The sequence below is a fragment of the Melospiza melodia genome, chromosome 4, assembly GCF_035770615.1.
Source record: "Melospiza melodia melodia isolate bMelMel2 chromosome 4, bMelMel2.pri, whole genome shotgun sequence".
Taxonomy (NCBI): domain Eukaryota; kingdom Metazoa; phylum Chordata; class Aves; order Passeriformes; family Passerellidae; genus Melospiza; species Melospiza melodia.
This window is the reverse complement of record NC_086197.1, coordinates 54,734,822-55,023,179: the sequence shown is the minus strand read 5'-3', so window position 1 is coordinate 55,023,179 and position 288,358 is coordinate 54,734,822. Positions and strand designations below refer to the sequence as shown.

At 41.6% G+C, this 288,358-nt stretch overlaps 5 protein-coding genes and 1 long non-coding RNA gene across 14 annotated transcripts in view; 2 read left to right on the top strand and 4 right to left on the bottom strand.

Moving 5' to 3' along the window:
- Nucleotides 1–6,847: 6,847 nt before the first annotated feature.
- Nucleotides 6,848–24,891, top strand: LOC134417403 (uncharacterized). Its single transcript, XR_010027565.1, has 2 exons — nucleotides 6,848–6,981; nucleotides 24,701–24,891. It is a non-coding gene; the product is annotated as an uncharacterized LOC134417403 (long non-coding RNA).
- A 10,337-nt stretch (nucleotides 24,892–35,228) lies between these two features.
- On the top strand, nucleotides 35,229–84,002 carry MRTFA (myocardin related transcription factor A). The gene is made up of 14 exons (XM_063154593.1): nucleotides 35,229–35,742; nucleotides 53,644–53,709; nucleotides 68,884–68,939; nucleotides 70,511–70,586; nucleotides 71,253–71,414; nucleotides 72,839–73,014; nucleotides 73,475–73,630; nucleotides 74,132–74,382; nucleotides 74,727–74,898; nucleotides 75,040–76,134; nucleotides 77,226–77,378; nucleotides 79,135–79,311; nucleotides 79,693–79,753; nucleotides 80,189–84,002. Exons 1-14 carry the CDS (start codon nucleotides 35,616–35,618, stop codon nucleotides 80,686–80,688), a joined length of 3,228 nt encoding a protein of 1,075 aa, XP_063010663.1. The 5' UTR covers nucleotides 35,229–35,615; the 3' UTR covers nucleotides 80,689–84,002.
- Nucleotides 84,003–84,809: 807 nt separating this feature from the next.
- On the bottom strand, nucleotides 84,810–114,555 carry SGSM3 (small G protein signaling modulator 3). 3 transcript variants are annotated; one of them, XM_063154594.1, is made up of 23 exons: nucleotides 114,501–114,555; nucleotides 113,708–113,757; nucleotides 104,947–105,029; nucleotides 103,611–103,696; nucleotides 102,384–102,450; nucleotides 100,828–101,036; nucleotides 100,584–100,691; nucleotides 99,236–99,379; nucleotides 98,607–98,802; nucleotides 98,257–98,402; nucleotides 97,146–97,373; nucleotides 96,236–96,290; nucleotides 91,908–92,035; nucleotides 91,451–91,606; nucleotides 90,881–90,935; nucleotides 90,455–90,504; nucleotides 89,123–89,275; nucleotides 88,957–89,027; nucleotides 88,604–88,652; nucleotides 88,311–88,396; nucleotides 87,832–87,954; nucleotides 86,384–86,444; nucleotides 84,810–85,972 (listed from the first exon to the last, which is right to left on the bottom strand). In XM_063154594.1, exons 3-23 carry the CDS (start codon nucleotides 104,951–104,953, stop codon nucleotides 85,889–85,891), a joined length of 2,262 nt encoding a protein of 753 aa, XP_063010664.1. In that variant the 5' UTR covers nucleotides 104,954–105,029; nucleotides 113,708–113,757; nucleotides 114,501–114,555; the 3' UTR covers nucleotides 84,810–85,888. The 3 variants fall into 3 exon arrangements, with proteins under 3 accessions (XP_063010664.1, XP_063010665.1, XP_063010666.1); XM_063154595.1 differs by lacking the exon at nucleotides 113,708–113,757 and having other exon boundaries at nucleotides 114,501–114,523; XM_063154596.1 differs by lacking the exons at nucleotides 113,708–113,757; nucleotides 114,501–114,555 and adding an exon at nucleotides 112,789–112,886.
- Nucleotides 114,556–117,004: 2,449 nt separating this feature from the next.
- On the bottom strand, nucleotides 117,005–133,899 carry ADSL (adenylosuccinate lyase). Its single transcript, XM_063154592.1, has 13 exons — nucleotides 133,711–133,899; nucleotides 129,220–129,423; nucleotides 128,094–128,138; nucleotides 127,220–127,299; nucleotides 125,309–125,480; nucleotides 124,969–125,015; nucleotides 124,487–124,577; nucleotides 123,597–123,666; nucleotides 122,407–122,554; nucleotides 120,493–120,583; nucleotides 119,533–119,622; nucleotides 117,475–117,651; nucleotides 117,005–117,153 (listed from the first exon to the last, which is right to left on the bottom strand). The coding sequence occupies exons 1-13, from the start codon at nucleotides 133,864–133,866 to the stop codon at nucleotides 117,067–117,069; spliced, it is 1,458 nt and encodes a 485-aa protein (XP_063010662.1). The 5' UTR covers nucleotides 133,867–133,899; the 3' UTR covers nucleotides 117,005–117,066.
- Nucleotides 133,900–134,080: 181 nt separating this feature from the next.
- On the bottom strand, nucleotides 134,081–266,355 carry TNRC6B (trinucleotide repeat containing adaptor 6B). 6 transcript variants are annotated; one of them, XM_063154585.1, is made up of 26 exons: nucleotides 266,113–266,355; nucleotides 253,923–253,995; nucleotides 248,948–249,046; nucleotides 231,299–231,366; nucleotides 187,205–187,292; nucleotides 183,333–183,354; nucleotides 181,528–181,872; nucleotides 175,863–178,190; nucleotides 174,407–174,565; nucleotides 171,926–172,104; nucleotides 170,652–170,726; nucleotides 169,272–169,317; nucleotides 165,627–165,775; nucleotides 164,285–164,455; nucleotides 161,928–162,053; nucleotides 160,738–160,869; nucleotides 160,102–160,197; nucleotides 159,698–159,875; nucleotides 159,175–159,309; nucleotides 158,837–159,013; nucleotides 154,259–154,405; nucleotides 153,909–154,004; nucleotides 150,631–150,900; nucleotides 150,125–150,195; nucleotides 148,166–148,305; nucleotides 134,081–147,667 (listed from the first exon to the last, which is right to left on the bottom strand). In XM_063154585.1, the coding sequence occupies exons 3-26, from the start codon at nucleotides 248,999–249,001 to the stop codon at nucleotides 147,277–147,279; spliced, it is 5,643 nt and encodes a 1,880-aa protein (XP_063010655.1). In that variant the 5' UTR covers nucleotides 249,002–249,046; nucleotides 253,923–253,995; nucleotides 266,113–266,355; the 3' UTR covers nucleotides 134,081–147,276. The 6 variants fall into 6 exon arrangements, with proteins under 6 accessions (XP_063010655.1, XP_063010656.1, XP_063010658.1 ...); XM_063154586.1 differs by having other exon boundaries at nucleotides 150,676–150,900; XM_063154588.1 differs by lacking the exon at nucleotides 164,285–164,455.
- Nucleotides 266,356–277,913: 11,558 nt separating this feature from the next.
- The window catches only part of FAM83F (family with sequence similarity 83 member F), a 20,332-nt gene continuing 9,887 nt past the window's right edge, over nucleotides 277,914–288,358 (bottom strand). The window contains exons 3-5 of one of the 2 annotated variants that reach the window (XM_063154584.1): nucleotides 287,643–287,764; nucleotides 286,362–287,074; nucleotides 277,914–281,603 (exon numbers count right to left, since the gene is read on the bottom strand). In XM_063154584.1, coding sequence (XP_063010654.1) covers nucleotides 281,539–281,603; nucleotides 286,362–287,074; nucleotides 287,643–287,764 — 900 coding nt within the window. In that variant the 3' untranslated portion in view covers nucleotides 277,914–281,538. Of the gene's footprint in view, nucleotides 281,604–284,607; nucleotides 284,712–286,361; nucleotides 287,075–287,642; nucleotides 287,765–288,358 lie in introns of those variants that run through there. The other variant, XM_063154583.1, reaches the window with a different exon arrangement.

Genomic DNA, 288,358 nt, shown 5'->3' with positions numbered 1-288,358 from the left:
AGCAAATATTAATATTTTATGAAGGAAATATTTAGGGCTTGAGAAATACCCTAATTGATGAGTGGTTGTTAAAATCATGTGCAAGGCGGTGTTTGTCTACAGCACAAATGATGCAGTTGATTGCTTTGCACTAGATGTGCATCTTTTCTCCCTCAAGTCCTTACATCTCTATACAGCTGTTCATGCCTTTTGTCTGATAACATTTCTTGCTGGCCCAAGCACATTTTGACTCTTGTACTGCTGGATTTGCTGGAGGTGGTAGCAGAGAGAGTGAATATTCAAAGGTATCCTCTGCACAGCACACACATGGATTTGGGCTCTTTAGCTCAGATAAAGTTGTACTCATCTCTGTTTTACAGTGTCTTCATTCCCATGTGTTGCAGTCTTTGACTTTATAATACAGGCTTTGCAGTGCAGTGGCTTGTGATCATTGCAAAATGGACAATTTACACCTTCAAATCACTGCTTCTAATCCAGAATGAATTTGCTTACTTTTTGGCTGCTTCTGCCCCTCTGCCCATCCCTGCTCCCAGTTACTGTGCAAGTGAAGGAAGCTGGTGACAGATTCATTTTGTGGAAGTCAAATGCATGTGAAATGTGTGTGTTAAAATAAAACTTCATCATCTAAGGTGGCCTCTTTTTAGTAATCAGCATAGTTTAGTTTCTTAACTTCAGGTGGTTCCTGAAGAAGAAGTCCTCAAAACTGTACCTCTCCCAGCATACAGTCCTTGTCATGTTTGCCTCACTGCTGACTCTATTTTGTATTCTTTATGGACAATGTCATCATGCTGGCTCTCAATTAACTGGAGAAATAATTCTGCCAACAGTTGTGTACCTAAGTTAAGCTGATTGACAGGAAATGAAATAATTTTTTTAATACACCTTTGTAGGTCTTCCTGTTGGTGACTTTATTATCTAAAGATATTTCTTGTTCTGATTGTTATAACTTTTCAAGCTAATGTAGTGCCTCTGCTTCCACCTGCTGTAAACTTCACTTCTCCTGGGTTATTCTTTTAGTTTGTGATGACCTGGAGGATATAGCTGATTGTGGACATGTCATGGTATTCTCTTCCAGTCTTCTCAGTCATTTCAAAGATTTGTCCACTTGGAGCCACTTTGCCCCAAGATTGCCTTTTGGCTGGCTGATCTCAGCTGGCATGATAATTTAACAGAAGGCTGCTCATAAGTTTAAAATAAAAAAACGCCCTGTCTACTCAAAATAGCCCAGCTGCACACACATGCTGTTGCTGTTAGGTGCTGGAGGTTGCTTAGCAATTCTTAAATCAGTAGGAAATTTCTATTGCCCTGGCAACTTGGTCCTATAATGCAAACAAGGGAAAGCTGTTCAGAGAGGTGTCCTTTCTTCATTTGGGAATTGCATTGTTTTGTGTTCTTTTCCCTGTGCTTCTCTGATTTTTACTCACTTATTTTAAAATTTCTTGTATGTTTTAATTTTAAGTTAAAATTACTCTATGTTTTACTCTGGTTATTGAGTTTTCATGTACAGGAAGGGTGATAGTCCTTGGTTCATTTAAATACTAACTCTCAAGATCTTAATATACCATGAGTATGTGAATATTTCCAAAGTCATGCAGGGGCAATAGCATTCTCTCAGGAGCCAGGAGTTTTTAAGTTATGTTGCTATAAAACACAAACCACTGTCACAATACAAGCATGACCCATGACGCCTGGGAGGAAACAGATCTGCTCAAGAGAAACAGTGGTATTGCTTGTAAGTAACTAATCTTTGTCCATTTCTAACTTCTGAAGGCATTTAAACACTTCAGTTTCAGATAGACAAACAAGACAGAGTCAGTTTTGCACAAGGCATAGGATTAAGAACCACAGCCATAAAGAATTTTCTGAAAATTACTCCCTTTATCAAACCTGCAAACTACAAAGACTATACTGCTCTGGGACTTGTTTTACATGGTAGCTGTTTAAGTGCATCCTCTTGCCATTGCAGCACCATATCACAGTAAACATACAGGAAACCTGATTAGCTTAGTCATTGGTAAAAACATGCTCTGCTTTACATTTACCATATGACAAAATTACTTTGAGAAATTTCTGTTAAAGCTCATCTAGGATCACTGAAGGATAGCTCAAAGCCCATGAGGTGAGAGGGAAACAGACAGACACAGACCTCTCTGACCACCAGTAAACTAGTGAAAAGTAAACTGGGAGTGGGAGATGGGATTAGGTTTAGTTTCCTGTCATTTTAGCTCCATTAATCATCCCATCATAAGAGCAGACAAGCACCAGTGTTGGCACAGGGGAGCAACAAAGGCACGAATCCAAGACCTTCCCTTTTGGCAAGAGCCAGCTTAGACCAACTTAGCTGTATCATACAACCACATCCTCTGGTTAGACACTAAACTGGTACTGCCAACAAAAGGAGCAGTCCAGCCTGCTCACTGCTCACCTCCTGTCAGCCAGCACAGGCTGAACCAGATCAAGGAACTGCTCTGTGTTCAATTCAGCCTCATCATACACATACACCACTAGTTTTAATCTACATCTGTTGCTGATCTGGCTTGCCAGCCACACACACAAAATCTTGGTTATCCTGAGGGAGAATAAGGCACAAGGAGGTGAAAAAGAAGTGGGGATGGCTACTTCTGGTAGCAGTCATCTTAAGGCATTATTAAATGATTTAATCTGTCCAACATTTATGTTGGATATGGACACATGTACTATGGTGGCACAGCTAGGTGTGTAGCTGGCAATAGAGTGGTTAACTGATTTTATTGAATACCCAGGAAATAAAGTCTAGTTTTCAGTTAAATAGATTCCCCAGTCAAAGAAGGGGCAGTGTAGGGACAGAAGTGAGCAGCTGGACAGTGGAGGACTTAAAGGTTGCTTAAGCTGATGTTGCTGCTGTAGAACATCTGTGGTATCACAGCCACTGTTGTCCCAGAAGCAGCTGGTCTTAAAGTAGAAAAATGCCCTGATAGAAAGCTTTTGCCTGGTAAGGCAACAAATACAAATCCTTGAGGGTACTTAATCTGAAATCCTTATAGAGTATAAGAAATACTAGCTCTTAATACTGTCCATCAGCTTCTGGATGACTCATTTAAAGATCATGGCATGGCACATTTCTTTATGGGAAAGTTTCTAGTCTGGTAGGAAATGACAGGAAAACAAACATTGTAAAATTTTAATTAGGTTCTAGATATCAATAGTGTGTAACTATCTGATTGATCATTCTACAGTGACAGTTAATAGAGTGGTGTAACTGTCTGGGAAGTCTAGAAACAGGCTTATGTTGGTTGGCAGAAAAGGATTCCCTGTCTTTCACAGGACTTCCAAATACTGTAACATGACTGTTTATAAATCCTCAAAGCATCTTTCAAATCCCTCTCTGCCCTTGTCAGACTTTTAATTGAACATAACTTAAATCAAACTCATCCAATTATAGCTTTTATTGTAGTCTTGAGAACTGGATGCCTTTTTTCTTTTTTTAATTGTGGGGATGTGTTCCATACCAAAACTTGGCTCTGATCTGAAAAAGAGTTCTCTTGGAAGAGGCTGAAATCTAGAGGCTGGATGTACTGATGTTATCAGCTGGTTCTGTCCTTGTGAAGCCCTGGCACAAATGCTGGTGATGCTGCACGGGGAACTGCACCAACTTAGCTGGAGTGTGAACCAGAAGACTGGCATTTACACCTGGATGGTTGTGTGTCATTGCAGAGTCTTGTGCTGGCCTGAAGTGGGAGGTGATGTGAAGGAAGGAGAAGACAGGCTTTCCAAATGCATTTTAATTGTTCATAATGGTTCATCCCAGTTGTGTTTCCTTTGGGGTGCAGCTCTACTTGGACTAACAGAATTGTTGTCCAAATTATTGATTTTTAAAATTTTTTTATTATTATTTTTGTTTTGTGGTGGTGTTCCACTGTACCATGCTGGTTCAACTGTGCCTTGTATAGAGGAATTGATCCAGATGAAAAATTCCATTTCAGCTGAATCAGCTTTCTGATGCAGTTCACAGTCTGGCTCTACAAGCAGCACTTCCAGCACAATTCAGGATGTAGTGGCAGAACGAGTGTCAAGCCAAGGTTTGCTTAAGCTGTGTTGCTCTGATGTGGGACAAACACTGACTGACATGCCAACTAGGATTAAGATACCTTCCATCTGTGTCTTTTTCTGCATGAGTTAGGAAATGTGCAGGTCCAGGTGCAGTTCTAGATAGTCCAGCTGCTGTGATGAAGTTTCAATAGACAATTTAATGGAGAAACTTTGGTTTATAATCTCAATACCAATTAAAACCCTTTGGTGTGGTGTTGCTCAAGGACACATAGCAAAAGGGTATGTGAACATGGGTCTCTTGCTCCTTGTTGTGCTGTAGCTGGCTCTGCTGGACTGCTTTTACTGTGGCTTGGTACCCTGCTTTTCCATAAATGATAACAGTTTCAGTAGTCTGGCTAATGTCAATGTATTGATTGGGGAAATAGATTCTATTTTACAGCACTGTTGTTAAAGTTTTTGAAATGGGATTTTCCTCGCTTATTGTGCAGGTTATAAATTCCCCTTGAAAAGAAAATCCAGTATGTTCAAAGTTCCTAAGGACATTTGGTGTTTACCTAATTGCAGCAGATCTTGCATATTTGAGACATTCAAGGGTTTTTGTTCCCTTTTGAGAAGAGGAAGAAAATCTTTCTTTTCCAGGGTAGATTGAGGAGAGAAGGTTGAGAATTCTGCCGTTCCCTATCCTTGTGGGGTGTGTTAGATATGTCTGTCACCTGTTGGTGATTTCAGGCCTGGCTGCACTTGTGCTTCCACATGAGCTGGCCACCATGTGGAGCCAGGCAAGGTGGAATGTCTCCAGTACATCTCCTTCCATAGAGCACATTGGCTTTGGCTGCTCTGACTGGTGACAGCCGCCCTTACCAGCCAGCCTCCTAACTGGGCAATTACTCTGCATTTAGCCCCTTTCCACAGGTCTCCCATCCTACAGGGACAGGGCCTGAGGCCAGCTGTTCTTGCTTGGGGTTTAACTCTTTCCAGCCTTTGCGAAGGTTGTTGTGCTGTACCAAACTCTCTTCTTTTAAATACGTGGTTTAAGGGTCTGTGTTTTCAGGTTTTCTCTATCCATTATTAAGATAAGGGCATGATTCCAACTTTTTCTCTTTTCAGATTACCGTTACAATTTGCTTTCAAATATTTATGATTTCATGTTTGCTTTGGACAGGAAGAATATCAAGGAAGGAGTAGGCACTTTCTAGCCAGATGTTGACTGAAGTAAAAGCAAAGACTTCATATGGCAGTAAGGTTTGGCTCAGTCTCATTTGTTTTGTTTTAACAAGCGCCAGCTTCAGTTGGTGGTTTCTGTTGTTTTCTATTTTTTTTCTCCGCCCTTCTTTTCTTTGCTTCTCTTCAGATCATGACATAGGGTCCTGGGAATGCATGTATGGCAACATGGATGAAGTAACATGTCTTCATTACCAATGAATTCATATTGTTGTCTTAAATAAACACTGAAAAAATTTTGGAAACAAATTTTTGTACCACTTATAACTTTGTTCTGAATATTACAGAACAAATGGTGCTTAAGTATGCAAGTGGGGAAAGTGACTATTTGAGCTCCTTTGTCAGCTGTTGGTTGATGTGTTGATGTTGTCACACTTATCCAGGTTAATGATGAGTGTTAAGTTGGGAATACTTAATAAAATCTATATTGCTAAAACCCTTGTTTCCAGTTTATACTTTTTGATTGGTTTCTGGAGGATTATCCTGATGGTTTTGACTTTGCTTTACCTGCATCTTTTTAAAGTTGAAGGTTAGCATCTGCAAGTACCTTTTACTTGCTAAATTCCAGCAGTGCAGCCAAGTCTTCTGAGCTGAAACAGCAGAATGCTAAGGAGCAGGAGACTTCCGTCCCCATTAATCAAAACCAAAAATGATTGCCCTTGTATAATGTCCGTTATTGTTTAAATGTTGACACAGTAACCATTTCACTGGAGACTTGCAGCTGGTTTGTTTCTGTTTAAATTACTGAACAGAACAGAATTTTCATTTGAGCATAGAAGTGGTTTTTGAATACTTATTTAAAGAATTATGGAAATATAATAAAACATTTTAAAATTACTTATTTTCTTAAAGCCCTTTATATGTTGCACGTTTTGTTACTGCAGCTGAGGTTTAAGGTGGAAAAGCTTTTTTGTGTATGTGGAATATTTTTCTTTTATTCACTTTCACTGATTGTGAATGGGGAGGACAGAATGGAACAAGAGAATCTTTTTTTGACATGCAGTTGATTTTTATCTGAAAATCCTCATTTGTTGTACTCAACTGGCCTTCCAGGTTTATTATGAAGGATTACTTTACCTGACTGGATTTCAAATAGACTGTGGTTAAAACATTATTGTTGATATAAAGGACAGTAGTCAAGAGTTCAGCAAAGTTCCAGATAGGCTGACTTCACTGGAGTGAATCAAATCTGTTCTTCTCAAGACCAAAAATTGAGAATGTTCTCATACTTTCTAAGAAAATTATAATAATCTGTAGTTTCATCAGTGGTTTCTGTGGCGATGCTGTTGGAGGTTTTTTCAACTTTTTCCACTGCTGAGTTGAGCAAGTTTCATTGGATTTCAACTGACGATGGTCACACCAACTCAGCTTGTTTCTCTGTACCATGGAGGACACCATGATGAACTGGACATATGGCTAAGACTCTCATGTGAGATTTATGGTCTCTTTTTTGCTGTTTTGTCCTGCAGGTTGCCATCACGAAAGCCAAAGTGGATTTCTCCGGGGTGGTGTGCCTGCCCCCTTCCGTCATTGCTGGGAATGGGCTGGACGGAGGAGGGGCTGGCGACAATGACGACGAGCCGGTGCTGGTGTCCCTGTCGGCGGCCCCCAGCCCGCAGAGCGAGGCCGTGGCCAATGAGCTGCAGGAGCTCTCCCTGCAGCCCGAGCTGACCCTCAGCCTCCATCATGGCCGGAACCCCAACCTGCCCCCGCTCAGTGAAAGGAAGAACGGTGAGTGCTACAGCATCCTCATGTCTCCTGTGGTGTGTCCTCACCACGTGGTGGTGTCATGGTAGCTGTTCTGATGACAGCTCTGCTTTTTACTATGGCTTTTTTGTAGGAAAAACTAATGATCCAGAGTTTAGAAAATGTATTTACACTGATCAGTTGGAAGGATTGATGTTAGTGCCTGTGGAAGTTCCACAGATCTCCAGTTATAGATGCTTTATATTATTTAGGTGAATGTGGTGGTTTGCAGGGGTCCCAGGACGAGGGAAGAGACAAGAATCTTGACTCCATATTTCAGAAGGCTGATTTATTATTTTGTGATGTATATTATATTAAAACTATACTAAAAGAAAAGAAGAAAGGATTTCATCAGAAGGCTTGAAAGGAAAGGAAGAGAAGGAATGGAATGCTAACAAAAAGCTCGTGACTCTCAGAGTCTGACTCACTGACTGTGATTGGCCATTAATTAGAAACAAACAACATAATTAGATTTATTATTTTATGATCTATATTATATTAAAATTATACTAAAAGAATAGAAGAAAGGATTTCATCAGAAGGCTTGAAAGGAAAGGAAGAGGAGGAATGGAATGCTAACAAAAGCTCATGACTCTCAGAGAGTCTGACCCACTGACTGTGATTGGCCATTAATTAGAAACAACCAACATGGACCAATCAAAGCTGCACTTGTTGCATTCCACAGCAGCAGATAATTATGGTTTTATTCCCTCCGAGGTCTCTCAGCTTCTCAGGAGAAAAAATCCTAGCAAAATGATTTTTCATAAAATATCATGGCTATAGGTGAATACGAGAAAAAGCTTCCCTGTACTTTGTGGTGACTGGGTTGTGCAAAACTGAGACAGTCAAAGGAAGTGTTAGCTCACCTTCAGACTGTAGCTATCTGTAGGTTTTTCTTTGTCACTTTGGTCTGCACTTGCCAAGGATGAGTAACTTTCTCACTGCAAATGTCTCAAAGATTCTTTCACACTTCCTGGAAGAAGAAGCAAGACCTAGAGTTAAAAATGCTTATGGTTAAGTGATTTAGAATATGTGCACTGAAGGACAGTAATTTGGATTGAAGGGGTATCTCACTTAAGATGGTTGGATCTTTATATCTAGAAAATGACCATGCCTTTTTCTGAATGGTGTATCAATGTTTTCCAATTTGGAAGGATGGATTAGCTTGAACCCAAAGTGTTGAGTTTTTAGGAGGTTGAAAAGAGTTTCCTCATTCATATATGTTATACCATCATTATATGATCACAATTATATTTACAAAAAAATGGAGAAGATAGAAATTACACTAACCGAAGAAAAAAATGTTTCATCCTTAATGTTTGCAGTCTTCTAAGATAAAATACAACAGATGGAAATAAAGGTAGTGATGGTAAATAGAAGAAAATTGGAATGTCAGTCAGCAAGGCAGACTGTGATCTCAGCATATCTCAACTAGTGGTAGACTTGGGCATTTTATGTTTATGAAAGCAAGGAGATATTTCAAATGGTATTTAATTGAGATAACAGTGAAACTGATAGAGAGCTGGAGCATGGGAAAAGTGTATGAGCCTTTATTTCCAGCACCTGACAGCTGGTGACATGAAGGTGACATTGTGATTTGTGTGGACACAGGGTTCTTCTTAACTAATAAGGCATGATCAAGGACCCTGAAGTGGGAGGAAGCAGTTTATTTTTGATGCCACTGGGAAAAGGATACTAGTGCTGGAAACAGATAAGAAAAATGAAACTTGGGGCAGCACTTTGAATGGTATTGTTATGGTCAGAGGAAAGGATATTCTGGCACAGGAACGAAAATCTTTACAGGATTCACTTGTTTGGATAAGTTTAAAAATTGGTATTTCAGGATTATTTAACAGAGATAGACTGTTTTCCTCTATCTGAGTAATATTATTTTTATGGACTGAGCTTTGAAGCAGTATCATTGTGGGCTGCAAATCTACTTGACTGCAACAGGTAAAGTAGAGTTGTACTTTTCAAGTATTTGAAAAGGAACTCCTCTGCCCATATCTTTGCCAAAGAAAATTAGGATATTCCCGGAAATGACTCATTAGGTGGGCCTCTTCAGAGCTGATTCTTTATCAGGGCTTAGCACAATAGTGGGAATTTTACTGCTGGAGGGGCAGTTTTCAGGCGAGGCATAAAGTCCAAAGTCCCTGAGCTAGATTATCTGAATATTCCTTATCTTTGGAGGTACACAGGAGGTACACAATGCTCTCTTGTCCTAGGCTGCAGTATTTTGTTATGTGTTGTTTGTGTGTACATTCATTAAAGTATTATGGGAATGAAAAGGGCTGTTGAAATATGGTTTATTGCAAATTATCATGGAATAAAAGAACACTTGGTTTAGTGGGCTACTAAGAAATTTAGTGAGCTGTTAAGACATTTAGCTCATGCATTTTGGGTTAATAAATGTCTTCCTTCAAATGGGAACCTCTCAGTTATCTTGGGGTAGAGGTTGCACAGCTGTTGAAAGCTGTTGAGCTTGTTAAATCTCCTTTCTTAAATATGGTGTATCTTTGTTGTTGTTGTCCTCAGTTTTAAACATGTTAAAAAAGTTCGGAGATGATCTGCCAGTTGAGATGGCAATCATTGCTTAAATATTTGAGCAATCCAAAGAGGTTGTAGAATGTATCTCGTGCAGTGAAACTGCTTCTGTGACACGTTGCCAAATTCAAGGTATGAGGAAGATTCAAGCTGAGTGGCAGTGGGAGGGGAGGAGATGGTAGGTAAGAGACTTGCTGGAAGCTGCCTATCTGTGTCAAAGGGTCTCCTGTTTGCAGTTCTGGACAGGCACTGCTGACTCACAGCTGAACAACTACTTATGCTGAGAGTTTCTAACAGATTAACTCTTTCTGTAGCTTTTGCTGAACAGACTTGGCTTATCTGTAGGTATCTGTAGAAGAGTATTACATGGGTTTGTACTGTGCTTGTTGCGACAGACTGTAGTTCTGGAACATAAATTATTAGCTGAGTTAAAATAGAAATGTCTTTGGCTTGTGAAGCATCATGGAATTATGTATCCCATGGGAAAACTGGGAGGGCAGTCCTGTATACACATATTGCCATATGCCCTAGGACAGCAGATTCCTTTAATTTTTTTTCCTTCTCTTAGAACTGAAGAGCAGCCAGATGCAGTTTCTGGGGGTTTTCTTGTTGGTTTTGGTTTGTTTCAGATCCAGACTTCTCCTCATATTCTCCCTTATCACAGCTACATGTTCTGGAAGGATAGGTACACCTGGACACATGGGTGAAAAGACCATGAACAACTTGACTGAACAGCTGCTGTTAAAGTTACACAATTAAAGTGCAGTAAAAGATATTAAGAATATAGAATTCCAGTATGAAGCATTTGAACAGATAGCTAGGAAACAATTTTTTGTCACTTTGGTGGAAGGAAACCTTATGTGGTAAGGTGTTAGTAAACTATTTTGACACAATTATTATGTTCTGTTCAGGCATCAAGCTTAATGGGACATTTAAGGTATAGTTATTTAATATGTGCTTCAGAGTGAGTTTTCTACCCTAGATTTGCATTCCTTTTGCTTTTCTACCCATGTTCATCAAGGCATCAACTTTCTTTAACCATGAGAGATTACCTGTGACTGACTCATTTGTTGCCACACAAGCCAGAAAAAGGCCATTATGGAGTCATCTGAAGCTCTTCTGTACATCTTGATTTTTGTCAGTCACCTGTACTAAGATGCTAAGATAACTTATCCCAGCCCTTAGGGTAGGGTTAGAGCAGGTCCCCATGAATGCATTTACCAAAAAAAAAAAAAAAAAAGAAAAAAAAAGAAAGAAAAACTCCAAGTGATAAATATGTGTATCTTAGGTAGTTTGATATTTTCTAATAAAAAAGTCCTATTCTCCTTAACTTTCATTTGAAATTACAATAATTGCTCCACTAACTTATTGACCCTCTCTCTTGACCTGTTTTCCCCAGATGAATTCATAGTTATCTTAGTCCAGGGGTTGTGAAAAGCATTGCGTTAGAATCCTCGGACACTCCTGGTTTCTTCTCCCTGTGGGTTGTTTAAGATGAGGTAACATTCTTTCCAGTGAACTGTTGCATTTTATGGTTACTGGTTTGGAGGGAACTTGCTCCAGCTTGCCAGTGTTTGGGGTTTACTTGATCTGGGATGCCTGCTTTCTACAAAGTACCATATGTGTCAGGGGAAGAGATTCTCGTTGGAATGTGTGGAATTTCAGTATGACTCAAGCCATATAAAAGGCATGTGCTTTAGGTATGGGAAGGTGCTCCTGTTAGTGCTGTACAAAGCATGGGATAAATAGTTGCTGTGTAAGCTGTTGGTGATTATACTCAGAAATTGCAGAGTTTAACTTTTAAAATGGTTCTAAAGACCTACTTTAGTGTCTGTGTTCTTATGCCCATTTGCTATTAAAATACATGAGTATTAGGGCACCTTTATTTTATTTTAAATAATTGTGTAGGCAATTTGCTCCTATAATCTTTTATAAGACTATACATTCCTCTCTCCCACCTCTGCTATCCCTTTCCCATTTTGAATTGTCATTACACCAAATACAGTTAGATTCAAATATTTCAAATATAACTTTTTATAAGAGGTTTGCAAATTGTATTACTGTCTTCCTATTATTCTGACTTTAAACACAAAAATAATATTTTCTTAAAATCATGTCATAAACTGTCATTTAAAAAAGTAAATTATGTGACTCATGAACTCAGTTGAGAAGCTAGGCATGATTACTGATAAACAAGGATGATATTGTTTCCCGAGAAAGGGCTTTAAAGGGATGAGAGTATTCTGAAATATTCTCAGTTTTTGAGTCCTGTTGGGGTTTTTGTTTGTTTTTTGTGTGTGGGGTTTTTTTTCCCTAGTATATATCTGCCTTCTGGAGACTCATACTTATGTTTAATTACCAAGTGGTGGTTACTGCCTCATCCAGAACTTAGATGTGAAGATTAGTCTGTATTGTAGCAAAAGGACCAAGACAGGAAATATATAGCTTTCTCTGATCTGTCCTTCACACACATTCCAGTGAGGTTTGCTGTTTTCTCTTGTGTGAGAGTAAGGGGAATGGTTGTTAGAACAAAAACAACCAGTCTGTCTTGGACAGATTTGTATTACGAGACTTTGTGTTCCCAGGAGACTGTAAATTTAGCATGCTGTCTGAAAGTTTCTGATAGAGCTATGAGATCCAGAGCATGACAGAAATGACTGGCCTGTTACTGATGGGAGCTACCAAACAACTGAGAAGGGGTAATCTTGAAATATTTCAAACAAACTTTTAAATAGTGGTGGGGAATAGTTGGGCTGGAAAGAATAATGCCAAAGGCAGCTTTAATGGAGTGGCTTTAACAAGTTAGCTCTCAAAAAAGTTTTGTTCCTTATCAAGATAACAAGACTAACACCCTTCTACAATCACTGGCTCATAATATTACTCTCCCTTCTGTTTTTTCCTTTCTAGTTTCTCCCTTACTTCAGTTTGCCTTTGAAGTTTCAAGGTTCAGCGCTGCTGGATAAATGTTAGACATACAATTTGATAGCTGTTTAAAAAACATTCCTTTTTCATTAATTTAAACTGCTTGCTAAACAAGTCAGGCCCAGATCTGGCCGGCTGTTTTGTCTGTGTAAGGACTTCTGTTGCTGGTCTTGCTGTTTTGAGGGTTGAGGGCAGTAATTGGGAAAGGAAGTCTGGCTCTTTAAAGGGAGAATGCCATTCAGCAGGATTCTCAATGTGTTCTACTTAAACAGAGAGTGGCTGCTCCATGAAGGAAAGATTGCACTATTTCACAATAGTCAGTTGCTGTTAGTGCTTAGCCAGCTGAATCCTAGCTTTGGTACCTTTGCTGCTTCTGTAACGTGTGGCTTTCTATAACTCATTTTTATTGGAATGCTATCAGCCACTTCTGGAGCTGTAGCTCTGCCCCTGCCATGATCAATGCGTTGCCACAAAGTGTAATGAAGTGTAATGTTGGAATACGTCTGGTAGTGCAGTCTTCATCTTCCTTGCTGGTCAAATGAGCAACATCCTGCTTAATGCTTTAAATTTCATCTGCCTCTTCGTGGTCACCAACAGTGCACACGTGCATACTTCAGAGAGTTAAGTGATATTCCTGGAAACTGTAGGAAAGATTTCCTTTCCACTTGGGTCATACTGCTTCCTCTTATATTTCCATATATCACAACAAAAACAAGCTTACCTTCTGCTAAAAATGGATGTTTCCTGTATTTACGATGCATATGAATATTCAGAGTAGGTGGTAAAGTGAGTTATTTCTGTCACTGGTGTCTCTGAATTCTCAGGATACAGTGCACTGCTGCAGTTTCTTTTCATAAAGATTGCATAGCAAGAAGGAACATTCTTTTAGGCCTGTGATTTTTGCCTGCTCTGGCTGCAGATGTAGGACTGCAAAGGTGGTGTTTGAGTATCACAGAAGCCCAACGAGCTGATCCTTGTCTTTTACAGCACACTGCTGATGTACGGAGTGTGAAAACCAGATAAATACTACAATATCATCACTTTAAGGGATTTTCCTGCATTGTTTAAAGCTGCTAAATGAGTTTTTCCTGCCTTCTTTAAAGCTCCAGGTGTGTTTGTGTGTGGGAAAGAAGATGTGCTGCTAAAACCTGCCATGCTCTTCCCTCAGCAGTCGAGCAGCTGTCAAGAAGTTTTTCTTCTTCTTAGTGGTAGAGAAGTCCTGAAGTTATTTCACGTTAGAGGGGTCAAAAAATAGAGCTTAAGCAGTTTTGCACACCTAGCTACTCATTTTTACCCATACTGTTGTGCCAGGACAGGAATTCTGACTTGCTAAAAAGGGATTTAAGATCTGAAAATTTGTCTGTATCTTACATGTGCAGAGCTGAATACATTTTAGGGCTTGGTACAAATATATGCTGTTACTTAGATGACCTAAAGAGAAATGATGATGAGCCTTGTGGAAAGATTGGGAATAAGGGAATGGTTCTCTGGGGACAGAAGTGTTGGAATTAGTTTGTTGAGATAATTAAATTATCTGTTGGACAAATTACTTGAGACTCTTTAGAGACCAAGACTGAATTTCCTTTCTGTTGGGAGCTAGAATCATCTAGTGAGGAAAGACTTAATTCTATTTTTATCTTTTACTCAATAAGTACTTGACTGTATAATTTTTGTCCACTATCCCAAATAATCTGAAACTGTTCGTGTGGATGTGGGAAACAAGAGTGAATTTTTTTAACCCCTAGTCTGGTTAGATGGAGGAAGTGATCCATGGTGGGAAAAGTCTGAATGACAAAGGGCAGGTTTTTGGTTTTTAAGAAGCAGACACTACCATCTGTTAGAGGAGCTCAGGTTTAGTGATCAGCAAGGGGAATTGATTAGGGGAGTAGTTTAGTTGTTGAGAAAAAGGACTGGCAGAGACTGAAGAAAAGTGACTGATCTGTCAGCAGGATGTATATGTCTGTGGCCATGTTGTTTCAAAGCTGAGGATATCTGCATGTTTACGTTAACACTGGGTCTCCTTGTCCTTGGAACGAAATTGCCTCATCAGCAGAGCCCCTTAGGGGATTGCAAGTCTACCCAAGACGTCATCCTCCTCTTATAAAAGGGGAAAACTGCCAGTTCTGGTGTCTCTGACCCCTTCCTCCCCCCTCCCTTGCACTTACAGAGCATCAAGGGGCGGACCTTGCTTCTGCAAACCTCACATCTTGCTCTCCCTTTTCTCCTAGCAGTAATTTGATCTTGGGCCGTTCCAACTTGCCTGTAGTGAATAAGCAGAGGACTGCATATTGAAAGACTTGAGTTTTCTCACTAGGCACAGTTTTCTGATAGAAGGATGAGAATGTCTTGCAAGTTTTGAATGAGATGAAAGTTGAGAGGTCCTCTTGGATTATTTTTCTCTTTAACATATCTATGTCTATGTAAAGAGAGGTCTTTAAGGGCTTCTCTTGTGTTGAGAAGAGAATCAACATGACACTGCTGGAACCAGAAATGCAGATGACAACACTCCAATCAGGTACCGCTCCAAACATAGCCTGTGGTTAATTTTTGCTGGTGAATCATGGTTGCTGAGCTATATAGGAAGTGCCAGGAGGCTGTGTGACCTCAGAAAAAGACAAATTAGAGAACTGTGGTGATTTCATGTGCAGGTTGCAGATGGGTACTTTTTGGATGTTAAGTACTGTTCAATTTAGAGCTTGATCAGAGATATATTATCTCTCTTTTCTTCCCTTATTGGTCTCCAATGTTAAATTTACATGGCTTATGAAGATTACAAAACTCCAATCAAAGCTAAGACTTGTTCTAAGGACTTGTTCCTCCATTTAGCTTTTGATTGAATTATGTGTTTTTACTGTTAAATATTTTCTGATTAAACATATTCTTGATACTTTGGAGAGATTTTAAATTGTGTAGTTTGGGAAAAACTTGTATTAGAAACTTTCCAGTATTTGTTTTATGTCTTGAAAGTGTGTTTCCTTGAGAATGGCAGTGGTATTTTGTTTGCATGATTCATTTGTAAGTCCTGTGGCCTTCTGGTGATACTGTGCTTACCCATTAGATACGTACAGGGTTGCATTTCTCACATGTAAGCCATGCTTGAATGAGAATTATCTCTTAATGGGAGCATGAGATGATACTTAGGGTGTTTTTATCTGAGGCTCTAGCACATTATGTAGTCATGAAAATAAGTACATCTGTAGATATGAATGGCCTTTGTTCTGTGGATGGGAACAGAGACTGCAACCTTGGTAAGATTTGACCACAAGCTTGTAGTAGCCTAGGAGTTTGGGTTTGTGTACTCTTAATCTCTTGGGCAGCATTGTCTGAAAAGCAGCACATAGGTAATGCCAAAAGTGTGAAGACATACTTGTTCCTGAAAGTCAAATGCTTTTTCATGTCCTTAAGTAGTGACTGGGAAAGAGACAAGTAAAACAATAATTTCTTAGTTTAATTCCTCCCCCCCCCCCAAAATTGCTGCCAAAATTGTTGGGTTTTGTTTGGTTATTTTTGTTTTGTTTTGTTTTTTATTTTTTTTCCTGAATTGACCACGTTAATTTCCCTAACTTAATTTTGTGTGTTTTTAAAATATCTGTGAAGACTTTTTTATCTCTATAAAGATCCTGTGTGACCTTTATTTTATAGTCCTGACATATTCTTTGTTGTTTAGAGAACCACAGTATGGGTTTTTTGTATCTCCTGTTGTAGATAGAAAAGACAGGCCTAGATCTTATGTAGTGTTTGTCTCAATTCGGAAGAGGGTTTGTACATAATCAATCATTCTTCTAGTTGTACTCTTGCAGTCTGTGAGTGTTGGAGGTAGGGTTTAGGCACTAACAAGGTGTTTGGTATTGGACAGGATGCATATGGCAGGAGAGTATCTCATCTGGCTTTGTTGGGAGGAAAGCTCTTACGTGAAGACCTGGAAAAAGATGTTGACTTTAACTTGCATTGTTTCTAATAAGTTTTTAAATTCACCCCCCCCCCCAACAAAGAACAGCCATGACATTTACATTTCAGGATTCTTGTAACTGAATTGTGCATTATATTCTCAGGAAGGTGACATAATAAAGTAACACTTGTTAAAATTAGAAAAACTGCCTTTGTATTAGTATTGCTTTTTCTCAAAACTTTGTGTGGCTGTGTTTCTTGTCTCTTCCAAATTATGGTAACTCCTGAAGCTTTCATTAATTCTGAGGGTGAGAGTTTCTCCCACTAAGGAGTGCTTGTATGGAGCTTTTGCTCAAGTCCCCTAACCCTAGTCCTAGACTATGCAGTGGTGTTCTGTAACACTGAGGCCATTTCCTGCCAAGTTTAGTTTACCTTGATGAGGGATACAGATTTATTGCACCTCTTCCATCAGCAGCCACTCTGTTCTCTTCTGGATCAACCAGTGCTGGAAAAATCTTAAGCAAGAAGCAGTTTACATAAATGGATTCACAAGATTGGTGGGGAAATGGAGTGTGACAACAGGAACATGTGCATTACAAGTTTGAAAGATCTGTCTTGAATAATGGAAGTCTATTACAGGCTTCTAGATAAGGAAAACAGCTACTTGATGATGAGGCCAGTTTGTTCAGCTGTAATATTCAGAGACTTCAGATGGTGGTAGTGGCTGCTCTTGTTTGGCTTAGTGAGGTAGTTGTGTGTTGGGCAAACTATTTGAGACTTCAGAGGCTGAAACTGGATCTCCTGTCTGAGTGCTAGAATGAGGAAAATGACTTAGCTGAGGAAAGACTTAACTTCTCAAATCTTCTTCATCTTAATGTTCATCTCCAGAAGCCCTACTGGAAAAATGGAAGATGGAAACAGTTATCCCAGTCAACTCCTCAGAGTTTCCAAACATCCACTGAAGAAATAGGAGACTCATGGCCTAAGCTGGGTAAATAAATTACCCTGGTAGAATTTACACAGCTTGCACTCCATAGACCAAAAATTCTTCAAGACTGCAGGTCATGAGGCTGTGCTCATTTACTGCTTGGGTATTGATGGGAGTCCACTCAAGAAGCAGGAATATCTGAAGCCATTGCTGACCTAGGACATAATACCTGTATTCCCTATTGGTGGGCACATGAAAAGCAACTCCTTTGATACTAAGGATGAGAAAACATTCTTAATGTTTTGGAGAAAGAACTGAGGCGGACATTACAACTTTACTCTTCTGGGAGCAGAATAGCTTAAGCAGAGAGGGTCTGTTTCTTCAGAACAAAGAATAACTGAAGCAAGAGCAATATGAACAGTGAGGTGCATATTGTATTAGCCAGAGAAAAATTAAAACCACCTGTCAAACTGAAAAAAAGGAGGAGTAAAAAAAGCAATGCCAGTGGTGACAGCAGAGGAAGGAAAAAGTAAAAGTGAAAATCAAGCTGAAAAGACATTCCAAAAAAGCAGTAGACCCAGAAAAAAAAAAAAAAAAAAAAAAAGTAAATATATGACCAAAAAGGTAACTGCTCTATTTGACATCTCATTGGACAACTGAACTTGTTTAAAGAACTGGTATTACTCATCCAGTCATTCAAAAAGCAGACATACACAGTGGGGTGAAATTCCACATTCAGTTTCATAGTTTTGGAACCAGCCCTGTGCCAGTTTGTGTGTTTTCATTCTGCTGACAATGAAGCTGATGTGCAGATCTGTACAAGCTCTTAGCAGTGGGAACTCTCTCTTTACTGTTTTTTTTCTCCAAGAGTCACTTGGTTTTTTTGCTGCCTTGACTCTTTCAGCATCTGAATCATTTGTTTTCTTTATATTTATTTGCTGATTCCAAAAGCTTGCTGTTTCCTTCCCATTATCTGCTTCAACCTAATCTCCCTATGTAGCCTCTTTTTTTGTTCCCCTGAAGCCTTTTTGTTATTTGTTTCATTATCTAATTATCCCATCTAGAGATCTTGCAAATTCTTTTGCTGTTGCTCACTTTTCACTCCGGATATGGACTAAATAGTTTTTGTTGTTACCTGGCTTTGTAACAGACTGGCCACTGAAGGAATAAGCAATGAATGTTATGTTTTCTTTTCCTTTTTTTTTTTTTAATGGAGAGGCAAGAGTGCTAGAAGCATACTTTATTTTGGACACAATCTATAATTTAGTAACACTTAAATGTTTTTGAACAGCCATATGAGGGACTCATGCAACTGGGGGAAACCTCAGGGGTCTTGGGTGTGTTGCTGGCCTCTGTGTGCAAGTTCTGTGTTTAAATAACAAACTTTCAAATATAATTTCACTTTCTTTTTCATTGTATTTGGTTTTGTCACAAATTCCTTTTTATGGCTTCTGTCCAGGTGGCTGGGCAGAAGTGTGTGTGCAATACACCTACAGAGGTGCAACCAGCCAGAGAGAAACCCTAAATTTCAGCTCAGTTTTGCATGGATGGAGAAGAGTTATGGCCTCTTAGGGTCATGTGGAGTCTAACAGTGCATTGCCAGAATTAATGGATGTTAGCACTTGGACAAATGGCTACTTCTGTTAATGAATTCTATTTCCTTATGGTTTTGCTCTATGAAAAACCTTTGTTTAATGTTCTGGGTAGCCTTGGTTTGTTTCAGTGCACAACAATGTTTTTTGCATTGTCTTGGTATATATTGAACATTAAAAATTGTCCCATTTTAATCTTCTTTCTGTGAGCATACTGAAAAAAAAATAAGATTGTTCAGTGTAGGGTAGTCTATTGAATAGCATCTTTGGGTTTTGATATTTTGTTCTGTTGACCTGCTGAAAAAAATCTTAAAGTCTATTAGATATCAAGACAGGTATGCAAACCCAGAAGCAGGTGGTTCTAAACTGTTAGAAGTTTGGTTTAGATGAACAAGAGGGTTTTTTCCATGCATATTTGGAGAACAAAAGAAGAGCTGTTTTGAAGTCAGCAAGGTAAATGAGCACAGAAATAATTTAGTTCTCTGTAGTGCATAAAACTTGACTTCTGTAGTCTAATTTGCTTTGTATCCAGCTGGTTCTGAAAAAGGAACAATTTTTTCAGCTAAAAATTAGTGTTACTTTGAATCAAATGCAAAACTTCCCTCATTTTCTGTGGAAAAGTTGGATTTTTGAGCTACTTTAGCAGATTAGGAATATATTAAATTCAATTTAGGAAAAAGCAGTGCTGATCCCTTCATTCTTTCTTTTAAAACACAACTCCCAGGCTCTTTTTCTTCCCTCTTTATAGGATTTAAGTTGAAGTGCTTTAGGGATGTCAGCTGCTAAATTGCTTTTAATGGGAAGAAAGGGGACAGAGAGCATATCTGTGTATTCTTAGAAGGGATTTGTCCCCCTCCTCAGCTCATTCAGGAGTGACAAATGTCAGAGCTGCACTTTGTGGTTGGTGTTCTCATTCCTGTTTTAAATAGATTTGAGATTCAGTATTGGCTTTTAGTACATGAGGAATGACCTTTCCTTGATGCAGTAAAATGCCTTCTAACTTCATCTTGTCTTTTTCAAGCATCAGTTACAAAGATTTTTTTTTCTTGCTGTTGTTTTTCTAATGAGAGGTTTTTGTAGTTGTGAGATTTTTTGCATTTCATGCTGTTTGAATAGTAGAACTTTTATTTTTCTTCCCTTTTCTTCCTCCCTCCCCCAACTTGGAATTTCAAGATTGTAATGAGCTCTTGAATCAACAGAATTGGGATTTTGGTTTTGGATGGAGGGTGGAGCTGAGGGGAGAACATTCCTGGCTCTGTAGTTTGCATCATTACTACTTTAAAAATAGAACATTTGGTTTGTGTTTGGAATCGATGGCATTTGGAAATGTAACCTTTTGTATCTAGGTAGCAAGTTCCTGGGAAGTGTAAAGAGTTCCCCAGTTACTGGTACAGCTCCCTGGGTGTGTATATTCTGAGTAGTGATAAAATGACTCTTCACTGGCTTTTAACCAGAATCCTGCATGTGATTCAAGGACTGAACAAAGTTATGTGAGTCTCATCGTCATCATGCACTGGGAATTCTTTCCGAAGCAGCAAATGGGATGTTCCTGAAGTCAGCTTTAAATATGGAAATTTTTGTGCTGCAAACTGCACAAAGTTCTGGGTTGGCTGTTACAAGATGTGGAGAGAGGAGTGCACAGCTGTAAGCTGCACATTAGTGAGCTATTCCATTCATGAAAGATTTGAACATAACCTTTTGCTGCCTTTTATCCCTGTGATTAACTATTGAGTAAGCAAATTGCAGCGTGGTTGTGTTAGCCAAACTAGAGTTAAAGGATTGTACTGAAACTAAATATGTGAAGGATGCTTTTCTTTTTTCTGGTTTTTTTTTTGTGTCAAGAATGACAGTCTACAGTAAAGAGTACTCATTAGAATAATTTAGTTGAGCAGTACCTATTTCTACTGACAACCTTAAACAAGAAATTCCTGGAAATCTTTTTATCCCTGTAGTAAGTATTTGTTGAAGCATTAAATCTTTTGAAAATATTTTTTTTTCTCCATCTGTTTTGAGAATACTCTGTTTATTCTTTTTATACAGCAAGTGTTACCCTATAAATTAAGAAAGAGGGAGTAGAAAAACAACCATTCAGGCAGCTTTTTGCCCTTATCCCTTCTGTGAACTACGATTAACTTGCAGGGGGGCACAGACTGGCTGCACTTGTTCTAATACAGTAAAGATGTGGTAGACACAAAATGATTATTCACTGACTGCTTTGTCTCATACCCTTCTTATGGCTCCAGCTTACTTTAAAATCCAGCTTCTGAGAATTAACTTTAGGGGGGTGTGTGTGTGCATTTTAACCGGTTTCCAGTGTAAACAGTAAGATTGTCATCATCATATGCAATTTTGGGTATCATTCATCAATTGTTATTAAAAACAAAACAAAAGTTTAAAATGCATGTAAAGTCATGCCAGGTTTTATATGTTGTAACTGTAATCAAAACAGAGTCTTCCTTTCTGTGAAATAATCCATTATGTATAATGGGCCCTGCTTAGTTTTTGTCATCATACTCTGAGTTACCCACTCATTTGCATGATGAATATGAATCAACTTTTCTTTAGGAACATAGTTCAAATGCATTGGAAAAAAGGAGTGAACAAGGATTACTTTTATTAGGTTCTTGCTTGGGATCTTTAGGCACGCTTGTATAGGAATTATTATTGATTATGTATATAGGCTCAGACCGATAATTTTTATTTTTGTGGCTCAGGCAGATCATAGTCATCTTCATGGCCTGCCACTGATTTCGGTTCTGGATGAATATCTGAACTTGTGCTCTGCTGAGTCTCTTGAAGCTGGTGTGATGCTGGCACCACATTCTTTGCCTGAAGGGATGCACTGCAGACACACATCTACTCTGTCTCCCAGCTACCTGGTGACTCCTTGTATCCAGTGTTTGCCTGATTTAAGAGATGGCTAATGTTTAACAAAGTGCTCAAGTTTCCATGCCTGTGTGATAGCAGGAATTTGCATTAGTGTTTATAATCAGGATGTTTTTTTAATAATGGGATCCAAGTCCAGTCTACATTTTGATTCTAGACCTTAAAGTACAGTTTTTTTATGTCTAAGCATCCGTGTGATGCTTAGACATAATCAATCAATTCCTAGTGTTCTAATTGTGCCCAGAGCTGTATAGATCAGTGGTAGGGAACAGAGGTAATTCTTGAGGTTTTGGAAATGTCTCTGATGTTACTGTTTGATGTTATGCGAAAGCTACTATCAATAAGTTTTTGTGCTAAACTTGCTGTCTGCTTTTACCAGTCTCAGATGACTCCTACAGCACAAAAAAACCCTCCAAAACCAAACAACAACAAAAAAAGACAAAAAACCCACCCCAAAATCTGAAGTAACCTATAGCTTCATGTTGCATCTGGATTCTCCTTGCTTTGGAGCTGCCGCACCTCAGTTCAGACTTACAGCACCCTCTGCTGTTCTGACCTTAGGGCTCTTCCAAGGAGAGACTGGCATTTCTTCCAAATTGTCTTTTTAAATGGAGAAACCTCAGCTGGTTGTCTTGAGGTGGTCTGGTTTTTCGTTTGTGTCTAAGGAAACACGAGCCCTGACTTATGGGGGTGAAACTAGAATCTTTATCTTAATAGAAGAAATATTGCCCCCCTTTCCCCTCAGTTTCTTTGTCATGAGAATTTTACCATCAAAATCAATATGGAGAACTGGTTTAATTACATTGGCACAGCTCCCTTTGGTGATTAACCTTAGTGTGGTTTAAGAATGCTGTCTAATGTAGCAATAGTTGAGGTGGGTAAGAAGTCATGAAGCGTTGGAACTGGAATTACTCTTCAGGGTTGCAGAGCCCCCTCCCCTGCTGCTGCAAGTAATCCTGTCATATAGCCCCCTACATAAATTTATTGAGCACTGCTTTAAAAAGTGTTAGATTTCTCTCATGCTGGACAGAATTTCTCTCTTTGCTTAAAAGTCTTCTAGTTTTCAATGTTAAATGTGTCAGTGGCTTTCAGTGCAAATAATCTCATAGTTAAACTGATGCAAACCTTAATGCAAGCAAAATATTTTCCCTAGAAGAAGCTCCATCTACTTACAATATTCTTAAAGTAGGGAAGTGCTAAAATAGTATCTGCTAATATGACCTGCTTAATGTTTTTTTTTTGTATCTTTCTGTAGTGATGCTTATTTTAAATCAGATCCTCTATGTAGTGTTAATGATGCTTCCCAGGCATTATGCACAGCATCGGATCCCCAACAGGATATGAACCTATTTAATTAACCCATGTAAAAAGTAGGTTGAGAAATGTATTTGTAGTTCTTTGTAGTCTTCCATTTTCTTTGCCCTGATTGTTTTTCCTCAAAAATGAACATATCCCAAATAAAGAAGTTGCAGCTTCCAGTGAAGCACAAGCAGGCTTGATCAGTCTGTAATCATAAGTGACCTTGAGATTTTTTTTTTTTCATTTTTTTTAAATTCTGCTGGAGATACTCTGGTTGAAGCTGTTGTTCCTTGTCTGTGTTTTTCATTATTTGAGATTTGGACTTTGTGTTCACTGATGTCAACTCAAATATATGCCTTTTAAAGATATATTGAGCGGGTTTACTTTATTAAAGTTACTACGTGACACTGAGGTATCACTGATGAAAGATTGCAACTCGCAAAACATTTGGTTCAGAGGGTACCTTGAGCTTGACTGACTGCAAAACATTCCCAAAGCTTAGAGCCTTCAATGTTCCTTCACTAAAAACTGAAATAAACAGAAAACTTTTTAGTATACCTTTGCTGATTTCATGTTGCTTTTGAATAAGTAAGAACAAGAGCCAAATCAGTAGACTCCTTTTGGAAAAAACCACTATTGCTAGTCTTACCTTGAAAACTGAGAGATTAATGAGATTCTAGAATGTGTGGTGTATGAAAAGTGGTCTCTAAGGCATGAAAATTTCAGCCCATTTAAAAGTCAAAGCATCTTTTAAGTTTAAGCTAGAAAATTACTGGCAACTTTAAATGGACCAGAAAAGAACAGCAATTTTTAACAGACTTGCAGTACTCTACAGAATTTTAAGTTTGTTTGCTTTTTAATTTATTGTGATTTCTGTATAGTGCACAACACTCGATCTCCATTCTGGGATTTAAAAAAAATTTGTTGTTCTTATGATTATTTTTCTTCTTCTCTTTGTCCTGGACTTTGCATTATGGTGACAGACAAAGTGGCTGCATATAATAAGAGCCTGCTCCACTCCTCCCAGTTTTCCTTGGAGAGAGGCAGTCACTGTTTGCTGTGGTTGTTGATTTAGTGCCTGGGAAGAATGAGGCTTTTTTGGACCCCTTCCTCATCTCTCTCTTGCTAAGGGAGCCTGCGTCATTGAGAAATGTTTAACCTTCTGGCCCTGAAGCAGGACTGGAAACTTTGCTGCAAAATCTAGAAGCTAAAACTGGATCTTGCAAATGTTATTTATGTGAGCTACTCTTTCCTTTGATTTAATTGGGACAGGAGATTGCAGAGCTTGATTTAGAATTTTGAGTAGCAACTAATTTGGAGAGTTAGCAGGGGGGAAAATAATTTCTTTAGTGAAAAATGGTGAATAACTGATTTAAGGGAAGAGGAGAGAAGAACTGGGAGCAGAAAACGGAAAAGTGTGGGAGGACTTAGTGGAGAAAAATGTCCTAAGATCAAAATTCTGGCATTGTCACGTACTTGAGTGTTTCTTTCTCACTTGTATCAGGAGGCTGGCTGTGCATAGTTTTATTCCTATAACAGAAGTTGGTTGTGGAGAGCTAGTGGCCTAAATTGTGATGGGAACCTGATTTCCAGGGGGTTGATTTAATAGCAGATACTGCTTCTTGTATATGTCTTATTTTCCCAGACTGCCCACTTTTTTCCTTCTGCCTCCTCCCCCATCCCGGACCATGAGGGTTCTTCTAACAGTTCTGCAGAATTTCCAGATGTCTGGCTGCCCTGCTGCAACTGCGCTCCATTAACCGAGAGGGAAGAAGACATACAGAAAGCCCAAACATTTCTGCAGCATAATCATAATAAATCTGACATATCATGAAACTGTTGTGCTTGTGCTAATTAAGTATCTAGTGTGCTTGTAGTACAGAGAGTAATGCTGATGTGCCCGCAGAGTGTTGATTTTATTTCACATGGTCTGGCTGTATGTTTATCTTCAACATATTCCAAACAGAATATCTTGTGGCAGCTCTGTCTCTTGGGACCCAATATCTTCATGGTAAACTAAAATAAAGAAACTAAATTGAAACAAAAATGAAGAAGCTTGTCTCAAGGGTGAAATAACACAAAGCAGTTTAAATTATTTGTCCCAGTGGTGTCGTGACCAGTGGAAGGGAGGGGAAGGGGTTGTACTTTCCTTCACTCCTGTTTTGCAGCAGCAGTAGCAGCTCAGTGCACCTACTACTTAACCCCAGGTAACTTGGACAATTGGACTTTCTTGTGAGGAGTCTTAATTCACTTTTGAAAACAAAGCCATTAAAACCCTCTCACTTTTCTGATGCATCAGTGACTCTAATTAACTCACTGAACTTTCTTATGAAATCTCCAGCCCTCAAAAAGAAGGAATGATGAGAGCATAATGCTAGATCATTTCATTTGGCTTGGGTAATAGCACTTAAACTCTGTACTGAACAGTGAAACTGAGGGAGCAAATAAACGGTTTCAACTCTGAAATTGTAAGTAGGGTGAGAAAACTACTGAAGTCTAGGTCATGGAGCCTCTAAATGGTGGCAGTGGCTGGATAGTAAGTCCAAGAGACAGAAAAGATTGGCCAGAAAAGAATAAGATACAGTGCATGATTGATAGATTCAAAATATTAAGAATTAAATTAAAAGTAAGGGATTCTTAAGAGGATATTAAAAATATCAGCATTTCCCCAGTAGGAGGTTTGTCATTGTTAGAATTTGCTTTGATTTTACTCTGAGGTTGTTACCTATCTATGAACAGACAAGCAAGTCTCTGGAAAAAGGGTGGTTACACATCTCTCACAGAATGGTTGAAGTTGGAATGTCATCTTCCCCAACCCCCCTGCTCAAGCAGGTTTCCCTAGAGCCAGTTGCTTAGGACTGTGTTCAGATGGCTTTTGAATATCTCCATAGATGGAGACTTCACAACCTCTTTGGGCAACCTGCACCAGTACTCAGTTGCACTCACAATAAAAAAATTCTTTCCTGATGTTTTTAGGGAGCCTCCTGTGTTCCAGTTTGTGCCCATTGACTCTGATCCTGTCACTGGGTGACATTTGAGAGGAGTCTGGCTCAGTGTTCTTTGTACCATTCCTTCAGATTTTTAGATGGATAAGCTGTCTAGTATGGTCATGGCTCTGCTGTCCTGGGGACCTCAGAGCTTGAGCCAGCACTGCAGGGGTGGCCTCATCAGGGCTGAGCAGAGTAGGATCACCTCCCTTGGTCTGCTGGGAACGTTCCTCCTAGTGCAGCTAAGGGTGCCTTCCTTAGCCTTCTTTGTCCAAGGCTGTCTCATGTTCACCTTGGTGTCCTGTGGGACCCCCAGACCCTTTCTGGCAAGCTGCTTTGCAGCCACTTGGCCCCCAGCATGTGCTGCTGCACCCCCTGGCCCAGCCAGTCAGTGTTCAGTCCGCCTCACAGTCTCCTCAGCTGGCTCAGACTGACTTCATCAGCTTCTCTGGGAGGGTCTTGCAGTGTCAAAGCCTCACTGAGGACAGACAGACAGACAATGTCCACTGCTCTCCTCTCTTACACCAGGTCTGTCTCTGCACACTGTAACTGAAACCTAAAGACAGATTTGCTGTCGTGCCCAGGGAACAATATTTTCTGATAGGAGAGAATTGTGAATTCATAGTCAGTTCTGGCCTTACTATAGCATAATTGCCAAAAGTAAGCATATGGCAATGTCTGTTCTGTTCAAATTGGTTTTGTTCTAAAGAGTTTGTTCACAAGTGACTTCTGTTTAGCTGGCTGTTAGATGTACTGGGAGCAAGCAGCCAAGTTCTGCCAGATCATAACAACTGGCAGCCATCTAAAAACCATATCTTTCCTCTTTATGTTTGTCTATTCAACTAGATCCTCCACCATCTTGCTTTATTGCAGTCCCACCTTAATGGTCCCTCTCTTGTGTCTGGATTCATAAAATAGATTTGGTAGCCAAGGAAGGGAGGATACACGGATTTCTAATTCCAGTTCTGACACACAGACTCTGTGTTATATGTAAATCTACTTGTTTTAACCTAGTTTATCCAATCAAAATGTTTTTTTTTTTTTTTTATAGATTTGGATTGATTAGAATCTATAAATGTGAGATTCTGACTAATAAGTTCTGGTAGCTTATACCAAACCAAGAAGGGAAGATCTTAAAGGGGTGTGAGGCAGCTAATGGAAAATTGTGACTGAAGAGACTTCTCTGCATATTGTTTCAGGTGAACTTACAGATTTAGGAGGAGGCAAGCAGAACAGAAAGCTGATGTCTGAGTCAGAACATCATGTTCCAAGCACACTTTTCTTTACAGTTATAAGCCCTTAGGCTGCGTGCCTTCCAATGCTTTTAGGCCAGTTGGTGATTAAAACTCCTAAGATTGGCAGGTTTTGCTGGGGAGAGGATACACCCTGACAGCTACTTACCTTTTTTTCTTTGCTTTCATGGCTGACATTACCAGAAATCTTGAATATGAGATAACATTTGTTTTAAAAGTAATCATGCTCCTTGCAAAGGAGGCCTGTATCTTTGTCCACTGTTCCTTTAGATAAAGGAACATAAACCTGTGGTTTGGTTGATGCAGAACAGAATTCACTTAAAAATGTAGTCTATGGAGAAGGATGGTAGTGCTGTCAAAACTGTATCTTCCTAAAGTGATGAGTCCCATGAAAGGGTTAACAGACTTCTTCCATCGTAACATGACAAGAATATTTTTCTTGCTAATCAAAAGCTGAGTAATTTAGCAGCATTCAGGTAAAAACTGTCCCATATCAAGTCTAAAATTTTCCCTTTTTTGAGATTTATGCTTTATGTTTCACTTAAGGTCTGAAACGTCTGCCTGGGGACGAATGGAGGGGGGATGAATCCATACAAGACCCTGGAAGTTCTTTCCAGGATCAACGTGTCCATATCATGAGTTTAACCATATCATGGCTGTGTGCCTTGACATTGTCTCAGGTTCATTTTATGTTGTAGCTATAGATTAAAACTCAAACACACTACATTTTTATATTGGAAACAAATTCAGTTGTTGAAGCCACCATGAGAGCTTGAGATTGGCATTGATATATCCAGGGAATAGCTGAATTTCAGCACTAAAGGAGGAGTTTGAGCATTTGATGTTGGAGGTGGTTTATAGATTTTTGGCAATGCAAGAACTATACATTATACGTTATACTATACATTATAAAGAGAAATTTATTTCCTATCTTGAATAATCCTGACAGTAGCAGTTTTCTACTGTGAGGTGAGATGAGCATCCATGAGGAGGAAAGATGAGGCCGCTGCTTTTACTGGCAGCTGACCACTGAATTGGTTTAGAGGTATCATAAAGCTTGGTCTCCTACTTTACCTCAACCAAGCCTCCACTACTACCTGATTGTGGCAAAGGACTTGAACCACTTTTAGAGAAAAAGTTAAGAGTTGGAAAAACCCACATCTAAAATGATTAATACTAACTTATTAAATGAATGGGATGGTTTATGGTCTTTTTAGAATTGTATCTCCATTTGGGCAGTTTTTTCAAGTTGTGAAGAAAACCTCTGCAACCATAAGGGAAAGATAACCTTTAATAACAATCTAGATTCTGAGATTGCAATTCTGTATCAGATTAACCAAGAATAATGGTCGCATTAAGCCTCAACAGTGTTGTTACTGCCCATGTAACCAGGGTGTTTGGAGAAGGAAGTAGCTTTCTGGGCAAAAGTCAGACCTGTAATGAAGGTTTAACTAGTAGCAATTGTGCTAGTATAAGCTGAGAAGTAAATGAAGGGTTTGCTAATCCTTGCACAAGCAGTGTGTGAGTACAGCCTGGCTGTTTCCTCTCTTGTTTAGGTACTTTAAAAATAGACTGCATTTTCCAAGTGTTTGCAGGTAACCCTCTTGTGCAGTAAGTAGGAGGGTTTCATAGGGAAGAAACCTTTTATTGTCAGACATTTAAAGGACGTGGGAGAGAGAAGTGCAGGATAGCTTTTGCTCAACAACCACAGGAATTAGTGACATAACTTCTCAAACTCTTAGACATGCCTTAACATGAGGGGAAGGGTATCTTCTTCCTGTCCTTTCCCAGTTACTCCCTCCTAAAACCTATTTGCTGTTTTAAGACAAATTCAAATTGCTTCCTTTTCCACTTTATCCTGCTCACTAACCCCCTTGGTCTGGCAGCCAGAACTTCCTCTGTTTTTCTGCTCTTGAGAGCAAAACCAAATGTTTTGGACTTTGCTGTTTTCACTTGTACATAGTGGTTTAAATTAAAGTCTGGAATATCTGTAAGAGGAAATGTTTTGAAATGTTTTGAAAAGTCTTGTGCTCAGTGTTCTCCACTGGTCACAGTGTATACTCACATGTCAGTGCTGTTCACTTAAGAGTTGGACTCGATGCTCCTGGTGGGTCCCTTCCAACTCAGTATTCTCTGTCACTCTGTCTGTGTGATTTCTGCAACCTCTGAGTGTTCCTACTTGTGGGCAGTGGTGGCAGTGGGGAAATGCACATCTGCACCTGTGTGAGCACATCTGCCTACCCCTGGAGAAGCTGAAGTTATTTGGGGAGCATGTGGGTGAAGAGTAGATTAACCGTAGGCAGGAAGGCTGATAAGAACAATTTTAATTTGACCCTTGAGTGTCTGTCTCTGGCTTGAAACATCTGACTCTTTTATAACAAGTAAACTGTTGCTCTTAGGTAAGAGCAAGGAATGGTTACTTCCTTTGATCTCAGTAATTATTTTACATCAAGGTGGGTAATAGCTGAACTGTAGGAATATATGGAATTCTGTTGTGAGTCCAGCTGGAGCAGCTCTCAGTTAAGGCCCTGCACTGGAGATCCTCACCCCACATTTGAGATGTGGTTCTTGATGTGTGAGCTCTCGCTGTGAAGCTCGTTGGCTTAGCCAAGGTAATTTGAGCTAATCTTTCTAACTTTGCACTGGAACAGAGTGAGAGCATTCATACAACCAGTTCTGGGGGGTCACAACGGGGTGGTAACTCCAAGAAGGGCTAGTAACTTTGAACTGTAAAGAGGTATGCAACAGTGTTTGCATCTAACCAGAATCTATCAACCAAAATGATAAAAATAACAAATAAGTTGTGCTTGGATATGTGCTTTTAATTTATTTGCTTGTTTTTGTTGGGCTTATATGCTCTGTGGGCTGTAGTTGTTTGGGAACTGGTTGTAAAACTTCTTTCTCTTAATCCCTCTGCTTTTGTTCTACCCTCTATTGTGAAGTTTTCTGTCATGGACAGAGTCCTTCCACTGCTTTGGTCAGAGAATCTACCTTTTCTTCTCTGGGCTTGAAATCTCTCCTTGGGCAACACCTTTTTGTAGTCAAGGAGCGTATATGCAGCTTTTTAGAGCACAGAATTGACAGAACTGCTCTCAGTGGTTTTCTGAAGAAAATCCAACTAAATTAACCAACTTGTCTTCAAAAGTTGCACCATTTTTTTTGGCTGCATAGTGACACCTTCTGAGCAGATGTTCCCCTCACATGTAGTAGTATCAGGAGCATGTGCTACATGCTCCTGATACTACTACTTTTGTTTGCACATGATCTGGAGTATTACAGAACTCCGGACCATTTCCTTCTCTTTATCACACCCAGCTTGCTCAGTGCACTGGGTCCTGGAGGGAGGAAGGAGGAGAGGCATGGTCCATAAGTGAACCGACATCTTTGCTTCCCTTCCTCTGTATTTTCCCTATTTTCAGCCCTTGTAGTAATATTTCTGGAGTCCCTTTGCAGTGCTGACATCTAAGCTCCTGATCTAGGGAGGGGAGAGGTGGGAAAATCCAAAGTTTTGGCATTGTTGTGGCACACTTTGCTCCTTAGGTCTGCGGAGCCTGGGAGAGAGGCAGGGCTGAGTTACTCATTGCTAGCAGAGGGGGATGGGATTGCTGCTGCTGCCTTTCCACACCTCACTTGCCATGTTGACTTGCCTTGCTGGTTGGAAACTGCTTATCTCTGGAGTTAATCAAATGCAGATCAGAGTTGCATTCCTTGGGCTCAACTGATTCTTCTTGGTCCAGTGTTTTGCAGATAGGGATCGAGGATTTCATGTGCTTCGTGTTTTCAGGGAAAGGCAAACTGACATCTTGGCTGAATCCCAAGGAATGGAGTGGGTGGCAGAGTTTATATATGGGCTGGGGGTTGATTTGGCTCTAGCTGCTGTGTAAAGTTCACTTTGACAGCTGAAAGATGCAGAGAGAAGCACTTTCAGAATTAGAGACAGTGAGGTAATGAGAAAGTGACATAGGGAAGGAAGTGGAGGGGGGGAGGTGGGGGAAGGGAGGGCTCAAAACTCGCCTTGACATCATCTGATAGGTTTTCCACCCTGTGCAGCAGCTATTTTTATGCTTTCAACTCACAGTAATTACAGCTCAATGACAGCCAACTTGCCAAAAGCAGGGGTGGTGGTATATCCCAGAGTGGGTTGGAGGACTCAAAAGCTACAACAAAAGTCCAGGTTCCCAGGCATGATTCCTGCTGCTGTGACCTATTTTTACATCTGCATGGTGGTTTAGCATTGGCTACCTGTCATGTCTAGGAGTTTTCTGAAAGCTGAATGGCAGCACTAGCTGTCACCAGCTGGTTGAAAATATAAGAGCAGGTAAATTTTCAGGCTCTTCCTGAGAACTGGAGAAGCAAAAATGTTTGGTGCTCCCAGCCTCGCTTTTCTTCCTCTTCCTAAAGGTCATTGTTGGTGGGAGGCATTGTTGGTGGATCCTGGGAATATCCACAGTGAACTCACATTACATAGATGTGATCCCTAGTTGAGAAATAAGCAACACAAGTGTCAGTGTGCAGTCTGTATTTATTTTGAAGTATAAAATGAATTGAGTTGTAAGACATCAAAGCTTCACAGTGATGTAGTGCATCTTTCTATTATTTTCCCAGCTTTTGTCTACTTGCTAGAAATCTCAGACAGATTTCAAATGTAGTGGGCTCATACTTCTTTCTTAGGATTTATCTAGCTTAGACCTTTGCTGAGATCTCTCTCATGTTGCCTGAGTAATATTTTAGCAATATATTGTTTATATTTCATCACTAAATTATGTGCATGCAGATCATTGCAGGTGGTGTGTCCTGTGAGAACATTATTACTGAGGGAAAGAGGAGAATGTGCATTGAACTGCAGAGCAGACTGAAGGTGAAAGGAGGAGAAAAATGCACCTTTGAAGGTGGTGGTGGAGATTATGAACACGTTTTCTATTTGCCTAATAATTTGAATTTTAAAATATTTTGGGAGAAAGAAATTAATGATGCGGTTTTGTGTTACAATTGAGCTCATCCAAGGTCTACCCTATGTTAAGGTTGGTCTGGCCCCTTCTCTTCCTTCCCCAGCTTTTGAAGATAGAAAGATACAAGAAAATAATTAATTAAAATTTGTGTGTATTTGAGGTACCACTACCTACTCACTACTTGGAGTGGTACCTGAAATGCAAGTGCTGCATTCCATGCCCTCCAGAAGGAGCAGCAGTATCTGTGCAAGCCTGTGTGCTCCTGATGCAGCATCTTGGAGGAAGAATACATCCCCACATTCTGTGTCTTATTTCACACTTGAAAGTCACAGGATGTACAGCTCAATTCATGTCTCATGGATAGATTATGAAAGCTGGGCCTGATGTTTTTCAGATGAGAAATCTGTGGCAAATACTTAGGTGCCCTTGGTAAAGGTGATTGTTTTGCCAACAGCTCTTCTGCCAATTCCAGGGTAAAAGTTGTGCAAGGCACTGAATGTTGGGTGTGCATCAGTGGAGTTGATCTTTCTTTACTGAATTGTTAAGCAACTGAAACTGTTGTTGGACACCTACCTCTGCTGTGAAATGGGTTTTCCAATCTATCCTGCTGATTTCCAGAGTAACTGTCAAAGTTACTTCTTACAGTGCATTGATATTTCTGTCCATGTGATTGCTGATCAGACTTTCAGATCTCTTACATCACCACTACACCAGGATCCAGTAAAACAAATTAAACTTTTAAAAACTTTCTTTATGTTTATAAACAGTGGCAATGGTATCAGTGTTTTGTACAACAGGTTGCTCTTGCCTTTTACTTGTCTCTTAGATTCCATGTTTTGCAAGGGGAAGACCCACAAGTGCCTGATTGTGTACTGAATGTATCCTCCAGTGTAGGCCCTCTTATCCATGTCCTCTTTGGAGTGCTGTGGCCCAGATAATTTGGATAATTACTTTCTTTTAGAACACTAAATAATGCTGTGGGACAAATTTGATACTGTAAGACAAAAGTTTAGAATACCTTCCTCAGAAAATAAAAGATTTACCTATCTACCATTGAGCCCGTCAAGTGCTTTTCTATCCAAGCTGTTTTCTGCACAGGAAAAAAGAAAGGTGTGTCTGTGTACATGTCTGCAGTTCTGCAGTAATACATTGAAAGGATTTGATCTTCATCAGTTCTTAAAGTTTTCTTCATTGGAACTTGGGCAACATGTTCAGGCTGCTTTGGCAATACCTGGCTATTGGCAGGTTTGCTGCATGAGCAGCCAGCTCATGTTTCTCAGGTTTTGTATGCAGTAGTGACCTGCTAACTCAGAGGCCCTGGTTGGCAGAATAATAGTAGGTTCTGACCTCTGTAGCTGAATCTTGTCATTTTTACCATCCAGATGGTATATTCTTGCCAGGAAAACTAGAACTGGGTCTGGCACTGGATAATTGTTCTTTAGTTACTACAGTTATGGGACCTCCCTGCTCAGAGTATCAGGCCTGACTCAATGTGCAGTTTTGTGTTGCTGCTGAAAGGGGAGATCTGGACAATGTGTTCCTTTATCTTCTCCTTCATCCTTTCTTTAGAACTCTTGTGGTGTGCTGGCTCTGTTTCCCAAGGCAGCTCCCCACAGTGCAGTGACTGCTAATGCTCACGCAAAAACAGGCTCTGCTATTTGTGCAGTAATTTGACCTTACTGACTAAAGTTCACTGTGAGACTGAACCTTCACCTGACTTCTACAAATCCTAAAATTAAGATGGAAATTTCTGTTGAGTATATGATGGTAGTTCAGGAGCCATGCAATTACAGAGCTTTATAGTATCACCAAAGGTCTATTTTTACTCATGGTAAGATTGAAGTTTGGATTCTTACCTGGGTGAAGGTTGAGCATTTCAAAGTAAGAAGAGTATTGTTGAAAGTACTCAGAAATGTCACTGATGCCATCCAGCATTTGGTTGAACACTGCTTGTCTTAGCTATTACTTTCATTATTAGAGACATTTTTTCCCTCATTGTAATTCCAGCCTTGCTTTATAAAATGGCTTGAATGCCTCTCAGACTGTTTGGAAATGAGAAAATTTTGTCTTGATTGGGATGGGAACAGAATATGAATTGGAAACTGTTCCTGTAATGTTTAGAGTATTCATCTTTTTATTTTTGTCCATGTGGTTATCTTTGATGATTACTATTCATATTTTTTTCCTGGAAAGAAGATAACAAAAGTACTTTTATTAGGTATGTGTAATCATTGGACATATATATTTTTTTTAATTTTTTTTTTTTTTTTTTACCCAGACTTCATTGCACTTCTTATGATTCATGCTTAGCAAAATTAAAAACCAGCACAGCTACCAGCTGTACTGGTGAGAGTACCTCCTGTTTGTTGCTCAGCTGGAACGTGGCTTTCCCTGGCCACTTCCAATTCCAGTACCATGCTGGGGAATGTGTATAACCAAAACTTGTCAGCCATGTGGAATCTGTTCATGATACACATGAAATGAGCTGTAGATGATGTGGCTGCCCCCATACAAACATAGATTCTGAAGTTCTACTGCTTGCAGGAGAGGGTTACAGATTTGGGGCTGCAGATTATCTTCAGGTAGGTGTTTCTACTAGGCTGGGAGAACAGATTTAAGGGAAGAAGGGGTAGGAATATGTGTGTGCACAGAAGTATCCTGCTCTTACCTGTGTGTGGTCTCAGGTCAAATGCATATGAAGACTCTTGTTTCTTGGATTATCAGTTTAGCTTTCTCCACAGCTAATGCTCTTGTTTCTAAGGGTTTAAGCAGGAAGGGAGAAAAAGCTTGTGCTCTCAGAGCAGGGGTATTCTCCTGGCTGTGTGCACAGCGTGCTTACAGTCGGGAGATGCAGGGGGAGAGAGGGCTCAGCTCTATCACATGACATTGCCTGTCTGGCAGGTGTCTGCAGTGTGAGTAGAGAAACCAACTGTTCACTATTTTGGGTGAATGAGGTTGGCTGTTACTGCAAGTGGCCCCACAAAGAAGTCCACGCATCTGTTGATAAGCAGTGCTCTGCATACTGGGTGCCCGAATGCTTAGAGCTGCTTGCTGAAACACTGAAGTTTCTGTTTCAGCTTTGAGATCATAGGAGGAAAAATTTTGCCAAGAGCCTTGCCGGTTTTAATCTTTAGATGTTGGCTGTCAGGCTTTGTCTGTGCCTACAGAACCTCTCTGTTCTGATGCAAGCCCAGCCTTGGAATCAAGCAGTAAACTGATTTTTTTTCTGCTCTACCGCTTGGTGCAGTGACCGAAACCTGGTAGAGAGGGATTGCAGTTGGGTCTCTTGTGAGGATTAAGCACCCCTTCCACTTGCCTGGACGCCTCCTGTGATACAGAATCCGCCTTCAGGTCCAGGGATTTCCTCTAACATGTTGGATAAAGCCAAGACACTGCAGCCTGCCTATGTGGGGATTGTGCCGCTCGCAGAGACTGTGTCAAAGCAAGGCAAGAGCTGTTCAAGCACGTATCAGGATTCATACCACAGCTTACGAGAAGGTTAGCAGGCTCTGCGCTCTTAAATCCCTGTATAATTCATTTGTGGGGGTTTCATTTTGATTTTTTTTCTTTTTGTGTGTGTTTTTGTGGGTTTTTTTCCACTCTTGCATATTGCCTGGTTTTTGCTTTCTGGGCAGTAGTCCAGATTTTGGGTTTCCCACTGACTCTTGTGACCTTTTGTCCCTGAGGGCATTAAGCATGTCACTTGACAAACCTGGAGCTTTGTATGAAGTGACTTGCAGTGCTGGGATCTTGAGACAATTGCATTTGGAAGTTTTGCTTTCAAACTTAAAATTTCTTCTTCTCCCCTATGTCTGTAGGCCTCTTGTGAGCAAGGTTTTAAGGCTGTTTCCTTTAGGGTGTAAAGGCTTGTTCTGGAGTGGCAACTGTGCCTTGAAGAAGATAAGAGTTCCATGTTTTAAGTGTCTTTGTGTTCTTGTTTTGAGAGTGTGCAAGAAGTGTTGTATATATATCTAAATGTGATTTTGTTTTAGTTGATGGTATTTTGCAAATATGTGTGATTTTTTTAATGAGGATTTAACAATTCTGAGATACTACGTAGACAGAGAGAGGTCAGATTCCAGGGAGTGATATCTAAAAGGAAAGAAGAGGATCTGGAGGGATCGAAAAAGATTGAGAAGATGAAAACAGGCAGTGATCCATTCATAGTGCACAGCATTATAAATATCAACAAACAGGAACTGGGAGAAGATTATGGAGAAGAATGGCAGAGCATCACAAAAAGCCAATGGCAAGCAGCAAGGTTTATATTTTATCAGAAATACTGGATCTGTCTATCTACAAGTGAAATTTTAGTAGGAATTTGCAGAAGGAAACAAAGATCTGGAGTACTGTGGCCTCAGAATAAGGTTTTAAGAGCGAGTAATGTCATCTGAAAGGAGGGGAAAATAACTTTCTGACATTTTGCACAGCAAAGCAAGATAAAGGAGGGGTAGGTGTTGAGGACAATAATCCAGATAGAATAAGGCCATGTTTGTTGTACAAAGATGGCCAGTGTGTGGAAGAGGATTTTAGCAGTTGCATTTAGAGGGTTTTTCTCTGGTATGTAGTCTAGGCCTGCTGGAGCTGCCAGACAAACCTGTTACATTTCTGCCCTCAATTGTGTCACTCCCCCTACCAAGCCGATTTAACATCTATCAAGAGCTAGCTTGTTGTTAATTTTTAAAAATATTACTCTTTTTGTTGCATGTTTTCATTGGAATATTCTTTGTTGAAGTACTGTGGAGAAGGAAAAGAAAACTGAAGTCCAAGTCCTCAAATTCAAGTTCAGGAGTTATAAATCCATTAGTATAGGCAATGTTCCCAGATTTCTTTATCTGCTTTGGAGACATAGAGCTGCAGCACATCAATCTTCAGAGGAAAAAAACAACCCAAAATTTAAAAAAAGCCATTACTTGCATCTGTCCTCTATTTGCAAGCACTGGTCTTCACAGAAGGTGAGCACTGTGCATTTGGATGTACCAGGATACATCTTTCATCCAGCCACTAAGTATCACAAGCTGTGGGATAACAAGGAAATACAGTGGGATAACAAGGAAAAAGCAATACTGTCTTACTTTAATCAATATAAAAAGGTTTGTTGCTGTCTCAAGTTGAAGTGAATTAAGGCCATTGAAATCTTGTATAATTCTGGTTATTGGAAAAGCTTTATTGGCTCTGCAAAACCATCAGCCTACCCCATGGCTGATTCATGATGCTCTAATGGCACATGTGATAAGGAAAGCTGCTTTCCACCAGCTACCAAATGAAGGTTAGGAAAGAGAAATAGATGCCAACTTCTTTCCTGTCAGATGAAGAAAATAATAACACTTTAGGTTTGCTGCTGCTCCATTCAAGTCTCCTGCAGTCTTGGGATGCCTGTTGTATTTATTCTGTAGCATGCACTGTATTTTGCAGAGCCAATTCTTATGGCAGCAGAGGAACAGATGCATCCATGTGTAAACCCTTATGGAAGTCCAGAATTAGCATTGAGCTGAGACTGATGACTGTTGTGCTTTAGTTTTTGGTCTCCCTAAAAATGGGGCAGCTTAGTTTCATTGTCACCAAGACAGAAAAAGCATCCATTTCTCTGCCTGACTCTCAGTAAAACTGGACAAATAGGGGCTGTCTATACCAACAGTGACAATGCTCATCTATTCTCTTAATGATTCTCATGAGAAGCAGCTATCTGGAATAGACTACGTCTTGCTTCCTGATTTCTGGAAAACAGATGTCTCCTAAATCTGATTTATTTCTTTTTTTTTTTAATTAAGACTTGACATTGAAGTTTGGGAACTGGTGATCCTTTCTACACAGAAATGGATTTGACATGCAGAAGTCAAAGAACTTAAGCTTGTATTTTTCAAAGTATGTGTTAGGGCAGTTATTTGCAAAATTCCTAGAATTCAGGAATCCATAAACATGTTTTCTATTCAAGAATGCCTTGGAGTGATTTAGTCTTCAAATACTAGAGCCCAGTTTGCAGTTCCTGGATCAGTTAACACAACAGTGTGGTAGCCCCTCATGAGAGATGTGAAGAGGGAATTGCAAAAAGCTACTCAAAACCCAGTTAGTATTCACATGAGTTTAGCTTAGAATTAAGTACTTCCAAAACTAAATTCCAGCTTTTCCACTTCTGTACTACATCTCTGTACCTCTGTGCTACATGCTCTTAAACTAAACACTTTTTTTTTCTTCTTTTTTTTTTCCTTTCTTTTTTTTTTCTTTTTTTTGGCAAGTCCTCCCTTCACAAACATTCAGTGTGACTCGGGGCCTGACACTGAAACTCACCTGTCTTTTTCCAAGATTTGTATCTCAGGGCCCAGACACAGGAACAAGTTCCTGCATGCCATCTGATCTGCACGAACTGTGTGCACATTCTTGGTCCACAGCAAATGGGAGGTAATTTGAGTTAGCTTAGCCTTTGATTAAACTATTAATATCTGTTCAGTACTTTGAAGAGATCAAGAGTCGTGCAAGTGCTTGTTAGCATTTAACTTTCTTCAGGAGTAATCTAGACTTTGTTATCATTACACCTGCAGCACCTGAAGGTCCAGCTGGCCCTGGCCCCACCTCATGCAGGAGGGCTGAGGAAACCTGCATGAGTAGACTTGGAAGCTCTCAGTCCCAAGGAAATCCCCAGCAAGAGGGCAGCCCCTGCACCCAAGGCATCTCACAGGAATGCAGGGTGACATTTTTCTGTAAAGGGTGATCTGTGTCTTCCTGCTTCAGAGTGGACCTGAAGTTGCTGTGGGGATGTGTGTGAGCAAAGCAGATTCATGGATAAGCAGTGTCAGAAACCAGTCACAAAACACACAGATGCCTTTCTGAATTATGGCCTAATGCATCCCACTGTTTGGAATTATTTATGCAAATAGTGCTCTGACACATCAAAACACAGAAAATGTGTTGAATGTATGGGGAGCTGATCTGCTCTGGCACTTCTTATGGCAGATCCAGAGGCACACCAGACTCCCTGTATCCTCTTGCTGCAGCCACAGCCTGTGACTATGCTTAAATGTAAGAGGTGCAGTGAAGGTAAGATAATGATATATTTATGTGAAGTGGCTTGAAGTTGACTCAATTTAAATTTATTTTTGTTTAACAGGCAGTGTGCTTCACTTGGCTGTGAGGACTAGAGGTGTCTCAGGGTATTTATTAACTCTGTGACATGAATGGGAAGCTTGGGGAAAGGGTTAACACTGAATGACCAGGGTTTTTGTAAGTCAGTTGTTATCAGTGAAAGAAGAGTCATAGCATTATCCCTGGAGCTGAATTCACATGTTTTTTCAGTCCTGATGCTCTAATGTGTTTTTGATTTTTTTGGATATGACATGTTTTCCCCTCTTGCAGTTTACTAAACTATTCCTGTCAGTGTAATGATCCCCAGCTGTTGCTTTAGCCCTAGCTATTTTCATGCTGGGAATGGGAAGAGGAGGAGGAGAGGGACAGAGGCTAACTTGTTTACCACACTGTGATCTACTTAATTTGTCAAAAATGGCTGTTACAGTGCTTTCTGCAGTGCAAAGTAATACTAAAAGGAAAGAGTTGCAGACTTGGACCTGCAAGAGTAAGGAGATGGAAGGACTCAACACATGCAGAAAACAAAAAAGAGTAGAAACTGGGTGTGGTGTGATGAGTACAGCTGTCAGTAGCATTTATGCAGGCAATGCTTTGAACTGGTAATGATACCAAGTAAAATTTCCAGTAAGTACTTTCCTGCCCTGTCAACTGAATTTTCTTCACAGTGGAACTGAGCTTCACATTCAGTGGCAGTGATGCTGAGGTACTGATAATCCCAGCAACTGGAACACATATTAATAAAGCTTGAAAACACTTGAGTGGCTTTCAGATTTTTGATTTTTTTTCATAATTATCTGTTGTTTCTTTTTTCAAGAAAACATCTCTATTTATACTTTTAAACAGCAAATGACTGATGCTTAGATTTCTTGGGAGATGTTGAAAAGCAGCTGCTTTTTTTGAAAATGGAACCATGATATTGAAACTCAAACTGCTTTCTTTGCATCCAGAAAAAAACTTAGGAGTCCTTGCGCGAAGATGAGGGTCAGTGACAGGAGTGGTTTTCCTTCTGCTTTTTGATCCATCTCAGGCTGCCTGTGTAAATCTTATCTTGGTAATTTTACCATCCACAAGATCTGTCAGTGGTCACCTCTGATTTTTCATCGTGCGGTCACACCTGCAAGTCATTGATCAACAACTTAGTGAACATCTACACCAAAAATAAGTGCCCGCTCAGATCTTTCATTTCGTGCCCCAACTCCCATATCTCCTGTCTTTTCTGAGCATTGAATTACTGATTTTGTCACCTGCTGCATCAATAAATTTTAATCCAAAATGTAGAAGCAGCACATTTTTTGGCAAGAACCTCTGCAACCTATGTAGAAAATGGATACGACTCTTGATGTGGCTTAGGCTTATCCAATTAAAACGTGTAGTGAGCCTGTGGGGCAAATTGTGCTGCTTCTTCTTGCAGGAGGCTCCTCCTCCTTGCAGGATGCATCATCTGCCCAAAGGCATTAACATGGAGCAGAATTCATAGTTTCTTTCTTTTACTTGGGATAGTAAAGTAGATACACTGTTTTTCCCTGGCACTATGTAATATTTAGAAACCTGGTAACTCTCCAAACTAAGAGCAGACCTGCAGTTGCTGAAATATGGTGGTTGCTGAGAAGAACTGCAAAATTTTTTTGCTCATCAGTGTATTCAGGAGAGATGATATGGGTAGAAGAAATGTGCAGGTGATCTTCTGTCAGAGTTCATTGTGCAAATAATATAATCAGCAATATAATCATTCTTTCAAGTGAACAAAGGTTTGAACTTTCTAGCCTGCAGTTTTGCCATCTAAAGTGATATTGGCCTGATGCAGCTAACAAGAAATGTGAAAGAAGTTGATGATAACAAAGAGGATATATTGCTTTGGGACATATTCTTAGCAAAATTGACTGTGAAAATTGGTGCTTTCTTGACAAGCTTATTTTAAAACTGGCTTTCAGAAATAAACAGCTGTAGAGAAAAACTTTTGTAAAAATATAGCTTTTTGAGAGTTTTGAGTGGAAGTGCCTATGATGGACTTTTCTCCATCACAGGGACAGGAATCATCTGTTGCAATCATACTTATAAAGACCTTGTTCTGTGGTCTCTGTCCCCAGAGGCAGCTCAAAGGCCTGTCACCATTCTGAGGGTATTTCCCATAACAACTGCTGTACCAGCTGACACATTTAACATCTTTTTGGTAACCTTCCTCACTGAAACACTTGTCAGGCACAAACATTGTGCTGCCCAGCTGGGTTGCTGGGGACAGAGCTGAGTGATGCTATCTGGGTGATGGAAGGAAGAGATCCTTCCATGACCCAGAGTGAAGTTTTGACATTGTCTATGTGGAGTTTCTGTGGCTTCCTGCTGCTCCATGTCTCTCCAGCAGTAAGTGCATGGAGACTACAGCTGTGTTTTTGTAGGAGTGGAATGTGGCAGTAGGAATGATCTTTGGTTCCTCACCTCTGCAAATCTCACTGCACTGCTGGCAGCCAGAAGCTCCCGTTGCATGATCTGATCAGTATTGCAAGCAACATGTAACCTGTCCCTGCAAACTGTTGTGTGTTCTGCTTCTTATTTTGGGGGATGTTCTTTTTAGTCACTTGCACCCTTCCTAAGCATTCATGCCTCTTTCTGTGTTACACTTAGGTGTGAAGGTCCTTCTGAGGCTGCTTGCAGCCCTTTTTCACACTCTGATGGGAAATTCTCCCTTTTCAGAAGAAGAAGACATTTTAGAAGTAGATGCTAAACTAACCGTACCTTTGTGTCTCTCTGAGACTCTTTTACTGCTGCTAATAATATCTGTCACATTGGCTGCAGGCAATGCAGAGGATTGTATCTTCAGGACTGACATGTGACAGTGAATCTTAACTACAGCTGCAAACGCTGTCCCCTGCAGCCACCTCCCTGCCTCAGTGCTGGAGGGAGCTGCAGAAGGGAAACGTGGCTGCCCTTCCCCTGCTTTTGTGCAGGATGTGAGTGAAAGCCCACCTCCATTACCAGCTGGAGAGAATCTTGAAGTGTGTGTGATCTGCTGCTGCTGGCAGTCCCCTCTGTGCCCTTCAGCAGGGGACTGAGCCAGCAGTAACATTTTAAACATCTGCAGAATTTGTCCACCAGTCTGAAGTCAGTGGTCACGCAGGCCATTCTGGACTGCTGGGTTTTTTTGGTTTGCTGATTGATCTGTTACACAGAATTATATTATTTAAATATTTATAGCTATGATAGCACATTAAGCCTCATAGCTCAAATTGTTCAGTGCTATGGATCTTCCCTCATGACAAAAACCACAATTGTCAGTCCTGGAGATGTGTAGTCCAAAGTTTTTTTGAAAGAAAGAAGATATCCATTGAGAACGGAGGTAAAAAACTGTAGATAGATTGTATCATCAGTGAAAAGATTCTGAGGGACTTTGATGTGCTTTTTATGTGTAATGCAAATTCTGGGGCTCAGCTTCCACGCTGGGCTCCTGTAGAGGAACTGATTTCTAATGTAGAATGATATGATGGGCACAGCTGAATCTTGCAACCTTTTTCACAAGTAGCATCAGAATTCTAATAGAATTTGTACTTAAACAATAAAGAAGGTGTCAGACTGTTGGAGTGCAGAGGCCAGGATCTTTATTTGAGCCTCACATGCCATGACTGTGGCCAGTGTTCTTTGCAGTCTTTGAGAAAACAGCAAAGATGTTTTTAACTACCATGAGTTAAAGAAATACGGTGATTCCTTGTAGTATCCACCTGAAATTCTTGCTAAGAGAGAATGCTGGGGCTTGGATAGAAGCTGGTGAAAGGAATGCTGACTAGATAGGGAATGCTCTGAGTCTTCCTTGTGCATGTAATAGGCACCTTGGACAAAACCACTTTTGTTTCATGTCCCATGAAGTAACTGTCAGCACAGTGAACCAGCTGAAGCAGAGAGATGCTCAAGCTAGCTGATGTAAAATTATAAGGCCCAGCTTTCTGAGTTCCCTCTATAACTAGTTAATTATTACTTTTAAGAACTGCTGGTTTTATATTTAAATTTATAAACTTCTAAGTAATTTTTTCTACCACTTGTGGTAAAACACATTGGCTCTCATTTGCATTTGGTTTCAGTAAACCAAAGATCTTTAGGTGGTTCAAAATCCAAAATGGTCTTGGAAATACAGAATCATTCCATGTTTTAGTGGAAAACCCCAAAACACAGCTCATATGTCGAGGTGTCCCAGCAGAAATTTTGCCACAGACTTTCTGTGGTGTCTTGACCATTAGATGATTCCTGTGAAGGGAACTTTCAGCCTCTATCTGTAGAGGGTGCCCTGTGGCAGAAGGAAGGCTGAATCACTGGGCCAAACCCAGTCTCTCAGAAATGTCTGAGGAAGTTTGTGACCTTGATCTGTGAGGCTGTTTGTGCACTGGAGCACTCTGCTGGAGTAGAAATTCAAGTATGGGAGGCGAATTTTGAAGGAAAGGTATTTGACCATGTCTCCTTTGCTGCAAGGGGCATGGAAAGATTTGCTCATCAGTTTTAGTGTTATAAACATATCTAATCAATCATGTGTTTTATGGATGTGTCTGGGCACTGTCTCAGTGCTTGATTTTCTTTCTGCTTGCAAGAAACCCACAAAAACACATCCCTTGAACTCAGAGTTGTAAATACAATGAAAAATTGTTCAGATTCTGACATACCTCAAAACATTTGATTTTTAAATTCCATATAGTTGTTGGGAAAAAATATAAACAACTCTCATGTATCATCTTTATGAAAAATGAAATTATTGAAGCTTTTTCTGCTTTTAGGTAGAGATACCCCTATCTTTCCAAGAAAAAAAAAATTAAAGTATTTGAACTTGTGTTTCCCTTGTGTAGCTCGCCTTTTGTACTGTCACCTTAGTAGACAGCTGTAGATCTAATTGTCAGGATACATCTACCCATTCCTTCTTTTTTCTTCATTTGTCCCCATCTGCCATGTCATATTAAATTATCTGGGAGAATTTCTTTCTAGAGTTTTCTTTGCAAGCTGGTTAAGGGCAATGTTAGTTCCTCCTTGTTCATTGTTTCATGGAAGAATACAAATCACTATACACTGTGACTCAAGTTTACCCAGGGAAGTGGGAAATTCTCTGTGTTTTTCCCTCCTCAAGAATTCTCTTCCAGCTCTAAATAGTAACAATGGATATACAGATGGCATCAACAAGTACTGATTACAGTTAATATTTACTGTATTATGATACCAGGGTCAATTTTAGGTAGACCTTTCCACCTAGGTATTTTGTTACAGGTCATCTTGTTGGATCATGCATGGTAGCCAGATTCCATGGATATGGATATGTGCCTAGTTACTCACATGCCTAGTTTTCACTTAGCCAGTACTACTGAGACAAAATGATTTTATAAGAATCAGTACCCTGCACAGAAAGCAAAGCAACTTTTCCTGTTGACAAGCTTGTTGTGCATTTTTACATGTTGCATATCTTACTAAATATACCATGTTACATGTATTTCAGCTGAATTTCTTAAAGTAGTATTGTAACAGTTTCAGCAAGTGCTGAGATGGGTTATAGGTGTACCAAGACTTTATGGTTAAGAGTGGGCCTCTGTGTGTTCAGTAGAAACACTTCTGTACTAATAGAAGCAAACGTGTCTGGTTTTAAAATTTTAGAATCAAAGAAGACAAAACTGGCATTGCATTAAAAGTAGCAGTGAATAAAATGGCATTAACTTCCCCTAAATCTTAAATGTGTAATGGAAGTGGCAGGAGTTAAGTCATGAAGGAAGAAGGTAAAGGCAAATACTGTAAAGTACAGAGCAACTGCTAGTCTTAATTTTAAATAAACATTAAAATAATCCAGCAAAATTCAGCACAACTTTCATGGTAATAATCAAGTTTGCATTTATTTGGAGTCATATACATGAGTAGCTCCTGTGAAATAAGCACATTCAATTTTGTGCAATATTGAGACCAGATCTCAGAAGTAACCAAGTAAACTTCTCAGGCTATGAACTGATTCTTCCTTTAGGATCTGTACATTTTGCCACAAAGCCAATGCTGACTTGAGCCTTGGAGTATCTGTTCTGTCCTGTCTGGATCTTAGATCATATTATGGCTTGGTAGTTGGATGGTGCTACTGATTTTGTTTGATTTATAGTGCTGTGTCCTAACAAAATTAAAATTGCTGTGAATGCTGGTTTTATCTTCTAAGTACAGTTTTAAATTAACATTTATGTGATGTCTACATTTATCAAATTTGATATTAAGCCTCAAAAATGGCCTGCTGAAGTAGCTTGTTATTCTGTGCTCTGTGTGAGCCAGCCACCTTGTGCTAATATGAGAATGGAAATAGATCCTTTTACTTTTGACTGTGTGCTTCTGATTTCATATTCTTTAGGGAGCACTTTCCTCTGTAGGTTGGGATTTTTGATTCTGCTAAATTAGCTGTATCAAAGAATCTGTACTTGTCTTCACTAAGAGAACTACTTAATGCCTCATAACATTGACTCATTAAAATATAATACAGTATTCCATCATCCTTTGAAAACATCTTTTTACATTTTTCCCATTTCATATTTCTCTTCCAGTGGCATCCTCCCAACAATAAAGAAATACTGCCCTGAACCTGCGTTGTTTTTTTTTTTTTTTGTTTTTAGCCAAAACCAGTCTTCTGGAATTTGCTCATCCAGACCATCAACAGGCATGTGTAAGCTGCATGCCATGTTAATGACTTTATATGACCCAATATTTTGACCTGTAAAAGCTTTGAAGAGTGTGATTTTATCAAGAAACAAGTCCTTCTTGTTCTGAGAGTGACAGTCAGTTCATTTTCTCTTTTCCTTGTCTTTTAGTGTTCTTAATTGACCAGTCATTCTTTTTTTCCTGTACTTTTCAGCTGCTTTTTAAAGCTGCTGGGCATTTGAGAGCCTGAAGGCTTTTATAAGTTCTGGATAGTTAAGACCAACTCTGGTGTGATGTGGCTTCCGTTGCATCCTTGGATTATTGCTAGCACATCCACTGTGATGTATTTTGGAAGTTGTTGCTTTGGAGGTGAAGAAACTTTTCTGTGTTTTAAGAATCACTTCATAGAGAGTTTAGGTCGACCTCAGGCAGAATCATTCTCAAGTTCTCATCTGTACAAATGTTTAATGCTTCCTAAGAGCTTCCTAAGAGGATAAGAAATAAGAGGTGGTCAGGAAAAAAGGTTCAAGTCCTCTGTACAAGAACTGCCTGTGATGCAGTGTTCCCCAAACTGGTCCAAGACACCTTTCCATGTCAGCATGTTGCAGCTGGATGTGCTGATTTCTGCAAAAAAATCCACTTTCATCACTCTCAGAACCTGCAGTATGGAACTACTCCTAATCCCAGTTCTGCTTCCTGTTCAGGATCTGCTTCACAGACCTCCTCTGTAGGTGCAGGGAGAGTGGTCCCAGTCCTGCTTCTCACAGAGGGAAGACCACAGCATGAATATAAATAAGTGGCTTTTGCCTCTAGTGTGAAAGGTTGTTGTAATAGTTGAAGAGACCAAACCAAATTTTCTCTCTGTTCTTTACCCTTCCAAACTCCATTTTCTCCCTAGCATGGTTGCTAAGGAAGAGCAGAGGAAGCTGACTGCATTTTAATAGCAGCCCTTGCTGCTTCAGTAGAGAAAAGACATAGTGGAATGTGAGATAGTCTCAAACAGTAAAGGAATAAACTTCTGCTTAATTTTCCCTTTGTGTAGACTTGCTTCAAGCTATTCTTTAAAATGCATTGAGATGAACAGAACCTTATGGCTGCTGCTCCCAACAACAGTGGATGCTTGCAAATTGTGAGGATCAACAGTGTGTCTGCTGCTTCTCCTTCACCCCACAGAGGGGCATGAATTTTTGGCATCCCCTCCCAGGGTAGCAAACTGTCATATAATCCCTGCAGTTTGGGTGTCATTTACAGTCTGCTTCACTTAAATGCTTCTCTGTTAACTGCACAGTCTGCTTAAATGCAAAGCCAGCATGTATTCCCCATCAGCAGTGGGGAATAAAATGGATTTAGTGGATTAAAATGCTGTTAGGCTCAGAAAATTGCCTTTAAAAAGGCCGCAAAAGTTTGCTGTTCTTTGTTGGTAACCCCCATTCTAGCACGTTCTGTGTGGTGCGGGGTATGTTGTCAACAGCACCAGAAAAATGCAGCTCTAAAACAGAAAAAGTAATCTACTTCAGTAATTTAAGATTGAAAATTAATTTTGACCATTGTATTCGCACTCACTGATCACAAACTATCACAGCTGTTTTTTCTTACACCTTCTTGTGGATGCTACATGTAATTTGGTACGCAAACAGCCCTTGGCTGCTGCTTCTGCACAGAAAGGTGTTGAGGTGTTGCAACTGGAGTTTTACAGATGCTGCCCTTGGTGGTGAATCTAATCTGGCTTCCTGTTGAAGCATGAAAAAATCTAATGCAAGTCAACATTTGTTTTGTAAGCTGGCACAGCTGAAAAGTGCTCAGAGACCATTTTTTGGTGTGAGGAAAAGGTTTTCTTGCCACATCTCCAAGGGACTGAATTCAGTAGGATATAGCTTCCACAGAAAACAACAGCTGGTGTGCTGTATATTCAAAAGCTGAATTTGGCATTTGCTTCTGGTCAAATGTGACTATTTAATCAGAAAGTAGGAAAAAATTCTCTTCTTAGTGTAATAGGAAGGGCTGCTGGCTGAGTGGTAAGTGGAAAGGTGACTTCATCCATCAGAGCAGTGGTTACATGGCACTGTGATATTTGAGGTAGAGGCCCCAGTTCTGCACAAACAGCTGTGCCAATTTTGGTCAGCAAATACTCTGTGTCGTCAGATTTGTCTTTTATTGTTGCATATTATAATTAAGCTGCTTGCATATGGTGTTACACAAACTGGACTGAAAAATTGGAAAGCATGTGTGGGCCGAGATGGTGGCCTAGAGGCACATCTCCTTAGTCCACAGTCTCTGACCCTCAAAAGTAAACCTGGTCAGACCTGCTCAGTGCTAGGCCTGTGAAAATTCTCCTGAAATTCCTTTGACACTACAGAAAGGTAGAGGTGTTGAACTAAGTGGCAAGTTCTTATTGCAGCTTGTGCTGTATTAGTGCTTCCTTGTGAGTTAGGAGGACGCTGTAGCCACTCAGTGCTTTCAGAATGGGCTCTCCAGAGATGCTGAACAATGTACAAATAAATGAGCATTAAATTGCTTTTTATTGTCTTTACTTATGCTTGCACTTTCCTCGACTTAGATAATGAAGTTGGGCTAATTTCACTTGTTCTTCAGTACTTTTGCTACCTAATTACATGCTTTATTTATTGGGTTGCAAGGATGAATTCTTTTATCAGGCAGACTGCTTTCAATGAATTCACAAAATTGATAAATCATGTCTGTGAGCATACAGCCTTTCTTGTTAATACACAGTTTGTGTCTTGCACTTCCCATTTGAGCATCCCAGCCCGAATTCCTGGGAGTTCTGCCTCCTTCAGTCCCTCTATAGGGTTTCTTTTGGCTCCAGCAGCCTTCCTTCCTTCCTGATCTGCACTGCTGCTCATGCTGTCCCAGTTGTAATCCTCCATATGGCTGTGCTTAATCATTACCTTGGTTGGGTGACCTTAAGTATCACTTGGGATTCCTGGCAGGAAAGGTTTTGCAGAAATGTGAGCACAGAGTCCCTTTGGTAGTGAGTCTGTGTTCACTATAACGTGCACAAGGTCTCACCACAAGCTGCAGTTCACAGCCGTGCTCCTCTTCTTGCTGCTTTTTAAAAAACAGGAAATACAGGGTATTTTATTAATTTCTTGTCACGAACCTGTCCTGGTATGTGAGACAGTCTTTGAAAAGAGATTTTAATTTTATTTTTCTCTGTTGAAATGCTGAGATGCAGAATCTGCATCTAGCATCTAGTCTAGTTTCTGCAGTAGTTCTAGTCACACTACTAAATGCAGTGTGGTTTAGAAATAGAAGGGCAGGCAAGCTGCTCCAGATTTAGGTAATGAGCTGCAAAAAACAACTTAGCTCATCATAGATATTTGTTCTTGCTTCTGCTTACTACTGATGCACCCCTGAACTACCACCAGAGTTGGAGCTGTCCTGAAAAGGGTGCAAGCTCTTTATATTAATTATATACTGTTAAATCTGAGCTGCCACCAGCTGTGAGTAGCTGGTCCTGGAATATGCCTGGGGGTTCCTTGCTGAGAAAGTTTTGTGCTAAGATGAACACAAAATAATCATAACAAGCTGTATTTACTAATAGGGTGACTCTGTTGGTTGTAGCTGTATCACAATATTATTTGTCATTTAATACATCTCCCACCAGTGCAGCTCTCCTCTACCCTTCTTAAACTGCTGGCAGTGCTCCTCTGTCTTTGCTCCCAGATTTCTCTGGAATGTTTTACTAATTCTTGGAATGGTCCACTAGTGATATGAAAACATTGTTCAAAATTTAATTGGGAACATTTCATACTTGTGAAATAAGTTATGCCCACCTTTGAGTGGGAAAATCTGACAAGGATACAAATCCCACAAAATATTGCATATAGTAGAAGGGCACCAGTTTGGAACTTATTTTCTAGCCAGCAGTTATACACTGCTCTTTGTATGACCTCATTTATTCTTAATTTGAAAATTAATTTACAGGTTAAGTACAGGGATAAAGGAAAGAGAACATTGTCCATTAGTGACTGAAAGACTTACACTTCATTCTGTCCTAGAGTAGCTTTGAATTTCTCTGGTCATTCTAGACCTTTGGCTGAGCTCCATGTACAACAGCCTTGGACTGGTGCTTGGGACATCTGTTAATCTATATATAGGATTCACACACTTGAACATGTAAACAGGTGATCTCCTAAATATATGAAATGGCATTGGGAACTCCAAGTACTTAGTTAAGCCAAAATGTATTTAGGAGTGAACTGAAATAATCCTTTTTGCCCTCCTCCCTGCCAAAAAGTAAGCTGTATTGGGAAAAAAAGGACTTTATGGCTGATGATATCTTGTGCTTAATATGTATGTATAAACATTCATAAACCCCAGGAATTACTTAGTGCTTATAAAAAGGGTCCTGAAAATTACTTTTTTCCCCTGTTCTTCAGTTTAGTTCTCTTGACAGTTGCTAGTTTCTTGCTGTGAAGGGACATTGGGTTTAAAAATAAAAGGTGCATATAATTGGTAGAGAAAAATGGTAACTAATAAAGAAATAAGATGTCTTTAGAAAATTTGCAAGGGAGGCTGCAGTCAGGAGGGGAATTTTAAGTCATTTGATGAGGTCTCTAGCAGTCTGACTGAGAGTCGTTTTTAATAAATCTGGGAACAGCAGGGAGACTTCAGAAGAGCAAAAGAGTGATAACGTTTTGCATCATTGCTGACAAAGGGTGAGTGAGTAAAGAGTGGCTCATCTGCTGTCAGTTCCAGGAAAAAAACAATGGAAAATTTGATCAAGAATGTAGGTGGTATAAGAATAGCAGTATAATCACACTGATCAGGTTTTCAGTTTGTGAAAACAGGTCTGCTCAAATGTGATTCTGTCATTTGGATAAGTGAAATGTGGTTGCTAGGGGTTTTGTCTAGATGCAACAGACTTTTATAACATCTTTAACTTAGTAGCATGGTGTGTTTTGGTTTCAAGAAGCATATTTGACTTTAATGAAATACTTCTTAATTGGATTAAGAGCTGGTTGTAATCACAGAAAGCAGAAAAGTATTTCTGGTGGAGCTCAACCTGGTGTAGTCTGGAAACAGATGCAAGAGGCCTGTAACAGTGTGGACAGAACAAATACTAGTGAAGGAATAAATTGTGACATAAATAAAAAAAAAGTTTAGATCATTTAGGCAAACTGCGACAGTTGAGCAAAATGCACATTAATATGGGTGACAATACAGATGTACATCCAGGAACAAGAAATGCCAGGCACACCTGTGTGGGGAGATTTTAGTTGAAATTCCCTGGCTGGGAGGTGAAGGGGAAACAGTAGGTGTGGTTAGAAATGTGAGGGAAGGTTGGTGGTTGTAGCGAGTGAGTGGCAGAAAGAGCTAACATACGTTACTAGGTGTGTAAACAGAAGGCATGAGTAATAATGAGATTATCTGCTGGGGAGATGGGCCTGCTGCTATAGGTTTGTGCCTTGCCTGTATACATTTAGTAAGATGTGCTAATTTAGGGGATGGATATATGGGCTCAGTAGGGGAAGTAATGCCATGCAGAGAGATTCAATAGGCTGCTCCTAATGGGGCAGAAATCACTTAGTGGCAGTGTGCTGTTGGAAGGGTGAAGTCCAACTCCTACCTTCAGTGCTGGCAAATACCAGGGCTCCTGGTTGTTCCACTACAGCTCCTGGCTTTGTGGTCATCCTCTTCAACTCACTTATTCAAAACCTGGTGCCTGTTTTGACTGGGCTGTGGTCTCTGTCCGTGAGTCCAGCCACCAGGACAGTCAGGCGAACATGAGAGGTGATGGGGAGAGTGAGAGGTTTGACACTGCCTCTCTCTCAGCAAGGTGTTAGATCAAGTGCCAGGTGTTAGATCAAGATTTGAGTTTTGATAACCTCAAAAGGAGTCCAGCAAATGAGAAGCTCTGTGAGCAGGCTGCCTGTGAGCTGTGCTAGCCCTCACACTAGCACAGAAGTTGAAGTGCGATCTCATGCTGGGTGGGAGGAAGAGTCTGGAACTACCACTTCTGTTTGCAGTTTCACAGCCAAATGAAGGGCCTGTTCCTTCCCCTCTCTGTTCCCTCCTCCTCCTTCTGGCTTTTGGCTGATCCCACACAGAATTACCATGGTGCTCTGTACATCCTCCTCCCCTCTCTCACTTCCATGTACTAAAAGAAAGTAGTTTCCTGCCCAGGATGCATATATTAAGAAATCATAGTTTGTCTTGAGAAACAGAAGAGAGGTAACTTGTTTGCACTCTGTGTGCACAGAGGTATTTCCACTGGTAGGAGGTATTCCTCTCACTGTCATATAGAGTTTCAGAGAAAGGTACATCAAGAGTCAATGGATGTGGAAGCCAGAAAAATCCAAGAAGAAAATTAAATGTGATTTGAGTGAGGGTGATTAGGTGCTATGGAAACAACCATAGAAAGAAAGAGATGGGTCTACTTTTTATACATATGAAGACCAGAACCCATATTGGAAGATGTATCTTAGTGAAATGCAAACTGCAGATAGGAGGTTGAAAGAAACAGGTAAAATGTGGTGATGTCTGTAAGTAGACTAAGTGGCATCTTCTTAAATTTTTTGATCTCTACTTTAGGGAGTATACAATACAAATTTGGATATAATGTATGAAATTAATGTACTGGACAAACAAAGTAGTTAAGAAAGGAGACATAAGGGTTATAATGAGATTGCTGTAGAGCAGTTTTGCTCTGTAGTGGTTCCACAACATTCGTGTGGGCTTTCATTAGGTGGACTATAAAAAAGGCATAAGAGAAATTCAAACTAGAACAGAGGAGATGAGATGCATTGCCATTCATTTTATAATACTTTACGGTGAGCATGCTTAGGAGTTTGGGCTTGATTGCAAATGGGATTCAGTGATACTCAAGTTGTCCTATTTTGAGATGTGTGTCGCATTCGCATGAATTTTTTCTTCAGTTTTGAAAGGCTTCTTTCATATGGAAGGTGTCTTTGACTGTAAGAACAATCTAGAATGTTGCTTTGATTGTATAGTTTAAAGGGAAGCTGCTGTTGTAATCTAAATGTTGAAATTATTACTATTCTGGGGATTTGCGCTAAAAAAAGCCCCCAGCTAATTGCATTTCACACAGGTCATGAATATGTTCTGTTATGCTAAAATAAATAGGAAAAATTCTAGTGATAAGGGGATTCCTTTTGTAGTGAAAGGACACTTCTAGATGTGTCCATGGTATTTCACTTTCAGGAGACATTTCTGAAGGTGAATTTCTGAGCTGAGGAAGGAAATCAGCCTTGTAATTTAGAGTAACGACCAACAATTTTGACATATCGTTTAATCTGCACATAGTAATTAGAGTTTTCAGGAGTCATTAGCAGCTGGGGTGTCACTCCGTGTTTATTGGAGGACTGTCAGCTGGTGTTTCTCTTTGTTTGTTTTTTTAATATTAATGGTTTGGAAAGCAGTTGGTGCTCTAGAAAGAACTGAGAAACAGGCCTGGCTTTGTGGATTTTTATCACCCTGCCAAGACCCTGCGCAACTTCCTCTGCCCCTGGCTGCAGCAGCCTACGGAAACCTGACTGCTGGGGGCCACTTCTGCAATTGCAGCAGGGCAGGGCGCGACGGGGGGGTCTTTCCCTTCTGCTGCGCACCAGTGCTTTGGCATCCAGAGAAGAAAACAAGATGCATTTGAAAATGTCTCCTCAGCTGTTCCTTGCACTGATGGGTTTCCTTCTCTCCCCTCTCTCTGCTGTGCAGTGCTGCAGTTGAAGCTCCAGCAGCGACGCACGCGGGAGGAGTTGGTGAGCCAAGGGATCATGCCGCGTAAGTACCACTTCATTCCTTGCCCTGCTGGTTTTCTGCATGTTTTTTGGTGGGGAATGGTTCCCATATGATTCAAAAGGTCAGGTTCTCTGCTTCTGCATGGAAAACATCATCTGTAGGAGCCCCACCCTGTCCCACCCAGCCTGGTCCTTCTCAAGTGTTGGTGCCACCTCCGATTCTGAGGAGGAGAGCAATGGCTGCAAGTGTAACTGTACTGCAGAATGAGGCTTGTGTTTCATCTCAGTGCACTGTCTTCTGGAGAACATACTGTGTTAGAAATGCCTTAGATACTTGACCCATGCTGGTAATCACTCTTTTTACAGGCTTCCTGCCTCTGCAGTTTCTGTTTTTACAGTGTGGCAGCTCCCCAGATCTCTGAGGCACTTGTAACTTTGTGTGTACATATTCCATAAACTGACCAAAACCAGGCATGGTGGACGAGATGTCAACCAACAAGGCACCCTCTTTTATGTTTGTAGCTAGAAAACAGCTAGAATGAGCCCTATGGGCATCAGTCATTGCCCTTCTTCCAGGCAAAGGCAAAAATCTGTCCAGGCAGAGAACATGTACTTTTCTGGGTAAACAGGATCTACCCTAAAGCCAAGCTTTCAGTGTCAGATTAGCGTTGGAGAAGGTATTTTTCTGTTTTGCTCCCCTTCTTCCCCCAGAAATGCAAAAAAGGTGACAAATAAGTTTTGTCATGCTTTGGTACCTCTGAACTAGATGACTTAGATGTAACAAATTGAAGCAAGACCACACAGCAAATGTGTTATTTTTGAGGTCCTCTCAGTTTCACGCAATAGCTGTAGTAAAATGCAGTAGATCAGATATGTATTTTCTTCTTTCAAAAGCTTTCCTGCTGCCCTGTTTCAGAAGCTTTACTTGAAGATGGTGTAGTAATGAGGATCTTCTCATTTCTTCTGTTTCTGAGGTGCACACTGTAATATGACAGTGCTGTGACTTAGACTTTGCTGAGGGCTGGAGGTTAGTCTGTCAGCTCTGTCTGAATGAACCTGTCAGCAGCACTCTGTCAGCTGGAGTGGCTTGCAGGATGACAGTAATGTCCTTTAAGAGGTTTCTGGCACCTCTGCTTGAAATTGTGTTACCAAAGCAAAAAGAAAAGATTGTGCTGTCTGGATATATCATACCTGTTGTCTCTTTTTAATCTGAGGAGCTTGTATACAAGCTTCTACAGAATACACTTACTTGCTTTTGGATGAAAGACTGGTGTGCCAGTTGGCTGCCTTTTTACTAATGCTTCTCAGAAGAAAGTGTTCCTGACTTCTTTGTGGTGTCCTGCTTTAGGTGGATATGTATGCAAATACTTTATTAACTTATGTTCAGTACTGGCTTTCTTCAAAGTGTGCCTGGCCAAACTTGTGATTCCTGAGAGGGGTCTGTTTTCCAGGCCTTTTGAAAATGAAGCCCTTGCAAGTAATTCAAGTAAGGCATCCGGAATAATTAGTGAGTCTTAAATTTATTTAAAACATAGTGTAAATTACTAGTCTTTGCAGATTGGTGCCCTTCATTGCTTCATTTATATCTCTTACATGTGAATTTTGTGACGGACCAAAGAAAAACGCTTTGTGAAAATACTGGCAACACATTAAAAGGTCCTTTCTGCAGTGGAGAAAACCTCCTCTAACACATCTGTTCTAAACATGATTTGAAATTAGTTTCTCCCAAGTAGTGGTATCATTTACCCATACCTGCCAGCTGGAAATAACCACACATAGGGAAGTGTTTAAAATGTAATTTGCCTGGGCAGTTTTTGAAGAGAAGATCAGATGTGAGATAAATTGTGATACATAAAGAAAAAAAATCCCATTTTTAACCTGAGAAGTACAGAGGATGACTAGGGACCATGTTCCTCCAGAAGGCATCTCAGCACCATGACAGCTCTACATCTACTTTTAGGAGTTCCAGAATAGACTTTTTTTACTGCTGGGAATATGCAAGTATCCTGTATTCTTTCTTCCTTTCTTCTGTCTGGCCTGTACCTCTTGTCTGTGAAAACACTGAGGTACTTAATCTTGTTCTGCTGTCATCTGCTTCTGGACGTGGCTGTGCTGGACTTGTGTGTCTCTCCTGCGTTTGTTAGCCAGGAACCAAGCCCCACACTGTCCTTCATGATGATTCAACAAAAGTATAAAACCTGGAATCCAGAGGATGCTTTGGTGCTGAACTAAAAGAGCTGGGGTGCTCTTTCCATGTCAGATGCTGGTTGGCTTCTTTTCTTTCCTTTATTTTCCATCTGGAGAATCTTAACACTCTTGAGAGAACTGTGATGGTTGCAGTTCTGTCTGCATTACAGCTTGTATCAGGAATGTGTTTTTGAAGTGAAGCCCCTGATTGCACCTGCCTGCTGTGCCTTGCTTTGCACCATAAAATGAAGTTTGAGAGCTGGATTAAATTGGAATGAAAGTAAAATGGAAAATAGTCTGCCTAGAGCTAATATGCATTCAGCCCATGGGAGCAGACTGCAGCTTGTCTGGCACCACACCTCCAATTCACCTTCACATCCAGAGTGGGGATGTCACTTCCTCAGCATCAACTTGGTTTCTCTTTTGGTCTTACTGTGCTTTCCTCTGTGTTCCTTTGGATTAGCCTGTGCTACAGATCAGTTCCTGTATATCTTGAGGCAAACAGCCATGGAAAAATCCCTGAGCCAAGTGTGGCAGAAGTGAAAGGTTTTGTTTTACATTACAAGCTGTGGTACTGTGCAAACTCCCATTGGTACCTCTGCTTCTCCTGGCTGAATCTAAACCCCACATAAGATTTATTCTGCAAATTGGTGCCCTAAAAGAGAAATTTCATTGCAGGCTTCCATCAACACAAGGTTTTTGGACACTGTAAATATGAGGAGTGGGAGATGACACATTTGTGTCACCCTTAAGTGAGAGTGAGAGTCATGCTACTCCTGCTGTGCTTGTTCATAACAGAACTATGAATTGCTTACTTTGTCCCATGTGGAATTTTGTTTATATGGTAGAGTGGAAAGGCAAATGTTTCAACATTTTTTTACCAAGTACACTTAATCTCACTTAACCTTCCCAACCCACCAGCCACCTACAGTGGGGCTTTGCTCCACTGAAAGATTAGTGTATTGTAGTAAGAAATAAAGCATTTACAGGCAGTGAAAGAGGATTCAAAATAATTGCATTTTGTGCTTCACTAATTCTTCTTGCTTTCTGTTTCCACTTTGTGTAACCTTTTACTAGTAGTAGGATTCATTAGTTCAAGATTAAAATTCTCAATTGCCCTTAGAAAAATGGTGGGAAACAAGTCTTCACCTGCAGCTGACATATCTGTGATCACAGTTAGAATGACAGTATCTTGAAAAAAGGAGAGCTGGATTTTTATGTTTATTCAGGTTTTGGCCTATTTTATAACAGTGCAAATAGACAAGCCTTTTTGCTATTTGCATTTTTTTGTAGCTATGCAGAGATGATTTTCATCTTCTTGTCTTCATAAAATGCAAGTTATACAAAATCTGCTGTCTGTGCTCAACTCTTTGAACTCTGTTGTGCTGTAGAAAAACAGTCAGATGCTGTCATTTTTTAGCATCGAATTTAAAGGTTATGGCTATTGGAAGGTTTTTGGGGGGAATATCAAACACCCCATTTTTCACTCTTGGAGACAGTGTTTAAAACAGTAGCTAGTGCACATCTGAGTAGAAAGTTATGTGGAAAGTATCTTCAACTAAAACAGCAAAAATTTTTAGGGGAAAGACATTTGGCAAATGTAGCAATACTCTGTTATGCAAAATATGTGGCTCTTTTTTCTCTTTTGCAAGATTTAAAGCTTCACATGCCATTTGTTTTATCCATCAGGATTGTGGTCTTTGGCTTCTGGCTGCAAGCACTAAACACAAGCAAGAATGCAAGGTTGTCATATGGCACAATCCTGCAGGAAAGCTGTTTTGACCATCACATCTATCCAAGCAGGCAAAGCAGAAGTAGATAATTTCTGGGAATGTGCCTTGTGTTTCTCTGTAGTGGTGCTGTGTGAGTCTGAAAAATGACACAGGCATGCTTTGAAAAGGGCACTGCCTGCACTGCAAGCTAGAAGGAGGCTGCTGTACAGGCTGAGAATTTCCAGGAGCTTCTTTTTCACTTCAGTGTATCTGATCTTTGCCAGTTTTTGTGCCCACATCCAACCCCTCTGTATGTTTGTGTTCTGGGATGCAGAACACGTGGCTGTGTGCAGATCCAAAGGGGATGGAGTTCATGCTTGTGCATGGAGGTTCTGATGGGAGGGCTTTAACAGGTGCTGAGGTGTTTCCTTGCCCTGGGTCTGTGCTACCAACACTCTGGTGCAGTTTCTGCTGGGATCTGCAGCCTGCTGGATGATCCAGCTTATTGCAGAGTACAAGAGTTTATTTTCTCCTCAGACTCCATGAGGGGAGCGTGCCATGGTTCAATTCCAACATGGCACATGATTAGAAATTACTGTAATTATAGCAGGCAGTCTAATGATTATCATCTCATTAGGCCTTTCGTATCACTTGCTGCATTTTTTATTAGCAATAGGGTTAGTGGACAAAAGATAATATTTGCTATAAAACTAAAATGCAGTATTTGTATTTGCTTTTTTGGGAGTCTGTGAGACATTGCTTAGAATGATTTTTGAAGAAATTGCTATTTACTGGAGACAACTGGTGATTTAAGAGTACAGAACACAGGTTATGATTTGGCATATCAGTGTTGATCATCATCTAGACAAAGCTTGTAGCTGCTGCTCTTCTGTGTCCAGCACAGCTACCATCACAAACACCTAAGAATCTTTGAGATACTTATTTGGGAAGCAAACTGCTTGCCACAGGTGAGTTTGTAAGGTTAAATCATGTGTCTAGACTTCAACATGTCAACCCCAAGATTTGGCCATACATCCACACTTGTGTTTGTATAGGGTAGCTAAAAATGTTGTTTCTGCTTTAGCCTTTACCTGATAGTCTAACCACTTCTCAGTTTAGAAAAAAAAATTAAATACTTGAAAATGATGCACTTCTAGCTTTATTACTATATGGCTCTATAATTAATATTTATGTTCATATTTTCTTATTTATTCTTATTTCTAATTATCAATCTTGTTGATTTAGTGTGTGTGTGCTAATTGAAGGTGACTGTCAGCAATTGGTTCCTGTTACATATGATAGCTACAGTAGAACATACAAAATGTCAGAAATAAAACAAAGGCAAAAAAAGGTTTTATAAATTGTTTAACTGTTAATTGGGAAGTAGGAGCATCTTTCTGTGTTTGTCAGAGAAAGGAGAGGCAGGGAGCTGTTGGAACGTGGCAGTAACCTACAGGTGCAGTACAGCTGCCATCGTGCTGGTGACCTAATGGACAATTCTTCATACCTCAGATGTATTTTGTCTTCTACATAAGGGCCAGGATAGATGAACTGCTATGCCTGGGTGGAGTTTTACTGACTTGGAGTTGTTGCAGTGTAGCTGCACAGCCGACATTTCAAGGTTGTGGAGTGTTCTATTAGAGCTGCAGCTAAACCCATTGCTTTAACACCCTGAAATATTTCTTCCTGCTACGTAATGTGTTCCTGTCATTCTCTCACCACTTTACATACCAGATCTTTGTAGTGACATTCCTGCAGTTTTATGGAATCTATTTATAGTAGTAAAGCAAAAATACAAATTTTCACTTCGCTGCCATTTTATCTCTGCTGTTCTGCACATTGGCAGCTGCTTTTCTTTCATGCTTTTAAGCTGGAACTGTAATTTTGATTAGGGCAAGGAGTTAAAAACATATATGTGGAACTAAATAAATAAAGCTGCAGCTAGACTTTAATATACTCAGTGTCATGTTCTGAGAATAAGACTGGAACACTAAGCAAGTGTTGTAAAATAAATTTAAAAAAAGTAGAGGACACTTGCAGCTGTCCTCTACGTTTTTTTTTCTATTTCTGGTGTGTTGCACAGAAATCTGTAACTGGTTTTATTTTAATTTGATTGTATACCTATAACTTGTCTCCAAGGAGCTATTTGCTGGTTATTTGACTAAGATAATTTTTCTTAAAGCACAATTTCAAAGCCTTCAGGCTTTGTGTGTAGAAGGCTGTCTGTACATTTAAGCTGAGGACTGAGAGGACTAATAACTGCATCTGCTTTGCTTGTATTTTTAGATATCAGTCTGAAAATGTTTTCCATGCATTTATATGATCTGTAATTAATAAGATATGAGTATTAAAGTTCATTATGTTAGGATGGAAATGTGCTGTTTGCCCCTTCTGAAGCTGTAGAAGGAAGACCATGCTCAGGTGTTTGATAGGCTGCATTTGGTCCTTGATCCCTGTCATGATAGAAGATTTAACTCTGCCAGTTGCAAGAGAAACGTGATGGTTCTGGGGAGTAAAGTCTGATAGGCAATGCAGTTTCTTCCCTTTGTGTTCCCACAGTTGTCTTAGCTTCATTCTTACTTGTTGTCTGGGAGTGGTCTCTCCTTTTTGTGACCCCATGCCTTTCTCACCCTGGGCACTCTGGAAAGTTTTCAGAAGAGTTTGCAAAGGCCAGTTATCCATGCAAGGCACAGGCTTGAAGTCTGGTCCACGAATGCATGGATCACAGGGTTCCTGGTAGAAGTTCCTTGTGTCCCTTTTCCTTTCCAGTTTGGAGGTGGTATAATCCTGATTGTAATGAAGCTTTGCCTTTTGAATGCCAAGAGTTAATGGCGATGGATGGAGCAGATTATACATTGTTTGTATTTTCTGTAAATGTTTTTTGACACAAAGCCATAGCCATAGTCATCCACAGATCTGATAACTGTTACCATGGGTGACAATTTCCATTTTGCTTCTAAAGAGGATGAACTTTCTGAGAAATTGCACATATGTTAGATTTTAAATTAACTCAGTGTTGGGCCTTGGAAAAATCTTTGTCCTTTCTGCCAGTAATTTCATGTTTACTGTGACAAACCTTTAGGCTTTTCACACAGTTCATGAAAACCTTAAACTTCAGCAGCATTGTCAGTGGGATATTGCTGTACTAAAGTTACTGACAGCCTCGCTGAAAGTGGTTTCTGGAGCAGGGCCTGCTGCAGGTGTTGGGAGCAGCTCAGCTGGGGGTGTCTCCGTGGTGAGAGAGCTGAGGCAGGGTACCACAGTTCTCCCTGCCTGTGTGCTTCTGCAGCCAGGCAAGCCCAGTGCAGGGAGCTGGACATGGCTCTTCCTGGGCAGAACAGCTGCCTGAGCTGTGCAGGTTCAGGATGCTGAGCCAGGAGAAGGAAGGGCTGGGGCAGGGTGTCAGGGAGGCAGGACCTCAGGTCTGGCTGCCCCAGCAGCCTGGGGTCACCAAGCAATCTGCTAACAGGGATTTCATTTGGCTGCACTTTTTCTGTGTATGTCCCTGTGGACTGGAATAGCTGGGCAGTGCTGCTACAAGCTGCAGTTCTGTATCAGTGATGCTGTGCTTTGGCAGTGCTGGCAAAGGGAAGGAGCCTTTCTCCAGTCTTTCCTCTGTTTGGGACTAGGAACACTCATAATCCTTCAGTCACAGCAACATTCTCATTGAAGGGTGTCGCTGAAGGGCAAGCTGCATTTGTTTGAATGCCAAAGATGTGTTTCTTACCTTCATAAACATATTTACATTTACTTTTTTATGACAGTCTTAGTTTTTAATTTTCTGAGTTTATGTATTTTGGGACTTGAATACTCATGATTTACCAGTTGTGGCTTCTTTTCCTGTCTTTAACTTGACACTCATGTTTTAGCCTTAATCCAAGGTCATTGACCAGGTATGGTATCAAGAATTCTGAAGTGTGATCAGTTCTGTGTCCTGAATGAGAAACTCCCCAGAGCTGCAAATGGAGGAAAGGATGCTGATGGAGATCTCTCTTCCCTCAGCTGTGTATTCTCCAGCCCCTTTTCATATTTCTGCAGCACACAGCAGCGGCTCTTTGACACTGCCCCACTGGCAAGATGACAACTCCTTCTGTGCATGTGACCCAGTTTTTTAATACCTTTTTCTTCCATGCTGTGAGAAATGCTTTTTGAAAATGGGGTGAAGCTGAAGGGAGGAAGAAAGTGCTAAAACTGCCTTGCTCAGTGGTTCAAGTTCTGTGTCTTAGCAAATCCTATGGGTGGGAGCCCCACCCTCAACCAAGGGCGGAAGCCATCGAGCCTATTTGCAGCACTTTATCTCATCTTTTTACGAAAGCATAGTAAACAAGAGAGAGAAACCAGACTTGGGTTGAGAGCAAGACTCAGTAGCTGCAGCAGAAGGCACTCTGCCATTCTGAATTAGATCAGCGTGTCTGAGTTTGGGTTTGGATATGTCTCTTGGTCAGAAGCAAAGGAAGGTTTTTCCTTTCCCTTAGGAATGAGTCTAACTGAGGAGTATTTGACTCAGTAGTCTGAATTTAGCTGTAGCCTTTCTACAAACATTGTGTGTTGTTTTACCAACTGATTTGCAGTTGAAATATCACCTTGTTGCCTATGATGGGCTAGATTCTATGGCCAAGGAAAGCTCATGTGCTTCCTCTCCTCTGTCAGTCTACAAGTCTGATAACCTTGAGTAGTGATTTACTGATTGCAGGAAGCTTTGCAGCCTCTGCTTCCCACAAGACGCTTGAGCTATGAGGATCTGTGCAGATCCTTTTGCCTTTCCTTCTTCCCTCTGTTTGGTTCCATGCAAACCTCAGTGCCTTCTGTCAGCTGTATAAGCAAATGCAGGGTGTATGGGTATTTTGACCTCTTTTTCTCAGCAGTTGGGTCAGTCTCCTTCCCCTGCTGTGTTTCATTCTTAGAGTGTCTCAGTGTGGTTCTGATTCCACTTTTTTCTCACACTAGGTGACAGGAACTCAGAGGTCTGCATATGAATATCTTTGAAAGCTTTGCATGGCTAAAATCTGCTTTTGTACACTGCAGGATAAACCCTGAACAGAAGTCTTTGGGCCATTTTGCCCAGCTTTTTGTCTTGCTGTTATGTTGAAGATTTGGGTTTGATTCCTGATCCTTGATTCAGTCTGTTGTTTATAGCAGCAGCAGTTTGATGCTTTGCAGCAGTGTCTCAAGGCCTGGCTGGATGGGACTTTGTGCAGTCTGGTCTGGTGGAAGGTGTCCCTGCAGCCATAGAAAGGGGATTGGAACTGCATGATCTTTAATGTTTCTTCCAACCAAACCATTCTATGGTTCTGTGACTCATTTGCACTTTGCCATCTGCAAAATGTGGCTTGGAGTGCTGGAACACTGAACTCAGGCATTGCAGTTTTGCACCCTGTTTCATGGGAATGAATACATTGCTCTGAAGTGAATATTTAACAACTTTCATCTCTGGGCTTTGTATGGAAAGGTGAATGTAGATGGTCTTGTGTGCTGCTGGTTGGTTTTGGGGGTCAGATGCAAGAACACAGTTGCAGTGTTTAGCTGCAATATTTTTGAAGCAGGGTGGAGGCACAGAACAGTTGCATCATTGATGTGCAGGGAGGTTTCTCGTGGTCGCTGAGGGTGTGGCCACAAAGATGCTAATGCTTCAGGAATTCCAGAGATGAAGCCTCAAAATGCTCCACAACAGGCAGCAGAGAGACTAAAGAAATTGGATGCTGTGGTAGGAATTTCAAGAGATCCTTGCTAGCCAGCCCATCTGTGACAAGAAAATCAAGTCCTGCTGTCAGTCATCTAAAGGTGAGGGGTAAAACTCATCCTTCTAACAGCAGATGTTACAAACTGCCACGGCTGTCCAGGTGCAACAAAAGTGTGAACAGCTCAGAGGAGGTCACCTGCTGGACTGTGCTGTCCCAGCCCCATTGGTGATGCCATTGCCCCATCTGTCACTGAGCCCTTTTCAGTGCTTGTTGGCATTTGTAACACAGCCTGTTTTCCTGTGGTGGATGGGGCAATTTGCAGATGTGGGGGCCATGGTTCAGCAGGATGGGGCTCCTGCTACAGTGCTGGCCTTAAACTCAGCCTCTCATTTCTGACTTTGTCTGGCAGGGCAGTTGTGCTCAGCTTTGCTGACGCTATTATTTGTGGAGCTGTGCTGTAAACCAGCATACCAATCCAGGTTAAAATAACTCTTTCAAAACAACTGTGATCAGAGTCCACAGATGATTTTGTCAGCATAACCACAGACTGACATGCTTTGTCCCAGACCTAGCTACAGGAATGAGGGCAGAAAGTGGAACTGCAGGTTACTGAGGCTGAAAATGCCGTGTACATGTCATGTAGAAATAAAATCAAAAGGCAGGCAGGATGTAACCTGACTGAAATTGGGCATTGCAGAAGTTACTTCTGCATTGTCAACTATTTATTTTCTGCATACAGTGGAAACCAAAAACCCAACAGCTCATACTGCTGTTGTGCTGTTGTAGTTTGGCAAGTTTGGTGGGTTTTTTCCCTCTAGCAGCTCTCTGTTCTCATCAGGGCTCACTCAAAGGTAGCTGGACAGTTAGATCAGGGATTCAGGTTAAGTTTGGAGGGGGGCAGGTGCCGTGGAGAGGTGCAGGAGATACTTTGTAGCAACACTTCCTAGAGCTCCCTGTGCAGTACAATTGGAGCATTGGCAGCAAGGCAGAAACACGTGGGACATGGAAAAAGGGGGAAAGGAGATCATTACTGAAGCTGGATCTACCAGCAGACTAAATATTTGTTGAAATGCTTCCCAGGGAATTCAGGGTATTAAATGTGGTTTTGCACTTCTTGGGTTTAGTAAGGTGCTTGAAAAAGCCTTTCCTGATGTTTTGGGAAGAAAGATGGAGCTACTGAAGCTGCCTATGCACCTTGTGAGGGAACAGGATTGGAATAAAGGCTTGGTGTCAGACTGGGAGGTGGAGTTGAGCAGGGCTGTTGGGTGGGATGGGAAGGGAGAAACTCCGTGTTTGCCATGATTCAGTGTTTTCAGTGACTTTTCAGTAAACAGAGGAGCAGTTTGTCTGTTTATTAAGCTCCAGGTTAGTAGGCTGAGGGGAGGACAGGACTGGGACTCCCAATGTTTGAAGAAGCCAACAACTATGGAATAAAATGAAAGAAAAAGGCAGAATGTCTACATTTTGTAACACCTAGTCAGTGGCTTGAATTGAGGATGAAGAGTAGCTGGCTTGGTACCAACTCTGCAGAAGAGGATTGGAGACCTTTAGTGGATTGTGAGACAAGCACAAGTGAACGTTGTTTGTTTTATGTACACAGACAAGGCAAACTGTCTGGGACATGTGGCTGAGAAGTGTTATTGAATAATCATTTATCTGTGTAACAGCCAGTAAAGCCTAGGCTGGAATATGTACCCAGTTCTGGACACTAGGCTTCAACAAAAATGCACCTTAAATGGAAGGAGTCCAAAAGGGACCAAACAAGCAAAGGTCTGGATAATGTTACCTGCAAGGGAAGGTTGAGGCAACTGCCTTTGGTCATTTTGTGTATCAGAAGATTGTAGGAGAACCAAAGTTTTCAAAAGGGATAGATGCAAAGAGGAAGAAAATAAATCATTCTCTGTAATGTTTGCAGGTAAGGTAGAGAACAAAGAATAAATAAATATATTTATTTATTCCTTCCTATAAGTAGTAGGAAGGAAAATATAAGTTAGACATTCAGAAAGGTTTTTAAATAGTAACAACATTTGTGTAGTGGGATAATTTCTCTGCAATAATATTACATTTTTCATGAGAGGTCTCCAAGAACAGGTTAGACAAACTACTGTAAGGAATAGTTGAGTGTATTTTATGCAGGCTGAGCAGGCAGAAAGCATCAGGTGATTGGAGTTTCCTCATCCCTAACCCTCTGTGGTTATATCTGATGCTTCAGCTCCTAAGGGCTGTGGACAGAGTGGGAATGCTGCCCCACACCCCCCTGGTTTGCACAGGTTCTGCTCCACCAGCTCAGCCACTCATTCACATGCACTGATATGGCTGAGAATGGTAGAGCTTTGTCAGTTTGGATAGCTTTGAGTGGAATGGATGGAGCAACACTCTGGTGAGCGAGCCAGATGGGTTATGAGGCACAGGAACAGTTTTGCAGGGATCAGTGCTAAGTGGCTGGGAAGGGCAGTGGTAGGAGCTGGAAAAGGGGCATATCTGCACTTTAGGGACTCCTTTAGAGCTCATCCAGAACCTTACTGCTTCAGAGTTCTTCACAGGATTATTTTTTATTTTATTATTTGCTGTGGTAAAGTTAACAGAGTAGCTCCACAGCTCTGGTCTAAGTTGTGATTTCAAAGCCAGAAATGTGCAAGGATTAGTTAACTTCAAATGGAGTATGATTTTACAATAGACACCCTGTTCTGACATATCAACCTCATCCTAGATTGCTGAGGGAAGCAGTGAAGGATTTGTGCCCTCTTGACATTTTCAGAGGTCAAATATGAAATCCTCTGTCATGTTGCCAGCCCAGAGAGCTGCATCCCAGTGCACGTTTCAGAGAACAAGCCATGAGAGACTGGAAGTGGTCTTTACAAGACTATTCCTGCAACAGCTCTGCATTATTTACTATTAAATGCATATGTTTTTCTTTTTTCCTACTCAGGGATTCTTCTCTTGCTTTGTTCTTCTGTGTGCAAGAGTTTTCCTGGACTACCTGTGACACCAGCTGAACCCCTGCAGTTGACTTTTCTGACCATTAGCTGTGGTCAGGGAAATGTCACTTAAAGTTCATCTGCTGCCTCATACTGACAGCAGAGGTAGGCAGGGAGGGGAGAGTAAAGAATTACTGCTGTGCCTGCACATTCTGGTAGAGAGCTTTTGAAGACTCAGGATGAATCCTGCTTCACTTGTCTCCAGGGTAGATGTTTATGCAGATTTAAATGTTGCTTGCTATCTTTGCCCAAGTGGACCTGAGCTTTTATTTTGCTTTTGTGTGAGATGCCCACAATGAAAGGAGAGCACGTTCAGGTTCAAGCACATGTGTGTTCACAAGCAGCTCACTTGACTTGAAAAGTTTGTTCCTTGCTCTTCTTTGGAGTGCCATGGTCAGGCTGCCCAGGATGCCTCATTGCAGGCATCAGCCGAGGCCTTGTTGGTGCCTCAGCTAGATGGAGAAGTTTTTTGCCTTATTTTTGTAGTTATTGCAAAACAATATCCCTGGTTTATCTCTGGTTTATCTCCAAGTGCATTTCACAGCTTGTGTAACTTTCTCTGGTAATTTCTCTCTGTAACCAGATTTATGGAACTAATCTGAGCAGGAACTGTTTGCCCCATTGTTAAAGGGGTCTATATACACACTCACTGTGGTTTTCAGTTACTGTTAATTTATTCTACAAATTATTCTTCATTCACTTCTGTAGTCCAAATCCCATCTACGATGCCTGGCATGTTCAGAATTCCTGCCATGTGGACTGAATGCTACTTCTTACCCCATTGGTGTGAACCCAGAGGTGATACCTTTCCCTGGTCCTAAAAAATTGAGTGCCAGACACAGTTAAGGGATTAGGGTCCCACAGTTAAGGGATAAGGGTTTTTACCTCAGTATTTTAATAAGGATCCTTATGCACCACTTCACCGAGGTGGGTGCACTGCAAGACACACACACACCCCATAGATGGCAAATACAATTTATAGACCTTACAAATTAGCATATCTCACAAGGATGCCCCAGTGGGAGGCCTGGATGAGTGGTGTGACATTCCCCCATCTGAGGAATTCCCCCCTGGAAGGGCCAAATCTCCAGTTTACAGGATATGTTCTAGGGAGGACCTTGGTTTCCTGAGATAGCGTTGGGCTTTCCAGCCCCCAGCTGCAAGGCCTTTAGGATGTTTGGTCTCCTGACAGAATACTAGGACAATGGTCAGTTATCAGATTTAAGGAATTACTAGTATGTATCCTAAGAATACGGAGAATACGTAAAAGTTGTATAAAAGAAAAGGCTAAAAATCATTTTGGTATCAGAAGGACTCTCTGTATTTCACAGAATGTGTTGTAAAACTTTCTGTGGCCACTCCATTTCGTTCTGTAAGAAAGGGTATGGAAGGCTCCATGAGTGTTAGAAGTAGTTTCTTACATTGCATTTATGCAGGGACTTTATTTTTTAAATCTTTTGAGACTTCATTATGGACTTGTATTTGAGAACTACTTAATCACTGGTCTTAAGAGAAAAATAATATCAGCAGACTATTTATCACAGGATTTAGAGGAACATTTCAGAGTTACTAACTATATGAGCTTAGTTTTCTGTCTTCAAAACTTATCTTTATCTTTAAAGCTGAAGTTCTTTAACTTTTCTGTTTAGCTTGGTGATAATTCAGATGATTTAGGATATGAGTATTTTAGAAATATGAAAAGAAATTATTACACTCCGTTCAGCTACTTAATACAAACCACAGTGTGGTCGTTATTTAAAAAAAAACAAGCTACTTGCAGCTGCAGGGAAACTCTGAGGAGCTACTGACACCATCATCCCCCTGCTCTGGTTTTACTGTGGGACGTGAGCTTTGTGTGCTCCAGAGGAGCCAGGCAGAGTGAGAGATTCCTCCAGGGTTAGTGTGGTCCTGGACAGCAGAGGATCAGTTTCTTAAAACCTGATCCATTTTGGCTCTGGTTTTAAACAGGGCCCAAGGGGCTGAGAAGGCCTGTTCTGTGGAGAGCTGAAGTTAATTCCTCAGGCTGTGGTTTTCTGTCAATAGACAGATGTACTTTTCTCTCCAAGTGCCCCTGTTCCCACAGTAATTTCTCTTTCAGGGAGCAGTATTTGGGTCCTGTGGACCCTCAGGTTTTGCAGCCAGTCCTTGCACATGTACAAAACACAGATCCAGATTCAGGAATGACTTGCAGCTTCCTTTGACATTAAAAGATAGTAAAGGGGATTTACAGTTCATTAGCATTGTCCCCATCCTTCCAACAGTCTGACCTCTTACGTGTTTCAGAGCCATTCCCACAAGGGTCCTGGATATCCTCCTCTCTATTGAAGCTTGTTGAGGCTTTTTTGGGGGGCTGTTTCTGAATCCCATTCTTGGACCCAGCTTTGGGAACAGTGATTAGTTTGACTAGGAGTGTACTTGTAGACACTTGTTAGACACTCCAATGACCCACAAAAATTTCAGCTCAGTTCCTGTGTCCCTGTGCTGTCAGATGGAGAATGGCACTTTCCATTGCTTTGTACCAGCTGGAGATGTGCCTCAGTGTGTTGGAAGATGCAGGAGGCAGTTGCTGTGGTGTTTAACTTGGTTGGCCTGAAGGGTTGTGCAGTGAGAGAACTTCCATCATTCTAATTCATTCTCTAAATGCTTTTCCTCTCCACAGCTCTGAAAAGTCCAGCTGCATTTCATGAACAAAGAAAGAGTTTGGAGCGTGCCAGGGTAAGATGCAATATAATCTTTAGTGTTTTGGGAAAGTCAGGAATTGTATGTCTTGTGTTTTGGGCATCCTGTAGCTGTTAATGAGATGCAGAAGGGAAGTGTTCATGTTCTGGATGTCATACAGCCTTCTGGAGTCAGAGGTGTATTAGATGGGGTGTTCTGCAGCTTGCATGTGGTGCTGGTTAACCCTCAGTGAACAAGTTATGCCTAAAGCCCATTGAAAATGGTGCCTGGATTTTCCCTAGAGTCATCTTTCTGGAAGTGGCTGACACTCTTCTTTCCCACTGTCCAGGCACTTGAACATTTTTATTTTTATGGTGTTTGTTTTGCCCTTAAATGCTATTAAATGCTCTTATCACATGGAGCTCAGTTCCACCTTTGAGGAAAGTTTCTCTGTTACCTGCACATGCAATTTTTACCTAGGAGACCAGAAAAATTGAAAATTGAATAGAGAGGATCCCCCCAAAATCTTGACACTGAAATCACAAACTTCTGGCTCTACAGAAGGAGGAAGCCAGGCATCATACTTCATGTGCCACCTTTTCTAACTGGGGAGTTTCTTGGTAATTTCTGTTCCTCAAAAGGCCTCTGGGGATATTTTTTTCTGATTAACCTACAGTGGAATGAAACTTGTTATGACTAAGATTTGTTTTAAAAGTGAAAGCAACATAAGTAAAAAAAATAAGAGCTGTGATTAAGAACTGTAACGGAAGCCATTTAAACTGTGGAAGGATTGCAACAGGGGACTTTGCCTTAAGACCAGTCACCAAAGGTCTTTTTCTTATTTCTCTTTTTTTTCCTAAAACCTTACTAAGTTAATATTTTTATGTGGGCAGCTGAGAAACCATGGTGCAGTTTTCTGACTGACTTTAATACTTATTTTCTCTGAAGGCCCATCCTGATGTCCAGTACTTGCCAGTCTATTACCTGCTGCTTCCAGATTCCCACTGCTCAGCAGTGTAAAGAGTAACATGTTCAGCCTGTCAGGATCATCTCTGTCCATTGCTCCATAGCGCTTTCTGCTGCTAAAAGCAGGTCTGGAAGTGAAATAAGCCTTGTCACAGCATTTAGATTCTGCTCCTCAAGGGACTGCATGGGGTCTTTGGCTCAACAAATAACATATCTTTAATCAAATTAAAAAGTATGCCCAAACCACATGTCAGCCCTGAATGCCAGCAGTACATGAAAGTATATTCTGTGGACAGTGGATCCAGCGCATTTATCTCTCACATAAAAAGAAATCTCATGGATGTTTCCCTGAGACAAGTTAGTGGTGGTGCATACAACAGGAAAAGAGGACTTCTGCTCCTGAGGAAGTGCTTCCCAGTTTCTGTTCTGTGGGGCAGCGTTGCACAATTGGCTGAGGTAATTATAATAGAAGGTCATCTTTAGAGTAAGCTCATTTTCTGGGTGCCCTGGGACAGGAGATGGGTCCCTTCTCCGGTTTGTGCTTATTTAGATGTCAGTAACAGCTAAAGATGGTTGTTTGTTTTCATTGTGCTGCTCAAGAGTCCCTCACTCCTGTGTCCAGTCAGCTGAAGGGGGTTCTTGTTTCTCTGTTTTTGCTGCAGACAGAGGACTATCTGAAACGCAAAATCCGCTCCCGGCCCGAGAGATCAGAGCTGGTTAGGATGCACATTCTGGAAGGTATGGCAAGTGCTGAACCTGAAAACATCAACAATAAACTTTATTGTAACTACCTTTTTAACAGCTTTCTGCTTTGCCTCTGACCTCCAAAGCTTCCTTCCACTTGGGAATGGGCAGATGATCATGCCTGGTGCATGATTCCTTGAGAGGGATTCAACTCTGCTTGCTCAGAATTATTCTCAGAAAAATCTGTTGTGTAAATTCAAGTTGTGCAGTTTTGTATAGGTGAGCAACAATGAAATAGAATGACCATGGATTGCTTTTCTGCTAAGGGAAGACACTGTAAAAAGTCCAAGAGGGATTGAGGCAGATTTGATCTGATTAATAACAAACCTCAGTTTCAGAGAGGGAGTGCTATGCTGCTGCTGAGCACCAAGCTTGGGGCACAACTAGGGGGAAAGGTTGAATGAGAATTGGGTGACATCAGTTTGAGAACAGTGAATTTGTCAAAAGGGCTGCTGTAGTTATCTTTACAACCTAAATATACATAACATCTGTAATATCTTTGTAGTGCATAGTTACCTGTTGTTATCTATCAACTATTTTTCTGTACAGTTACCCACTGTTATCTACAGTTGCCTTTCTGAATAGAATTTAAATACTGCTGAAGGGCATGGGTTGACCATTGTTGGATTGATGCTATTTTATTTACTTTGCCCCAAACAGAGACCTCAGCTGAACCCTCCTTGCAGGCTAAGCAGCTGAAGCTGAAGAGAGCCAGACTGGCAGATGACCTCAATGAGAAGATAGCACAGAGGCCAGGGCCCATGGAGCTGGTGGAGAAGAACATCTTGCCTGTAGAGTCGAGCCTGAAGGAAGCTATTATTGGTAAGGTCAGAGGAGGATCTTTGTGGAGGGCATTTCCCAGATGTGCTGTGATTACCTATCAATTCACCTGCATGTCTAAGAGAGTGTAACCCCATGGCTGGTCTCATTTTCCTGGCCCTGAATCACAGGCTTTCAGCCCAAGGATTCAGAAAAGATCTCCCTCTGGCCCAGATAATGCTATGGAGACATTAAATTATAGGGAATGTGGACATTCCAGAACAATATGAAAGCAGTTGTATACCATAAAGACTTGAAAGGCTGTTGAAGATTGTATTCCATAGATTGTCTCCTTAAAATCCCTCTCTCAGTATAACATGTCAACAATGTTGGTCAGGGAGAACCCACTGACTTAGATCAGGAGGGGAGACAGAATGTAAACAGGTGTGATGAAACAAAAGATGTCTGTGAACTCAAAAACTTCAGAGGATTCGAGCCCTTTAAAAATAAACCAGAACAGATGTAAATCATGCCAGTGCCATTCCAAGGGCTGAGAGGAATGCTGAGGAATAGCCTTCCCACTGCCTGAGCAGTGCTCTTTCCTGTCTCCCCAGACTGAGCAGTCTGTGTGTCTGTGGTTATTCATCCCCTCAAACACGCACAGCTACTGTAAAGACAAATGGGACACAACTGTGAGCAAGATGGAATACTTTCCATAAAAAAGGAAAAGGACAGTGTTGTGAGAGAGCCTGGCTTCACTATTGAACAAGAAGTAGTTGAGGAAAGGTGAACTTGTGAACTGAAGCATAGGAGATGTGGCTTCCTTCTGACAAAGCAAAAATCTCTGAATTCCTCTTGATTTTAGGTGAGGTCAAATGACAGTGTTCCCCTGCTTAGCAGGATTAATTTGAGAAAATGTAGCTTAAAAAAACTTTAGTATATTACAAGTGTACACTCATTTGAATTTATCTACTGGGCACGTAGATGGACTGAAATGCTAATAGCAGCCAGGGCCATCACTTAAACCATAGCCCTTATTGCTTGTAACACTAGAGGACAGTTTGGGATTCTGTCTTCCAAGACAGAAGAATCCAAGAGATTCTACCTCCTAACATACAGGGTGAACACCAAAAAAGCCATTATTCAATCTTATACTGTCCAGTCTTCTTCTTTGGAACCAGATGATAATGAAATAAGCCATGCCACTGAGCTGGGTTTGGGCAGACCTGAAATCTCTTCTTACACTCACTGATCTTGCCAGGCTTGGAAGTCAGGGAAATGGTTCACCCCAGTCCACATCACTTTATTGTACTGACAGTGAATGTAAACACTTAAACCTGATCCAGTTTGGACTCTGTTCTCTCATTTTTAGCTGGTGCTTTAAGCACAGCTCTCCGTGCCATCATTGTCGTTGTGAAACACCTAGTGTCAAGCCGAGTAATTTCTTATTCCACTTTATAGACCACAGTTGATGTTTGTGTTTTCAGTTGGACAGGTGAACTACCCAAAGGTTGCAGACAACTCCTCCTTTGATGAGGACAGCAGTGATGCCCTCTCCCCAGAACAGCCAGCCAGCCATGAGTCCCAAGGCTCTGTGCCATCGCCGATGGACTCCCGGATTTGTGAGCCTCTCCCTAGCACCACTGGCACATCACTAGCTCAGGTGAGAATGTGCAGGCCTCCTGCAGTGCCCTGGAGATTCATGCTGATTTGTGGCAGAGGAGCCCAGAAAGTGAGACTGAGGCTTCCCTTAGAGATACAGTCTGTGAGATTTCACAAGGGGTCTTGGCTCCGTGTGGTGTCAGTTACGTCCTCCTCTGGTTGTTCACAAACCCTCATGGTGGTGCCTTGTGAGGAACTGGGCAGCCATTGCTTGGTGATACAGCCCATGTGCAACTGATCCCAGCAGGAAATGCTGGGAGGAGGTACAGCTGTTGGATTTTGATTCCTTTTCTGCCCTAAGAAGTTGTACTGCTTCTCAGGGACAACTAAAGCGGTGCATTAAAGGCATCCGATTAAAAATTTGAAGGCCATGCTGCTTCCTAAGTGAACACTTCCTGCACCCTGTTAAAGTATTTCCCTCCTTTTGTGTGTATTCATTATGCTTTTTTCTGTCCCTGCAGGGTTCATCCCAGTTGCAGATTAGTGCAGACTCCAGTGAAACTCTTTTCCTACCTGAGCAGCCACCTCCACCACTGCCACCTCCACCTCTTCTGCCCCCTAGTCTTACCAATGGAGTGGCTCTTACTGCTGCCAAGCCCCCACCAACACTCATTAAGGTACTATTTTGGCTGATGTCTTTATTGTTGTAGTCTGAAGGAAGATAAGAAGGTTACTTTTAAGCAGGTTTGGAGTTGGAAGTATTAGATTAACAGATGCAAAGGGAGGAAACATTTCTCACTAGTGTCTTCCTCCGACACTAATTGTAACATATTTAATGGGGTTTTCTGTTCCATGGTGTATTCACCTTCTATAAAACGGATGCTGAATGCAAAATGTTTTGAAACGATCAGTGTTATCTGTAATTAGAGTCAATGAGTCTGCACTGGATGAGCAAATGATCTGATGTGCTGGGAAAGGTGACCTGCATTATGGTGCAGCATAAGCTGCTGCCAGTCCATGTCTGTAATGTCTCATTTAGAGAAGCATGGAAAGACCCTGAGGTGAACAAACTAGAAAACTTCAAAATTAAAATCCCAGTGTGTGTTCTGGTTTACATGGAGTATTACATTATATCAGTGTTTCCTTTCTGACTTGCTTCCTCCTTTTTTTCTAAATAGCAAAGCCAGCCCAAGTCTGCTAGTGAGAAGTCTCAGCGCAGTAAAAAAGCCAAGGAGTTGAAGCCGAAAGTCAAGAAGCTAAAGTATCATCAGTATATCCCCCCGGACCAAAAGCAGGACAAGGGAGCTCCTCCCATGGATTCATCCTATGCCAAAATACTGCAGCAACAGCAGCTCTTTCTCCAGCTTCAGATCCTCAACCAGCAGCAGCAGCACTACAACTATCAGACCATCCTGCCAGCCCCACCTAAGTATGGGTCTGCAGGGGCAGGTCACTTAGCAGCACTTTTAGCAGAGACCTGGTGTTCTGCGTGTGAGGGGTGGCCTCTGGGTGTGACAGTGTGACACATTCAGCCTTGTAGGTTCCAGAGGGCCTCAAAAAGAGCTGGTGCAAGATGAATTGGACAAAAGCAGCTGAAGTGAGTCAGTTGGCACAGCAAGGAGCATGGATATAGTTGAGAGCATTGGTGTGCTTCAGAGTCTAGGGCAGCACTAGTGACCCAGATGTTTCTGAATGTGTATGTTTGTGGACACTGAGGGCCTCTGGTGTCTTTCTGCCGTGGTTTTGATGTCTGTGTTCTTTCTTTTCCTGCAGGCCTCCAGGAGAGCAGCAGAGTGGTGCCGGTGCCCCTGCCGTACGCAATCTCTCTGCCACAGTCAGCAGCACACCTTCAGTATCTTCTGGTTCAGGTGGGCTGAGTAGACAAAACAGTAACGCTGCAGTGGGCAAGCCTGGCCCTCTCCCTGCCAACCTGGATGAGATGAAGGTAAATGTCCTGTGAAGCTGAACAGACCCTTTCTGCCATTGTCAGTGGGCAGTACTGAACGATGTTGCTGCTGATATCTAACTGATAGTTGTTCAGTTAGGAGTTCTCTTAATATTGCCCTCTTTCCCCCGCCCTTACCAGGTAGCAGAGCTGAAGCAGGAGCTAAAGCTGAGGGCCTTGCCTGTCTCGGGCACAAAGACGGACCTGATTGAGCGTCTCCGAGCTTACCAAGAGCAGAACAGTGCAGGCGGCCAAACGACCCCCACTCCCAAGCCCAGCACAGCAGCCGTCCTCCCTAAAGCTGCTGAGGTGGTGGTGGCCTTCCCAACTGCCAGGCTGAGCACAGGCCCAGCCCTGGTCACCACTGGCATTGCACCAGCAGAAGTAGTTGTGGCCACAGTTACTGGTGGCGGCGTGATGAAGTTTGGGAGCACAGGCTCAACTCCTCCTGTTTCTCCAACTCCTTCCGAGCGCTCGCAAATGAGTACGGGGGATGAAAACTCGGGCACTGGAGATACCTTTGGAGAGATGGTGACTTCACCTCTGACCCAGCTCACCTTGCAGACATCTCCAGTGCAGTTCTTGGTGAAGGAAGAAAGCTCCAAGTCCACTTCCTGCAGCATAAATGTGGCACCCAAGTCAGAGTGGTGTGGTGCTGGTAACAGCAGAGATGCAGAAGTTAGGGACAAAGACCAGATGCTGCAGGAGAAGGACAAGCAGATTGAGGAACTCACCCGCATGCTGAAACAGAAGCAGCAGCTGGTGGAGATGCTTAGGCTGCAGCTGGAGCAGGAGAAGCGCTCCCAGCAGTCCCAGCCAGCCCCAGCAGCTGCGGGAGAAGGAACAGCCCTCGCCTCCAAGCCAGGAGCGTTTGGCGCCCAGGTCAAGAGTGAAAACGGTTTCCTGAGTTGCCAGTGTGCGAAGCAATCCAGTGGCCAAACAGAGCAGTTCAGCCCCGCACCAAGCGCTAGCCAAATGGACACTTCCAAGCCAAGCGCAGTGCCAAAGAAAGCCGTGCTGGTGAAGCAGGAGGAGGCGGAGCCGCCGTGCCAGTCCCACAGCCCGCAGCTTATCCTTGGCCAGCAAGGGAGCGCCCTCGTCAAGGGCACCCCTCCCCCCACCCTCATCACTGACTCCACAGGGACCCACATTGTCCTCACCGTGACCAAGCAGAGCGCCGAGAGGCAGGGCCTCTCTCCCCACGGGATGGCAGGGAGCAGCTGCCCACCCCTGCAGGTAGGCAGGGGTCAGATCCCATCTGAGGTTGGGTTCCTCTCTCCTCGTCCCACTCAGGTCACCATAGGATGGCCTCAGGGGTGGAAATTCAGTAGATACTGAAAGGGCCGAGTTGCTCACTGCAGTGGTTGGTAGATCATGGCTTTGTAAAACAGAGCAGTGTAAGCAGATCTTTGGCAAAAAGACTGGAATTTGACTATGATGAGCTGTGTACGGCAATGCACGATTGGCTCTGTGCATCACAGGCTGTTCAGCATTCTTCCAAACACATGGTTCTGCCTTTTGTCAGGCAGGACCTTGGGCTTGGACTATAAGGGTTTGTTGCCACAGTTCACTGTTTTTTAACAACTATGCCTGTGGTAGTAAAATGAGCAGAGTGTATTTCACCTCTTGTCCTTAACTGTAGAGATCGTAGTTGGAGTGATAGATGGGTCATCTTATCTACCAAGAGGTGAAATCAGACCCTGGGAGCAGACTGTTTGCTTTTTGGCTGCTCTTTGTTTTAATGCATGTCAGTATTTCAGTGTTAACAGCGTCTTTCATCAGAGATGATTTACGAATCCCCTGCTGGCATGAGCTCAGCACTTAACAGAAGTGTTCGAGTGTTCCTTCCAGGAAGGGATAAATATGCCCAAGTTTGATGGCATAAGTCAAACCTCAGCACCTTCCATGACATCAAGGATAATTTTCATTCTCTGCTGATACATTTCTTGCACTTTCTGCAGAGCAAGTGGCAGTGTCTGCCATTAGTGACAGGCACGGAGCAGGCTACGTTTGCTGCATAGCAGGTGAGATGTCGGCAGCGAGAATCTCACCTGAGCTCCACCACTGCTCCACAAGGGCACAGCTCCTGTCAGGTCTGGCAGTCCTTGAGGCGTGTCATAGGTAGCCCAGGGATTTAGGCTGGTACTACCTCCTCCCTTAGGACTCTCAATTGCATCTGGTCTGATTTCTCTGCTCAGGGAAAGAGAAGGATGGAATTTAATAAAGAGTGGGGAAAAAACAAACTTATAAATCCTGTAAGAAGCCTAAGCCCTGTGTCAGTGTCAAGTCTGGGGAATAACCTGTTATGGATACCCTTTTCTTTCCAGAGTGTACAATCATCACCCGCTAAAACTTCCAGCCAACTGCCGTGTCAGGTACCTGCAGACACCCCTCAGCAGCCCACACAACAGCAGCAGCAGCAGCAGCAGCAGCAGCAGCAGCAGCAGCAGCAGCCACCCAGAGGACCAAACCAATCTAAGGTAGTTCACTGCCTGCTCCCTTTTCTCCCTTGGTTTTCTTTGCCTGCTGCCAGCGTTTGTAGCCACAGGCAGTGGGTGCAAATGTACCACATTCCAGTGGGTGTTGTCTGTGGAGTAAAAACAGCGAGGGGCTGGAGTGGGCAGCCTTGATTCACAGGAGTGTTCCAGATTCTTGAAGGACTGCTGCTGAACAGAAGAGGTGGCTGCTGCATGGAGAGAGGGTGGTGTGGACGGTGTGGCTGCTGCTGTGAGCTCGGAGGGGTAGAAAGGCTGTGACCTTTTAGTCTCTGCTACTGCTGAGCATGCTGTCATTTCCATTCTCCTGCCCTGAGCATGCCAGTTAATCACCACTTTGTGAAGTGTTATACTGCTTCAGGAAAGAGAGCACCTCTGCCTTTAACCCTCTCCAGGTGCTGGCTGTAAAGAGGCTATGCTGTACATCTCAACCCTTTCTAGCCTGCTTAGCTGTCTCTCTAAACTGTAATTAAGATAAAGTACAGAAAGATGATTTAAGAGTTTTTAAGAGCTTGGAGGATCATTTCTGAGTCAGTTCCTGGAAAGGGTATGAAGACAGAAGTGATTTCTAGCATATTTAGAGTGAGAAATGTACTTTGCAAAGGGTCAGTGCCTTGGTTTGCTTTGAGACCTTGGAGAAAGTGGAGAAGGTAAATAAAGGCACCTTTTTCCTTGGAGTTCCTTAGCCTTTGTGCTGCAGAGGTGTCTGTACTGACTTTTCCAATCCTTTTGCCTCCCTGTGGGGTCAGAAGGCAGGTCACAGGGCAGCTGGCCTACACCAAGTTGTCTTTCTCAGCACCTCCAAACCTGCAGCTTTTCTTCCCCAACGGTTTCCATAAGCAGTTGCTGAGAATTGGTACTTCTGGTAAACCAGCCCACCCAGTGTGTCAAAAAAGGTGCCCTCCCAGCACATCCCATGGCCTGTGCCATGGTTTCCAGCCCTTCTCAGGAAGAGTGGACCCCAGCAGAGCTGCTCTGGGGTTGCTCCTCTACCTGTGGGTCACAGAACAGATGAGCAGCTTTCCAGGGAAAACAGGATAGGCAAAGGCATCAATATGTACATGTGTTGGAAGTGGCATTCAGCTGCTGCCCAGGGTTTGCTGCTCTGGGGGAGCAAGTTTCTGTGTGGGTCACGCAGAGCTGCTGTAGAGAGAAAGGCCTGATCCTCCTTCCTATGGGCAGTTATGTGCTGATTCATCTGGTAAAGCTGAGTCATGAGCACCACTTCCTGCAACACTTGGGGTTTCCTTTGGAGCTCTGGTGCTGCTGAGGGCTCTGGTGCTCTCCACCCACCAGCAGGCTGTGAAACTTGCTGCTAAGTGAAGCTGGCTTGTGCCTCCAAAGCAGGCACTGTAGAGGGAGGTGGGTAGGCCCTGGATATATTGCACAGAGTAGGCTGAGCACACAAGGGAAATGCCCTTTCCCTCCAAAGTGCTGCAGGAATCCCCTGCTTGGATAGATGAGGCTCTCCCCATCCAGGAGAAGTGAGGAGGTGGTTTGTGGTGTGGCCGCTTTAGCATTGGAAAAATCAACTAAAGATTTCCAGCTGTGAGTCGAGGGGAAATTTGTCTTCTTCCCCTGCAGTCAGAGGAGGCAGGCTGCTGTGGGCAGAGCAGTGCAGACTGCTGTGCAGTGCTCCCAGGGAGAGGTGATGGTCTCTCAAAGCAGCTGTGAGACAGTAGTTAATGTAGACTTTTCCCTGATTTGCATTCATTCCCTCTTCTGCCTTCATTCTAAACAGTCCTCATCACAGCCTGGCTCTCCTGCTGCACCTTCCCCCTCCCAGATGGACCTGGAGCAGCAGCAGCACACGCCGCTTTTTGGAACTCCTCCACCTCCTCTTCCTGTTCCCTCGGTCCCAGTGAAAGAGCCACCACCAGGCTATGAAGAGGCCATGAAGCAACAGCCAAAGGCCCAGGTGAGAGCTGTTGCTCTCCCTGGTTTCCTTGGAGAGCAGAGGAAAGGTTGCCATTGTGAATTTACTTAGTTTCTTGATGTGAGCCAGTGGTAGGGAATGGAGACACAACTGCACCTTTCTCATTGAACTTCCTCTGGAAGGTTTGGGCTGAACCCAGGTAAAAAATCCCAAGCCATTCACTGCCGTTGCTGACCATACTTTCCAAGCCAGTTACAGCCTGGGTTACAGAGGTTACATGGTGCCATGTCATGGTGTGCTCACTCTTGCTAAAAAACAGCCCCATCCCTGGGGCAAGGGAGGAGAGCCAGCAGCCAAGGGTGTTGCTGGAGGTGGAAGTTCCCCTGGTGAATAGGAAGCTAATCCTGCACTTGCTCTCCCCAGGAGAACGGCTGTTCCAGCCAGCAGATGGACGACCTGTTTGATATCCTCATTGAAAGTGGAGGTGAGGAGACAAAGCCAGCATTTCCCACCATCCCTGGGTCTGAGTCTGGGGATTGCAGAGCACCGAGGGGAGAGTCTCTTATAGCCTCGCTCTTCTCCAGTGTCCCTTGCAGGGCCTTTAGCACTGGCAGCAGTCATTAAGGCACTGAGGGAGATGTCAGTCAGGCCTTAATACGATTCTGTGATTCTTGATAGCTCTGCTGCATCAGAGTCAGGCACATCACTTCTGAGATACTGGACAGAGATGGGATTTTGGGGAGGTGGGCTGAAAACTCCCCATAGTGAGGCAAGCACAGGCACAGGGATGTTTCCTCATCCCAGCTGGTGGTCAGTGACAGCTTAGTCTGGGGGGTGTCTGTAGCCCTGGTGGGTGGGAGGGATCCTTCTGGTGTTCAGCCAGACTTTTCCTTACCTGGGCTGTTTGTTCCCTCTCCAGAGATTTCTGCTGACTTCAAGGATCAGTCGTCCCCAGCTGGGAAAGAGGCGCCCGTGGCCCCGGCGTGTTCCCCAGCGCCCAGCAGCCAGCACTCGTCGGAGCTGGCGGTGCCGGTGTCCCTGGGGCAGCCGGTGCTGCCGGGCCGCCTGGAGGACTTCCTGGAGAGCAGCACGGGCCTCCCGCTGCTGACGGCGGGCCACGACGGGCCGGAGCCCCTGTCCCTCATCGATGACCTCCACAGTGAGATGCTGAGCAGCTCGGCCATCCTGGACCACCCGCCTTCACCCATGGACACCTCGGAATTGCACTTTGCTCACGAGCCGTCTGGGGGCATAGCCCTGGATCTGGCTGAGGCTAACTTGGACAGCATGGACTGGCTGGAGCTGCCAGGGGGTTCTGTCATGAGCCTGGCTCCCCTGAGCACCACGGCTCCCAGCCTCTTTTCCACAGACTTTCTTGATGGACATGATCTGCAGCTGCACTGGGATTCTTGCTTGTAATTCTGTGAGCAGAGACTGAAGGGAACGGGAGTGGGAGGGCACAGGCATGCAGAGGGAAGAGGCCAGTCAACCAAAAAAAAACAAAAAGAAAGAGCTCCTAGTATTTGTACTCCTCCCCTAACAGTGTCCTTCCTGCGTGAAGCCAGCAGTGGGCAGGGCCAGGACAGGGAGATCGGCTGCTGGGGTGGGAGGGGAAGGGGGCAGGAGGAGCTGTGGAGCTGGTGGCCTCCTGCCCACTCCACACAGCTTGGCCCAGCTGGGGTGAGAGCAGAGCCAGCAGCCCCTGTTCCTCCAGGCAGGAGCAATGGCAGCACATTGTTCCCTCACACGGGACAGAGCATGACTGGGCCTGAGCTGTTTCCAGAAGCAGCGCTCTGCGCCTTCCTGGGATTGGCAGATAGAGGGGGTTGTGCTGCCCCAGCACGGTTGGTCTTAACGGTTGTGGAAATGGATTCTACCTCTGGAGCAGGACACAAAGGCAGGAGGGCTGGCTGGGGCCCAGAGCAGCTGCCCTCTGCACCACCTGCCATCTCTCAGGGGAGGGTCTGATCTGCCGCAGGGCTGGGAGGAGCTGGGCAGAACAGGCACCTTCTCTAAATGTAGCCAAAGGGAACCAAGGCTCCCCACCAACCTGCTAACGTCTAAGCTGGTTTCCCAAATATTGCTGAGCTTGGCAGAGGCCTGCCCGCTAGCTTCACTCACTTTGGGCTGCAAAACAGGTTTTTAAGGTGCTAAAATCAGGTCCTTATATGTTAAAATTGCTGTCAGGCACAGCCCATTGCCCCCAGCTCCCACAGCACTCGTGACATCCCAGGTGAGCAGGGCACTCAGCCTGGGCAGGGACCCGGGCAGTCAGCCTGGCGTGTCCTGGGGAGTGGGTGAGGGGCACAGCTGGCAATCAGTAACATATCATTGGGGGCCATGTGCAATCTGTCTTTGCCTTCACTGTGTTGGTGCCTCACTGTAACACGTGCCCCAGTGGAAAGCAGCAGCTGGGAATGGATGTTGGACCCCATAGGCAAGGAAGGGGAAGTGGGACTGCAAGAGTGGTGTTGAGTGGCACAGCACAGGTCCTGGCTCAGTGACTGTGAGGGCCCCTTGCTGGGGAGGAGCCTGAAAGCAAGTATTGGGCAGCTGACCTCTGCTCCTCCCTCCCTCCAAAGTAAATGGCTGCTTACTTTGAGCCGGTGCCCTGTGTCCCTGTGGGGCCCCAGGCTGGTGCCTTGGGACAACTGCAGGCTGAGGACTGGGTGTACAAGCCCCCAGGACCTCAGAGCCACGACAATGCTATTCCTTGGGCAGGGCTCTGTGGTGGAGCACCAGGCCTGTGGCTCACCCTTATGCTGTTACTTTAGAATTCCTGTGTCAGTAACTCACAGCCACGCTGAACAGGTGGGACGTGGCTTACGTGGATGTGGCCACCTCGCCACAAGGCTGTCCCTGCTTTGGCCCTGAGCTGGGTCCAGGGTGCTCGTGCTGAGTGAGGTGGGGCAAGCTGTGGCTTCTGAAGTCATCCAGACTGAGGTACTGACCTGCTCAGGCAATGGAAGGATGAACTGCCATCCTTCTCAGTATCTCCTTGAGGATGCTGTTCCCACCTTTCCCCCACGGTGGGCTGCAGAGCTTCCTTGCTGGGGAGCGGTAGCTGTGAGCCCCATGCTTCTTCCATGCAACTTTGGTACCTGGTCCTCTTCCCAGGGAGAGGCTGTGCCACAGGGGTGCTGGTACCTCTGCTCCATGGTGAGGCAGGTGAATGCCAACCCTGCACAATGTGCTCTCCCTCAGCCACTGAACTGGCAGCTGGGTGGGGTCATGCCTGTTTGCAGCTGGGAGATACTCCAGCTTTCCTGAGCCCTTTGCTTGTTAACTGCATGGGGAGCCACTTTCCTAATCATTAGCAGGGGGAGCCTGCTGACAGCTTCCTTTCTTTCCCCTCCTCTCTCCTCTGGCCCTGAGCTGTAAGCAAGTTGGAGCCTCTTATCTGCCTCCCTCAGTGTCCGGATTGGGGAGGACACCACTCCCCCCTCCCCCACAGGCTTTCTATTCCTCAAACTACAGTGTCACATCCTAAAAATCAGAATAAAAGAGTCTGGTGAGCACCCCCTTTATCCTCCTGAGCCCTCCCTGAATTCTTCCCTGGCACAGCCCAGGTGCTCACTGGGACCAGTGAGTACTTAGCAATCACCTTAAGGAGCTTTCACCTGCTCTGCCCAGCTTTGGGGGCAGGAGGCAAGGAGTTTCTAAGGAGGAAAGTATGGGGGAAGTGGGAGGATCTCCGAGATGCTAGGGGCAAAATGTGAGGCTGCCTGTTTGTCAGACTCAAGCAAAATCAGGTTCTTCAGCCCATAGTTGCAGTAGCTCCCACAAAAACCAGCTGTGTGATTTCTTTGGTACAAATAATTACAATTCTACAGCTATTAAATAAAGAAGGAAATTATCAATAAAGTGCAATGAGTTCCTAGAGGAAGGTGGGAGACTCCAGCTGCAGTCCTGGCCTGACCCAGCCCTGGTTCCTTGCCCTGAGCCAGGTACTCCAGTGATTGGCAGAGAGATACCAATGCCTGATAGCAGTGTAGCCCTTCCCAGAGATTGCTGGTGGAAGGCTGAGCTCCCTTTCACTTTCACCCATCCACCATCAGGTGTGAAACTGTAGGAATTTAATGACCCTGACTTTGCCCAACATACTTGCACTGGCTGAAGAGCTTCAAGGAGCCCAGAGGATGCAGAACCATGAGCCTCATGTCCTGAGGAGCCCGGCTGACCTGTGGGAGCCCCTCTGCACAAGGGGCTTCTGCCAGGAGAGTGAGTGCTAACCCCTTGCCTGTGGGCAGAGAGGAAGGTGGTGCCTCAGCCCTGAAAACGTTACTCTTTTCCCCAAGCAGTGCCCAGAGCAGGCTTGCCCAGTTCTCTGCTTTCTTACTATTATTTCTTTGAATAATAGTTCAATAGTTCTTTGTTGGAAGAGGTATTCCCCTGGACATACATTTTTGCACCCATTGGGAAAAACAAAGTCTGATGTTCTGCCTCTACCTTGAATGTAATCCTGAATCTTTCTGCTGTAACCACTACTTGTTTGTAATGTGTATTTGACTAGCACGCACTCTCCCTTCCACTATGCAGCCACTGGCGAGGGGCGATCAGCACCATCACAGTCGGATGGTGCTGGGGCATCGGATCCACAGCGAGTATTCAACTGGAAAAGGATAAAAGTGACAAGTTAATGGGGGAGAGAATGGATCTTTAAATTGAATTATTTTTTCAGTTACAAATATTTGAAGAAAAAAAAATCCATTTTATTAAAAAAATTCCAAACAGCCATGTTCTCAAAAACTTCTCTGCTGTGCTGGTGGGAGGGCTTGGGGCCATTCTGCCTTTTTCAGCTAAGGGTGGGTGATCCCTCTGTGTCTTCTCAAACCTGAAAAAAGCAGCTTCAGTGGTGGTGGCTCATCCTTCTCAGTTGCAGGGAGATTCCCTCAGTGTATGGAAATTACCTACCCTGCAACCAGAGGCAGGTTTTACCAGGGACTGCTAATTTGTCTCCCCCAGCCCAGCAGGCTGGTCTGGACTGCAGGTGGTGGTGAGGTGACACTGCCCCTTCTGCAGCCACATTCCAAAGGAATTACCTTCACTGAGGACACTCACTTTCAAATCAGAATATATGCTGCAACTTCCACCCTCCCACAAGCTTGGACTTCTAAGCACAGTTCTCCCAAGGGCCTGTGCCCTGTTACTGTCCCACTTTGCAGCTCAGCCTACACCTGCTTTGTCCAGAGACGCTTCTGGTAGAGAAAACACTGCTGTCCCCACCACCCAGCCCTGCTTTCTGCTAGCCCCTCTGCCTTTCCTAAGGGTCCTCCCTCTGCAGTGTCCCTGCAACCCGTAGTTTCCGGTATTTCTGGCTTTTCTGAGGCCGTGCTGGTGGCACAGAGGTGAGACAGGGCTGCCACTGCTGGCAGCACAACTGGCTCTGCCCTGGCTGCTGCCTGACCTTGTGGGCTGCTCCAATGCAGGGAGCTCCCTCAGTGCCAGCACAGAAATGGGATCACCACTGTCAAATGGCAGAAAAGAAAAATTAAACCAAGTCCTGACCCTGTCAAAAAAAAACCCACAAAGCCCAGCACTCTCCCAAGATGCAGTTTTATTTACAAACCCACCAAATAAAGTAAGAATCTAGTGTCATCCCATCAGTAGTTTGTGCTCACAGACAAGCGCTTTCAGTAGAAAGTCACAGACTCCATATCCAGAGCCACCACCACAAAGCAGCAATTCTCCACTCCTGACCCACGTCCCCAGTGCCATCGCAGGGCGAGGAGGACGAGTAGGTCTCCCTGAGCCAGCTCCAACCTAAACCTTGTCCTGAGCTACAACGGTGCCAAAATATACATGTTCCTGGAGGAAATTTACAGCTTTTTGGTTAACAGTAAAAATCATCTAAAACGACAGCACGAAACACTCTTGTTTGGAGGAGAGGTGGTTTTTGTCTGCTCCCAGAGTAGACAATGACCATCCCCTAAGGCTGTTACAGTGGTAACAGGCTGGTAAATTTGGGCAACTCCTGTCAACACCCCACACCAGTGCCAGGGAGGTGGGATGAAACTGATGCCAGTTCCCCCTTCTTAGCTCCAAGTCAAAGGAACTCTGCAGTGTCCCCCAGCAGAGGGGAACCCTTGGCTGCCATGGGGAGGGTTTGTGCTCTCCCTGCTGCTGTACAGCAGTGAGTCTCTCACAGCCCAATTCCACATGGCACCAGCTCTCATGGATCAAAGCCACCCCAAAAGGGCCATCTCTCTCCCACCGCTCCAGCCACAGACACGCTCACATCCCCACACTGCTGGCCCATGGGGCAGGGCACAATGGCTCCAGCCAGGCTGCTCCCCTGGGCACTGGGGGGGAGGCAGGGCTGAGGAAAGCAGGAGATAGGGGTGGCAGAGATGTGGAAAGCTGGAAGGGGGCACTTGGTTTTAGTAGCCAGAACACACTTGTCCCTTTGCAGCATCACCCTCAACCATCAGCCCCCTGGGGTCTGCAGCTCAGCCTCCTGGCACAGCTCCATCTGTCCCAGGAGGTTTGGCAGCCCCCGGGGGGATTTTGTCACAGATACAAGTGGGTGGGGTGGGGAAGGGCAGGGCGTGAGACATGAGGGGGTGGAAGAGATGAGTGTGGCCAGCGAGAAGGTCCCCAGGATGGGGTGGGGTGGGGGTCACCCATCTATGTCCCAGCTGAAGAGATGGTGCTTCACAAGCATGTCCTGCACTCCTTCCTTCAGTGGCTTCTTCTCCTTCTCCTGCAGGATGACACAGAGACCCAGGTCAGTGCACCACACCCAGAAAAGGACAGCAAAGGAGAGGTTGTGTCTGCGGGCAGAGCCTGAGCATAGCGAGGCTCTGGCATCCAGAGCAGCTTCCTGCACTTCCCACCTTTGCACAGCTGGCACAGGGAGAGGCCTTTGGTTTGGAGAGCATCAGGGAAAGGGAGCCTGACACTTCCCTCTGCCCCAGCTGGGCAGGGCAGGCAGCCCCCTCTGCCACCACTGCCCCACAGCTCCTGCTGCAGCTGCTGGAAAGCAGCCCCATCCACAGCCTCTGGAGCTGGCTCCAGGGGAGGCAGATGAGGGGCTGAAGCACAAAGCTGGGAGAGGGAGGCAGTAAGTGAAGCCCCTGGCTGAGTGAAAGAATGAGATATGCCACCTACTCACCTCCCTCTTTATTGGCAGCTCCCAGTCCTGAGAGAGGCTGAAAGCAAATTTGCCGAGGACTCTGCAACAAAACCAGAAGAGTGTGATGTTAAAACGGACCCCCCAGACCATACTCAAAGCCTTTGCCCACAGCTGCTGCCCCAGGCACACAAATACACTGTCTCCCAGCTTGTCCTGGCATGCCACTAAGCTTACAAGGGTGAAATTCCTTGTTTGATGGTGTTGAAAAGACAGCAGCAGTCACTCATTCCCTCTTTGCTGGGCTTCACATCCTCCCAGGCCAGGCTGGAAGAAGGAGCCTGAAGATGTGACTCAAGTGCAGCCCCTACAGAGCCTGTGCAGCAGCACAGGGAGGCAGGGGCAGCCCCAGCTCTGGGGGACTGCAGACATGCCTGGCTGGGGGCTGCACAACTGCAGCTGGCAATGGCAGATGGCAGCTTCCTCTCCAGAAAGCAGAGCCCTTCCTGCAGCACCTCAGAGCTCTGCAGCCCCCTCCCTCTCCCTGGAGCAAGAGAAGTGTCCTGCAGCAGCAGTGCTCAGAGGGGCTGGCACAGGGCGCTCCCTTGCTGGCTGGGAGAAGCAGGAGGTAAGACATGAACCAGTCCCACTCGGTCCTTTGGCTGTGCCCAACTGGCACTGTCCCCATGCTGTGGGACACGGCAGCCCAGAGGTGGCAGGAACCCCCTCCCATTCAGCAGCAGGCTGAGAACACCCTGAAGGGTGCACACACAGGGCTGCTCTGGCTACAGATGCTCCCACTGGGGCCTGAGGCAAGTGGGTGGTGCACACAAAAGGCAGCTTCCACTGAAGGACAGCAGGAACCAGGCTGGAGCAGTGGTGACAGCAGGGGATTTGCCTTCCAGCTCCCTGGGACTTCACCTGGCTTTGCAGAGTGCAGGAGGGCCAGGAGCATTGATGCCCAGAGCCCCAGAGATGCGTGGCCTGGGCTCCAAGTGACTGCCTTGTGCAAGCTCAGGCACTAAAGTTGCTTTCAGCCCTCTCACCTAACCAGGGAGTCAGTGGGTGACTGGCTCCTTCCCAGCCAATGACTGTCCAACTGTCTCCCTAGGATATTCCCTGTTCCCTGCTTGGACTTGGAGTGCCTGGCAAAGGACATGGAGAGCAGTGGGGTTGAAAAGGCAGACTCTCCATCAGAGTAGGTGTACAGCAGGAGGCAGGCAAAGGCTGCCTGCTTGTCACAACAGGACCCCAGGAGCCAAGCTCTGCTCTTGGATCAGGCAGGCACAGTGCCTCACAAAGAACTGCCCAGAGATTCCCTGCTGCCTCAGCACACAGCAGGAAATCTCTATGGCTGGGATGTCTGGGCAGCCCACGCTGCAACTCACTGGAGAGGGCCCAAACCCAGCTGTAGTGAGGGCCACCTCCTGCACAGGAGGGGGAAATCTATTCCAGACACTGGCAGGGGGACGTGCCATGGGGACACTCACCTCAGCTCACATTTGATCTGCACCCAGCCAGGGCTGCGCAGGAATGACCAGGGATGGAACCACTTCTCCACAGTCTGCAGGCTTGAGCACAGCACCTCCAGCCACAAGTGCAGCACCTGCTCGCTGCAACAATGGGGTATAGGCTTGTTAGTCAGCTGCAGCCAGGGAAAGAAACCCCATCCCTCTGGGCTAGTCTGTTTTCAGCCCTAGCCTTGACTCCCATCCCCAGCCCTGTGGGAACAGGATAACCCCGTAAACTCATGTGAGCCACCCCATACAACAGGATCTCCTTCTTCCAGCAAGGAATCAGGCCAGCACAACACACAAGGAACAAGTCTCTCCCAGTGGCTGCAGTGAGAGGGGGGAAAAAACGATGCTGTGGCCTAAGACTGAAACCACTGCTGTCCTCAAGCCCACTCTGTCCCTTCCCAAGCTCTTTGCAGCCAAAATGCTGAGGGCACCAGGACCAGATGACTCACTTGAGTCCAACACAGATCAGAGAACGAAGCTTCACATCCATCTGTGCATGTGCAGCATCGTGTGTCATGTTCACAGCCTGAACCGCCTACGGGGAGGGAAGGTGTGGTTACTGCTGGGCAGCCACTTCAGCAACACAGCCAAGTGCTGCCCACCCCCACCAGTGCCCCCTGCTACCACCAGAGGGGCTAAGAGAAGGTCTGGGAGACTCTGGAGCATCTCCCTCCAACAGTCTCCACAGGAAACATCCCCAAAGTAGGAGCTGGGCTCTGGCTGGGCTTGGGGCAGCACTCACCCGGTAAAGCAGCTCCTCTGGAGTGAGGACTTTGCCATCTTCATCAAGCCTGTAAAGATCACAGCAGAGACCCAGCTAGCTCCAGCCACCCTGAGCAGGCCTTTCCTGCTTCATACCCCAACAGCTCTCATGCTGCTGCTGAGCCCAGGGGTGCCCCGCAGCCATGAGAGCCAGATACAGATCCAGAATCAAACACAGGGGCCCAGGGGAGAGGACAAGAGCCACTGCCAGCCCAGGTCAGCACAGGCACAGCCTGCTGACACCACACCCACAGGAGAATGGGGCAGACCACAAGCCTTGCCAAGGTACAGAGCAGCATCAGTTTGATGAGCATGGAGGAGCAGGGCACAGACCTGTAAGTCTTGCAGAGCACAAGGCGAGAATACACGGAGTCAAAGTCCCGTTCCACTTCCCGGCTTGCAGCCTGGAGGGGCAGAGGGACACTCAGCACACCTGCCCTAAACCCACCACCTCAGCCCACTGGCAGCACTGCCCCACGAAAGAACTGGGACATCTCACCTCTTCAATGAACAGCCAAGGGTGGCAGGCACCCCCCAGCAGAGATGGCTTCTTCAATCCATGTTCAAATATGGACTTCAAGGCTGGACAGAGTGTGCCTCGCACTAAGTCTGTCACTCCCTCTGTGACAGAGTCATCTCCAGCGATGGAGTACTGGGGAACAGGGAGAGCCAGCTCTCAGGGGGCAGAGCATGGAGGTGATCCACTCACACCTCTGCACAGACCAATTCCACACCCAGGTGCCTGCCAGAACCCCCTCCCCACCTCTACCTGTCATGCTCTTGCATAAGGCCCCATGTTCTGTGCTACTGCAGGGGATCTCCTGAGACTTTTGTGTTCAGGTGGTGCCCAGGAGACCCCACAAGTGACCCCAGCACCAGCCCGGCAGCATTCAGCACCCCGGAATGTGATGGTGTGATGCTGACTGAGCTAAGGTGTGGAGAGGAACTTGCACTGAGGTCTCTGGGACTCCATAGGCTGCTCAAAGTCAAGACAAACAGAACCAAATAGGAATTTCCAGGTCAGGGGGAACACCACTTTGAGGTGTCACCCTGACAGTCTCCTAACACCCCCATAAGTGAGATGCTTTCTGTTTCCGCAGTTAGGAACAGAAACCCTCAGCAGTGTGGGACATTTCTGTGCACAGAGAGGTGATCTGCATCTAAGGAGCCCTGAGAGAGGGGGAAGGAAGTGATAGGTCAATACTGACATCTCTCTGGGGGCTTGGGTCAGCCTTTCAGCTCTTCCTCACTCCCCAAATGCTGAGAAGAGAGAGAACCAGGCCTTCTCCACTTCCCCTGAAAACTGCTGAGGTCAACAGCTGCTGATGTTTATCTCATGCACACTACCTGAACCTTGAGGACATATTGAAGTATCTGCTATAGATAAGTGCCATCCTATCACTGCCAGCTGTAAGAGGAACTAAGACAGATTGTCCCCTTGAGCACAACTGCTTGGGAAGAATTTACTGTCATGGTCACAAAGCATGAGCAGGATCCATAGGTACAGCCTCAAAGGAGTAAAAAAACACAGGCAGCTGGGAGCAGACAGAAACACTGCCCTGCTTCCTCATCTCTAGGGTCCTTGCAAGCCCAGGCATCTCACACAGGTGCCTTGGCAGCCCTCTGGGGCCCTCACTCTCCACTTGGAATTTGGGTAAACAGGTTTAGGAAGATAAGCTGCCTGATCACATCACAAAGCACTCAGAGGCCAGAGAAAGCAAACAGACTGAAAGAGGGAAATCTATGGCTCTTTTCAACTGTAGTTTTTTAGTTATGACATAACCCTTTTTTTAACTGTAAAGTTTTTTGTAACTGTGGGGTTTTTAAGTACCTCTTTACTCCGCTCATCCAAGATCTCCACAAATTTTGCAGGAAACCAACCTACAAAGAGTGAACAAAGAGATGAGCCTGACAAAGATACTGAGAAATCCTTACACAAAGCCCAGTGGGAGCTGAGAAAAAAATCAGAGTTCATAGGGCCTACCACCAAAGAAGGAAGCAAGCTGCCTCAAAAATCACAATAACTAAGGCAGCTTCACAAGAAAGCCACTTGCAGGACACTGCCCACATGCAGCAGTGGTGACACGCACCCAACCACCCCAAGTGACCAGGTCACTGCTGCATGACTGCTCTCATACGTTTCCTTTGCCCCTGGCAGATACTCTGGGGACCTGGTGGAGCCTTTGGTGCTGTTGTAGATGAATGGCTGCTCTGCATCTGGCCCCACTCTCCCCAGTGCAACCCATCCTGTTCTCACCTCTCAGTCCATTCAGCTCTCCCACCCAACAGTGCTCATCCTTCTGGGAAATGATCTGAAAAAGAGGGAGTGGAAAATAGCAGTTGAAGAGGCTGCAGTGGCAGGAGGGGTACAGCTGTCTGACTGTGTGTCCACAATGAGGAACCGCTTTGTTCTCAACTGCTTTGCCAATGTTCTCTTCTCACATAGCCCAGGGCCTTTAAGGGCACAAAGCTACTGCAAACATCCTCTTCTCCCCAGTTTTAGATGGGATGCTCACAGTTAAATACAAATGGATGCTTTTACAATTTGGTGTGCAGTGTTAAACTGGGACTTGGGTTGGACCAAATCCACCTTTTGCACAGCGGTACAGCAGCCAGGAAAGGGACTTTGTGGTGGCAGCCAGAATGACCCACAGGACAACACTCACAGGAACACACTGCCTCATTCCCAGGCAGTCCCTAGGAGCACCAGATGCCTCTCCTGGGCTCCTAACTGGGCTCTGAGCTCATCTCCTCCCTCCTTTCCCTGCAGGAGAGGTAGCAGAGCATCCCAAACAAGCAGGCTGTGCCTGTGCCCAGGCTGACACACCGTGATGATGTCGTTCTTGCGGAAGCCCAGCTCGTCGTCGTCGTGGCGCTCAAAATCCAGCAGTGCCTTGGCTCGGCGGCGCCGGTTGCGCGAACACGCCACGTAGTTCTCGTGGTCCCGCTGGTGGCTCTCCATGCTGTAGTCTGGGGTCAGATCCTAGCAGGCACACACAGGAGAGCAGAGAGGAGTCAAAGCCCACAGGTGACTCCCAACTGTCTGCCAAAGCTTGCCTCCCCCTGTTCCCAGACCTTTTCCAGCTCCTAGACAGCAGACAACCTCTCAGCACAGCCCTCCACCACAAATGAATTAAGCAAGCCTCACCCTCCAGCCATTACACCTGGCATGTTCCTTCTCAAGCCCACATTTCAAGAGCATTTGAACAGCCCTGTCGTGTGTTGAACACTCAAAACCCACGCCTGGAGCACACAGCTGTGCAAATCCAGCTGTTTCCACTCACAATGATGCAGTTCTTGGGATCCACACACTGGAAGTGCCGTGCCACCTGGAGAATGGCCTCACGCAGGTCAGCCACCAGCTCTGTCTGCTTGATGTTCTTGGCTTTCAGTGCCTCCAGATCATCATCCCCTGGTGGAGCCCATGCAGCCAGAGGGAAGACAAGGGAAGTAAAGCAAGTACATGGTATTAATTTTTTTGTTTCTGTTAGAAATTCCTGGTTCTGAAGAAACCAAAAAAGCCTCCCATCAGCAGTACCTAAACTAAGGCAGGCACTTACACCCAATCTATTCAATAATGTGAATAGTACATACCAATTTGACTGCATCAAATTTTAAGGAGATGATACTTCAAACTGCATATGGAACTGGAATATGTCATCTTTGATCTGTCTGGGAAATTCAGCATACCAAGGTACTATTTTAGAGAAGTGCCTATAATATACAGTCAGCTGAAAGGTGGGACACAAGACTGGGGAACTTGCAATAATTCCCTTCAACTGAAATTCTCTTGAATCTGAATCAGGTTTTGGTTGAATTACTTCTGATATTTGTATAACTCACAGGCTGAGAGCATATTCTCCACTGAGTCTTGGAAAAGATCTGAAAAACCAAGACAGCCCACTTTCCTGGGCCAGTCATGAAGTCAGAGCCACAAGAGACCTCAAACTCCTTAAGAGCCAGATTTCAAATGTTTGGGCTGTACAGAAATGGTCATGAGCCCAAAGTAAAAGTTACCAAAGCATCTTTTAACTATCACTAATCCCCCTAGGAGTTTTGACAGCCTATGTCTATTACCTTATGCAGAAAGATACCTGATGAGATGGCTTCTTTAGACAGTTAATGTATCTAAATGCCTTAAACACTGGGTATATGATGTTTGGGAACAATGAAACATTTGCTTATTTTTCTAAAAAAATCATTTTGTATTAAATCCAAAGTGCACTTTCATATATCTATTGCTCCCTCTATAATATACTGAAGATGCGGTAGCTTGATTAACAAAATTAACATTTAAACTGATATATTTTTTCACTGATTTCCAATGTTTGTACAAACACAGCTTTTATTCAGGAGCCAAGTAAACCATTGGCTAGCAAATTAGTACTCTGCTTATCTTCTAGCAGCATTATAGAAAACCATATGAATAAAGCATGGCCTGAGTTACAGCTGCTGCAACAGCTATATATACATTAAGCTTCTGCTAATTGAAAACTGATTAAGAGTATCTCTTTAATCATGTGATCTTAATAAAAAAACCCCAAACTATAGAAACATCAATAAAAGCACAAAATTAGGTATAAAATTATTTTTATAATTGTTTTCTATTTGCTACATTAAATTATTTGAGAGACATCAGATACACAGAGCTTAAGAGAAAACTGAACTTTGCTTCTAAACTAGAAAAATTGTGGGGCACAGTTACTCCCAGTCCAAGCAATAAAAAAATAACAAAATCTCCCCCTCTGTATCCAGGGGTAGGTACAGAGCATGCCAGAACTCTCACTATTCAGAGATGCAGAGACTGAAAATAGATAGGTGAGCACACAGACGTCGGGGGTTCCCAGAAATTTCATGCTGCTAAAATAAAACGAGACTAGAGAAGAAACCAAACCACAGCTACACTAGCTCTGTGGGCTGCTCCCATTTACATAGACCATTGATTCTTTCTGTCATCTCTCAGTCCCATCTGGCCAAAACACCGTGCTCTTCCCTCTGTACTCAGATCAACCCTAGCCAAACACGAGCAGGAAATGTGGGGAATCAAGTCCCACACTCTCCCACCTTAGAGTGGGCATGGTACAGAGGAAAGCAGCCTTCTTGTCTTCCAGACTCACCTCACTGCACTCAACATGTTCACTTTCAAACTTCAACACCCACATTTCCAAACAGGAAACCACACTGCATGACCAGCCACATGTGAGCAGGCTCTACTCTGAGCCTGCAAAGACTGATGAGCTGCACAGCTCTGCACAGCAGGAACTCTTCTGCATTCCCTTGCTGCAATGCCCACACAACAGGAAAACACCTCTTGCACGTTCTGCTCTCCACCAAATAATCTTTCATTATTTCTTTCTCTTCCTGCATTGTAAATCTGGTTCAACTCTTTGAATCTCAACTACACAAAGCCCTGACCAACCTGATCTAGCATGAGCAAGAGTCTGCTTTAAGCAGGAGACTTTGGAATACAGACACTGAGAGGTCTCTTCTAAACAGTGCTCCTGTGATTCTATGACTCCTGCCCAAGTTACTACACATCTGAATTCACTCTAAGGAAGAAGAATTAAGAATTAAGCTCTGGGTAAGCTCTCTTTCCTTCCCAGATGATGGCTAAATACCAGTTTTACACAGTAACTATCACAGGCAGCAGACTTTAAATTTAGGATTGATTGTCAGTTCCTGGTAGAGGGTGAATTTATCACATACAAGCTTTCCTTCCTCTCACTTGGGCTGAATTTTTCCATTGTGGTCAACTGCTGCAGGATGACAACTTCTCAGTTTTACCCAACATTTTAAATACTAAGAGTAATGTTAGGCAAAACACATGATGGTCATTGTACAGAAGCCCCACTAAAATGATAAAACCCTATCAATTATCTCTGTTCTACCACTGATATATTTTGAAGATTGAACTTAAATTTTATCTTTGTGCAAATGCGTAATTCACTATCACTTCCATAAAAATACTTAAACTGTCAAGGACAGAGACACAAGATAGGTACATGTGGCAGCCAAGCTCCCTGCCAGTTCAGTCTGTACCAACTATATGATAACATTACGCACAAAAGCTCTGAGTTTAGATTGCACAAGCAACTTTCCTGCATTTCTTCACTTCTGCATGCTTGACTTCACAGAATCATGGGTACTCCACCATAATTTTTCTATGTAATGCTCTATGTGCTTGCAGGAAACCCATGACAATATATCAGCTTCCTGGAGAACATCAGAAAAACTCCTCTCTGGAAAGACCAGTAAAGATTTATTCTTTATTAAAGACCATTTTTAGATTTATTCAGGTCATTTCAACAACAACAGGAACACTGTTTGAGCCCTGCAAATTCAGTATGTTGTCTTCTTCCGGAAAAACAATTCCTGTGGTGACATGTGGCAATTTCAAGTAAGGTGATGACACTGAGACTTACAGCAGAAAGGGCTCTTATGGAGTCAAGAAATAAGTTACTCTTAACACCCTGCAAAAGCTATTCTGACTGTGCCCTTTCTGGACATATGTTGGCTTGGCTCATAAGTGAAGAAAATTAAGAGTCAAAAGCAAGACTTCCCCTTGTTGTTGTTGAAGTAACAACATCAAACTCTCAATAAGTAAGGAAAACATAATGATGCTTTCATTTACAATTTTGATGGGCGACACACTAGACATCCTGCCCTCTCTCACATCTTCAGAGATGTTCCTGAACTAAGCAGAGTAAGATCAGAGTACCACATCCAGCCTGTGGACTGCATAAGGTCTGCCAGAAAATGTGTTTGACCTGTTGATCAGTGCAAGAAGGACGTTACAGCTGGGCTGAGCTGCACCTCCTGTGGTCCACTATTCATGGACTGTATAACCTAAAATTTACTTTCTGAGCTCAGATCTGTGGGAATCAATAAAATCAGAGGATTTTGGGAAAGCTGCAAAAGGCAGGCCTCAGAGACAGCAGAACTGTGATTGGAGATAAGCAGTAGCCTTGGGATAGGTCAGCAGAAAAATTATGTAAAATGTAGAAAAGTAAGGACAAAGAACAATGGTCTGTGTATTAATGCTTGTCTAGAATAACTCCTTAAGCTACAGAAAAGTTTATCTAGCAAGATATTAGGAAGTTTTAAGCTTAATAATGGAGCTCTGTGCGTTGTGTTTTAAGGCTTACAAGCAGGTATTGTATTCAAAATAAGCAGGCATTGTTTTAACCAAAGGTACCTGTGCTTCTAGTAGTTAGATAGGACTACTATCAATATGCTTTTGCTTTGTGTGATTGGTCAAAAAACTTATAAAGTAAGTTGTAACATTAAGTTCTTGGTCTGCTGCCTGGGATGTGAGCTAATGGCATGTTCCCATTGTCATAATCATGTAATGAGACTGATGCTGAAAAATAAAACAGCTCAAAGCACGTTACACAGCAGTCCCGTCCTGTTTGTGATTTGTACGTAGACCCGCAGCCAGCAGTAAGATCAAAGAAATCAAGTAGTAAACTACACTTCTTCCCTCTCATCCTTCAGTTCTGACTCCCTTCTCTCCAATCCCTCTGTCCCAATGTTTCCCTGCTTTGCCTGCTCCCCTCCTTCCTAAGCTGCTCTAGCCACCAACCACACACGAAAGGCACAGCACTGTCCTTACCAAAAAGCAGAGAGGTGATGCCGGATTTCCTGCGCTGAGTCCTGCGTCGCACAATCTGCGGGAGAGGCAACAGAGAACAAAGTGCACACATCAGGACAGATTCCAGAAATAAAATAAAGCAACTCTCCACACCAGTCAGCTCTGGGCAAGGGGTCCTGACAGCTACCACTAGAAAGGGCAGGCGAGTGAACAGGCATTTTTGGACAGGAGCTGTTCTAGTCCAAATGCATTGAATCAGCTTTACTGCTCCATCTGCTCCATGTTCAACAGGTTATTTATACCTTAATTATTACAAAAGCATAATTGAAGTCCAAGAATCAACCATGATCCATGTAAATAATTTTAACTCTAATTCTATTGGTTGCAAAAAGCAGTTCCACATGTGATTGCATATAAATTTCTAAGTGGATGGGTATTACATTTTAGAATTGCCTGAGTATGTTGTCTGCGATTGTAGATTTTAGTCTAAGACTAAACACTGCTGCATTTTTAATTTGGCCCCTCAAAAGCAGCTGCTGCTGTTTTTTGACTCTACCTTCCAAGGTTATTTTATTGTACCAGTTTCTTACTAATGGATTAAATTCAGTTCCTACTCTGTGTGCTTCAAGCAAATTCTGCCAAAAGCATATGTTGTTTCTTTTAGTTTTCATTAATGGAACGCATCACATTTCATCATCACTCTCATGAATGATAATTACAATCAGTGCTAATATCCCTTTCATCTGGGGATTTATCAACCAGGACAGAACTGGCAGCATGTAATTGGTATAGGACTTCCCAATACATTTTCTTCACCGGGTAACAATTATCCTGGAACCAAAAATCCTCTCAAACAGGAGGACCTCCTGCTCCCAAACCATAAATGGGTGGGAATCTGTAAGCATGGTAAAAAGGGACTCTGTGCACTCACTTTGGACAGGTTGTTGACAGTGGAGCTGGAGTTGAGCAGCTGCCCCTGCTCAGCGATGAGGTAGGCCAGGTGTTTGCGGCGCTGGGTCTCCACGGCCACGTCGGTCAGCGAGCCCGCCACGCGCATGGCCTCCCGCAGCAGCACATCCGCGTCCTCGATCTGGCTCGGGATGTCTGACAGCGTGTTGAAGATCGAGGCAGAGTTCTCAGACTGGATCAGCTCATCCTCCTGCAAAAACACAGACATTTTTACCTCATGGAGGGGTGAGCACGACAACTGTGCTCCTGGGGCTGCTAGATGCAGTTTTACATTCCCAGTGTACAGACTGGGCAGGTAAAACTAGAAAATTCCATTAAAAAACCTTCAACAGGAAAAGTCCCAGTTACTTTTGAGAGGGGAACAGCATCTTCTACTGCTCTCTCCTCCAAGAATTCTAGCTGGCATTTTTTTGAATCACAGCATTCACCATTGAAATGAAATCAAATCAGCACAGAAAACCAAACTCAAACCTGTTCTCCACCAACCACTGGGACTAGTCACAGCAGGAATCTTGCCAGGGATAAGAGAATGGGAGCTGTACTCTAGAGCACCATGTCAAACTGTGCTCCACCTCGCCATCAGGATCACCCTTGCCCTTCACACAGCAAACTGAATACAAAATTGTTTTTCACATAGAAAAGATCAGGCCAGCCAAATCAAATGCAGTCATCTCTTAGAGCATTCAAGCAATACCATCCAAAACTTCCCAGATGATCACAACTTTGGCTTTCTCTTTCCTCCCAGATTGTGCAAAATCAAGAGGTATTGATAGTTTTGGTTTAGATAAGATGGATCCTCAGGTTGGGATCTAGACTGATTAGAGGGTGGCAGCTGCAAGGTTTAATTATGTGGAAACAAATGAGGTATGTATGCACAGGAAACAGCAATCCCTAATTTCTGTGAAGTGCCTTAGAAGTTTTTCACAGCCTCCAGTTCTGAAGCCTGCAGGACGTCGTCTTCCCTAACACACTTCCAAACCCCCTACAGCAAGAGGATATAAAATCTTCTTGTCCCTAAACCTCAGAATTAAACACTGAAGTACAATAAAGGAGGAAAAGGAGTTGGGAATTACCTTCATACTTAGCATGCCCAAAGTGACTTGGAAGAGCACCAGAGAGCCCTCGTAGAAGAAGAGGTCCCAAATACGCAGCAGCAGCTTGATGTGGACAACACTAGCAAAAGAGGTGAGGAACCAGTGCAAGGTGATCAGGGAGAGCTCTGTGAACAGAGACATGGAAAGTAATCACAACAGAGGAAGTCAGTCAGCCAGTGAAGGTGGACTCTTCTAAGGGCTTTCCTCCATGCATTGCCTCCAGGGTCAGGTGGTTTGCTCCTCTCCCTGATGCTCCCCTTTGTGAAAAAAGAACAATGCTCTTTGTCTGCATGTCACCCTGGCAAGAAATTTCTAGGGCACACTTTTACCAATGTCGTGCTCCTGCAGCAGCTTGTCCAGGCGGGGCAGGTACTGCACGATGAGCTGCCGCAGGACACGCTGGTCTGTCTGCACACCCATGAGGGTGGTGCTGAAGTAGGAGGCGGGAACCAATTCCTCAATGATAGCACACATCATCCAGAAGGCATCTTCCTCCTCCAAGAAGAGCAGCAGAGAGGCAGCCACCTAGGATTTTGAAGGAAGAAAGACTGCGTGTTCTAAGAAGGAACTCTTACAGTAGAGAGTAGAGAAAAACTGCATGTTCTAAGAGTAGAACTCTTTCCCCACTTTCTCACATGGAGAGATGGACCAGAATCTACGTGACAAAAATCTTCCTTCTGCAGGAGCTCTACTGCAGTCTCCACTGAAGGGATTTCTCCTCAGTATAATGACTGCCCCCTCCCCAACAGATGGATCAAAGTCTTCCGTATCTTTGGGTGTAGGGTGCTATTCTGCTCTCCCTTCCTTAGGAAAAGTCTTCCAGGTGGAAGGGGTTTCTCTTCAGCTCACCTGGAGATCACAGTATCTGGCAGCACTACCTCAAATCATTCACGCTCTGGTGTAGCAGCCAGAGACAAACTGATTCCTATCACAAAGACACTCTGAAAGAGCAGGTTACCATGCCAGTGCCCTGACAATATCCAATGTCTGGGTAGAGCCAGGCAAGTCCCCGTAGTATCCTGCGCAGCCGTGGCACCCCGATGCTGTTCATGTTGGAGAAGCAGGCGTTGCTGGGCATTGTGCGTAGCAAGTCCTTTTCAATCTGTCAGGCAGCCATAAACAAGGACAGAATCAGTTTGCAGCATCTGAAAAGCTGCCTTCAGCTCTCTGCACTTCCCCCTGCCCCCTGCCTCAGGGAACTCTGCCTCCCCACACACACCCATAAGTCACCAAAGATGTCCCTGTCCAAGCATCTGGGGTCAGTTTAACAGCCTTCAGTGACACGTAGGAAAATGCCAGTGCAGACAGTGCAGACAGCGGCTTGCCAAATCCCTAGAAATACTTGCCTAAACTCAGACCCTAGTTTCACCACTGACAATAGGAAACATTCACTAGCTGGGAATTACATCTGCTTGGATTTCAAGCACAGCTTCCTAACAAACGTATTTCAGAGAAAAACCAAAAACCTGGCCAAATCCATGAGGTCAAAGGAAGAGGGAAAACATCCTTTAACAGTCTTTAATAGATGTTCACAAACTTTGTGTTCAAGGGAACAAAGACAGGCCCTGAAAGCGGCTGCCACAATCTCAACAGAGTTGCATCTGTCAGCCTTTCATCCTTCCCTTCCCTCAGTGACTGTGAGGATGTTTGATGAGATGCAACTGTGGCATTTTTCTTATCGTGGCAGGGAGCTCCTGTGCCTTTAGCCTAGGCTGCAGTACAAGTTGGCAGTCACCAGATATCATAGCAATGGGCCCCTGCTATGTAATAGTTAGCATTGACTGCATGATTGACAGAAGGCTGATCAATCTGTCTTTATTAAGAAATCCATTGCTTTTATAGATAGTTATGATACACATGTACTTGATTGGTCCTTTAATTAAAACATCATCACCATTGCCTGATTAGGAAACCACCCTTTGGTAAACCAATCTCCATAACACATTCCACATGTTCACAACAACACGTGCAGCAAGTTAAGATAAGAATTGTTTCTCATTCTTTTCTCTGATCTTCTCACAGCCTTTTCTCAGAAAGGCCTGGGAAAGTTGTCTGTTGCTGTATGTGGCCAGAGAGCTGCTGCCACATTTTCTAAACCTTTTCCTGCTGTCCCCTGAAAGAACAGAGGAAAATAATTGTTTTTCTAACAAAACAGAGGAGAAATATGCCCCACAGGATTAAGCTTTATTAGGATTTAACCACATCTCCTCTCAACTGCCCCTGCTGCAGGTGTCAGGCAGACACCCCATCCCCCTCACACAGCAAATCTTGCCTTCTTCCCACTGAGCACTTGAAGGATCTCCTACCTGTTTGGCAGCAATGGTTTCATCGTTAGAGCTGTTCTTCACGATATCTCGATAGGACATCTCTGAGTTCCTCTTCTTCTGCAAAGCCCCTGAAAGGCGCATCCACAGCTGGGGGGACAGGGTGAACAGAGACAGAAGTCACTCAGCCACAGAAAGCCATAATCTGGCACCCTCTCAAGAGATCCCATTCCATGATCTCTCACTCCAGGCAGGAGTGCCTGCCCAGATCAGGCAGCACTCTCACCTGTGGCCTCATGCTATGTGGGATGCCAGCGAGAACCAGGGAGCGCAGCTTGTCTGAATGTGGCAGGGTGACCTCAATTTTGTCCCAGGTGAGGTCACCCACATCATGGTTGTGTGTGAATTCCAGATGAGCCTGCCACTTGAGCCTCTGCTGTGGCTCCTCTGTCAGTGGGACCCCCAGAAGCTTGCTGGAGTTTGGCTCAGCACCATCTGCTTCAGCAAAGGGAAAAGAATGGGAACAAGTGAGAGAGGGAACAGGAGAGGAAATGAACACACAGCAGGGTGGGGAATAGGATGGCCATCTGAAAAAAGCACATTCAAAACATTCATATCTTCCAGTCAGAGCACGGAAAGGCAAAGGTTGGTTTCTAACTGCCCACTCCATGCAGCAAATTTTATGGTCATAAGCAGAAGGCTTGGGACCTTGAGAACTAAAGAAGCTGTCAGCATGCTTCTAGTCTCTACTTACTCATGACTTAGACCACAGTGTGGCTGGAATTAAACAAGATCCTGGCAGCAGCCATCCTGCTGGGTTTTGTAAGGATCTGTAAATCAGGCTGACAAAAGCATAGCAAGCCTCAGAGCTGGAAAACAGAAGCTATATGCTCATGGAAGTAATGAGGTGCAAAATGTTAACTTTGGGGATATTTAATCACCAAAAATGCTTTAATAAGGACACTTCCAAATTCACAATGCAAGAGCACCTTAACCTGAGGCTGGTTTCCTAAAATAGATACTTTAGCACAAGGACAGGTTTGACATAAGGCACTCTGTCCTTCATCATATAATACATCCCAGCAATGTGCTCCAAATCTTTCTGCTGATTTTATAATGCACAGATGTTCTGGCCAAAAAAAAAATCACTGTGTTCTGTCCTCATCTTCAGGTCATTGCTTCAAAGAGGACCCTCTATGACTCAAGGTACTTCAGGGCAAACATGCAAACAACTTCTGCCCTTACATTATACAGCCTGAGCCCTGGGAATGACCCCCAGAACACATGAAACAATTCCTACATCTCCTACTTCTTTCTCTTCCTCTTTGCTAAGGCAGCCAGCTGCTGTACTTTAATCCTCAGCTTCAAGAGCAATCCATGCCTCCTCCCTATTTGGTTGTCTGCCTCCATAGCTTGCAGAAAAACTAGGATGTAGGCTTTTGCCCTACACTTTGCTGAGGTGGGCAGAACATAGCACCACTCTCCTTGGCCATGAGTTTTTCAGCAGACAGCACATTTCACTGTGCCTGCTACGAGCCCTTGCAATGCTACTGAAAACAATGGAGATCCCACTGTGAACAGGGAAAACTGCTCTTCTCCAGCATGCAGTTGCTAATGGAAATGGTAACTCCTCAACTTTTCTCCCTCTTCCCCAAGGCACAGCATAAGGTGATGGAAACGATCGCTGCACAGTCTATGCTCTGAACTTGATTACAAATGATAGGATACAGAAACAGGTGGGTGGACAAGACTTAGCACAGGATGGTTGTAAAATCCTGCCACACTTGAAAGCATGGGAAGGGCTGAACATAATGCAAGTGGGAGAGAGGGGACTGGTTTTACCTTCCTTGTCAACTCGGAAACCAAATTCATCATAGCGGAACTCCGGCTGCTCGACGGATTCTTCTTTCTGGGAGATGTGAGGAAGGAAAACAGACATTTTAAGCAATTTATCACTGAATAACCAAACAGAGACACACGGATATTGCCTCATCCCACCACTGCCCACTCTGTGCCCTTTGAGCAATTAGACCCCTTGCTCTTTAATTTTTAAAGCCTCCCACCACAATTCCCAGCTGAGGAGACGTTGCCTGCCATTCCCATTTTGACTTTTCCATTGAAAAAAACTACACAGATTTTCTCAGCAGGACTTGAGCTCAGCATCTTATCAAGATCAGAACTGCTCACCTGGAGGTGAGCACAGCCCTCCTCATGGACTGAGTGATATACACACACCAGCTAAAGTGGCCTCTACTGCCTGCATCACTAATACACAGCTGTCCTTCCTGTTACCTCTGCACACACACTGCAAACTCAGCTCCCTGCACCACTCCATCTTCTGCCTGTTGCTCTCAAATTTCCTTTGAAAGGCAGCAGGCAAAACTGGGATTTGCACCTGTAATGCAAGTCCAAATTATCGGCAAAGAAAGTTAAGGTCCATGACCCAAATCTCAACCTTCCTCATCTGTGCTCATGGTTGGCATTGGGGCGTACTGGGGGATACACACTGGGTATTACCTCCAAGATGTTTTTAGGAGTAAATACCTACTACTCTCTCCCCTTTCCTGCAAGCCCACCTGCACCTCCTGTGGGGACTCTTGCAAGCACTGGAATCAGGCAGCACCTAAGAAGCAAGAAGTGCTGCCCACATACCTCCAACTAAAAGCTTTAATCTGCTATCAGCAAACACTGTGGCTATATTACAAAATTCCACAGCTGCTTCCTTCCTTCCTGCTCTACCCACCTGGTGACAAGCATTTCCTGCCACGCACAAGCCATCCAGAGTAGCTTGATGATGACAGAGGCTCCCTGAGGGTGTCAACATTTTTACAGTGGAGCAATAGTTGCAAAACAGCAGGGAAATAATTCACAGAAGTTTCTTTGTGCTCTGCAAGATCCTCTTGCAAAAGGATGCAACCACAAAACATGTGAAGTCCATAACCAAAGCACTGGAGGAAAAGTGCACCTCTCTCTCCTTTTCCCTGTGGCTTTCAGACACCACCAGAAACCACCAGGTTCCCTCTACTTTTGCAGAACCAGAGAACATCCTCACCCTGTCCCACACTGTACCTGTGTGTATTTTGCCAGGATCTCCTGAGGCCAAATGCTGGGTGTGAGTGCTGAGAAAGGACCCCCAGCAGAGGGAGTGTGACGGCCTAAACAGAAAGAGATCAACACATAGCAGTGAAAATCTGGAAGAACACCCTTGGAAGATCCACACTCCTTACAGACTGTTCCAGCATGGGAAGGACTCACTCATCAGTTTGTTGCTACTGCTACTCTAAACATTGACACAGCTCCCACTTCACCAGGGAAGCCAGTAATTTCAGATGGTTTTGTTCTTTTTTACTGAGGAAAAGAGGCAAAAGGGCCAAATGGAGTTATCTCTAAGAAAGCAATTAGGGAAGAGAAATAGTTCCATGGCATCACATGATCACTCACCTGCTTGGAAAAGCTGTGAGATCAGCAACAAGCCAGGGGTATTACCACCAAATAAATATTATTTTGCAGAAGTAAATTCCTCCTATGGACCAGCACCAGAAGAACTCCAGAATTCCCTGAAACTGTCACTCAGGCACCAGAATGAAAAATCAGAGCCCTCAGAAAGATGCTCAACTGCTCCCTTTTTTCCCAACAGGCTGGGATATTGCCAGATCATGTATAGAGATGCAGCAATGAAAGTATGCCTGTAACCTCAGTATTTTGTGTTCAACACAAGCCCCCTTGCAGTCTCCGGTAGAGTCCCAGTGAACAGCTTCCCTTGAAATACAAGCAGATATCAAGTGTTGCAACTGAAGCAGATAAACAATAGAAAGTCTTCTATTGTTCTATCAGCAAGCCAAAGGTTTACTTGGCCTGGAAGCAGAGTCTCCCCCAGGGTTATGTGCCCTGAAATAACCAGCCTGACCAGGAAGGTCTAGGAAAAAGTACAGGGTGGCAAAGTTGGCTTCTCTAAGAAGACCATCTAGTTTTAGCAAAGCTTCTATCTCAGAACTGCGCAACTGAACTCCAGTTATTCTTCAGCATTCTGCCTGTCCTAGAACTACCACTGTACAGCAAAAATCTCTCACAGTCATTGTGAGCCACTCACTTTGGGGGAAGTGTTGGGGGGAGAAGAGAATCAAGCAAATCTTAAGGAAAAATGGGGAAGGCAGAACACATTTCAACCTCTTTCTTCCTCTCTGTTCAATGTCTGAAAAAGCTTCTACACTGTAAAAGAAGGAAATGAGTTCACCCTGAGTGAAAATGCTCCTGGGTCACAAAGTCTCCTCTCTCTCAATCTGACCAGAAAGTATGTTTATGTAAAGAATGGCTCTTGGAACCAGAAACCTTTGTTTTGAAGTTTCAGCTGAAGACAGAGCAAGGAAGGAAATGAGAGATACTGTGCCAATTTCTGTGTGCTCACCTGACATTGCACTAGGCAAGGCTGAGTGCCACAGGTGTCAGCAGGTCCAGAAACGCTGTCCACAGAGGTGAAATGCTACACTTCTGTTATAAAAAGAAAAAAAAGGGTGATGAGAAAATTCAATTAACATCTAAGAACATGGTGGAGGACTGACAGACCCATCACACACAACTTCCTCATGTGAAAATTAAATTCCTTAGTATACAAGAAATAAATTCCAGAGACTGGAATTTCCTTTTGGTTTCATACCTACTGATCAGCTAGAAATAGCACACTGTCATTTGCCAAATTTCTTGTGGCAATAACAGCATTGCTGATTGAAAGAATGTCAAAAAAACAAGTCAACTTTTAACAACTTTTCCATTGCATATTGTGAGTCCTTTGTTTAATGATGTAAACTAAGAAAATAGCCCACACATCATCATTCTCTGAAGACATTGACCATGGAGAAGGGACAGGAGTGGTGAAAAGGGTTTAAGGGGTAATCATTAGATGCTCTAAGTCCAAGAGAGACTTTAGGAGTAGCACCACAGGAGTAAAGTGTGTAGGGCTGCAGAATACAAGTCCCTGAAGCCTGTGGATAAGGACAAGACAGTACCAAGCACCTCTGCAATGAGTCACAAACCAGGCTCCTCTGAACTAAATCAAGCAATAGAGCTCCCCTCCTTGCTTTCCTGACACTAGTTAACAGCATATTTTTATGGGGATTTCCAGGAAAATAATGGAATACTTCAGTAATCAGAGAGATTCTGGACTTTAAGATCAACCTTACAATTTGTGTGTGGGAGACAGCACGAGCCACCCCTACCAAGCAGATAAAGGCAGTGCTGGGATAGATCAGTCACACTTCCTTGGGAAAGAACCTGGGAGAAACTAACATTTGCACACCTAGGATGGCTTTTCCAGCTTCCCTTTTCATTAAAGCTACTTATGACTGTAAGCTGCTAAAAGGGGGAACCCAGGGATTCATCCCACAGGCCCTATCCAAGCTGTTTCACAGTTCTGATTAGTACAAGGTTATATGGCCTTTGCATCTCAGTGAACTTTCCAGTGAGCACCTGCAGCCAGGAAGTGACTTGCTACAGCACTCCAAGATAAACAGCTGCACACCACTGCAAAAGCATAAAAAACATCTGTGTCTGGGAACACAAATGATAAGGTTTCCTCCTTATGGATTTAAACAGCCCTCTGCCTGAGAAAGGCCAGAAAGGATGAACAGACACTCTGATCCATTCTGACACTAACATTTAGGGCAAAAAGAATCTCAAACAAACAAACAAACAAACAAAAAAATTCAGCTTTTGTTTCCGAGAAGTAGTGTTGTCCACAGGATGGTCAGTCGCATGTCCACCAGCTCTGTAAATGTTTGTGTGTTCTTTCCTACACTCCAGTCCGTTTGTTTCCTTAGCACCAACTCTTCTCTAGTAGTTGAAGACATAGCAACAATTACAAAATGAGCATCTGCATGCTCATATTGCATGGGAACACACAGAGCATGCACCCCAAGCAGGTAAATTGGCTGACATTACTTCAACATTGCTGTGAGTGTATTTTGATGTTTTTTTCACTGCCTTGCAACCAATGGCTGCTGTGGTCCTGAGCCTGCAAGGTGTCCTCCTCCCCTGCCTTCTCTCAGGCCAGTTAACCCTGTTTCCAATGGCTTTTATTAGGAATGCAGTCACCACATGGTATGTGTGCCATGCTTGGCATTGCCTGAGCTCTGAGCGTGTGAGCAGAGATTCCCCTCAGCCACTGTTAACCTTCACTGCATGTACAACACTGCTGACCCAACCTGCTGTGGAGCAGCCAGGCCAGGGTGTCAGGCCCGTGGCTGAGAGAAAACCCCACAATAAGGGCATTAACCACAGTGCTTGGAAACAGGGCAGGAGAGAGCTCAGTGAGTCTCTCCTTGTCCCAAGACAGGTGTAGCAGATGGAACAGCCTCCCTTGCCCACGTCATCACGCCCTGGCCTCTGCCTTGCCGGGGATCACCCCCCTGCCTGCTCTCCTCTCCCTGCCATTAGAGCACTGAACTTGGTGGGCAGGTTTTTCCTGCCCCTGGTTCCCATAGAAACCTTCCTGCAAGCACCCATCTGGGACAGAGGCCAGAGAGAGCGTGAGGCTCACCTTGCTGCTGTCATGGCTGTGCAGCAGGGCAGGGTGAGCAGCAGGAATCACAGCAAGGGAAGGCTCCTGCCGTGGCACATGGAGACATTGCCCTGGGCACTGCCCTCACAGCCAGGTGTCTCCAAGAGAAGGTGCTGAGGCCACTGCAGCCCTTCCAGCATCAGAGGAACTGGGAAGAAGGTTCCCTGGCACAGCCAGGCACCTCCTAGTGTGAGCCAGGAGGAGGAGGAGATCTGACTGTAGGATTGACATAGTAAGGTCTTTCCTTTGACTGAGGGATACAAACCTAAAGCAACTCTCTTGCCAGGAGATAGCAAGCAACAAAAGAAGCTCCACAAAGCTTATGAAACCACATGTGTGAAGTTGCTGTTATTTGCAACGTACACACTTCTGAAATAAAGAAACAGTAAGAAATACAAAGGAAAAAATATATCAGATCCAACAAATATTAATGGCAACTCCCAAACCCTCAGTACTACAAAATCAAAACCAGTTTAACCCACACATTAAGGAGCATCTCCCATGTTTAAAGGCAATTTAAGTTTCTTATATGAAGCAATTGTGGTCACACAATAGGTAGCCTTCATATTTTGAAAGAAATGTATTTTTTGCTAAAATGCAAATAGTACCTATTAATCACAGATTTACTTTTTGAATTCAGAGTTCAAAACAAATCACACCACCATTGTTTCCAGCCTGCAGGAACACATGTGTGATGTACCTGAAAAAGAAGGCTACAGTGGAAGCATGCAGTCAGCATCAGGTCAGCCATTTGAAAAACTCCACCTGCAATACCTTTGGTGGAGTTGCAAACACACAACATGCAGGATTATGTCATATTAGTTTAATTTCTAGTGCAGGTATCCTTTAGAAATTGATTTTTGCAAAGGAGTCCTGCAAATTTACTTCCACTTGGAAGTAGTGTGCCTCCCCTGGACACACTGGCTCTTCCCCACAGCTGTAGTATGAGAGATTTCAATTAGTTGGCTCCTGGTAAACACCAGAGAGCAATCTCCTGCTGCCTGTGTTTTACCTGCTTGGCCTCTTTTGCTTAGGTGATCCCCACCTAAGCCTGTGCTGGTAGGGCCAGGATGTGCTAAGAACAAAATGACACCATCTGGAGCCTTTCAGTAGGATCTTTATTTTGGGACAGGAACTCCTTCCCAAGAGTGTTCTTCCCCCACTGATTAAAAAGAAAAATCCACCAAAAAGGCAGCATACCTCTAGCAGACTGTGCAGAAGGCAAACATTTTACCAAGCAATGTTTTTGTATCCTGAAAACTTTACAACCAGTAACTATGCAGGAACCTCCTCTGAGTACCATCAGAAGGAACAGAACAGGCATAACAATTTTTTCCTAGAATAATTTTCATTCACTGTCACAAGAACTGCACCTCTGTTCTGACAGTTACAACACCTCTTCTGACAGTAAGCTAGTTTGGGAAAAACTCTGTTTTCCTTTATGCTTAATGAACAGAAAGCAACAGTGTATGCAGTAAATCCCACTGCCACCTCTGGATTGTCAGCTGGTTTCCACTGCTCTCTATTCTCTTCCTTTATTAAGAAAGAAAGTTTTGGAAGAGAGAGGAGTGATTGAAAGTCACAGCAGCCATCAGGAGGCTATGCACGTAGGTGTAGTTCTAGAAGCCTCTTCCAGCTCAGCTTTTGAAATCCCAAGTAGATTGTGTCCAATTTAACATCTCCCTCTCTCAGAAATCAGACAAAAGCTCTGTACTGAACCAGGCAGTTCAATTTTGTCTTCTCACAACCAGAAAACTTACATTTTCCAAATTATACTCCTGATTTGCTCAATGAAATGTCCAAGGGAACTCTCAGGAGGATGCCCTTGGCCTTCCTTCCCTTCCCCCATCAGCGTCTCCCTCAAGTCAGGCAAAGGCATATCCTGGAGCTGCAAATGCCATTAGTCCACAAGTCAATATTTGCTTTGCACACAGTCAGAAGAGAACTCCAGCCTCACAAACAAACACACAAGTGAGCAAAGAGCAGCCACACACCTGAGCAAGGGGGGCAGACAAGATGCAGAGAGCTCCTGTCCCGCACACCCTGACAGCCTGGCTTTGTAAAACACGCAGAATCCCACACAGGCACTGGTTAAGGAGTCAATATGGTGTCAGTGAATCTGGCTCATCCCAAACTTCCTGTCTGAGGCTTAAAACCAGACTGGCCTCACACTGCTTTGGGTGTCGAGGAACATGTACAAAGGCAGGCTGGAAGTGCTGAGGTGGCCTTCAGGCCCCCTCTGTACAACACAACTGAAGAGCTGGGAGCTTTAACTGCCCTCACCCCACTCCTTGTGGTACTGGAAGTGAAGCAGAGATACACCAGAAGCTTAGGGCAGGTCTCAAAAGGGGGATGAGAGACCTGGAGAGCAATGGGGGGAGGCCTGCAGAGCCAGGCAGGCAGGGGAGCAGCTGACAGGTCACACCACTGACTGCAGAGGCACCAGCAGGACTCCAGGGCTGCCCAGCCATCAACTGGCATCACACTGACAGCAGGAATGGGGCAGGGCAAAGCGTTTCCTCCCTGCTGCCTCAGGGCACTGTAAGAGCAACAGAGACAGCGAAAAGAAAACTGGAACTCTGTGTCTCCTGCCATAAAGCACCTTGTAGACTCCTGCCCTCATTAGAAATCCAGTTCTGTGCAGAAATGTAACTAAAAGATACTTCCATGTAACAGTTCTGCTCCTTGCACTGCTCGGTGCCCAACAATGCCTGCTGCAACAACAGAGAGAGCTCCAGTGGGGCTGAAGCTGCTGAACTACGTAAACTGTCAGTTTAACAAAGGAACAAAACAAGCAACTTGCAGTTTTGTTCCCACTGCATCTCCATTTTGAAAATAAGGATGTGAAAAAGTGGAATCCTGCTTCCTACCACTTATGCATTGGACAGACAGATCACAGAAGGACTGAACCACAGCTCAATGCGTCAGCCTTGTCTCAGAAACACCCCTACATAACACCTGCTTGTGGAGAATGCAGATATCCTACACATCAACAGATATTTTATTTCCAGAGCAGAACTGCCTTTTATTTACCTGGCTCCAAAGCAAAAAGCATGCCAGCTAAACATGAACTGCGCTTCTGTGGAAAACCTTTTGTTAGCCAAGACCCTTGGGATCAGAGGAAGAGGAGGAGTTTCCCCTTTCCCAGTACTCCCACTATTTGAGTGGTGGAAAGATATGTGACAGGAATAGAGAGTGCTCCTTGCAACTCACACAGGAGGATTACAGTCAAGTACAGCAACAACTGTTTTTAGGGTTTTCTATCTGCATCAAATGAAGTTAGAAAGAGAGGCCAGGATACAAACTTGCATGGTGTTCACTCCCACTGCACAGCAAAATTCTCCTTGCTTTCAATGCAGAGGCAAGAAAACCTGTATGTGCCAACAAAGGCAGGCCTGCAGTCACCCCAGCCTTCAAGGCTTAGGATAAAGGCAATTCCTTGTTAAACACCACTATGCAAATATAAACCAAAGGTTTCTCATTAGTGTCTGAACATATGTTCTATGAGGGTTAAGTACTGCACAATAAATGGGAAATTTTCACCCAAATAAGCACAGTACAGGACCAAGGCACTTCTGCAGAGCTCTACAGAAATCTGTTTTCCCAAAAACTTTTCAGAAGTGTTGTTTACCTTCTGGTCCATGGCAAGACTGTAAGCTATGAGATGTCTGTGGAAAGCAATCAATCACAACTGTCCAGTTTCATTTGAATACAGAAACGTGAAAGAAAATATTCCTGGTGGAGATGTGGGGCTGTACCAACCAAAGAGAGGTTAAAAGACACTGCTGACAGTTATTTAAAGCCAGGTATTACAAAGCCTTTTATATCACACCCCTGTCCTGAGCGGTGACAAGCAGTGCCACCCGAGGCTGTCTCCCTCACCAGCCCTGTAGGCTCACCCAGGTGGAAGTTTGATTCTCAAGCTGCTCTCATCCTACTGCTCCCAGTGACAATGGAACAAGGGCCTGAACGATGGCTCTTCCTTGACAGAGCCTCAGAGGATGGGCAGAGGCTTTGCTGTCACCTTGGCGAGGCACAGGAAAGGCTTGTTTCAGGTCACTCTCCTGCAGCTCCAGGAGGAGTCAGATTCACTTCACAGGACTCTAAGCAGGTCTTGTTTCATTTGGCTTCAGAAAATGGTTTTTAAGGCAAGTATATCCCACAGCATTCAAAACTTTTTTCAGGGCTTTGTCTTTCAGGAGTCAACCTTCTGAAGAGGTTAGTAACACTCAAACACCTCTCAGGACTGTTTGCAAAGCTCTTATCTAGCATGTCATGTTGGACTACTTAGATCTTGCTCCTGCAGAAATTTACGTGCACAGATAACTTAAGAGGAAAAAAAGCAAATATACAAGGATTGTTAACATTTGTAACAAAGCAAGGCAAAACCTCTGATATTTCCTGATTCTGTGGATCAGGAAGATTTCTTCTACAGAGAAAAAAAGAACTGTTAGGTTATGGACTTTCTTTCTATTCTCTGAATCATCAAATACTTCCCAGCCAGTAGTAACAACAGTTCTTGTAGTCATTCTAATACCAATTATTCTGGTAATGCCCACCAGTTCTGTAAATGTTTGTGTGTTCTTCCCAACACTCTCTCCTCTTCACCTATCTCATAACACAAGTGTGCTTGCATTTCTTCCAGGGATTTTTCCTTAAATCAGGAATAAAACTGCTCTGTTACCAATGTAACTGGTTACAATCCAGTTTAAAAAAATCTGAGACCTCCTCAAAGACAAAACAAATGTGGCAGGACAACATCCTTCTCCTTCCCACAGGGTGCCAACAGTAACACAGCTGACAAGTGGGATTTTCCCCAGCACTCCCAGATACTCAGCCCGTGTAAGCTTTATGTATCAAAACCCTTGACCCTGGGATAAAAAGTGGCAGAGAAAGAAGTTTAGACAAGTCTTTGTGTGGCTGAGGACACAAACCTGAAGTACCAAAACATCTCAATCTCTTAAGGGACACTTAGGACACCACATCCACAACACAGAATGAAGCTGTTTGTTTACCTCCTCCTACTGGACAGTTGCAAATTCTCTGTATCTTATCCATTCGAATTAGGGTAGGATCTAGAATAGCCAGTGTGATAGAGATCACCAGCAAGGGTCATTGCTGATTCAGCTAGAAAAGCTGTAGGACCACATGCACCAAAATATAAAGCACCTTAACTTTACCACTGCAGATAAAGTTGCAATACTCCATAAGATCCATTTTTTAAAAGTTTTTGCTGCTTCTGATGTGTTGGTGAGAAGTTTGCAATTAACAGCCAGGAAGAGGCATCATTCCAACAATTTCCTAAACAGTTACTGCCTCAAAGATGATATCACCTATTCCTTTGTCAAAGCATCCCAAATACCAAACATGGAAAACAATTTTGCAACACACAAATCAATTCACCAAGAATGGGAGACTAAGACTGGCAGCTCTCACACAGACCTCCTAACCAATAATCTCTACTGCTACCATGTCACCTTAGGGAAGACATTAATTTTGTAAAGCCAAATATTTTGATTATTGCCTGTCTTTTAATATCAAGGTTCTTTAGAACTGAGATTGGCAGAAGATCCTACCTTATGGGAAAGTGACAGGTTAAATGCCCAGCAAAGAAGAAAAACCTAAACAACATTAGCAAAGACCCCTAAGACTGGAGAATTATTTCAGTCCTGAGCAAGCAGGTACTTTCCTCACCTCAATTCTATCATTCCCTGATCAGTGCAATTCCTCCAGAAATATGCCCCTCCTCTCTGCTGCCCCTCAGGAATTCCCTTCATCCTTCTTCAGAAGAAGAGTCACTATGAATGAATGACATCTCCCTAAGAATATCAAACCACATTATCAAAATGTTATCATAAACAGGAATTAAAATTGGCAGTATTTGTCATTTCAATCTGTTAAATACAGAATGAACACTGTATTAACATGACACAACCAGTCCCCACCCTGATCTCTTCAATTACATGTCATGCCTCTTCACATCATCTTCCTTCCCTTATACTTTATGAATTTTCCAGAGTAGGAATTCAGCCTTCTTTTCTGCCTAGGCACAGTCACACACACATTGTGTGGATCCAGAAATAAATAATGAAATTGAATTTTGTTCCAGGGGTTGTTTCTTTCCAGGCCACCACTCCAGACTCTGTAGCAGCCGAAAAACTAACCTAGAATTCAGATTATCCAGCAAGCAACTGTATCATGATCAACAGCTCAGCAAAATCACAGCAGTGCCCCACTCCTGCTAGGCTGACAGTTCCTTCTTGAGTGATTTTAAGATCCAGTCTTGCACTACTAAAAACCCACTGATCTTAATTCCAGTTAGGCTGCTTCACTCTCCCATCTATTTGCACTAAAGGATCCTCCATTTCCTCAAGGCACTGTTCTTCCTTTATACCCATGTACCCCCATTAAAAAAAAAAATCACAGCAAGCCATGAAGAGTAGGGCTGAGACATCATGAAGTAGGAAGCTATGACATCACATAAAGCCCCCACACACCAACACTGAAACTGACTTGTTTAGAAGGAAAGCACCTGCTTAAATTCAGCATCCCTCAAAAAAATGAGGAAGGAAGCAAAGGCACACATAGGAAATTTTTTCTGTCCTGCCCTTACCAGTTCTGTGAAGAGACATCAAGAGCCGTCCCGGAGCCCACAGCCACTGCCTGCAACGAGATTTAAATCCGCGTGACTGTGGCTCTTTGCTTCCTTGGATTTACATCAGCAGGTACGAAGAATTACATCTGCCTCCTGCTCTCCTTCTAACATTTATTACAGCTGACAATCACAGGGCCTGCAGCACGTCTATTTGTGCCCATTGCCTAGAGGATACTGCCATATTTCCATCTGTGTTTCGTGAGTGCCCCTTCCCCCCAGCCAGACAGGAGACAGACTGTCTCTCCTCCGGGGCACCTCCGAAAAGGCGCAGGCGTGCGGACCAGCCGAGTATGGCAGAGCGGGACCCCCGGGAGTCGCAGGCACGGGGGGCAGGAGAAGAGGCGGGTGAGAGGAGAGGCACGTCCCGGGGAGCAGGGGGAGCAGGGAGAACGCGCCCCGGGCAGCGCAGACGGGAAGCACAGCGTGAGTCACTCCCGGAGCCAGACCCTGCGTCAGCGCGGCCGGTGCGCGGAGCCCTCCCCGGGCCGGGGTCCCTCCCGGCTCCCCCGCCCCAGCCCGGCGAGCGGAGCCGCGGCCGCGCACCCCACCCCGCACACGGCCCCGGCAGCCTCGGCCCCCGCTCCGCCCGAGGGGCCAGCAGGCCAGGGGGTGCCGGGGTGAGGCGTGCGCGGGGGGCGCCGCACAGGTGGCGCAGCCGCTGCTGGGGAGCGCCCTCGGCGCGGGGCTGAGAGCCCCGGGGGACGAAGGGCGGTCCCCGCCCGCCCCGGCACGCACCTGCCCCGGCACCCACCTGCTGCCGCCGCCGCCGTCCCCTCAGGGCGGGCGCCCGGCCCCGACCCGGCGGCCCCACACGCCGCTGCCGGGGCGCATGCGCGGGAGGCGGGCGCGGCGCGCGGCGCGGCGGGGACTGTAGGCCGGGAAGGGAAGCGCGGCCCGGCGGGCGCGGAGAGGCGCCGGCATGGCCCCGCTGGGCACGGGCTGCAGGGACATGCACCGAATGGCCCAAGGCGCGATCGGGCCTCACGACCCTGTCACGGAATCACAGAATCGATTAGGTTGGAAAAGCTCTCTGAGATCATGGAGCCCACGCTCTGACCGAACGCCACCATGTCAAGCAGCCCATGGCACTGAGTGCCACGTCCAGTCTTTCCTTCAACACCTCCAGGGATGGTGACTCCATCACCTTGTCTAATCACCCTTTCTGTGAAATTCCTCTTAATGCCCAACCCGAATCGCCCCTGGTCCAGCTTAAGGCTGTGCCTCTTGTCCTGTTGCTGTTTGTCTGGGAGAAGAGGCTGACCCCCACCTGGCTACAGCCTACTTCCAGGTAGTTGTAGGGAGTGATAATTCCCCTAAACATCCTTCTCTGCAGGATAAACAACACCAGCTCCCGCAGTTGCTCCTCATCAGATCTGTGCTCCAGACTCTTCACCAGCTTCACTGCCCCTCTCTGGACTTGCTCCAGCACCTCACTGTCCCTTCTGAACTGAGGGTCTCAGAATTGGACACAAGACTCAAGGTGTGGCCTCACCAGTGCTTGAGTACAGGGGGAGAATAAAAAGCTGAAAAGTTGAGAGCTGCTCCTGAAGCACTGCCTGCTGACCTCCCCCGAACACCCAAGCAGAGGGGAGAATTACATCTCTGCCTGTTGCCACTGCCAACTCTGCAGGAAAGTAGAAAGTCAGGTCCCAAACTGATGAGTGGAAGTCTCCTAAAGGATTTATCATGCCACTTTTCTAGGAGGATGACTTTTCCTCTGTACCATTGTTACTCATTTTAGCATTTCCAGGAAAACAAATCCAATAGCTCACAGCTGGCAGCCTCTACCTGACAAATATTATTTCCAATGATGAGAAAAGATACTGTTCCTCCTCTCCACACAGGGTTGGTAGGTTTTTTTAAGGAGGAAAGAGGACCAAAAAAGGAGGACTTACGCATCTGTCTGTTTTCTTTCTTGGCTATCGATTTGAGTAATAGCCTGAAAATGACGAGGGTTCAGTTAGAGTTGTCCTTTTCAAACAGATGGCTAATTAAATGTTAATAGCACAAGCAAGCAAAATGTTTTAAACACCATCAAACTCGCAAATGTTTGAGACATTCTGAATGCCATATTCTAGGGGCAAGGTAAAGCCAGAGCAGTCTCGATGGAAGAAGATCACAGCCTGAAGCTTCCCACTGCTCTAAAGCTTGACTAAAACATACAGTATTTTAAAAACCTCTTTCAATAATGATGACCTGAAGGACTGCAGGTAGCCTCTTTCAGTTAGTTCTGCTTTTTAAAATTCTCTTTAGCAACCACACTTCAAAAATCATCAAGTAATCCTTATCAAGTCACCTCTTAGGGTCTGATTAAATAAGAGGCCAGAGAGAGAGATCTTTTCTACTGCACTGAAGAAAAGAGCAGAGCAGAAGAAAAGCTCTGTGATGTAATAACACTGGAAGAATAGGTAAGGGAATTATTCCAGATTAAGTCAAAGGGAAAAGAATTTGATCCACTACGAAAGGCCAGTAAAGCACAGACATTACAAAACAGATCACTGATGTCAGAAATAAGACTGAAGCTCTTACATTTCTCTGACATTCAATGAATTCCAGTATCTTTTTTCTTTCCCTGTGAGACAAAACTTGTAGTACAGAACAACTTTCACATGCCAGAGTCCACTTGGCACTCATTATCAAGCACCTACAGCCAAGGAACACAATCACAGCCAGAACACAATGACTGGCTTCTTACCAACACCTGTAAATATGATTTTCAGAAGCTACAGAGCCACACTTACAGTACTAAACTAGGAAAGGAGCACTGAAGGAGCACCAGTTTGATGAGCCATGAAGTTCCATGGCCTCCCTCTTTCACTGTTTCTAATGTTTTGGCCTCTTTGCTCCCCAAGTCACAGTACTCTGAAAGCCAGGACAAACTTCTCAAGTTTTGAGACACCTGTGGAGAAAGTGTCAGGGCATGGAAAGAAAGGTGAAAATGGGAGTGGGCTCAGTTCCCCTTACCTCTGCTCTTCAACAAGTCAGTCCCACATGAATGTCAGGCAGCACCAGGCACTGCTCTTAAACAGCTGGCAGTGCTCTGTGAGGGGCCAAGGAAGGTGCTGTGATAAAGTTACCTTGTCACAGCTGAGCGTTTCTCAGTAACTCAGCACACTATAGAGGGAGGCTTGACCTCCATCAATAGTCTAAGACCTCCATCAAACAAAGAATGAAAAGCCCATCTGGAATCAATGTGGCTGTAAGCTCTGGGGGCTACATGTACTGTAGAGAACCAAAATAACATGACACAGTAAATAGACCTGGGTCAATAAGGCTTTTATTGTCTTCCTGTACCCACACACATTTGCAGACTATACCTAAAGTGCCAGTTCCACTTTCCCACCCATCTTGCTTTGGTATGGAATCAGCGCAGGTCTGACCTCCTCCTTCAGGAACTTGGCCACCTGTTCAAGATGAGAAAAATAAAATGAGGAAAAGGACTTGCCTCCTCCTCCCCATTTGGACCTGCTTGTCTCACTGGGATCTCTGTTTCACAAAGACACCCAACAGTCTGGTATGTCCAGGGTCAAAAGTGTGAAGCCACAGGGAAGAAAGACAAGAAAGCCAACGAAATCAAAGGAGAAAAATGTGTCTGCCTTAGCAGTATGGTTAGAGTTATATAATATGTACACTCTGTAGCAAACAGTGTGGATATGATATACAAAAGGAGGCAGGATTAGACTACACATTGCATTACAACCCACAGCCTCTTTCCACTACTTCACCTGTTGAGGAGCACGTCCAGTGAAGGAGGAGGGATCCAACAGGCTTTCAAGTTGTCTATGGATAGGGCTGAAGTAGGGATCAGCACGGACACGGGCAATGAAGTCATTATCACCCCCTTCCTGTTTCACAACAGTTGCTGCTTGCTGAGAGAGAACACGAATTTTCTCATGGCAATCCTGTAGGTACAGGGAGAGGAAGATGGAAAAAAAGTCATTTCATTGCTATTGACAGCACCTGTTCATCTCACCAACTCGGGTGGGAGGAAAAAATATCGCAGTGTATTGCCCTGGACAGTGCAAAAAGAAGATGTAGTTTTGACTGCAGTGCTTCACATGCCACTGCATTAACACAAGATTTTCTTCATCCTTTCACATCTGCCCTTTGAGGCTAAAACAGTCCCAATGTCACATAGATTCCCTGCTGAACTATAATATAAACTAATGACACTGGAATAATTTATACTTCTTCAAATTTCCCAAATACTCTTAGGAGTCATTCTAGGGTTTGGTTTTGTTTTTTTTTTCCAATGTAAATAATGTAAAACCTCCACAGATTTTGAAAAGGGAAAAGAAAAGAATCTGTCCAACTTAACAAGCAGTGAGATTTTGCAAATCATGGCCTACATAAGGATAGACTGAGGAAAAAAAACCCATTCCTTTGGAATCAACTGGTAAGAACAAGGGAACCCAACTGTAGTCAGGTACCACCTGCAAAATCAGATATTGCCATGCTGGTCCTAAAATACAGCTATGCAGGAATCTTCTCCTTAAATGTATTATCCTTGATCTACAATTAGGACAAAAATAATCCTGCTTTCTCTATCCAAATGTCATTTTGCTTCACCACTGACCTGCCTCAGGTGAACACATCTATCTTTTGGATATTTAGGGGAGGGATCTGCTTAGTAGTGGGGAAAGGAAGTGAGTTTCAGTGCTATGAGGTGGGAAGCCTAGAAAATGTGCTGGTCCAAAGTTCCCAGCACACAAAACCAGAACATATGGATGTGAATATGAACACCTTCTACAAAGGTACTAAGCCCTATGGGTATGTAATTAAACCAGAAAGAAGGCAGGTCAACAAGAGACACAAATGAATCAGAGAATGTGATTCATATGATGTGACCCTTAATGCATTTAATAATAATGCACAGTCAGGAAGCTTACTCACTGCCCCACTGACATCAGAAACACGGGGGGAAAAAAAGGAAAAAATGACGTTTCCTGACTAATGTAATGGGTGATTTGCCTCAACTGTTTCAGAAAACTGAAACCACATATATTCTGCTCAAAGCTTCTATCAAACCCTTCCATTATTCTTGCAAGTTTCACTTCTATCCTTGATGTGGAAAGAATCATAGAAGGAAAAATTATTATCTAAAAGGTAAATGAAAATAAGGTGTTTCATTAAGATAGAAATTTGATTATCAATTTTGACCTGAACTGTGAAATTAAATGATAAGAAAATATAATCTAATTCTGTCTGGGTTTATTTACTAAGGAAAATATTTAATTAAAGTTTGCTTGAACACAGGAAGCTGAATGAAGGACTATAAACAAAGTGGTTAATATACTGTACTGAGTTAGGGAAGAATGACACATGAATGAGTGATTCAGAATGGTCTTACTTGCTTTTTTTTGTTAACAGTACTGATTCATCCTCTTTTAATTTACAAGGTAGCCAACTGCCAACATGTTCCATTTAAAGAAGCCTGGCCTGTGTTCCAAGTTCCTTCAAACACTTAAAAAAGGAAAACGCCTACTAGTATCAAACATAAAAATAGGTCTCCCTCCTCTCCAGCACAGCCAGCCAGATTAGCCCAAACACACAGTGTTCCTAACAGAAAACAGGGATCTCCACAAGTGCTCTCCCCGCAGAGAGCAGAGCCTGCCTTTGCAGCACCAGTGCAATACCAATAACTCTGTGGGAGCAGGTGAAGAGCAGAGAAAGGTGAGACAGGACAAGAGCCCAGATACATTTGTTTCTCAGGAGACAAACACCAGGCTGTGGTGTTTGGTAATTTGGACACTTCAAAGGTAATTTGGACACTTCATTTGTACCTGACGATTGCCCCCAGCCTTCACCATTGCCATGATTATATTCTCTGTGGCCATGAATGGCAGCTCCTGCCGGATCCTTCTCTCAATCACCTTAAACACACACACACACACAAAAAAAAAACAAACAGGAAAAAAGAAACAGCATTATAGAAAGTCTATAGACGACTGAAAACTTTGCAGTGAAGATTTTTTCCTCTCCCCTTGAATCTCTGGGACTGGGCAATGGTGACAGAATCACAGAAAAGTTTGGGTTGGAAGGGACCTTTAAAGGCCATCTAGTTCAACCACCTGCAATGAGCAGCGACATCTTCAATTAGATCAGGTTGCTCAGAGCCCTGTCCAACCTCATGCTGAATGTTTCCAGTGATGGGGCATCCACCACCTCTCTGGGCAACACTATTCTAGTGTCTCACCACCTTCTTTGTAATAAAATTTCTTTCCTATATCATCTGATTTGTCCCTCTGTCAGTTTAAAATCATTGCCCCTTGTCCTATTGTAACAAGCCCTGATAAAAAATTTATCCCCGTGATGCAAAGACACATTGTCATTTTGAACTTAGCTCTGGAAATCCAGATATTGAAGTTGATAATACTTAGAAGCCATATCTTGTATGAGACCTTAGTTTGGAAAATATGTCCAATAGTTTTTTTTAACCTGTACTAAGTTCCAGGACTGGATGAGATCTGTCTAGACAGTATCTTTCACTGCTAAGCTCTACAGATCTATTCTGTAATTCAGGGAAAAACATCCTTTGTAACAAGCTTTGTATTTACTCTGTTACTGGCCTCACAAGAGGCCCCTAATGTATGTCCTACAACAGTGAGAATATGGCAAGAATAGAGCAAAATTCAGAAACCACTTGAACTAACATAAACATGTAATTCTTGGAGTGGGAGCATTTTTGCACACTTTGGCATAGTTCTGGCATTACCAAGGAGGTCCATTATCTCCTGCTTTACCTTTGGATACACCACAAGTCCCTCGGAGATGTTCTGCAGTGTGCTCAGAATGATGTCAGCTGTGAGGAAAGCCTCAGCCAGACACACACGCCTACGGGACACACACACCCAGAACCCTGGTCAGCAACAAGGCCACATTCCAGCCACCTCAGATCCTTCAGCTTCTGTAAATAATGCTCTAAACAGCATCACTGTGGCCCAACACTGGAGCTATTCTCTCTTTTTTTTTTTTTTTTTTTTTTTTTTTCTTTTTAGACAGTAGGGAGGGAGAGGGAAAAGGTGAAGGCAGACATAGAAAGCTCCAAGATAATTCAGTGCTTACACAGATAGGAAACAGGGCAGAAATCTACAGGATCTTTCCCTATGTGCTCTTTGCTGAAGTGTCTACTACTGATCCTACCCTGCTGCTGCATGCTCATGCTGTGCCTGGCTATGCTCACTGGGGAATTTCCAAGGGAATCCATGCATTTGGTGAGGGCTTCCTCCAAGAAACCAGCTCCTGGTCACAAAGGAGGCTCCTGACAAAAAGCAAAGGAGGGAAACAAGAGGAGTAGTGGGGCCTGAGCTGTATCAGGCAAAATGCTCTGCATCACAATGCAGCAAACATAGCATCTTCTGTGACAGCAGGGTCTGGCCCATCCTAAACTGTCATCTTTTAAAATTTCCTAGTTCTTGAACCTTGTGCTACATCTAAGCCCTCCAGTTCTATCACAGTGCCTTAAAACAACTTTGCTGGATTGTAGATTGATTGAACTTTCTCTGGCTTGCTCTCCTTCAAGACACTGTAGCTTTAACAAGAGTACAGATTTTTCTGTTTGGTTAATGAAGTGGACAGATTAGTCTTTCTATTAGATGAGATGAAAATAAAATTTTAAACATTCCAGCTCATCTCTCAACGTTTGGTGCCTATTGGGAAATAAACACACCATATCAACCAGTATGCAATTTCTTAAATTTACATTGTTTTCTGCTGCCTATTCAGATCTTTTTTTAATGAGACTAGGAGCTGTGGAGTAAGGTCCCCCTGGGAAAAAATCTTCTATTTTTTCACAAAATGTTATGCGGGTATTATGTTTGTGGAGACATTTTAAAAATAACATTCTTGTCAGCAATCTTAATGCTAATCTAGCATTAATTAAGCCAAAACTGCTGCTGTTCATTGTCTCACAGGTGCCATACCTTAGAAGTCTAGAGAGTTCTAAGATTCTAAGAGATCAATTCTGCAACAGAATATGACTTTGAAACTAAAATATTTCAAAGGTAAGCATGAGCTTTATGCAGATTTAGTACCAAATAAAAGATGGAAGAATTGAATTTAATTGCTGTAATTTACTTGATAATAATTGTAGATAACTTCTGCTCAGCTCAAAATAGTTGTAATGAAGAATTATAAAACAAAGCAAAATTTGCTGAGCAATATCCTAAAGACCTGCACATATTTTCATGAAACTTTTTAAAGAGTAGAGTAATTGTGCTCTTTCTCCAGGATCTGACTACTCCTTGTAAAGAATATTTTTCAAAATTAAAATATGTTTTTTTTTAGATGGTTTAAGGTATTTCACTGTCCTCCAAAAAGTGGAAAAAAAAAAAAAAGCAGGGTCAAAAAACTGCATCCAAAATAAGGAGGAGAATTTGAGAAATGTGAGTACTGTAATACTGTGCTTTTGAAACAGGAAGACTATGAAAGCAATTTACTATCCTGGCTTCTGTATCCCTCCCTTTCACTGCTGGTTTACTTTACAGAAGATCTTGACATTAAAAATAACCTAACAGTTTTTATCTGATGGTACAGAGGAAACCAGATTGTAGTCTCTATTGAGACTGCTTTTTGTCCAGGTGGTATCTTGTGGGTTTAGTTTCAAGGCAGTATTTTCTGCAGAGGCCAGAGGAGCTCTCTGCAGCACGTGAACAGACCTGTTGGCACTGTCATCCAGCGTTCTCTCAAACCACTGCACGGCGGCCGTTTGCAGGGGATCCATCACCAGCGTCATCAGGTGCCGCGCCAGGCTGCAGCAGCGCTCCGAGCGCATCGGGTTCCTCTTGTAGGGCATTGCACTCGAGCCTGGAAAGCAGGAACAGGGATGCAAACAGGGCAACAGGAGGAGTGCTGCATTAGAGGAGAAGAGATACAGATCCTCCCCCAGGAAAGGAAAATGTGGCAGGAATCATAGTGTCGCTATAGGACACGAAACAACACGAGCGCACGCACCGCTGCTCTCAAGGTGATGAAAGGGGGAAGTTTATTTTCTGACTCTAACATTTATAGTTTTCTAAAAGTGACAGTGGACTGGAAGGTGAAAGTGCCACCTCTCCAATGACACTGGACAAACTAACAGTCTATCAAATTTCTCTTCTTTCATAAAAGAATGCAAAACAATAAGTTATTTACAGAAAGTGTGTGAGAAAATTTGTTACAAGAATGTAAACATCAGAAAGCTTAAAATCTTCAAAAATCAGGGCAACATCACAGTTTTGACTAAAGCCTCAAAATACAACAATTTTCTATAATAACAAAATTGACACCACCATTTCCCCCTTCAGATCAGAAACATCTAAATGTGGGCAAAGAAAAAGTGAGATGACATTTTTGCAGTTATACAAAACAGAAGTACTACTACATAAAAGGGACAAATAGTTTACTTTTTAATGTAGCATTTAGCACCATCTCTCTAGGCTACCCATGGCAATCTTAGCAGTGTTGGAGCTCCATCTGCTCAGTAATACTGTCCTTCAAATTCAGATGCTTACAGTGCTGCTTGTTGCTCTAGTGAATGGGTATTAAAATCATCCTCAGATCCAGGTCTGCCTCTCTAGGCAATGGAACACACATGGCTACTCCTGCTCTCCCCACAAACACAGGGAGTGCACAAATACAAATCTGATTTTAATTACTTAATATCCAGAAATCTTTAGGTAAGGTGTTTTTTCTTTTTCCTTCCCCCTCCCCTCCTTTCTTTTAAAAGGATTGAAAATACTAACAATGTCAACTCCAGTTAATTTAAAGCAAATTCTGTCAGTGACATTTCTAAGTTTGTTTAAAAGACCACACCAACATAAATGAAAAGACACACACACCAGTCCAGGAAAACTCTCTCATCCCTTACCAATCTGGTCTTTCTCAAAAGGCTCCTCTATCTCCTTCAGGTTGGCCAAAAGACGAATATCAGTGCAAATCTGGAAAGCAAGCATGAGAAATTAACAAAACAGAACCAAACTGACACCCACCAATGTATCTTAGTGTTTGTGCTCTTGGAGAATCTTTGCATCTATGAGCAAGAAGTAAACTAGGGGCAGTGGAAAATTTGACAAAAAAATTGATACTGCAATCGTACTTCCTGGCCTAAAAATATTTGTCAAGACAACACAGAAAACAGCATGTCCACTGGATTAGATGGGAACAGGACTCCAGCAAGGGCAAATGTTTGCAGGGAATGGAAGACAGATTAGAAGAGAACATTGAAAATGCATAACAAACTTGCACAGTGATTTGCAAACACAGATAATGTGTGCTTACTGAACTGGGAAAAAACCGAAACAGAAGAAAATACCACAGATCACTTTAGCCCAAGAGGAGGACAAAGGAGGGAACAGAGATAAATCAATGAAAAGAATCCACAAAGACAGAGAGAACACCATTATCAGAAAGGCAATTAACTAGGAGGAAATGGTGAAATTTAAGAACTCATACACCACTAGGAAAGACATTTACTTTAATTGGATCAATTTAGCATAGATTAGACTAATATCTAGTGTGGGAGTTGTTAACCCATTTTAGAATCTGCTCAGTTAACTTGCTTTATTTGTCACTGGTTTTAAGATCTTTGAGATTTGAGTATCAGGCATGTACCCAGCAGTGAATTTTCATGACCACAAAGAAGACAGCTGAACAAGGAACACCAATATTTTTGAGTAGAGCATCCTGCACCAAAGTACCTTCTCTTCAAGATCTGAAACATTTCTCCATCTTCCCAATGTATAGAACCAGGGTGCTCACCTTGTGTATGGAAGCCCCCAGACTGGCCAGCACAGCCAGGACTCCAATATCCACCTTGCGACTGTAGGTCTGCCCGGTGACCATGTAAGCCCTAGAAATAAGCACAGGAATTGAGTGCTCCAGGCAGACACAAGAGTACTACTGCAAGACTTTGAGCAAGCAGTGACGTGGCTCTTGAAGTGGAGGGCTGTCATTCTGCTTGGATGAGAACAACTTTGGATTCAGGCTGTCAATTTCTTGGGGCAGCATGCAGGTGGGAGAGAGGTAAACAGAGGAAAAGGGACAGCTGTGCTTTGACAGGGAGACAAGAAGAAGTGGCTGATTTAAGAGGTGACGTTTCATGCAGGAAAATGCAACTGGGAATGGAAGATGGCAAGGGGGAATAAGTGAACAGCAGCACAGATGTTGGCTTGGCAGCCAGGGAAATCTGGGCCAACACTACCAGCAGCAGTCACACACTGCTAAGAATGTGTGTTACATACCGCTTGAATCCTGCCTTCTCCGTCACTAATCTGTCCAGTTCTTCAACCTTGGGGTGAAGTGAAAAAAAAACAGAGCTCAAAACACAACGCAGCAAGGTCAGTAAGAGCAAAAATGGTCTTTGCTTTTCTCAGTTTATGGTCAAAAAATCTTCTACTTTCTGTGAAATATCCCGTTCAAATGCTGCTTACTTTCACAGAGGCTTGTCAACGAGCCCCAAGAGGGATCAGGGTGACTTTGTAAATTTAATGTGAGAATCTCAATGTTCCCTCAAAGAAAGCAGCATTCCAGAGCAGACAATTGCCAAGACTGTATGCCTGCACCGTGGGCTGTCTGACGTACTTTGCTGTGGTCTCCCTCAAAGAGCTGCAAGAAGCTGGCCTGAGTGCCAGTGGTGCCCTTCACCCCCCGGAAGCGCAGGTCATCCCGAGCCCGCTCCAGGCTCTGCAGGTCCATGCACAAGTCTTGAATCCACAAGCAGCAGCGTTTCCCCACAGTGGTGAGCTGGGCAGGTCTGAAAACAATCAAGAACACAACACGACTCATTGAGAATTTGCCCAAGCACCACACTTCACTGCTGAGTCTGCCATTAAGAGTTCCCTACAGATCCAGCTCTATTAACTCATTTGAGCAGAAATTAATAGGATTTGGCTTAGGCAGAAGGATGTACTGAAGATGTAATCATTCCTTTCAGGAATTAGATGGAATTACAGTACCAGAAAACAGCAATTCGGTGTCCAAGTGCCAGCCTGGCGCCCCCTGCCGGCCTGCAGGGGCTGTGCAGACTGGGGGTGCATCAGTCCCCACCCAATTCTGCCCACCCAGGGCACGGGTGGCACCCTGGCTGACTTACAGCACTGGTGTGAACTTCTCAGCACACTGCATTCACTTTGTGATTTTAAATTATTCCTCTCAGGAAGCTTTCCTTCTTATTTATAAAAATGTGTTCCTCAGCCTCTGGGCAAACACACTTCAACAATGCTGTCAGCCAACACTTCTTGTAAGACTTCTACCTTGGAATAAGTAAGTGCAAGCTTCAGCTACACTTTAGTCCCCCTGAAAATGCTTTGAGGCAAAAACAGGGGTGTTTCTGGAAATCACTTTCCGGAAAGTGAAATATTTCAAATAATCCACATGAACTCCAAAGAAAACCTCTATGCTACTTCAAAAAACCATACACACATGAACAATGTGCTCCTGATTAAGCTCAGACATAAAAAGGAAGCTTGTAAGATCTGGAAGCAGGGACAGGCGATTCCAGCAGGAATACAAAGAAACTATTCAACACTGCAGAGACAGGGCAAGGAAAGCCAAAACACACCTGGATGAATGTAGTATGGGATGTGAAAGGCAACAAGACAGGCCTCTGCAAGTACATAAGGAGGAAAAGGGAAGGCTAGGGAAAACATGGACGTGATTGTGAATGGAGTAAAGGCCCTGCTGACAAACAACACAGAAAAGGCTGAGACATCAATTCTGATTTTACCTTGTACACACTTCCTGAACGCTCCTCTGTCCTCTTTCCAAAAGCCCAAATAAAACTAACACAGATAGTCCTCCAAAGAGCTGTAGATGAAGTGGGCTGTAGGACTAGAGCTGATGGAACTGAGACTGCATGTACAGCAACATAATAAATCAAAGACCTGACCTGATGCTTTTACTCTCCTTTGGGAGAAATGTTCAAGTGCCAGACATTGAGTCTGACATGACCTGTGCTTAATTTCCCTGCCTTTGCTGCTCCATATCACTGGGTAGGAGACCCAGGCTCAGCTCATGGTATAGTTTAATGCTTCTGAAAACAGTCTTCATGAAGCAGGAGATTAAACTACCCCAAAAACAGAAGCACCCACATCTCATTATCCTTTGACTCAGCATCTGTAGTAACAAGTAGATGTTACTTGTTTAACAAAACTTTCTAGGCTGCAGCAGAAAATAACTTAAAGAAAAACCCAGAAAATCTGACTGGAAGACAGGCTTAGTGCAATTCCCAGTCACGCATTTTTGAAACAGCCCAGAACATGCACATCTGTGTTTTCCTGGAAGTCATCCTCTATTTGTAGCTGTGTTGAAGCCATTGCTGACAGCTAGTCAAAGCAGTCCAATTTCCTGAACAAGCCTGGAGTAAGGAACATACACCTTTTCTGAGCCACCAACTGGTCAGAGATGGGAAAAAGGATGGCAAAAGAGCAGCAGCAGGTCAGTTTAATCAAAGCACAGACAACAAAAAGAAAGCAAAGGCTGATGGCTACTTACTGGTAGTGAGTGAAGCCCAAAGCAGGCATTGCAGCATACTTCTCAGCAAAGTCGGCCAGCCGGCTGATCACCCTTGCGAGCTGGTGGAAGCAGGAAGGATAGAAAAGAGGTGGAATAAGAGAGGAAAAAACCCCAAACAACATAGAAGTTCACATACTTAAGCACAACATTGTGAGAAAAAGGGGAGGGAAACCACTGTGCATGGAGGGACCTTGAGGGGCAACTGTGCAGCCCCCTCTAACCGTAGAATATGGCGTGTTTCAGTTTTTCAGGGCATGCATGCTATTTCTGCTTGCTACAGAACTCAAGAGCTCACACAAGTCATTGGACTTGAGCTCAAACTAGTCTAATCTTCATGCCCAACCCAATCCTGCAGTTTGCTCATCCTTGGGTATTTTCTTTATTCCTGGAATTAGTCAGAAATAAAGCTGCTTGGGCTATAATTGACACACGTACAGTCCAGGGCAAATTGGATGCCAACTCATTCAGGTCAGATAGACACCACTGCACTAAACTCCTGCTATATTTGACCTCAGAAAATTGTTTTATATAGTTTCTTGAATGCTGACAGACTCCTAGGAATACAGTTAAGGATAAGACTAAGATAATCCTGAAAGCAATACAGTTCTATTGCTATGTAGTACCTGGGGCACAGATAAACAAGGAGCTGCTTATAATTCCCACTGTGAGCCAAAAAGCTCTGGGAAAAGACTTGAGAAAGGAAAGAAAGGGAACGTCACTTTTTTGACAACAACCCAGACAGACAACTCCTCCTATTTCCCACAAAGGTTTAGGAAAATCCGAGCTAAACACAGGCTACGCACAGGACATGAGTGCTCCCCATTTCTGAGACACTGCAGAACCACCTTCTCACCTTGGGCAGCAGGAGGTTAAACCCATCACGGAGGACAATCAAATCCTGCAAGAAGCAAAGAAAGGAACTTTGGGCCATGCTTAAAGGACCAGACATAACCCTTTCTCCCAGAGATGACACAGATGATTCAAAAGTCTCCTCTTAAATGATTTGCTTTCCTTCTTGGAATAGAGGTTGCACTGAACTTGCTTATGACAAAAATGCTGGATCCACCATTGCTCCTTTTATACCATCCATGGAAAGTCGTAAGTGGTGGATGACCTGATTCCACCAAGTACCTATGAATGACTATTTTGAGGTCTTGGGACTGCCCCTGGAATGACAGACTACATCATATGGTCCCAAGTGGAAAATACAGGCACTGTAGGCTAAAGACAGTAGAAAAGTAAGTGGGCTGATGAGGCACCAGTCGTCTTTACTCCTTCTTTTGAACATGAGGTACAGCTGGGCACAGGTGTCACAAGGAAGGTGGTATTACCCAAAAGCTAAACAGGTTTGCAAAGGAGCAAAGAATAAATAATCACAGAACAGCTTCTCATGCAACAAAAGCATCTGTGAAGTTGCAGTGACTTGAACAGTGGAACAGCAACATATACTGAGATATAAGGCTTCAGTTTGCTCTCTGTTGTAGATGAGGTTCTTCACAAGTATTTTACAGTTCTGTAGAAGAGCAGTACTTCCTTTTTCACTTAACACACTCATCCATTCTCTTCTCTACTGAAAAGCTTGTTTTCCCCTGAATTATGCAGGGGTTCCAAGTAGCAACTGAAAGCTCATGGACCTTGTTCTGTAAGTCAGTGAACTCTTGTCACAGGGGAGTAACTGATAAATCACACAGTTCACATGTTTCTTCATGTGTTTGCAACTCCCCTCTTATCTCCTTGAATATTTAACATGCAAGCAGAGGTTAGGGAACAGTTTTCAGATAGATTTTACTTCACATCAGAAGAAAGAAGGCAAGTGGAGCTCGCTTTCCTAGGGTAAAAGAACTGAATTAACTTCAACAGTAAAATGAACAAAAATGACTGAAAAATCCACGTAATATTCTATACAGAGCTATAAAATAAACAACTGTAGCTTTGTTTAACCCAGCTCTGCAGGCAGGGAACTGGAAATGCACTATTACCGTGTTATCCCCTACGTAGCAGGAGGTTGCTCCAAGGTGGATGATGGCTGCAGCTTTGGGACAGCAGTGGGCAAAGGTGTGCACGTGGGCCATCACATCGTGACGCAGCTTCTTCTCCTCCTCCGCTGCCATCTTGAAGTCAATGTTGTCCAGGTTTGCTTCCATCTCCTGGATCTGCTCATCCGTGATTGAAAGCCCAAGTGACTGCAAGGGGAAAAGAACTTTCATTGCATTTTCTCTTTGCCAACAAATGGAGTCAGAAGCTGTTTAAATAATTGACTCCCGTCTGACATCTCCCAGAAGTGTGACAGTTTGGTATAAATGAGCTGTAACAGCAAATGCTTTCATTCTAGGGCTCTCCAGCCTTTCCCAATAGGACAGGACAGTGTTCATTCTCAGATGTTCCTCTTGGGCTTCGTGCCTTCCTCAATCATGTAAAGTTCCTGTGAAAACTACAAAAATTAAAGGACATGGGGAAAAGTGATATAAAAATAGTATAGTTTGAACTTCTTTTAATGAAATTTACCTTTTGGTTAAAGAAAAATCCAGCTAACATGTGACTAATAGCTTGTGTCAGGAAAAACTCTCTGGACCACAACTAAACCTACACAACTATAAACTGGGGGCTTAAAACATATGGGAAGGTGTATATGTTTTATATGTTTGTACCTTTTCAAAAGTCCTGTGTACCTCATCTCAGACTAAATATGAAACCTTGAGAAATCAGTTACTTGATCTAGAAGAAGGAGATGAATGCTCCTAGTTCATATTCAAAACTAATTGCTAGAGCTTTTTAGCAAGCTGACTTAAAAACAAAGATATCCAACCACACATTATACACTGGTGCAATCCACTAAGATGAGAAAAATGTCTTTTTGTGAAACTGAGAAATTAAAAGCCTCACAGTGAACTTGGTATTACTGCCTTTTACAAATTAAAATACTATTGTCCTGTGCATGAGTGATGAGAAATCATCAACCTGGAGGCTTCCAGGATTCAAAGAATTTAAAAAACTGGTTCTGGTCAGAATCAAACTGACTGAAAAAATGGTTTGCAGATACGGAACCTGGAACTGAATAAGACAGCAAGTGAAGCAGATGGGTTCTCAAGGACCTCATCAGATAATTAGTACCCAAACTTACACTGCCACACGCATATACACACCTGTGAGTGTCCAGCTCAATGGGGAAAGGCACCTGGCCCCAGACTGCTGCCTTTGAGGCGCACTGGTACAGACTGCAACTGCCTAAAAGCACAGGCAGCTCAGCAGGCAATGATTCTTGTGCCAAGATTAAAATCTCATGCCTTGCTCAGACATCCTGATCCTTTGGGAAAAGCTGACCACAGTACACAGTCACACAGAGAGGAAAGAAATAACCTCCCAAAAGGGACAACTTGACATAGAACACGTGCAAGCTAGGGTAGTGCCAAGACAAATGATGTTCTCATCTGTCCACAAACATGTGAGTCTCTTCCCTATGAGTTTTTGCTGATACTGACAGTACCTCGGGAAGAAAACAAACATCCTTCAAACCTGTGCACCTAAGAAAACCAAGTAGGAAAACTACATAAGGAAGAGCACAAGGTTTTTCCCAAAGCACCACAGCTCAGTGAAGTCAGTGAGGAACTTTCTGGACTGTGCTTTTAAGGCATCATTCTTCTGAGACTGCCCCAGTATTTTGATGTGCCACTCTAACAGCTCTGACTGCCCATCACTTTTCCTAAAGGATGGGGCAGAACAGGCAGATGACATGGCACAGCTCCTGCACACAGAATGAGAACACTGGGTTGTCCATCATATAAAGAACATGTGACAGAAAAACAATGAAACTTAAACTGGACAGAAAAAACAGATGGAGGGTTACTAAAGCAAGAGAGAAAACATTTATATTTCATATGTGCAAAACATATTGTAAGTCAGTTTGATGCTGCAGGACATCAAAGCTACTTCTACGAAAAGGGAGAGCTCCAAGAAATTTGTACTTGACTTTCCAGTACAATTAAGTCAAGAGTTCAAGATAAAAAGTGTTAACAGAAGAATCATAACACAAAGGAATTTATGCAAAAAATTAAACTAGTGTTTTGGGATGGGTATAAATTCAGACACCTCAGTTCTTAACCCAAACTTTAAATAGTGTCAGTTGGGAAAAATAAGTTTTTCTTGCTAATCCCACACTTTGCTAACCCCGCTGTTTCAAACTCCTGCCTGCTGAAAGGAGCAAAACACTGTATAGACCTTCTGCCAAATTCAGTTCCTACTGAAATAATTCCTTCATTCTTATCTCACATACTCCAAGTGGACCACTTGAAAATTTCACTTATTAAGTAGAGTGAATATTGAAGCCATCTGCCTGGCCCTACACTTTACCTAAAATTTTATCACTAAGCTGCATGTCTTCTGTCTTAATACTCCCTGCAACTTTAAGAAAACCTATGGTTAGACCTTCCTAGATCTGATTTATCAGAAGGCAAAAGAAAGTATTGCCCAGAGTTCATCTGTTACTGTTTGGTTTTTAATGTATCTGAAAAGATAAGCTATGTATCTTCAAAAAGAAGCAACACATTAATATCTTGGAAATGAGGACATGTGCTGCAGTAAATTGCCACAGTTCATTAATTACCTGGTATTTGAGTGAGTATTCCTTTTCATAGAAATACTATGCATCTTCTACAAGGAGCCAAAAGAAACTGTTTGTATGTGTAACTTACTGACCACTGACAGAGGTAACAGGTGCTGGAAGTAGCTGACTCTCCCTTCTTTTTAGTCCAGAGCTGACATTAGATTACAAGCTGTTCTGGAATGAGGAGCCAGATAAAAATAGTAGTCTCCTCTTCCCACTATGAAAAGAGAGCTCAAGAAGTTGTAGGACCTATCTCTACTTTCTGGGAACAGAAGTCTGGGGTGGCAATGGGAGGCAGAGCAAGGGCCAATAAATGGGGTAGCCCGGAATTCAGGGCTTGGGAATGGAAACCTAAAAGCTCCAGACTGGCCCCTCCAAGCTTTCTTCTATTGGGCAACTCACATATTCTGTTCTTGAACAGAAGTAAAAGTGATGATTACCTGATGGAATCGATACAACAGTGTTTAAATTGTCATGCTCTGAACATGCAAAGCTCCTCGAGCATGCATTCATAGCACAGACACTTTCTATGCCAGATGAGATTTGCAGCTTTCTCACTAAAGCATCTGAACTGTGACAAAACCAAGCATGCAGTACTTTGGGAGGTGACTCCTATTTAGCACAGATGTATAAATTACATGTATAATTACATCTTCAGCTTCTGAAACATCACATTTGGTCCAGCATATTATTGACAATGCTGTGTAGTGACACTATCCTTGCATGGAGAAGGAACATGGTAATGACATTGTGTACTGTAATGACATTCTCCAGCATGGTGCTTCTCTGCCTTTGCGCTCAGGAGCAGCCAGACCTAGAGACTGAACTGCTTCTAACAATCCCAGGGCTTTGAAAACAGAAATTGGACTCTCCACAGAACAAACAGGCTCCTATTGAGTCTGAAAGCTAAAGCCATTCTGTCAGAAAGTGGGGTGGTTTTGTGCCTTTTTTTTCTTTTTTGTTTTGGGAACACATTACAGCTTCTTCACTGTCAAAAACCTGGTAAGAGTCACAAGGAATCAAGTCAGTGCAACTTAAAAACTGTGTGTCAATTAAGATGTAATAATAGCTGTACATGTATCCCTAATTAGGACCAGAGTCAAAGTCAAAAAGTTTAGCTTCAAGTGCATGTTAAAAAAGTCAACTTCATGTCCTCTACTAACAAAACAGCTTGCAATCATATGGACATACTCTCAGTCGCTGCTTCCTAATAGTTGAATTATTAATACACAGTACCCAATCTTTTGAGGGACTTTTTTTTTTTATTTGCAGCACTCAGTCTACCAGAAACATCACAACTAGTTGCGGAGTAAATGTACTGCTCACTTTGGCGAAAAGCAAACTTATCTCGGAAAAAAAGGGCTATCTGACAACTGGCCACAGATGCAGGGGGTGGTCCGGCTGGCACAGACAGACAGCCATCGGATTGAATGGACAGTGCACCTCACCCGTCACACCTCCTGCAAAGCAAACAGCTGAGCGCTGGGGAAGGACACCGCTGTTTGCTCAAAGGCAACCCCTCACCAAAAATTGCTTAGCAGAGCTTTTACAAAACCAATTTTACAGTGCAGGTAAAAGTGCAAGGGGGAGGGTAGGAGGCGAGAAGAAATGATTTGCCGAGGGGCGACAGGACAGATTGCGTACAGAGGGCTGGATAACCCTGAACTCGCAGAGCCCCCCTGCTCCCCGGAACGCGCCAAAGGGGCGCCTGCAAAGTTGCTCGGGTCGGTTTCCCGAGGATAGCTCCGGGAAGGTACGGCCGATTCCCGGGCCCTCATTCCTCTAAAGGGAATGGGGACGCGAGGACGCCCCGGCACCGCGCTCCCCCCGCCCCGGGCCGCTCTGCCCTCAGCGCCCGTCCCGCCGTTACCTTCTCAGCCTGGGCGAGGTAGAGCCAGAGGCGGCGCCAGGTGCTGAACTTCTTCCTCTCGCTGAAGTTGTAGGCCATCTCGGCGCTGGCGTAGCGCGACACCAGCGGGGAGCGGTACCGCGCCATCGCGTCCTGCGCCTCTCCGGGGGCCGCCATGGCAGCAGCAGCGGCGGCAACAGGGCACAGCAGAGCAGCGGCAGCCGCGCGGCCCGCGGGATAAGGGCGGGCGGAGGCCCCGCCCCGCGCCCGCAGCGCGCCCGCCCCGCCCCGAGCCCGCGGCGCGCCCGGCGCCCCCCCGCGCCCGGAGGCCAAGGCGGCCCCAGGGACCCCGACGCGGCCGCGGGACACAAAACGTGCACAAAACACGAGCTTTAAATGCTTAGCAGCCAAACACATTTATTAGTATTTTTTTTTCTTTTTTTCCAGGAACCCAAAAATAGTTTGTAGTTATAATGTAAGCAACTGAGTTGCACATAATACAATCATATCTTTCAAAAAAACAAACAAACAAAAAAAAAAACAAACCAAAAAGAAAACCAAAACAAAGAAAACAAAAAACCAAAAAAGCTGTTTAAAAGCCCAAAAAAAAACCTTCAGAAAACTTATATATAAGTATTACACCATCTCTCAGTTTCAATGAAATGACGACGACTTAATTCTTTATTACTCTTAACTTGTCACACTCCAATAAAACGTCACCCTTTTGTTTGTTTTTTTTCTTTTTTTTCCTTTTTTTTTTTTTTCTAAATCCAGCATGAGAAATACAGTACCTGCTATGGCAAAAATACACATAAAATGCAACATTTCAGCTTATTTGTACATTAGTAGAGTTTAAACATTTTATTGGTTTTTTTTTCTTTTTAAGTGAACCAGTGATCTTAAGTACCACTATACTAAAAGTAAAATAAAAATATAGAAAAGGAGGAAAAGGGGGCAGCCAGCCTTACAAGAGCACCTTCTAAAGTGCTGAGTTTCTGTGTCCATGGAAAACCCTTCGGAAGTTCAAACATTTCTGAGAACATGGGATGGAAATTAAGATGAAACCTGGATATGCAAGTCATTGCGTCATCTCCTCTACATTCTCCCCATTTGTCCTGTAATTTTCCTTACTGCACACTATAGAAAGAGGGGAGAAACCAGAACTAGGTAAGAGTTTAGTAAAGGAAGCCATTTCAAGTATAAGAAAAAAAATAAACACTTACAGGTAACTTGCAAATAGCATCAATATACACAGCCACTATTTTATTATTACAATGTCTGCTTCTGGGGGACAGTGTTTCAGGCAAGAGGACTTTAGCTGTACCTTCCTGTTACCTATTTATGTGCAAAGTAGAAAAGCTGCCTTTTCTAATCCAGCCATATTGGACACCAATGATTTTCTATTCAGCCACCTCATCCCTCCATTCCATAAGGAGAGAAAAAGGGGGCATTATTTTACCAAGACTAGATGAAATGAATCTGTTTCTCCATTCCTCTTCTGGACACACCTTTCTCCTATTACTTGTTTGCAATGAAGAGAAACTTGCCCAACTCCCGATGCCCACCAGTAGCCAGTTTCCTGAACAGGTAGAAGGCATTTACCTTTGTAAACATAATCCCTTATGTTTGTGGAACTCAAAGCAGCATTTCACACCTCCAGCCGAGCAGTGGAGATGAAAATAGATCAGAACGCTCCCCTGTCACTGCTTTTCCTCCTCCCCTTTCCTCTTCCGCACCCAGGAAGATTACATTTGGTTATTTTTGTTAGAAGGTGGGTGTTTTTTTGGTTCTTTGAGGACAATACTTAGCATTTAGTTCAAAGTAAACATTACAGAATTACCATAATCAGATTTATACTGCTGTTTGTTCTGCTTTCTAGATGAGAAAGAAAAAGCATTATGCATCAGGTGTTCTGCAGGCTTTAGAGCAGATGTGGCAGAAAAACAAGATACCTCTGCGTGTAAATGCCACAGTGCACTTGCATCACTTCAGCTTCTTTCTCTGCAGAATCACTGTACACACTTCACTTTGATTACTGGCAGAGATGGAGAGGGTGGCGTAGGGCAACAGTAGAGAGATGTTCCTAAGGCCATGGGGAGCAAGGCAGGACAGAGAGGACCAGGGAGTGTCAGACAGAAGGGTTTCAGGTTCTTGATATTTCAAACGCCAAATTCCAAGAGGCATGGGCTCATATGCACATCCCTGAGACGCACATCCAGAAAGAAGAAACAGGGACCAAGTGATTGAGAGGGGAGAAAGTAGCAGAGGTTCCCTGACAGCTGTGAGATTTACCCAATGAAGACCTCATCCCCCACCACCCTCCCAGAGACATTTTGGGAGAGTTGTAAGGCATATACACAAGCAGCATCTACTATCATTCACTCTGTTCCTACGTTCTATTGGCAGGTGATGGCTTCTGTATGTTGTGGACAAGAAGAAGAGACACTGCATTTGAAGTGTGACTGGTAACACACTGAAATTAACTCGGGGAAGGACATAGGAAGCTACTCTGCCCTTCATCCCTGGAGCAGCAGCATAAAGTGGCCAGGTTCTTCATCTTACAGTCCCCACTCTGGAACTACACACCACCACCTCCCATTCCTGATGGCAGGAAAAGATGTGTCTACTTCAAAGATGACACTACCAAAACTGCCATTTAATGGCAGGGAGAAGTACACAAACTTTTTCTGATTTGGTGGTCTGGTGAAAGAAGCAGCAAGCTCAAAGTACTTCAATGTTGAAGCTTACCCAAAAGTACTGGAGACATGTGACCTGTAGCAACACTGGCATAACTATATAAAGAAGAGAAGATGGAAAGAAGTATAAAGACTGAAGAGTATGAGTAACTGAATCTCTATCAACTTCTATCATTTAGGATCTGAGTGTCTAATGGATTGAGTAATTAAAAAAATCAAAAAGGTTATCTCCCTCCACACAAGCAAACAATGTAAAAAGAACTAGCGATCTTGCTGTGAAAACCTCATAATACTTCTATCATGCTTTTTTCTTTAAAGCACTTGATAAACATTACTAGTTGATCCTCACAAAACCCCTGTGAGGTAGGTAAGTATTATTAACAACCCCGCTTTACAGAAAAAACAAAGGCAAAGTAGTTAAATGACTTGCCCAAGGCAAGGAAAGAGTAATGGCCAATGTTAAAATTCAGGAGTTTCAGGCTTCCCAAACCTGTGCTCAAAACCACTAGTTCAAACATCTTTTTACAAAGGAGATAATGGATTGAAATAAAAGCCCATCAAGTTCAGAAGAAAAACGAAGATTTAAAAAGTTACATCAAAAGGGAAAATGTACCACGAGGTATTTTTGTGAATGAGTTTAAGCTTCTGATTTTTTTTGTTTTCTTTTTTTTAAAAGGCATTCTGACAGAGTGGAACCCTGATAAGATCACATCTGCAAGGCAGGTACAGATGCGAGAGTGATCATCAAGTCTATTACTTATTACAGTACTGTGAATGTCAACAAAAATAAAATTGCTGCATGAAAACACTGAATACAGGCAGGATAATATCTCAGTCTATGATATTACACCTAAGATAATGCCAGTACCATGGTTCACCATGGTTCACCATGGATAAAGGAAAAAGTCAAGTCAAAAGGTCCCTATTATAATGATGGAGAGAGCAGTGAGATCTATATTTTTTTCTGAGGAGACTCTTCCTGGAAGCTCAGCAAGCTTCAAGGAATGCACATAATTCACAATGATTACATTTTGGAGATGTGAGGAAGTAAATCCTTTTTAATGACCATTATGATACTACCTTATAATAAAACCAGGATATTTCCTTTCAAATAGAGGGAACATATCAGTCTACTTTCCCTAAAATTTCACATACTGTCACCATTAGCACTAAGTCACTGGCAGCAACGCCAGACAACAAAACACCAGTAGCTGCTGCCATGGAAAATACACAGTCCTCATAGCTGGGCTTTGATCAGCACTAGAAAGAAAGTATTGTCTCCACCATCCTGCCCACAGCTGCTCTGTCACTGTATGAAGAGTACCAGAAACAGCAGCAAAGAAAATGTTAGGGATAAGGAAGTGTGGATACCAAGGACTAGCCATATTCCAACTCTCCTGGAAGAGCACAAGGACTGCTGAAATGGAAAACGAGTAGTAAATCAAAAAAAAACCCAGTGCCTGTGGCAGTGGGTTTCCTGAGCTTAACAAGGGCCAGAGCACAGGAGGTGGTAGATATTCCCCAGGTAGACCTGGTGTCCCATTCACCCTTTAGGCCCTGGGTTAACACTGTGCGGCTGAATTCACCCTGTGCAAGGCTGAGAGCTGATTTTGTTTTGCAGCCAAAATTGGTTATTCAAATCTCTGCCCAGTTAGCAATTGGCCAGCCTCTGACAAAAAAAAAGGTTGTTATCAATTCCTTCTTAATTCAAAGTTATCACTTCCCCACTTCCCCAAACTATAATGGATATGCCATGGACACAGAAACTCCTGAACAGTTTAGCAAAGTATCTTTGTCCCCTGCACCCCCTTTGCAGAATGCATAGTTTACAATTCACTTACAAAATAAAGAAGCAATGCTGACCACATATGGGACCTTTTTTTTTTTTTGAAAAAAGAACAAACAACCTCTTCTTAAGTTCAGTATCAAAATTCACATTTGCATAATAATACATTTCAAGGCCATTAGAGAGGAATGAGAGCGAAGCAAAGAAAACTGCAGAGTCTCTCCTCTCTTTGTCTTCCTGAATAGAGCTGAGGGATCCCACTGGAGTTTCTTTTCAGGGTGGGAATTACAAAGCGCTACAACAACAGCTCTTGATCTTGTACACCTCATGTTTTGGGTGGGACGAAGAGGTGAATTATTAGGAAAAAAAAACAAATGGAAGGAGACACTGCAGATTCCCATGTTTAGCTACAAACAGCTTTGAAGAAACAAAAAATTACTTCAGATTTTTTTCCTTTTAAACACTTCTACCTTACCATTTCAAAAACTTCTTTTTTTTCTTCTTGTGTAATACCCTGTTCATTTAAATGGCAACGTTAAGTGTGCTGGAAGTTGAAGGGTTGAAAAAAAATTCCTGTTTCACTTATCAGGACACGGGCAGAGAGGGTAAAAGTGTGCCTGCACCCACTATTTAACAGAAGCTACAAAACATCATCTTCTCTACATGTATAAATTTGTCTCAAACATCACTGTGTTCAAATTCTCCAGTGCTTACAAAAAAACAAAGCCACACACATTCACACTCATGCACACAAACATAAAGAGAAGCCACATAATACATATACAAACTCAACCTGCAACGCAGACTAGCCTAAAACTATCAACAGCTTCTGTGTGCATCACATGACATCCCTTCACACCCCCCCAATCTCTACCACATATGAATACGTATTGTGCAGTGTAGAGACCAGCCAATGATGCTGCTTGTCAAAAGGGACCAGTGGGCTGCAATCTCAATGTCTGACCTCTTGAAAGAATAAATTGACCCTTGTCTCCCCTCCAGCCCAAGCGGTCTCCTCAATTAGACAGTCACTATACTCACAAAGGCACATTCATAAATACCACATTTAACTTACTGCTTGTAAAAACATAGGAGGAAACGTTAAGCGCTTATACCCCGACCCATTCCTACTGACCCAGCAAGAAGTATCACAATAACCTATCACTTGGTGAGACCTTACTCCACCTTTAGAAGGTACATATTAAAGAAGTCTTCAAACACCTCTTTTAAATTTTTTTGCATAAATGAATGCTTTTTTTGTTTGTTTTTGGCTTACATATTTTGGAATACAGCACACTCACTATAAAGCTCTGTTGTAAGGCTACCCCCTAAAGTAAGGCTGTTCTACCTTGGCTTGCATTTTCACTTCATTTTGCTTCTTTTCCACATGTCCCCAAAACAAAACAAAAAAACCCACACAGCGCCTTATATAGAAAGGGTAAGCCAGATCTGGCAGGGAGAGGGAGGGGGAAGAAAGCACATAATATCATAACCATGTCACTAAAATAGCTATCCTAACAAGCTGTGCAACCTCAACAAAAATTGATGAAGAAAATGATCACTTATGGTTGGTTGTGTTTCATCTGAAACAGGAGGAGCTTCCACCTTTTCTCAATTAATAAAAACAAACATTAAAAAATGAGGAAGTTAGTTCTGTGAAGGTAACAACACACACTAACAGCCAAAAAGAGGCATTTAGTGCTCAAGGAAACATTGCTCGCCGAACACGGCCTCCTTGTACTGCGCACTCCAGTCTCTTCCCCTCTGCCCATCACAGTCAAGAATGTTTGCTGCTAAAATACTTCAATACTTAACGCTGGCTGGCACAGTGCATTCTTCCCTTTTTTTTGTTCTTTTTCCCTGGAGTGCTCTCTATTACTTTACAGAAAGGCTGTCAGAATGAAGTCAAAAAACTCCCTTTCTCATTACAAAGTTTACAGGAACCCTAACACTGCTGAATGTCACCAGTCCAACTATCACACAAACAGGGCAAAAATGGCTCTTTTGCAGAGGGCACTTGATTTGCTAGAAGCTTGCTAGGACTCTGGGAGACTTCTAGAGAAAAGCTTTCCTGCATAGCTTGATGAAAAGCAACGCGCAGGCAAACTGTTGATGCAAACAGATGTTGTCCGCTGCGCGCTACAGATGAAACTGCATTTATTGTGGCCTGACAAGTTTTAAAAGTAGGCTCCAACCCACCAGGAGCTGTGGCGCTTTTTGTAGCACAGATGAAACCTTAAATCACTTTTCATACACAGCAGCTACAGTTACTACATCACAAAGTTTAAGGTCACGTAACACCACAAAATAGAGCACTATAATTTTAAACAGGACCCTGACTCAATTTTGACAGCAATGTAGACAGACCCTTAAAGTCTACTGTAGGCAAAGCTCTGCTTGGTGAGTCACCACAAAATGGACCTGTTTCCTAATATCTACTGCAAGGGAACTTTGGTAAAATTCAGCAACACTGGTATTTACAGTGATGGGACACTTATGCAGAATGTTGTGAAGGACACGGACTAGGCACGGCTGCTAAAAATCTCCAGTATGGCTCCTGTCATTTAGTCCAACCAACAGGTCTACTACAGCCTAACAGTTGCTTTGTGGTTTAGGTTTGGATGTGAATTCAGGACAACAGGGAGTACCAACTCTGTCTACACTGGGAAACTTCACATATTTCTCCCCACTACTGTTACCATCCTTCTGCCACAGGTGGAAGTCTAGTACTGGAGATAAAGGGGAAGAAAGTTTGTGTTTTAGATATCTGTGTTTTGATCACAGTGGGAATGACCATATGATCTAACAGTATCAGTTCCTAAAACTGCAAAGCAGTGGCAAATAAACAACAGAACTGAAATGACATTGTGTGCAAAATAAGTTTAGACAAACCAACGGATTCTGTGTATGCTGCTTCAGATTCAGAATCAAAGTTGCACATCAACAGCATTTGTTTATTTTTTTTTTTAATTAATTTCAATGTAGTTGTCTTGGTATTACTTTCCTGCCCATAAACCATGCATGCATATTTACAATTAAGAAAGCTGCTTCTGTTAAGGGAAATTTACATCTTTAGAAAAAAACCCCTACCTTCTACTCAATCAGGACTATTACCCTGAGATGTTAGCCAGCCTCCACAAAACCTGCATTTCAATCCATTTGAGAACCTAGACACTAAGGTCACATGATTTACAGTGAAGGCATTATATGCAACACACACTGGAAACACAACAGGTCCTCATCTGCTATGTTAACCCTGATCCAGCTAATTTCATTGACCAGGCTTTTCAAATTTGGGTACCTCAGATATACAAACAGTGCTCCTCTTAAAAGTCAACAGGAAAACAATATGCACAAACAAAATAAGAAACTTAAGAGCTACATCTTCATAATGAAGCAAAAAACGCAACCTAACCAAAATTTCCCCCCAAAAAACTACAGTACTATTTGGATGCACTATAGGACACAGTGGAAGATGTGGCAGCATTTTTAAAAAGAAAAAAATAGGGCAAAAGTTCTAAGGAATAAATGCTTAGAAATTTCATGGTAAAAAAGAAAAAGAGGCCAACTTAATATAAACTTTTAATTGTTATTTAATTTTTGAGATGGTTATCCCACCCAGTTTTTTGAAAACAACCTGTTTATATTGCAGAGGCAAAAACATACTTGGCTTAACATTCTTACTCATTACAAAAGCCACTTAATGTGAAGCACAATTAAAAAAAAAATATGTAAGAAAAACCTGACACCTTATGATTGTAAAAAAACCCCAAACCAACAAAAACCCCACTCTCAAGACTGCTAGGCAAATGTCCAGGTAGAAATGTAAAAACACTGGAAAAAGATGGCAAGTATTCCAAAGCAAATGTCAGAAGTCTAAACACAGGTTTCTGAGCTGTACCACACTTCGTTTTGCTTACTAGACTCTGTTGTCACTGCTAAGACAAAATCCTCAATTAGAGCAAAGAATTACCAGATTAAAAGCTCCCAGCTTGATAGACACCGCAAGGTAGGGTAAGCAAAGTGGCAGGATTTTTATCTGGAAAGAGATGCCCTTAGTCTATTCCAAGCTGTGCTTTCCCCAGCCTCTTCTCCCTACCTTGCCAACATGCTTAAACAAGATGCTGCCAATGACTCCGTCCTGGGAACAGTTTTGTAAAAGCCCAGAAATACCCTAACATCAACTCCTGCTGACTTTTCACTATTAGGAGCTCAAATGGCAGCAGAATTTTTACAACATTAAGCAACGGGTGTCCCCAGCAGTTGAGTCTGGTTAGCACAATTCTCAGACACCACCTGCAATGGTTGAGAGCGCCCTGACTAAGCCACACAGATCTGTCAACTGTAGCTGGAATATAGATTAATGTTACTTTGACAATGTAGGGAAACTGTCACTGAGGAGACAGTCACTAACACTTACAGGATGCACATTCAGGAAATGAGGAGCAGACTGCTGTACTACAATAGGTTTGGACCCAGCAGACTGCTGAAACTTACTGACTGTCAACCCTTCAGCAGTCAGTCACAATCCACTTCCAAGTGAATGTCAAGTCTGTCAGCCTTTTTGACTAAATGCTATGGTTTCCTCTCTTTTAGGACACTGCTGATTTGATAAAACACAGCTTCTGGCAAAGCACTCAAATTCTCTCATTAAAAAAACCAATAAAATAAAATAAAATAAAATAGAATCCTAAACTTTCTAAGTAAACCCTCCTTCTACTGGCCCACAACAGGATTTTTGAAGCACATTATTATTACTACTGATGCATTATTTTCAATAGACTCACATGCACACGCAGCACAACATGAAAACACTGGGCAGCTGCTATGAGAAAGACAGAATTTGGCATCTGATTTCTTTTATTAACAATAATAACAACAACAACTTAACTACTATTAAGTAACTCATTGCACGACTTGCTCACACGGGCATGCTCTTCTTCCCTTAAGAATGGGCACATCTATTTCCATGAAGTGGCTACACTGCCTCACCTTGCCTCGTCTTCCCTCCCCTCCCCTACTGTAGGGCATGTGGGTGCATGTAACAAGGCACTAGCGCGGTTTTTGTGGTTTGAGCCGAGCCGTTTCAGGCCGAGTAAGCCCCTGACCCCTAGAGCTGGGAGGCAGAAGTTGGCCATCCCAACACCGAACTTTTAAGTTCAAGACTGTAAGCCCTGACAGCCAGCAGCAACAGGGTGAACAGAGGAGTTTAACAGCTATTTCCCTCATAAGAAACAAAGACTGGGAGGTGGGGTGGGTGAAGAAAAGCAAGCAGCAAATCTCCAAGTGGGGAATAAACTGACCGAGTAGCTGAAAACAGGGAAGTTGATTTCCAATGTACATTTTTGTGGAGTTTTTCCATATTCTTTTTTTTCTGTACTGAAAAAGGCAGGTTAATAGAACTACTTCATTACTGAGTAATCCGTCAGCACTGGTTTACTTTAGCACTGCTCAGAAGTGGTTCAAAGAAGCACCATTGTGTATTTCCTGCTAGTCGTCCTAACCGAGGATTCTTTCAGTTAAACTCTACTGCATTTTAATAAGGTTTATACTTTCACTCTGCTTCAAAAAGGTGCTTGGAAGAATATTTTTATTTAGTTTTCAATCGAGAGGGGATAGTAGGTTTCCATTCACACACTTCTCTTCTCCATGCAACTGCACACGTCTGCATGAGTAACAAAGCACAATAAATGATAACCCTTCTCCCACAAATTGTTTAAGATTGCAATGAATTCCTGTTGCTGATATTGAGAAGCTTTCTTAATGTATCTTAATTTAGAAAGTCTTTAAAATTCTTGATCCCTCGCTTGACAGTAACATTTGGAGATTTTTTCTTTTTTTCTTTTTCTTTTTATTTTTTTTTTAGCATTTTTATTTTAAAGTAAAAACTTTCAAACATTTTGAAGATTCAGGAACTTGTAAAAGTTTATCAACAAGAAACAGCCATCTATCTAGGATAAGGTTAAATAAACCATCTTCAAAAAACTGGCTTCCTACCCTAGAATTCCTGAGAATGCTTGCAAATTTAAAGCAGGAAAATAAAATGTTAAAATAAAAACAAAAACACTGTTAAATGCTCCCAGAGTTAGTCTTCATCTAAAATATATATATGCACTTTTTGGTCTTTTTTTTTTTTTTTTGTACATTTTAATTTTTTCCCTTTAAGCTTACAATGGAAGAACAATTTAGCTTTTCTTTTTAAATATTTCAAATCCCTCATTATGTCTTGTAAACAAGAGGGGCTCTAGCACCCGGCTTTCACCGTAGTATCGCAATGAAGTCAACTAGCCCAAAGTGCAGGAAAAGGGACCTTAGGGCAGGTTGGGAGAGAGAAGTGAGGGTGGAACACAGCAATGAACCAGCATGTATAGCAGACCATGTGACAGAACAGATACTGGCTTGCTCAGGCCAAAGGTGCTTCACTAGGAAGTACTGCTGGCATGGGACTTTTAAGAACCTGCTCTGCGTGTCCGAGCGTGCTTGGTCTTTGAGCAGAAACAAAGCTGTACAGATGCCTGAACACAAGGGTTACTAGCCAGCTAGCAGGAACTGAAAGAGAGCATTTTGTTTCTTTGTGCATGGTGGGATAGATGGAGGAGACATGATAGGAAAGTATTTTCCAAAGGGGCTAGAGTATGCTGCATACTCCAGTTTACTAAACAAATACAAACCTACTCATACTTTTTTATCACGTAACGCTTTGCATACAAATCTACAGGCATGTGTATATGCAGCATTTCCCTCAGTCAGTCTTCATTGTGACATTGGGGTTTACATAGAAAGGGCAAATAAAATTAAACAGCCATGTAATTCCCTAGCCCTTCCCTCCCACCCCCAGCACACAGGCATACACACACACACACACGCGCGCGCACCAACCTCCCCCCATGACCTGCATCTGGTTTTGCTTCTGCCCACCAAACCCATGAGTTAAATGCATTAGACATGGTTACATCCTTCAATGAAAAGGCTGAAGAAACAGACCCCCTATCTGCCCCCCTCGGCCAGGTGATAAAGCACTGCTCCCTCTGAGGGCTGGAATGGACAGGTATGTGCTGGTACAGAAGGTCGGCACTTTGTCAGACAGTGTAACAGCTGGACAATGCTGCATGGAAGTCCTAGCACTTATGGAAAAAGTACCGGCATCTCTCTTCCCTCTTCCCCCGGCCCCATCCCCACAAAAAGCTTTTTGCTTTGTGTCAGGGGATGTTCCTTCAAGTCTGCTACAACTCTTTTCTCAACAACAGGTCTTAAAAGTTTTGTTCCCAGCGCACACATGCACGCACACACTGGCTATCACTGTGGATTATAGGTCACCCCTATCCTGCCCAGAGTATTACTACACTGATGCTAAAAAAACCCCAAACCTTTCCTTAAATACAGAAATTAAAAAGCAACAGTACAGAAAAAAGTAAAAACAAAAAACAAAAAGGTGCAATACTTCTTTTAAAAAAAAAGTCTTTGCTAGTTATATACCTCCCTAAGCAAAACCACGTACACAGGAAAAAACACAACACAGAGAAACAAAAGGAAACCTTTGAAGTACACACTGGTTTAAGAACATTCGTAAGTAAACGTTTCTGTCAGTGATGGTCTGGCGCTGTAATGACACCAAGGCCTGGCACAGGTAACGCTCACCATGAAGGACGCAGGAAGGAGTTGGCTGCATGTGCTTTCAGGAGATGAGGCAGGCTGGCTGGCACTTTGCTGACACCATTTAGCTTTTTGTCAGTTTTAACAGAAGCAGTAAATCAACTAAACGGCTAATTTGGTTGGGCTGGATTTTCAAGCTTTTGATGGATTCCTCCAGAATGAGTACAGGTGCTTATTTAAGTTTGGGGAAGAAAAGAAACACTCTTTTTTAAAAGGTAGTGAAGCTTGCAAGAGACTGAAAAAGAACATTTGTCTATATGCACAAAAAATGGCAATGTCTTCTTTCCTCCTCTTTTCCCCTTGTCGGAAGAAATAAATGGCTTGCATTACATAACAAACACTCTAGGGTTCATTCAGCACAAAAACCCCACATGCAGACATAAATAAAGATACTGTTTACTCAAAGACAACATTGTTTCCCCTCTCACCAAATCCTCTGGATATGGCAGTGTTCTGCTCTACCACAGGGTTAGAACAAGGGCTAGGAAGCAACTATCCACTCTGTATGATCTGCAGATTTGAGATAGCACCCTGCTAAACAAATTTAAAAAAACCTATTGACAAATTTTAATCCAGCCCAACTGGATTCCGCTTCAGCCACAGGGACTCCACCATGCCTGTCTTGCTCTCAGAATCAAGACATGCAGATGGCCAGCCAGCCCGTAGACCATCAGCAATGCAGCGTTTCAAGATTATAGATATAGAGAAAAAAATGCACACACACAAACATGTGCACACGCACTCACACAGAGACAAGCACACGTGGGCAGTTACATGTGCCAGAACACACTGGTACTTATCAACCAGCCAATCACAAAGTGTTGGTTTTTTTGTTTTGTTTGTTTTTTCGGTTTTTTTTTTTTTTTTTTTTTTTGTGGGTTTTTAATTTTTAAATTTTTTTTCTAGGTTTTTTTTGTCTTTATTTTTGTTTTTAAAGTGAGGCTCCGTCAAGTCTTTCCCTCCCCCCCTTATTCTTTTGAACCCCTCCCCAACCCCAACCCAACATGGTAGACCTAAGGACGGAAACACACCCAGTGCAAACAAAGTTAAAAAGCTATTTTTTCAGTATATATGTTTCTTAGCAACAACTTCCGTATAACATGAAAAAGTGAAAAACTAGAAACTAATTTTTTTAATTTTTTCTGTTTAAATTTAAATGGTATGTGTACTTGCTTCACATTGTCTTTCTAAGTTGGCGTTCACGATTCAAGTATTTCAAGAGTGATATGTTCTCTTTTTGGATTCATATTCCAAACGAAAAAACTGAAGTTATATAAGGGAGGCAACTATGTGCTCAGACAGTCTGTCAATGACCCACCTTTTTTTCTTTCTCCGTTTTCTTTTTTCCTTTTATAAATGTATTTATTGCAAGTTGAAAAAAACGAAAAAGGTCAAGTTAGTGCTGCTGCTGTTCCAAAAAAGGTCACGAGGTCAGAGTTGAAAGTTCTAAGTTCAGATTGAATCCGACCCTCCTCCCAGAAGGTCTCCAGGTAGTAAGGGAGCAGGGCTGCCCATTCGGTGTGGATCCTCTACGCTCGGGACCCCCCACAAGCTTGAAGAATAGTTTGGGGGCCCCCACAATGAAGCGCCAGTGAGATCACCCCCACTGCTGCTGCCGCCGCCACCACTGCTCCACTGCCCAAGCCCTGTTGACCCACCAAAGAGATTCAAAGCAGGTCCAACTGGATCTGTCTGGTTCTGTCCTGTCTCCAGGGATTGCCAGCCCGCTGCGGGTGCACTCGGGGTTGCTGCAGGTGTAGGGGGCTGAGCTTGTGCCAGAAAGCGACTAACCTCTTCATCTGTGGCAAACTCAGCCAGGATGGTAGTGTTTCCCAACACACACCTACACAGCAAGGGACACATAAGAAAAAAAATAGTTAGAGCCAAAAGGGCAAGGGATTCAGACAACAGAGGAACAACACTAATAGGTGTCCAAACCAAAGGAGGCATCAGCTACATTGCTACAATGGAGCGGACATGGAAAACTTTAGCTGTTTTTGACAGTGAAATTCACTCAAAACAAAAGAACTTCCATTTCAAATGGGGAAAAAACAAAAAAGAAAAACACCCCAACCCCCCTGCCCCCACATTCAGTTGTCCCTGAATGAAATCTTAATAAATTTAAACTAAGGCTCTGAACGTTAACACCAAGAGCAATAAAAGTGCCTATACCATGAAGGTAAATGCACATATGCCACCTTTTAAACAAAACAGATGAAGAACAGGTTAAAAGCCTTTGGAATTCAGGAGGTTAGTAAAACTCAAAAATTTTCACTGAGTTTAGGGGCTTACACCACCGACCCCACACCCTCAAAGATTTTTGTCTCAAAACCTTGCTTACATGTGCAGTGCAGTCTGGGCCTTGGCCGCCTCCTGTTTGGTGTTGTATCGGATGAGGGCGGTGCCCTGGGTCAGGTTCAGATGGAATGTCAGCAGTGGGCCATGCTGCATGCAGATCGTCCTCAAGGTTGACCCATCAATCTGAGGAAGAACAGCCAGGATGAAACAGATGTTTGTAATTATTTCTCCAAACATATTTTAATCCTGACTTCGTCACAGTAATTGAAAAATATGCTGCTCTCAGAAAGAAAAACAGATGAAAGCAGTGGGAAGAAAGCAAAGGTGACAGAAGTTGATTTTCAAACAGGAACTGGTATATCTTGACTTCTCACCATTACATGGATTTTGCTTTAGTATGGAATAATCTAAATTATCTTTCCTGTTCATTTACAGCTTGAGTCCAGTCTTCCCTCTTTCACTGAGTTTCTTACACTGTCACTATCCTTACGTCGACAGTCTTTCTAGTAATTATACACAACTTGTACTTCTAACCATCTTCAGTCATCAGAATTTCTACTAAAGGAACCAGAATGCCTTAGTCTTCAGCCCTCTGATTTCAATAGAATGTATATAAACTACTTGTTAAAAGGTTTTTGCAAAACTGGAAATATCTCTACAATGAAATTTTTTAAAATTTATTTTGATTCTTCTTTGTCTTTGTGGTTTATGAAACAGTGACAGAAAGAGTCAGTGATTTTGCTGCCAAACCCACCAATGTTCATTCCATCTGAACTAATGTTTTCACAGCAGTTGTTGCCTACATTCCTTCTGCAGCAGTAACAGCTTGTTGCTTACCTCCAGTAACAGCTGCTCTCCCAGGTGTCCTGTACAGACAGATTCCATTCCTGGTGTGCCACAGGGACATGGGCATATGAATGGGATTCGTATGTGCAACTACTTAAGGAAGTGCTACTTTCTTCCTTCTTTCCCCCCTATTTTATAACACAGCTTCAAATGAGGGAAAAGGAAGTTGTGTGGTGGTATGGTCAAGGTTAAAGCAGAGAACCTTGAAATGAACATCTTGTTCTTTCCAAGCCTAACCATTCCATGAGTCTATGAATCCATCTGAACCTTTACACTTCTCTCTCTAGTGTACTGATCCACAATAAAGAGAGAATCCATAACGAGACAGCTATGATCTGTTTCTCTTTCCTACTAACTTAAACGCCTCCAAAATATATTCTTCTTCCACTAAATAATTCCTAAAGCAGCACTGAAGTATTTCACACAAGCCACACTTAGAACTGTGCTTTTTCTTCACATCAAGGTAAACAGTCTTTTTTACAGAAGGAGCACAGCTCACCATTTTGGGCGATCTTTTCCTTTCACATCAACCTTTTTTTGCAGACTGTAGAAACACGGTAAATTATCTGGCTGAAGAAGGGACTCTCTGTCTAGACCTCAGGATACTGCTGATAATCATATAAGCTGTTCCTAGGCCTTGAATACTAATTGTGAATGCTGAAACCAAGATCTCCACAGAATTCATTCAGAATGGCAGCAAGCTCTGAGAATACTTGCAGAAATAACCTAACTAGACTGGTTTTGGCAGAAGCGCTGGAAAAATTCAGTGGTTTCACTATGGAAACACTAAAGCAAAAACTGGCAGTTACATTAAATTTCTTATTGACAACATCCCAAAGAACAGCTATAAACCATTTCATATTATAGTCATGAAATTCACCCTCACTTCTAAGAAAAATCTTTCTGTTCAATTATTCTTTCTAACTCTTAAGTAAAGAAATGTTTTAACAGTCACATAGCAAAACCTGAACATCATAAAATTAGCTGAAGAGATTACAATAGAAAAATCAGTCAGACTGCAGCTTGGTTTAGTAGAAATATGTTACATATGTTGACAAATCTGATTTTGTCAGATTTTATTCAAAAAGAAACTACTGAATAATTCACAAATCTTTGCTAAAGCAAACAAGTCCCCAGAAACAACCACAGAAAATACCTGTGGAGTGAGATTGTGAAGAACCAGCCAGTAGCTAGGACGAACTGAGCCACCATCACTCCAAGTAGATGCTGCAAATTATAAGACAGAGTAATCAAGACAGATTTGATACAAAGAAAAATCATCTTTCTTTACAGTTAGGTCTTTCAGAAAAAATTAGCATTACCAGTCTTGCTAAAACATGAAAGTCTAATCTTCAGTCCTGAAAACAAAATGACATCTTTGCTCGCAGTTCACATCAAGATTAATTTTACTAGAGTTTATCCTTGAGGAGTTTCTCACATACAGCAAGGATCTAGTCTTGAAAGGCCCTAAGGAGCAGGTGTTCTCTTCTGGCAGTTCTCAGCCCTTCCTCACACATTCCCTGCAGCAGGACCTGGGATTCCATCCCCGACCACCCCAATTACTGACAGCAAATTTCCATTTCAAGAAGGAACTCTCTTTTTTCCTATTACCAGACAACTTCAACTTTCTTTCCCCCACACCACTGGCGCTGTGAAACATACATTGCTCAGGTCTGAACAGTGGTGCTGCAGTTGATTTGTTCTCACCAGAGCCAAGCCTTGAGTCCTGTGCCCCCCAGCCCCTGACCGATCGGGGTGCTGTGCTGTTCCATGGAGATGATGGTTTGGGGTTGGTCAGGCCAGGAGGTGGGCGGGGCAGCCCTGTAGTGTTCCTTGAGGAAATATGGTTTTTCCACATCTTGTTGGAGAGATGAGTGGGATTGTGTCCTATGGGATCTGGGGACCACGTTGATTTGTAATCACTGAATTTTGCTAGAAAATTAAAGAAATTGCATATATTAGAGAAACTTGTGAGATTAAGTACCTGTCCTATCACACTAAGTCTTTTGACTGCATTTTTATTGGAGACAAGCGTGAAACACAGGATCATACAACAGTTAATTTATCATACCAAAACCATACTTACACGTAGCCCATGCTACGTGTAAGTAAATATTAGCTTATTTTACACATGCTGATTTAAAAAAAGTAATATACCAGGATCATTTATGATAATGTAGCTGATTGCAGAATGTTACATCATTAATTAGATGAACTGCATTTTTTATGTCCACACTACATTTAATCTGAGAATTTCTTAAAATTTTGGCACTACTGACGTTTAATGAAATGGAACCTTCTTCATGCAAAAAAAACCCTGCAGAGCACTAAAAGGTGTATTCACCATTCTTGGTCTACTAAGCTAATGTTGCCTCCTAAAGATGTCCTCCCTACAAGACCAAAGCTTTCTTGAGAGCCAACAAAGCTCCCACAATGTTGACACAGCAGTAATGCATAGAGGGCTGCTTAGCTGTGCGACGGCTGGACTTCTCAACAATCTTGATAGTGCTTTTTTTTACTAGAAGGCAGGTGCCTGTTAAAAGACTTATAGTGGATATCCTTCACACATTTCAAGAACTCTTTATAAAGAAATGCAATAAAAGAGAAAAATAAAAGCACTCCCCAAAATACCACTATTGGTCATGCATATTTGTGAGCTCTGCCTAAGCCAGTTTTTAAAATAAGGCAGACTGCAAATTCTCCCACAACTTCTGACACCAAGGGACATTTCAAAAGTCATAATTCCTTGAAAATTCCTCATTGTTCTGCACTGAGAACCAGCCAACATGGACATGGGGTGGGGAAAGGCTGTGTCAAACATTATCTTAAACATAATGTGTGCAAATATGTGCATTTAACTTCAGTCACAGACAGTGGTGAATGTAATTTGAAATTAAGTGAAATAACACAGATTTATGATATGCCAGGGCAGCATGAAATAAACCCATCTGGAAACCAAGATAATAAAGCTTTCAGCATGTATAAGCATGCTTCAATTTACAGCTAGATCTCTGTATTTCCATGACACAGTGATGGCCAGTACCACCTTTGGTGGCCAAGCACTAACCTTTGAAAGTGCTTAAAAACCTGCTTTCACTGGACTCTGCTTTACAGATGGGTGAATTCTAAATTCTCAGTTCAGATGATTGGCTCTCTGACTGTAAAACACTTGTGTCCAGCAGACAGAAAGAAATAGGTATGTAGCAGTGGTCTCATTTCCTCAATTTGACCACGACTTCAATATTTTTACCTCTTCAGTCTTTCTTATGTGCTAGACAAAAATTAAGCAAAGGCAAGAAGTTGCTACATGCCACTCCTTTCCACAGGCTGTGGAACCTTCTCTGTCACTAGAATGCTGCATAGAGTGCTTCAAACCAAAGTCAGCTCACAAATCAGTGGCAAGAATTCAGTTTTTCTTAAGGACTAAAGAGCACTTTCAACACATTTGGTGAAGATGCTGAGGTAACTCCTGAACACAGCTTTCATTCAATATGATAAAAAAACCTGAAGCTCGAGCCAGATGTAGCTCTCAGCTCTGTTCATCACCCCTGTTATTTATACACAATTCTTCATTTTTAAGTAATTGTCAAGACAATGATGTCTTCAAGAAAAAATTCTGACATTTGCAAGAAGCTTAAAATCCAAATGGTTCATCTGGAGCAAGTATTTCCAGCACTTTACTGCAAAGTGTGTGCACAAACAGTTTTTTACCAGAAAGCTGCAGAGACCTTCTTATGAAGCATCTGAGACATATATTAAAGTTTATATATACAGGCCAACCATTAAAAGCAAGAGGACCAAATGTCTTCTCTGTCCGGATTTCAGGGAATGATGAGTGCTATAAAAGACAAGGCAAAACCATTCCCTTCACAGCACTCTCATGTCCTGAAGTTAAAGTAAATAAAATCACTCACCTTTACTAATACATACACAAGCAGGTAATATTTTAAAAGTTTGACTTGTCAACAGATTGTACATGTACTGTTTTTATCTTTCCTTTTGCATCTGCTGTTTCCCACTACTCATTCTTTAACTTGCATAATATGCCGGTTTTGGCTGGGGTAGAGTCATTTATCTTCATAGTACTTAGCATGGAGCTGTGTTTTGGATTTGTGTTGGGAATGATGTCTTAGGTTTTAGCTTTTATGTTTTTCAGATTCTGTACTGCTTTAATGTGTAGTTCTGAGCTTCATATTAAGGGGATGGTAAGCTCTCTTCACAGAGTAACTAGGAAAAAAACAATTCCTTTCCTAGCTTGAGACCAAAGACAATTGACCCAAATTTCAGGCCAAGAGCATAAACAACATGGACTGAAGAGAGAAGAACAAGAAGGATGGGACTTCACAACCTAAAGCTATAATTGGACAATTAACTCCAACATGCAAATGGACCAGAACTCATTAAAGTGTGAGACCTTGTGACTGGTCATCCTTTTTTGTGACCATTTTGGGTTCATCTTGGGTGTAACCCTGGCTGGGCTCTTGTACTGCCCAAGGTGTAGCCACTGAGGCCTTTTAATAAATACCTACTTTATTTAACTCTGCCTAGCCTCTGTTTTAGGACAGCCTTCACAAGGTATCACGAACAGCATGGATAAATACAGATGATTTAATTATGTTGCTGAGGAGTGCTTACACAGCATCAAGGCTTTTTCTGTTCCTCACATCCTCCCACCAGCAGGAGGGATGAGGGTGCACAAGAAGTTGTGAGGAAATGCAGCCAGGACAGCTGACCCCAGCTGTGCAAAGGGATATTCCATACTATATGGAGTAATGCTCAGCATATAAAGGGTGGGGAGAGAGGAAGGAGGGGGTTCTATTCAGTGTTTGTCTTCCCCAGTCACTGTTACACACAATGGACTAAATACTCCCAGTGGAACAACAGTGAACTAGTGCTAAATGAAAAATGCTTTGTCTGGTTAAGTTTCAAAGCCTGCATACCTGAAGTGCTATGAACGTTGGTGAAGGAATTGTCAGAGGCACTGTAGGGCCAGGCACCAGGTGAAGGCAGCGAGGTGTTGAGGGAAGAATTAGACCCTGTCAAAGAGAAAAGGAGAGAGAAAGAGGAGACCAAGTTCAGAGATTTCTGTAACACCATTAAACCTCCAGAGAGCCACGACTGTAGCAATGCCAAACTTTCAGGTGCCCCCAGCCACAGTGCAAAGGCGGGCAGCTTCCTTCTCCTTCTCAGACAAATGCAACAGACTGTTTGCCTGAAATGAGCACACGATCCTGAGTTATCAGACTGATAATCACAGTGATCAGCACAGAGCAGATGTGCACTGTTTTACCTGTGGTGTTGTCCCGCAGAAGTTGGTGGTCAGTATCTACAATGGGAGATGTGGCTGTCCCCCCCAGCACACTTCCAGGGGTCACATAGGGGTCAGATTCAGGGTCAATGTTTTGTATACCTTTCCATGGCACTCCTGGTTGGAACTCTGAGACAGGAGAGAAAAATGAATTAGATGCAATCACGGAAATGTTATTTACTAGAAGCAATTGCTGACAGTACTTCAGGATGGTAAACAACTGTCTTTTACACCATTCCTTAGGAGCAAAAAAAAAAGATTGCATGTTAGAATCGTAATCTATTTCACAGTTCCTCCCACAGCACTAGCTCTGGTTTCATATGAATACAGGTCTACACTACAAAAAAAGTTGTACAAGGGCATCCAGTACCCCTTTAAGTGCTTCTGCTTTGCTACATTCAGATGAGGTTTCAACAGTTTTAATAAATTCCATATAAGATGTGTAAGATTAGATTCTGTACACATACTTGGTGTGTGTGCAGAAGCCTTTCTCCAGGAAAGGCTACCTACTTTAGGAGTTTGGAAATACATTTGACACATCCCACTGTATGTACACACACACTCTATACATTACCTATCAATACTGAGATGAGATGCCTTGTGGTAAAAGTAATGTATATACTCATTGTCATTCTTCATGCTTCACAATGAGATGGGGATATACTTATCATGCTTTAGTTGGAACTATAGCTCCAGGCATGCCAGAATTTTAAGACAAGAAGATGAACTATATTAAATATGAACACACCAAGACTCCAACTACTGTAAGAAAGATCAGTAACTTGGCTCCTTCAATGAATACAGTGCTGTGGTCAGTTCTGGAAGCAGTGGTGCAAAAGTAAAACTGACAAACACAAGAACAAGTTAAGAATCTTCATATACTATGTGACAATTTGTGTAAGTGTGAGAAGAGTGCAAAGGTGGCAGATTCATCCCTTGCAGATACAAGTCCAAGCTACAGAATTCCTGAATTTTGGAAATAATTAATAATAGATTATTTGAGTGTAATTAAAGATTCATTATTAAAAGTGGGATCCAAGATGCACTCTCTAGAACGAAGCAAGGTAGGATGAATCTGACATGGAAGGGTTCATTTCAGTCACCTTTGCAATGAAGAATTATAGTCAAGACTATGACTTTCACAGACAAATGCAGAAGAAAATGTGATACTACTGGTTCAAATTATTGCCACGGCAAGGGCAGTATTAGACTGTGATAATGTACAGGAGAATCTGAGAGAAGAAAAAAGAAATATCCCACTGGGTCAGAACTATGGTCCATCTAGTCCAGTGTTTTCTAACAGCAGTAGGAGAAATACCATTAAGGGACAGAACACAAACCTGGCCACTATCTGTGGACTATTGGCCTCACACTCTCCCAGTATCCAGAGCTGTCCTAACTTAGATGGCAGAAATACCCTCTGCTAGCACCAGCTTGTGAAATTATTTTTCCATCATTTTATCCAATCACTGTTTCAACTGGCCAGTATCATCTGTCTCAAGAAGCTGTGAAAACAACATAACCTGCAAGTTCACCACTCCTGATGGAAAAAAAGCTCCCATCTCTTTAAAATTTACATCCTGTTAATTCTAGCATTTGCACTCATTGCAGGAGTCATGAACTACAATTCTGCATTTATCTTGTTCATTGCCTTCATGATTTTATAAACATCAGTTACATCTCCCTAACTCGACAAAATAATCCAGGTATCAACACTTTATCAGCAATCAGCACTGCATCATGCAAGGACTCCGCTCAGCTACTACCAAAATACTGCCATACCCCGCCTGACAAGCAGGATCTCCCTTTTGTTAAGGAAGAAGCAATACAGCTCTTGGGTCTACTCAAAATATCTTCTCTGTTCTGAGACAAAAAAATCCATGACCATAGGTTAGAACCTGGAAATTAGAACTTGTTTAGAGAAAAAAAAAAAAAAAAAACAAAAAGGAAGTCCAAGTCTTCTACTTGCAAAGATTCTGAGAATTTTTGAGACTGAAAATTAAGTGCACAGAAAGCTCTAATCAAAAGGTTAATGACTACACAAACAAGGCTCCAAGGATCAGGGGTATCATTCTTTATGAACACATTCACTCATCAATGTAATCCTGGTCTGGAAAAGCATTTCCTTGAACTACAGCATACTGACAAGTTTCCAAACTCTCCTTTGGGGCTGACAGTCGTTATCATGCACTCACCAACTCTTGTCTACAAACATGCTCTTTTATTTCTAGGCAGTAAAGACAACATGAAATGCATTTCTCCACTGATATCTGAAAGGTCCTTTCAAAAAGCTCAAACGTAAGATTACTGTGAAAACCATGACAGACACATCCAGGCCAGTTTGCTTGAAGTTTGACTGATCTTGAATGGGAAATTCGCAGTCTAAGTATGACCCAAGAATGCAAGTCTGTGCAGCATAACCAAACGACATAGCTCTCACCAATGCAGCAAAACTTACTCTCACCTCCAGCTGTGATATCAGTTTGATTGGGCACCACTTCATTTATCTTTGTGCTGAACAATACTGCTCTCTTGAATGGCAGAATTTCTGCAGCAGATGGCATTTAGGAGGAAAATGTGAAAGGTGTAGTCAGGGTGAATGCTGAGCTCCCACTGTTTTCATTCAAAGGCAAAATGCACCTATTACAAGAGGTTTTCTCTTCTGAACTCATTTTTGTTAACAACTTTTTTTCCAACACTGGGAAGAAGAATTCTATCTCCATGCCAGGAACTGACAGTGGACCTCATCTACAAGCTTGTAGAGAAGAACCTAGAGTAAAGGCCATTTTAGGTCTTCATTCTTTATCAGAGTGTTGTATTGATAAGGTAGATCTTGATTTCAGTTCTCCTTGACAATGAAGCCCATAGGTTAGACTATGAGACAGCTCAAGTGGCTGATGGTCGTGGAACAGTAACTTGTCCCAGCAGCCAATGGATCTCGTAAGAGCGGAACAGCAATGACTGAGTAAATGCCACCTGCCAAAACTGGGGATCTGTTACATGAGGGCTGCAAGCATAGTCTTGGGCTACTCTCACAAGTGAAATTTTATGTTCAGAATTTGTGAACTTCACTTATCCTCTCACCGTGGTGAGGCAGTCAGCAACAAAAAAATTTACTTATGACTGACAATGGGACTACAGATATCACTAGGGAAGGTCTATGATATCAACAAGGGGCAAAGAGTAGCTATCAAGCTTTTAAATTTTTTTTTTAGCTTTTTATTCTAACAGTTTTGGAACCAAGAACCTTGCCAAAGCCAGTGGCTGCTCCAAAACTTGGAAACATGGCAGAGCTGATCCTCATGTGTCTCTTGTAACATTCCAAGCAGTACTGTCCTAGTATAATACAGGGGAATGGTGGCCGAGTTCAGCAACGATGAGTCTGTGAGTGAAGCCTGAGAGAAGATTACATTTTGGGAGTTTCTGGCATTATGAACAGCAACTTCAGTCCAAAAAGCTCCATACCTAACAACCAGGCTGACAGAGGTATAACAGAAACATACCTACAGAATGCAGTGAGCAGTATGAAAGTTTGTGAATGTGCAGATTTTTTTGAGAGAACTAATTATTTAGCTCTGTTAGCTCATCAGAAGATGTTTTCCTGCTGGAGTTAGACACTGAGGGCTTCCCTCAAAAATTTTCAACTACATTTTCTAGATTTCCTGCAGTTGCGTCTGTCACATAGATTCCTATGCTTTCTGATGCAAGGTCTGTGCTACTGCTTTACCCAAGAGATGTACCTGGACTTTTACTTTTTTGTACTTGAGTTAGTAATGTTCCCCTGGAATGCAACTGTTTTCCAGACAAGAGAAAAATCACAGCAACCACTATTTGCTGAACCGCACCAGTGATTAATCTGTGCAACTTCAAGGACACCACTCTAGTTAAATGAATGTTTTATATAGGAAATTATGTGTATATTCAAATATACATGTACTTTTCCTAGAGAGTTTTCTAGCAGAAACATAAAATTTTGCCAGTGAAACTACAAAACTTTAAAAATGTGCCATCCCAAAAGCAAGAGACTTCTACCCCAGCCAAAAGACTCCTGAGCTGCAATCCTTTATGTGACATGAACACAGCTGAACCACAAGAGTGTGGTGTTCCCATCACCACAAAAAAAGCCCTACAAAAAGCCCTACTTCACATATTTTTCTTTGATTCCACCCTATCAATAATTTTTACACCGTGTCAATCTACCACAGCACAAATAAGGAATCAGTACAAAAGAAGGGAGATGTTGGTGTGTATTCTATGAACATATGTTCTCATTAAATTTTCTGTAAATGTAAAGTCACACAATCACAGAAGATAGGAGTTCACCGAACAAAAACCAAACACTTCTCAGGCAATTCAGCAGTTAGTTCATATTTAGCCCAACATTTTTTACTGGAAATTCACATTTATGTTCTACTTTAATGTGGAAGAAATTCCAAAAGCAAGAGTAAGCCAAGCCACCCAAGTATTTTCGTTGCAATGGTTACTTAAGTAAGTATGCTGAGGAAAGGTCCAGCATATCTATCCCAAAGCAAGGACACAAACCCTGCCCTTATGTAATACCTGGAGGCCAGCTGGCATTGCTGGATTTGCTTCCGATTTTGTTTGTTGGTGGAGATTTGGCAGGTAACCAACTATCACCAGCAGGGCCTGCGTGGCTGCTGAGCGGGTCGCCCTGGATTATGTCAAACTGGTTGTAGGGCGATCCTCCACGAGCCTTTCCAGGGGGCACTATTGCACCTGCAGCATTAAAAACACACATTTACACCTGGCAAAGGCTGCGATCTTCAGGAGCATGATGTATTCATACAAAAATATTCAAGATGCATACTGGTGAGGCAAAACAGTTTCATCTAAACTATTTCACCTCTGGGGAGATGATACTACAAGGGCATTCTCACCATTTTTGTGCATATTGGCATCTTGTGAAGCCACAGAGGGCAGCCCTTCCATCATAGTCCACTGCTTAAAGCGGGATTCTGTTCCAGCCTCTTTCCCTCCCACCATGCCATAATCCATGCCACTTGAGCCAAAGCCTGTGAAACAAACAAACAAATAAAACTCAATTGTCATCTTCTGTTTTGTTTTTAAGCATCTTTAAATGGGGAGTCATTGCAATCATAACAAAAAGGTGGGAAAAAGAAATCAACCACAGCAAAAGGTATGTTCAAGGGGCAACTTCCAAATAAGTGTGTTATGTCAATATGCCATGATATGCCTCCTTCTTAGGTTTGTCTTCTTCCCATGCAATGAAAAATAATTCAATTTGATTCAATTATATGACACTTGTCATAACCTTTGCTCTAATCCTTATACATAAATTACTCATCTCTAGACCCAGACATAAGTGACTAACACAACTACCATATTAATAATAGGGAAGCTACAGGCAATGCACCAAACCTACTTCCACAGAGCACTTACCACCTGAACCGTATCCAGGTATCTGCCCTTTGGTCTGTAAATCTGAGAGACCCACATTCAAAGGATTGGGTACCATGCTGTCTAAATGTGGCTTAGGCCCAACGGGGTGGGATGGCGAATGCTTCATGCCAGGCTGCCTCTGCTGCTGCTGCTGGAGGGCACTCACCATACGAGCAATCTGTAAATGGAAGAAAAACTGCTTCATCTATGCTATACTGCAATGCAAATTCCAGTAAACATAAAGAAACAGTGAATTAGAGGAGATACAAAAGACCTTGCTCTCCAAAAAGTGCACTGTGAAGAGAGCAGGTGATGTTACTGAAGCCAGCACCATCTCTACTGCAGACTGCATTTCCCCAGCAAACCTCATACTTCACATGACTGACAAAACCAGTGCCACACACCTGCTGCTCCTGCTGTTGTCGCACAGCTTGAGATAACTTTCTCTGGCTCTGTAACAGCTGTTGCTGCTGCTGCTGCTGAAGGAGGAGCTGACAAGCCTATAAGATAAGGGGGGGGTGGGAAGAGTGAAAATACAGAGCTCATCAAGCGAAATATAATTGCCAGGAGCTATTCACTAGGAAACGCTTGGCTCAGAAGTTAGGTAAACTGTTTCTCATTCCACTCACTCAAATAAAATGACAATGAATGCATTAGAAGAATACCACATCCCTCACTTAAATGTTAAATGTTTCTAATTTAACACTGTGCAGCAGAATTATTTGGTCCTGCTTTATTACCATCACTATGACTCTAAGTCTGAAGCTTTTTCTGAAGAAAACCTCATGAAAAATCCACAAACAACTTCTTTCTGTACAATTAGAGTCATTACTAACCCACTGTAACCCACAATAATTACATGGGCCTATTTGGTTTATCTGCTGCCTTCTAGCAGGACTTTACTACCCCAAATAGCAAAGAGGGGAATACTTGCACAAAATAACCTCAGTAGAACAAAACAGAATTAGAATAAGCATAAAAAGAAAACCCAGCAGACAATTTGCAAACTGTCTTGTCTCACAAGATTACTAGTTACTTACTAATTGAAACTGGGGAATCTGTGGAAGCTGGCTCAGCATGGCAATCTGTTGTGGAGAAAGCTGGGGGCCCATATTGAAAAGACCAGGATTCAAGCCACTGTTGGGAAACTGTTTGAGCATGGAGGCCGAAACCTGCATGGAAAGCAGTTACATATCCTGAACACACTGCTACCAGGAAATGATGATGAAGTATTTCTATACAGGAACAAGCATGACACCAATCTTCAATGGTGTTCTGGGAAAGACACTGCAGATTTATTAACACATCACATTTAAACATGCACAATCTATAACTTGGGCAGAGTGAATACCTCACTTAATTGACAGTATACAGTATTACATGTGCAGATGCAGACACACACACAAAGGTTATTCCCTCAACCAATCAGGTGCCAGAGACTGTACTAAATTTAAATGCTGATATTTATGCAGCTAACCAGTAATCACAGTACTGCATTTTCACATTAAAAACGTACTGCTTGACAAGGGAAAAGAAAGGCAGTCAGGCAGTCACTGGAGTAAAGAAACAGTGCCTCACAGAAAGAGTTAATCTCTTTGAACATTGAATAAGATATAGTAAAAGACAGGAGTAGGTGGAGAAGAATCCCTCCATTTCTCCCTGCATTATTGCAGAGTTACACAAGCACAATTCAAGAGAATCTCAAGAACTGTTCACCAAGTCCAAAGCAAAAGGTAAACTTGTACATTTGGAGACCCTGAGGTCTTAAGATTAAGCTCTGCAATGAAAATGTAACATGTAGCCCCTTCATCAAACCTCTCTTCTGGTGGGAGGGGGGGGGGTAAAGGAAGGACAGGACAAGACTACTTAAAAAAATTAAGCAACCTGTCACACTTCAGAAACACTGTAAGCTTTCACGTTTATTTGTTCTTTTTAAAATACTTTGCAAAAGCCTGTGTAAGACACAGGATTCCCAAATTCACTTTTGAGGTTTAAAAATACTGGTAGCGAGCATTTACAATCAACTGCCTTGGAATAATACAGAATGCCAAAGCTTCTGCACTGCGTTTTAAGTACTTCCACTATGAATTTTAATGTTTTTATCTTATCCAATTTTTCAATTTTTTAACATCAAATTGAGACCAAGACAGATGCATAAGTAACGTCAATGATGTGCTCTGAAGGCTGTAGCTCTACTTTTACAAGTAATCAGTTGCTATGAATTCCTTACCTGGGGAGAAAGGAATTGGGGAGGCACTTGCGCCCGGATATTGGGGGAAGGATTTAGTGGCTGCACTGGTGTGTGCATGCCCCTCGATTGTGCTGTGCTGTTTCCAAACAAACCATGATTGCCACCCTACAAAATTAAAGCAGTAGTGAGAAGACGAATCTTGCAGGCTATGCTAATAACTACATCTCAGTAACAATGAGCCAAGCTACCGACTTAAACAGAGTTCCCTTAGAATTACAGACGTTTGGCTAAAATCAGTAATATTCTACCTGGGCTAAAACCACTGTACTACATTTTTGAGATGCAGGTCGTTTCTCCTCGAACATTGGTCACGTTTATCTACTAACTTCAAGACATGACAAATCTAATGTTTTAATATTTTGCACTTTATGTATTGGGAAATGGAAACTTGGAGTACAAACAGCAAACTAAAAACTTCATTCCAACTGGCTTAAAAGCATGGCAAGACTCTAGCAACAATAATTCTGGTCCCCCATTTTAGACAAGACAGGTATTTTTCCTGAGTAGTTTGCTGAGATATCACTCACAAGGCTATTTTTTTTCCTCTGTAGGCCTTTCATTAACTAATACTATTTTAGAATTCGAATTCCAAAAATTTCCTTTCTGCCATGAAAACTTCAACATTCTGGATTTGAATATTTTCCTTCCCCTGTTCTCCCACTAAATTTGAAGAAAATTTTCAAGTGAGAAAAATAGTTGTGGGTTTTATTTTTTTAGTGGTTTATTTTCTAATACAAGAATACTTGCTGTTTGAGTTTTTCAATGAGAATTATTTACTGATTTATAAGGAACTTCTGTAATAAACCCTAATGCATGAACAAGACCCAGGAAAACTTGTGATTATGTTTCATGATTTCAGACTCTTCAGCAGACTTTTTTTGGTACCATTTTTTTAAAAAAAGTAAGAAATGCTACCAACAGTCTCAAACACTAACTAAGCTACATTCTCTTGCTTTTAAAAGCTGAACCTCATACTCCAAAGCATCCTTACATGCCATGAATTTGTCTTTTCAGTTTCAAGACCCTCAGAATTTCCCATCTCTTGCTATCAGGGTGTCTGTGACCCTCAGACACCTGGGGTTCTGAAGAGTGTATTTTCCACTCTTTAGCCATCATTCCCTATTCTGCCTGTCCATGCCAGCATTGTTGCACCCAACATAAATCTGTAATTCCAAACTGTGATTGTGCAAGCCTTCACTAAAAGCTTTCCTTCCCTTATATATCAGGATTTCATAAATCCTGTCATATCACTGTGCATAATACTCCTACCATTAATATTGTGTATCCTCTGCTATCCTTTTGCTCAAACACAAGAGTCTCCTCCTGCTTCTACACTGGCAGCACTATGGATTGCCTCTTTCACCTGCATCTCTCTCCACCTAATGTATCTTCTCATTCAGAAGCAACTCCTAAGCTTGCAGGAAGACAAACAAAAACTCCCAAAAGACAAAAGGTTTTACCCTGGAAAGAGGTAGATGGAGTCAACTACACACTAAAATTTTTGAGAGGCCTTGAAGCCTTAGTTACACTTTCAGCTCTCTCTATAACTCCTCTCTATAACAAGAGTTCTGCACACTGAGATCAACAACATGTCTTCAAATTTTGGACTTAATCTGATGTTTAACACTGTGTCACATAGAAACAGAAAGACAACACACACAAACACCATCATGTTAGGCATATGACTACATAAGCTAGACCAGCTGCAATAATTAGGTACTATTCTTTCATTTCCTAGTATTCCTAAACTATTTTCTTCTAAAATAATACAGAATACAAAAGCCAGAGATTCTTCCAAACTGCTGTTAATCACTTAACTAGTTCCCCACCATTTCCCTGTACATAAAAATATTGCTACTTCAAGAATTTTTAAAGGCTACTAAATCAATTCTTACTTTGAGAACTGTGAGGAAGGGAAAAGGGAACAGGGAAAATGCTAAATCACTGCAACTTTTTACAGGGTCATTTCTACATATAAGGCCTTTGAGTGGAGTCTGAAAAACTTCAGTGTTGGGTTTGATGAGGCAAATCAACAGCCTCTAACCAGGTTTTAAGCCAGCAATTGAAGTAAAGGATACCACTAACTTCACGACTTCTGAAAAGCACATCCACCTGCTGCTGCACTGCAATTTAGGAAGAGGCCAACAAAACCAGACCAAGTATGTTCTGATGCTAGGAACCGAAGCGGACTGATTCTCAATGGCCTGAGACAGCTGAAATTTCCATTAACAATTTTAACCTATCCAGCAGAAAAACAAATGCAAGCAACCAACTAACCAGGATTAAGCCCAGGTTGCAGCCTTATAACAATGCATCTTAGAAGGTGGCCTGCTTACTTGTCTAGCAGCGAAGTTTTGGGGACTGAGCCCTGAGCCGATTGCCCCAAGGCCGACGTTGGATAGTGTGGAACCAGAGGGAGACAGCTTGTAGCTGGGAGAAGGGGAGAAGGGAGAGCAGGGAGCCTCATCCCCAAGGCACCCATCTTGATTGGAGAAAGGCAAAGTCAGCTGAAGCAGCAGTTAGCCAACAGCAGGAGTTGGTTAGTGAAGCAACAGAACGCAAGAGGAGAGAAAGAGGGACGGTGAGTGACTAGGAAGAAGCAAAGTTAATTTGTAATAGCAGTTACAAGGACAAAACTTCTGATTCAAATGACCACTTGACAATTAAGATTTTGGTCCAAGGAGAAACTCTTAAGTTTTCTTTTTAAAAATACATTTTGAACTCTCATGGAATTAGTTTCTGATAGTGGCTATTACCACTACAGAAGCAAACAAATCTTGAATGAATTCCTAGTGTTAGCACACACCTACCAGCATAATTTGTTAGGAAACGCATTAGCTTTGCTCACAGTATTTATTAATTATGCCACCAGAGGGAGTTGACAAAACTGCTTTTTGGCTCGTTATACCAAAATGGAGGAGTTAAAAAATTCCTAGACAGTTAACACGCCTTCAGAATTTTTAAACCAAATTTGTTTTCCATTTTACATGTGATAAACTGTATCTAAAAAAAACCAAAACAGCCCTAGAGCATTCTGCATCTATTGGACACTCTCCAATTCATAATGGGAAGCAATTAATATTTGATAATAACAGTGAAAGCTTCTGTTTAAAATAGGCAAGAATATGAAAGAAACACTATCATAACATACAGCAGATGTCACAGAGAAACAGATGTCGTACAGAAGCTTACAGTACACGGACATACAGCATAAGGGGTTGTGGAATTTAGAAAGGGTGTTTCCAATAAATGCCAGACATGAAAGAAGAAAAATATTCGGAAGACTGTGATTACTTAGATATTTACTTAGATCTCAACCAATTTTCTTCAAAGCAGATGACAGTAGTTAGTAGCCGAAAGAATCATCATGATGAAACCTAGACGAATTTTATTGCTACCAGTAGTTTATCCTTCCAAGAAAAAAGAAAGGCATCTGCCTACATCAAAACCAGTCTATTCTGGAATAAAAAGCCTCACTTTCTCCAATTTCATTTGCCTATGCACACCTGACACCTGTTTTATACACACATTCATCCTACCAATAAAACTACCTCACACCTTTTACTACTGAGCTCAATCAGGGTTATTCAATATCTAGCACCTGCTGAGAAGTAGGGTGAAAACTGGGATCTTGAACAAAGAGGTAGCTATTAATTTATTTAAAGATATTTCTCTCACCTTCTCAAAATAAGGCCCACTATCTGTGGTTCCCATGTCTTTGGAATTAGGTGGACGGAACCCAGATCGATCCTTTCTCATCATGTCATTAAAATCCCCGAGATTCACAGCTCGTTTATCTACCTCAAACTTCTTATCTGGGAGACCACCTGTAACAAAAAAAAGAAATTAGTGCAAATAATCTCATGACAGCAGGTTCACAGCCAAAGAAATACTCTTTAAGATCAGGGTATTAATTACATCTGTTTTATAATTTAGAACATCTACAGTGAGTATTAAAAGTGTTGAAAAATAAATGTAGGAAGTTTCATTTAACACTGAGCATGCCAATTTACTTTATAGAGCTTACGGTGAAGTATTTATCAAAATTTATATAGAGATATAAACACAAATGTTTCAAGTAATTATATTAATTAATACCTAGCTCTCTAAGTCTCCCAAAACCTGCACTGTAATTTTTTGGGATTCAGTATGTAGAAAGACTACTGTTTAAGTTCTCCATGTATTCTGCTTCGCTTCTGCTGAGTTTGACATTGAGAAATTATTTGAGATCATTTGAAAAATTTGGTCACATGCACATTATTTGGTCAAGGTTGTCCTACAGTCATATGAACTTAATTCTTAAAACACAAGACATCAACATGTATATTGTAACTTCAGACAGACAACCAAGCTCTTTCAGCCCGCACACAATAACACAACCAATAACATAGACACTTCTCAAACACCCTCTAAAGTCTCCTGCCATTGTTTAGTCAGTAACCTGGTGAAGTATGAGATGTCGGTAACAGATGACCAAACTGAAACATAGATGGTGAACAAGACATCGATTTTCTCTAAACGATTTATCAACAGCCAAAGAGCTGACTGGAAGAAGTTTTCCACCTTACATGCTGAACTGCTGCCAAGGAACAATCTTTTTGGTCAGATGTGACACCTGTAAGCAATTAGATGCATATTGCTACGTTGGAGTAGATGGAAAACATCTTCGTTTTAAAATACGGATGTGACAGAAATGAGCTTTACTGGTATTTTTAGTTTTAAAGAATACTGTTTAGTTGGTAGCACAGATGGTCTTTCCAAGAATCATTTTAAAAGCATGTCAGCACAATTAACAAGAAAATCTGTGACTTTTCCAAAGGAAGTTGGTGACGGATAACCTACCCTACCACTGACAAAACACTGGACCTTTATCAGAGCAGAGAGCTCATCGCTTTAACACCTTCAAGACAACTTTTTTTGAAAAAGCTTCTCAAATCCAGCATCTCTTTATAATGTCCTATCCCAATCTATTAATATTCACAGCGATGCCACTGCCAAGAAGCTATGAAACTGACCACTGACCAATTGCATGGATTTTTTTTATTACCTACACAGCTTTCAAAGCTGATCCAGCTTAATCCTCTCAATTGCCTTCAACATCATTTATCACAAGACAGTTGACTAATCACCTACATATCTTAGCTTGTAACTGGAGTCATACTGACCTGGATGAGCTTGTGGTTCTCTGATCCCTTTCTAATACATATTGAAAGCTACAACTGGCTCTGCAAAAGCACTCACAGAGTGTCACAAACAGCTCAGTGCTGTCAATACCTACATCAAACCACTGCACACAATGCCAGCAACGTGCACTAAAAGGCTCATGTGCTTCAATTCCACACAGGAAGCCCTGGCCATTAGTTGCTTGAAAAGAAACTGAAAGCGAGGCACAGTTGCATCACTGTCTGAAATGAAACTGGGTCAATGCCAACACAAGATGACTAAGCCACAGAAACACCCTTCCATCCCTCTGGTTATCCTGATGATCCAATCAGCTCCTCAAACATTACTGAATGATGCCTTGTAAAATACACAGAGCATTAAAAGAGTACCTCTGAAGGCTTGAAGCACAGATTTGCATGTCACTTAGTGCTGAGGCAGCTGCTTAAACTCCAGTATAAACAAGGCCTCACTGAGAGAAATGATTGCATTCCTTTATCCCATTCGCAGAAAATTCTAATGCAACTTTGAAATGTGTCATGGGAGTCTTTTCCTTTGAACCCATCAACTAAAGCTATAAATAATGGAGGGGGGTAAAGAATAGCTTTACCTTATGTGGTACATGACAACTGACAAAATGTGAAAAGTTTGAATTACCCTCTTCAGTAGGCAAAACCACTTGTGTACGAATAAATATGAAGCCCCAAATTCTCTACATGCAGAAACATAGAAGAGGTTAAATGTTACACCATCTTCATAAAAGAGGACCCTACAAGCCTATCTCATAAATAAGTCCAACTTTTAAAATTTAGAAGTAGACCTGGGCTGAGTAAAACAGCTTATAGATTCCCACAAACAAATGCCATCAGCAACAAGAGCAAAACTGCTAAATGTAAAAGTAACCAAAAAACCTACGAAGATCTGTTACATTCTCTGCCTTTGAAACAGAATGCAAGCCATAATTCACGGCTCTACCTAAGATCAAGGGATGCCACCACTGATGGGCACACTAAACTTAGAGAGCAACATATCAAGGTAAAAGATGCAGGCTTTCTGCACCCTCTCACAGGATATTCTGAGCAGCAGTCACCTCCTCAGAAGCTCTGATAGCCTGAGGGTCCTTGAAAGCGCCGCCAAAGGATCCTTAATTTGGAGATAAGAAACTAAGAGAGCTATAATCAACATAATCCAGGCTACCATCCTCTTCATTTGTACATGCTTAGATCTGTTTTTTACCAGCAGCATCTGAAGGCAGGTGAGAACTGAATACCCATGATGGTGACTGATCTCCACCTAGACATTCTTTAGAGAAGCATGATACAATCAGAGCCTGAGTTCTAGGGAGGACGCATGAGGCCAAACTGGAGATCAAAAAATTGTTACCTTTTACAAAACTGTATCATACCATATAAATAAATATCCTTACAATCTCTGACTGAGACCCTTAACTAGTTCAGAAAAGACGGTAATTTTAGGAATCATGAACAACTGAATCCTCCATGAAGTGTGACAGAAATTTAAGAATGTAATGGATTCTAAGCTGAAAGACACTGCATCTGTCTGGATTGTATTACAATACCAAATCCACACCAGGTATTAGATGCAAGTAAGTCTTGACTACCACAGTTCTACCTTTGGTACCACACAGCCCATGATGCTTAAGTTGTGTAGCAATGGTGGTGAAGCTATCCAGAACATAAAATCTACTTCTACTGAAAAGTAATCTGTAATAGCCTGAGGCACACAACTGAAAAAAAAATCAATGAGAAAAGATATTTTTTTCCCCCTCACATCACCTCCACTAAGCTGTAGTAAAAGGGATGTCCTACTGGCAGGAGGGAAAACAGTACTCTACTACCAAATGAAAAAGATTTTCACTGTCTTGAAACAGTAACAATGAATATAAACTTCGAAAGATTAAAACAGTCTTAAAGATGTCTCTGCCCCAAGTTATAGCTCAGCTCTGTACAGGTATGCATCCTGATCTTGCACACCAGAGTCAAAGCTTACAGACAAGACAGAAGATGCTTTTTACTATGCCCTTACGTTATGAAGGGTGCTAAAACTAAGAATCAAACCCTTCCAGAGTACAGCAGATCATCCTCATAAAAACAGTACGTGTGATCTCACATTCCAAATGCATTGCAATTAAAATATACTCACCTACAGACAAGTCCATCTTACTGCCTGGAATGTCGTCAGTTTGACTCTGGGGGAAAAAAGAAAAACAGAACACAATTCAGTTCTGATTTCTATTCAATGCTGAGAAATATTTCAGAAAGGTAGAATGCAGGAAGAACATGCTTGTGCTAATGAAAGTTTTACTTTAAACTGAAACGGAACACGAGGGTTTCTGGTATCACCCTGGACACACCTTGCCTCAACCCCCTAAGGCTGTGCATGGCGAGATTACCCACGTGAAAGCAGACTCACACAGCAACACAGGAAGATGCACAGACAGCCACTCCATAAATGAACCTCTGGCCTTGTGTTCCAGAGGTTGAGTGACAAAACACTGAAAACAGCGGCCAAAATGCTAGCTCAACCTCATGGCCTGTCATGCCATCAAATCTTGAAGTGTACTGCCATGGGATTCTTCAGTTGGTAGTGTGGGACAGGGTGCTCCCATAGCTTTCAGAAGCAACTACTGTCTAGCAAACAGAATTAGAGCTTGAGAGCCAAAAGACATTGCAAACTGATCCTAAGCATGTCGGTGTCAGCTTGTACAGACCTACACTCCTCACACAAACTCTGTATAGTTATCTTCTGCTAGCCAGTATTACATAGCATTCCTGCTTCACAGGATGACAACTAGCACAATATTCTGCAAAATATTTTGCAAATTGGCTTGTCAGAAGTTCCTTTATATAAAAAATTATATAGAATTATTTTTAAAATACTTCCCTAGGGCTCTGTCCTTTTCTGAATGATGTGATATTTATTCACTTTACCAAACAATCTTTACTTATGGATTTATGATGAGCCCTTTTTTTGCTAAAAAGACCCTGCTGTACCTCAAATATAAATTCAGCCAGGACAGACACAGAGCTGTATGTCTCCTTTTCTGATAGATGGCTGAGATTCAGAATGAATACCTTGGACTTATCACAGATGTCTGACACTACAGGCAGGAGCCTCTATGTTAAGTGCTCTAAACAGCATGTTATGAAAGCAAAATAAAAAAAAAAAACAAATCCAAAAACAAAGCAACAAAAAAAACCACCCCACACTAAAATGCAACAATCCTCCCACCCCAAAACCAACCAAACAAAATGAGAAAACACCCATCTCCCTCCCAAATCTATTACTTGCAAGGAAACTGCAACCTCAGAGAAGGAGCTATCACAAAGTAACTTTAGGAATCACTGTAGATTTAGGGTTTTTCTGAGAAGCCATTCTGAGCCAGCTACTACAGGTATTATAATCAACACCCCAGCATAGCAGATGCAGATAAATAACTGTGAAACAGTGGATATTTTGACTTATTTACAGCTTACAGCTCTTTCACAAAGTTGCACTTTCTTTTAAAAAAAATTTACTTACTAGCAAGCCCATATTTGAAAACTGTTTGGATAAAGGGTTCATCCATGAATCACTATTTCCTCCTTTTAATGCACACTGAAAAAAAAAAGGAGAAAAATATTTTTAAGAAACTTGATTCCTTGAATTCTTCTTTATCCTTGAGATGCACATGTTTAAAATGAAAATTCTGGTACCAAAGAAATTAATGTCCTGATAAAATAACTCTAAGTATTTACATGTTTGGAAACATTTAACAAATACTGTGTCTTGTACAACTGCCCACTGTTAGATATTCCAAACTGGCTGAACACTGTCATGTAGAATGTTTATCACACCTTCAGTTTCATTCTGCAATCTGGCAAGCTTTGTGAACACTGTTTATTTTTAATTGTTATAGTTTAATCCTTTCTTTAATCCAGTGCATTCAGAGGCAGATTTCTTCCTTTCTTCCCTTTAGCATGGTGTCTCTTGCACAGGCACTGAGCTGACCAGCATCTCTCTTTGGTCTTAGTGTAATTTAGAGATCACCAAAACCAATACTAACACAGTTCAACAGTGAAAAATTTCAGTTGTTTTGGTGATTGAAATAAAGCTTAAAGTGAGGAAAAAAGTGCCTGAGAATAATTTCTGGGAAACATGAATTGTGAAACTCCCCACCATATCACAGCAGTACTTCCATGTCTCAGGAAACTGCTGTGCCTTGCCTTTGGAGTCTGCCCTACCTACTTCATGAGAAGCAGACACAGCACAGTCCTTCTAATATTAATCCAATAACAAGTGTTACTGTACTAAAGAACTTCAATGCAAACAAACCTTAAAAAGAAATTTACTCAGGACTACAGCCAAGCTCCTGCTCCTGTCTGAGGCCAAATGTCAACAACAACAAACATAAGTCAGACATAAATCCAACAGTTGTTAGAAATCAGAAGTTCATGTGCCAAAGGGACTGTGGAATGCAAACTTCAGCAGGCTATGCAAGAACAACAGCAGCAACCTAACAAAGATGTGTAAGCAAGAGAAGAGAAATAGCCTTGGGATACTTATTTCCATTTAGTAATGGCTGTACAGCGTACAAACCAAAAGAATTTGACACCTACTGGAAGATTTATTAGTCATAACAGGTGTAATATATTAAAGTAAATCCAAAAACCTCCCTTTTTTTACACTAGTTTAAGAGGCCCCTTGCTGTAACTCTGCAAAACCTTCCTAAAAAATAACTGCATAGTGCTCTAACATATCAGTCAGACTGTTTTCAGACAACACAGTAGTAGTAATGAGTCATTCAAGCATTTTACCTTCATTTGTGTTTTCTTTCCTCCTTGTCCCCAGCTTGTTGAGTTGTGGGAGGAACTGCTTCCCTGAGAGCCTGCTGTGTTCCAGACTCCTCCCTCCTCCTCCTCTTCCCAGCTGGAATGACGTGTTCCTGTCACTGGCCCATCACTCTCTCCCCAGCCATCTTGCATAGATTTAGAACCTTTAGAAACACGAAAAAAAAAAGCTCAAAAGCAGTCTACAATACCATGCAGCTGGTGATGTGACACTGCAACATTGGCTGAGATCATCAGAATCGCAAAGGAATTAAAAAAAAAAAATTCAAAAATGTGTCTTCACTCTAACAGCTGTAAAAACTTGTGCACGTATTCCAAAACCCGAGAGATTTGGTGGCACATTCACATGTCATGTTGTGCAACTATTTTAAAGAAATGTCAAACCTTTAAAGATATAACAGCAATGGGGACCTCTTATACAGATCCAGCTGATTTAAAAGGCAACCTACTATTTTTGAGTGCAAATGAAAGCCTCCAAAGCACACACAAAAACCAGGAGTGCTGAAGATTCTTGTTCAGGTGGTTTATTAATTAATTCCTCTTGCACTTCAAAACCTTAATACTCCCCTCACCCTACACTCTTCCATAAAATTACATACAACTCTTAGGAGTAACAACTAAGTAGAATCTGAAGGCAAACACCTGACATGTCTGAATATAAAAAAAGTCAGGAATTGCAATAAGTCTGCCATGGGGATCTCTATCCTGACCATAATGAAAATAAGTACAGCAGCATTTTATGGTGGTTTAAGAGATACCTTAAAATGCATCATAAATAAACACTCAGATACTTAGAGGAAAAAGCTTTCTTAAGTCTGTTCAATTGGGTACTAAAACTGAGGGCTACTTATGAAGCATACTGGTCCAAGTGCAAAAAATCTACCTCTTGGCCCTTTAATCCTGCTACTTACACAGAAAAGGCCTCAATAAAGTATTATGTCTGCAGAGTCAAGAACACAATCTGGAAATGTTATACTGGGAAGTCCCTGCAGCTTTAATTGATTTTAGGTGACAGTGCTTAAATATTTATTATACTACTACATGACCAGAGATTATTTTTCTGCACTGATAGCTCTCTAGGACTCATGAACATGAAACTTCCACCAGAATATTCTTATGCATACTGGCAGAACTACATAAATGTACTTTTTTCAAACAGGTAGATACTGATCTATGCTTCCTTCTTTGGCTCCAAACTGATTTTTTCCCTTTTCTGATCACAGCTGGTCTGTATCCTGTCCCTAGATTTTGCTCTAGAGCTGGGGACAGCTCACATACAGAACAGCATGTGTAGGTTGCAGTTCTTTGGTTACGGCACACATACAGACCATTCATGGTAAGCAAGTGACCAGGTATAGTCTCAAAGGACTGTGTTAAGCATTAATCAATCAACAGAATTTTGAATGGATCAGTCTCAGAAGTTCTTATTTTGGTCATATTTAGGTATCTTTTTATAGATAAAAGAAGATAGCCATCTAAAATTAACTTAGCATCCTCAAAATGCCAAGTCTGTGGGGCAGACATGGGAAGCCTGTCATCCACAAAAGCCTGCTGTAACAGTAACATTAGGAAGCAAAGCTTTTTTGTTTCAGAAATGTCCAAATTATTTAACTGGTATGAGAGAAAGCTATCTACACAGCACTTAATTTCAAACAATTACATGTTGCAAAAGCAACTTCTGGGCTGGAAACAGTTTTACAGTGGGTATCATCAAGGCAAGTTCAGTAACACCTGTGCATCATCAATAGTCCCTACAGGAAACCTCACATCCAAATGTTACTCATTTTGGCAATAACATTGCTTTTGTTTGTTGCTTTTTCCTTAAAAAGAAGGAAATAAAAATTATACAAACTTACATAATCAAGAATAATACCCACAAAAACTCTTAATATAGCAAAATTTTAACTTTGAAGTAAATTTTCAAAATATTTCAACATCTCATTCACAGAAGACACTATGGTAGGCACTTAGCTTCTACTACAAGTGCACTTCTTAAGAGTTACAATTTTTCTCACTTACACAATTAAAAAATCCATTCAAAGCCAAGTTGCACTATCAAAGCATGGATAAAGATGTAACGGCCTCCACAGTGAAATTTGTCAGTACTGTGCATGCCTTTTCCTGATATGGTCAGAAAAGGCGACTTATCATGTAACAAGTAGGCAGCCAGAGAAAAAGAGAAAAATACACATTTCCTTACTGTGTTTCAGCACTTCCAGAATCAGAGTTGCTCATTTAACTGCTTAGTCAGGAAAATTTTACTACCTTAAAAGACAGTTTCAGTCATTTACAAACACTTAATAATCATCCATCAAAATCCTACAAAAACATTCAAGGCTGCTTTTAGGCCTCAGATATCAATTCCTCTACAGGTGACCTATGTCAAAAGGCCAAACACAAACATCTCCCAGGCAATTGCAAAGAAACTGGTGTCTGGGCCATACTCACTGGATTTCATGGCGTTCGGGGCGGTGGAAGGTGCATTCCCCCAGCCTGTAGTCGATGCTCCTGGATCATCCACTTCACCCCACCCGGGACTGGTTTCATTTGGCTCACCCCAGGCGGACGTACCATTATCTGGAGCAGGTGGAGTGCTTTTGCTCCAGACTGCACAAGGAGAAAGAGGTTTCATTACAGACCATTCAGATAATGAACTGTTTACTGCAGCGCAGCACCATGTCTTTAATTTACTGCTTCATTCTTCTTGTCCAGAACTTTGGGCTCTCAGAAGCATGTGTGCAACAGAACTGACAATCGTTCACAACTAATTTAGAGTGGGCACTGACCTCCAGGGATGAAGAGAATGCTATGAGGAGTAATACTCTTCTCCTAGATTAAACATGAACCCCACATATAACACTGTCCACCTATCTGTGAACTTTTGTGACTAATTACAAGAATCTAACTTAGGATTTTATATACTGACTACAGGACATATTTGCAGTACATATTAAATCAAGACTGAATTCTTTTAAAGTGTCTTTGAGTCAGAGGAAAAGATTACATAACAATAATTTCTTAATACATTTCCAGGCTATATAACTTTTTCTTGTCCTTATTCCAAAGAATAAAATATTTCTCCAAGTATTCTTTATCACACAGCAAAGCTGAACTTGACTAAAAAACCTGTCACAGACATACTAAATTTCAAGTGTTATCTGAGTGTTTCAGAGCAAAATGTTTTTGACTAAAATTAAGTAAAGATTTTCTCCCCATTTCTCTAATAATTAAATGCAAAAAATGCTACTTAGTCCAGAAAAAGGGAAGCTCATGGGAGACTTTACTGCTCCCTACAAATATGTGAAAGCAGGCTGTAGCCACGTTGGGGGAAGTCTCTTTTCCCAAGTAGCAAGAAATAGGACAAGAGGAAATGGCCTCAAGTTGCACCAGGGCAGGTTTCAAATGGATATTAGGAAAAACTTTTCACCAAAAGGATTGTCCAGCACTGGAACAGGCTGCCCAGGGAACTGGTTGAGTCACCATGCCTGAAGATATTCATAAGACCTGCAGATTTTTGCACTGATGAACACTGTTTAGTCATGGACTAAGCAGTGCTGGGCTTATTAAGCTTATGGCTGGACCCAGTCTTAAAGGTTTCTGATTCTGTAATTTAACCTGTTCTTCAGAGGTCAAATTGAATATGCAGATTTGCCAGCTAACAAACATTTTTTTTCCTGGCAAGGTGACCAGTATTCAGATCACAGTTACTGAAGCATAACAAGCAGAGGACTGACAGATTCAAATTTTAAAGACACTTTAAGTACAGAACCAAATATTCAAATCAGAATTTGGTTTTCTTTATAGAATAAAACTGTCAAGAACTGGTGGCTACAAGAATCTCTCTTATGCATTAAGGTTACAATCAAATATAGGAGCTTGCTGAAGAAAGGAACAAGACTAGTACCTGATGCTTGTGATTTGCTAGTCATTGGAGTAGGCAGGCTCTGCTCCCGTGGGGCCTGTCCTCCTTGTGAGTTCTTGTCCCACAGATTCACATTCTTGTAGTTGTAACTGCTGGGATCTCCCCACGCTGAAGTGCCATCATCAATATCCATTTTTCGACTGATTGACTGTGGAGAAGGTTCTTCCCAGCCACTAGGCTCCTCCTCTTTGGGGGCAGCTGGCTGTGGTCCATTGTTCCAGTTTGGGTTTGGAGGCCGCCCGTTACTGGGAGTTTGGGGCGGTGGACCCCAGGAACCAGAAGACTCCTGCTGTTGCTGCTGGTGCTGTTGCTGCTGCTTGTTCCAGGAGTTGGGCTGTCGACCCGTCTCGTTCCATGTTGAAGTTCTTTTACAATCGTCCCATCCACCCTTTGAAGCAGAGCTTGTATTTGCACCATTACCCCAAGTTCCAATCTCACTTTGCCCACTTTCACCCCAACCAGACACTGGCTTGTTTCCTGCACTTTCCCAGTTACTGTTTTTTGTTTGGTCAACTTCCTCTCCCCAACCGTTCTTTCCAGAAGACCATCCTTGATTACTCTGCCGTCCACCCCACCCCTGATCCTTACTAGAGCTGTCATTCCAAGAGGAAGATGATTTTTCTTCTTGCCTTCCTCCTCCCCAATTAGAAGAATTGGTGTTCTTATAGTCATTCCATCCTCCAGTACTTTTGGGGTCCTTCCACTCCGTTGGGGTTGAGAGCTCACCCCATCCAGACTTGTTTTGATTGCTTTGGCTGGGTACATCGCCCCAGCCCCCTGAGTTCTTTGTCTGTGTGGCAGAGCTCTCCCACCCCTCAGTTCCTTTATCAGACTTCCCCTCGGGTCGCGGCATCTCTTCAATATCCCACACGGTATCTTGCTTAATTTGAGTCTGGCCCCAGCCGGTGTTGGAAAGCACTCGGGGGTCCAAGTCAGTCCTGCTCAGCAACGTCTGCAGGACTGCCTGGCAATCAGGATGCGTGGGCCTGTACGATCGGCGTCCAGAATTGTGACTGTCACTACTTCCTGCTTTGTGGTTGCTTCCAGTGCTTTGACCTCCAACCTCACTTCCTGCAGAGCTGGAAGATCTTCCCCAACAGGGAGCCTGGGAATTGCCTTGGTTTTCAGGAAGAGGGTGGCCTTTTTGATTGTCCCATGCTCCAGTGCTAGAATTTGGTTGGTTTGGACCACTCCACTCTCCAATCTTCAGTTCATCAGACCCAGACAGCTGTTTCCATTCTCCCTGAGAGACCCCAGATGTTAATTTGTTCCCTTCACCCCATTTGCTTTCGTTTGCGTGCTGAGGGCCAAAGTTCCAAGACCCACCACCCGTAGACCGGTTATTGTTATCCCAAGAATCACTTCTTGACCCATTAGGTTTTTGAACAGAAGCTCCTTTCCAGGAGTCCTCTCTATCCTTTCCATTGTTCCCATGGTTTCCAGAATTGCTCTGCCCAGAGACTGTTTCAGTTCCAGAAGACCCCCTAGCTGTACCCCAAGATCCAACACTCCCAGTCTTTCTTTCTCCAGTGCTTTGAGAAGGGGTGTCAGTGCTCCTGGAAGGGTTCCCCAAGCCCATTTCAAAGGGCATTCCCTTATTCTCCATAGGGTTTGGTGAACTTAAGTTCAAGGAGTTAGTGTTTCCATTTTTTGGTCCATCAGTGTTATGAATTTGAGCCTGTTCTCTGCCAGAGACAAAGTTAACACCCGCATTTTCCATCTTTGACTGCTGTTCCCTAGAGGTCTGACCTACTGTGCTAATCTGTGCATTGGAGCTACCACTATCAGATTCCAGAGTTCCTTTCCTAGAATTGCCCTCTTGAACCAGTGCTGGCCAAGCAGATGGGTTGCTATTTGGGTTAAAGTTGCTGAAACCAGAACCGGGACTGATTCTGTCTTGTCCACTCGAGTTCCTCCAATTACCTAGTCCATTGTTACTCTCGGCAGCAGGGTTGGAAGATTGAACAGATTTAGCCTTGGGATCAGATTTCCAGGCCCCAAGATTACATTCGTTTCCAGCGCTTCCAGACTGGCACTGGCTTCCTTTTCCTTTGTTACTAGTGGTGCTTCCTGGCAGAGCGTTCTTCTCCAAGCCAGGGTTCGAGGCACTGTTGTTATCGGTGGTGTTTTCGGAAGAAGACTCAGCATCTTTGCTGGCAATACAAGGCCACTCTTCCATGTCAGACCCGTCTACAATCACCTTGTCCCAGATGTGAGTTGGGTTGGCGTTGGTGCCGCTGTTGGAGGAGGCTCCAGGACCCCAAGTGGAATTTGCATAATTTGAAGCAGCAGCACCTCCAATTGCTGAATCTAAAAGAAAATAAACCAAGAAAATACCCAAAAAGGTGTAATTAGTAAGCTGGGTTATTTACAAGCATAGACCATCAGATTTTTGACATCAGTTATCCCACTTATTTTGCAGAGCATAAACTCCATAGTAACAGCTGCAGCAGTATTCATAATTGAATATATACTAATACTATCAGTATTGGCTCATATGACAACTTCCATGAAAATAAGGCAAACAGCTTAAAAAACTGGGTGACTCCCCTCCCAGACTCAATTCCTATGTTATACATTCCAAAGTAAAGATCACAATTTCTGGTTGCTAATACTTTCAATAGAAGATAAGATCAGCTTTCAGTGCCTGTCTGAGGCTTCCAATTCTTAGCTTAAACAATGAACATCCAATGGATGCCTTCTGGATCCCCCTTCACTGAGGGCCACCAATGAGGATCCAGACTTTACAACCAAAGTTGAAACTCCCTTGTAAGCTTTGAATTGATGAACAGTAGTTTCTCTTCAACAACTAAGTCCCACCCACCAAGATCCAAAAGATCAAGCAGTTTCCAAGTACATTCTGTTCCTTCTGTTGCTTTAACCTCAATGCAAACGGAACAATAGCAAGGAAGTATGACTCTACTGATATTTTTATCCGTCTGTCTTTTTAGCACAGAGTAACCCTTTTTTTTTCCTTCCAATTAAAAAACTTTCTGATTACACAGATCACAGGAAGAACTTAAAGAGGACAGACAAAGACAAGCTCAAAAGACTGCAAGGTTGCAAGGTTTTGAACTTAGAAATGGTTCAGACAATGAATGATGCATAGGCAACTCTGAACTTAGCAAGATCTTCAAATCAGTGGCTTTAACTGAACACTTAATTTCTGTAAAGATGTTCCAAAAGTACTAAGACTGGGGTGCTTGCTCACATATAGCATGCTAAGACACAATTTAAAGGACTGTTTTATGAAACCAGCCTTCCTTTGCTGCTTTTGACAGTGGCAATAATCATAACTAAGAAAGACTTTTCACCAATAAAATTTAAACCTTTTTGTCCAAAACTGTCTTGTATGCCCTGAATTACCACTGGTACTGGAAGAATTACATAGAACACCCATCATCTCAGTCTCCTGTATCGGTATGAGACAATAGTATCCTTGGTGTCATCTTTCAGGACACTAGTTTTGCCAGAAGGATTTCAATCCTGGTAGAAAAAGGTCGATGTGAAGAAGGATTACATGTTGACTTTTGATATTATCGTCAGCAACACTACCTATGACCATCTAGTGAATATAAAAATGTGAGCAAGTAGGTAAGCTGCATGGTCTTCCCCATTGGGAACCTGCTTTTGTTTTCTTTCACGTGGCATGAATTTAACCACAGTATCAGTGCATACATGCTCGACCACATTGGGCCAAAACTGAAGTTCAGTTTGTCAATAGCCAGATGTAAGGTGGGACCAGTGATGGTACGAGGCAGGTAACACTGCACTTCCATAAGCAGTTTGATGAAGCACCTAAGGCTGTGTCTAATAAGAGAGACACGGCCCTAGTGTCTCTCTTGTTCACCTGCTCATTCCCACTCCTCTGGCACACCTACACTCTCATATGCTGGTGTCCATGCTCTCACGGATATTCAGCTGGGTGAACAGGCAAAAGTCATCCAGACTGAAATCAGTTTTAAAAACAAACCTAACGTAATTTTAATACAAGTCAGATCCCCAGCTCAGTTAACTCGTTATGGAGCAGAAAAATGGATGGGGTGAGGCAGGTCTCAAGGACTCATATCTTTGTTTGCACTCCTGACTTACACCAGGATAATGCAACTAACCACTGGCTAATACAGCCCAACTAGTACCCTCTTAGTTGTTAATGCACCATTAAATGAAGTGTAAAAATATGAGAACATGTAATATCAAATTTCAACCTCAAGTTGAACCTTAGGTGTCAAATAAATACGTACAACTTAAGGAGTCACTCAAAATACTTCAAAATGGTCCACATACAGTACACCCAACAGCAAAAAATTTTGCTCATGAGAAGTTTTGAAAACTTTTAGAATGCTTCACTAACACAAATTTTTCTTAGTCAGTCTACTATAATAACTGTGAAGGCATACCAGTACCAGGATTTTATATAGGAACCACAGACTTCAGTCCATGTTTTGTTTCAGGTGTTTCATCAAAAAAAAGTTATCTCCAAGACATCTGTTTTTAAGCTGATAAGTAAAAATTCTGCCATTGTAGTTTGACATTCACCTTCTCCTTTATTAAACAGCAATTATCAAAGACAAGATAAATACTCTGTCAAACAGGGATTCACTACAAATGAATTCAAGTAGTGAAGCCACAAAACAAATGGAATTATTATTTTTCCTAGAATCCTATTTATTAAGGACAGCCATCCCACCTAGCTGACTTCATTCTGTACAAGTCACCTGTTTTTAATTCCAAATCACGGAGAACTAAAAAGTTTGATTTCCACAATGGTAAAAAAATCATGATCCTATTGATCTGGCATGATTTTCAAAGAAAACTCAGACATACTGGTATTGTTATTTTCTTCTTCTTGACTTGCAAGTATTTAATATTTCTTTTTACAAAATCCTTATTGTTAGAACTGAAGCCGTCCTTGACTTCATAGGTCACCTCTTTTTTTAAAAGGCAGATATTTTGAGTGGAATTTTGCTTGTTCTGCTATTATAATTAAAGAAGAAAAGCTACTGCAATTCACCAAGGGTCTAAAAAATTCAAGAGCAGCTTTAACCTCCCCATGCTCACCAAACAACCCTAAAATCAATTTATCTTCTGGTATACAAAATGAATGGAAAAGTAAAAACAGAACAGTCACCACTTGTACAAAAAGGCTTATCTGAGTACAAAAGATTACTACCAAAAAACAGAAGTGAGGAGCAATAGGTCGCCTTTGTGTTTCATCCAGACAAGATGTGACAGACACCTGCCCTTTGCAGACCTGGCATCTACATGCCTGTTTTACGAGATGATACAAAAATGTGACAAGACAGGAAATTCATGTCAAAGAAACCTGAAGAGCCATTAGGAACTACTCAGTGACAACCATAAAATGCTGTTTATTTATGCCTCGCGTTTACTTTGCTGCAGAACATTTCAGCAACCAATTAAAACCACTCAAAGCATACTTGAAAAACTTAAACCTCTCGTTCCATCTAGTAGTAAAAATTATATCCATGGCTGCCAACAGAAGCCTGTACACTGAAACAGCAGAAGCTCCCCAAGAGCAACCTGAGTTCTGTTATATAATGCCAGGCTTATGTAGAATTTCAGCCATCCCTTTCCTGCCACGCACCAACGCCTTCCTTTACTACCATTTATTATCATCACTTGCCTGTTGCAGTCCCACTGTCGCTCTGCAGCAGTGCTCCTGTCACTGGTTGTGCGTTGTTTGGGTTTGCTCCTGGTGCTGCTGGGGAGGGAGGCCCTGCTCCACCCCCAAGGAGCATGCAGGATGGCGGAGGGGGCTGCCCACGTTTCAGTAACACTTTGTGGTCCTGCTGGCAACGGAATCGCGGCGGCACCTCCCGAGGCATGTAGCGGGCGGCGCTTGGCGGTTGTCCGTTCGGCACTGCCACCCTCTTGGCATTGTTGCCACCATTGACTGGTGGCGATGGAGAGTTGCCAATTGGGCTGGCAGCCACTGGTTGGCTTAAACTTGGTTTCGTCACTTCGGGCACTGAAAAACAGGAAGGATGAAAATCAGAAGTTTTTCCACTTAAACCTATGCTAGCTACAAGAACTCACTGTGACTCTTCATTTTCATTATCTAATCTCTGAAATACTATGCAGCTTCCATCTTCTCAACAACCAAAAACAATTTAAAGAAGCAGGAATAAGCAGTAGCAGCAGACATTTTGCTCCCATGTGCAACTCTGTAGTCTAGGATGAAACTCTACGTTCATCAATTTTGCTCTAAGCCCAAAATTTCTTGCAAATGTAAAGTTGGCAACGAATATACCCTAGACAGTGACTAATTTCAAAATATGAGCAGTCAAATGTAACTGGCTCCAGCATCCTGATCTTCAACTGGCTTTTGGATTGTTATGCATCACCATCTTAATGGGAAACCTGAAATCAAAACCCAAGCTTTCACCTGTTTACTAGGCTGCACAGCCGCTGCCTAAACAAACAGAAAGATGGGAAATAATCTGCCTCCTTTTGGATTCAGAGGTAACAAATCTGAGTTGCTGCTGTTTGTGCTGCTCTTCAGCAAGGCACTAATACCTGACTCTCACCCAAAAAACACTCCTACACAGATCAACTGTATTTGGCTCACTTCAGGTTGCCCTGCTGGTCACCATGTGCCCCTATAAGCAAAGCCAAGCTGCTCCTCAGGACTACTAAGTACTGGAGAAGAAAACCACAAATCCTTGAGAAGCTAACACCATCACAAAATTTGCTCAAGAGACTCTAGACAAACTAAGCACAATGAGTAAAACTTTTACAACTGTAAGATCAACACAAGTGGGTCTCTCTTTGGCATCATGAATGCACTATTCACCACATTTTACTTTTTAAGGGTTTTCCAATTTCTCTAGATAGGCTTCATTGCCCAAACCCCAAAAAGTTCTTGTTAGCCATAAAATCAAGTTACTATTTTAGTGCTTTTCTTTCACTAATGGCAATTTCCCCACAAAATTTATCAAAAACTGATACACAAAGCAAGCTACAACAGCTACATTATTTAGTTCAAATTTCAAGATCCTCATTTATCAGTCCTGTCTTCTCTATTGGACTACTATGTGCCTGAATTTAGGTTTCCAACCCCAAGAAATTTCCATTCATTTTGGTACCTCTCTACAAGCAGCACTTTTGCTGTCTTTCATTCCCTTTATAAAGGTGGTTTCAGTCTTGGTTATTTGTCTAAAACTGTTGTAAAACAGAGAACTGAGTATTTCAGCTAACCTATCTCGTCCACAATCTTCATTTTTTCTTCAAGTATTTAGATGCTGACAACACACCTGCAGAATAGTTGTAGCTTCTCCATTTTAATCACCTCAACTTATTTCTTCTGAATACTCATATTCAGTGTTTCATCTTTGCTCATATGCCCCCTTCCTTTTCTAACAGTTTTGGTAAAGATCTGAATCTTGGCTCAAGTCAATAAAAGTACTCCTTAGGATCAAAGATTCTTACCTTTGGTTTTTTGATCTGTGACCTGCAAATTAAGAGCAAGAATGTAAATAGAGTTTTAAGCAGTGCAAAACAAACATGGAACATGTGCTAAATCACAGTCTTAATAAATCAGCAAAATAACAGAGTTTGTTGTTCAATGAAAACAACCAACTGATTAACTACAAAAGTCTAAACAGTATTCCTAGTTATATATATATATACATATATATCAAAGGTTTTCAGAAGTGTTACAACTTCTAGAATAACTGCCTGATGCAGAAGTCACTGGCAGAAACAATCATACTTCACTCATGATTTTAAGTACTCAATCCTCCTCCTCATCCCAAACATGGCTTCCAAATCACAAATAAACACATCCCATAGCATTACAGTTCTCTCAGATTTTGGAGATGAAGTATTTCAGTTAAAGTGTAACAAAGCCTTCCTTCTGTTGAGAGTATCCTTACAGTAGACTATTGGGGCCTGAAGTAACCACAGCAGTCTGTCTCTCTGCCATCTTCCCATTTCACCTTTCCTAGAACATCTCTTCCAAGGAGAAGTAACTCTAAACCTTACTGGATTCATTTCTACATTTACAAAGAGTACCAGCAACACCTATAAAGTAAATGTACTGAAAGCAACAAGAAGTCAATGACTGAAATGAGTATTCATGCTGGCCAACAAACTCAATATGGGTTTGTATTTGTATCTGTACCCTACATTGTTTCAGCATAGCAGATTTCAAGCTACAGCAGTGACAAACACATCGCTGGTATATTCTCTGGAATTGTGTGTATTGTAGCATTTTTTGAACCTGTCCATCATGAGCTCCACTACACAATAATGAAAAACCCTAAAGATCATCATGTGTCAGGTTCTATGACACCTATTCTTAAAAGAAATTGCTGAACTAGTCCATATTTCTGGAAAGCACGCAGCATCAGTATAGAATAATGAAAGCACAAGTAAAAAGCAGTTTATTGTTGAAACTAACCAAGCCAGAACTCCTTTGTACGGTAAAGAATAAAAAGACAAACTGCACTAAATTGCTATGGCATCGTTTACTTTGGAAAGATGAAAACTGCAATATGGAAACTGGAACATTCACTAAAATACAAAATCTTAAGCATTGCAACTTCACAGACATACACTATCCCAAAGCCTCAAGGACAATAAAAATGTATCTGGGCCAAAACCATGTCTGTACCAAGCCACACATCAATTTTCAACTTCACTTATGAAAAATCCTGTATGCATCAAATTACATCATCTTCTGTGACAGTTAAAGATTCTGTAACATGCTTAATTGACCCTGATGCTTGGCTACTAAAGGAAAAGAGGAAAAAATATTAATTAACACAATCTGGTAATGCTGATATGTTTGCTATAGTCAACAGTAGACACATTTAGTAAATTAGTAACTTGTCTACTTGGATAAAAAACATTTTACTGAATCCTTGAAAAATTCTACATGATAAACACAAATTACTTTAGACAAAAAAACCCCAACAAAACAAAACCTTCTGCCTGTATTGTCTCTCTCTCCTAGTCAAAATGATGTGGTTTTGCGATTGCTTTCATCTAAAATTCAAAAGCTGAAAAAAATATGACAATGTCTCATATTTACAGCTGTCATCTCTCTGTGGGCAACCTACGAGCATCAGCAGGGCAGGAGCAGACACAGTGAATGGCAAGCTGGAATAAATCTCAGTCTACTGAGGAGCTACCAAACAGATCCCTGGACACCAACCACAGGTATATTTAAGCTGTGAACCTGTTTGTGTAACTTCCCTCAAAGTGATTTTTTTTAATTTTATTTTTTAAGTTTCTGACGATCCAGACAGAACAATTGTTTCATGTGAAACAAACTCAGTTTGAAAATGATACCCTGAAATCATTGCTGCTTATTTGGCAAACACCTCCACAGCCAGTAAGAATGAACACACACATTTATATTTTGTCCATTTGGCTGCCCACTTTGCTATTCTTACCTATCTCCAGCTATTACTGTCAAGTTTGGCTTCTAAGAGATTAAATTACTTATCTTTATCCTTCCTGAGAGTGTGGCAGAATATGTACTGAACAACTTACTAGGTGAGAGACCACACAGGAAAGCTGGCAAATCTCTTTCGTATTCAAAGCACCAATTCCTCAATAAACACAGCACTGTTATCAAGATGATCAGTACAGCCTTTTCAAGTTTCCCTTTTATCACTCAATATCAGCACATAATCTTCAAGTCTTTACTCCTTATTCATAAGGGTATGCTCTTTCTGGTTTCTACGTACCTTTTTTGTACTTGAACATTAAACAGCACCAACACCAAGGCAAAAAGACACTGGAGAGACCTTATCCGTAGCAACTGCTCTTTTGCACTGTTATTTGGAGATTAATCAACTGGATGAAGACAACTGACACACATTTATCCACACCCAGTTTAAATTGATAGACTCAAATTGGTGAAAAAGCCCTGGATAAGCCAAGATTTAACTTGGTTGGCGCTGTCCGCTCTCAGCAGAAACCCACAGAATGTAAGAGTGAACACTGTGATCTTCCATCACCTGATCTGTTACTGAAGCAACTGAAAAACAGAGTACTGAAAAAAAGTAAAGCCTTTTGCTCTCAGTTTCATATCATCATTGAAATTGGAAAGAACAGTCTCTGGAAATCTAATCCATAGTTCCCACCTGTCCTCTAATCCACACCTGTCCTTCACCTGGCCCCAAGAGGCTTCTCAATTACAAACAAAATCATCAAAACTGGATTGCACAGGACCATGTGAAACTCAGCTTTGAGCATCTAAAGACAGGGGCAGCACCACAACCTCTCTGGGAAACCTGTTTCTATGGTGGCCCAGCCACATACACACACAAAAAAGGAGTCTTTTTATGATTAGGCAGACTTTGAATATGTACATAACACATTATGCTTTGCCAATGGGCACGGTGGAGAAGAGTCTGCCTCCATCTTTTTACTCCCTTCCACAAAATATTAATGTGCATTGGTGAGATCTCCTGAGCCTCCTCTCCTCCAGGAGGAACAGTCATAACACTCCCAGCCTCTCCTCATTTGTCAGATCCTCCAGTCCCTTAATCATCTTAAAGGCCTTTCGCTGGACTTGCTCCAGGGTGGATGCACCTATCCTATACTGGGAAGCCCAGAAACGATTTTACTGGCAAAAAGCATGGATAACGCCCTAAGGGACTCAAGCTCCTGTGTCAAGTTAATTCCTAGGACAACCTGCCAGATGTTTTGTGCAAAATACAAACCTTCTAGTACACCAAGTTTCAAACTTGTTTTCTTAGCAGAACCAATTTTTGGTGACTTACAAATTCTCCACAACTCAGACTTGAACTGGCAGACTTCAGTAAAAGTGCTATTTGCTACAGAAAACGTAAAATGCAAGTAATACTTAGCACAAAACATAAACAGAATCTTCAGTAGTAAATACTTCATATAAACTTCCTTAATGATATTTTAGAAAAAGGATCTTCCTGCTCTAATAAATCTTTACTCAGTTTTACTGCAAAATTGCAAAAGCCCATCAGTATTTCAATCCACAAACACCTCAAACAAGTAGCAGCTGTGTAGAGAGAGATCCAAAGAAGTCATATTAAGTAACCTAAACACTTGATATCAAAAAAATTCTTTCATTTTACATAGTACTCTAAGGAGAAGAAATATCCAAGTTAAACACTTCAGTTCCAGGAAAATGATGCAAAAAAGATTCTTTAAAGAAGCATCACTCTAAGAGTGGTGCCTTTAAAGTGCTTTTAAAGAGCACCACTCTTCACCAATCCGTTTTTAAGTTCAAACACAAAAAATTTTAACATCTTATTACCACCACTATTTATGTTTCAGCCGGATAAAAGAATTCAAATATCGAAACTCACCTTCTGAGCAGAGTCCTTCTTTTTCTTATCCTCCTTCTTCCTTTTCTTGTCTTCCATTAACTGTTCTTCCCTTTCTTGCTCCTTCTCTCTGCCAAAACATGAGAAACAATGGTCTGAGTACAATCAAGTTGTGTAAGAGCCACACAGATCATAAACCTCTTCCCTGCAAGAGAGACAGTCAAGTTATCACACTCCTCTTATCATACTTCATTTCTAGCTGAGGGTTTCCATCCAACTGTGATAAGAAAAGCACCTTCCAGCTCAGTATGGCCACAATCATGCCACATGCTGCATAAAGGAAAATTCCTTTTTTCAGATCAGGTCTGTTATGGCAGTTTCCCACATAAATTAATCACACAGCTGATAACAGAAAATATCTTCAAGACATTTTGGCCAAAGTACTCCTATAATTGGCTCATGCTATTATTTAACGAAGAGTCTCATGAATCTTTTCATATGGTAAAAAAATAAAAAGGCAAGTTGTAATTTAATGTAAGATAGTTTGGTCTGATACAACATTTATCTTCACAAGGGGAAGAGATTATTCTATTGCCTGTAGCTATGTCACTTGTAAGAGACTAGAAGTGTCACATCAAATCAAACCTATCATTTATTATACAAATCTCTAATTTAATTTCTAGGCTATTGTATCCACCCACAGAATTTTTGTGATGAAACTTGTAATATAAATTACTTTCCAGGGAATCTATTTTTTCCCACAAGAACATTCTTTCAAAAAAAAGGGAAAAAAAAATACATGCAGCTGCTATTGTTGCCAAGCCATCATCTTGTTGCTATGTTCTGTATTAAATATGAAAGTACCACGGAATAGTTAATTTACTGCATACATACTATTGGCTGAGCTGTTTCTACGGTGAATCACATTTTTGTTAACCAGTTCTCTTCACCTCCTTATAAAGAAATTTAAGGCCAAATTTCCAGCTTACTTGGAGTAATTTCTTTTTATAGGGAAAGATTAAGACAAAGATCATTAACGTAAAAAGATGATTTGACAGATGAGGAGTAGGATCAGAGACTCTACAAATGGGAACCAACTAACAACTATATTCCACAATCCTTAAGAAGAAAATTTTATAAAAATCAGAACAGCATTAAAAACAAAACTAGAGTTTATAATAGTACTGAACAATTTTTTTTTTACACCTAAATCAAAGGACTTTTTTGACCACAGTTTAAAAAAAGAGTTGAGTGAGCTTTGCTGTCATGTTGTACAGACTTGTCTTTGAATTGCATCTATACAGTAAAGGTAAAAGAAATGTCCTTCTTTTCATTTTCACTCATTACTCCAAAGCCAGGGTGCAAAGAGACATTTACACAACTGATGCCTACAAAAGTATTTTGAGATGCCATGTATTAACAGCTTCCTGATTGAGGACTTCCAAGAACTCTCTAAATGACCAAGGTCCTATAGAGAGTAATAAATTACTTTGTGGTTTCCTGAAGCTGGGCTCCCTTTCTTCATGGATGGATAAAATTGATAAGGGCAAGATGAGTCCTTAGTAACAACATCCTGAGGTTATCACCAAATGCAATTACTACACTTTTTACAGTGAAGCACTGGGGGGCTTAGTGTACTTTGCACTGCCTGTCATAGCATTGAGACAGACTTTTTTATTTTCTTCGAGCCATAGATTGTGAGCAAGATGAAAAAGCGTTCCTGTGACACCCTCATCATTTTAAGTTGCTACTTTTACTATGTTTACTACTTTTATCTTGTCAAGCTATGTATGCCTTTTGGGCTGCAGTGCATGCTACAACTATACACTATTTCAAAAAAACTTTCTTGCAGCAGGCAAATGTTTAAAAAGATGTTTTAAAGGAGATGTCTCAAAAGAGCTGCTGAAAAATGGTAGGATCAAAATACAAAATGACTTCCATTAACTGCTTGGCACACAGGCAGCTTTCTACTTAAAAGCACTTTCCTTATTTTTGTGAGCAGATGAGAAAGGAATAGGAAAGAAAGAGAAAAGAACCACATTCACAATCACAGCTGAAACTACGGCTTACAGTGATATACAGCCTTAAAAGGATTCCAGGACAAAAGATCCATAGCCTGAAAGTAATCACCTAGTTATGGTCTGCCTTTGTGATAAATTTAGGACGTGGAGATGGCAATTGCTGCTGCCTTGTTTTTTGATCTATGTGCACTAAGGCTGCAGAGAAGCCCTTTTGCTTTGCATGACAACCTCCCCTTCTGCTCTTTTAGTAGAGATTTAATATTCCACTGGGTGCATCCTCAACAACCACAACACAGCAGCAACCAACACTTGGTTTACTTCATTTACCAAAACTTTATTTAGGCTTCAATTCACATAAGCTCTACTAAGGTGGAAGGGACCTATGTGAACACTTGTGCTTCCCCACACGTAGGAGACCACGGAGCTCCTGACAAAGCGCTGAGCGAAACCTCACAAACACGTCAGAGGTACAAAGTTACACTTTCCAAATGACAGAGCAAGAAGAGATGCTACAGACACACTAACAAGGTACAACCACGGTGAAAGTTCACTGAACTAGAAGGGTAAGTATCTTATTGTTATTCTGGGGAACACGAGTGCTGTCTTCTCAATTCTACTCTTCGATGCATTTCACTAACATTTGTTTTATGATAGATGATTTTCCTCTTCAGCTGATTGCAAGATGCTTGTTGAATACAAGTTTTTCTTGCAGTGTTAATGTTCTGAGAAATTCAACATCAACAAAGCTTTCAATCACCTCCTCGCTTTATTCCAGAGATAATACTGCCCATTAGCATCTTATTAGCCAAAACACAGTTCTGCCTGGCCTGCTGAAACACAGGGTCCATCATGTGCTTTCCAATAAACACTGAGGAGATCAACAGGGAGAGAAAACCCATCAACTGCAAGCAGAGTGAATTTAGAGTAATACAATGGGGTGTGGTTCCGGGTTTTGTTATGAGCACACTGTAATGGGAACACGGACACACCACAACCCTGAAGAGGAAGTCTGCTAAATAGCAATCAGCAGCCAGCTTTTTAATCTGTTTTTTTTTCCAAGAAAACATGTGCTGATCTAAAAATATGACCTAATTGCACTTTAAGATCTCCCACAAAATCTTAGAATCAACATAACTGAGAAGTATTTTAAAAGCATATTACAGATTTTAATTCCAAGTGTTTAAAGTAAGGCATATTAACAGTTTACAGATTATGAGAAACTGTAAATTGTAATCCAAAACGTTATCTTCATTCTAAAAAACGCAAACCCAAATAAATCCAGTACCTATGATGCATTACACCTTATCTATGTTCTTAAAACAATCTCTTCTGCCTAAATCAAAAGAAATTATTTTAGAGAAAAGAGGTTTTTTCCCACTAGTAACTAGAGACATAACAGAAAACAGTTGTGAAGCCCATGTTATCAAAACATCCATTTTAGGGGGGAAAAAAAAAGCAAAACCAGACATTCAAGAAACAAGTTCTCCCTCAAAACAATTTACCTGTTTTTGGAAATTGTTAATTTCCTGTAAAATTCTAATACTAATTTTTCCAGAAAATTCTATTTTAGAGATTGTTCTGACAACACGATGGGCTTAAGGCACAGGTAGAGGACAGAAGCTGCCTTCAAAGGCAGCTCTTGTTGTCACAAACTGAACCGTGAGATGAGATGACGCGCCACATATTGCACACTATCTGCTGCCAGCACACTTTGATAGGCAGAGATAAAGCGTCACACAGAATTAGTCTACACAAACCCCATAATCCTCTAAGGTCACCCTCAAACTAAAACTGTACAAAAAAGGTAAAAGTGAAATGTAAGAAATGAAAACTCCTAGAATGGCACTTTTGTGCATGCAACTCCCTTTCACGACACCCCAGGACAATGGTGTGAGAGTTTGGAAGCTCCTCACAGGTGAAGATGTGCACTGCCAGTACTGTGAGTCCTCCTCCCTCCTCCTGACCTCACACTTTACCTCGTTTCAGCACAGTCAACTTGAGTAAGCTACACTGTGACACAGGAGTGGCAATAAACTTCTACAGGTGCACGCTGTTCTTTGTGTTGTGATAAGCACAGGGCAATTTACAAACTTGCTTCCAAATTGTGAGCCAACCTGTGCATCCTCTTTCAGAACACTGGGATTCTGAAACCACACTTGCAGGACCAGAAGCAATTTTCTATCTATATAGCTACCACATCACCTGAACTGCCAAGTCTTCCCTCAAGCCATCAGCCACAACTAGCCAGAACTAAAGGCCTTCATCCTAAGCAGAGAATGATTTGCATGCACAGACCACTGTCACTTAGAAGCAAAACCTGAGCTATTAATAACTCTTTCTTACAGATAAGCCTCTAGTGATCCAAAATATCAGACCACAAATATATTTCAAGTCTTTTGGAAACAGCTGGAAAGACTCAAAATTCGATTAAACCAGAAATTTATCCAACAATAAGGTATCCAATACTGGTCCAGATTTGAAGCAAAAGGATTTCAAGTGAACTACAAGCACCTAACTTCTCAACACTGCTGAAAGTTTTCTCGATATTAAGTTATATAGCCTGGATATCAGCAGAATTAGGCATCACACACTGGTGTCTCAGATGTGTTGCAAAACACCTTTTAACAAGTTCAAGTCCAGGGGCAACTTCCAGAACAGAAGCTCCCTTCAATCCACACAGGGACAAAATCTCTTACAGCCAAGTTAAATGTCTTCTACAGTGCTATTTCAGAAAACCTTGCTGCTGCCACTGGCAAGTGGTATTAATTTACTTCAATTTTGTTTCTCTTCACTAAGCTCTGTCCTTGACCTTCACTTGTTTGGACTTTTTCTGGAACTTAGATGAGTGTATGGGAAGCAAATTCAACTCACAGTAATGCATTAAACAGCATAAAATTATTACAACTAAGGGTCATAAGCAATGAAGAAAAGGCATACTACCAACTCACAAGTGAGTTCTTTGAGGTGCAAGCCCTTCTTGCTGCAGCAATGAACACTGGCAGCCTACAGCTTGAAAAAGGGATGAAAGCTTTTAAATCATATCAGGAAGCTGGATGTCAGACACCAAAAATGAAGCAAAATTAAACGCACCACAACTGGAGCATAGAAATCCTTACAATTTTACTTCACTTTCATTTAACATATCCCACTCAACAGGCATGCTTCATTATTTCAGCAGCATGAGAAGAGTGTGGCATGTACAAACATGCAAGTGTGCTCCAGTGCATTTAAAGAGAACATCAAACAGAAGCAAGATGTAACACAGCATGGAATAAATTCCAGGGCTGACAGACCCTACATTCCTAAAAGGTAAAATTACTTCCACTAGACTAAGCCATGTAAATAAAGAGTTATGATCTTGCTGATCAAAGAATCAAAATGGGATTAGTACATTTTATTTTAAAAGAAGTTAAAATACTCAACATCACAGCCTTCTTTCTTATTAGGCAATGTTTGCATGCATAGATTAGACAGCCATACAAAATATGCTTACATGGCAGATAGCCATTTTACAAGTCAGTCTTTAGGCTGAACTGACAAAAACAGAATATGAAATTACTTTAGGCCAAGTGATTTCTGATGCTTATAAGGAAAAACAATTGATACTTCAGAATAGCATTCCTGAAGACCTAGAGTATAAAATCTTCAAAGAGGGGAAAAAAGTTATTTGTTTGCTTGAAGTGAGACAGAAATTCAAACCATCACTGAAAAACTCCAATACTGATGCAAGGTTCAAAATGGACTATCTAGGAAAAGGATTATTGTCCCACACTTTCTGAATCTAAGTGAAATCTCAATAGCAGAACTCAGCCCTTCAGAGTATGAAATTCAGACTTTCATATTTGCAATATGTGTAAATACTACACACACCATATGTAAGATAAAAGCCTGTCCTCTCTCTCTCTCTCCCAGGGAAAGCTGTGGATTTTATACAAACACAATACATACTCACCACGTATTAAATAAAAGACAGAAAGAGTGTTTTTAGAAGTGCTCTTAAGCAGCATCTTCAAAAGATTGTTCCTTTTCAAGAGTAAGCTGCTTTTTCTCCTGTTTGGCTGGAAGCCAGAACAGCGTCAGAGCAAGGGAGCTGCGCACTTTACCAGCGCGGCTGGCCCCAGCGATACGCCTCTATCGCAGCCCCGCATCAGCAGCTGGCCACTGCTGGGGATAACAACCACCTCCACACACCAGCAAACTCACTCGGCTCAAAGGACGTGTTCTAAGGAATGCTCCTCACCAACTGTTATTACACTTGTTAACAGGAAAATTAATTCTTTGTCGTGTAGTCTACAGATAGAATTTTGTGATGTATCCATATGCACCGTTATCTATCTGTATCTTTGTGGTGTGTTCTATATATATTCTATACACGAGCATAAAGGGCTCTTTAAAGAGCTGGATGATATGAGCCCTACAGTACAACAAATGCTCACAGAAATTGAGGTTTTTTTCTCAGCTCTTCAGCAACTGAAGGGGGCAACTTCAGTTTTAAGAGTCAACTGCTCATAAGAAAACCTTGAAATACGTTAAAAAGATAAAAAAGATTCTAAAAAATTCTGTATTTCTTGCTTGCACTCCTTTAAGCAGAAACACTCTTTCCAGCTGTACAATTTCTATCTATTGATATATTAGAAAACTGGCTTCCAGATACAGTCTGAAGTTCCTACATGTTAGCCAACTGATAAAAAGGAAAGCATTAAGAGAACGGAGAGCTACAGCCAAAATTCTAAAACGTAAGAACTGAGCAAGTTTTCTCCCCTACTTCAGCCTTTAAACACTTTGGAACTCTTGCAGAACTATAATTATTATTTCATAGCATGCACAACCATGCACACCAAAGACACAGGTAAACTGCGTTTAGACAACTGTGAAATCTGGTAAAATTAGCCCAAGAGTGGCAAAACATGAGGTCAGAAATTTGCCTGTAATTAAGATGTCCGGTAATGTAGCCTTTTAGGACATCCCTTGGGCAAGACACAGTTCCTTTCAGGATTTAAAGATTTTATGTGATGATCAAAAAGCTTTCTTTTCCTCTATAAACTACTCACACATGTAGAAAGCTGCATTATCTATAAGTGCTTGCCAATAAAAATACCTGTGTCATTTCGACAGCCACAAGAAACAGCATAGACCAGTAAAAGGGTAACAGCTACCAGAATAAAATCAAGGAAGAACCTGTGCCTGCGACAGGGACACAAGTCACTTATTTCACTGGGAAGAGAGAGCTGGCAATCCTCAAGATCACTGTCTTCCCTCTTTGAGAGCCAAAACTGAACACAGTATGTTAAAGATGGACTTCAAAGCGTTGAATGCCTTCTCCTGACCCACTGGCTATATCCTTGCTAATACACCACAGCACATGGCTGGTTTCTTCACAGCAAGGACATCCTGCTCATTCACATTCTACTTTTTCTTCCACAGGACCTTCAGGTGTTGTTTCTGCAGAGCTACAGTCTAATCAGTGGACGTCTAGCCTAGGATATAGCTGGGGGTTCTTTTGACACAGGTGTAGTACTTTCCATCTACAATTGTTAAATTTCAAGAGGCTTGTCAGGCCCTTTTCTCCAGCCTACTGCATTTCCCCTGAATGGCAACCTTAATCTCCAGAGGAGTCAACCATTCAGCCTCATTTGGTATCACCTGCAAAGGTGCTGAGGGTCTGTTCCATCCCAACAGAGCACGTCCTTAACACACACGCTGAACATGAGCAGCGCCAGACTGCCCTGCTGCCAGTGCACTGCTGACCAGTACCAGCTCTGTGTCACCAGCTGGAAATGCAGCTCTGGAATACTTCCTCTAAAAATGCATTAGCATAGAACAAAAACACAGCTCTGTACTTTGTGGTCCAGTGAGCAGGAAACTAATTACTGACACATCCTCTGCAGAAGGACTGCAGCAGGCAGCTAAATGAGCCACCCTCCACTCCAGGTCTGTACCAGACACCACTGCATTCAGCAGCCCAGGTCACTTCCACAAGTGAGGCTCAAACCTCTCTTGGCAGCTTTGCCAATGTCTTACTGGGGCTTTGAACATGTTACAAACTGGGACACCAGTATTACTGCCACCTTAATAGTGCATTCTTGTAGATATGTATGAGAAGTGCTATTAAAATAATACTTACTATCAGTACAACTGCAGTTAAAAATGAAATGCCAACTCCTGACTACAGCATAAATTTGATTTTAACAAAAGAACTCTGTACTTTCTTAGAGGACAAACTTCTGTCTTAAATGCCAAGAAAAGAATTATTTTTCAACACCAAAAGAGTCATAGGAAATTTATTTATTTCCCATAGTAAGGTAACTATGCCACAGTGCACACAACAATTATGACACTTGTTTTAATGTCAGAATGTGACACTTCAGAAAAGAATACTGCTAAGTATAATACAGTTTAATCAAATGAAACATTTTCTGCCAGAACATCATTTGTGGCACCAGCATAGGCTGCACAGACAGTAAAAAACTGGATTATACAGAATCTTTAACAAGCAGTTACATTTATTTTAAACTTTGACATTTATATATATTTGTGCTTCTCAGTCAATAAAACCCTAGGACCTAAAAGCCATCCTGGTAAAGATCCAGACTATCTACAGATAAAGAACACACTTAAAGAGGAAGGTGAAAATAAAGAAAACATCAGACAACATTATTACAGTGTTACTTGCTGCACTTTTTAACACACTTGAAAATAGTGGAGGCTTTCTTAGCATTCATGATATGGCACTTCAGATCAAGAAAAAAAAATTAAAATATAAATATCAGTGAAGCAGTTTCTATTTAGTGGCTATTGAATTACTGGGAAAAAATCCCTCACCAAACCAAGCCAAGACACAGTCATACTGCTTACAGGCAGCTTCTACTGAACTGCAAGATGCTTGAATTCTACCTGCATGAGGATATTATAAGGATACCCTTGCAGTTGCAGAGTGGTGTAATTTACATTTCATTTTGGAAGGAATCTGACTGCTTACTTTTATTCAGTTTCCAAAGAAACACTCTAAATTTATATGCTACAAAAACCAAAACACTTTATGCAAGTTAAAAGTCTGACAAGCACATTACATACCTCCAGATCTGTGTAATATTATAAAATTTTCCACATGCAGTGCTTCAGGGCACTGTAGTAATGAAAATAACATTTATCAAACTGTAAGTCATTATTTTAATTATACTAAATCAGAATACTAAAGGTAGAATGTATTTAATTTTATCAGTGTGAAGTTAAGAACAAGGCTTTCCACACTAAGTTATTATTCATTGGTTGTAGGTCAAAGTGGAAGAACCAGCAAGTTAAGGTTGTTTTTTAAATGTATTAGAAGTTCAAACAACTCTGTACAGCTTGCTCAGATTTTCTTGGCAAAGGTATTAAGGTTTGTATTTTCCACTCCATTTATTACCTGAGGCAGTATTTATTTTTAACAGGTAAGAAAATTCATTCAGTTACTTGCTGCAAATATTCAGTTACAAACTTCCAGGCCTGCCATGATCCATATCAGGAAGTCTAAGTTAAGGCAGAAGCAAGTAACATATTTTGCAGCTCTGGAAAATGCTGTATAAATCTCAACAAATTACTCTATCTTGGAACAAATCTACCTAAATATATGTTCAGCTGAAGCCAGGCAGGTAAATTCTTAATATTCCATTACTACAAGGCACACTCCACAAATTAAGGCTTATAACTAGGGTCATATAAAGCATGGGGGTTTAAATAACTGCTGTTTTTCAAGACTACAAACCATTGTTTATTCTCAGTAGGGACAAACACTGCTCCTCTTCATCCTGAGGCCAGCTAAGCTGAGAGCTGAAGCAGGACTAAAGACAAGTAATAAAGCCCCCAGGAACAAGCTGTCCAGCCAGACTGCAATAAAGCAGGACAAAGATCCAGGTGCTTTTAATTTGAATTCACTGTACTGCACAACCATAAACTGGCACTTACATTCAGCCATGCCTCACACTTCACTGGGCAAGCTGCTCACCTTGCTGAAGTACTTCAAATAAAAGTTTTGATGCCCCTTGTTCTAAACCACACCTATGCGTTTTGTGCAATGAATAAAATGCAGATATAGCACTGTGTAGGAAATAAAAAAATAAAGGAAATAAAAAGCCCTGTATTTGCATGTGTGAAGCATGGCAAAGAACTATTTAATGTTATTGTGCCTTATATAATTAGGTAAATGTCTAGCTGGCTCAGTCTTGAAACAGATGTATACTTTTCAAAAGTTCCTCACTATCTTGTAATTTTAATGACAGTATGTAATCATAACCTTCCTCTGTCAGTTGAGGAAAAAACCTCACAAGTGACTGAGATTTATATCATTATGCAATAGTCAAATACAAGATGCTATAAGAGCTGACTATCAATCTTGACAATCACAAAGCTCAAATACAGGCAACATTCAGTCTGAAGAAAGAACTTGTTTACCAGCTGAGTATCATGGATTAGTGAGCTCTTAGAATGCAATAAAGATTATATACAGTGAAGTTGCATACTCAACTCAAATGAGAGAGATCGGTAACAGGCAAAATCCAGTCTGGTCTGTGAGCAGATAACACACGCTCAAGTTCTCATGTTGACTCTGAAATGCAACTGTCACATCCACTCCCTTCTCACCCTCTGCCCCCGTTAATGATCTGTTTCCTTAAGAAATACCTGCTATGTTTAGCAGCTCAGTAAAGTTGTGTATGCTTGTTTACTTTTTACCTTTTTTCCCTTAGAATGGACTTGGGGGAGGAAAGGATGGCATTTACTAACACATGCTGCAAAACAGAGCTTTCCCAGGATATGTAACAAAACAAGAGACTGCATGACCTGCTCAAGGTTACAGAATGACTCCATTGCTCACTCTGAATTCAAAACTGGTATCCTTCTGACTCCTCCTGCATTTTCACTAATAAAATAATACCACTACTGAACACTTGCAGAGTTCCTTTCATCACAGGATGTCAAAGGCCTTTATAAATATTAATTAAGCATTGCAACAACACTAAGACGTATGTAAAACTTAATTCTGCACATGAGTAAACCCAAGCAAAGAATAAATAACTATGTTCAAAGCCACAGGACAAGTCAGCAGTATGGAGAGAAACGGCTCTTGCCATTAAGGAGCACTCCATTAGAAACAAGGACATTAATACCTCAAATGTGATGTGAAGAGCCCTTGATCACCAATACATTACTGTAAAACCTGGTCATGTGCAATCCTGCAAAGACCACACTAAATTTCAGGCAGCATTCTTAGGAAGACACTAACTCTCTCTTCCTCCAAACACAGCAAACAGTTCTCATGAGACTTTTTAAAAATTCTGTATTTTTTGTTTGGCAACTTCTTTTAGTGAAGATAAGTATGAGTGTGATATTCTTTGGTAAATTAAAATTACCTAGTGATAATGAGCTCAGACACAATTCAAACATGAATTCAGACCTTACAACTGCAAGTAAGCTACTTCCTAACATTCAATCATGTACTCCAGTGATTAAGGAAGCAAAATACCAGTTGGTTTTTTTTGAGAACTCAATGTCCATTCTCTAAAGAAATAACCACAAGTCCAATAAAGCGCACTGTTTTCACAAACTATACTGGAGTCATCACTTGAGTGAGTACTCAGCGATCTTATAACTTGAGATAACATGTCCACATCTGACCTGCAACAAACATGACTCTTTTGCAACTGTTTTCTCTTTCCAATAACTGAACTACAATAAATCAACCCAAAACACTGATAGTTTTACTGTGAAAGCTGACCACAATAAAACATATGCAAGTTAATTGCTTCGATGTACTGCCACATTTGCAGACTTTAATGACAGAAGTGAAATTAATTTTTGTATTTCTTAAAATTGTTGTTAACTTACTGAAAAACCCCAAGATGAGCAGCTCTAAACTCCTGCTAAAAACTCACTTTAAATTCAGTTTAATTTTCATTACTCATTTTTTCCTCTGAAAGAGAATCTGACATTAATGTCAGCAAAAAATACTTCTGCTTTGGAGAAAGACAAAACAAGTTGTGCTAAAAATATTTGCAGATTCATTTTGCAGTGAACTCTGTATGAGAAAAGGAGACTGTTGTTGCAATGTTAACAAAGAAGTTCAATGAAAAATTATGTAATGTCACCCCAACAGACCTTCTGGTTTTTCATGGGTTATTATTTTTTAAAACATTCTTAATAGTTCAACAACCAATTTTCCTTTGCACCAAAATAACAAGATTCAGTGAAGGCTGACAAAGAATTAGTTGGCCGAATGGAAAACAGGTTTGTGTGTTGTGTTTTACATAACAAAGTATGCTTTTCATTTGGCTACTGAATGAATGCCTGGACATGGTGTTTTGGATTTTTTTCACCCTTTCAAAAGGACAATCTGGCAGCAGAAACTTAAGTCTCTGGGCAATAAAGGTGTGTATCACCAAGTTGTCCTGTAGCACAAAACCAGAGAGCAATTCAGCATTATATTTGGTACACAGCTTTCATCACACAAAGCATTTTTTCCTACTCACTACATGGGACAACAGCTCCTTAACATAGTTTATGTTATCATTCATGCATTATGCCTTCAACAGAGGACTGATGAAATTTAACAGCTTGGCTTCAATAAATGGCCTTCCACCCCCACTAATTCATCAAAAACCATCAGCACAAAGTTGCTGAGTTTTCCTGAGTTAAACCAGTCACCCAATCATCAACAAAAAAAGTCTTGAAGAGTCTAATCAACTCATTGCCACTTAGAAGTAAGACCAAGTTCAAGATCAAATACTGCTGAGATGTATCCCAACATATCTGGAAACCAAGAGGGAGCAGCCTCTCAGTCTGCAGCTTTACTGACAGTGACGGTATCATGTGCCCTCCAAACAAACAAACATGTCTGTCTAATGCTACAGACAACCATTACACATGGAGCTCTCCATGTCTGGAAAAGCACAGATACGTGATTTTAGCCAGTACTCAGTGCAGTTTCATTAGCTTCACAAAGCTGCTGATCCCCAGCTTTTATCTAGTAATGGATATCCTGTGCAAAATGTCTAATTGTGTTGCAGCATTTTCTCACACTTTTTTGAGTCAGTCTAAGTCATGGAGGACTGCATGTATACAAAGAAAGGAGTTACAACTATAATGTTACAGACCATGGTTGTAGTAGGGTCATCGAGATTCCACTGCAGACTACATAAGGTCAGGATTTCCTGTGCCAGTAGTAAAGAGATACAGTATTTAATGCATCAATAAATCACTCTATTTTATAAAGCTACTATTCAATATTTGTTGTCTATAGATAACCACAGGTGATAAAAACCTAAAATCTGGTGAAACAGCAATGTTAAACTGCAAGCCAGGTGTTTCAGAGTGAAAAGCAAAAAGCTTAAATAAATTTACCACTCTAAGTGTATAATTAAAATACTGTTCTGTCATACATCAACTCTGGCATGCATTTCAAGGTTTCTTTACAATATGAAAACAGATATAAACTTCCTCCTTCCCCACTTTTGTATGAAGATTTAAACACTGATAAAAGTTACCTTGATAAATTCAATCCCATAAGCTATGTCCTTCAAACGGCTTTTAGGATCAGATGCACTGCACCATTGACAGGATGGAGCAATATTTGTAAATGCACACGACACTGCTGAAGTGAGTCATTTGCTAATACACCATGCCCTCCTCTTGTTGGGGAGCTTGCACCTGCTGTTAAAAGGCTGCCAGGCAGGGATCAGATCTCATTAGATCCTCAATGAGGATGACAGACTGCACACCCTGCTCAAGAAACCAGGTAAATCACAAGGGAATTAAAGTCTTCTCTTTGCTGCATTCTAACTTTCTAAAGGCCAAAGGCATGAGACTTACTCCTAAAATGTAAGTGAATAAATGGAAGGTGTGGCTCTTACTAAGAAATTTGATACACTCTCAAACACTGAAGAAAAGTGAACTTCATTCTGCTGAATTAGCTCAAAACAAAGATATATGCTAGACTTGACATCTACTTCTAAAGCACCAAGATCTCGGGGGCACTGAAAAATGACTGTGTTTGATGCTTAGGTTATATGGTAAGCACAGACATTCTTTGCAGAGCCTGATGTGGAAGCATTTCATCCCCAGAGGCTGCTTCTCACCCTTCTTACTGCAACCAGCTGGCCCATCTTCTTCATTAGTCATTTTTCATTCAAAAATGAGATCAATAAATTATTCAAAACATCACAACTCAATACTCCATGTCATGACTCGTGCCTTATTAAGATGTAATCTGAAATTATTCATTGGCATGCAGAATGAAAATGAGAGAATTATAAAGACTCTGTGCAGGAAATGGGAAAAATGAAAACAACACATAAGAAGTGCAAGATGTGACTTGTTTTGAACTGTAAGAAACAAAAAATCCTTCCTTGTGAAACTACTTAAGCAGCCAAAAAATTCAAAGCCTTTCCAAACTCATTATACGTCCTCAAATAATCACTTGAGTTTTGAGGACAAAGATTTGATTCCGGCATTCTAAGAATATGATTACCTGAGATCTCAGAATAGCATAAAGAACCAAACACTCTCACCAAGGCATGCAGCATCTACAAGCACCACTTGCACTCTCAATATCTATAACCTTATTTTTGTCTCTCCTCAACTGCAAATTCAGCACTCATATGCAATGCTGATCACTCTTCCCAGTTAACAGCATCACATCAAAACTCTGAAATCTACTGGTTTGCTGTTTGCACAGGATACTGTAAAAACAGTGGAAAAGATACAGACCACCAAAACATAATGGTAAGTGTAAGTGGCATTACTATACATATCCCTGAATTTCAAAGACTCAAATTTGCTGCTGTGCTTTTGAAGAACACCAAATTTGACATTAGCTATGCACCCTTCTGTCCCTGTGATAAACATAAATTCTAGCAATAATTCTAAAGGCCAACATTAAATTCCTAAGCATATTGTCTCATACATCTGCATGTTAAGATATGACTGAGTATGTATCAAGGAAAATTCCTTCTATTTTAGCAACCTCCCAAGAAAACTTTCACAGTGTAATTCAGAAAGCAAATAAATATCAGTAAGGAAAAAAAATCCCACCTCTTTCTCACATGCATACAAGTATACCTTATGTGCACATAATGTACAGCAATGTAGAAATGCCTCACTCTTTGAAGGTTTTTAAGCTATAATTTTTCCTCATGCTCTTGGCAAGCTAGGTTTGGAAAGGTAAGACAGCTGTCAGTATGCCACAGAAAGCATTATCAGGAAGGATATTACACGTTCACTCAAGAGCTTTGTAAGGCCACAGAAAACTGTGACTACCTGATGATAAATCCATTTTTAAAGAGACCACTCCAAGGATAAATCAAGTTAACACCACAGTTACCACTAGAAATACCACTGCTTAGTCAAATGTTTTTTCTAAAAGAATTAAAGCAGGAAGTTACTAGAATTCAAGGAACAAAGCCATCACAAGCAGCAGCCAGTGCATTACAATAAGGTCCTGCCACCCTAAATCACACATCTCCCTGAGACAGGAAAACACGGGCCGGGTGCACAACACTGTAGTGCCCACCTTCCCCATTACCTGTGCACAGCCTGAGACACCCACACAGGGTACCTTAGAAAACTGTAGAAATGTCTCTTCTCCACTTCAAAAAGACTGTAAGAGGGAGGAGAACAGCATTCTGCAGGCCACACAATCATACCTGTTTAACAGTTTATTTTAAATTAAGTAGCCACAACAGTTATGAGGCAGAAGCAAAATAAATTCTAGAAAACAGTCCATTAATAAGCAGAGATGACTGCCACCTCTCACAGTCACTAATCTGGTAGGCTATTTTTGATTCATCCATTTTTACAGTCCTGATACTGTGCACCAATCTCTAGTTGCATTTTTTTTTGTTTAAAAAGTTAACTTTATTTCATGCCTTCTAGAAATAAAGCACAGATTAAACCACCTAGTCTAGACATGCAACTCTTATTAATTGCTAAATAAACAATCATTTCCTTATTTCTTAAGCAATGACATTAGAAAGTTTAAGTGAAAAGTGCTCACTGTATCCTCAGGCATTTATCTAAACTAAGGGTAGTCTCCCACCAGGAAAGAATTTCTTTTAACTATGGCTGCAATTTTTATGGAATTGGTGCCTGCCCAATCTCAGCAGTCAGTCATCTGAGAGCTTCTTCTATTTGCATTGAGTGCAGTAGGCAAGATTTCTGAAATCTCATTCCTTGTCTCTTTCCAGGAATTATAATTTACAGCTTAAGTGATGAATTTCACTTGCTGCTGCTTAAGTCATTCACAGATAAAGTACCAGATCCATTCCTAACTTAAAGCCCATGTAAGTATCTCCTGCTTTTGAATACAGTAGTTTAAGACAACTTAAGAAATTTTTCAAAATATTAAATAATCAATAAGGACTGAATACACATCTTGCTTACAAGTGTCCATTCACACTCAAAAAGATGGAAACATTTTATAACTAACTACACATTACTATTAAAGAAGACATTTCTCTTGTAAACCAAGCCAGCTCTAGAATATCTCTATTCCAGAAAGGCTGCATTCCTTCACAACGTGGAAATTCTTGTCAGAAAATTTCTTCAACATACAAAAATTCTAAGATGACAGGAACTTGCAGACCATGTACAACATGGCTATGGATAATCATCCAGGCATGGCCACTCTCTTTTTCTGTTACAGAAGTGGGAAATTCTAAAGTAAGACGTAATCCAGAAAAGAATCCAGAATGAGGAAACTATTGAACTGCCACCTCAGAGATTACAGAAGAACATGACCACAACAGTACACAGAAAATAAAAATGTTAAGTTACAAGAGAAAAAGTGAGGTAAAAATTATAGCGATATAAATGAAATTTTAGCATTTAACATATTTTTGAAGTACCAAGATTAAGCTGATTTGTCCTGTTAAATTCGCCATCCAAGTAGTGTTTGCTACTTTTAGGCTACTTTTTGCCTTGCTGCATTACACAAGATTATTTTTAATCAAAACCAGACATTTCTCATGTTCAGTGATGTCAAAGAAATATATGCATAAAACTCACAGACTATAATCTTCAAAGAGTAACAGAAATTCTTTACTTCTGAGTGGTTAGAAGTGCGCACCCTTTTTCAGCATCAGTCCTAACAGAAACAGCTGAATCAGAAAAGCATTCAGCACACAGATCCACCTAAGTTCGGCATCTTTCCAGTGATGAATATAATTCTGATCTCTGCTGACAGAAGACCTGAAGACTCCTATCTTTAATTAACAACTACCCCTTCCTATCTAAATGTCACTAGTGTGCAACACAGCAGTTTCCTTTTTTTAGGCACTAGACAAAAGCAGTGTATGATCATGACACAGATGTCAGATATTCACTGTTCCACAAAACACTGCACTTCTAATCTAGTCACTTAAACCTTCTCTCGATCCTCTTTAAGAAAGGTGGCTCTGCATAAAGGCAGGTCAACTCTTTGCTGCTATATAAAGTTGAAGGTCAAAATACGTAAGCTGATGTGGGAGACTATTTCCTGCTGAAAGAAAAGCCCTTTAAACACTAGAACCTCAAATCTAATTTGTCAGCTTATTGATGCTTCCATGCGCACCACCGGAGCATCTGTCTTTCTGCGCAGCCACTGTTTTGGATAAATGGTTAATGCTACCTAGCAGAAAATTAGCATGACCTTATAGTAGAAGCAATACAGAACTCAGTCACTTATGTAAGCATTTAAAATTCCAAATTTTAGGTGAAAGACCAGACCTTCAGCCTTAATCAAATCTATCTGCTAAGCTGGAGGTGCCAACTGGACTTATGGTTATCAGTAACTGTGACCTACACTTGACTGACCTAAATAGGGAAGTGCACCAAGTAAGAGTCACCCAACTTTTTCTTATGCCCTTTCTAAAGAGTATAAAAGAGAAAAAAATACATTTGGCTTCACCGGAAACATTTTTAGTCAAACCAGCCCTTTATATGCTTCCACTTAACTAACATCTTTTAACAAGAGAGTGGGGGAAACTTTATTCAGCCACTGAAGCTATGCTACTTAAATTAAGGGGCAACACAGCTCAGAATGAAACAAGCTCATCTGGGTCTCCCACTCACCACTGCAGAATCTAGCCCATAACACTGTTACTGGTGATGACTGGGCAGCAACCCCAAACTCAGCAACTCATCACTAGATGGCTACAGTATTTCTGGAAGACCCGTTGGGAAGAACTATACAGTTTACTTACAGTATATTACCAGCTGTAATAGGTGAATAGAGCAAGACCTGCCACAACAAAATCTACCTCTGAAGTGGTCCAGGCTTATGCAACAAACCTGACAAACCCAGTTTAAATGTCTTCTGAAGCCACAGCCGAAGGCAAGTGGGACTTGTAAACACTCAAACAGCTGAAACCAAAAAGGAAACTCAAAGGGTTTTCCACAGGGCTTGGTTTGGAGCAAGTGGTTGTGTGGCACTCGGCTGCTCATTGGGTTTAAACCACGACAGTGCATAAAAAAAGAGGGTGAGTAAACAAGCAGACCACTGTAATACTCAAATTAATTATTCTGATTTTCATTAACTATCAATGAAATTTTTAGATGCATCCTCAAATTGCACACCACTCAGAGTCAATTCTTTCCAAAGAATGAGGCACAGTCACATTGCATACACCCAGAGACATGAGTGCTTCAACTCCTCAGGAGTGAGATATTCCACTATTAAGCTTTTGATGGACTGTTTTGATGGACTTCTACTGTTAAGCTTTTGACTTGGACTTCTTTTTAGAACTATTTAGCGTTTTTGTTACTTTCAACAAACAAAATTAAACTTACTTCCTGGTAAGCAAACAAAAACCACCTCAGTCTTTTGTTTGGTTCTGGGGTATTTTTTTGTATTGCTTGTATTCTCTGGCTGAGTTCCACATTCCTAATTTAGGAAAATAACCTTACTACATATGCATAAAGCCTCAGTTAGCAAAACATAGCACATAGATTAATAAAAGTACCCCACGTAAAAAGAAAAATTCTACTTTGCTATTAGAGCTTGCTATTAATGACATTTTGCCTGGAAAAGAAGTCCCTTTTACTGTGAAATGGACTTTAAAATCCCTGTCAAGACTTTTAATAGCAAAGAAAAAGAATTCATAATGATGATGTTGATTCTATAATAATATTTTAGATCAAAGCCTTCTTCCTAAAGGGAGCTCCTGAAATAACCAGAGCTGCCCATACATTCAATAGAAGCTACTCCAAGCTTTTACTTCAGGAAGGAAGAAAATACCAGGCAGCAAACCTTCAGAAGGTTCTCACTTCTTTCATACTGCACTGAAAGATAACAATGTTTAAAGCCTCATTAAAAACCCCACAGTATTAAATACAGAATGTGAATTTCAGTTTAATAAACAGTCAACTTCAGGCAGACCGTCTCTGAACTAGGTTTTCACTTCTATTTTAAAACATCAAAGAAAATCAAATTTCAGGGCATTTTCTTTATGTCATTAGTATTTCTCAAGGTAGCATGCAGAGCAGTAGCTTTTAAGCCTGAATTCCTCTACACTCAGAAAAACCCCTTAGTCTGACCTCAAGGCACTGCACTAGGATTTGTCACAATTTGTGACCCAGCTATGTTAATCACGCTCCTTGGCAAGTGGAAACCCACAAGTGCTGAACCAACTTTTAACACTAAAGTTTCAGCTCTTGAATTTTGAGAAAGGCAGATTACACAATTCCATCTCTTTACCCACATTATGATTTCGGTTAAATCAGCTTTGTTCCCTTAAATCCACGAAGGAGAAAAAAAAAAAAGCACCATTCTATTCACAATTCAATACAGCTGTGTATGACTGGCTTCAGCCCCAGGCCACAAGCCAGGAACTTCTGAGTTCAAGTCTGGCTCTGCCTCTGCCTTTCTGTGTGGCCTCTGGATTTCTCTGCTGCTCCTCTAATGTCTGTACACTTACCTTACAGATAGGCAATTGCTTCGCTTGTGCAGGCTTTTCCCAAACACAAAACTCGAACTGACTTTGAGAGCCATTTTTATTGTGTACTGAACACCAATGCCCTGCCAAGAAGTCTCTACCTGTCAGTTGATACCTGGTGGTTTTTAACTGTAGTAACTGCCAACATGCCCTTATTACACATATGCATACACACACCCCTGTCAGACACAAGCAAATAGAAAAATACGCAGTAAGCTGGAAAATAGACAATTATTTCAAAGTTTCTTAAGACATAACATGAAAAAATGAAATTGAGTTACATGCTATAATTCAACTTACAATGAAGAGGTATCTGCAACCTTGTTCTTTTTAATGCACTGATCCAGTGATGAAGCCTGTTTTTAACAGCTCAGTATGAAACAGAGTAAGCAATGCTCAAGCTAAAATGATCACAGCAACTAAAATTTAGAACATTTCCTAAACAATAGAAGAATGGCCTAAGAATGCAAAGGAGAAGAAGCATTTAAGCTTAACCAAGTTGTCTAACACTAGCTGAAGCATCATTTAAAAGGTAAGTTTTTTCAAGAAAAAGATCAAGAGAAGTTACATAAATTTAAGCTGACCCTATACTTGGCAAGTCCATGGTAGGAGAGTTTCACTTCACATCACCTGGACTGAACCAAAACGTTACACCCTTTTCTGAGTGTGAAACACGCAAATACAGCTCATCATCTTTAAAACAGTCACCTTTAAATCCACATCTGAGAAACAAACTTGTCCCCAAAACTTTATCAAGACAGGCTGAATTTCCAAAATTTAACTTCTTTGGTTTTCAATGGCCCAACTAGAGCAAGCTAGCTTAAAGAACTCTGCATCTGAAGCTTTAGGGTACACTAAGCTGCAAAAGTAAATTTTAGACTCTCAAAGTTGAGCTTTTGTCTGCTTTTGCCTTTTGCATCTTGTTATACCTAAAATCTGGTAAAACCACACTTCCTACAGTTTTTTATGTCAGGATATATATTTTATTTATAGCAACTGGCAAATGTAGAGCAAAACTATCCCCTAATATATAACATAGCAGAGTTAATTGGACGCAGAATAATGTGTTATTTCATGATAAAAACAGTCACTCAAGGACTTAACGAGAAGTCACCATTCCAGAACAGCTACCATGTAAGATGAGGTGGTTAAATGCAAATTTAGATCACTTTTGCACAAGAAGACTAAACTGGTTTCAACAGCTGAAAAATTATCTGCATGTAAGGCTTAGGATTCTCCCATATCTATCTTCCCTCTCTCAGCATTGCTTGGTCTGGTTGATATGTATCAAGCAGATAATGTGAACATTACCTGCAAAAGAACAGAAATCTGGACTCTGTAACTAAGGCTATTTAATTTTAAATTCCCATCAATATTGCTACAACTGACTTCTCTAGCACCAGCTGGAATCTCATTTTATACTAGGCTGAAAAAAGCTTTTGGGGTTTTACTTCAGGTTAACCAAGCATTTTAGAGGCAATTTGAACATAGCCCACATTTAGATTCCCACCAGTGCCCATGAACTTGTAATGACACCCACAAAGAAAAACAGAGCTAGATATAAAATTACATATATATATATATATAACCTCAACAGGACATCCTCTATTTCCATGTGCCATATTTTTAACCATTTTTATGTGCATTATTTTGTATTTTTCTAATATTTATCATAGAAGACCCCTTGACTAAAACAGTGAGGTAATAACACTAATAGTACCCAAGTCAAATTAACAAAATAGGAAAAGTTTATTTATATAGTCTTAACTAGGATATAGAAGTAATTTTTAAAAATTCACATGGGAATGAAACAATCTACTATTTTCTACTTGACAGGACAACTGGTGTTCAGTGTACATAGGAATAAGCTAGGAAAAAAACACAGGCTAAGTTTTGGTACCCTCTGCCCTCTCTTCCCCTGCATATAGAAGGTAGTCATTTTCACTTTTATTTTCCTCAAATTCTCTCCAAGTAAGAAGCAGAATAGTCTGGAAAAAATCCAGCAAGAGCTACCAGATTAGGATTTCCAAGCACTATAATACCAAAATTCACTTGCATGTTGTGATCAAATCATCCTCCCTGTGAACCCTCAGCAAAAGGCTGAGCACAAGCATGCTGTGTATTTCGCGGGCTAAGTGATTTACCAGAATATTTCAGTTTCACTTTAGTTGATGAAGTTCCAGTGCTAGCCAACCTCTTGCCAAAGAAAGCTGTTTTGTAGTCAAGTATATCTAGAGTACCAACACAGAATTAATGTGTTTCAAATCAGACCCTGAATCTGGCATGATTGCTTAAACAAAATTATATACAATTAAAAATATAAATACTAATACAGAAGCTGCAACAAGAGCGTGAACGCTGCTACATTAACACCCTAATATTAAGTTGCAATGTCTTCTACTAACAATACTAAAATTCAAACCAGGGGAGAAAAAGTGGAAGAAAATACTGAAGACTTATTTTAAGGAAGGTTTAAGTGACCCAGGACCCTGCATCCTGGAAAACTGGATAGCTCAGGCACAACCAAGTTCACAAACATACAATGAACCAGAATGACAACACATTCGTGTACATTTGCCACAGAGCACATGAAAAATGGGACAATTAAGCTCTACTCTAATTAATGGTTAAGTGGCATTAACAGATTATACATTTAACCTTCCCTATTTTCATATAGGTCAACTAGGTCAAAAAACTCAGAATCTACAAAAGCTATTTTAAAAACCCCAATTCCAGCAGTTCCACTGCAGCTTAAGTTTTGCCATTTTCCTATGTACACAGAGGCTGTGCCCAACACCCACTGAGATTACAAGTGGACAGCAGATTTATGACAATGTTATTCAGCAAATGCTGTGCTTAATAAGGGGAAAAGAACCCTACTGAGAATACCAGAAGTAATTTTCCTGCTGTTTTATTTTTTAAAGAAATACTTCTTCTCTGCTTCAGAAATTAAGGCAATATTCTGCTTTCGTTCAAATCAATTCAGCTGCCATACTCAGACCTGTATTTCAGGAAGCCTTAACGCTCCATCTGCTAAGCACACTGGGAAAGTTGAGCATGCTTCCCTTATAATTTTAACATGCACAGTGGGGTTTAATGTAGTTTTAAGGAACTAAAAAAGAATGGTCACCTTGATTTAAAAAATTCATGTCTTTCTGCTTTTTAGTTGCTGAAGTAACTACGCTGTTCAAAGCACACCCAACTATGATGGAGCTCTACATCAAAATGAAGCTCTTCTGACACAAATTAGACAACTACTTCTTTGTTTGCAGAGAATGTAGCTATAAAAATAAGCATTAAAAAGCTGAAGCGTTTTTTCGCTGGACTACCTCCCTGTATTATTTCTTGCTGCTCTTACTGAAGCCACCTCAAAATTTGTTGATCTCCCCCACTGCTAAAATGTGGCCTCACACATCCCATCCTAAGAGAAGAACTCCCCTGCTGGCATGAAATCAAACACAATTGTATCTTGATGCCTTGTTTCAGTTCTGCTGGAGTAAATTCCAAGGTCACATTTCATTTCTAAAAGTCTCAATTTAACACACGTTTTTATCAATATAAACATGTTTTATACTTTTAAGCATTTTTCCATCTATCAGTGTCAAGGTATTTTTAGATGATTTTCTCTGCCTAAAATATACAAACATCCATTTAACTGAGTTCAGACACAAATGATAGCACTGTAAGGAGCAGTAGTCAACTTTCACTCTTACTAACTATGGTTTTTTAACAGAACTGCCCTCACTATCTCCAGATGTATTAGCACACATTTTTCCATGGTGTTTAACACATTTGGGTTTGTTCTGCCTTTAAAGTACATCTCGTGTTTTATTAATCTATCTTCTCTTAGGTATCTGAAAAAACTCCAAGGGTTGTATCTTGTGTTATGTTTTCCCACGTGACTAAACAGACTAATTAAAAGTAGTCTTTAAAGTACAATATTTTAAATGAGAAGTCCTTCAATTTACTCAGGTTATAACACCCAAATATCACATGAACCAGTTCTTAAGATACAACTTCCCAGAAATTATTAGAAAATATACACTTGTAGTAACAGCAGGGCATTTCATCCCTAAACTATAATGCCAGCATACTGTACACAGACAGGAAAACAGCCTTTAAAATGACAATATCCATTAATCTTAGGAATTCCCTTCAGAAGTCTGTTGATGGCACAAAAAAAAAACAAACCAAAAAAACAAGGTTTCCATACATTATGCTGCTCCCAGAATATATGTTCTGTCTCAGCAAAAAAAAAACCAAACCCAAACCCACCAAAACAAAACAAAAGCCCAACCAAACAAAAGCAAAACACAAACTCCCCCTGTTGTGTTCTTTAGTAGGAAGTCTATGTGTAAAGGAGAACTGAAGCAGTGACAAGTGCTGAACGTACAGCTGTGGATTGGAATTCACCACCAATACAGAAAAGCACCACAAATACAAAAAGGCACCGTTCCTCCTGTCTTCTAAAGAGCAATTATGGCACCATCACAACAACAAAACATAAATATTCTCAATATATAGTACTTATCTCCACGATAGCTCCATATTTGCCTTCCATGCTGAAATGGCCAAAACCTGTTACCTTGACACCCAACTTCAAGCAACTTGTTTGGCCAGTATTTGAAAAATGGCACGTGCAATCATACCATGTAAGACTGCTAATGCTAGCATTACATTAGCAACTAAAGATTTCAGAAGGAATACATCTGTATTTCTCCTATACATTTGTATTAATCTGACCTGAATTTTACATCATTAATTCCGGAGCAATAATGTTAGCCCGATATTTAAAGTTAGCTACTTGAAATCAAAGGTAACAAAACTAGAACCCTGATACTCACATCTGCTTCCCTCGACAGGACATGAAATACAGGTCCTTGGAGCTAAACATCCTATGTATCTTATTTTCTTGCCTCAAATTTTGAGCTGTTTAAAGAGGAAATCAACACCTAACAAAGTGAAACAGCTCTTAGAAAGGCAGTAGATGGTTTCCTCATCAATTAAAGCAAAAATCACTGAAACTTTTCCGTGATGAACTACTACCAGCTGAAGAGAGTACCAAGGGTGCAGCTTCCAAAAAATATTGTTCAAAATAAACTGTAAGTTAAAGGTCTCACCTTCCACCCTGGTCCAAAAGGAATGTAGATCCATAATGACCAGAATTAAAGAACTCTGTTCCAAGATGCAAGACAAGTTTCTAAAGGGGTACCTGGAAACTTGTGGACAAAAATTCTCTTCCAGAAATACTGTATTTCTATGGATTTTTCCTCATAGATTTGACACTTTCTCCTCTACCAAGCCACCTATTAATAAGTAAGAAACAAAAATCTTAAAAAGGTTAAGTTCAGCTGAAATCAGCTGGCAAAGACTGCACGATCTAACAAAGTTTCTTTTTCTTCCTTCTCAGCAGGAGAGAGAGAGGCTCAAAGAAAAGCAACTGAAACTAAGCATACTGATCTTTCAGTCACTTGTTTTCCCTGAATTTTTTCCCATTAGAACTGCAGACTCCTGTATATTGAAGCTCAATGGTAATAAGGCTTTTCTTGTCAATTATTTCTCAAGAATCTCTTAGATGTAGTGCAAAAATCTCCAGGGGTTCTGCTGACTACAGACTTCACTGCAGCTTTCAACCTACTAAAACAGTCTGCTTTGGAAAGGGAGTGATTCCTGTAGATACCAACAATAACTGACATGCAAATGCAAACAGAAAAATTTAATAAAGCTTCTGCACTCAGCATCGTCACTGCAAACTGAACGAAGCAAAAAAACTTCCCCTGCCCCCATGCCTCTGTAAGCTTCAAACTGATCTAGAAATTGCAACTCAAGTCAGGTCTCTCAAATGTAAGCGTTTTGTTCCCGCTGTACTGCAGGAATGCACCGAATACAAACAGCGTTGTGAATTGCCCAGATTCACACTTAAAATCCTACGGCTGCACAGACTGCACAGCACGCAGCACAGCCCGCAGTGAGATCTGAGGGGTCAAAAGCATATTTGTAACAGGAATTACTTTAATTGGTCCTTCCTATTCACAATTACAGTCTCAAATGTTTGACAGCCTCCTTATTGGAATGATTTCTATTATTCTCCATAGCTCCCTTTTGTGTGACCCACAACAGCTTCTGTAGCCAGGAGCAGCAGCAGTTATTGGGAACCACCCTGTATTCCACCACCTGAACCATCAAGCTATACGTGCAAACATCTACACATTCTGCAAGCGTGCAACGCAGGCAGTAAGGCATGAAGGCAAAAAATACACAGAAAAGGCAAGTACTGTTCTGAAGTGCAGATTCTGAGAAGACTACATCCTACAATACTGCCACCTCAGGACACAACTTAGGTTTTCTTTACTTCTTCAGTTCAGCCATCCCATTCTACAGCAATTATCAAATAAATTGCAGTAACTGATGTTTCTCTCCAGTAAGCTCCAAATCTGAGAATACTTCTACTTTAGACTGCATTTGAACACAGTTCTAATGTCTAATTGTTGTTTGTCCATCAACAGGTAGATTCAACATATTTTAGCTACATCCAGATCTCCACTGAGCCCAAGAAGATTTTGAATAACAAAAGCCATCAGGGTACATCATGTCAAAGACACTGCACGTTTTTAGAGCATTTCCTCAGATACCTGTCAGTAACGTGAGAGTGGAATCTAGTAAATTCATTAACCCTAAGCAAAGGGCATGTGTTACTTCATGTATTAACTGAAGTAACACATGTATTAACTATTAAATGCTTAAGGATCGAAATTACCAGCAAGAAACAGTATGTAAAATTTGAGTAGAGTTCTCTTTTATTAGCTTTCTCTAATCTAAAATTAAAAAAAATAAAACTCCAAAGATACCACCTCCTAATTTCCAGGAGAAACAACACACTGCAGAATAATTCTGAGTATTTGCTAGCCAATGCAGAAAAAAAAAGTCCCAAGATATACAAGACTATAATGACAACAATCAGATGCATTTTCAATATGCTTATTGAAACCTGTCTCCTCCATTTGTGTTTAACTGTATGCATGTAAGGCCACAAAGAAATATAAAATACGAGCCATCTTGTAGGTTTACAAAGTTGATCTGCTAACCACAATCAGTACACGAATACACTGCAATGTGGAGTACGTTCACACGATTATTTGCAGAATTATCTGCTGCTTACATGTTCAGCTACAAAAAAATATCACAAAGCAATGCCTGTGAGGAAGGGGTGAAATATAATGTACACCACCACAGAAATTTTTTCATTTAACCCCACAGAAAGGAGCATTACATCACACTCTTACAATGCAGGAGGAGGGGCCTGTTCTCAAAAAGCAAGCTCCAGCTATTTCCCTTTAATTTTCTGCTTGGTTCTGGAGGGAGTTGCAAAAATAACTCGATTTAAATTTTTAGCAACACAGAAGGCTGGGGGGGGGGGGGGGGGGGCGGGGGGAGGAAAGCGAGAAAGTAAGTGTAGGCAAAGGGCTGCGCTAAGGTGGAGATGAACGCTTGCTTCCCGTAGGACACGGCAGCCCGGCCGTGGCAGCATCCCGCACATTCCTGAGTACCTGGCGCACGGCGGACGCGCCGCCAGCCCGGCCGAGCCCGCGCGGAGCCCCGCGGCGGCAGCGCCGGGCCCGGCCGAGCCCCGGCCCCGCAGCGCTCCCCGCGCCGGAGCCGCCGTCCGCCCCTGCGCCCGCGGAAGGCACGGCCCCGGCCGGCCCCGCTCCGACCCAGCAGCAGAAAGAATGCCAGCTCGGTTTTATACATGCAAATTTTTGCAGCAGATTTAAGAGCTCCGGGTGCTGTGGGGAAGAAATGTCGCTTTAAAAAGCCTCTATTTAAATAAAACAAGATTTTCAGCACTATCTTGTACTTCGCCAGCTCGAAAAATACAAACGATCTTCTGTAATTTGCCTAGGTGTTTTAAATTACAAATATCTTCCAAATCCACACCGCACTCGTACGGAGAGCTCCTTCTAAAAAACCCAAAAAATCCACTAAAAGTGCCGTACACGTACAAGCAGACAAGATCTGAAGCAAGTCTTTGTGCTAGAAAAGACACCTCTGCCAAGCCACGGATGGAAACGGTCAGCTCAGGCTCCTAAAGAAATCAACTGATAGGTAAAAACAATAAAACATAAACGTACCACTAACCTCATAAAGTGCAGCAGTGCTTAAATCCAGCGAGTTGAGGCATACAAGGTAGAAATGGAAATGAAAAAAAAAATCCAAAAATGGTTTTGTGTTTTTGCTTTTTTTGTTTAGGTTTTTTTTTCTTTTTTGTTAATTTTTTTTTTTTTTTTTGCTCTCTCTTTTTTTTATTTCAAACGTTCAGAACCCAGCAGACGCTCCGTCGGCCATTTTGGCTGCGCTCCCTCGCTCTCTCCTCTCGCTCCCTCCCTCTCGCTCCCTCTTGCTCTCTCTAAAGGAAGCAGCTTTTTTGTGACCTTCAAATACGGGCGGCTCACGTGACCCCGCGCGCGCTGTCACTCACCGCCAGGGCCCGCCCCGCCCCCCGCCTTAAAGGCACAGCGCCCTGCCCGCGCCGGGCCGGCCTCCCCGCCGAGCCCCGCGCCAGGGGGGTACAGTGGGGAGCCCCGAGAGTACGGAGGGCGGCCCAGATGGAGCTGCTCTCTTTAAAACCGGCTAAAAAGACAGCATGCAATTACGCTAGCTCTATATTAGGGCTGCAGAGCCGACAAGCGGTGGATGGTGAATATTAAGTCCCTCCAGCCAGAGGCGCTGCTCTGCGGTGCACCGGGAACACCGACCCCAGCGCTCGCCTGCAGGAACCCCCGTTTTAAGCACAACGCCCTCCTGACTCAAGGACCGGAGGTTCATGCTCGGACCAAAGTTAATCCAGGCTGTAAGCGGACTGCCCACGCCACACGCACGCATAAACTCGAGATCAAGGTCCAGACACAGGAACACCCGCAGGACAGCAGAGCAAACTCGGTCTCTGCCGGCTTGAAGTCTCAGGCTGCAACTCAGCCATTAGGCAGACACTCCACAGCCTTTTCCCAACAATTTCCATAGATAGCTGCTCTAACAGCGGCTGAAACAGAGAAGCCCAGCATCTTGTAACATTAAAAAAAAAATCTGCGGGATGTTTCCAGATGTTACTGTGCAGAAACAGTAAAGAATACCGCTCAGCAAAAGCATATGGTGACACTGGTACGATCCTGCTGTGGGAGACCTGCTCCTCAGTCAGCCCAGCACAGGTAGGAAATGCTGGAGCTGACTTTGTAATGGAACCATGCCTGGGGAGGGAGCTGACAGCTCGCTCGGGAAGCTCTTGGGAGCACCCTCAGCATCGAACCCTTAAAATACACAAGTTTTAAATTCTGTACAGTTATGCACCGTAACGATGTAGAACGTAAAAAAGCCAGAAACACACCTGAACACCAGGAGAACCTGTAACATGGACACCTTGGTACAGACTTTGTGTCTGGGTGTGTGCAAATTGCTTTAAATACGCTACAGCAAGTGAAGTATTGAATACTGCCATCTCAGACCTACAGCTACACTGCTGCTGTGCTTACACTAACTTCTACTTGATAATTCTGTGTAAAATTAGCCAAAGATTAAGTGCTGCTAAATCCTTTAGACATAAAACCACTGATAAGTGTGAGGCTAAGTCAGGCAAGCTGGTCCACTCTGAACCTCGTAATTTAATGGGTCTCCCTTACCCTTTGCACTCTTACTTTTTTTTTTTTGTTTTTTTTTTGTTTGTGTTCCCAGTCCCTGCACGAATTTCTTCAAATTGATTATGATCTGATTTTCCTTGCTATGCTTCATCCAGGTAGTAAGCAATATTCTGAGCTGGAGGGAAAAAATTCCAACTCCTGACCCTGCACAAGCCACCCTAAGAATCACACCCATGTGCCTGAGAGCTTTATCCAAATACATCTTGGATAAAACACAGGCAGTGTTTTATCAGTGGTGCTTTTGCCAATACCTTTGACAGGAATTCTTTAAGCATCTAAATCACCCATTCATGACAATACCATGGAATGAAACTAACTTGGAGATCCATGTGAGGGCACTCCAAAGGAATTAATTTGAGGGGGGGCAGAAGCTGCACATCTTATGAATGAGAATAAAAATTATTAGTATGTATTATTGAACATAAGCCATTGGCCTTTGCAGGAGGCCATGCAAGGCTACTGTGGCTCTGGTTCTGACGTGTTTTGCTCCAAGCCTCATAATAAGGTACAGAAACTCAAATGGGGATTCTGCCACTGACAGGATTCCTTCAACAGGAATGCAGCCGGCACTGTGACCATCTGTCTCTGCAGGCTCAACAAACTCTGGCAATAGCTAATGTCAGATGCATTCTGGGGTTCTTAATGAAATAGAAGCAGCTGGCTATAACTGCTCAGGTTGCTCTGCCTAAACCAGAGCAGAGAATTGCCCTGCTGGATGTCGCAGACTGGAGTGTTTTGTGGCTGCTCTAATCCAAGCATAGCAATTTAGGAAATGTGGTGAGAACTCAGGGAACATCTTATTTGTGGCAAAACCCAAAGAGAACACCACAATCATTCTAAATTCCTAATGACGAAATCCAAACCAACTGCTAGGCATCCCATTCACACAGTTTCATAAAAGCAAATGTAAATTCACATCTATGAAACAGCTATCCCCTCCTGAAAAAAATACATCAAGTTCTGCAGCTACATGTTCTATGCATGTTCACACTGAGTAAGACAGTATGCATTAAGCTACAGACAATTTTATTTCTTCTCAAAAGCCAAATTGTTTTACTGAGACCTAGAAATCCTCTTAACTTCACTAGGGTTTGCCAGCTCTCCATTCTGAAGTCCTGGAAGCCTTTACTTTAAGGAGATGATAATACTGTGATGATTTTCACAAGCAAGCACTCACTCAAGTTGCTACGTATCCAAGTTGAAATAACTGCTATAAAATTTCACCTTGCCAATGTTCTATTGACAAACCTTTTTTAATCAGAAAGTAAGCAAATTATTAGTGAACCAAAAATATTTAGAGAAACTAGTATGGGTAAATCTTGAATAACTGTATCTTTAATTAAATTTTTCCACTAAACTACCATTTCAAAGGTATCAATTCTTTACTTATTCTTGTTGGCATATTGATTAAGATGGCTAACAAAAAGGTTTTGGGTTTTCGTTTGATTTGGGAGGTTTGTTGAGTTTTATTTGTCTGTTCTGCATCACAGTAGTTCAGAAAACAATGGAGTAGGGCATAAATATACACACAGCATATCCAAAACCTGCACCTTCCTTTTCAGAGGGCAGTTGCATTTCAAAAACCTAACCATTAATTATTCTGATGCCAACAGGCTGTTAATAGCCAGTGTTAATAGGTTATAGCCTTGTTATGTGCTACTAACTTATCTGATTACAAACAGTTCATTTCTAAGCTCCTTCCATCTGAGGATCATAAAGTACTTTAAAATCTTTAATGAAGCCTCACAGTGCTCCTATGAGGACAGTATCCAGTATGAGCAGACATATACATGCACATTAAGAGAGATGCTTACAATCATGGATTCCCTGCACTAGTATCTCAGCTGAGACAGGAGAGGAATAGGTTTTTCAATTCATATTAAGCCATATAGTGGTTCTAGTAAGAACTCATTCTTTTTGATGACCTATCAATAAGAATCAAGCAATTAGGCTTCACTATTATGTACACAGACATGCTCCAGTGTCCACTGGAACTGAGGCATCCACACCCTCCAGCTGTTGAAAAGGAGACCTGGTCTGTCTGACCTGTAGCTCTTTACTCAGATTTAAAAGGATCTGACTTCATCCCAGTCCATATGCAAAGCTCCCTCTTTCATGAGCTGGCATTTTGTTTGGGCTCAAAGTCCTTCAGTTTGATGTCGTATCTTACTTTGAAGGCTGCACCCTCATCATCCCAACACTGGACCTCACCCACTGGGCTTTCTATACTGCCTATACACCCATGGCAATAAATAGAAGACTTATTTTTTTTCCCCAGAAAGTTCCTCATAGCTGATACTATGACAGTGGAAAAGTCAATTAATCTCCTCCTAACACAGCTCCTCAGTGAAATCTCAAATATTAACAAGTTTCTCATAGCATGAATGCCTTGTCACCAGCTGTCCGTTCTACTGCTGTTGAAGTTTGACTCCTCAAATATTAAGGAAAAAAGGCAGATTTTCCTGCCAAACTGAACTGAAGCCTATGTGCCCTCTACCCTACTGCAGCTCATCAGTTTGATTTCTCCAGATCTCCCTCTCCCAACCCCAGAAGTGGGATGCAACAAGAGATGCAAGATAATTGGAGGCAGATTACAGATTACTCACCAGCTCCCCAGCAGTCCAACTGCTCGGGATTACAATCCCACCAAGCATAACTTTTCAAGCTAAAAGGGATCAGAAAAGTGCCTGCCTTTCCTGAGATCAGGCTAAAAGCATAACTCAGGGTAGGGACATGTATGCAAGGACTATGTTTCATAGTTCCACAATTTCTAATAATAAAAAGCAAGCAGAGAACCCTATAAATTAAGAAATAGAATTAAAAGTCTTAACTTTTCATTGTGTGCTCTTAAAATCACCATATGGTTTATTTCAAGGGAAACAATATTTTTTCTATTAAAAACAGTCTCAGTCCTGGATAATGGATGGTTCAGATCACTTTAAAATTATTTTCTCTAATTGGACAGAGATGCTGAGGTCCAACACTTGTGAAAATTGAAGATGATAGCTAATTCTGGCTGTACCAACATACTTTTTTTCAGTCTTCACAGCAATTTCACCTAAGCCATTGTGCAAGAGTGATCACCTCACCTTGAGGAGTGCTAAACTGTCAAGCATTCAAACATTTTTCAAGGACAAAACACTCACCGTAAGGAAAACTAGGGTTTTTTTGGGGGGTCCTACCCTTCCACACTTAGTAAATAGCGAGATATTTTATGCTGCAAAATTGTGAAAACCAAGCTGGCAGTGGTTTTTAATGATAGTAATCAAAAGTATAATGTAAATAGTTTCTTCAGAGAAAAATACCATTACTAAAAGCATCCAACAAAGGAAAAGCTTGTTTGGTTTCTGAAAAGGTTACAGAAGCTTTTGCATCCCTTACACAAAGGCACCTATCAACACATTTTAGGGATTATTATTACTATTATTATTCCAAACTTACATTGCAACACCACTTTGGAGTCATACTAAGCTCAGAGCTCATTCATATTTTGCCAGGAACAAAAGAAAGAATACAAGGTCTGAAAACTTCAGTTTAAGAACGACACATGACTTCAAGCCCAAGCCAAGTTCTGACCCTATGCATTAATGAAGTACTCAGGGAAAGATAATGAGTCAGAAGGAAAACTTTATTCACCAAATTTTGCAAACACTCGTTTTTCCACCTAATTTTTCCTCAATCTGCTGCAATACTTTCCCTCACTGTTCAGCCTATAAATAATCTACCACTAAGCCTCCACTTCTTCAATTCCCCAAATGCCCTTTCCAGACTGCAGAAAGAGAAATCTTTCAATCTGCCTTTTAACAAAGTTGTTGGGTGAACAACAGAACTGAAAGCTCATTTCCTACGAATCTCTGTCACACATCACTGCACCTCTACTTTCCACACTAATCCCAGCTTCCTGCACAGCCAGTTCTCCTTTGATGCCAAGGTTCTAACAGCATATTGAGCTCTATGCAGAGCTCTTCCCATAAATTGTTTTCACCTCTTTCAGTGTTTGGGCAAAAACTAGCATATACTGCAGCTAATCCCAAAACACACACATGATTAGCTGTTAGAAGACATAAACAGAACAGATAATTATTTGTCTTGTCCTGAAACCCTTCTGTTAGTGGAGAAATCAATTTTGGTCTCTTCTCTAGGAAGCTACAGAAGTTTATTATATGGATAATTATATTATAGTTTCTTGCTTCTCTGCCTCACTTGACCAGAACTGGACAACAGACTCCAAACTTATTTGGGAAAGATAAAAACATGAAAAGCCATTGCATGAGACTTAACTACTGTAGGAACTGAAAGAATTGACCCCCAAGATCATCTCCTGCCAATGATTATCAACATCTCAATACTGATCAAATCTTTATATCCATATACTTGGACATAAAATAAGGACTTTCCAGTAACATCACTGCAACGAAATTTGTGTAGATTAATATTCTTAGAATTTCTTTAACCTGCTCATTATCAACCCAGAAGCATCTTGATTTTGAAGGCTATAGTCCTATCCTAACAGGTTCCTAAAATCCTATAAATGGCCAAAATATCACTGAAATGGGAGACAGTTATCTCTTTAATGCAATTATATGAATGAGAGTGAAAAGAGAATCACAGAATGTTCATATTGGTTCATATCCAAATATGATTTTGCTCAGAAAGGTCCTTTAAAGATCCTCTGGCTCCAACCCCTCTGCTGTGGGCAGGGACACCTTCCACCAGAGCAGACTGCTCAAAGCCCCATCCAGCCCGGCCTCAAACACTTCCATGCACCTTTCAAATAAACAGACATTCATGGAAATGGTATAGTATGCCATCCTAGCCATAGATACAGCGAGTGTTGCTTTCTAATTGTTATTTACAGCATGCAAATTACCATGCCAGTTACATGACTGATCCAACTGACTTTCCATCAACCATCGCTGTTACTACAAATTTCAAAAGGAATAATAATTTCATTCATTAAAGCCTTCCTTCACCCTGTTTAAGTCTTGGAGCTTTACAAATTTTAAAATAACAGCAAGTTTTTTCATCTGACCAGGTTAGAATATTTAAGAAAAAACTTCTTTCATGTCTACAAGAACTTTACCACAACAGAACCCCCTTCTTTATATGGTGCCTTTAGACATGCTCCTGAACTCTACTAAAAGCAGATTTCTTACAAATACTTTTAGGATATCTCAGAAAAGACAAGGAAGATTTTTGGACTGAAAGTCTTATTCTAGTTCAATCTTTTTTTTTCCTAGCTAAAAAGAGGCTGTGCTGTGCTTAGTGGTTTTTATTGTTTTGGGTTTTTTTTTAAATATATTTTTGGTGAGACAGCCCACTATCTTGCTACAAATTTTTCTAACTTGTCTTTAGTTTTAGCATGGGGAGTTCAATCACTGGGCCGGAAACCTCTCGAGCAAAGGAATTTCTGGCATCTTGGTTGAAGCTGGCACCAACCCATTTTCCTTTGTTCTCATTAAAGGAACCATAATATGCTAAGTTAAATAATAATAATAAAAGCAAGCCAGACCAAAACAAAACACCCAAAGTAAAAGCAGAATATGAAAAGAATGTATTTTGAGTGGATTACTGTAAGAAAGGATTTCCCTAATTTGACTTTTTTTTAATAAAGCACTATTTATTGCTGCAAAAATCTGTAAATGGATCTTTCCAAGTGACTTGAACATCTTCCCTGAGTAATTTGCCTTCATGTACAGTCCTTCAGTTTGAAATGTCAGGAAAGGAACAGCTGGCTATCCATGCAGAAAATTCTACAAGCTGTAACTGTCACAAATATTCAAATGCATGCAGTAACCCAAAAACCAGTATGACTCCCAAATATGAACAACTTTGACTTAGGGCAAAGAGTCCAGCAAATTCAATCTATTTAGGTAGGAGAAAAAGAAATCATAGCAGCTCTCCAGATCACAGCATGCCAGAGGAGCAATGCAGCTTAAGACCTGCAAAATATCTCTGTAAACAAGTTTTTAATTCATACCATGTTTACCACACAGTACAATATTTTTAGTCATACACAGTAAGTAATATCTTTTCCATGGAAATAAAGAGCTTGCTTTTTTTCCTTACCTCCTTTTCTTTAACCAATAATGGTCACTTTATCAAGGCATCTGCATCTTAGAACTGTGACCATTTACCTGTCTCTACTTTAACCTCTGGTATACCTAAGTCACAGTACACAGTCATCAAAATTTCTATTTTTTCCACACAAACAAAAAGACATCACAAACTCATTTACATAGCATAAAAGCAGTATGTAAAAAAAAAAAAAAAAAAGTAGTGCTTTTTTCCCCTTTCCTTCCTTCATCTCCTTGAAAGGAAGAGTCAATCATTCAACCATTGTGGGCATACACACAAAAAATACCAAAAAATTGATGATTTTTTTTTTTGAGAGAGAATGAAGCAGAGAAAAAAGCAGTGAACATCTTAAATTTGATGCAAAAAGGGGAAAAAATTTTAGGACTGTAATTCATACACATTTATGACGCCACTGACTTGTGCTAGCAGTCCAAAAACTAAATCCTTAGCAAATCAGAATTAGTGGCACTAACTTGGCGTAGGTACTACAGAAATTAATCTAAATTGTATTTTTACATTAAGAATATAGACACAATTCTAATTTAGACAGGACTCAAAATTATTAAAAGCCCATATAGAATTGTATTTAGGTTGGAAAAGACCTTCAAGACCATCAAGTCTAACCATCAACCAGCACTGCCAAGTCTACCACTACATCTTAGATGATTTTGCTTGCTATTCTTGAAGTCTGTCACAGCTGACTCCCATGGTAGGTGTCATCCAAGAGCTGCCATCTAAATAGCAACAAAATGTTGAAAAGAGAGTAATGTTCAGCCATCCATATAAATGGTACATCCATATAAGTGGAGGGCAGTTATCCCAGCAGCTCCTGAGGAAGTTGGCAACTTTGGGAGAGAGAAAAAAGGAACAGCCACTAACCAAACAGACCTAAAAGCCCCCAACTCCTTGGACAAGGAACTCCAGATGTCAATACAATGTCCAGCAGACTCTCCATGAATTTTTCCAGGAATTCCTGGAAAGGGACTAGAGGACAGGAGTAGGTGGAGAGGTGGGTGGTGGTGTCTGGAATACAGAGGCTTTGGGATTTTAGGAATTTGATCAGGATGCAAATACTCTCCCCTTCAAAGTACAGTAAGCTCTGTAAGACAGCAGCAAATCAGGATATCCTCCATTCCACTAGCAATCACAATTACTACTAACTGGAATAACTAGAGATAACAATCAAAGGATACGTGACACTATGGGTATTTTGCAGTATATCATACTTACAAAATCAAGCAATCTAGAATGGAAAATATATTTTCACTAAGGCAAGAGTGAAGCAGTCTCTTGATCAGACCAGACTGCAAATTCAGAAGCAGGCTCTGTGCTCTTCCTAACTGGACAAATGCAGATCTCGGGGTGTGGGGAGAGCCCAAACAAACTAGCCTGTTTCTCACCACAAGACATCTGGAAGAGAGCAGCATAAAATCCTCAGCAAAGAAGTGTCAAAGCATTCGCACTTAGAATGTACACTGCCCAAAATATTTTCCTCTCTCAATATTCCAGCAGCAGTGTAGACTAAACACATTGTGATAACAAGTGGGAACTTCACTTCCAAAGTTGACATTTTCTGCCTGACTTCCTTTTTTTTCCTTAACGGTCGCTCATCCGGCTTCCGTTTCTTTCCACACATTAAGGAAATACTTGCAAAACAGCAGTACATGAAGCTGTAGGTTAGCTGAGGTGTATGAAAGGACTGTATTTGTTCATGATTTTAAAGGAAAAAAAGAAAAGATAAAATCACTGAGGACATGAAATGTGGAGTCTTACAAATAACGAAATGACAACTGAAAGCCTTTTCAAATCTAACTTTCAGAAGCAAATGCCTAATTTTAAAATATTTTTGCTTAGAATACTCAGACAAGAGTCTTCCTGTGGGTAATACTTATAATTTTAAGTACAAAAACTTCAAAACATTTAATGATAACACTGAACTAGTAAAATATGGAAGAAAATGAAGCTTTTGCCATTTTAAAGTGCTTGTGTATAAATTCTGCATATTGTTCAGAAGTACTACATTGTAAAGGTGCAAGCCAGCTTTTGTAACTTTTTTGACATACAAGTCACAGCTAAAACACAGCTGCCTCTACAGATACAGATTTCGCTCATGTCTCATTAATTTCTACCCACTCAATTGCAAAACAAAGGACAATTCTTTTCTCTATGCCTCAGGGCCCATTAAACAAACAGGTAAACTTGCCTTCAAATGCAAACTTGTCCTGTCACTCACTCCACTGTATGGACTAAAAACATCTGTATAGTAGGAAGGTGATGAAAATATTCCTTAATCCTTAGCTGGACCAGTGTTCATCTGGTTTTCATTTAATGGTCTCACACCCTTAAATACCCTATCAAATCTCTAAGGGTATAAAAGAAAGAAGTTAGAACTCTCCTATTGACATGCCAGTATCAGAGCAAGCCTGAGTTACCACTGGCTCTGAAGCCCAGTCTGACACACAAACAGAACTGCAGCAGCCTGTGACAGAGAGGTTTGCCATGGCCAACACAGACATCCCACATCTCCCTGTGGGGACTTGTTAGGATCCCAGGCAGAGGACTCAAATCTTTGGGGACATTTCTTTAATGGGCTAGTTATTCTATACACAGAGAACAACCAGCAATATAAAGACAGCTATGTCTTTACATAATTCTTGAATGTAATTCAAGAAATAATGCATTGCCATTAATGTCACAGAATTCGGGTTGATATGCAAATTTAGGTACCTCAAAACTAAGTTGATAATCTGAATTAGGATTTGGATACTACTTTGAAAATCAGAGCATGAATCCTCTGACAAAAACCAACCTCTGCTGAGGTCAGTACTGCCAGTAAATTTAAAAAGTGTAATGGCACTCAAGGCAAGCATCAATATCTTCTGTAATATTGAATGTCACAGAATCACAGAAATTCTAGGTTGGAAGAGACCTTTAAGATCATCGAGTCCAACCCATGTTCTAACACCTCAACTAGATCATGGCACCAAGTGCCACATCCAGTCTTTTTTTAAACTATTGAACAAATCCTCTGTTACACAAGCTTTTAGCTAACTGTTTACATTTGGTAAGAACAATGTTTTATCCCAAAGGAACAGAAACTATGCTAGGGACCTTTGTGGAATTTTAACTGTTCAAAAGAACACTGCAGCAGTTCATAACAATGTCTGTCATTCTCACCAACCAAACCAGACAACTTCAGGGTATACCACTGCAGCCATTTTATAGTTGGCAGCAACACCATGGAAGAGAAAGGCTGGTTCTTTTGTGCCATTGAAGCAGTGATGTTTGCATGTGCCCCTGACATAGCAGGCTGCTGAAAACAAAGACTGGCCTGTAAACTGGCTTCTTGATTTCACTTAGTTTTCCCACAGCAAAACTAAGCCAGGGGGAGGGGGGAGCTATTCTGCTGTATAAGTGAACACAGGGGTAAGTTTTAATGAAGACTGGGCCACGTTCAGATACACATTCAAAGATGAAAGGCAATGATCATAAATTCTTACTGAATATTAGGAAATTTTCTTCACTGTGAGGGTGGTTATTATTGCAGCAGACTGTCCAGAAAAGCTCTCGAATAAACCTGAGAAGCTTGATACAACTCAAAAGTTAAATCTAACCTTCAAATTGGCCCCTCCATCCAAACCCCCCTCTTTGGACACAGTACTGGACAAGATGACTTTTGGAGTCTGCAATTCCTGTTTCCAGGTTAGGCCACTTTAGCTACTATTTTCTTTTAACTGTAGTGTCACACAAATCTGTGAAGACATTGAACCTTCCTGCTGAAATGTCAAAGAAAAATAAGATTCTATTACCAAATGTTAAACAATTTTGTGATGCTCAGTGGTTCCAATCTCATCCAGGTATTACTGCAATTTTGGAGGGTTTCATTAAAAACCCTTGCCTCAGAATCAGTACATTAAACTACCAAGCCAGGGAAAAGCCTGTTCAGTAGGTCTAACCAATGACACTTTCTAAACTACAGAAATTATTTTGTTTTGATACCTTTCTAACAATGTAAATCACTTCCAGAGGTACAAATTGTCAAGACAGTTGAAGAATTTTCTCTCCCATTACTACAAAACAGCAGGTAAGGAATAGCCAGCTGAGGCACTTCAAACAGCAGCAGCAGCTTGGCTCAGTCCTACTAAATGTGAGTATGAACTTGGCTCACTTTTTGTCTGAACAGCTACTGTCAAACAGACCTCTCCATGTGCCAGCTAGGAAGAGTAAAACATTTACATTTATCTTATAAAAAGGAGTAGTTTTTCATTACCCAGTCCCTTTCACTCATTAGGGTGCATACATTTCTGGTTGTGACAGCAGGTGGTAGTTTATTAGCACAAGCAGAGTTGCTAATTAATGCTGCTAGAGCTAGGAGCAGAACCTCAATTTAAGGACTTCAGCAGAATTCTTCTTCCTGCCCCATGCTCATCAACACAAGTTTGACTGTTTTGGAAAGATGCTTCTGGATCCCACTTGCCTCTTAATCTTTGCTCCAGCAGTAGTAAAGTAAAAGCCCTATTACAACTGATAAGGGCACTACAGGCTGCTGCCATCTAAAATGTAAGTATTTTGTGGGGGGAGATAATATTTACTCCCTAAGCATGCCAGCTTAGGTCAACCTCTTTGTAATGGATGAAAATATGAGAGAATACCTCTAAGAAAATGTTCACCTGTAATAAAACATAATTACATCTTTCTTCATTGGGAAGGAAGGAAGAAAATGGGTTTCTTCCCAAACATATTAGCCACCTAAGAAAATTATATGACCAAGCATAACACACAGTTATATCCCATGCCAGACAGCTAAGAAGGGAGAAGGTTACAGAGTACATAAAAACTGGGCAGTAACAATTTATCAAGGAGTCACTGGCCCTCAGCCAGAGCAGGAGCATGGTGTGAGATGGCCAGGATCTGCTCCAGCAGCCCCAGCAGGCTCACTTCTTCTGAAGTTCAGCTTTTAGCATAAATCACTTGGCTGTTGCACAACCATGACACCTTTGTGACACATGCACTGCACATAAACTGCAAATCTTTCACAGGACTGAGATGACAGTGGCCATTCCATTTCTCATTTGTACTAAGGATTTTGAATAGGTAACTTCCTCATAATTAGTTTCAACTGAAATAAATTCTATCCATATTGTAAAAGATCAGTTGAAGATTTCTGAAGCCCTTGTATACATTTTAACCAGGTAATTCCTTCCCATAAAGGTGACTGGTATCAGAAGACAGCACTTCTCAGGTATCACCTACAGTTCAATTAAAAATCTTAAAATGCTGTAACTTCAGTATCTGTCCAAAAGAACTGTCCAGTACAGCAGAAAAAAAGCTCACAACATTGCAGCAGGGTTGTTTGTTGTTGCTGGGCTTGTTTGCATTTTTTGTCTGTGTGTTTGTTTAATACTAGAAGGCAAAAATGCCAAGTTTTTATCACTGAGTCAAACTGGGGAAATAATCTGTTTCATAAAGTGCCAGAAATCATCCATGGATTCTGGCTCCTTGTATTCAGTTTTGAAGCTATACCTTAGCAAAGGAAATTTCACATGAAACTGGGCTAGGTAAGAACTATCCACTGAAAGTCTCTCAGAAGGATCTTTTTATTTCTGTTCTTTCACTGTCCAGTAAAGCTTTGAGCCCATAGAAATGCAGATAAATAGTAAGAAATTTGCATGGCTTTGCTAGGAAGTCACACTGGCGGACTACTCTGGAACTCTGGTGCAAGTTCACTTCCATGCTGAAACCATATCTTCTGAACACTTCCTCAGTAATCTCAGTGCGGAGCTACCCAGATCAGGCTGCCTAATGAATGCAATTAAATTACAATGGCCAACTTTCCTGAAAAGTAAATTAGAAGCAGTCAAAGAAAAACTATTCCATCTGCATAGCTGTAGAGGCAGTAAGTTCTACTAAGTCTAAGGACAGCTGGAAAGGGAAGGAAGCATCTTCAGTGGATCAGCTATTTCTATAGAGAACTTTTGAATTAGAGACTCTACATTCAAACTTAGAATCTACCTTTCACTAACAAGCTCCAATTTTATTTCAAGACAGCTAGGAGGACAACAGTAGACTGGGTACAACCAAATCACAGAATCACTGCAGGTGGATGGGACCTCTGAGATAATCAGTCCCATGCCTTTGCTCAAAGCATGGTTAACTAAAGCAGGCTGAAGCAGAATTAGGATTGTGCTCGGCTGAGTTTTCAGTCACTTAAAGGGCTGTGAATGCACAACTTTTCTGGGTAACCTCTTCTAAAGGTATGACCATGTTTAACACTAAAATAAAAAAAATTTTTCCCTTGTGTTTGAGTGGAGTTTCCTGTATTTCAGTTTACGCCAATGGCTTCTGGCGTCTCCACCTGCCCCACTGTGAAGAATTTAGTTCCATCTTCCTTAGTCTCCTCATCAGATACCTACACACATAGATAATAATATCCTCCCCAAGTTTTCTTATCTCAAGGCTAAACAGCCACAGCTTTCTCTGCTTCTCCTCTGTCAGATGCTCCAGAGTTCCTCTCTGTCCTCTTTCAAAAACCCAGTCCAGTATGTTGATGTCCAGCTAATCCCCACTGCAAGTAAGTAATAATACAAAGAAGTAACTTCAGATTTTTTTTTCCTTCTCTTATGACAAGAGGTAAACTCTGTCAAGACAGACAATTTTGTTAGTTAGCTGAAAATTTGATATTGTGGGTAGAGAAATATTCAAGTGATTGATTTAAATTTAAGAGCAATACCCACAACTGAATTTTGCTGGCATTATGCTACTATTAGTTGCATAAAACAACTACCTTCAACTCTTCGTTGCATTACTAAAATTGCACCTTTAGACTTCAATCTAAATATTATTAAGAATGATACTCCTACAGCAGAATCTGTATGACAAGGTTCCAGATGCCACCTGAGCACAAATTTATTAGTTAAAATTAAAAATACCGCCTATCACTAATCTTATATTCTTTAATAACTGGAGATTTCAAGAAGAGAAATAATGTTTCAAGCCACTGGAAAAGCTCCAGTTAAAAATCAGATCAACTCCAAAGTAATTCTAGTTTCCACTTGCATTTAAAATAAGACACCTAACAAACACAAGGCTATATCAAATCCAACACAACATCCCTCATATTATTCACTACAATAATGTATTTCATTAAACTACTAGATATATAAAGAAACAATTCAGGAGAGCAGAAATCTAACTCCTACTTTTTATTTCTGCTCAAATTTTTCTTCTGGAACTTTCTGAAAGTTTCTACTTCAACAACTTTGGTATCTCTTGGTACCACAGTAAGTTGCTCAATCTGAATAGATAGAAATAATAACAATTACTTTGAGAAGTTTGGCTCATGTCCATTGTGGAAAGAATGTGCACATTCAGCATTAGAACTCTGCTGCCCTCAACTTGCCTACCTCAGAAATGGTTTCTCACTGTCACAGATGCAATGCACTTACAGTTGCCAGCTTATCTAGGAGGCAAAGCAGACCTTCACCCCAAGCCACATCCCAGCCTTTCTGCAACAAGTGTAGTGAAGATCAACAAGAAATTCTCATGAGGAGACATCCAATTAGGCTTAGGAAAAAAAGAGTTCTGTGATCTAGATTTTCCAAAGACCACCTTCCTGTTTGCTCCAAATGACAGGAAAAGAAAAAAAAATTAATTATGGTATCAAAACTGAATTACCATTGCATTAACTAATGAAAAGAATATGGAATACAGCCATCATTGAAGTACTTCTAGGATAATGCTCTGTTCTTCCTATCTGAACAAAAACCCAGGGAAAAAGTCGAACCAGTTTGGATTTCAGTTTGAAATCATATGAAAAAGCCTTTTCCTAACAGAAATCAGTGATTTTCTTCTTTGATCAAGCTGCTTTCCCTAAAGCTCTGTGTACCAGCATTTTATATTGTTCATCCTCAAAAGAGCATTTTGTTTGTAATTTTTGATCTTTTAATTAAAATGCATTCTAAAGAAATAAGGCTCAAAGAGGACCAATCTGCCACATGCACACCAAAAGGAAGGCCCTGGTTCTTTCATATTTCACATTATTTCAATGAAGAGCAGCTGTATAAAAACTTCATGTACAAACTCACTACGTCAGTGCCAAGCTTCCAGAATGATTATCCCTTTTACAACTATTTCTGATTCATGTGTTGAAATTGCAATGCATATTTCTATGCTTTTACATTTAAGGCAAATCAACATCCTGCCTCTTTTATTGTTTTTTTTCAGCCACCATCCACCTCTTTTATTTTTTTTTTTTTCAGCCACCATCCACTATTATATACACATGTGGATATTTGAGGAACCGAAAGGGTGAGCACCAAGCAACCAACCAATGCTCCCAGCACGCTTAAACGAGAGTGCTTCACACCATTTACTACGGTAAGGCCCTTTTTAAATAAACGTGTGACTCACTGTTTGTTTTCTTCACCAGGAGGTGGAGTCTTGCCATGCCCCTCCATTACAAAATCCTCATGTTCCATCTGCAAAGGCAAGCATTGCAGGTCAGAAATCGGTGGAGCAAAACGCACATCACCTAAAGTGGCCCTTTTCATATGCAACAACTCCAAACAGCCCCTTTACCACACTGGCTGGTCCAGAACAGATTATGTAGTTTCTTAGCAACATATGTACATCTCCAACCCCATTGCTATGGTATCAATTTCATAGCACGAATTTCAGAAAAATCTTGCAAGGGAAAAAGAATGGTTTAATGGCTATAGCAGAATACTATCAGTCAAGGTACACACGTTTTAAGTTCTGCTCTGTTAAGGGCTTCCCTTGTCATTCTAAGTATTATTTCTACCACTTCTTCCCTATGGATAAAGCAGGAATTTAAAAAAAGGTTTATCAACATGTAGAGAAAAGAATTAAAATTTTAGAAGAAACTTAAGCACAGAAAGAAATTGCTGCAAAAGCAGAGTACTTCTTGTGAAAAATAACTTTTCTTTGACAAAAGACTTTAACTGCACACGAAGCTTAGTTAGCAGGGTAAAAAGAGGCCTAAGGAAACCTCAAATAAATGCTGTTCCAATGACAACATAAGGTAGGCATTTCCTTTGGCTCTCTTGTTAGAAGATTCCAAGGGCAGTAAGGAAGTCTTATGTTTAATTGTTTGCTTTTAAAATATCAATTTTAGCATAGATTTTTCTTTTGGAGAGAAAGAAGAATTACATTATATTTGCTCATTCATTAATTATGCACTCTTCTATTAATCACTTAATTCAGCCAGAAGTTCTTGCACAGGTAGCAAAAACATTCTTCTCTTTATATAAAAATCAACACATGCAATTAGTATTTTATATAAATATCCAGATACAGTTAGCAATGCTCTACTTCATGTGAAGCCAGCAAACAGGTCCCACTGCAATAGTCAATAAGGCACACAACAAAGAACTGAATCATAATCACACAAATCCATGCCACTACATTGAACTGGAAAGAGGAGAGAAGCACTATTCAGTCAGTTAAGATAACACAGCTTAGTCAGTCTTTGAAGGGGCAAAAATCCCCCAAACCAAACCAAAATTCATCAGCCACTTCCCCTTGTGCCCCTGCCCTCCCCCAAAAGAGTCAAGTTTACTCATTTGTACATTAATACTTTTGTCAGGTCAAAAATACTTTCAAAACCCCAAAATCTGCATGTGGACATCCAACAAGGATACAAGAAATTATGTTATTTGACTGCCCCAGCAGAGCCTTAAGCAAAACCATGAACAAACTGACAAAGTGGGGAACTGTAAGGTGCCAATGACATCCATAAGACAGACAGTCAATCAAATACGTATAAATTCACATTTGTAAACATATACCCCCATGTTTCCCAGTCCAAATAGTACTTTAATGTAAAAGCAATGTTTGAAAACAAGAAAATTTTTATTTACAGTCATTTAATAACTTGGACTTTTATCTATGTATTCCCACCATATGAGATGCACGAATCTATTTGTACTTCAGTCCATACCTGATTCACAAGAGCTCTAACAGCTGGACTCACAACTGTCTAGCTAAAGACATCCATTCCACTTAATTCTGTTGTTCAAAATGCTGAAACACCAAGTGTGTCAATGGGTAAACTAGTTACAGATTTGTGGCCACATTGCAAAACAGCATGGTTCTGTAAGTGAGAGCAAATGTTTAAGAATTACTCTTACACAGGAGGTGTTTTAGCCTGTTGCTGGTATGAGACAAGTACAATTCACAGGAATGGTAAGCAAGGGAACAGTTTGTGGCCAGTACTGGGAAGATGAAATGCAGCCTTTGGGAGTAAAGAGGCACTACACACAGCATATTTAGTGCTAAACTAACAAGATTCCCATATAAAACATAAATTCAATATGATGAAGCTGTAGAAAAGGAGGTATCATAAAAAAAACCCACACACACACAAAAATAATGACAAATAATAAAGGACCTGAGCTAAGAACAAGATTGTTGGTCCAGGCACAATCTCTTAAAACAACTAGAGAACTCTATCTGCTTTAAGAAATGTTAAATCAGTTTGCTGTACTTCAGACAGTAGACAGAAGTACCCGAAATTACTAAAATCCGCATCATTAAAAAACTGTAGAAGATACAGTACAACAGCACAGACACTCACAAGAAGTTCACAAAAAAAAATTAATAACTGAATGAGAAAGTACTCGGGAAGACAGAAGCTATACAATATACAAAATAAAGATTAATTGGTAGGATTTCATTGATAAATTAAGCCAATAATAAAATGCATCAACACACTAAAAAAAGTCATGGGAAGGTCAAGGAATTGACTATTAGTCAAGAAGAAAATATCTCTTTGAGAATGGATAAACAACTAGACATGTAGGAAACATTTGGCTGGTCAGGTTCAAAGTGCTGTATGCTGCCTGAGGATGGTATCAAGTAAAGTGCTGCAGGAGTCTAGGATAAGTCCATTAAATATTTTTGCCAATGCCTTGCAGGGCCAGTAAGGCATATTCTAGCCAGAATTTTAAGATAAAGTTTAACAGGGGTGAAGAGGATCAAACAACAAGTCTAAAGACAGGGCTGCCATTCAGATGGACCTAGACAGCCTGGAGGAGTGGTCCCTTCAGGATTTGTATGAATTCAGACAGGACAAATACAAAACACTTGCACCTGAGAGCTCCTGGCAACAATCCAGGCTGATGAGCAGCTGGGGAGCAGCTCCATGGAAAAGGTCTTGGTACAAAGCAAGCTGATCTTGTGCCAGCAGTGAGCCTTGTCAGGAAAGGTCACCAGCATCCCAGGCTTCATTAACAAGAGCCTTGCCAGTAGATGAGGGAACTGATTGCCACCTCTACTCAGAGCTTATTATTCCAGATATGGTGTAATGCCCCTCCTTTTGGGCCCCCACAATACAAGAAGTACACCCAGAACATGGACACAGGAGCCACCAAGATGCTCCAGGAGCCAGAGCACTTGTCCTGTGAGTAAAGGCAGAGGGAGCTGGGCTGGTTCAGCCTGGAGAAGAGATGGCTTTGTGCAGGCCTTCAAGTGCCTGTACCTACAAGGAAGTCAGCGAGCAGTCAGGCTCACCACAGAGGTACCTGTGACAGGATAAGACCACACTCAAACTAGGGAAGTCCAGAACGGACACACGGTAACTTATTTTCATCATGAGGACAGTCAAGGACTCCTCATGGAACAGACAGCCTAGAGTAGTTTTGCAGTTGCCTTGCTTCAAGTTTTTCATGGACTGACTAGGCAAAATCCCTCACAACAGGTTCTGACCTCACAGGTGACCCTGCTTTGAGCAGGAGTCAGACTGAAGACCTTGGAATGTCTCTTTGAACCTGAATTTCCCAGCAATCCTATGAACCCAAGAACAGATTCAGTTTAATATTGAGAGATAACATCCATGAGAAAAACCTACTGAATTCCCAACCCAGCAAGAACTTGTACTTCCATCTGGAAAAGTCTAAGAAAAATATCTTTAAAAGTTGCATAATCAAAAAAATGCCAACAAAATAAAACAACCACCAAGAAAAAATAAGTTATGCTGAAGAAAGAAACACTGAAAGTCTGCAGCAGATCTATAGTATGCCCTCTTTTAGAATAGTGTCTATGAGTAGAGACAATGAAAACTCAAACACTCCATAACACTCCAAAAACATGAGAGCTCAGAGTAGAGAACAGTGTAGGCAAAGGGGAGATTCCATTTAAATAAAATCCAACATTTGGCCAGCAAATCTCCCTCAATGCAAGATAACACAGCACTGAGGCATACACAAAAAAAAAGCAGTATGACAGTATTGTAAGAAACATCACCCCTTTGCTATTACAATGTAAATAAAACCCTACTCACTCTCAAAAGAGCACCTGTAAGAGGATACAAAGAGAAAATGTATTACTAAGCAGACAAAAAATTAGTTCTTGAACTAACAAATTGCAACACTGAATTTCACAAGTCTTTGCAGGTCTTATGGTTTATGTACCTATATGAACAAAGATTTATCTGTGTATTAGAGGATTAGAAACAATAGCAGTATAAGCTTTTCTGTTTCTAGCAATGACATTGCTTTTACAAAGTGAAAGGAGAAGTTATTTATAAAGATCATTCAACAGGCCTGATCCAGTGCAGCAATTTCTGCCTTCCTCTATTTGCAGAACCTTGATTCTAACTTTCTTTTGTTTGCCTGCATATGTTAAAGAACTTGATGATCAGTTATTTGTTTTGCACTTGGAATTCTGCAGGTTTTAACATTTTTGCTAGAAAGTGATACACAGCTTATTTAATGGTCTGAAATTTGTAGAATAAGCTCATAAACTAATACCCATTTACATCTTCCTGCAACATTTAAAAGTCACTTTATTGGGTAGTTAATCTTAATTCAAAGATATATATCTGACAAAGAGCCTTCTGAAAACAATTTATGAGCAAGTAAAATTCCAATAAAATTCAAAAAGCGTTGCTTACATATTCATAAAGTTAGTTCTTAGGCCCAGCTATCTATTAATTAAAGATTTAAAAAATACTTCAAAATTCAAATGCTTAGGTTTCATTTTCCCACTGACAGTAACGACATCATACCGCAGAAAGAACGAGAATGTGGTACTTCAAGTTTTTGATTAAGTGACTATCTGAGGATGAACTGAAGAGAGGAACAGCACATAAGAGCCACAGTTAGCTGAGAACACCCTTCCTTTTCTCCTCCACCCACAGTCCTTATACAATTCCTATGCACACTTCTTCCCCACAAGTCTCTCAGTTTCCCTTCATTCTGTCATCACCCCATCCTCTTCAGCACACTTTGAGTCTTTCTTTAAAGAAAACTGGAGCCCAGAACTCTTGTTAGGTTCCAGCCATCCACAGCATCCAGCAGCCTCAGCAGCTCTGGCTCATTACAGCACTTGGAAAAGGTGCTGCTTTCTAAGCCTTGAGTCTCTCTTGACTCACTTCCATATTGAGGAAATGCAGTTGTCCTCAACATGTAGAAAAAGAATGGAAGGTGGAGCTAAGACAGAGCTCCTGGATCTCTTGTATTGCTCCCAAGGAAAGGAGAAAAGGTGGAATGGCAGAGGATCTGTAACACCTTAGCTTCTCTCGAGAGGACTGCAGAGGGAGCCATTGATTCCAAGAGGAGGGATCAAAGGAAGCACACTCCACACCTGTTTCTCCTGGCAAGCAATGGAGAAAGATTCAAGATTCTGGCAGCTGGAAGCAGGAACCAGAAATAGACCCTGAAACAGCAGGGGAGGAATTCAATAGAAAACTTTTTTTTTTTAAAGGATCTGCCAGTTGTTGAACTCTGTATTTTATTTTTCCAAAGCCTTTTTCTCTAAATATCCAGGTACTTGTGAATATCCAAATTTCAACACGAATTAATATATTGAGTGTTCTAACTAATGAAAGACAATCTATTTTATTTAAGAAAATATATTTATTATTAGACACTCGATACTTAACTTTTAGAAAATTAAATTTATCATGAGCTTCAATGAAATAAACTATTATATTTTTCTGTCCAGAAGTGCAACACCTGTTACTACAGTTTCATACTACTCTTTCTAAAAATATCTTCAATGAGACCCTAATGGATTTGATTAATGAGTAAACCTTATCTCCTAGATAAAGTCAGCAACACTCTGAGGGGTCAGAAAGTTTCAAGGGCAAAAGCCTCATCTTTCCTGAATCCCCATTCCTAAGATTTTCCTAACAAGATTCAACTCTTGCATTAGCTATCCTAGTCCACCAAAGATGAACTGAGCTTAAGAGAAACCAAGCATTTTCTCAGGTATTTGTGAGAAATCATTTACTTATTATGAAAAGCTATTCATTTTAAACAGTCTTCTTGTCTTCACCAGTACAAAGAAATGCACTAATGCAACTTCAGAGAGCTGCTATCACCACCTTTTCCTACTCATTCCATAGTTCCTTTTCAAAGCTGCTTTATTTCCTATTTAAAAACCAAAACAAGCACACACACCCCCCCCCTCACCCCAAACAAAAAAACCCCAACTAACCAAACCAACAATTTAAAAACCCCAAACAAACAATCAAAACCCCAAAAGGACTTGAGCCAGCCAGGAGATGAAGACTCCAAACTTTTCAGACTAGCATCCCAAGCAGACACAACACCAAAGCTTTATCAGGCACATGACCAGACTCTGGTGGGCACCAGCCAAGGTCAAACGCTGCGTTCTGCAGGTTGTGGCCACCTCCTCCGAGCTTTTAGTGAAGTGATTGTCACACAGCCTACCCCAGGGCCAGCTTAAGAGTGACAAACCCAGTCACAACTTCTGCTTTAACACCAACGTCCCTCCCCATCATCAGCAGCACCCGCACTGCTGTAAACAGGCCATCAGCACTTATTTTGTCTCACTAATAGCTGTTTTAAGGAGAGTTGCACAACCCAGTCCTCGAAATCCAAGCAATTAGTCACTAGTCACTACTGCTAACAGCGGTGGAAGCTGTGATATAAAAAAAAGAAATCTCAGGGACCATTTGAGGTCTGACAGAAATGTAATCACTACTGGAAATGAAAGGAAAGCTGAGTCACCTCTCTGCCTGGTTTCATTATAAGCACTTTGGACAAACTGCATTGGGGAAAATTTTACTCACTAGGAACAGATTAATTAAATTTTTAATTTATTTCTTTTAATGCAATTTAGCTGCTAGCACTTTAATAATTTTTTAGGAATAAATTAGTGTTGAGCTAGCATTTCAAAATACACATAGAATAGTGCAAATTGTTTAGCAAAATTAGCCTCAAAATGTACTTCTTAGATTAAATCTTAAATTCAGTACACAAATGAAAGCATTAAAAAACCCCTTAGAATTTGTGACTTAAACTTATAAAAAACAAACTCAGCTTCTAAAATGAGAAAGCACCAAGTATTTTTCTGAATCACACAGAGGAAAGTCTTAAAGACAAGATATGCATGAAATAGTGGCTGAATTTTTGGTCTCTTTCAGAACTTTGTTGTATTGAGAAACTAAATTTGCACTTGAACCTACTTCTACCTTTTTTTTTTCCCCTCCATTTTGCCAAAGCACAGTCTTGATATATGAAAATCACCAACAAAAATTTGTGAACCTAGCCTAATCAGTATTTCTTTGAAGCTTTTCAGCAGCATCTAGATGGAGCATTTCAGTGTTAATACCACCACACAGTCCTGACTGGTTTTCTGTTAGTTACAGCAGAAGTAAAACTTACTAACATAAACCCTCTGCTAAATCACACTTCACATTCAGAACTCCCTGCTAATCATTTTGACTGCTAACACACTTAGACCACAGTAATTACATTCAAAAGTTACTAATCTGCTACTGGCGTTTGCTATATGCAGCTTAATGGTACTTTAACACCTGGCTCACTGAAACATGACATTAACTAGAAGAAATGCCAACATGTTAACAGAAACAATCATTCAAACATGCAGCATCCACATAGAACAGCAGGACAAGTTGTCAGAGGAAACTCAGTTCATCATTAACCTATGGAGCTCAGAATATGTAATTTATGCTGCAGCTAAACAAGCACAAAAGCTGCAGCAGTGGTTAAAGACCAGAAGTTTTGCTTTTAGTTTCAGCTGTCACCAAATAGTCACAAAGTAATTGCAGAAATAACCTATGGCTCACTTTCTATGTAATATTTAAGATGTTTGTTAACTAATATTCTGTGAAATACCCAGCAGCTTAGCATGAGTTCCCTGCTAAGCTTAAGCATTTTTATAAATACCATGAAAACAACAGTCACACTTTGGAAATGCTAAACAGGTTGGGATCCAAGCCACGTTTCATATTGTACAAATACAAAAGTTTACTTAATAAAAAATTTATTATTTTTTAATGTATCACTAAGCTGTTCAGTATTTAAAATACAATAGCTAAGTATTTAAAATACAATGTGTGTGTGCATGTATATATATATATATATATATATAAAATAAATATATATCTTGCTCTGAAAGCAATTTAAACCACCTAGCTGTTTGCAGCAAGATACAGTTCTACCTTATGTCAACCACGGAAGATGTTAAAGTCACTCAAGTCATGGTATGACAGGATATCCAGAAATACCATCTGAAAACTCCAACTCTGAAGCTGCCAAGGCAGCTTTGAATAATAACTCAACCATCTCAGACACAAAAAACGAATAAAGCATTCTGAATTTAAGCTAAAGTGCTTTTCTTCTCCTGCTCCACTCTTGATGATCCATCTTTTAGTGTGTTCCATCCTTACACTCCATCCATTTTGTAGTGTATTCTACATATACATAGTATGGATGGAGACCAGGAAAATATGAATTTAGTAAGACAGAAAAATTCTCCAATTTTATTTAATTAACCTTTTATATTATTCTTCAGCTAAAGAGCAAAAGCATTTCACAAGCCATGAATTCTTGCTTAGTTCAGCTACCTTTTACACTTTCATAACAAAATTTTTACACTTTCCATTTAGGGGACACATCTGACCCAAAAGCCCTTGAACAGCTCACCCCCACCAGGACTTTCACAAGCCACTCTCACCCAGTGACTCCATTTAGTCAACTCATTTTATGGTGCAGACACAGATGAACAAGTTATAGCAGTTTAAGCTGACATCTGTAAGTGGCTGATATTCTAATACACACATTGTTAACCACCCTGACACAGAACAGAGAAAACATTAACTTTCTCCCACTTGGAGCTGGAAATCTAGATGATGCATTGCCACAAAAGGACAACAGGCATGAACTGCTAAAGGAATTTTCAAAGCCTTAAGAAAGCAGATGATAATCAGAATCACAGAAAACTAAATTACACTTTTGCACTACACATTTAATCACCTTCACTGATACAAATACTTTTTGCAGCTGTTTGTTAGGAATGACTGAAAGTGACATAAGCCAGGCACACACAAATTGGTGCTGAAGTTATTCTGCCTTAAGACCAGACAGTGAAGCAAGAGAAAGAAGAACTTTCTTTTCTGTGTTCACAGAAATCTGTTGTGTGGATTCTAAACCCATAGAAACTAACAGTGGCCCAAAAAGTTCCTCAACAGCTGGAGGCTGAGAACAAATCTGTTATATGTATATATTAACCCTGCCTTAGGCCTGTATTAGGCATCCACTTTTGATCACTGTCAAAAAGGAGAAGGAATACAGGCTATCCACACCCACAGCTGCTTTCCAGTTTCTCCAGTTACCAGAATGCAAATCCAAACTCATTTTAGTCACAGGGGAGCCACTGACACTGCTGCTTGCTTTTAAATTTTTTCTAAATTTATCAAGATTATTAAAAAGATTAGCTATCTGACAGACCACCAAACCATTAATGTAGCCACTCATCTCTGGAAGCAGAGCCTGGGCTTTTCAACAACTTGCCCTCAAAAACTCCCCAACAAACCTTTAGATGCCATGGGAATAAGTTATTTCTCTGGGAATTACATGTGGAAATTGTATCTGTTGAAACCAACCAATATGATTTCAAAGTACCTCTAAATATTTCTCAACCTAATTCCACATTACTGTGTCTACACTCTCCCCTCATGATACACAAATGCTTCAGGGACTTCAAACAAGTGCCAGGAAATGCTGACATGTTTTCAATGTTGCTTTTACCCTTCAGAGGAACTGATATCACACAATATGTTTTTGCAGAATTCCAGTGTCCTCAGTTGTCTGATCATCCTCTTATGTATTCAAACACTGAAAACCATCACTACTGTTTTTTACTACTACCACCATCACAAGAATAACAACCTACACTCTTCCCATCAAACTCTTCCACACCTAATGAATAAAAAAAAAAATTTGAGGAAATGAAAAAATTTCATACCCACTTAGTTCACAAAATGAAAAGGAAACAGTCCCTTTAGGGTCATGCAAATGTACAGTCTTGCAAATGCACAAAGTCAAGACCAATGAATTTTACACCTTTCAATGATTCAGCCAAACTAACATTCTACAAATTATTTCTAAAGTAAACTTCAGGTTTTAAACTAGGGTAGAGTAAGCTTTAATGTCCCTGGCTCAAATTTCTCCCCAAATACCTATCCCCCCTCAAGTCTGCCATAAGACAGGAAAATTGAAAACACTCATCAATGCTTCCACATCTGTAAGATTTCATATAAAGTTACCAATTATAAAGAACTCTGCCACAATTCACATAGACTACAACCACTGCCAACAATTCTCTAAAGCCAATACCAAATGGAAAGAGATCAAAAGGCAATATTCTGAAAAGCCAGAAAGTCCTCCAATTATGTGCCAATGGCACACTTGCATGAGAAGAGATGCTTTGTAAGCAAAGCCACAAATCAATTCCCATGAATGTCATTCACATCATATCCCATAGTGGGACTGTAGCACTATACCACATAAACTCTCAAATGCAGAACCACTTTTTCAATCTTTAAGCAAATATCTGCTATTTGTCTGCTTTGCAAAGTATTATAAGCTGCTGTAATCAACTGAAGAAGAGATGCTATTGGTTGAGAAAAAACTAATGAGAAAATATTTACGAAAAAGAAAGAATCTTTAAAAGAATGGAAAAGATGAGTTTTTAAGCTGAATGTTTTCTTAAGACTGAAAGGTTTTTTCCTTTAGAAATGAGACACACACCTGTTGACTGCAGTGACATGCCAGGCCAGTACACTTCCTCCACATGAACTGTACATATGAAAAGACTGGATCAAAGAACACATGGTGACAGTTCTTACAGATCTCCAAGTCACCTTGGCACATGATGTTATTTTCCAAGAGAAAGAAAATACATCATTGTGTTAACCTTCTCTTTTGTGATTCAAAAGCACTTCAGGGTATTTTGAGATTAGAAAACAGAGAGTCATCTTTCAGTTCAGCATCTATATTTTAGCAGTCTTCACTAAGGATAAGTAGGTTTCAAATGAGCAATCCATCTTGCCTCTGTAGAAAACAGTACACCCAACTGGAAGAATCCTGAACTTGATCCTGAATTTCTTTTAAAATGTCCAAGCACCTAAGCTATCAACAGCATTCCTTCACAGTAGTTCAAGTAGTACAGTCTAATTCCTTGTTCTTTTTTGCAGTCCTCAACAATTTTACCTTACTTATAACTGCCTTTTTTTTATAGTGAACCCTGATAACATACTGTACACTGGTTTTGGCTGGGATTGAGCTACACTTCTAGATAGTAGCTGGTAGAGGGCTGTGTTTTGGATTCATGCTGGAAGCAGTGCTGATAACACAGGGATGTTTCTGTTCTGCTGAGCAGGGCTCCCACAGCATCAAGGCCTCTTCTGTTTCTCACAGCACCCCAGCAGCGAGCAGCCCAGGGGGGCACAGGAAGCCAGAGGCGACACAGCCAGGACAACTTACCACAACTGTCCAGAGGGATACTCCACACTACATAGCACCATGCTCAGCATGAAAACCAAGTGAGTGAGGGTGTGTGTGGATGTTGGCTGGGGCTAACATTGCTCAGAGACTGGCTGGGCATCCACTGTTTGGCAGCAAGCAATTATTTTCCTTTTGCATCATTTGTTCTTTCACAGGTTTTATTTTCCTCTCCTCTTAGTTAGTGGTTTGGGTTTTTTCCTCCCCAAATTATTACACCACTGTTATCTCAATCCACATATTTTCTGACTTTTTCCCTTGCAATTCTACCCCTCCATCTCACTGCAGGGACAGGAGTGGATGAGCAGCAGCGTGGTGCTCAGTTGCCAGGTAGGGTTAGACCCCCTACCATAATTATGGCTCTTTGTTAAATGCCTTGAAATTTTGAAATTTGAAGTTATAAACTCACAAGCAGGTTTGCTTGGGTCTTTTTTTTTCCCCATGTAGAGAGGTCCAAGTGTGTAGTGTTTTGTAGAAAAGTATTTTAGGTTCTTTTTCTGGCCACACTGTTGAAGTTCCAGAGAGAAACTAACCCAAGATTTCTGCTTCCCTTAATGGACTATGTTAATTAATACTTAAAACCAGAGGCCTATGCCATAACACTTCTACAAGCTTTTATAACATGTAATTAAAATGAATTTTAAGTAAATTAATTCTTTACTGAGAGGTTAATGGATTTTTATTTCAATACATGATATGCAAATATTTTGGGTTTGAGATATTCTCCTCAAGAGCTGCAGCTTTTTAAGGTTATCTAAATGAAGCTAGCAGAGCATGGAGATGACATCAGTTTCTGTTGTGAAAAATTCTTTGTCCTCCTGGTTCTTAAGCTGCTACATTTTGGGAGAAGCATAAATTATCATGTTATATAGAATACCTCTCTACTTTTCAAAGACTATACAAGATACTTCATTCAAAGACTCCAGGAAATTAGTATACTTTTAAGCCAGCTTTACAAAGACTAGTTGCTCCTACAACTCTTGTTCCAGAAAAATAATGGAAATATACCCTGTGTATCAGGGCAGAAAAATGCTGGAAGCTCCACAGGTAACTCACCAGCAGACATGAAAAATGAAATAACTAAATAAAAAACCCCAAAGCCTACTCTCATGAATCCAATGGAGAAGCAACAGCCATGTGAATAAGCTGTAACCTACTCAGAACTGTCAGGTACTCACAAGAAAGTACACTGAGGTTGAAACCTCACCTCTCATAACAAGCCAAAATTTTCCAAGAGTGCAGGGATTTATTCTGCAGGGAACCATCATCTGAAAGCACCCTGTACCAGGCCAGTACTAGACTGGAAAACATATTTTTTATAATTATACTCACAAAGTGTAATTGTAATGTTTATTTCATTACTGTATGGGCCTGAATTTTTAAATTATTCAGTGTTATCTAAATTGAAACCCAGTTCTGTGTCATTGAGTAGGATTGTAAGCCCCAGAGACACAGGCATCAAGGTTTTGGATGCTATAAGTTTACTTACTTAACTAAGGGGTTTTTTTTTTCATTACATTAATTCTAAATCCCACAAAATGAAAGCATCAGCCTAACTTTTGTACTATTGTCATCATTATGCAACATCCACAGCAGGAGCTCAGCATACCTTACCCATAAATGCATTTAGTGGAACGTTCCTGCTTTTAGGAAAGAGAACTTCAAACAACACTGCCTTGTGAATTTTAAGATTCTATTTATAAATTTAAAAACACCTAACTTAACACAGGCTTGTGTTCCTTTATTCTCAACATGTATGAAGTAAAGGCAAGTGTTTAGATACTTGAGTCACATACTTTTTAAACTTTTTATCATCTCTGTGTGAATGCTTCAGGATAGAAAACTAAAAACAACAAAAAACCAAACACCACAAGAAAACACAGCCAGTGCCAACGGAGTTCTGAGGAGTGATTTAAAGAGAAGGCAAGTGCTAGCTCACAATTAGACACCAAAAGGCAAGAAAAGCAAGAATTAACCAGGTTGAGAGCAGGCAGTTTTCAATAATGTAAGGGAAAGATTCACACTGACAGATATGAACACTAGCAACTTGAAATAAAATAAGGATTAACAGGTGGCCTCCAGACATCTTGTAAGTGGCAGCGTACAGCGAGACTGAAAAACAGGACAAGCCTCAGTGTCTGTGCCACTGACTTTGAAAGAGCCAAAGTATGAAAAAGTAGCCTAATTCCTGGCCTATCAATTCAGTTCAATAATTATTTCTATAAACACTGATGAAAACTGAATAAAATTACATTCACATAACACCATACAATACAGAATATTTTCCCTTTTCCTGTTCTTATTAGGAATTAAGTGTTATTAAACATCCTGTGCAGTCATATTTTTAATCAAAATTTTATATACCTAGAGTTTTAGTATACAAAACATTAAAATGACAGAACTATGTATTTTTCCTCTTTTCCCTTCTACAACACTGAAGCAAAACCATGATTCATCAATACCTTTCTATAAATTACTTTAGTCAAAGTCCCTCACTCCCTTCTGAATTCATAGGCTTGAAGGAACAGCTATGAGGAGAGCGAGAAATTCTACATTTAACATGAGCATTTTAATTGCATTTTTTGATAAAGAAGTTTTCTGCATAAGCTCCAAACTCCTGCCAACATTGAAAGAAATCTAAAAGTACTTCAAATCAGGCATAAAATTTTAGCTTCCTCCTGCAATATTTTACAGCAAAGGAACAACTAAGAAACCAAGTTTAAATATTGCCTGTGCAGTAATCCTTAACTAATGGATCAACCAGTTGAAATCAGTCCCAAACAAGAAGTTCAGCACTTGTTGATATTGTCAGGGTCCAAGGTTGTTAATGGAAAAAGCCTAGCAACTATAAGTAGCTAATTAGCTACCACAAAATATAATTTAAAATAAAAATCATAATCCAAATAGTAAAGGGTATAGGGTTCCAAGGAGAAACACTGGTTTTCTTTTCTTCTTGTTGCAATAGAGAGGTAGCAGAAGATTTCACTCAGGTGTCAGAAGTTTGGAACCAGAATGACCCAGTGCTTCCTGCCTCCCACTAGGCAGCTCCAGCAGCCATGACTGGGGAGAACACCACGAGGTCTTGCTTGGATTCTCAGTTCTGAAGAGATCAGTCCTGCAAAATCCCCTTGATTGTAGCCCCCTGGTGAGCCTTTGCCACCTCATGGTGGTACTCAAAGATTGGACTCAAAGATCTTGGAGGTCTCTTCCAACTTAAACAATTCTATGATTCTTTTCTTATTTTTTAAAAGGAAGAAAAGAGACCCTGAAGAGCCAGAAATCAGACAGCCCACCCCAAACTATTCTAAAAGGTGAAAGGATACTTCACTGTATGATACTCACTAGCAGGTCATTGGGAGAAAATAGACTGGATATTATTATCAATTAAGACTTCCACATCCACCAAAACTAAATTAATTTTTAAACCCATATGCTCATTTGAAATAACTGACTTCTGCACAAGTTGCTTCCTCTCTGTATAGCACTAACATTAGGTAATTATTGGAATCAAGAGCATGCTACTGACAGGTGCCAGCTGTCTTTACCACGTTGAGGCCATTTTAAAGAAAGTGTATGCAAAATTGAGAACATGAGCACAACTCAACAACCATAATATTAAAAAATTAAATTACTAATTAAATAAAAATGTATACATGAACAACAGTGGTTGAAATAAACACTGAAGTGGGAACTGAGTCCATTGTTAACTGTCCTTAAACTTAATTTCCAATGAGTTGCCACTGAGTTTGTCCCTCATTTCAAGAGCTGACTTTACAACTGCTCATCAGGTTGTTAGGAGTCAAGCAAGAAGATCATTATTCATGATGTCTCACTGCAGGGTTTAAACTTTCTGATCATACCTTACATAGTGTTAATTAGTTTGAAGGCCATAAATATTTAGGCTTTAAAGTGACTTGCTCAGCTGACATAAGTGACATAAGGCATAATATAATTTTTTTCTTCAAAACCAGAGGAAATCTCCTTTTATCTTCAAGTCTTGACCAGGATGTCTCAAAATACTATACAGTCTAGGATGCCAGAAAATCTGAGACAGTTATAGACCCAAACCAGTTTACAAGCATACAGCATGACATATCATTTGTTTTCCCCTCTACGATAGAATCTTCATGTAAAATTCAGGTTATTTTCAGGCTGGTAGGACAAAAAAATTAATTCTTACAGTATCCAAATCTTTATAACCTGATATTCATGGTATCTCCACAGAAGATGATTTTGCTCTCATTTCTTGCAGAATACTTCATTTAAGTATACCTCATATCTCCTGCCTGAAAAATTTGGGAGTGGGTGAGGAGGGATGGGCAAACAATCTCACAAAAGGAAAAAAGTGAACTACATTACTGAATATCTAAAATGACATTTCATAGGAAAATGTATTTTTATGAAAAAAAAGTAACTAGATCATTTAAACATTTGTAAATTATGGGAATAATTTCAATGATACTAGACAATATAGTGAAACATAATTTGCCTAAAATTTTCTAGGACAAACTTTCAACTGTTATAGATACAAAACTCTCCTGAGACAAGCAAAGAGAATAATCATTTACAGATTGAAGAAACACTGAAAAACAGACTTCAGTGAGTAGTCCTGTACATCACAGAATGCAGAGAAGAATTAGATGCAGTCATGACTTTTTTGCTTAATATTCACTGATCCTATACAGTCATTTATTAATAACACTAAATACCAGATGCACAATTCCTTATCTCCCACAACGACAATTGTTTCAAAGCAATACTTCATACACATTTAGGTATTTGAAGTCAGTATAAAGAATCTGATTTTAAATTTAAGCTCGTTCAATTTTTGGAGCAGATATACAATATTCACCATTATATCCAGAATTAAGTATGCCAAAGAAAAGCACACCCTTCATTGGAGGAAAAGACAGTCACTTCCATCTACTTCCTACCACACAGGCAAAAAGGCAAAAAAAAAAAAAAAAGCAAGCTGTGTATCCATAAATATACACACAGGCACCTGTTTGTATACACATAAATGCCTGTTCACACACAGAGCAAAGATCCTCTCTGTGTGGTGAAAAGAAGGCACCAATAGCTGTGCTATAATCAGTAATTATTGCACCATGATGTCTCCTCTCTCATGTCTATTCCCCACTGAAACCTGTAATCACATCCTCATCAAAAGATGTGTTCAATAGCCTGGATTGCTGCAAGTACATCCACTGATATGTTCTCATTTTTCAGCTCCTAATCTAGAGCCAACCTTCCTTCAAAGCTATTTAAAATTAACACAACTCCTGAAGTACATGCAGCACAATTGCCAAGTCCTTCCTCTAATAATTACTTACTAACTTACTTCCTAACTTGGTGCTTACAGTTAAAAAAACGTTTTTTCTTATACCCTAAAACAGTGAAAGCATCTCTCCAAAGGTCTACCTAGAAACAGATTTTAACTTTAGTCTTTTAGTTTTTAATTTCTCAGTCTCTCTCTTACACAAAGCTACAAGCAAACTAAAAATGATTCAGATTTTTGTGAAATGTAGGGAGCACGTTTTAAACACACATCAATTGCAATGTTGACACTAACTCATGGAGCAGTCAGGACTATAAACTGTATTCATAAACCTTCAGAAGAGTATGCCAATGACTATGTCTTTATGAAAACCAAAGTAATTCACACCTTAACCTCTGCATCTTCAGGAAGAAGGCAAAAAGCAGGACACAGCATTGTGCTCAACAGAACACTTCACGCTCTCCTGTTCCAACAAGCTATGCTGAGAATCAGAGGTGCCTTCAAAAGCAACATAATCCAGTCTCACAGCACAGCACATGCTGGCAAGTACAAGGAACCAAGCAGCAGCACACCTTCAATAGAGGTCAGTCAGTAATCCACAGATACCAGCACCTGCACCTAAGGGCCCCCATGTCTAACTCCTTGGGTTAGTTCAGAGAGTGGGTGGGTAGGAAAGAAAGTCCTCCCAGTTATCACAAATTCAATACTATCAGGGTTAGTATCTTTTCACAAGTTTTCTCTTTCCTTCCTGGAAGTGCTTGAAAACACATGTTCCAATCCTTAGTGGGTAGCAAAACCCCTGTCTTTCTTAAGATTTTTCCAAGTTTAATTTTTTAAGCATCTCCATGACAATAAATAATAAGCATCTACATGAAGTTTCTTATTAAAAATATCAGCACCAGTCAGAGTTCACTCCATGTACCCCCCCCTCCACCACCCCTTTCAGCCAAACAAGCTTTTCTTCTTCCAAAACACAGTGGTATTTACCTCACTGACCTTGGGACTGCCTTCCTCCAGTATTTCTCCCTCATCAGTTTGCATGGGAACAGGATCTGTGCAAAGCTCTGCAGAAATGCAAAATACTGCCTAAAAGATAAACAAAAAAGATATCTTTTAAAAACAATTCTTTTTCTGCCTTTAACAAAGTTTTGTGAGATTGCAGTGTACATAAACTACAATTCTAGGCTATGACCTTTAATGCTGCCATTCTGCATATGTTTGCTGAAATTACATTTTACACAAATGAGAACTGCTATTCAGAATAAGACAAAACTACTTAATTAAAAGAAAAAACCCACTTAATAGTTATATCCTCCTTTCTTTTTAACTTGAAAGTGTCATTGCTGAGTACTTAATTTAGTCACTGATTTTACTCATTAAAGCCACAGTCAGCAAGAAATGATCACACAGACCAGAGCTGAGCAATTCTTTCTTACTAGGAAATAGCTTTTGTGCAAATACAAGCTTTAAAGACACAGCTTAAAGACAATCTAAAGGTTATTAGTTTGAAAAATTTTTAAGACTTCCAGTGATCTCACAGTACCTCTGAAGTCTTACTTTCAGGATTCTTCCCTTGGCTTCATTCTAAAAATAAATACATTCTAGAATCTAAATGGTTCAGGGAACAGATAAAGTCATTTACCTTCAGGATGGCATTTACAATTTAACCCAGGTCAACAGATCCCAGTGTTTCAAATATTCAACACTACTAGGTAATCTATTTTCAGATTTGTTTGACAGTGCCAGTGTGGCTCCAGCTGAACAAAATCTGCACCCCAAACTCCATTCTTCATATTGTAAAGTAAATTATGGAAGGATGCAATCCAACTAGGGAGACTTTGGTGTTTAAGATTAGAATGGCTTCTACTCCAGAGGATGAGACATCTTTCTGGGATAATGGATCAAATTAATTAATTTAAGAGATCAAATGCAACAGCATAAATTCAGCAGGAATTTCTAACACTTAAAATGCAAGACATAAGCCATGACCAGATCTCTGACATTCCAGGTATATGGAAAGTAAGGGCTCACACTGAATACATGGAGTTAAGAATTCTCTTAAAGCCAAGAGTTGTTGGCCTTTAACAGTTGTCCCTCACAAATGCACCAGCATTTAACATCCATTTCAAGTCTCTCTACTTCTGCACCTCAGCTACAGAACTGCTGTCACCTTCACAGCAGCAATTCCAAGCCTGGAAACTGACAACAGAAAGCTTCTAAATGATGCACCCCCTTCACTTCGTTGTTAATGTTTGTTCAGAGTGTAAGGCTGTCCGCATTCCAGCCTCCTCTGTTGTGTTGCACATAGGTAAAACAACATCTGCCATGGTTGACTCAAGGAGTGAAGAACAAGTTCTATAAACATTAAGGGCCTGGAGCTACAAAATGTTACATACAACTTAATAAATCTTACAACCAACAAGCTGTTACATTCAGTAATATCATACACTCTAGTGCAAGGCACAAGAGTTGTAAAGACTTAGAGCATAGTAATTTCCTTTTCTGGAAAAGAAGGAATGAGGAGAAAAATCAAACTCTTACCCAAATCCTCACTTAAACATTCTGCCTTCAGCACATAATCAAAAATCAGAGGTATCAAATGCTAAGCATTTGACATCTATAGCAAGATCCTCCTGCCTAGAACAAACGTTTCTAGCTTTTGTTCTGCACCAAGAGTGGAGGAGGCCAGGCTGGGCAGTCCCTGTCCATGGTACTTCTTTGCCATGCTCAGTTTCTGAAAGCCACTCCAGAACTTTCAGAGCTGGGAGTTTTGGAGCATGATTTTGCAGTATCAGAGTCAAGTAATTGGGAAGCTCCTCCGATTTTTGTTAGACAGACAGTCTGATGTCTAACAGCCAAAACAGCTTTGGCCAGAAGGATTCCTGTGGCACTTACCCGACCTCGAAGTCAGAAAAACAAGCAAGAATGAACTTGAGCTACAGAAGCATTAAAAAAACCCTTACATATAAAACAAGACCAGAAAGGTCAGACCAAGAGCACTGCAAGGGGAAGTCACTTTTCATTCAGAGTGCTGGAAGAACTCAAACATAAGCCTTTGAAAAACTGACATGTTTTATCTTCTGAGATCCCTCACTACCAGAGGAATTGGCAGTATTTGACTCCAGTTTTTATATACTCCTGGAAGAAGACAAAAAAACCTACCAACCAGTGCATCTCAAAGGAGGAAAGAAAAGGTCAGTAGAACTAGGAAATTTTAAAAATGGAAAGGCTACAAGAACAAAGAAAAGCAAGCTCTCCCACAGACAACAGATTAAATACACTGGAACTATCCAGAACTCAAGAGATTGGAGTACGAAATTGAATGAATAAACTCTTTTCCTTCTCCATTGTATTTTCTTTTTTATAATTTCTATTTTCTCTCTTTATTTATCCCATAATTAATGTTTTATTTGCTTTAACATTAAAAAAAAACATATTAGGTCATACAATACTTACTTAGAGTGAACTCACTCACATGGGATGGTAAAAAGCTAGAAGTTCTAAAAGGCTCAGTAATTTACTAGAAAACTTCACAAGGGAAAAAGAAAATCCACCAACAAAAATTTTTATCTGATGCAGGAAAAGCCTAAGCTACAGACTACAAAAGGTGTTGCAAGAGGAAGTTTTGCTGAACACTGTCCTTTTGTTGTTTGGTTTGGGTTTTTTTTAATACTTCATTGCATTTGCTTCTGGGTTCTTTCAGGAGACCAAACATCCTCCAACAAACTAGGAGCCCAATAAAATAATTTTTATGTTCTTTTGCATCCATGAATCATTGATTTCTTTAGCCACTGGCACAAGAATGCTGCACTGCAAGTTTATTTATTGCCAAAAGGAGGCATTTCCAGATTTCTGAATCCATGGGACACTACCTCTGTGGCAGACTTCTGCAGCAGTCATTTACAGCTGAGGGTGACTTCTTAGCCCACAGAGACAGCTTTTTGCCAGCACATGAAGAAATAACATAATTATTCCATGTTACAGACATCCCCTCTGCAGCTCACCAGCTTCTCAGCAGAAGGTGACACACACAGTCATTTATTTTATACATGGAGGAAGGATGGGAAGTAAGAATTTGTACTAGCATCCTGTAGGATCAGGAAAATGCCAAAAGCCTAAAGGCATTTGTTTACTTATATTCAATATTTAATGCGATATGTCAAGTTCCCAGGTGATAAAAAGAAAGTTTATAGACAGCCCATTTAGATTTTCAGATCCAGCATCTATCAAGAAAGTCACTCCTGGAAAAGGTCAAAAGTAAGATAATCTTTTTCTACCCTTACGTATATCCACCCAAACTACTTGAAGTGGGACTGAAATCCCTCAATTTTTTATACCTGATATCCTTCAGAAAAATTAACTAACTTCAGCTGGAGTAAGGTAACACCGAGGAAGGCCTGACAAATAGCAATGCACTGGTATGCCCATATATGATGTAGCAAATGCACATCCAAACTTAGGAACAACTTTTATTTAACTCTTTAAATGTAATATAATGATGAGAATCTATTCTCAAAGGTTAAAACATTCATTAATATGAACCAGCAGGATTTCTTACCAATTTTAATGTCTACTGCAATACTGTCCTGCCATTAAACAGTATGGTTTTGGGATAATCCAATTAGATTTTAGTCCTATTTTTGCTCCATGTTTTTCTTCAGCAAAGATGTATTTGTTTTGTTCACTGGGATCAGCATGAGAGATTAAATGCAGTTATCAGCCACTCAGGGTAAGCAGTGTCCTTATGGATACCATCCTGCACTACTGCATTCTAACACACTCTGGCAAGCAAAACCTGAACAAAATTTCCATATAGTTATAAATCCCTGAAAACCAATACCAGTGAATAAGGTACTTCCTCTAGGCCTAATTTTCCCTCTGTGTAGAAGGGTCCAGCTTAGAAAAATACAAAGTTCTCAACAGCAAGAGAGAGCTGGAATTTCAACGATTTCAAATTTGGTTTCATCAACCAGGCATCACTGGGACTAAGTACCTTGTCTAATTCAAGGGTATTTCATGCAGCAGCACTTTTTTTTATAGATTGGCAGCAGGAATCAAATATGGATTAAAGAGAAAATCCATTCTTCATCAGATAATGAAGAAAAAACGTACTTCAAGTTTCTAAAGAGTGCAGCTGTGAGAGAAGCACTTATTAATGTACAGCCAATTGTGATTCCTGTGAATTCCCAAGTCTAAAGTGGATATGGCCCACTAGAAGCCCCCTGAAGGACAGTAAGGCTGCACCAAATGTCACCACCACAGACATTTAGGAGAAATGGAAGGCAGGTCCCAAACTCTGTCACAAAGCAAAGCAGGCACACCAGTGCTCTCCCAAGGCAGTGATCTCATGTACGTGGCACACTTGAAACAAGAGCAGGTAGAACAAGGCACTACTTAACTGAACAGTGTCTTAAATGAGACTGTGCTTGTCTGACACAATTGTATCGACACACCAGCCTCTAGGTACAGACAAAATGTTCATTTTTAACACCTGATCCAACCATATTGGATTTAATTGCTAAAGCATTGTACTACATTGAGTCTGTTGAGAATGTACAAAGGCAACATAAAATTTAACGTACAGAAGACGTTAAATTTTTTGTCACTTTAAATGCAAGTTGTTCTGCAAGCAAGAGCATTTAGAAGATAGAAAACCTTTGACTATAACTTTATTGCTTATAGGAAATAATCACTTCCCAATTCCAGTGAGTTAAAAAATCTCAACATAAATTAACTAATTTTTAAAGAAAGTGATACATCACACATATCAACTTCAGCTTACAGAAACAAATCACATCAGGCAGTAACACAAACTTCACACACAAACCCACAGGAAATAACACACTAGAAAGCACATGAACACAGATCTACATCCTACAGTATCTTAAGAACCAGCATAGGCTATTGCTCTTCTCACCTCCAACTTTCAAGATCACAATATTGAGCTTTGGTTGATTTTTACCTTTGACAGTTTCCAAGGGCTGCCAAAGCCCACAAGGATCCGTCCTGGCTACATTCAGTGCAAAAATAAAACCCTAAAAGGAGAAAAAAAAAATAAATTAAAACATCAATCAACTGTGGCCATTAGTAAATTTAAAACAAATATAAAAACAAAAGTCAGCTGTCTCCAAAGCTCAGCAAACCTAGGTGCACAGAAATGAAAGGAATAGGCTGCCATCAGGAAAATATTTTCTTAAAATTCTCCCCACAACCTCACACCCAAATGTGGAAAAACAGTAAACACTGGTAGCATGTGTAAGAGAATTTCCTACTGACTATGAGATAAAACAGAACAGTAGGAGGCTCTAGAAGCATAATTTCTATTCACAACTGGGAAAAACATGCAGTGAAACTGGTTTCTTGTACAGGAACTGAGAGAACACACATAAGCATGCTTCCTTGCAGTCAGGGGAAGAGATTACATAATCCTCCATTAACTCCTGATATTAAATATTATGTGTAAAAATGAATCCCATACCTACCAATTGTCAGGTATTTAATCCTATTTTGAAAGAGTAACATAGCAGCACTACACTGGCTTACAATCATGCCCATTTCAAATCATACACAGCTAGTATTAAATACTTCAGTTTTGGTTTTGTAAAACATAACCAAGTTCCAGGAATCAAAAGAAGTCCAGAACCATCAGTTTACCATTATACATCCAAGTCAACATCACTAAAATCTAAATTATTCCAGTTGCCATTATTCAGCTTTGTTGTAGGAGATATGAACAAATGGTGCTTTTCTAAATTCACTGCATCATACTACTCCTTAATGTGCAGCATTATTTAGGAACAAAGCATTCCTATCATTGGACTAACTGCCATAAACTGAGTTAATTTTTTTTTTCCTGATCATCTGGCATTAACTAAGAGCTTTCTGGGCACGACTTCCATTCAAACAATTTCTGACTAGGAAATACATTTGGTGACAAAAGAGTGTCTTACCTGCCACAGTGGTTTACCTGTCCCTTTGCTAGTGAGTAAAGGTTTTACAGATGCAAACTTTAATTTTGACCTTGGTTCTGATTTATGCTGTGGGGTGATTCTGATAAAGCAACCAAGAGCACACTCTGCTCAAAAGGCCTCAAGATGTCTTAAAACATCATCCTACAAAAACCAGCTGCTGACGTAAATAAACAAAAACATCCCATACTCAATTAGGATATGGGAAGTTGGCTTCAAGTCATTCACAACTTCAAAACAACACAGAAATATTTCATGGTTTTTCATCCACAGCACAGCAGCAGTGCAAGTCATGATTTACTATAAAAATTACCCAGGACAACCCAGGTCTCACTGTGATGGTAATTCTCCACTTCACTTTTCAAGGCTGAAGATGGAAACATAACTTGTAACCAAGTAATTTGGTAGAAGGAGAGATATTACTGGAGTTTGAGAGGAGGATTTGCAACCTCTTTATTTCACATGGTTTAGAACAATCTCTTTGCATTACTTAGGTGGAAGGAAATCCAGGAAGGATTAGTACTTCAAGGGAAAACGAACTAAAGATATCACTCTAAACAAAGCAGCTGGGAGGAATGGGAAAAGGCAGAAATCCTCAATCTCTCATGGAAAATATCCAGAGGAATATTCAGGAAGGGTAGTCCCATATCCCACAAAATCCCTATGGTGTTCTACAGCAAAACATGACATGAGAAAGGGTGTCCGTTATGTTTGATTTAGTATTGGCTGCACAACTTCATCTTTTGTTCTATATTTAATTCTTTGCACTGATGTTTTTGGTAACATATGGAAAATGTTTCAGCTGTTCATGTAAATATGACACAAGTACTTTTAACAAGATAAATAGCTGTAACTTGGAATAGATACATTACTCTGTACTGCTCTTCCAAAGTAACATGAGAACAGAAGGACCAAAAAGAAGTTAAAAACCTATATGAACAAAACACAAGTCTCATTTCACAGCACTTAAATCCTTTCACATGAACAATTCAAATACAAACCAGTTTGTAAAATGGAGTGCTCCTGAAGATGTCATGGGGTTTAAAAAGGACAACTACAGAACATGATCTGCTCAAGCAAATCCAATCATTAATGAATTTGTGGTTTTTTCTCATTAAACAATGTCACCCTTTTTGATTCATTGTTAAGGGAGACATGTGAAACATGCAAAGGGATACTTCTCAAATGGTCCTAAATCAGACTTTCAGTTTAGAAAATCCTGGCTCTAGCCTTTGAGTCTAAAGACAGTCTTGAAACATAAGGACAGAATACTTCATCATCACCTTCCCAGTGTTCCAAACCATTTACATAAACAACATTTAAGGTGCTAAATGTTTCTCCTCCCAGTTAAGGAAAAGCAAACAGAAAAGCTTATTTAGAAAAATGCTTTGCTTACACATTTTGCCACTTTCTACTGTACAAAGCAGCACAAACCTCACTTCTTTTCTGCTCATACCAGTTAGGCTAAAGAATCCATTAAAGATTGCAGTGAACATAAAAGGTATTTGTCCTCACTTTGCTACAGCGACCTACTGTACACTACATACACTACACATCACTTCTCAACTGTCATCAAGATTACATCCCAACTACAATCAGCCAAAGGCTGCCAAGTGGTTAAGTTTTCCAAAGTCCTTTGTGCTGTGTTCCACCCTGTATTTTCACTGTCACTGAAGCATATATACACACACATTTATGTACATATACACGTATATGTGTGTAGATACAATATACATATGTAACAAAACACCCTAAAAATTATTTCTACTTTTTCTCTTCAAGGCCTTCAACACTCTGCACCACATCATTTATGGAAGCTATCAAACTGAGGTTGTTGGGAGTACTGTGTTTAACTGACTGATGGCATCTTCTGGACAGCCAGCATCACAGTAAGAGTTATGGTGATACCTGGAGCAGCAAGGAATTAAAACACAGTGAGTTGAGAATACCAGCTGCTTTTTACACTCCACATCAAAGTTTAACCCACTCAAGAGATTAGTTTTGCCAAGTTGGAAACAAATTATGATTTAAAAAACAAACAAACAAACAAGCGTTTATTTCGGGGCATTTGCAAAGTGACAAAGTCTTCAGAATACAGAGGACCAGAGTTTTCTAAGGACAGGTGAAGAGTGGATGTTATATTAGACCAAAGACACGAAGCATTTTTCTCTATCTTAAGCAAAACGTTGTGATGAGTGAGAAGCCTGCTTCTCAACAGCTCAACTTTAAACCTGAAAGCTATAAATAACTCCTTTACTGCTGATAATCCCAAGAGAATCATCCTGTCAGATTATTCATACCACTAAAGTCAACTCAAGATCGAAGGTTTCCTTTTGAACCCCCAGTAACACTCCTCAAGCCCCACACTGCAGTATGTTTATCAAACCCAGCAGCAGTAACTAAATTAAAACTGATAAAGTGGTAAGCAGCCTTGTGCAGAGGAAAGGGGGAACGGTGCTTATTCACTGACAGCAGCAATTACAAGAGCTAAAGACAACATTACTGAAAATCATTCACATGCAGGACAGGACTGGAAGATACTGTACCTTTTAAACTACCTACTTCTCACAATCTTCCTAGATTTAATTAGAAGAGTATGGAAGTTTCCTAGGTTAAAACTATCCTTTAGCTTTGTTTGCTTTACAAGAAGAGCTGTGTTGTTAAGGAATTCACACCAGCATGGCAATACCAGCGCTAAGTGCTCCAGCAGGCACGGAGGCAGACAGGCATCCCCTGCTGCAGAGAAAGGCTCTGGGTCCGGCACTGCATCCTGTGACACAGCCTCGGGCAGAGGATTACGGCCAGCCTGAGCCAGGACATGGCCAGGAGGAAGGCCAGGGGATTGTGATGGAAAATGAAGCTTAAGTCACAATCTGCTTTTTCTGCTTTTTAAACTTCACTCTTTTATAGCTTACGCCCTGAAATTTTCCAAAATAATGTTCCATATTTATCTCACTTCTAATGATTAATAACAGAGAGGTTCTCTTATACAAGGACATTATGACTTCTCACTAACATGACTATACATGCAGAGAAGTCCAAGATCTCAGCACTATTATTGTCAAAGAAAACAAATGCTGAGCTGTTAAGCAAATAATTCTAAACTATAATTGCAAACACCAACTTTGAACATAACCAGCTGCCAAATAGAACTTCATCAATATTTATAGCGTGACATCAGTCTGAATTGTACTTTTCAGCTATTTCGGCACCTAAGAAAGGAACAGGAAGCTAATTTTCAAAAATCTGTTTTATATTCAACAAAGCTTTTTCTTCAAAGAAATGAGGCAACACACTCATTCTTACGGGTAATTTATAAATTTAAAAACACAATGCAAATTATTACTGATACAATGCTAGTCCTCAACACTGCAATCTTTGCTGAACATGTTTAGTTAGTACTACTGAATCTGGAACTACTTGCAAGAAGAGCTTCAGACACGCTCCACTATGTGTGAGGTCAGGGCCCTAAATGTTCAGTTTTTTGGCACAAAAAGATTCTTCAACTATCGCATCTTATTTCCTCTGAAAGTGGCATTTAAAAGCAAAGTAACCCAGTTTACTATTGCAACCAAAAACATAAAAGTCTGCCTTTAGGCTACCTACTTGAACTACATGACAACTGATTGTCACTGTCAAGCTCTCACACCACATTTAAAAACCCAGCTCTTGAAAGTTGCTCCTAGTTTTGAATGCGCTTCACTTACATGTTACTTTTTGTTCATCCTTTATTAAATTTGAAATGCAGTAACACAAAACCTCAGTTATTTTTTGCCCGAACTTCGAAAGACTGAAGTTACTTTCAGTTTACTTACGTACCCAGCTGTGGCAGGGGTGAGATAAGCTGATATACAGTCTCCACACACAAGGCAGCACCAGTTTATCTAGTTACCTTCAACTGGTGAAAGCAACACGATCCAGCATTGGTTAAGTGCAGGGTTAGGGCTGGAGAGGGAAGGGACTGGTTATGTCACTGTATTCTTGCCCTCAGGCCTCCACAATGTAACACTGTCAGGAGCATTTTCCTTTGCTTATTAGACAATGTTAAAAAGTATTTGATACAATGGGACTTCTATCTGTTTTCTCCACAGTCTAATTCAGTTTACAATCAACAGGAAGCTTCTCTCAATATGAAGCTTTTTCCACAATACATAAATTGCCATGGAAGAGAAAGTTGGACTTTGAATATGAAAGAACCAGAGCAGTTAACTTCCAACAAATGAAAGTATTATCAGCCAGTTTTGGTTGTGCCTCTGAGTACTCTAAAAATTAAAAGGGCCAAGCAAACAATATTATGGGCAACTAATCTACAACAACTATGGAGTTTAAAAAATGTGTGGAAAAGCCTAGCTTTGCAATAAAATACATCTTCCCCCTTTCAAGTACCATTTATCAAAGTGAGTGCCATCAGAAACACAGGCAACTTCCCCTAAGCTTTTATTAAATATAACAGAAACACTGAACACCAACTAAAATCTACACCTGTTCTTCAGGCTGCCACCACACCAGCTGCAGAAAGTAGACAAGCAGATCCTGAAGCACCCAAACATTTATCTAAGCAAAAAGCACAGCTATAATAATCAAAACTCAATTTTAGCTTTACTATTGCACCTTGCCTTGAAGGGATAGGAAAAACATGAGCTGAGCCTGTAGGAAATCATCAAAAAAAAGTCACTTGTTATGAGGGGCAGGGAAATACTATAGTATTATAGGGAATAGTAAAGACAAGATCCATTTTAAATGTGAGAATCCATTTCAAATGTGAGAAAATATTAAGTATTGATTTTTTTTTGCAGTGTCAATGAAAAATGGTATGAATCTTAATGAACAGTCACAAATAAGCACTGTGGCTTGACTCTCATTTTTGTTCTCTTCAAAAGAAGACTCATCTGCATTTTAATTTGTCAGAATAGGCATCTGATACAACACAACTCAAACCTGATAATGCAGAATCTCAGCCATTTGACAAACAAAAATACCAAAAATTTAATTTTAAACAAATTTTTCCCAGAATCCAAATACATATGGAAGGATAAGAATTTAAATTACAGTGGTTGTAACAGTAAAATATCCTGCATAGACACACACTGGTGCCAAAGCACTCTTTTTTTAGCTCCTTACTTGAAGCAGTTAAGTGGAACTTAAAAAACAAACAAAACCTTGAAAATAAAACCCCCAAACATCATTATCAGAATAAACACATTCCCAACACAGAGTGAAACTGCTATATTTACAGCAATGTAAGAATGCTGTTATAATAACACTAATACATCCAGGAAAAATCTCAATATAAAAAAAATCCCAGAGAGAGTCCCAAGCAAAGATACTAAACCCCATAAAAGTAGATGAAAATGCTTTAAAGCAACTATTTAGAGCAATATGTATTATGGCCTTCTCTCTTAAAGGGATTTTGGGCTGCTTCAGATCAAGGATGGATCATAATTTGTTCTGAAGTATATTTTGATCTTTGTAAGAAGCTGGGGTGAGGGGACACATTCTCTTCCTCTATCTCAGAGGTAAATTTTTAAATCAAAATATTATCCTAGCCCTTTTCCCCAAGTTCCTCATCATTCCTCATGCTAGCTGCACCCTCTAATACTATTAACTTACTGTTTCTCAAGTCAGTGTGCAAGCAACAGAAACCTCAGAGGTGTGAAATAGTGTTTCATTATAGTGGTAAAGTAAGTGAGTGTGTAGGCAATTTAATCTACAAAATCTAACTTCTGGAAAAGCTTTTAAATCACAAAGTTACTGTACTGTTGTGTAAAAAGCAGAATATACTCTCAGCTGTAATAAGAAAATGCACTCTGTGTACATCTTCTCCAGAAAGAGACATCAGATTATTTCTAAGGATCCCCAAATGTGCCAGGAGAGAGCTAAAAGGTTCCCAAATGTCTGGGAAAGAACCTTCAAGCACGGGTTAAAACCCGGCTCTCTTCAGCTCCTAAACACAGGAGTTCCTAACTCGAGGTCACTGACACCAGTGCTGAGTAATTTGTATCTCTTGGCTGTAAGAAGCAGTGAGATGAGAGGATCTACACCAATTATCCTTGGTGGATCACCCTAAGGCCAAAATAGATTTATCCACAGTAGACTGGCAAGTCCTTGAAGAGTTCCTTCTATTTCCCAGAGGTGGGTTTCCTATCTCTCCTGCCACTCATGTGGTACTGCTGTGAGACTTACGCAGAGAGGTCACGGGGCCAGGGAAGTTGGTGATGGGATTGCCATGGAACAGCCCAGCAGTTCTTTAGCTCTGACCATGTGGAGACCTATCAGACAAGTCCTAAAACAAGAAGGGCAGCAAAAACCTTTCCAAACATTCAGCTTCTGGACTTAAAATCATACATTTAATTTAACTAGTGAAATTCTCTCACAAAGTTTGCTTTTGCCGCATGAACAACACATAAGAGAACTGCAGGTACAACCAGTGCTTGTGGTAAGAAAATAGGAGGGACTTGAGTAGGAAAAAAACCCCTGCAACCCTTGTACCCCAAGGATACAAGAGGATCGGAGGAACAGAAAGAAGCATTTCCAACAAGCAAAACAGAGGCTGATTTTTCAGAATCTGAAAAATCTTCAAACTTACCAGAAGAAAGCCAATAGTATTTGCAAAAACTATGTTCTTTGTAGACTACTACCAAATCAAAGGGTAGTAAATTTCTGCTGTTACAGAACAGACTTTACTAACAAAAAACCCAATACACTACTGAAAAATTCTGCCAGGTTGTTTTTCTTTATAGCACTTTTTATGACACTGTCAAGAGTCATGATAAAAGTATAGAAATTAAATGCAAGTAAAAACATCAATGACTTTTACTTCATTACTCATTTAGATGGATTAGAGGACTTCCCCTCATACAAGCAACATGATATCGTTGTATCGCCTTTTGACTAATCCTCTGTCAGCCTATCTAAAATTATCAACTCTTTGTTTTGCAACTTTGCTTCTTATCCTTTCATCTGCTAATTAGCTTTCCAGCCTCCCATCTTCTGACTAACATGGTCAAAATATAGCAACTTCCAGGTTATTTTTTACACATTTATTATGACCTGTATCCTGTAGTACACAGCACAAGTGCTGCCTTATGATACCTCCCATTTCTCCTGATGTTACTCCACAGACTTAAAAGCTAAACTAGCTAAGAGCTGCTTTCAGGTACATTTTACTTCTTTAAGTAGATATTTTAAAAACTTTAAACAGTGTTAAGTCTTAGACAGAACATTAACTTGCTTCCCAGATTTTCTCACAGAGGAACTATTGAGTGTTTTTCTGATCCACAGACATTAAATCAGGAAATACATGCACGATATCCAATTTCAGAACTACTAAAGCTGGCAGGGCCCAGAAACGCAATCCGTACTGACTAGCTGAAACTGGAAAAGGTCATCTCCATAGCTCACTGCATGGTAAACACGGAGAACATCCAAACTCCAACCACAACCCTCACGCTGCTGAAAACTTCAAAACCTCAGAACATTCCCCTACAACATGATGCAAACCATAATAAGTGTAAAAACACCCTCTCCCTCTAACCGCTATAAGAAGGCAAAGGGAAAAAACAAATTTAACATACTCACTGCCTACTGCTCTAAAGGAGAAAAAATAAGTGACACCAACGCCTTCCAGCAAAGCATGTTTACTCCCCTGAAGAAATAAAAAATAATGAGTAGAAGTGCAACACAAAGAAGGCACAAGCAGAAGAGAAATGTAAGGAAGCATAAGAGTTTTATTATCCGCTGAAAGGGCCAGGGAACAGCAGTCAGAATATCCTGATTACTCTCACCCCGGTCACCTCGCAAGCTGAAATACCAGCAGGGACGACTTGTCTGACAGTGACAGCTGGCCCAAGTACCAAAAAGTGCCCCTAGTTTTATTAGCACATAGTAGCCAAAAGTTTTGTTTGGATTCACAAGAAATTCACTTGAATTCTTCAGTCCATATTCCACACTCCGTTTGCTGTCAAGAACAAGCAACCTTACCATATATGTTTTATCTGAAATAGGAGAAAGACAGTAAATGCTAAGCTCAGGAAGACTGTTAGGAAGAATACATGTATTTTTCTACCACAACTGGTCAAACCATTAGAGATGCATGTTACTGTCTGCTCGACATCTCTGTGCTAGGTTCTTGCACTTAGAACTGAAGACAGACATTCCCTTGCTATTCTTTCTCTAGTACAGTGAAACATTTCATTATTAAAATTTCTGAACATGGAAGAAACAGACCATTAAAAGCAAATCCAGAGCAAATACATTTTATAAGCAGAGGTGACAGAAAACTTTTAGTTCTAAAGAAAACCAGTGGTACATATGTGCTAGTATCAGGTACTTCCCCTCCTTTATCTATGTGTTAAACACGCTTAATTTATCGTGTGAAAACAAACAACGCCAGTTCTTCACAAAAACTCATCTACTGACCCAAACTACACACAGGTTAAAGCTGAGTGAAGAAGAACAACTAATGATAAAGAGCTGAATAGCTGTAAATTGCTAGGAATGCTGTAAGCAGAAGTATTGCAGAATTTGTGAACCTGACAGCAGCACTATGAGCAATGACTGAGGAAAGCCATTGCAAAGAAACTGGAAAATGACTGTTAGTTTTTATTACTGCACAAAGCAGACAATATTTATGTATAAAGGTTTCCAAGAAAATAAACACAATAATGGCAGTAAGTGACTAGAACAGACTGCATCCAAGCATTTTGCAGAAAATGGAAATAGAGTAACCAAACCATTAAGCAGACTATTAATAAACTCATTCAAGTCAATAACTAAGCTTCTTAGACTTCTTCTATGATCTCCAGTTCCTACTGCTTAATTGTAAATCCAATCTCTTCTGTGAGCAGAAGAACACCAGCTTCGCCATAGGGAAAAAAAAATCACTCAAAAACCCCAAAGAACAAACCCCATTTGAACATATTTTTAAATTACTATTTTTATAGCAGTCCTTCAATTCTTTCCAGCATTCTGGCTGCAGCTATTCTGTTCTAGATGCAGCTATCTCTACATATGATTTTTATTATGCATTATTCTGCAAAAAAATTAATTCCTAATCTCTTACTTGCTATGATAGGAGGCAGATCTAAGGTAAAATACACTACCTCAGAGTTACACAAAATTATCTCCTGAGGCTTCCTCCTCTGAAGTCATCCTCCAACATCAAGTTTTAATGATGAAACAAGCATCATCAAGCAAAGCCACAACATACACTCAACCTAAATGCTTTATTGGACTATTCCGTCACAAACACTGGCAGATAAAGCCTTGTCAAGACTTCTACGTCCAAACGTTTGAACTTATTGAAATGAAAGTGTGGATCTCTAGCTAAATTTGCAGATATACAGAAACTGGAATAATGCATTAATTCAAAAGTCTGCCTAATCAAGAGACACTGACTGGTTTATCATTGCATTTTTACCAGGACTTCCATATTACAGGATATACATTTTGCCCATCAGCACACATGCAGTATAGCAAAACAAGACAAATGTCTAGTGATGACCTCACCTACTCTCTACTAAGACACATGAGCCTGTACCTTACTGCCCCAAAGCCTCACAGCAGAAAATCTAACACACAGCTAACACCTCTCTGGGCTCCCTTCCCCCATGTCCAGCCTCAGCTTTTCGCAGGGTGATTTCTTGGCTGGGGAATTGTCTAGTTACATCTGCAACTCAGTAAAACTCAGGTGAAAAGTCGCCCCTGCAAAGCCCTCCCCCCAGATACATCTACCCAGCAGACCCTGCACGACCCAGGGCTCGTGTAGAAAAACTGGAGCTTATCTTTTAGCTCGGGGCCTTGGGTATTGCAGCAGATGAGAGCATTCACTCACATCTCACCAGAGCGCATTCCAAGGAATCTGCACCCTCAGAGAGTCACCGCAGGAGAGGAGGGCATTGCTGAGCAACTTCACTGTGCACAAGCTAACTACAAAGCTGCTTGAACTTGTGCACATATTTAATAACCCTATGAATCAAAGCTATCACCTCTACAACACTTGTAGCAGGAAGGAATTTCCAAAATCCATTCATATGGATGGCGATATTACTGGAAAACACTAGGTAAAACAGACCTTTCAAATACAACCCCTAAAGACCTACCTACCTATCTAATTTGCAGAAAAAGTCACAGTTTTGGTAGAGGTTGTAAACTTGACAACGTTTGTAGACGTCAACGACAACGTCGTACCTTTTGTAGAGGTTGTAAGCTGAACTCCAGCAAGTTATGATTTAAAAATAGTAATTAATGGATTATAAAAACGTTAACTTTGCACAGAGGTATTTTAACAAATGTTCATAAGGTTAGTGAAACGTTACCACGGAAAAACAAGCACTGTTTACATCAGTAAGCATTTCTACTTTAGCTAGGAAAACACTTTGTTGAGTCTTCGGTTTATTCAACAAGCCTCAGCTGTATGCTGTAGTAGATCCTCCTACATGCACTCTCACGAAGCAGATCTGAGCTTGCAAGATACCACGCTGCAAGCAGCGCTTATCCACAGCCAGCGAAGCGTCTCCAGAAACAAACATTCCCTCTCATCTTGCTACAAACAGCTGGGGAAACTTTTTTTCCCCCCTAGGACACACCTCTGAACACGGTCACTCTTCCCACCCACCCATCGTATACACACACATCTTCACCAGCATCACGTCCCGCTCATCCAGCGCGGTTTGCAGCGGTACCAACGCAACCTCGGCTCTGTCCCCACACTACAGCACTTTTTTTCCCCATCCACACCAGGGCCCCTCGGAGTGTTTCCGCCGCCGTACCTCCTGCCCGGCCTGGGTGATCCGGCGGGCGGGCGGGCGGCTCTCCCCCGGGGCCCTGTGTGGAGCGGGAGGGGGCGGTGGGGGCACCGGGGCGCAGCCGCGGCGCACGGCGGCCGCACGTGAGGCGAGGAGGGGGCAGCGCTCGCCCGGCTGTGCCCCGGGACAGGCGCTCGGCGGGGTCGGGGCGGGAGCAGCGGCCGCTCCGCCGCCGCCGGGGCAGCGCCCTTGAGCCGCCGCTCGGGGCCCCTCCCGCCGGCCCGGCCCCCCCGTCCCTCCCCCGCCCCGCGGCACCGCGGCCCGGCGCCAGAGGCCCCTCAGAGGCGGCGCGAGGGTGCGCAGGGCGGGAAGGGCTGCCGGGGAGTCCCGCGGCGGGAGCCGGGATGGGGAATAGGTGGGGGGCCCGTCCCGCACTCACCGCCGAGGCGCCGCCGCGGTGCGCTGAGCCCCCGTTCTTCTCAGTGCCGGGGGCGGCTCCGCCCGCCCGGGAAACACGAACCCCAGGAAGCAAAAGGCGAAGAAGCTGCGAAAAGCGTACCCCCCCCGCTCCGCCGGCGCCGCCAAAAAAACACCACCGGGGGGGGGAAAAAAAAAACCAAAACCAAACTTTCCTCGCCGCCGTCTCTCCCTCCCCCGAGGAGCACGAACCCAAACACACCGGGACACGCCCCCGCACCGCCCCTCGCACCGCCCATTGGACGGCGCCCCGCCGACCCCCGCGCTGATTGGTCGTCCTGCCTGCTCGTCTTCTCCTTCCGCTCCCCTTTCCGCCCCTTCACGCTGCCCATTGGGAAGAGTCCCGGGGATCTCTCCGTCCATTAGCCAGAACGCATGTCAATCACAGAGGAGCACCGCCTCTCGGCGCTTTCCATTGGGTTCTCGCGTCACTACACGCCCGCCGATTGGCTGCATTTGCTGGCTGTCACCGTTTAGCGTTGCCCCCCTTCACATCCCTCACTGGCTCCCGCCCCTTCTTCCTCTGCCAGTTAGGTGCGAGATTTGCCCCTTAAATGGGGCACTCGCGCGCCCTCTTCTACTTGTCCCGCCCTTCCGCCCTACGGATTGGGCTGTGGGTCGCACCCTCCGACTCCATTAGAGAACAAATGTGCCCGTTACACCGTAACAACGCGGAGACCCGCCCACCGAGCCGCGCTCCTCGGCGGCCCCTGGGACCCTCCTCAGCCGAAGCGAGGTTACGTCAGTTTGTGCACTCGTGTGCCGGCCGCATGGGCGGGGCGCCGTGACGGGCACAGGCAATAGCGCGTATGGCCGCGGCTGTGGCCGCTCAGCGGCGCCGCGACACGACACCAACGCCACACTGCCCGCCGCCCCCAGCGACATCTCCGCTTCGCCCTGCCCGTCCGCGTGCACGCGCGACAGCTATTGGACAGGAGATGTGTCAGTCGTGAAGCTCGCGAAGCTCATTGGCCGTTGTCCAACGCCTGCGCAGTCAACCGGCGACCGCCCCCTGATGTCACCCTCCGGATGACACAGCAACCGTGAGCTGGGGGTGGGGAAAGGCAGGGCCGTGCCTTTGATTGGTTGGCTTCACTGTCAATCTCCATGGAGGGAGGATGGTGGGCGGGGTGATGGCGCGTGCCCGCCGCTCCCCACGTGGCCCAGGCAGCTGCGCACGTGACGGGGGCCCGCGACCGGGAAAACTCGCGGAGAAGGAATTTGCGGTGACTGCGGCGTCATTGCTCAATGCAGTCGTTACAAACACACGCTGATCTTCATTAGCCCTGCAGTGGGCCCAGCCAGAAGCTGCGGGGTGGAGGTGGTGGGTGCGAGGCTGAGGCAGGAGCGGGCCCGGGGACGCTTCCGTGGGAGGTGGCGTGAAGGCCGCCATGAGCAGCCCTGTTAGCCCCGGGCTGCAGGGCGGGCGGGCGGCAGCGCTGCGGGAGCGCAGAACGGCAAGGACAAAACGGGAGGTGCACCAGCAGGAATTAGCGGGTGCATGGCACCAGGGATTAGCAGGGTACAAGAGCAGGGCCAGAGAGCATTGAGACAGCACTCAGGGAGTGCATGGATAACAGAAGCCTGTGGAGGATAAACTGGGGCCAGAGGTTGTCCTTGTACCGAATTTCTATGCTCGATCTCATTCTCCAGCATATTTGAGGGCGGCTGTTCCATTGATGAGTGTCGCTTCCTGACCTCGCCCAGGGCTGCCAGCCAGTGCAAAGTTTCCATTTGATCTCCTCGGGAGAATCCTGTTACAGCCTGACCAGCGGAGCCCTGGAGCAGCTGAACGCAGAACTCGAGGGGTGTGATGTGCCTGTCGCCTTAGTAAACGGGCCTGCGGGTGTTTGGTGAAAACGTGCTCTTGTCTTCTGCCCTTCACAGGTTAGTCACCAGCAGGAGGGACAGCTGCCAGCGCAGCAAAGCCACCTGTGCTGGTGGCACAGACAGCAGACAAGATCCCTGCAAACTCAGGCGACACAAGTCAGTAAAGAGCAGTGAATCTTTCGATGGCTTCTCCATTCAGTGATGGTAATTGATTTTTACATTGATTGGTGGGGAAACAGCCCCATTAATATGAATAAGATTTCATACTGGATATGCACATACTTGTTACTGTGGTGCTGTAAGGAATACAAAAGGCTCTGTATAAATCAATATGAATTAGTAATATAACTTTTGGATGCACTTTGCCTCTCTTCCTCGTTGTTTATTCAATGAGTGGGAACGGTCTGTATCCTGTCTATCCACATGGAATTTTCATGTTGTAGGCAGAAATCACTAATACACCAAGAGTACAGGTTGCACACTTTGGGAGAGAAAGATCTGTCCAAGATGCTGACCTTACCTTTGCCATAAGCAAAAAACCCATAAAATAATTTCCCTCTTTAAATTCTCTTTCACCTTATTGGTCTCTTTTGTGAGTGTTTCTTCCCAAGTTTTGCTCAGGGTTTTGGTGTGCATATAGGAGCAAAAGGTACCACACTCCATTATCCCTGTTTTACACTACAAAACAAATTTGAGCTGTAGAAACCAAGCAGATTTTGTTGGTTTGTCTGAAGTTATAATGGATGACTCAGGAGTTCCCACCCAGGTTCACCTGTGGATTTGGAAGGAATCACAGCTGCCAGACTGGTTCTGACTCTCATAAAGCCCAAATGCTTAGGAACAAAATGGTTCTTCCTGTTTTTTCATACCTCCCCACTACCAATCCCATCCAAAAACGGGACCAAGTTGGACAGTGACAGTGCGTTTTTTCATCCACTGGGTGTCAGTATTACACTACCACTGTGCTGCCTTCCCAGGTGCTGGGAAAGGTTGGATTTCTTTGGGATGAAAGTCTTTCTGATAGAGAAGTGATGAGAAAAACCATTATAGCTTCGGGGAGTGGTCTCACTGCAATATGAGTGTTCACTTTTGCTACTGCAGAAACAAGCTGGGACCCTGCCTGCAGACATCCCAAATACCAAACTTCACACAGACTGCAGCCAGACAGACATCAGAGTTGAGGTCAATCCACAGCCTTTTCACTCTTAGGTTATGAAAATACATCATCTCTTCTTTTTTAAAATTAAGTTTATTTATTATAAATACTGCATCTGACAGGGAGACAATCTAGAAAAAGCCTGCATGAAGGTACTTCTCTAAACAAACAAAGAGTGCTGCCAGCTTACGACAGTTCTGGATGCAGGAATGAGAGAGGACAAGAATTTGGAAACAGCTTTGATATCTGGAATTTGTAATCAGGGTTTTTGACACTGGTTTATTATTTCCAAAAGTTCCATGACATGATTTTTTATAGGCTTGCTAGGTTTTTTAATCAATGTACCCGAATGAACTCTGGATAATCAGTCACTAAAAACTACTGATATTTTTAGAAAACACCTTTGCTAACCCTGCCCTTTTTTCTGCTTTGGATGCCCTAAGCAGCAGCTGTCTTGTGGGAAAGGACCCAACTACTTACCTGCATGGGGATTAAGAGAAAGGTTACTTTTTGGAAAGCCATAGTCAACTATGTGCTGATGCTCTTTATGGTGTCCTGTGTTTAAGTGTTTTCATGTGAAATGCAACATTTAACATGTGACACAATGCTGTACTTTATCTGTGTCTAAAATTCAGGCAGCACTGAAAAAGAAGATTGCCATTGTTTAAAAGATGATTCATAGAAAAAGTAATAAAAGAATTGATGTTCTTTTGTTTTATATAAACACAGGCTGATGAGATTATTTTCTTACTTACATCTTTCCCCTGGAAGCCGCTTTTTAATCCATCTTTTTCTCAGAAGACTTCAGGGAAGTTTCAGCAGGCATATGGCATCAATCTACGAGGGGAATAAAACATAAATATTTACAAAGATTTTGATCCTGTTTAAATACCTATTATCCTTATTTAAAAATATTTATCCTAATAATTGCTTTCAGCAGAGATACCTGCTAAAGATTCAGCATTTCCTATTTCCTTCAATTGAGTGGTGAGAAGTTTTCTCAGCCATTCTTGTGTATTCTTCATGGAACTTTTCAGGGAACAAGCAAGAGAGAGGAAGTAATACTTCATATGCCTGGGAGCTGTAAAGATCAGGATAGAAAAAAGGAATTTGTGTTTAAAATAGAGAAGAGCAGATTTCAATGCGATTATTTTTTCCTTTCTAAGCCACCCAGAACAGCAAAGAAGAAACACAAAAGAGCAATTTAGGTAAAAAGAAAGCAATGAATACTAGAATTAAGCTAAATAGCAAGAGGAAATTAGGGAGATGTCAGATGTAATTTTCAAATTTGTATGTTAGTCACATGATTAGTGCTAACATTCCTGCTTTACAAAAAATTGTAAAAATATCTTTAATGACTGTAAGTGCTCAGGACCTGAACTTTAAGTCCCAGTCAGACACCTCCACATCTCCAACTGTTCTTAATATAGTAGGCTTATTTTGACATTACCTATTTTTATGTGTCATACCCAGGAAAGACATGCAGCTGCAGTAGAAACAAGAGCAGTTTATGCATGTTGTGGGCAAAGTGCTTAGCAGAAGTATCAATTTGTTTTGCTGTCATGCTTGCATTATACTGTCAGAAGGAAAAGGGAGAAGGAATTTTGTCAGCCCACAGCTAAAGGGGAAAAATTGTTAATATGATGGCAGTGGTTTTAAATAGAGAATAATTCATGATACAAGTTTGGTTTGTTTTTCCTGGAGGCAAAATTAAAACAATGCTTCATTAACATTATTTGAAGCTATTTTAAATACAACTATTTTCAGCAAAACAATGCTAACATGTGGAGGTTTTTTAATGAAAAAACAGACAATTAGGAAAATGTTTTGAAAAATATTGTAATCTTTTATGCAGTCTCTTTTTGCCTTTTTTTTTCCCCACTACTTTCAGTCCTGAAAGTGAACCAGCATGTGTATAGGAGTTATCAGCTAGCAGTTATGCTGAGGCTAGAAGTAGTGCAGCTCATCAGAGAAGATTTTAATTAACTAACTTTTAACATTCCCATTTCACCAACTTGTTTTGAGCTATGATACTCAACATCAGTAGCAGCCTGTGCAAAACTGTTTTGAGTCCCCTTTAGCTGAATTTAAAAGGAAAATGAAGTATTGATAGGTAAAAGCAATTATAACATCATTTGTGTACCCATTTATGTCACCCAGCTCCATCCCAACAGAAAAATCAGGTTTTGAAGAAAAAAGAGGGCTGAGCACATTCCTGCTAGTTCCTTCCCTATGCTACAGGAGATATATATATATGCCCTTGCTCTTGCAAAAGGGAAATACCACACAGGTATGATCAATACTGATGCTGGGGAAAGCTCCCCCCTGTCCTTCTAAAGCAAACTCTCATTAGCACAGCAAGACCACAGGATTATTTTTTGTTTCTCAAATTATTATAATTATTATTTTCTGGGAGTTGTATCTGTGTAGTGATTCAAGATGGCAGCTTTCCAAGGCTTTGCTGTGGTTCTAAATTAATTGAGTATGCTGTTTAATTTTTTAACTCGAGCTTTTTCCTCATATTCAAAAGGGCTCCCGTTGTCCTTTATTATTAATGAGATCAAAGCAAGCAGAATGGCTGCCATTTCTCCTTAGTCTGGGAGTGAAACTATTCCTAGCAGAAAAGCACAGTGCTGTCTGCACTTGTCAGCAGCACTGAAAGCAACACCAACAGCAAAGCATCTGCCTTGCTTTGGTCTGCTGAGCTGGACACAGACAGTGAGCAGGAATAATGCTCTACCAGAAAAGCAGATGAGGAAACAAGGATGGCACCTGCAGGGCAGGGGACAGACTGAAAAGTTACTGTGGGGTGGGGCAATGGACTGTGCAGAATGCAGGGTAGAAAACCTGAGGAGGAAAAGGAAAGTTTCCTTTTCTAATATGTGGAAAATTGTGCCTCCTCCAGGCAAAAACCAAACAACAACAACCCCCCCAAACAAACAAACAAACAACCCCCCCCCCCAAAAAAACCCCTTCCAAACCACAAAAGTTAGTTACTATCAGTTTTGATTAGGAATTCAAAGATACAGTATAACTGTTTGTACTGTCATACACTTTGGAATGTTGTTATATTATTACCCCTTCATGGCTTCCTTCCCAAAGTTTCCAAAACTGGTGTTTCATGGGGAAGCATCCAGTTAGATTTTTATAAAAACCAAAACAGCAAAAAACTCACCAGAAATTTCATGCATATCAGAGTTTTAACTGGACAGCTCACTGACTCTTGCAAAGGAGCCAGAGTCCAGGGTGGCAGGACTCAAGGACAAAAAGTGAGAAAAATTCTGGAAGGGAGCATCATCAGTAAGACAGAGGAAAAAATCTGCTGAAAGGCATCATAAAATTGAGATTGCTAGAAAAATGTGGTTACAGAATGAAGGTGATGGTGGGAAAAAATGTGGGGATCTTATGTGGCAGGGAGTGGGAAGCTCTTTGGGAGGTTTCTTGGATCGTGGACCAGCATTGCGTGCAGAAGGGCGTGTTCTGTCCTCCAGAGCTGTGCTCTCTCCTCGCCCCACCAGCTGCAGGCCAAGACCCTGCAGAGAGAGCTGTGTGGGGAGGCAGAAGGGAGATGATGACAGCAGCAGGCTGTGAGTGCCAGGAGGAAGAGCTGTGAAGTCAAATGGCCCAGGGTCACCCTGTGTGAGGTGGTGTGAACCCTCAGGAAGGCGGCAGGAGCTCCTCCCATGATTTTGCCTCCAGCAGCTTGGGAACAAAGAGCAGCCACGCTGGGTGAGCCAAGCTCTTTTTTCTTTACTACTCAAAGCTGATTACTTGCAAACCCCATGACTCACTTGCTGTCCCAGCTCTGCTTCTGCAACAGTTAGTAGCAAAGTCAACTCAGGTTTGTGAGTATGGCTTTCTGTGTCACCTCCTCAAGGGAAATCTGCCAGCAGCTTTCCCGTGGCTGCCATGGGATCAGTTCCTGGGAGTTCAAGGTGGGGCTGTGTGGGCAAAGCCCTCAGGACCACACCTAGGAACAATTACTGGACCTCCTGGTACTGAGAGATGATATTTTTGGACACACTGATAAATTGTGTGCAGGCACCACTGGAGAAAAAAGACACATTTGCTCAGGAGCTATAACACTATTTGGTCTGCTGTCCTATTTTCTTTTTGCATGAGGAAGGAAAGGTGATCAAAATTCCAGTGGATTTCATCAAGCACAACTGGCCCTTCTAAAAACACCAGGTTCTCTCTTCCTCACTTCAGATAAACCTAGGGCTTTTCTTCTAGTCTTGCCCTAAAGAGCCTTTTGGATTGGTAGAGGAAAGTCAACATTATATTGAGGCTATATTTTCTTTTTTTTTTTTTTTTTGCGAAAGAGAGTAAAATATTCTTTTATGATTGCAGTTCTGGATTCAAAGACATTGCTAAAATGAAAGTGTGTTCCCTCTCAAGGGCCCTCAGCAGCTCACTTCTAGTCTGTTTTCTTCCTCTGCTTAGACCACACTTAATTTCTGCTGCTGGATTGCTTATTGTCACTGAGGATCTCACAGAGCCTAATCCAGGCCTGGTATCTGTTGTAACCTGTGGTCCTGCTTCCACGGGGTAGTGCTAATGCTCAGAGAGCAAGGTAAATATGCATTTAAGCTTCTTTTCCAAGATATTCCAGACCAGAGAGGTGTTCAAGAAGACAGGGAGACTATGTTTATTGAGGGAGCCCAACTTCTCCAGAAGACTTTCTATTGCAGCAATTGCTTTTGCAGTAATATTCAATGCAAACACCCTACAGCACTTCCAAGGGTGTCCTCATGTTAACAACATTGCTGTGCATGGGTGAATTCCCAATTACTTATACCAAGCACTTATGTGGAAGATTTTGAAACAAGATGGAACCTGCCTGGATCAACACCCTCATTTTGGCTGCAGGGTGCAGCATCTGTAGCTGGCGCCTGTGCTTGTCTGTCTCCCTCTTTGTTCTTGTGAGTCTGTCTCCTTGGATGCAAAGAGGAAGCTGTTGGTCATACTGGGTTGTCAGTAACTCTAGTTTAAATCCAGAGTAACCCCACTGGGTGCAGGGAAATTAATTTGCAGAAGCATAACTTTAGCTCTGTGGCTGAATCAACATCTTTAAAAGTGGTGTAGAAATTGGTGAGAAGCCAGTAGAGGTAGTCCCAACTTTTCCTTCCAGAAAACTTTGGTTTGTTGAAATGCTGCAGTCATAAATACAGAACAAAGGAAGTGAATATATTACAGTGTCCTCATTGTAAAAGAGCAATGGCAGGTGCTTTGATAAACTAGGAGACAGGTCATTATTTCAGTGCAATGTCCGTCAGAACACCCGCCTACTGTAGCTCTCCAAAAAGTTATTTTTTAACTTCCTTCCTATGAGATTTGTTAGACTTTGAAGGAGAACATAAAACGAGTGGTAGCACAATTTACCAAGTCCTAGAAAAGTTATATTGGTGAATTGCCTTGCATTGTACTGAGGCAATGGACTAGATGACCTAGTGACCTTTCCCATTTCTAATGTCTATGATTATTGCTGTTATACCTCAGGACACTAAACAGAGACATTTTCTTCCTTTCAGTGGCAAAATGTCACTAATGGCCGTGCTAAATCAGAGCAATTGATCCTTCTGCAGATGTGTTGTGCACTTAGCAAGGCAGCTATAGATGATCACTCTTTGTTTAGATTTGCTGTTTTCTGTTTCTGCACTGCAAGTGCTCAGTACAAGGGGACTGTCAGCCAAGGGAAAGATTTTCTGGTAGGAGATTAAGGATAACGAAGGAAATGGTTGCATGACCTATAAAGAGAGGATCATAAATATTGCAACAATAAAACCAATAGCTCCTTCAAAGTTTAAATAGCTTTTCTTTTCAAACACTTGAAATAAGTGCCCTTTTCCTAAGGTTGTCTAGCACCTACATGTTAAGGTTTCACACAGTTTCACCAAATATATTGTAACTTCTCAGGGAACTAGCTTTTTCTTTAAAAAAAAATCTTTATTTGTGGAAGCATCCCCTCCAAAAAAAGTTTAATCCCAGGTACTTTTCCACTATTAGTGAAATTTCAGAAAAGCCAGAGCATAAAATAATAAAATAGCCCCTGCTGTGTTGTTTCTTAACCACAACACCCACCAAGAAATGCAAGTAGGGGCAACTAGGATTCTGCCCTTTATAACCAAGCAGCAGCACTTACCTTTTCTTGCATCCTTGGGGGAACCTCAGACACAAGGGTCTGCCTCTATAAACCCTCAGCTAGAACATTTATACTCCTCACAATCTCAAATGCGTAAAAACCCCAGACCTGTGCTGCTGCAACCCTGCTGTCATAGACAACTGACATTCCTGTTCCACACATGCTGGTGGTGTGAAAGACACAGCCTTTGTTTCTAATGCTTGGTGTAGGATCCAGACTGCTCTCCTGTGCGCTCTGTCTTTTTTCCCCCCCATTCTCCATGCTGCCATGGATCTGCAGCCAGCTCAGGAGAAACAGAACCCAAAGTGTTCCAGCAGCCAGATCTCACAGACATGTTCCTGTTCCTTTGTTACCCCGTGTTCTCACATACATTTAGCTCATATATCTTACCCCTTGGGCACTTTTAAACAGAAGTATCACAGTAGCATCTTGATATTAGTGCTGCATCCTGCAATCAATTGGCTGTTGGTCTCATTGCAGAGAGCTAGAAAAAGCTCCATTGCATTCTTGCTGGAAAAGCCACTCCAGTCTGGGAAATCAAATAGCTGACAAAACATGGGTGTTCATTCAACATGCAGCAGGCATGGGCCAAATGCACTCCCAAGCCCATGCAAAATGCTCATCAGTCCACAGCCCACTGGTGCCACATACTTTTCTTTCTTACACATCGGAAATTTGCAACTCGGAAGCTCTTTTGCTTTAAATAAAGTAAAAAGACAAAGGCACCCCCTGAATAGAGTCAATACTCACAAACAGAAATATCCTTAACCTGACCTCCCTGATCCTTCCCTGTGCTATTGGATGGAAATGCACTGAAATCAGCTCTCATTTTTTATGTTCTAGGTCTCAAGCTCTCTGTAACAGCCACAATCCTCATTATGCAAATGTTGTATTTTGCCTCTGTGCTTTCTGCACAAATGCTTTTGGTTGTGTTTTCCTGGTTATGTGCAATTTCACACGTCCAGTGAAATTTCAGCCTCTATAAAAAATTTGTTCAGTGTTTATAAAATCATTGCTTTCAGCACTCTGTCATCTAGAAGTTGCTGCTTTCTACCCAAGGCAGGCAGGAGGGCTGTTTTATGCCTACAGTTCTCCTACCAGTGACATTTCTAATGTTTTAGAAAAAGAAAATAAAACCTGACAAGTCAGATGAAAGGCTAAAGTTGATATTACAGACAGATAGGCTGGAAAGGTAAAAAGGAGTAGAATTAGAAACATCTCTAAAACTCAAGACATGAACACATTATGTGATGAGTTTAGGATACAGCAGCTACTGTGCCCCTAAGTTCTTGTGCAGACACTTCCACCTACTCTCTTACTTCCTTATCTTGCTGAGAAGCCCTGCAAATTTGCCCACATTTGGATGCTGAGTGCTGTATGTCATGCTGTGGTTTTCTGTAACCAAACTCCCCAAGCACACATGCCCAGACTCGCAAGAAGGATGAGAAATAAGTGTTGTGCAAAGAATTAGGAAAACCTGTGCCAGCCTTGCTAGCAGCATGAAGGCTTTACCATTTCATCTACATCCATAGGTTTCCCTTCCAAGTTGGTTCCTACAGTCACTGACTCTACTTTTCCTAAGCCTTGCTTATTAATGAGGATTTCCAAATTTGCATTTCTTCAGCAGGCTAAGGACAGGGGACATAAGTTCTAGAGACACAAAGGGGTCATTCAATCTTGGAGTGCTCCCTGGTTTTGCCAGAGAACAAGCAAAAGTGTCAAGAAACAAGAGTGTAATACTAAAGTAGCAGAGGAATGAGGGGAAGGCCAGTCTTATCTTTTTTCCTTGGAGAACCTCCCTAAAACAGAAAAGGCAGAAAGTCATGGTGGTGCTATTGCTATAAAGACAGAAGCTCAGGATCTGCAGAGCCCTGAGATACCCTGTGAAACAAGCTTGGATTTGACAGACTCCTCTTAAACAGTACAAATGCAATTGCTACATGGATTTAAAACACTGAAAGATGAAGATTTTGTTTACTGCAAATACTTTGTTATGTACCCTAATGCCCAAAAGTAAAATAGAGGCTGGATTTATTCTGAAACATGGTCAAGAATTTTAAAATGGGCTTTTGTACACGCAAACAAAGGGAGCATGGGAAACGAGTGATTGTGAGTTACTTAAATGTCAAGGATTACATTGTACCAGGTAAAACTGAAATGTAGCACAGGGACTCAGTTTCATAAATTAAATGTCATTGCTGATGGGTACAAATTATATAAGAAAGATGGAAAGGAAAACCGAGGTGGCACTTTGTCAGATGCATTTATAGCTGCAGCAAGACACATTTCAGCTGCAAAGTAATTTAAAAAACAAAACAAAACCTAACAAAACAACAACGAAAAACCTCAAACAACTAAAGTGGATATCTGCTGCAGCCTACTCCAGCAGCAAGAAAGCAGGAATGAATTAGTCTCTCTTAAGGTACTCAAAGCCACAAAACACAACTTGTGGAGAATTCAGCTGCCCACATTTCTTTTAACAAATACGACCAAACACTGACCAAAGAAGTTCACAAGTTACACAGAAACTTGCTCTAATCCAGACAGTACAGGTTCTTGACAAATAAACAACAAAAATGCCCCCAATCCAGGAACCGTAGCAGAGAAATTAAAAGGACACCATGAACACAGTATCTAAATGTAACACGGTATAGAGTTTATTTGTTTGACTTAGAAAAGGTTTCCCACATAATTAACTGGACACATATACATTAAATATACAAACTTATACCAAAAGAAACACAGAAGGCACACATTCAGCCAAGTGGCTCTTTCTGAACCACTCACCACTGCAGGCCAGAACGAGAGAGCCATGAGCCCCAGCTTCATTACTTTCTGTCCAAAACCAGGACCACAGCTGTAGGCCCCATGGTGCTCCACACAGACCAGCCAAAGAGGGAAAGAGATCCAGAGGACAGGCGTCCTCTTGGGATTGTGCATGGTCAGGATAGAGATGCCAAAGAGAGCTAATCTGGCTCTTTTGAGTAGCAACAGAACCATTCCCATCTTTCCCACCCCCTTGGGAGGTTGGTGACTTGATTACAAGAGGGGACATCTTGGGCAAGCACCAAATGACAGCTTATTTGAATACTGCTGTACCTTCAACCTCTGCTGGCAGACTTCCAACACAATTCCTAAGCACTGCTCTTTGCCCCTGTGACCCCCAGCACCACCAACCACATTTTATCTGGAGAGCAAGAGAGGTTCATTTTACAGGTCACAGCCCCAGGTTTCTAGCACTCATCAAGAACCACAATCAGCAAAAACTAGTCAAAATAAATGTGGTCACCTCACACAGACTCACTTCTGTTGCCATAGGAGCAGGTAAATAGCTCAACTTCAGCAGATTTTATCTTCAGGGAAGAACTAGTTCCACCAGAGCCTGAAACCTCCACTCTGGATCAACAAGGCTGTGTGCGTCCTCAGTCATGCTGAGTTTAAGGAGCAGATTTATATCATGCAAAAAAGCAAGTTTGTTCTCTCAAATTAAGTAATTAAGCAGTGTGTGATAAGCCTAAGGAATTCTACTAGCCCTTGGAGTCAAGGCATGAGACTGATTTCCATGGAAAGAATCTGAAAACAAGTGAACATTACCTTTCAGGAACTGGTGTGGCAATCAAGGAGACAAGCAGATGAGAGACTTACTCTGGAAAGGATATCCTGTTAGTTGACAGGTTAAAAAAAAGAGCTCTGACATCCGCAATAGGTAAGAGAAAGTAAAGCACACTAATGTGAAAGCACAGAAGGAAAGGAAGGACAAGTGAAATCAGCCTCTTGGACTAATTGTGAAGTCACCCAGGATGAAGCAACAAGGAGATAAAGGACTTCCTGGAAAACCTGACCATATATATCAACATGGTGCTAATTAGTTAATTAACCTATTGCACAATTAAAAAAAGAAATATTTTAAAAGCCTGGGAGGAAAAGGAAGCACCAGATGACACTGCTGTTTTCAGAACAAAAAGTGGAACAACATCAGCTTAATAAATTTATATCTGATCTTTGCTAACAAAGTGAAATAAATACAAGGAAAGAAAAAAAAGTCTCCCAAACGTCTTCAGAGTGGTAACCAAAGTATGGCAAAATCATGCCACTTTCAAGAATCCTACAAACACAGTGAGTAGCTTTAGGCACATGAGCTACACACATGAAGCCAACAGGATAACTCAGCTATCACTTCTACATCCAAGTGGTGGTGTCATTTCCAACACCTCTTTTTTTTCCCATTACCAGGAACAATTTTATGAAACACTGCTCATAATATGAGCTGACAGACCTAGCTGTAAAGCTACAGCTCATTCCCAGAAGGCTATATAGAATATATTATATAGACTGGCAAGCATTTAACCCATGGAGGATGAGTAAGTTTAACAGAGGGCACAATACCTTTGGTGTTTTACCATCTCAAGACATTCTGCAGGGTAAATAGAGTAAAATGGCCCTGCTTGCCATTCAAATTAAGTATACTTCAAGGAAAGGTATTTAATCAATCAGTGAATCAATCAATTGCATTTTACCATCAACTACAGACAGCTGTTGGAGTGTAACAACCTCTACTGCATCCCAGCCCCTAAAAGTCTTTTGATCAGCTGCTTCTGTGTTGGGAGTGTATCAATTGCCTTTGCTGTGAATTTGTTGTGCAGCTAAAAACCCAGATGGTTTCTCTAAACAAAAAGCAAGAAAACTAAACCTGTGTTTTTCTGATGTTTAACTATTTTTTTTTGGCAAGCAGGCATGTTAGTTTTCGGGTCTCTTCTAATAACTAGGATCTAATTTTTTTAGGTATCACAAGAGGATTTACTTATGACAGCAGGATATGTAATTTAAATGGCAAGAAAGCAGAGTGAAATGTCAATCTGCCCACTATAGAGACAAAAACAATCTGTTTATCCACTCTGTTAGTGAGCAGAAGTGGAAAAATGATAGTGAACAAGAGGACAGAAATGCCAGTCAGATCCCATAGTAGCTAGGAGGTAGTCATCAAGGAAACCATTAAACAGCCTGACAACAGTTCTTTTTGTACATGCATTGAATTTAGGGTTTGTTACTACAGAACACTTTAGAGGCCAAAAGAGGATTTTTAGAAAAGGACAAGTACATTCATTAAGACCAGGTCCAGAAGGAACTGCCAGAAAGCTGAGAAAGTCCATAGACTGCTAGAATGGTGTCGGAGAACGACCTCTGTATATACAAGCCTTGTATTTTATGCTTCTGTGATCACCTGTTACAGGCTATTCTCAGAGGCAGAACAGCAGATCAGATGGCCTTTGGTCTGATTGCACACAATGCTTCTTATGGATCAAAGCTCTCAATTTTAGCACGATTTAGATTCTGGAAAGGTTAACTTAAAAAAAAAAAAAGGGCATTTGAAAAGCTTGAAAAGCTTGCATGCCTCCTCTGCTTCCTCTTTCAACCCTCAAAGATGTGCTCCTTAATCATTCAGTTTCCATGAATGGTAAAAGTATTGCTGCATTAGCAGTAACGAGGATTTGAGCACAGCCCCTGAAGTCTGTGTTATTGCTGCCAGATCCTGCCCAGGCCCCTTATCAGGCATTTCTCCTGACCCAGTCTCAAGTGTATGTTAAACATTGCCCTATATTCCATTTTTCCTCTTTGCCACATTCTTGCTAAATCACTTTGTTCGACTGCTACATCTATGAGGTGAAACAGTTCAGATACTGCTCTGTAGGCTACTGTTGGCTAAACCCTTCTCCTGCCTGGGCCAGTGACAACAGGAATCTACAGGAAGACTCCTTATGGACAAAGGATTGCTCCACTGTCTGTAAACATCCTTATTTCACCCAGAATTTGCCACTGCTATTGGATTCAGCCTTACAGCCAGTCAGATCAATACATTTTTGCAGTGCAGTAGAGTAAACAATGCAACACAGTGATTCCAAGTCTGCAGCCAGACAGACTGAAGTAGCAGCACAAGTAAGTCAGAAAATCTCCTGCATTTCTCTGGGCACAGAACAAGCTCTGAGACCAGTCATCACAGTTGTTTTTATGTACAAAATATGTGTGCACATAGACATATGGACTAATACATTCATCACTAACCCTCATTTAAGGGACCAACTATCCAAAGTCCGCTCATCACCCAGTAAATGTGCTTTAGCCAGGGGTGCCAGATGCATCCAGGACCTGCAGTGGCTTTACAGATCACTGCATGAGGATATGGCTGTAGGTTCAAAATCAATCAAGAAGTTACTATTGCAGCTTGTGATTCAGTCTTTAGTTCTCCAGACAATCCTTCCCAATCAAGATAACACGCAGGTAGATTGTTTGTTTTTATCGCTCATAGTGGAGTTTGGATTCAGGTTACCTGGAAGGAAAAGAAGTTAAAGTAGTGTTAATGTTAAGTAAATAAGCCCTGGATAAAGTTTGGACTCATGCTTCACTCTCATTTTTTACTATGCACCTTGTGTTAGACCGACATTATTCTGCATGCTCTCATTGCTTTTTTTCTGCTGTAGTGAAATGAAGAAACATTAAAATAAGATCAAATGCAGAGAATATTGTAGAGAAAACCACTGGAGAAGTATTTCTAGGCTTTGCCTTGTACCCAGTCCAGCTTCATTAGGTCCCAGCTGGCACTGATAAATAGTCTGGTCATGCCTTGGGTGAGAAGTTTTCCAAAGAGTGAGGTATGGAAAAAAACCCTGACAACCCAAGGTCGTCTCATTCATTTGATACCTACACACATTCTCAGTAGAGGTTTTTTTTCACATTTTGTTCCAAACATCTCTAGTGCCAGTGTTTCCACCACTGCCTTTGCAAGATAAATCCCAAGGCCTCAAGGTCTCTCACTAAAGTGGCAGAGTATGCTGCCTCCAGTTTTTCATAATCCTAGGTTTTTTCACTGCTTACTCTATGAATTTCTTCTGCTCCCAGTATCTGTACCTTTCAACGCTTGCACTTCTGTCTGGTGTCCATCATTACAGCCAGATGTTGATCTGGATGCCCCAGTATATGTCTCAAGCACTGTACAGAAGTGCGTTCAGAGGCTTTGCAAGTAAGGGAGCTCATCTGAGCTCAGTAAAGCTTGCATGACTCTGGCCCAGGGCAGCAGGGACCGACAGGGGCTGCCAAGTGGCTTGGAATCACTCTGAACACAGGCAGGCCCACTCATGTATTTGTACAGAAGGAAGGTACATGTGCATCTCCCAAGCACTTGGAGCCAGATGCCAGTTCAGAGGGAAAACAGAGAGTGAAAACTGCCACAGGTCATGGCGACATGCTACTGAGAAGTCTCAGTCTTGCTAAGTTTAGGGAGCATTCAACTCAAGCACTGCCTCTGAATTGGGCTCCAAGTGAATAATTTTCAATGTCACTCTCTTGCCTGAAGGGTATTTGATCAATGCTGCCCTTACCTGTAGATGATGGGGAAGAGAAGAGCTCTCTTTTCTCCCCCTCCTTCTCTCCACTTTCTTCCACACTGCATCTCCTTGATGTTCACCTGGGAGGTGGCACTGCACCCTGCCCTCACTTCTGTGGCTGCTCTGTGTGCTACTGCCTCCTCCCCACAGCTCCCTGTAGCATTTCTTTCTACCTGTTCCCCTCTGACATATCCTGCATGTTAGTGTTATCATTACTCCTATCTCCTCCCCACCCCTCTTTCCTTCCCTGTCTGTATCACATTTAAGACCCTCATGCTTTTTTTGAAATATGTCTGTGCTTCTCTGCTTAATTTCAACTCCCAGCCCTTTTATTCTTGCCACTTTCTACTCTTGTCTTCTGACCTTTTTCTACATATCCCACTACAGTTAGAGCAAACATCCTCCTCTTATGTACCCAACAATGTTTCCCTCTTTCTCTCTTTAGAAAAGAGGCTGAAAATTCCAGTTACCACCCTTCCATGATCTTGCTTTGGTTGAAAAATGCTGGTGATAACCAAGCAGCTATTCCAATGCTTTTGCAGTGCCCAGCATAAATTCCATTTCCTGTTGCAAGAAGCACACAAAACTGAAACACAAAATCCTTCTACTAAGGGTGTGTATTTTGCAACCACTGCTCATGAGGAATGAAGTTGATGCATGGAGCACCTCAGGACAGCAGACCCTTCTGAACAAGCCCACTTTGCTTCTTCCAAAGGAGAACACAAACTAAAAAGTCTGCACCTTCTGAAGGCACACAGCTTTCAGACTTTTGCAGTGTTTCCCAGAAACTGCACACAGAAGTCACTGTCTCTGCTGAACACAGTCTGCTCAGCACCAGCTTAAAATTAACAAGATTCTGGTCAGGTTCAGAGCTGCTCTTATGTTCCTCAGCAGGCAACAGTGAAATCCAGTGAAATTCTGATAATTTCATGATGTGGTTTGAGAAAACCTTTTAAGACAATGTACAGCTTGCCATGTGCTAGGACAACACCTCAGGGTGTTAATTCAGATACTTAGTTTGGGACATTACTTTCTATCTGGAGCCCTTGTATTTTCCAGACTCCCAATTCTGACTCATAGGAATCCATTTCTAGCCTGTAAAAGCTGCATCAGATTTTCAGACTCCATCACAGCACACACTTCCATCATTTCCCTTCCCAGCTCAGATTCTCTTCATCAGCATTTGCTCCTACAAGAGTGAATCTGACTTTCAGCCTGCTTGAATAATGTCTTTCAACTACTCTATGAGCTACTCAGGTGTGGATCTGGTCTCTCCATGCATTTGCAAGCTGGGATGTGTCTCTGTGGTGCTAAAGAATTAATAGTGACTTTGGAGGATGTGTGCACAGGCAGGCCCATGGGGCTTAAGTGTGCTGTTTAATCTTTACAAAAGGGCAGCTATTTCAAACTGTGAAGCTCTGAATAATTGCATCCTAACCTGCTTGCATACCAAGTACCCTCTCTTTCATTTCCACTTCTTACCTCCCTTCTGTCACCCAGAATATCACAGCACCAGTTTTTACTAGTTTTGCTCAAAGTTTTGCTTAAACTTTTAAACCTAAGTTAGTCCTAAAGTTACCCAAGAACAAAGTGTCTCCTATCTTTATACTGAGGCTGGGACTCTATTCCATGGCTGTGTTTAAGAATTTTTTATTAAATCCTTTTCTGTTCCTCATGAGTCTCCATCTATCTAATGTGCCCTCTACCATCTCTGTTCACATGCCACTTTGGGACTATTAGACTAGAGAAGTGTTCTCTCACAAAAAGGTAATTTATTTCAAAAGCAACTCACAATCCATGATCTTCCTTCAGCCTTTGATGCCACCAGATGGACAAAGTCTACTTACACCCTACTTCAAAAGCTATGGAGTCTCCCAGTGCCACCATGAACAGGCATTCTCAATTTGCATAAACCAAAAATACTAGCAAGGACTCACTGGAAAGATTTATCAGGTCAGAAAAAGCACAGTGGGAAGACTGGTGTGCTGGACCTCAGCATCTTCCTTAGACCTGTTCTCAATTCTTCCTTCCCCCTTACTGAAAGAGCTGGCAGTCTGCAGGAAGTAACAGTGGCAATAAATAAAACTTGAACATAATAGCATGGAAATGTATTTGTGGAAATGGTCTAGACCAAGCATCAGACTGTCTGGCACAGATCCAGTGTTTTAGGAGGAACAGGGACATCCCTGCTGCCTGGATGGTGTAATGCCCCAGCAGGGTGCAGTGCCCCACTGTCCACCAAAGACATCAACCTCTTGTGCCTTAAGCTGGGCCTGATTTCATCAGGACATTGTGGGAAGGCCAGGCTGGCTGCTCTGAAACGAGTGACACTGAGAATCTCTGATATGCAAAGTGCTGATGACTGAGAGATTCTCTCCTTCTGTCACTAGAGGGTAGTGCAAGCACTCAGCTCCATTCCTGCGAGTGGAAATGCCCATATACCTCCCCACAGGTCTTCACCGATTTTGCTTTTCCTGGCTTTGAGGAATGGGGCCCACCAGCACATAATGTCTGTGCTCAAGACTTACTTGGAGAGAGGATCTCTTTAGACCAGGGTTTACTTCTACCTCCCCAGATTCTAAAATGGATCTACTACAGTCTTAAATAAATTAACTATTCCTTCTTATAATTCCTCTTTCTTGTGTTCATTTGGCATTTTTGAGTCTGTCGTTCATTGAGCCAGAAATATTTCCAGGAACCTAATTAATCATTGTTGTTGACCATCTCAATTCCTTGCTTTTCTTCTTGGTCCCAAAAGAACATCTTTCCATTTCACATCATGGTAACTGCAAAGCAATTCAGTCTCTCTACATCTGCATTTTGCATTCATCAGAGCACTGACCAGACAAGTGGAGGAGAATTTTTTCCCTTGCAATTAGTTTATTTTCCTGATGGTGCAGGAGGTATTGACGCCCAAAACAGCTCAGTGAGAGGAAGACAACCAGGATGAATAGTCCAAAGATTTACTTCAATCTCACAAAACATGTAAAATGTTGAGGAGTTAGCTATGAACCCATAACCCATTAGAAATCTTTATCATTTGTGTCTTCAACTGACTGAAGCCTTTGAAGGACTTAATGAAAATATCAAACATGCATTAGCAAAGAAAGAAAAGTTGAGATCTAGTGACCTACTTCTTTGTAGCTTCTATTTTCATGACCTTCTCCTCCATTTCAGAAGGTGGCAAAGGAGCAAATTAAAAAGACTTGCACCCTTTCCTTCAATCCTTGTGCCCTCACCTCAACATAAACACATTTTCCTCTTTTCTCCACCAGGAAATTTGTCACAGGAAATATACCTGCCTAAACTCTAATGAGGAAAGGAAGGAATTACACTGAAAATCTGTCTGCAGCCTGCTAGCCACTACCATAGAGAACACAGTGCTGCTGTTTATTAGGCAAATGCACTTAATGGACTCAGCACTGTTTTACACAAGGCAATGTTCACTTTCTCTCCCTTTGCTGCTCAAAAGTATGAGAAACAACCTCATGAGAAGTACCAACCTTACAGTAAGACTGCCATTAAATTGCTTCCAACTTATATTGCCTGTATCTTTTGATACAACTTCTACCCTTTGTTTTTGCTCATTTTGATTCAGAATGAGAGGATCTACTCACAGGTGCCCATAATGGGTATGCTTGCATCAATCAGCCAAGCTCAAAGCAAGGGACGCAGAAAGCAGAGTATGCTGTAAAAGGTTTTACCTGAGTTGCCTCCAGCACTCCGAACACTAGCATGGCCAATGCTGAGCCTCTCATATTCCAGTTTCATGTTCCCAAGGTCTTCTCCTGAATGTCCTTCACTGGCAAAAGAATTGGCTTCAATGCTTGAGCCTGGAGAGCGCTTGGCCTTGCGACTGAAAAGCCCACTGGCAAACCGCTTCCCTTGCTTTGCATTGCTCTGTGCATCTTCCTTCTTTATGTCACGGATGGACTCTCTGGATTTGGATTTATTTTTCAGGTCCATGTGGAGCCGGGACAACAGTTTCTGGGGGCTCCGATTCAGCTTGTTCAAGTTCTCCAGAGGTGGATCTATTTCTGGGAACACTTGCTCCAATGTGACTAAGTCATTCAGGAACTGATTTAACCGTTTCTTTGACTCACTTGTTTCCTCCTTTTCCATGTTTCCCTGATGGTCTTGCCTGTGCCGTGAAGCCCAGAGCATCATATCACCACGGGTTGCCCCTGCTACTAAACCATACTTTGGGTTAATGAACTTCCGAGCCACGGTGGAGGAATGAAAGCCTGGCTTCCCAATTCCATGGAGGAATGGGTTAGCAATGCCCAGTTCCTTGTATAAATTAACTTCCTCTGAGATGGCGTAGAGCTCACGAAACTCAATGTCAAACATCTCCACGTGCTGTCCTGTCAAGACTAGCAGGATGTTTCTGTCAATGTGAGATGAAGTCCACGTGAAGCTAAGAGGAGGAAACAGAACCGACATTAGATTTTGGGGTGCATACTTGACCCAGCCCACCTAACAAAACCTAAGACACTACAGAAGAATATGTAGCATTATGACATTTGCCCTTATATCCTTGGCCAGATGGGCCCCAATAGGTACATGACACAACATTATTGTTCTTCTTTAGACATGTAGACCAGATTTGGGAGAAAAGGCCCTGAAACTCTGCAAAAAGGGTCTTTAAAAGGACCCTTTTAAAAAAGCAGCACTGAATCAACAGGAAGAGTCTCTGGACTGAAAACCTCACTGAAGAGAACTGAGTACAGGGACTGGTGGGGAGTCCTTGTAGACCCCTTCCTGATGCAGTGTGGAACTGTCTCTAGCCTTCTGAAAAGGTCTGCCAGCATGGGTATGTTCCATTCTCTGAAGAAGGGCTCTATGCCACCTTCTCTGTTGTCCCACTCCAGTTTCTACAGACGCCACACAGATTACACAAGCTGGGATAGAAGGGGGGTGACAAGTGAAGAAGACTCTCAAGCAAAGTAATCTTTAAATTAATGCCTTAAACAAGAGTAACCCACCTGTATGATCCAGTGGCCACCTTTTCTCCATCCACCATCAGGAATCGGGATGCCAGTGTGCCTTTGATCTTCCCTGATGGCATGTAGAACCCAACTCCTGTCACAGAGCGTATGCGGACATTCTAACAGGGAGGTGAAAAGACAAAATGTCACAATAAACAGGGCAGAAAATTACATAATTGCCAGCTCCAAGTGTTAAGATGTCACTCACATTGTCTCACTACTTCTGGGACTACAGCTCATTTTGTATCAGCCACCAGAAGGGCTGCAAAGGAAAGCATAGTGCTGTAAGCCCTGTTGTCATCTCCTGTCTACACAGGTCACTCCTCTCCATCTTGGACAGTTTATCACTGTCCAAGGGGTCATCAAAACCCTGCCTGCTGTCTTCAGCTATTCACTTGAGCCACTGGCAAGACAATGCTTTCAGATAAGTGTCTCTACTAATGTCCTGAATAGAGCAGCAAAGAAAAATTTCTGAAGATGAGGAGGGAGAATCTTTTCATAAAATGAATGGAAGTAGTTAGAAAGAGAATACTTCTCCCCAAACTTCAAATCTCACACCCTTTTGTCAGCAAACCTACAAGTAATGAAACAAAGCACTACCAGACACAGAAAAACCACAAAGTTAGGGTTACATGATTTTCAACAATAGATGAGTGCCTCTGCATACTATAAGGATATGTTTGCACACTGGACTGAGTGTTACTCTGCTCATG

Coding starts and splice junctions, on each gene's coding strand:
- TNRC6B (XM_063154585.1), bottom strand. CDS start 249,001: ATGCAAACTGATGAGGGAGAAATACTGGAGGAAGGCAGTCCCAAGGTC. Junction 164,456..165,626: donor GTGGGCCTTATTTTGAGAAG/GTGAGAGAAATA, acceptor CTGCTGCTTCAG/CTGACTTTGCCTTTCTCCAA. Junction 147,668..148,165: donor GCCCAGACTGCACTGCACAT/GTAAGCAAGGTT, acceptor CTTGCTGTGTAG/GTGTGTGTTGGGAAACACTA.
- ADSL (XM_063154592.1), bottom strand. CDS start 133,866: ATGGCGGCCCCCGGAGAGGCGCAGGACGCGATGGCGCGGTACCGCTCC. Junction 127,300..128,093: donor TTAACCTCCTGCTGCCCAAG/GTGAGAAGGTGG, acceptor TGCTTCCACCAG/CTCGCAAGGGTGATCAGCCG. Junction 125,481..127,219: donor TTGGGCTTCACTCACTACCA/GTAAGTAGCCAT, acceptor GATTGTTTTCAG/ACCTGCCCAGCTCACCACTG.
- SGSM3 (XM_063154594.1), bottom strand. Junction 102,451..103,610: donor TCCTGGCAAAATACACACAG/GTACAGTGTGGG, acceptor CACATCTCCCAG/AAAGAAGAATCCGTCGAGCA. Junction 97,374..98,256: donor TGGGCATGCTAAGTATGAAG/GTAATTCCCAAC, acceptor GTGTTTTTGCAG/GAGGATGAGCTGATCCAGTC.
- MRTFA (XM_063154593.1), top strand. CDS start 35,616: ATGTTGGATAAAGCCAAGACACTGCAGCCTGCCTATGTGGGGATTGTG. Junction 74,383..74,726: donor ATCCTGCCAGCCCCACCTAA/GTATGGGTCTGC, acceptor CTTTTCCTGCAG/GCCTCCAGGAGAGCAGCAGA. Junction 76,135..77,225: donor GCAGCTGCCCACCCCTGCAG/GTAGGCAGGGGT, acceptor TTTTCTTTCCAG/AGTGTACAATCATCACCCGC.